The following is a 288,358-nucleotide window of genomic DNA, read 5'->3' as shown; positions in this document are numbered from 1 at the left end:
ACTGGTGATCTGCTACTTAGTTCTCTTATTGGATCTGAAAAGCATGGCCCCACATTTCCAAAAGTATTACAGATGTGGCTTAGGAAGGCCTGAATTACTGAGCCTTAATAATAATAATTAAATAAATGTGCCAGGATGCTGAGTTTTTAAATTTTTTGCAAGCTCCCTGGAGTCATTTAGAATCACTTGGGAGCATATTAAACTCAATGAAGCTTACTTTTGAGTACGTAGGATTAGGATTGGGTTGCAAGTGTTTAACATAGGTTAGCTCTTACTGGAAAACTGATGTCTAGAGCCATCTGTTGTGCTCTCTGTAAATATAACTGTTCCTGTTTAAAATTACCTGTTTTAAAGTCATCTGAAGCATCACTCCATGTCGACAGTAGTGTGGCTAGAGATGGCAGCTTCCCAGCTGTTCCTCCTGAATATTCCAGTTTCCCCCACTTCTTACCATTTCTTCTGGATACTGTAAGACAATCAGTTGCCTTCAGGAACAGGAGGCACCCTTATTTTCTGCTCATGTAGAAGTCTTTATTTTTATTAATTTATTTATTTGATTTGTCAATTGCTTACAAGATAATAGTTATAAGGATAAACATGGTTATGAATACAAGAAATGAGTACAAATAAGAAACAATAGGACAGGGATGGTAGGCACTTTGGTGCGCTTATGCACGCCCCCTACAGACCTCTTAGGAAAGGAAGTCTAAGGTTAAAGTTTTGGGGGTTTGGGGAAGTAATTCAGAACCACTGTAGCTTCTCTGTGTAGAATGAGAAGAAGGCCATTGTAACAGCCAGTGGTCCTGAACCCAGCCTGTCCTACACCTGGATGACTGATAATTTCAAATATCCAAATATATGCTGTAGTATTTAGAAAAAAAAATATTTTGAATCATTTTGTTAGACATTTTCAGGGGTGGGATTCAAAAATTTTAACAACCGGTTCTGTGGGTGTGGCTTAGGTAGTGGACATGGCTTGGTGATCATGTGACTGGGTGAACATGGCTTGGTGGTCATGTTATTGGCTGGGCGTGGCCAACTCAATATCACTCACATTGAGGTATGCATCTCCTCGCCTGGCCTCTCATGACTGTGGGGATGCTGCAACAGTCATAAGTGTGAAAAATGGTCATAAGTCACTTTTTTCAGTGCCATTGTAACTTTGAATGGTCACTCCACACAAGCAAAGTACCAGCAAAGGAGGAAAAGAAACTCCAGAGACGTTCCTGAGACAGGAAGTCTAGTCCTGCCAAGAATGTAATAAGGGTTAATGGAGAGGCAGTTTCTGTAAGCAACACCAGAATGTTTCCTTCCTGCCTTCCTTACAGGATTATGCCAGTAATGTCTTCTAACAACTGGTTCTTCGAACTGCTTAGAATGTTAACAACTGGTTCTATCGAATAGGTGCGAACTGGTAGAATCCCACCCCTGGACATTTTATGACATACTGCAGTTCCCACATTGTGCCAAACAGTGGATGAACAGAACATTATTTCTGGAATTTATCACAATAGCTGGATTCACAAAACTTGAAAGGAAAATATGACTTGTTTGTAACTTAATGTGTGAAGTGTCAAGTGAACAAACCATGTTGTACAGTGTTGTGTATTTTGTGTATTTTTCTATTATTCCTGTGGGATTTTTCCAGAAGAAAAGTTTTGCTACCACCAATTGTGACTTAATAAATATACTAAGATTAACAAACATGGTTTGTGGAGGTTCTGTATACTTTTCCAGCTCTTTCAAACCCATTAACTTAAGAAATTGCATGCATGAAGGAAAGCTGGTCTTTTGAAAAGATCCCATAGGAATAAAACTGATGCACACAACTCACTTAAACCAGAGTTGTATCAATCAAGTGAATTGATAAAAGCCTCATTCCCAAACAACATTAAGGCATACATCTATTTCATAGCTCATAATTAAAACAAATTAAATAACATATATTAAGCCCAAAACCACTCGCAAAGTTTGGGAATGCTAGGACTTGGGGAATATTTTTAACTACAGCTACTAACTACTAAGGTTACTGGCAGAAATACAAAATATGTTCCAGGATTATCTAACATAAAGATAAAACTGGTGTTTGTGTAATTGGACACCTAATTAGGAGTTATCAATTGCTCTAATTTGCTAGACGTGTATTCCTTCAGCTAGATCTTCCATTCCAGTAACTGGAATTTGAATTTGAGATACAAAGAAAATGATAATGCAATATGAAAATTGAAATCTCAGGCTGAAATCCTATGACCATTTTTAATATCCTTTCCTCAGACACCAGCATCAGAATTTGAAAAGCCTCTTTGGTTTAAAGATATGTATCAACCTATAGATGAAGTAAAGAAAAAAGACATGATTGACAAATTACATGATGAGTCTTCAGAAGAGGTTTCAGAAGAGGAAAACATATACACTTGGGCTAGCGTAAGGTATTGTTTCTTCTCTTTTCTCTTCTCTTTATTTTTCCTTTCCATTTCTTCCCTTCCCTTTCTTTTTTTCCTTGGCACATATTTTTTTAAAAGACACCTGAAAAAATATGATGATCATGATGCGTTGTCATGTCCAGCTCTTGTTAATTCTATGGGCCAGGCTTTTCCACATCTTTCGATCTTTTCTACTCTGGCTAATGTCAGATTTGATGCTGTCCAGCCACCATGTTCTTTGATGGCCTGGCATCCTTTTACCACTAACACTTCCAATATATATTTGCTGTCTCCAGTAAATTTCCCTGCGTGACATGGCCAAAGTAAAATTACAGAGGGAATAGTCCATTTTGTGAGATAGAGGACATTTTAATTTTTTTCATTATAAAATTCTTTGGGCATATTTGGATTTATCCAAATGTATATTACCGGAATGCACTTTGCATGGAGTTGTCCTTGAAGATCACTTCAAGTGCCCTTGAGGGCAACTCAGATGTTACAACTGGTCCAAAAGGCAGTGGCACGTGCACTTTTTGTTGTTCCTCTGTTTTCCTCTGATACACCTCTGTTGTATGAGCTGTGTTGTCTTCCAGCTTCCTTCTGGATATAATTCAAGGTGCTGGCTGCCACTTTTAAATCCTTACATGGCAGGAACCAGGATCTTTGCGGGGTCCTTTCTTTCTGCCCATCCTAATAATCAAATAGGATAGGTATGTTCCAGGTCCCTTCCCTGAAGTCTTGCCCTCTAGTGGAAGCTTGTTGGAATAATCTCTCTGAAATGATTCAGCAAGCCCTCACTCTTTTAGTCTTTTGGAAGGCTGTCAGTACCTGTGCTTTTACCCAGGTTCAAGGATGGAAAAAAGAATATCTGAAACTGATGGTAGTACATCCCAAGGGGATGAGTAAGAAGACTGGTTTTTGTTTTCATTTTATGGTCTTATTGTACTGTCTTATTTTACTATGAGTCACCCAGAATTATGGGCAGCCAGGCAAATATTCTAAATAAATAAATTGAATGGAGGTAAAAGTGTGGCATTTTACAGAATTGCTTGCATTCTTCTTCCTTAACAACAACTCTGCAAAAATGAACAATATGTGAAACTGTAGAGGTTGCCCTTGCAGAGTGCAAAATTTGGATGTTCTATTCATATACTGTTTCTGTACTTTGCTGGGGATACTAATTGCTTTTTTTGGCTATGGCTGTTTTCTCTGAAAATGGGCAGAGGAAATGTATGTAATATTGTTTAGAAAATAAGTTTGTTTAAAACCTTCAAGTACAAGAGTTGTACATGAAGAACAAATCATTAAAGTTGCAAAAAAAATCCCACCTTAGTACAACAAACTCTAATTTCTGTTTTTCTTTATTTATCAGACCTCCACAAATCGCTGAGTTTCTACCTGTGGAAAATATGTAAGTGTTTACATGTGCTACAAAAGGGTTACTAATATTGTTTTCCTGTTTAATCTTTCTTTTCTTTTCTTTTTTGAAAATTTTATTTGGGTTTTCACAAAAAAAATACAAATAAAACATCTTTTTTTGAAAATAGCATGGTCCCAGGTTACACTTCTTCATACGGACACAAACTCAATTTCATGCTCACTTTTTATGTTCTATTCCATATCTTATTACTGTTTTATATTTTCTACATAGTTTTTCTCCTTTCTTAATTTTCTCAATTTTATTTTAATTATCTCATATCAATTCAAATCATTATATTTATACTTTTGTCTGTCCTGTTTCAATTTCATATTTTCTTTTCTCATTAAACAAAATTTCTCCTGTTGTTACTAATTGGAGTATGACACCTTTATATCTTTTAATTTTATCCATTCAACTCTTATTTAAACTTCAATATATACCTTGAGGTTATAACATTCAATATAATACATAACTTCCAATCAAATTCTGCTTGGTACATTCTTAAAATACACAGTATATTCTTAAAAAGTGATTATAAATATATGTAATTAAAACACTCATTCCATTCCAATTCAATTCTATCATTAATATTCATTAAAGTCTTAACTTCTTTAACATTACTTTTCAATTAAATATCATCCATCCTTGGGAACACTTATGAGGTTTCCGTAATTAATTTGTTTTCCCCCCTATTTCTCTTCCCTTATATTTTATAAAACATTAAATAATTAAAATGTTCCCATCCTTTCCTAATTCAGTTGTCTCATTCATTTTATTTCATTTATTTATTAACTATCATTTCACTAGATTACAATAACTATTTTATCCATCATTTTAATCATACATTGTTTCATATTTTCTAAAATTATTTCTATTTCTAATATAACAATACTATCTTACGTATCTTTGCAGAATCCCTTTTTCAATTACATTTTCACCCATTATCTCTAAATAGGCCCTGTTTCGCCATATCTTGTTTCTGTCCTTCATAACTTCTTTTCCTTTCCTTCTTCCCTCTCTTCTTCTCCCTCCCCTTTTTACCCTGTTGTCTCTCTAGTTCTAATTCTCTCTTCTGTATTCCTCTCTTCTGTTGCTTTCTAATATTATACTTATTTTTCAAGTTATTATTCCTTTTCTTGGTGGTTTTTTCAACTCTTAAACTTTTCATTCTCTTTCCCCCCTTTTCTTCCCCCCCACATAAAATTACTTGTTTATTAAAGATGGCTTCTTCTTTGTCCCAGTCTTCTTGTTCTGCAGGCATTTCTTGTTGTCTCTCATAGTTCGAGATCTCCATTTCTAAGAATTGAAATATGAAGCCAAAAGAACCTCTCCCTTCTTGTGCATCTTCTTTGTACTTTTTAAGTTCAATTCATCTAAAAGTAGTACCATTTTAAAACACTTTTAAACAGCCACCCAATTGATTTTAGTCATTCAAATGCAATAATCCAGAGATCACCAAGTAATCCAAATACTCCCAAACTGTTTCTTCATGCTTCTTTTTTCCACTTTCTCTTCCTGGGGTTCTACTATTTTGTAGCCAAGATTCAGTTAAAATGTATCTTTTAGAAGTCTTCTTGTAGTTTTACTGTAAAATCCTTTTGTCTCCTCCCTTTTTTCCAGATCCTGCCCTTTTATTCTCTTTTTCTCCTTTCCTACTTTTAAAAGGTTTTAAGTATCCAGAAATCTTTATTATCCCTTTGGCATTTTATTTTCAGCTTAAATGCCTATTGATGTCAAAGTGGATTTTTTTTTTCAAATTTCTTATTCAGATCTCTTAGTTGTCAGTATAGGGAAAGGGAGAGAAGAAAAAAAGCCAAATCCTTTCCCTTTTCTCTCTCCTTCGCTGCTTCAGAATCTTCTTTGGGAACAATGTTACTTTTTAGTTTAAATTCCAGGGTACCTTAGTTGTTGCTTTTCCAATTCAACCCGGTCAGCCAAAACTTTCACTTCTTATCTTCCTCCTGCACATTCTTTTCCAGTCGAGTTCTTCTTTGTGGTGGCCATTTCTGACCACCGCTGCAACCGCCTTCGGGAAAGGGAGTAATGGCCAGCTGAGGAGGAGAGATGCGGCTCTCCTCAACCCTGCTGGCAGTCTCCCCCCTCTTCACCACCTCTACGGGGTGGCTTAGCCCTGAAACCAGCTGGCTCAGGGCGCTCCAGCGGCGAGCATGGATTGAAAATGTGCATGATCGCGATTTCGGTCTGTCCGTGAAGACAGTCAAACCGGAAGCCGTCCCTGTTTAATCTTTCAAGTACGACAGCAAGCCTTCTGCATTTTTGTTGAGATGAAGTTATTAGAAGTTCTTAGAGTGTTGTTTCCAACCTAATTGAGTAACCGAGCAGAGTTAAAGATATTGTAAGAATAAATTATGGTACTGTTGGAAGAATTATCCTTCTGGGTTCAGTTCCAAGTGGGGAAAAAGACACTGGAAACATGGAGGCTGTTTGGAAAAATGGTTAATGGTGGACAAGACCACATGGCTTGGAGCTCCAAAGTGAAAAAGATGCTTTAAGATTTGGGTGAAGGAAAAGAAAGAAAGATATGCTGAGAGTCCCTGGGTTTCATACCCTCTGTTCGGATTTGAATTTGAGCTTGTATTCTGATTGGTTGTCAAACTCCCATGGGGCCATGCAGGGACAACTCTGTAGGCTGTCCTGAGTCCCAGGATTGGGTGAGCCTTGCTGGATGATGATGTAATGAAAGGGCTTTGGGCAATTCCTATTATAGCTCTACCTGGAGTAGACATTTGTTATGTAAAATAAGCTGGCCCAGGCCAGAGTAATGGTCCATTAGCAAAGATGGGGAGGGGCTGAGTTTCTGCCTCTTTGAGTTTCTATTTTTTTAGTGGAAATATTCTGCATTTTTAATATTTCCTAGGATATTTCATTTTTCTAGGAGAGGGGTAGGTGCTAAATTCCTACAATACTTCATTGAATTTCATAATTTTGAATATATTAGGTATTTTATACTATATATATAAGGGCTTACCCCAGGCAATAAAGTATTTTATTTTCAAACGTAACTATATTGTCCTCATATTTTAGCAAGTGTAAAACTAAAAACAGCCACAATTGATAGAGATCCAGTTTGGTGCCGTGGTTTAGGCACCAGAAGAGAAACCAAGAGATGGTGATTTCTCATCTCACTTTGGACATTATGCCAGCTGAGTGACCTTTTATCAGTCACTCTGGGAAGGAGGGAATGGCAAACTACTAAGAAAACTGCAGGGACAAGTCCAGGCCAATATGAAGACAAACAGAGGTTGTTAAATCAATAAATCCACCCCAAATATTTATTTAAATCCCCCAAAACCTGTTAATCAAGAGCAGCAAGGGTGCAGAACCAATTAAACAAGCAGCTGGGTGAACAGATGTGCCTTTAACTCAGGGGTGGGCAAACTACGGCCCACGGGACACATCCGGCCCGTTGGTCATTTTAATACGGCCCGCCTCTGAAAAAAATATTCTCTCTGAAAAAAAAATTGGGGCCGGCCAAAGAGACCCCCGCGCCAAAAATTGCACACACAACACGGAGCTGGGCAGCCGCTTCCCTGGTAGCGGGGCCAAGGCCACCGCCCGGGAACGCCCACTGCTTCCCTCGCCAGGGCTGGGCGGTGGCGTGTTGCCCTGCGCTGCGTGGCCCCCGCCTGGCAGCACATGCTTTCAGCTGGTCTCCTCCTCCTTGGCCATACAGAACAAACAGGCAGAGAAGGAGGAGACCAGCCGGCTGGTTGGGGGAAGCTTTCTGCGCCGAAAGAGGCAGCTACTAATCTCCGGCTTTGCTCCGCTTCTCCAATGGTCCGGCACCACCCTGTTCTTCTTGTGCTGCGAAAGAGGCGGCTAATGATCTCCGGCTCCGCTCTGCTTCTCCAACATCCGGCGCCGCCCCTGTTCTGTGTCAGGCCCAGCAAGTCCGAGCAGCCAGCGCACAGAACAGGGCAGCGCTGGATGTTGGAGAAGCAGAGTGGAGCCGGAGAAGAAGCCTCCCCAACTGGCAGCACAAGAAGCCTCCCCAACTGGCCAGGTGCTCTCCTCCTTCTCTGCCTCCTTCTGCCTCTCCCCTCTTGCTCCTCACAGTTGCCCTGAGCTGGTGCGGTTCTTTACTTGGGCAGCCAGACGCCTGTGCAGCAGCGCCCGCAGCAGCAACAGGCAGTTCTGCCCGGCTCTGCTCAGGTGTCCAGCTGGGGCTGTCAGGAGTTGCTACACCGGCGCAGCTCCGCGCGACCTCGAGTCCCACGTTGCCTTGGGAAGGGAAAGGCAAAACCAGGAGCCGCTGAGCCTGAACCTCCGGGTGCCGTTGCTGCCGTTGCAAAGCACCGCCGCGGCTCTTCCTTTGCCTTTCCCTTCCCGAGGCACGTGGGACTGGAGCCGCGTGAGCCGTGCCGGGCAGTAGCAACTCCTGACTCAGGGGCCTCCGAGGGGAGGGGAAGAGGAGGAAGAAGGAGGGAAGGGGGCGACAAAAATCTTGTGCTGACCCGGCCCGTCTGTCAAATTTTAAAAGTGAATGCGCCCCGAGCCAAAAAGTTTGCCCACCCCCTGCTTTAACTAGTAAAAGCTTTCAGGCTCAGCATCAGTCCTAAAGGAACTACAATAGAAGGCCTTTATGTTTGGATCAGCAACAAAACCAAAACCAAAAAAAACCCTATTCTGTTCAGTGACAAATAACTTTTTCATATTGGCTAAAATGGGCTTGTTATTTTATTGCATCCTCTCCTGGAGGATTGTTAACAGTCTCTTGCAATATAGAAGAGACAGGAACATTTTTCAGCTAATCCGCTTCTTTACCAATGCTAGGGAAATATTTGCTTATGTTTTTATTTGTTGGATATATCCGTTTTACCTCTCAAGATGGCATATAGGAGAGTCCCCCCTCATTTTATCCCAGCAGCAACAGTCCTGTGAAGTAGGTTTGTCCCAGGAAGTGATTGGCGCCAAATCACTCAGAGGACTCCATGACATTTGTGGAGATTTGAATTTGGGTCTCCCCACAGCTGGTCCAACCGTTTAACCCAGTTATCCTTTCATTCCCACTCTCAACTACGAATTAAGCAGAATGAGGTAAAGCAGAATGAGAGTACATAAAATAAACAAATGTATATAAGAATCAAAGGCTTGGGGTGGGGGAGGGAGAAAAGTCTGCTTAGGCATGTTGGAAAAACTGGACTTGAGACGCAATGAAGGTGAGTCCCTGGGTGCACACATGCATTCCCTAACATGCAGGAGACCCCTGGCTTTTGCAGCAAAGCGATCTTTGGATGCTCATGAGCAATTACACGATCGTTTCTCCCTTCAAAGAAAATGTGAAATGCTGGGTTGACACAAGGAAACAAAAGAGCACAACTTTGATTTTTATCAACCCATTATTAATAAATATTAGTATAAACCCATGGATTAATCTCTGTTCCCATTTTGTCTTCTAGAGACCTAATGCCACCACCAGCACCACTACCAACTGAAGCTCCAACTCTGGCTCCAGCTCCCGCTGAAGCTCCTGCTCCAGAGCCTGTTAAAAAGGCCAGTTCAAAGAAACTGTGAGTACCTGTAGCATTATGTGTGTGTGATATTATTTATTTACTTGAAGAGACATCTACCTATAGATTCTAATTCATTGAATTTATGAAAGAGCCGTGGTGGCGTAGTGGTTAGAATGCGGTATTTCAGGCTAACTCGCTGCTCACTGCCAGGAGTTCGAGCCTGACTGGCTCAAGATTGACTTTGTCTTCCGTCCTACCGATATCAGTAAAATGAGGGCTCAGGTTGTTGGGAGCAATATACTGACTCTATAAACTGCTTAGAGAAAACTGTAAAACACCATGAAGCTGTATATAAGTCTTATTGAATTTATAAATCATATTTATATTAAATGGTTGTGCTTTGTAATTGCTATACTAAGAGAGGGCTCTCAAAATTCCTAGTCCTAATCTATAGGCAAGCAAAATGGATAAAATGATATTTTGTTTAATTTGTCAAGAAGAATAAAATTCTCCAATAGATTTATCTACAGCAGAGTTTCTCAATCACAGAAGCCTTTGAGACACGTGGATCAGTGGTGGGACTCAATTTTTTTTACTACCAGTTCCGTGGGTGTGGCTTGGGGGGCGTGGCAGGGGAAGGATACTGTAAAATCTCCAGTCAGAGATGGTATTTGCCGGTTCTCTGAACGACTCAAAATTTCTGCTACCAGTTCTCCAGAACTGGTCAGAACCTGCTGAATACCACCTCTGATGTGGATGTCAACTCCCAGAATTCCCTAGCAATGCTTAATATTAACATCTCAAAGTTCCTCGGGCTGAGAAAAACCAGTCTAAAACTTCCTTCCGTTTTAAGAAGTTTGAAAACAAACGAGCCAACACCCTTTCCATCCTGGATGGGGGACAATCTTAGCCACATAAGATTTCTGTTCTGCTAAAAGATCTTTCTGTTCTTTGTCAGGAATGAAACAGAGACTCCCATCAATGAAACTTCTCCAGGCACTGAGTGAGTAGTACAGTCTGTCAAGAGCTGTTCTTTAACTTAGAGCTTTCTTTTTCCCTAAGATATTTTCTTTTTAACTTCTATTCTGCTAAAACATTTGTCTCTTCTTTGTCAGGTCTGAAAAAGAAACTAGTGAAACCTCTCCAAACCCTGAGTGAGTACTACAGTCTGTCAAGGATTGTTCTTTAATTTAGAACTTTTTCTCCAAGATACTTCTACATGAGGCATTTGTTTAAAACATCACCTAACTTATACTGTAACTGTTACAGTTTCATTTTTATTAAAATTAACAATTCTACACACCCAAAACCTTTGCATATACAAACTAAATATAAAATGCACTGCCTACAGAATTTTAATATCCTAATTTCTCCTGTAATGTAAGCATAAAATCATTCCAAAAAATAAAGGGTCCATTTTTAGTAGCTGAAATATTTCAGATTCCAAGAGCATTTTAAGTTAAAAATTCAGATCAGGAGAAGCAGAACTAGGACACAGAGGATGCCTCCTAATTCTAGCACTCACTAACTTGGTTAAAAATACAAGGCAAACATTGGCATGCTTCTCAGACCACCCTTCTTCACAAACCCAAATAAGAGTTCCTAGCGGAGTGCAGGAAATCACCCAAAATAATTTGCTTCCCAAATTCAGGAAACAGAGAACACCTTCCGGTCAACGAGGCTTTATTAATTTTGATGCCTGTTCAGGAAGATTTTATGAAATCCTCTCACTCTCTTTAGCTGTAAATGAATTGAGTTAATGATGCTGCAAAAGTGACTTGCTTGCTGACATAATGGAGGATTGGAGAAATGCCTGGTGTTAAGTCTGGAAGGATGGGTCCAAGAACGGAGACGAGATTCAGATAGCAACAACAGCTCTTTATTAGTGACTTCACATCTGAGCGAGAAGTCCTAGCCGCAGCAGCCCCTTTTATAGAGCTGGCTGCGGCTAGGCAGCCAATGACAGCGATTTGAGCTTGCCGTGCTTGGTTTGCCCAATCGCGGCAGCCCGTTAGCTAGCCAATCGGATCAGTCTTGGGCGACAAATCACGACCCGCTCTTAGCGGACCAATCCGAATGCAGGCTTTCAAGTCTGCTAGTCCGGAACACCCCTCCCCTCTAGGTTCCGTCTAAGGGGTGGGGTTATGTAGTCTCGCAGGTAGGCAGGTCTTCGCACCTGTCTACCCGACTTGTGTGGTTCAAAATGTCTGTGTTCGGTCTCGGGTTCCGACGGGCTGCTCGCTGGGATTGCCTGGAACGGTGAGCGGGTTCCATAGCTGTGACTCCCTTCTGGTGACCTCGGAATGGTTGAGTCGCCTGCTTCGTTGCTACCGCTTGGGCTCCCAGGGCTCGCTGAACCTGCTCGGCTGCTGCTTCTAGGTGAAACGCCCGTTTGCCAAGGCTCTACTTCAGCTCGTGAGTATTGTAGGCTTGGACGTGGTGATCGTGGGGTTTGCTCTTCTAGGCCAGATGTTGGTTCTATTCCAGAACCCGTGGTTTCCCCTCCCCCTCTGGTTTTGTGGTTGGGGTCACTGGTGGGAGACGTGGTCAGCCTGGAGCGTAACTGGTCGATGTGGCATTTCCACAGTCTCCCATCTGTGGTTTCTAGGCGGTAGGAGCGGGAGCCTGTAATCTGAGTTATTTTGGCAGGGATCCACAATGGGTCTCCTGAAAAGTTTTTTGCAAATACAGGGTCTCCTACCTTAAAGGCGCGGTGTTTGCTGCTGGAGCCCAGGGGTTTTTCCGGGGTGTACGCAGGGTGCAGGCGGTCTAGGGGCGATCTGAGTTTCCTGGTCATCAGAAGTTCAGCTGGGCTCTTGTTGGTCGTGCTGTTTGGTGTGATGTGCTGGAGAAGGAGCATCCTGGTAACTTTATCGTGGATGTTGCCTTGTTCCATTTTTTGTAGAGTTCTTTTCATGAACTGAACCATTCGTTCAGCTCTACCATTCGCCGCTGGGTGAGCCGGAGATGTCAATGCGTGTTGGATGCCTAGGTTTGCTAAGTATTGTTCGAAGGCTAAGGCGGTAAATTGAGGGCCATTGTCGGAAACCAGGACATCTGGTAGGCCGTGCGTTGCAAAAAGTCTGTTCAATTTCTTGATGACTGCATCTGTGGTGGTTGTCTTCATTTTGTTAACCTCAAGCCAGTTAGAGTATGCGTCTACTGTTATTAGGAAAGTATGCCCTTTTGTAGGTCCCGCGAAGTCGATATGGATGCGCGACCAGGGGCCTCTGGGCGTTTCCCATTCTGCTGGTGGAGCTTTTGGTGGGGCCGAGCGTGTCTCTTGGCATCTGGTACAGGTGGCGACCCAGGTTTCAATTTGTTTGTCCATACCTGGCCACCAGGCGTAGCTCCTTGCCAGCGCTTTCATACGTACAATGCCCGGGTGCCCGTCGTGCAGCAATTGTAGAACTTTTTTTTGTAGTTTTGCTGGTATGACCACTCGGTCTCCCCACAACACGCACCCTCTTTGTGAGAAGAGTTCTGTTTGTCTGTTTTTGAAGGGTTTAAAGGTTTCGTTGGGTTCGATTTCTGGCCATCCCCTCTCCACCCAGGCAAGAACTCATGCCAAGCATAAGTCTTTTTTGGTTTCTAACGCAATGTCTTGTGCTGTTAGTGGAGGTGATGGAATCGTCTCGATTTGTAGTATTGGTAGTGTGGGAACCGGGTCATCTTGCAGTTCTGGTAATGGAGAGCGGCTCAAAGCGTCTGCATGGGGAATGGTTTTCCCCGGGCGATGCCCCAATTAATAGTCGTAGGCGGCTAGGAACTCCGACCATCATGTCATTCTAGGGGATAGAATATGTGAAGTAGGTTTGTCGCCCGCCAGGATGCCAAGTAATGGTTTATGATCTGTGATGATGTAAAATGATCGCCCATACACATACTCGTGGAACCTTTTGATTGCAGATACAATGGTGAGGGCTTCCTTGTCTAGGTGACTATAGTTCCTTTCTGTTTTTGACAAAGTTCTTGAAAAAAATGCAATAGGTGCCTCTGTACCGTTTGGTAGGACATGGCTCAGGATGGCACCCACCCCAAAAGGTGAGGCGTCACAAGTCACAGTCAATGGAAGTGTTTCATTATATTGGATGAGCACTGCATCCGAAGTTAAAAGGTCCTTTACTTGTTGAAAGGCATGTTCCTCCCGTCGTCCCCAAATCCAGGAAGCCTTTTTATCGAGGAGTCTATGAAGGGGTTCAGCGACGGTCGCCTTCTGAGGTAGCAAAATGTTATAAAAGTTAATGAGTCCCAGGAAGGCTTGAAGGTCTGTTTTGTTTTTTGGTCTTGGGGCATTTTTGATGGCTGCCAATTTCTTTTCTGTAGGGTGAATTCCTTGTTTGTCAAGGAGGTAACCAAGAAATTCAACCCTTTCAGTGCATAACTGGCACTTTTCCTTTTTTACCTTGAGGCCAGCGTCTTTGAACTTTTGTAGGACTGTTCTTAGCCGTTTCTCTAACTGACTCTTTGTTGGGGCGGCTATTAACACGTCGTCGAAATAGGGCACGACCCCTTTAATGCCTTGCAACAATCTCTCCATCAGACTTTGAAAAATGCCTGGTGCTATGCTGACTCCAAACTGGAGCCTGTTACACTTGAATGCGCCTCTGTGTGTAACTATGGTTTGGGCTTCGGCGGTTTCAGCATCTACTGGCAACTGTTGATGAGCTTGGGCCAGGTCAAGCTTTGTGAATATTTTGCCACCCCCAAGTGAGTGTAGGAGATGCTGGACCACTGGTACCGGATAGGCGCTCTGTTGCAATGCATGGTTGAGGGTGGCCTTGTAATCCCCACAGATTCTCAAAGACCCGTCAGGTTTTATGGGAGTAACAATTGGGGTCTCCCATCGGGCATGATCAATGGGTTCTAACACGCCTTGTGCAATTAATTTGTCCAGTTGCTCGTCAATTTTGGGTTTGAGAGCAAAAGGGACTCGGCGTGGTTTTAGGCGAATGGGTGCGATGTCAGGGCGGAGATTAAAGGAAATAGGGGACCCCTTGTACTTGCCTAGATTTTCACTGAAGACTTCTTGGAAGTCCTGGACGAGGGCCGCTTCCCAGTCTTTGTCTTCAGTATGGTTGATGACTGCCATTCCGATTCCTATTGGCACGAACCGCTGTAGACCCAGTAGGCTGGGTCGGTCTCTATCAACAATGGTGAGTGGTAGTATTGCAGTGTGCCCCTTGAAGGAGACCTGGAAATGACTGGTGCCAGCGACCGGAATTTGGTTGCCTTGGTAGTCCTTTAATATGAGTCTCTGGTTGCTGAGGTCTCGGCGGCGGATGTTGGGAATCAGTTGCTTAAGGGTTTTCCAGGAGACCATGGATAGGTCCACTTCCATGATGCATGGTTGATTTTCGATGGTGACCTCTACACGGATTTTTTTGGTGTCCAAGGATGAAGCGTGGCCGATGGTGATAATCTGATGTGCTTCTTCCCGTCTGGGTGCGCCAGTAAACTTTCGGGGTCTGTTGTACTGGTTCCACTGGTTGCTTGGGCGGTCCCGATTTGTGGTGGGGGTGCCATCGGTTTTTCTGGGACTGTTTTCTCTCTATCGGGGGCTGGAGCCTCTTTTGTTCCGGCATACCTTAGCAATATGCCCTCGTTTTTCACAAAAACGACAGATGGCGTCTAGGAATCTGCATTCGGATCGTGGGTGGTTCCCACCGCATCCGGCGCATTGGAAGTTCGACTTACGACCCCGCCGGTCTCGTTGCTCGCGTTCTGACCAGAGTCTGTGGACTTCTTCCTCTTCACTATCTGATGAGGATTCGATGTCCTCATGATGGGTGGCTGACGTGTATTTCTCTGATGGCGTCGCCGTATCGTTGGTGGGTTGGCGGTTGGCCCCATTTGCCCGGCGCATTCGTGCTGCTGATTTACGGGTGGCTTCAGCTGCAGTGGCGTCGGCTATGGAATCCGCGAGGGAGATGTCTCCCTTGGCCATGATCTTGTTTTGGATCGTTGGGTCTCTTAGGCCAAGGACGATTCGATCCCACATGGCTTCTTTGAGATTAGCAAAGCCACACAATCCACCTAGGTTCCTTAGGTCAGCCACGAAATCCCCAATGCTCTCACCTTCGTGTTGATCTCTTTGGTAAAATTCGTGTCTGCGGATGAGAGTTGGTACTGCTGGGGCGTCATGGTTGCGAAGGATGGGAACAAGGGTATCCCAGGCCATTGTTTTGACTTCAGCCGGTTTTGCAAGTGCTTTGGCCATGTTAAAGATGGAGGGTCCGCAATGCGTCAGGAAAACTGCTCGTTTTTTGCTGGGAGTGGCATCCTTCAGATTGTTGGACTCTAGGAACATTTGAAACCTGTCCATATATGAGTCCCAGTCATTGCTGGCTGGATCGAACGGGGCAGGTGGTATAGCGCTGCTGGCCATTCTGCCGACGTCTGCGCGCTGTCAGCCATGTGCTATGTCAATCCTCTGTGAGTGCTCAGTCAGCTCTGCTGTCTCCGCATCCCATCCTCGTCGCCAGTGTTAAGTCTGGAAGGATGGGTCCAAGAACAGAGATGAGACTCAGATAGCAACAACAGCTCTTTATTAGTGACTTCACATCTGAGCGAGAAGTCCTAGCCGCAGCAGCCCCTTTTATAGAGCTGGCTGTGGCTAGGCAGCCAATGACAGCGATTTGAGCTTGCCGCGCTTGGTTTGCCCAATCGCGGCAGCCCGTTAACTAGACAATCGGATAAGTCTTGGGCAACCAATCACGACCCACTGTTAGCGGACCAATCCGAATGCAGGCTTTCAAGCCTGCTAGTCGGGAACACCTGCCACAATGCTTGTGATGCTGGGCAGAAAAGAGGATTGACCTCTTCTGCCACAAATTCATTTAACCTGCAAAGTATGTTCCAACTTGTCTTGGGACTTGGGTAAGAAGGCTTAAATATGAAGTTGGCTTTCCTGCCAACCCAACAGAAGAGACCACACTGTGAGATTAAAGACATCTTTTTGCAAGTCTAAAGGCAGTAGTATTTGAAAAGAAAGGACTAAAATGATAGATCCAGTGCATGGAGGACCCATACAAAAAGCAAGCTTACATACAAGTGTCTACTGGTACAAGTGCTGCTGTAGTACACACACTACACCACTGCTCTATGAACTGCACTGGTTGCTGGTTTGCTTAGGGATGCCGTTCAGAGTATTATTTATTACACTTAAAGACCTACATGGCATAGATCCAGGTTACTTGAGGATCAGTCTCACTTCAATGAGGCTGGTCCACCCCACCCATGCCAGCAGAAGAGGCAAGTTGCAAGCCCCATCAGCCAAGGAATTTTGGCTGGTAAAGTCCAGGAGAAGGACCACCTCTGGTGTGGCTCCTCCCCCTTGGAACATCTTAGCTCCTGAGGTGAGATCAGCTGCCACATTTCTGACCTTCCATAAGGACCTGGAGAGCTGGCTCTGGCAGGTGGCTAGGGGCCCCCAACAGGAGAGCATCTCACTGGAGGTGGTTGATGGATTAAGAGACAATCCCACATCTCTCCCGCTGTACATCCGCCTCCCTTCCTCCCCATCTTTTATCTTTTAGTTATCATTTATTTATCAACTTTGTCTTTGATTATAACCATTTTTATCATCTTAGAAATATTTATCTTTCAATACTCTAATCCTCCCAGGATCACTTAGAAACAAGATGGGTGGCAATTAAATTGAACAAATCAATGATTAGGCCAAGCTGGCCAGGGAATAAGAAAATGTTCAACTGCTGCCAGAGCAATATTAATTTCTGCTTTTAATTTCTTTATCAGCACTTCAGACGAATCAGACGAAGGCACTGCCTTGAGGGACACCACTGTTGGCAGGTACAGAATTTGATAGGACACTCCCAATTTTGACCATTTGTTGTCTGTTTGACAGGAATGCTTCTATCTAGTTATGCAAGTGTCCAGAGATATCATAAGGTTTTAGTTTTAATAGTAGTTTGTCATTCCAGATTTTCTTAATATATCCAGTTCAGGATATGTACATTAAATTACATAATGATGTTTTCATATTAACTTGGCTTAATAGAATCTGGAAATGCAGATTTAGAAGTCAATTGCTGCTTTCTAGGGAAGAAGCTAGTATCTTGCAACAGATTTAGCAAAAGCAATACTGCTTAGATTTCTATATCACCCGCTTTCGAGTACTCTCTGAACTGTTTATAGTGTCAGAATAACACCTCCAACAATATGAGGGCAATATTGTTGGGAGCAAGACTGACCTTGGAAGGATGGAAAGATGAGTCAACCTTCAGCTGCTCAGGATGTAACTCCTGGCTGTGATCAGAATTCGCCTGCAATATTGCTTCCTACTAATTAGCCATCTTACTCAGGAGAGAAAGGTACTGCAAGGTGCAGAATGAGGCTGAGTTGGCAAACTAGAGAAAAAGATACCAGGGCTGTTGAGAAAAGATAAGAAGTGAAAAAGAAACAAATAAACAGAAACTCAAAGGACTCATTAAAATATCTCAGTATGTAATAATATAGTATTATGTTCTGCCTGTTACAGTTCTGGGTTTGACAGAAAAATACACATCCTGATCTTTATAAATAGTTCACAGATAAACCACTGGGAATATAGTGTGTTTTATTCCTAAGTAACTTTACAATTGGATGCCCGAGCAAGAATCCTTCCAAACACAGGTTTATTAGGAATAAACAGTACTCTGTTATTATTTGCATCCATTTATTCTTTAGACAGATACTTGTTTGCTGGGACATAGAAATAGTCATGCATTTCATGGATTTATTATTTATTAAATTTTTACAGCCGCCCACTCAAATATAGATAATTCCAGGCGGCTTACAACATGTATTAATGTTGTAAGCAATCAATTTCATTCAAGTTGGTCAAGAAAGAGAAGCTGGAGCATAGTAGTTCTTTCCCCAGACTTGTTGGAAGGCCAGTGTGAAGCCTCTAGAAGCTTGTTTTACTGCTCACTTTAGGGCTTCACTTATCTCTTATCCTATCCCTATCATAGATAGAAAGTGATGCTGCCAGACTAAAATTAGCTGTTGTGAGAAGATTCTATGGGTGGTTATTGAGTCCTCTTCCCTTAGCAAGGTGGGCTACCAGAGTGTTGTTGAAGTTGCTTCTCATCCTGTGTTCTGTGTGTCAGAATCCTCTTAGAACAGCTCCTAGAATCATTAATATTCTCAGGATCTCTTAGCAACCATATTTCAACTGGGTTCACTTGAGTTACTAAGTCAAAATGTAGTTTATGGATGTAGTTTATGGCTAGTTTATGGATCCGTGTTGTTCCCACCCAGGAAACTGGGCTAATTCAGTAAATAAGTTCACTTCCCATGAGGCAGTGTGTTGCACCAACAAAGCTCTTGGCAAGATAGACACCAGTAAGAAAAGCAAAAGTGACAATAGTGCGGATTCTCTGCTTCTTAGCAGCAACATGTCTGTTCTACTTTCTAGAATAGGTAGTTTTATAAACACATTGTAATACCATCTTTTATTCCTTTTATATCTACAGAAGTTCAGAAGAGGGAACCGAAGAGGAAGACTAATCATAGTTTGCATATAAGTTGTATATTAATTAAAGCACTGTTTATTGTTAAATATATTATTTGACTTGAATCTTTTTATTGTTATCCTTATGCCGAGGCTTAAAACATTTCAGAATAGCTATTCTCCCATCTGCAGCAATCGTGCTGGGCTAAAATTCTTTTTTTATATATATAAATTTTATTGGTTTTTAAAAACAAACATAAACAAACAAAACATAAAAACATCAAGCTATCTTCCATAGGTGTACATACAGTGTGCCGGTTGGTTTACAAATTGATTTGTGCTTCCATTTCGTAGTCTTCAATTACAATTACATTACATATAATCTCATATTGTCAATCAAAATTTAAATACCTTAATCAATCATTTGACTATACTTTTATTCATTCATGTTTTACAAGATAACCATAATTTACGTAGTTTATTTTATAACAGTTCATATTATCATCCTAAATCTATCCTAAAATCATTTTGTAGATATAATAAGAAAGAAGTACATCTTTATATATTTATTATTTTCTAAAAGTCTACATATTTCATTACTATACTTTATTGTTTAACCATTGATAGAAAAGATCCCAAATTTTATAAAATTGTTTATCCTCTTGTTCTCTAATTTCAAATGTTAATCTACTCATTTCAGCACATTCCAATATTTTCTTAATGATTTCCTCCTGTGATGGTATTTTCTCATTTTTCCAGTTTTTAGCAAATACAATCCTAGCCACTGCTAATACATTTACAATCAGGTATTTCAAGTCTTTACTATATATTTCAGGTAAAATTCCCAGTAAAAATATCTCTGGTTCCAAGTCTATATGTTTTTTTGTCATTTTTTCCAGCCACATGTGGATTTTAGTCCAGTATTTTTTAGCATCCGCACAAGTACACCACATATGGTAGTATGAGCCAAGTGTCTGATGACATTTCCAACATTTTTCGGATTTATTCTTGAACATTCTTGCTATTCTTGTCAGGGGAAAATGCCACCTCTAAAACATCTTATACAAATTTTCTTTCTATGCTGTTGACATTGTCATTTTATAATTTTGAGACCACAATTTTTGCCATTTCTCTAAATCAATCCCATATCCAAAATTCTTCCCCCAAGCAATCATAGTTTCTTTAACTTGTTGTTCTTCTAGTTTAATTTCTAATAAATATCCATACAGTTTTTTAATCACCTTTTCATCAGTACCTGTCAAAATCTTATCTAAGTCAGTCAGTTTATCATAGAAACCTTCTGTTTTAGAATCTTTATCATACCTTGAATGTATTTGCACATATGAAAACCAATTCATCTTTATACCTTGTTCCTCTAGTTTTTGCATAGATTTAAGTTCACCCTTTTCATTCAATATTTCACCATATCTAACTGTTTGTTCCTTTTTGTATATTATAGGATACGAAAATGCTGGGCTAAAATTCTTATTACTCATGGCCCCAGTGGCTACCAATTATAAAATCTATAGGTTTCCTGGTGCCAGAATAATGTTTTAGAAATGTGTAGAACATTCATGTGACATTTATGTAGCGGTAGGATTACCCTTATATGTAATTATTCATTTATTTATTTATTGCATCTCTATAAAATCTTCAATAATAATTTCCGATTCCCAAATATCGTATCAGATCTTTTTTTATCTGTAATTAAAACTATGACTATAAACTGTTACATAAAAAAGTAGCAGGAAGTGAAATAAGACTCAGAGAGTGACTGAGATGTCACATTTGCAGTTCAAAATAAAAATGCTACATATTAAAAAAGACTGGGGAATAAAACGATACTCATTTGATAGTAAAATAACAAAATTAGCTGTATAAGACTATTCTCCTTTTTCAGTAAAAACTTTCTATTTTCCTCACTTCGTGTGTCAGAATCATTTGAAACCTTTGATAAAGCTTTTGTAGTAAGATCATCCCTGCCCACATATCTCCCCTTCATTCCCCTCCCCAATCACAAAAAAATTATTTGAAGTCAAAAAAAGAAACACAGAAGCTGCTGATCTTCTTCACTATAGCTATTATTTGCTGCTTTATTATTTCCAGTGCTTCCTTGGTCTTCCTTGTTTCTAAATGGCATTTCTTGATCTAAGTATTCTTTGGTCTTCTTGTTCTTCGGCTTCTTTTCTTTCATCTGTTGTAGCTTACTTGCATCTGATCTCAACTTTCTGGTCTTATTTTCCAATCTAATCTTCCATTTTTTGTGGTGTATTGTTTTTTTTTCTTCTTTGTTGATTTTGCATCCCAGGTATTCAGTTTAATTGCAGCTGTGCAGCAGAGAGGGTGCCTGGTTTCGAAATGAAAATAATTCTATATGTCTGCTGGATTCCTCTACTGCTGGAGACAATATGTTGACTCTGTTAATCACTTAGAGTGAGTTGTAAAAACACTGTGAAGCGATATATAAGCAAGTGCTATTTATTAAAGAAACAGAATGATGAAACTGGGAAGAATGGAAATACATTCAATAAGAACCCAAATAGAAAATATGCAGTACTTTTTTTTCCCCGTCATTTTCTCCAACCACATGTGGATTTTATTTTTTGGCATTCGCACAAGTCCACCACATACGGTAATATGAGCCAGGTGTCTGATGACATTTCCAACATTTTTCGGATTTATTCTTGAACATTCTTGCTATTCTTGTTGGGGGGAAATGCCACCTGTAAAACATCTTATACAAATTTTCTTTATATCCTGTTGACATTGTCATTTTATAATTTTGAGATCACAATCTTTGCCATTTCTCTAAATCAATCCCATATCCAAAATTCTTCCCCCAAGCAATCATGGTTTCTTTAACTTGTTCTTCTTCTAGTTTAATTGCTAATAAATATCCATACAATTTTTTAATCACCTTTTCATCAGTACCTGTCAAAATCTTATCTAAGTCAGTCAATTTATCATAGAAACCTTCTGTTTTAGAATCTTTATCATACCTTGAATGTATTTGTGCATATGAAAACCGATTCATCTTCATACCTTGTTCCTCTAATTTTTGCATAGATTTAAGTTCACCCTTTTCATTCAGTATTTCACCATATCTAACTGTTTGTTCCTTTTTATATATTATAGGATATGAAAATGCTTCAATAGTCAATAACCAGACTGGAATTTTCAAATAACATTGTCTTTTAATCTTCTCCAAGTTTAACCACAGAGACTCCCATATATGATGTCTTCTAAAATACCCGTGTTTTAGTTCCTTTGTACCATAAAAAAGCATGCCACCCCAACAACAAATCATGTCCTTCTAATGTCAACAATCTAGCATTTCTTAGTGTTATCCATTCCTTAACCCACATCAGATTTGTAACTTGGTAGTACAATTCCCAATTAGGCAAACCAAATCCACCTCTAATTCTAGCATCTTGCAAAAGTTTTAACTTTATTCTCGCTTTCTTACCTTGCCATATATATTTCAACACAATTTTATTTAAATCTTCAAAATAATCTTTTCCAAGCCTAATTGGAAATGTTTGAAACAGATATAAAATTCTGGGTAATATATTCATCTTGATTGTTGAGATTCTCCCTATTAGTGAAAGTTGTAAATTTTCCCATTTCGCCAAATCTAGCGCTATCTGCCGTTTAAGTTTAATATAATTATTCTCTTTTAATGTACCACATCTTGCTGTCAAATATATCCCCAAATACTTGATCTTATTCATGACTTGAATTTTCAATAGGTCTGCCAGTTCTTCCTTTTGTCTTGATAGCATATTCTTTGTCAAAATCTTTGTCTTATCTTTATTTATTTTCAAATCAGCCACCTTTCCATATGTCTCTATCTTTTCTATCAATTTTGATGCTGTTTCTAAAGGGTCTTCTAAGATGAAAATCAGATCATCCGCAAATGCTTGCAGCTTAAATTCTTCCTTTTTAATTTTCATTCCTTTTATATTCTTTTCATCTCTAATAATTCTGTTTAACTCTTCCAAAGTTAACACAAACAACAAAGGTGATAGTGGGCACCCTTGTCTTGTTCCTTTTCTTATATTAATAGAGTCTGTCAGCTCTCCCTCTATCATTAGCATTACCTTTGCCATTTGCTTGTGGTATATAGCTTCTATTACTTGGATGAATTTTCTAGCAAAACCCATCTGTTCCAACAATAATGACATGAATCGCCAATTCACATTGTCAAATGCCTTCTGTGTGTAGAAAGGCTGTCAAAGTGCCTTTCTTCGAGGATTCGAATTTTCCCGCAGGGAGAGTTCCGGCGCAAGGATACAGACAACTGCTTGAAAGCTGGATCTTTTTATTTTCAGGAAGGCGAGAGACAGCGCGGCTGCGTTCCTGGGGCTAGCTAGCTAACTTCGAATGGTAAGTCCCTAGTTTTTATACCTTTTTCCTTCTTTTGTGTGTGAATGTTCGTTTAGTGTTTAATGTTTAATGTTTAGATATTAAAATCCTGTCAGAGTTTAATTTTCGCCGGAAGGCATACTTAGGGAGGTGTGGAAAATAAACTCTGCGGGGCGGCTTGATTGCCTTATCGGTTCTTTCTTAATCTCTTTTACCTTTATAATGGTTTTTTTCTATTTGTTTTTCGGCAATCTCCTGTCTGTTTCCTATGTAATTTATTTTGCGTCTTTTGTCTGTTTGTTTTGCTGCTTTGGCATGTCCTGTGTTTGTAAGGGTTTTCTTTTCCTTGTTTCCTTAGCTTTCTTAATTACTTGGCTTTTGTCTAGGGGGTTTCTTTCAATACCTTTTATTAAATTTCTTTTCCTATGCAAGTTTGTTTTATGGCTGGCCTAATGTTCCCTTCGGGCTTTTCCTGCTTGGGTGTCACCACTGTCCTCGTGAAATTCTCTTTCCACATGTGCATCTAGAAATATCAGAGCCATTTGTTTTTCAGGATGTGCCTCATAGTATTCCATCCAAAGTGTCCAAGATTACTCTCATATTGTCTTTAATTTGTCTCTTTGGCAGAAATCCATTTTGATCAGGATGGATAAAATTATTTAAATATTTTTTAAGTCTTTCTGCCAATATTGAAGCAAAGATTTTGTAATCTGCATTTAGTAAAGAAATGGGTCTATAGTTCTTAATTTGTAATAGGTTGGCCTTCTCTTTAGGAATAAGTGTAATATAGGCTTCTGACCATGATTTAGGTATCTTCTTCTTTAACATAACTTCATTCATAACTTCTAGCAATGGAAGATTCAACAATTCTTGTAATGTTTTATAAAATTCTGCCGGAAGTCCATCTGGGCCTGGTGCCTTTCCATTATTTTGCTTCTTGAGTGCTTCAGTTAACTCCATCATCATTATGTTGCTTTCTAACATTTTTTCAGTCTCTTTAGGTATCTGAGGTAAATTAGCATTCTGTAAGTACTGCTTGACTCTCTCTTCATCAATATTCTCTTGCATATATAATTTGCCACAGAAGTCTCGAATGATTTCCTTCTTCTCTTTGCTACCATAGCAAACTTGCCTTGGTCATCTATTAATTGCAATATTTTCCTTGATTCTTTCTCCTTTCTCAATTTATATGCTAACCATCTACCTGGTTTATTTGCATCTTCAAAGTAGTTCTGTTTAGCACCTCTAATTTTCTGTGCTAATTCTTCTTTTTCTATTTGACCCATTTTGTGTTTAATTATATCCATTTTTAACTTGATGTCCTTTTTCTGTGGCATTTTCTGTAGCTCTTTTTCAAGTCTTTTATGCTCATCCTCTAGGGTCTTGGAGGCTAGCCTTTCATAGTATTCCTTTTCCTTGTATAGTCTATTATCAAGCCTCTAGCATATGCCTTCATTGTGTCCCATACATTCTGAATTGATGTATCTTCTTTTTTATTTTCTCTAAAGAAAAAGGCCAATTTTTTCTCCATCCACTGTGTAGAGTCTTTTTCCTTTAAAATAGTATTATTTAACGTCCATCTAGATCTTCTTTTTTGTCCTTTCCATTTAATTGTCATTGGATTGTGGTCTGCCCAAGTACTTGTTTCAATATTTATTTCTTGAATGTTAGGTATTAATTCTGTTGACATCCATATCATATCTATTCTGGGCCATGATAAGTGTCTATTTGAATAGAAAGCATATTGTTTAGTTTTAGCATTTCTTTCTCTCCATGTATCTTTTAAATTTATTTCATCTACCATTTTAAAAAAGGATTTAGGGAGAGTCTTTCTGTTTTGCTTTGTTGTTTTCTGTGCTAAGCATATAGACTTGAAACCAGATTTTTTTTTATTGGGAATTTTACCTGAAATATATAGCAAAGGCTTGAAATACCTGATTGTAAATGTATTAACAGCGGCTAGGATTGTATTTACTAAAAATTGGAAAAATGAGAAGATACCATCACAGGAGGAAATAATTAAGAAAATATTGGAATGTGCTGAAATGAGTAGATTGACATTTGAAATTAGAGAACAAGAGGATAAACAATTTTATAAAATTTGGGATCTTTTCTATCAATGGTTAGATAACAAAGTACAGTAATGAAATATGTAGATTTCTAGAAAATAATAAATATATAAAGATGTACTTTTTTTTCTTATTATGATTACAAAATGATTTTAGGATAGATTTGGGATGATCATATGAACTGTTATACAATAAATTAAGTAATGGTTATCTCGTAAAATATGAATGAATAAAAGTATAGTCAAATGATTGATTAATAATGATACTAAGGTATTTAGTTTTTGATTGATAATATGAGATTATATGTAATGTAATTGTAATTGAAGACTACGAAATGGAAGCACAAAACAATTTGTAAACCAACCGGCACACTGTATGTACACCTATGGAAGACAGCTTGATGTTTTTATGTTTGGTTTGTTTATGTTTGTTTTTAAAAACCAATAAAAAAAAAATTTTTAAAAAGAAAACATGCAGTACTAGCTTGATCCCCGCGCTTTGCTAGGAAACTATGTGGTTGAGCTTAGTTTTTGGAGAGGAAAACTAAGGAAAAAAATTCTGCCTCTGCCTACCAGCATCCATCAGTATTCATCTCGCTAGAATCCTGTCAGTGTGTGAGATAGTTGAGGCTGTTTGGAAACTGAAACAGTATTTGCTATGTGAGCAAGAAGGAGACAGCCTGGGCATAGCTTAGCTCAACTGTTCTGTACTAAATCTGCTTGGTGCTCTGAAAAAAACTCCTGTCCTCTGCTTGTGTTTTGCATTTGGAACAGATTTCTTTTCAGGTGGGGAGGGGGAATAGAACTCCTTAGCATCAGAGCATGTTAATAATAATATACAAAATACTAATGTTGTGATGGTCATTTCGAAAAATCCTTTCTTAATAAGCATCTAGAAGCCAAGAAGAACATCCTTGCCAAATCTCAAGTTTGTAGGCTTTATGGTTCTGGAGATTTTGTGATGACATGCAAATGGTATTTTGCTTTTATATACTGTATATAGATTGAGTTGTTGGTGAGCATAACAATAAAAAATACAGTATAGATGAATCTAAATCTCACCAGCGATACTATGTGTATGGGATGTGGATTTTTGTCATCACATGAACATGTGCCACAGATTAGGCTGGATTCTTTCTGGTACTTATGTTTCCTTCCAAATGCTAAAGAAAATGCAGTCTGGCTTCCCAATGTAGGAAGCCCTCCCCCTCCCCAGATTAAAATATTCTTTATTCTTAATATTGAAAGAGGCAGGATAGAATATTTCCCCAAAGGAGAAACGTGGTTAAATGCATCTTTTCCAGACTCAATTACCACAGTCAGCAAATATCAAGTTTATCAGTCAGATTGTGAAATCCGTAGAGGAGTTGGAGTTGCTATCTTCTACAAAAGATCCCTAAATCTAAAAAAGATTCAAATTACACAGGAACTTGCTCTTCCAGAGGCCATCATCTATGAACTGTCCTCAAATACCACAATCCACTACTTACTATGCTACAGAGCCCTGATTATGACATAGTTCATGCAAACAAGCTAACTTCACTGCTAATGTGGGCTGCCTTTTGCCCATACCCTCTTATTTTCCTTGGTGACCTCAATCTACCTCTTATAAATTGGACCCTAAATGAATGTACATCCGAACCTATAAATGCAACCCTGTACAATGCCGTTACTACACTGGGACTGGATCAATTAGTAACTAACAACACTAGACACAATAACTGCTTCGACCTTATCTTCTGTAACAGCTCAAACTCAATATATGGCATACAAATACAAGAACTGTTTTCAAACAGTGACCACAATATGATCGACTTTTGTCTCAATTTATGCCCTCACAAAGAGGATCATAATGATGGATCCCCAAAATACAACTTCAAAAAAGCCAACTATAATCTCATAGATGATGACCTTTCATCTCTTGATTGGCACATTCTGTTCTCTAGCTATAATACTACAGAAGACCATTATAACACATTCTTGTTCGAACTTGAAAGAGTCATTAAACTATATGCACCATTAGTAGCCCCCCAAAACTAAACAAAAAAACAAATTACCTATAACAATAAGGAAACTTCAATAAAAAAGATTGCTATGGCGTAAAAACAAAATTAACTATATAGCAAACTTTAAAAACCAATACATCACCTTATGCCGACAGATAAAGGCAGAATGCACAAATTACCACTGCAAACGAGGAAGACCTCCTATGTACAAAATCCACCCGCGCCTTCTACAATTTTGTAAACACCAAACTTATAAGACTCAAGAATCATCCCACCCCTAAAAGGACCAAATGGGAAAGACTGCAATGATGAAGCCGTTAAGGCCAATCTCTTCAAAACATTCTTCAGTTCAGTCTTTGTAAACAGCAATGGCTCATGCCCAACATTTCCTAGTTGTATCACAACGAACTGTAATGACCTACTACAGAAGATAACGTAGAAAAGGCACTACATAACCTAAAACCATCCCTATCTATTGGCCCTGGTGGATTATGTGCATACTTCTTAAAAAAGCTCTCCTCTGCCATAGCAGAACCCCTAAGCATTATATATGAGATATCATTCAGAACCAGCTCCTTACCAAACCTATGGTCCTTAGCTACAGTCATCCCTATCTTCAAAAAGGTGACCCCAGCCTGATTGAAAACTACAGGCCAATCTCACTATGTTATGTCATGTGCAAAGTCATGGAATCAATCATTAACCAATTCATCACCCTCCACTTAGAGTCAAACAACCTACTCTCCAAAAAACAATTTGGTTTCAGTAAAAAATTGTCCTGCAATCTTCAACTCCTACACTGCAAAAACATATGGACTACTCTACTTCACCAGGGTAAAGCTATGGGTGCAATTTACATAGACTTCTGCAAAGCCTTTGATTCAGTGATACATGACAAACTACTGTTAAAACTAAACTCTTACGGTATTTCCGGATCCCTTCATAAGTGGATTACTGTGTTCCTGTGAAACAGGCAACAAATAATAAAAAATAGGGAGCGTTATATCAAACCCTGCTCCAGTTAACAGCGGTGTCCTCCAAGGCAGCGTTCTAGGACCCACACCCTTTATACTCCATATAAATGACCTTTGTGATCACTTTATAAGCAACTGTGTCCTCTTTGCGGATGACGTAAAAGTATTCAACACCACCGACAATGTTACTGTCCTTCAAAGACCTTGATTATGTGTCTGAATGGTCAAACACTTGGCAACTCCAAATCTCAACCAACAAATGTTCTGTCCTACACATTGGTAAAAGAAAATCAGTACACCAAAAGCAAACTAGGCGGATATGACCTTGTTGATGATCTTCACTCTGTCAAGGACCTTGGAGTTCTCATATCAAATGACCTAAGTGCCAGAGCTCACTGTAACAGCATTGCCCAAAAGGCATTAAGGGTTGTAAATCTAATCTTTCGAAGCTTCTCCTCTGGAAATATCAAATTGCTAACTAGAGCATACAAAACTTTTTCCAGACCAATACTCGAATACAGTTCATTAGTCTGGAATCCACACTGCATATTGGACATTAATACAATCAAGTGAGTCCATAAGTATTTCATGAGAAGAGTACTACGCTCCTCTGCTCTCAATAGAATACCCTATATCACCAGGCTTAAGATTTTGGGCTTGGACAACCTTGAACTATGCCGCCTCCTGCTATAGGAAACAACCTCCAGAAGATGCCTGAAGTTTTTAGAGATAGATATTTTGTGGCCATTAAGAAATTCTGGCCAGCCTATTCACAAACAGCCCAACTCCTCCAGAAGAGATTAAAAAGTAGAAAAACAAAGACTCCTAAAATATACATTCCCCACCTAGCTCTAAGGGCAGGACATGACATAACATGATATAATATTTTATTTATTTGATTTGATTTATCAATCATTTACAAGATAATAGGTATAAGTATAAACATGAGTAAGAATACAGGAAATAGGTACAAACAAATGGGGACAATAGATTTTGTGGTAATGACAGTGGCCATGTAAGAGAAATTTGTGGTACAATTAGAGGTATTTTATGTATGGTGGGAAGGCGGGGCCAGGCATGGTGAGTGATGTTGAGGTGGCCACACCCACCGTCACATGATCACCTAGCCATGCCCACCCAGTCACATGATCACTTAGTCATGCCAACCCAGTCATATAATCACCTAGCCACGCCCACTAAGGCATGCCACAGAACCGGTAGTAAAAAAAATTGAATCTCACCATTGGTTTTGTATCTACCTTTCCTTCAATGTCCTTCAAGTATTGCCTGTGCATAGATTTCTTTTTCGAGTTAGAATTTTAATGTTCACTTTATCCTACCAAAACTGCTTTTCCTGTTCCAAACAGTACCTGTAAAAATTGAAAAGAAATTATTTGATGATTTGAACAAATTGACTCTGAAATTTATCTGGCAAGAAAAAAAAGTGAGAATACAATTGAAAATGTTACAAGAATCTAAAGAAAATGCAGGACTACCAATTGGTTTTTATATTACCAAGCATGCGTGATAACATGGTTAAAAGAATTGATAAAAGGCACAAGAGACTGTTATACTTAGAAGAACATGATTTACATCTAGGATGGCATGCCTTCTTATGGTATGAAAAGAATAAAATCTATACTTTCAAAATCACTATATAAGAAACTCACTAATATCTGTATGGAAAAAAATCTAAAAATCTCAGAATGGCGCTCAATGATGGAAGCCTTCACATACCCAAATCTGGTGAAGTTTGAAAAAATTGTGACCTATAAAGTACATTTTGGACACTGAAGGGAAATTAAAATCAAAGCAAGACCTTGTAGACCAGCACATTACACTGTCATGGTGGCCTCAATTGCAAATACAAGCTAGATATGATATAGATATGAAAAAGTATGGCTTTTATAAAGGACAAACATCTTTTAATAAGACTGTTGTACTCTGATGAAAAACTAATGAAGAGGGTATATAACTTCTTACTAAATTTAAAAACAGCGAATGAACAAATAAAAGATGTAATGGTACAATGTGGAAAAAAACTTTAGCTATAATATAGAACTAGAGAAATGGCAAAATGTATGGGAAAGGAACTATAGATTAACATTGGCAATTTATAAAGAAAATTTATATGGTGATAGTTAAAAAAAAAAGATGCCCAGGATGAGATAGATCTTTAAGAACGTTTTGAACTTTCTTAAGGCAGTAGCAGCTATAAAGCTCTTCCAAAGAGGGGAGAGGGCAACCAATGATCTTCTGGCCAATGATCCTCTGGAGCGGCTGGGGACTCTGCCTTCAAGGGAGCTTTCGTCTGCCGATAGAAGTGGCCTCGTGGCGAGGGGAGTGTGTGTGTGTGTGTGTGTGCGCGCGCGCTCGCCCCGAGGCCGCTTCTACTGGCCGATCGAAGTGGCTGGTGACTGCATTTGGGGAGCTTCCATCACCCGAAAGAGACTGCCTAAAGGCGGGGGGACACGGGCAGCCATGCCACACCCTGAAGCAGCTGGGGACTCTGCCTTCGGGGAGCTTTCATCGGCCGATAGAAGCAGCCTTGCAGCGAGGTACGTGCGTATGGGCCGCTCTAGATGGGGGAGGAAATTAAGTCACCCCCGAAAAGACAGCCTACCCGTTTTTTCAGGGGTCAAAAAAAAAATAAGGTCCGGCCTTATTTTGTGAGAAACATGGTAAGAAAACATTTCAAATTTTGTTACTGTACATGTTGACAGCAACAAGTCTGTTGTATATGCAAAAATGGAAGGACACTTTGATACCTATCATGGAAGAAAGATTGCAGAAGTTGATGGAGTTGGCTAAAATGGCAAAACTGACTACTCTAATTAAAGAAAATAACATAAGTATTTTTCTTTCCACATGGAAACTGCTTCTGAATTTCGTGCTTGATGTGAGAAAAAATATAATTTGGACTTTGGGTTTTATAGATTAGATTAATACTCTTTCTAGAAATGACTTATTCATATTATTATAGAAAAACAAAAGGCTGTAATTTGATACTAATGCTTTATTTTACTGCAACAGAGGGAGTTGGAATTTGAATGTTTCTTTTTCTTTTCTTTTCCCTACCTTTCCTCACTTCTATTTCCCCTTTCCTTTCCTTCGTCCTTGCTCTTTTATTTATATTTGTATTTTATAATACTTAATTTAAAAAACGATTGCAAAAAATAATAAAAAAATAAAAAATTGAGCCCAACATTTTTGTTGCAAAGCGAGACTGTTGTTTAAGTGAGTTTGCCCCATTTTACAACCTTTCATGCCACGGTTGTTAAGTGAATCACTGCAGTTATTAAGTTAATAAAACAGTTGTTAAATGAATCTGGCTTGGCCACTAACTTTGCTTGTCAGTTCACAAAAGATAATCACATGACCTCTGGACCCTGCAACCTTCATAAATGTGAGCCAGTTGCCAAGCATCCGAATGTTGATCACATGAATATGGGGATGCTGTAACGGTCATATGTGTCATAAAAACGGTCATAAATCACTTTTTTCAGTAGTGTAATTTCAAACAAACAAAAGGCAAATTGTCAACTATGGATCACTAAGCCATCTGTTGGTTGAATGAAGTCATTGCGGTTATAAGTCATAGATCTTTTACTCAAGCCAGTTCTAATTTATATATTCTATTAAATATTTTAATTTAATTTTTCTTTAAATGTTTTAATTTTATTTTGTTTTGATTTAAATCAATGAGTGGTCTAGTGGTTAAGACACCAGGCTAGAAACTAGGAGACTGTGAGTTCAAACCCCACCTTAGCTATGAAAGTCAGCAGAATGTCTTTGGGCCAGTTACTCTCTCTCAGCCCAACCCACCTCACTGGGTTGTTGTTGTGGGGAAAATAGGAGGAGAAAGATGTGTTGGATATGTCACTGCCTTGGAGTTATCTGTAAAAATAATGAAGGTGGGATATAAATAAATAAAGGTGCATCTAAACTTAAAACTACTTATATAAATTGGACAATCAATGTGTTCTGGAGAATATTTTGCAGTACAAGGGGCATATGAAAGAAAACTTGATCACAGAAATATCTAGGCCTTGTCCATAAGATATTTGAATAGTTTCAATTCTATTGGTTTTGCAAAGGGCTTTGAAGACATGTGGTAGCCTTTGGTGAGGATGAGTCACACTCTTTCTTTTTCTGTGTTCCCATCCAGATTTTTTTTAACCTGCATTTTTTATCCTCTTTGTTTTGTATTTTTTGAATATTACTTATTTTTAAATGATTTAAATGATACAAAATTATTTGTAAACTGCCCAGAGTTTCTGGGAGTCAAATGGTAGAACCATATAATAAGATTATTAATAAATTAAAGCAGTTTAGGGCTGAAAGCTTGACCAGACATAGCATCTTTTTTACAAATAATGTACATTTGTATCATTAATCCATTATTAATAACAATGTGCAGCAGTTGAATCCCTTTTACCTGCCATACCTCCCTTATCCTATAAATTAAATAATTTTGACGGGGGGTGTTAAATCTAATACCCTCTAGCCTGACACTGTTTGGAAAGCACATATTTTGTGCTCACAAGTCTGTTACTTGTTCCTTTACATTATCTCTGCATTTGGAAGTTTCACCATTAAGTGCCCAAAATCTTTTCAGAATAAGCCATAAAGTGCTGGTAATAAGCAGACTATGATGTGAAAAATAAATGAAGGTGGAAAAATATATTAGATTCCACCAGGGGTGGGATTCAGTTTTTTTAACAATCAGTTCTGTGGGCGTGGCTTAGTTGGTGGGTGTGGTTGGTGGTCATGTGACTGGGTGAACATGGCCAACTCGACATCACTCATGTCATGGAGCACTTCTCCTCGCCTGGCCTCTCATGACAGTGGGGATGCTGCAAAGATCATAAGTGTTAAAAATGGTCATAAGTCACTTTTTTCAGTGCCATTGTAACTTTGAATAGTCACTAAATGAACTGCTGTAAGTCAAGGATTACCTGTACAAAAACACATAAAGCTTCTTTGCTTGCAAAAAGCTACCCTAAATACCAATCATTAGATTAAAAATACCTGCAAGCTGGAGTTACAAATCAGGTAGGGTGCCAGAGCACCTTGAGGAATTAAAATACGAGGGCTATCCACAAAATAGATTACGTTTTCGTCTGTAGCAAGAAGGGGCGGAGCTAGCATGGCCATCTTTGGTCTGTGCACCCGCCGCTCAGTCTGCATCTAGTCGTACTAGTGGGAAGTTCGTATCGTTGTCCGTTATTTCACAGCAAACGTTTGAAATGTGTGCTGCAATTGAAAATCCCGCGAGTTGTGAGGTGCGATCAGTGATAAGGTTTTTGTTGGCAAAAAACCATAAACCGATTGAAATTTTTCGGCAACTGTGTGAAGTGTACAGGGACAACATCATCACTGAAGGTGGAGTGCGCCAATGGTGCATTAAGTTTAAAAATGGCCGAACTACGGCACTCAAGAAGTCCTGAATGCTTTCAAGTGGGAGATTTTTCCTCATCCGCCCTACAGCCCCGATCTTGCACCAAGCGACTACCACTTGTTTCCGAGGATGAAGACCTGGCTTGGAACACAGTGCTTTGACGATGACGTGGAACTGCAGGCGGGTGTGACTGACTGGCTCAAATCTCAGGCGGCTGAATTTTATGACAATGGAATTACAAAGCTTGTTCACCGCTATGATAAGTGCCTCAATTTGTTCGGTGAATATGTTGAAAAGTAGTATTTAAGTGTCACTTTCAAGTGTATATAATAAAAAAAAAATCCTACACTTTGTTTTTTTTCTATCACAAAATGTAATCTATTTTGTGGGTAGCCCTCGTAATTAAAATGCAGTGATAACTATCAAACAGCCAACTCTTGCTCATAAAGTGAAACCCTTTAGCAGAGAGGTCATTTAAGCTCTCCAGAAAAAGCACACCCAGGAAAAACAAACCTTAGATCCATTTGCACCACTTAAAGATACCAGCTGGTCTCACTCATCTTACAAGATATCCTAAGGAAATCATCCAGATTTAAGGAAAGGTCACACGCCTCCCAGAAAGGCAGTAAAAAAAATCAGTGCCAAGCTTGCATCCTGCATCTTGGAAGTATACCCCAAAAGGACAGTGCCAGATAGTACTAAAGGAGTGAAGAAAGACCCCTTCCCCAGATAGAAAAAGAAACCATGAGGCCAAACATTCCTCATAGTGGTAGATGATTATTTGAAGTGGCTCGAAGTAATTATCATGACCACAATGACAGCAGAAGTGGACATTAAAGTCTTAAACTCTTTTCCACACATGGCCTTCCTGATAGCCTAGTGTCAGACAATGGTCCCCGGTTCACGGCAAATCAATTTCAGATTTTCTTAGTGGAACAAGGAATCTGCCATGCTCTATCGGCCCCAGGGCACCCGGCTAGTAATGATCAATCTGCGAGAATGGTGAGATCGACCAAGAAACACTGGCCTGAATAGGCCCAGGGGACTCGCAGGATTAAATCGATAAGCTATTGCTAGTTCAACATATCACCCCTAGTGCTACCACACATAGGAGTCTGGCAGAGCTATTAATGGGCTGGAAAATAAGATTTCGACTGGACTGGCTACACCTAAAACTATAATGCTGAAGCATCCATGGATTCGACCAGCAAATGCTGGTCATTCAGTGTGGGCACTCTACTATATGCCCACAACTATATGGGTGGTGCTATATGGGTACTGGCCAAAATTACAGGTCCCCGATGTTACCTAGTAGAAGACAGTAAGATCTGGAGAAGGCACATTGACCAACTCCGGGGATGACCAACCCACAGTAGACAAAAACAAACAGAAACAGAACCGGCCCTAATAAATAGAAACACTAGAGCAACAACAAGCAAACATCTTCACTCTGGAGATTGAACTCAAAATTTTCCTAGGTGGCTCTAAGCAGCTAAAGGCCTTGAGAAGTACCATTCTCCACTTCATGGAAATAGATGTTGTAAATGGAAAGTGTAGTACAAAAGCATTAAGAATCTCATTCTACTTCAAAAAAAATCACACTCACACACACACACACAAACACACACACAAACACCTCTTCAACTCAAATTTACTGAGAAGTACGTAAGCTTGGAAATTAACTTAATTTATAATAATGTATAATTTCTAATATATTTTATGTAATGACTTATATACTGTACTTTTACAATGAAATATATTTTTACCCAATATAATTTATAATATCTTCAGTACTTGAGGATAGGGTCATACAGTGTTTTCATGGTTGCTTTTGTGGAGTTTCTGTTTCGTGAACATAAAAAGAATAGTGAACCTGTAGCTGCATCATATTGATCCTCTGATCCTCTGAACTATTGATCCATAGTCCATAGGTACAACTATGGGTGGGTGACAGAATTCCCACATTTCCCTGCAGATCACTTCCTTAAAACGGCAGATGGACTGGGGATGGTTCCCTCTGCAGCTTCTGCAAGGCTTGATCCACTTGGCGGTTCCGGGTTTGCTGAGTTTTACCTGGTGGACATCTTCCTTCTCACTGTCGCTGTTTTCGGAGCAGGATGAACTACGCAGTGCCCCCTTCACGGCATGGATGGCATGAACCTTGCTGCTGTCCTTGACTCAGGCTGCTGAACATTTGGAGACTTCTGCGGTCTTCACTTCTTCCAGAGCCTCCTTGAATGGGACATCCTCCCTTGCAAACAGTTTCTTTTGTGTAGAGTTGTAATTGCAGGAATGTTCCTATCTGATGGCAAACCTCAGAGAAAAGAATGTTTCCAAGCAAATACAACTCAGGCAAACAAAGTTACTCATCTAAAGGAGGATTAGAGAGAGGAAGTAAACATATGTTGGACTTTGACTAGAGATCATTAATTGTGTTAGTTACTATGCTGAACAATAACGAAAGTCAAGCAGAAACCAAAGTTAACCAATGTTGGAGGATAACTAAAAATGTGTATAAATGCAAGACTAGATTCCAATAAAGATCATCATGAATCAGTTGATCATGATCAAACACCTCAACTGCCTCGTCATTACAACAAGTGGCGCATGAACAGGGACCCTCTTACTTCGTCCGGCAAGGATTTGGTGCACCTTCAACCCTTTGGGGTTTCTTCAACCATTTTTGGTTTCTGTAAGTATGGGGTCTTCGCTTTCTGAGGAACAAAGGAAGCATGTAGATGAATTAGGCTATTTGTTGAAGAAAAATAATACTCAGGTACCAGAGAAAAATCTCTTAAGGCTGGTCCAGGAGATTGCAGCTCAGTGCTTATGGTATCCAAAAGAGGGGTCTTTAAAATTAACTGATTGGGAACCTATAGGGAAAACATTACATACTGAACCTAGAGCAGAAATAGAAGTTTTGCAGGTGTGGCATTTATGTAGGCATGCAATTGAAAAATTTGGTCACAATGAACTTTCTCTTTTAACACCTCCACCTTCACGTTATGCTGTCATTTGTCCTCCTTCTTCACCTGAATATATGTCTTCCATTTCCTCAGCTTCTGCAGATACAGGGCAAAAGCCTCCTGACTCTATTATTCAGTCTTCTTTTCAGAAAATGGTTGAGAAAAAGGATGCCTCTGTCTCAGGAACAGAACTTGCAGAATTAGTTTGTCCAGTACAATATCATCCTGGTCAGGGACCACAGCTTGGACTGCAAGTAGCAGAATGGGAGGGTCTGCCTTATCAGATCTTAAGAGAGTTAAAAAAGGAAGTTACAGACTATGGGATTAGTGGTAATTTTACAAGAGGACTTGTAGAAGGAATAAAAAATGGTTATACAATGATTCCTGAAGATGGGAAGCAAATATTACTTGACTCTTCCAGCAGTCTCTCTCACTCCTCCCCAGCCACAGCTGGTAGCGCTGGGATTGATTTAATCACTCAAGAGGAAAGTGAGTTTAAATTTCCTTTGGAAGTTAAAATAGTTTCATCTCAATTTAAAGGACCTCTTCCTTCAGGATTAGTTGGTTTAATTTTGCCTCATTCTTCTGCACACAAAAAGGGCTATTTTGTTGTGCCTGGTGTAATAGATTCAGATTACACTGGTATCTTCATGATTCAGATTTGGGTGAATCTTCCTCAAGTTCTTCCTTGTAATTCTTCTGTTGCTCAATTGTTTCTTCTTCTATATGAAAATCCATCTCCTGGTATAGGTAATCATGTGGATGCAGGATTTGGATCAACTTCTTTATCTGTAGGTTTACTTCATCAGCTGAACTCCTCTCGTCCTTTGTTAACACTCTTCCTAAATAAACAACCATTTCAAGGGTTATTGGATACTGGAGCCGATGTTATTGTCATCTCCTCTTTACAATGGCCAGTACAGTGGCAAAAATGACAGTTTCTTCATTGTGGGGAATAGGAGGTTCTACAGCTGCTTGGCAGAATGTTCAAGAAATTAATGTTACAACATCTGCTGGTAAGTTTTTTTCCTACAACCATACATTCTAGATATTCATATTAATATTTGGAGCCATGATATCCTTTCTCTTCTTAATGCTCATTTGATTCTTGATGATGGCTCTTCCTCTTAAATGGCTCTGTTCTATGCTGGTTTGGGTGGAACAATGACCATTATCAAGGAAAAACTTGCTGCTTTACAACAATTGGTTCAAGAACAATTGGCTGCTGGTCATATAGAACCTTCTAGTAGTCCTTGGAATACTCCTGTTTTTGTTATAAAAAAGAAAAATGGGAAATGGCACCTCCTGCAGGATTTAAACTTAATTCCTAATTTTTATAAATTATTGATAGTAGATATTAAAGACTGCTGTTTTACTATACCTTTGCAGCCTCAAGACAAAGAAAAATTTGCATTTACTGTTCAAGTTTTTAATAATAGCATGCTCACAAAACGATATCATTGGTGCGTGTTGCCTCAGGGAATGCTTAATTCCCCTACACTTTGTCAATATTTCATGGATAATGCTCTTCAACCCTTTAGGAATAAATTTCCTTCCTATTTAGTCTATGATTATATGGATGATATATTGATAGCAGCCCCAGATTTTGATGAATCTAAGTTGTTAAAAGAGTTAACAGATACTGTGGCACAACAGGGATTGTATATAGCCTCAGACAAAATTCAAAAGGTAGAACCTTATAACTACTTAGGACATAGAATGTTGCATAATTGCTCCATTCCAATTGTTCCTGAATTACAAGTACAGAAATCATATACCTTAGTACAATGGCAAAAATTACTTGGCATTATTAATTGGGCACGCCCATTCTTCTACATTACAACTGGTGATATGTTGCCCTTATTTCAGTCTTTGAACGGAGCACAATCACCAGGAGATCTAGTTGTATTAACTGACCTTCAAAGAACATGCCTTCAAGAAATATTGAATAAGTTTAAGCATCGATATGTGGACAGGATAATATCCTTAACAATAGGACTTTGTTTAGCTATTCTTCCTACTGCACCCTTACCCACAGGATGTCTTTATTCTAATGCCTCTCCACAGGCAGTCAACATTCATGAATGGATTAGTCAGCTACTCCACCTAGAAACATTTATCCTTATCAGTCTGCATTAGAAGATTTGATTATTAAAGGTCGTAAACGAGCCTTACATCTTACAGGACAGGATCTCATTAGTATAGCTTTCACTCGTACAAAAGTTGAACATGAGCATTTGATGATTTCAGATAGCCTTTTCTCAATATGTGGGAAACTTATTGTATTCTTTACCCAAGGATCCTAGAATAGTGGTTACTACTACTTTAAATCCGGCCTTTTCTTCCATTTTTGTGCAAAATCCTATTTCTAAAGCTCTTACAAGTTTTTACTGATGGCTCACCTACAAGGGGTGTAGTTGTCTGGCAGATTCAACAATGGTATTCTAAATTTACTGCCATGCAGACTTCAGCTCAATGTGCTGAGCTGGCTGCTGTGATTTTGGCTTTACAATTGTTCAATGGCCAACCTATTAACTTGATTGTTGATACTCAATAAGTGTATTTAGCTATGCAATCTCTTCCTTTTTCTTATTGTGCTCTCTCTTTGGATAAGAATTTGTTATCCTTGTTTTTATCTTTAAAGAATAGTTGGAAACTCGCTTGTATTCTTTGTATGTAGAACACATTTGAAGTCATACTCCCTTTACTAATGCCTTGACTGAAGGAAATCAGAAGGCAGATGAATCCTTAAAGGATGTTATTTCTCATTGCCTATCCTCTTTTGCTGTAATGGGTCAGCCTTCTCAGTTGAAAACTGACAATGGCCCAGCTTATATTAGTAAGGAATTTCAAACCTTTTGTCAGAAATGGAATATTACTTTAGTACACGGAATTCCTTACAACTCTCAGGGTCAAGCTATAGCTGAGCAAGCTCATTGTACTTTTAAGGCATTACTTCAAAAACAATTACAAACTGAGTCTGGCCCTTACCATTTGCGAAAGATTCAAAATCTCCTTGCTGTAGCATTATATACTTGGAATTATTTAACCTTTTTAGATTCTCTTGCAGACTCACCTGTTAATTTGCATTTTCGAACTACTGAATCTTTAGCAAGGCCTTTGGTAAAGTATTGCCAAGCTCCAGATCCAACCTGGAAAGGCCCTACATCGCTGATCACCTGGGGTTGTGGTTACGCTGCCATGAAAGATCCTTCTACTGGACAAGCAGTGTGGGTTCCAGCGTGCTGTGTTCGTCCGTATCATGGCATGGCATCAGGGCCTTCACAACCCGATTCTGGATTTCAATCTTCATCTGAACACAGAAGTCCGGCTTCCAAGGTTGAAGTGCCTGCAACCCATCACTTGAGGCCAGGTTAAATCTACTACATATCAAGCTCAACAACAACTGCAACAGGCCTCATTACCTCAGACTCCTGAAAATCTTGTTGCTGCTGTTTTTGCTATTATTACTGCTAATTCTGTTACAATTTTACTTTGTATTTTCTTGTTTATGGTTAATGGTGTTTCTGCTCAAAAATGACACTTCTGTGGTTCGTCTTAACCCTAATTTGTGGGTTCGTCATGCCCAATACATGTTTATGACCCATGGCACAAATATTACTTTATACTATGAGCCCCCAATGGCATTTGGTCAAATTTCTTTTACCCCTAACTTGATCATGTCTTCTACATTTATTGTCTCACAACTACAATCTATTTCACACTTCTGGCTATTTTCTAAACCCCCTATGGAATTGAATTCTACTTGAAAGTCAGTCAATTTACAAGGGGTCTGTGTTTTTGTTGTCACGCTAAACACACTTGGCTTCATAATTGGTCTGATTATGATACTGCTCAGCACATATTAAAAAAGCTAGGGAATTATAGTTATTGTTCTGACTACTATTGGTTGTCAGGTACCTTTAATTCTTCTTTGTATGGACTTAATATAGCTCCTGATATGTATCCTGACAATTTTCCTATTTTTAATGTGGTTCTTTTTTGATAAATATGCCACTAATGTTCATCCTCAGAATTTTTCATTCTTTGAATAAAACTATTGAGGATGAGCTTGCCAATTTTACAGTCATGCATTCAAAATAATATCCATGCTCAGTACTCACCTTTTGAGTGGCTAACCAATTGGCTCCCTGATTGGTCTTGGCTCAGTTTTTCTTTTATGCTATAATTATTATTATTGTACTAATTGTAACCTGTTGTTTTATTCAATGTATTCTAAATTTATTCGCATTGTTTTGTCCTGCTTTCCCCTCTCTTAATCCTCTACAATTGCGATACATTCATAAATCTTTGAATCCTCCATTTAAAATAAAAAACGAGGATATGTAGAGTTGTAATTGCAGGAATGTTCCTATCTGATGGCAAACCTCAGAGAAAATAATGTTTCCAAGCAAATACAACGCAGGCAAACAAAGTTACTCATCTAAAGGAGGATTAGAGAGAGGAAGTAAACATATGTTGGACTTTGACTAGAGATCATTAATTGTGTTAGTTACTATGCTGAACAATAACGAAAGTCAAGCAGAAACCAAAGTTAACCAATGTTGGAGGATAACTAAAAATGTGTATAAATGCAAGACTAGATTCCAATAAAGATCATCATGAATCAGTTGATCATGATCAAACACCTCGACTGCCTCGTCATTACAACACTTCTGCAGGGTTAAATCCTTTAGGCCGAAGACTATCCAATCTCAGATATTTCTTCAGTGTTTTAGAACTTGTAGTTCTTTGATAGTTTCCTCAGCACGGCCACAAAATCACCTTTGCTTTCCCCCTCCTTTTGGCTCCAGATGTAGAAGTCGTTCCGGTTTGCCAGATACGATGGGATAGGGTCGAAATGCCCCTTCAATGCTTGTTGCAGTTCATCTCAGGAGACGTTCGCCAGCTCATCTGCAATGAGGGCTTTGGTTAGTTCATAGAGTTCTGAATCACAATAGGTTAAAAAGTAAGCCTTCTTCTTTGCATCAGATGCTGTCTGCATCCCATTCACCTCCAGATTTAGGTTGAATCTTCCCATGTATGAGAACCACTTCTCTTTGGTTAGCTCAAATGGGATTGATAGGGGTCGGTGAGCCATGTTGGTTCGCTGTTTGTCTGAACGGTCGAGTTTACGATTCAGCTGGAAAATGGCCATGGTGCCCCAAGAGATCCTTCGTCTTCCTCAAAATCCCACCTTCGTCGCCAGTGTTAAATGAGTGCGGATGAGGAAGGAACAGGACTCAGGAGTGCGAGAAACTATTTACAAACTGGAAACAAAAGCAAACAAATGCAGGCAGCATTGGCTTTTTACAGCTGGCGCTGTCCGACACTTCAGCCACTGATGGGAACTCAATCTTCCCACCAGCGGCTACAACCAATAAGTGGAGTCTGACATCAGGCTCTGCTTTGCATATGATGTAACTCGTGTAAATGTAGTGTCGTGCATATTTAACAGGAAGATTCTGCATTTTGACTAAGTAGATAGTTAACAAGTAGAGCAGGGGTGTCAAAAATCAAGGCACATGGGCTGGATCTGGCCCATGAGATAGTTAGATCATTGGGCCACCCTGGAAACAGCAAAGAACCAGCCCACAGTGCCTCATCCCAGCCCAGGCCAACCAGGGGCTGATCCACAACCTGGCGGCGTCCATCCAAGCTGGAGTGAGGCCAGCCATAGATACCTGCGGCCTCCTCAGCCCCATCCCCTGGGCATGAGCACAGGTGATAAGCACACGTGGGGACCGGTCTTGTTGCTCTCAGTTTCTAGCCATCCTTTTCCTACCCAATTTATAATCCGCACCAGGGTTTTGTCTCTAGCCGTTTCCCTAGCAATGTCTGCTGGTGTCACGGGTAGGTTTTCTAATGTCTCTATTTGTAGTGTCGATGTGGTTGGTGCTGGATCATCTTCTATATCAGGTAGAGGGCAACGGCTAAGAGCGTCAGCAAGATTTATGTCTTTTCTGGGTCAGTAGGTCAATTTCTAGTTATAGGCAGCCAGGAATTCCAACTACCTTGTCGTTCATGGTGATAATATATTGGTTGTAGCTTTGTTTCCTGTGATTATGCTCAGGAGTGGCTTTGGTCTGTGATTAGTGTGAAGGTTCTCCCATAGATAGATATATTAGTGGAAGCGTTTTATTCCGGTGACAGCGGCCAATGCCTCTTTGTCTAGTTGACTGTAGTTCCACTCCGGCTTTGACAGAGTCTTTGAATAGAAGTCTATGGGTGCTTCTTTTCCATCAGGTAGTACGTGGCTGAGTACAGTGCCGATGCTGAAAAGTGATGCATCACAGGTTAGTGTTATTGGAAGTGTCTCACTGTATTGTATTAGTACGCGGTCTGATGTGATCAAGTTTTTTGGAATGCCGTTTCCTCTCGTTGCCCTCAGGACGAGGTTGCTTTCTTGTCAAGCAACCTGTGTAGTGGTTCCGCAATGGTTGCATTCTGCGGTAGAAATATATTATAAAAGTTAATGAGTCCTAAGAAAGCTTGTAAATTGGTTTTATTTGTGGGTCTGGGGGCTTCCTTGATTGCTCTGACTTTATGTTCAGTGGGGTGGATTCCTTCGCTGTCTATAAGGTATCCTAGGAATTCAACTTTGCTGGCAGCTAATTGGCACTTCTTTTTTACTTTTAGTCCCGCCTCCTTGAATTTGCCTAGGACTTCCCTTAGGCAGTCACATAATTGTTCTTTGTTCCTGGCGGATACCAGGACATCATCAAAGTATGGTACCACCCCTTTTATCCCTTGCAATAGGCGTTCCATTAAACTTTGGAATACCCCTGGGGCGATGCTGACACCAAATTGTAGTCTGTTGCATTTGAATGCCCCCCTGTGCATCACAATTGTCTGGGCTTCCGCTGTTTCAGGATCAACAAGCAACTGTTGGTACGCTTGTGCGAGGTCTAGTTTCACGAAGATTCCCCCCGCCCCCGGGAATGTAATAGATGCTATACCACTGGAACCAGGTATGCACTTTGTTGAAGCGCGTGGTTAAGGGTTGCTTTGTAGTCCCCGCAGATGCACACCGACCCATCCGATTGAATTGGTGTAACAATTAGGGTTTCCCATTTAGCGTGGTCAATTGGTTCTAAAACCCCTTGTGTGATGAGTTTATCCAATTGCTCATCGAATTTTGGTTTTAGTGCAAAAGGAACCCACCTCGCTTTTAGTCTTATGGGGGCTATATTTGGATTTAGACTAAAGGAAATTGGGGACCCCTGGTACTTGCCCAGTTCTCCTTCGAATACGTCTCGGAATTCCTCCATCAGGTCATCTTCCCACTCTGTTTCAGTTATGCTGTTTATGCCTGTGACCTCGATTCCTAATGGCGCAAACCATTCGAGTCCCAATAGGTTGGGTCAGTTCTGGTCGACTATGGTTAATGGAAGAAATCTGCGGGAAATGAGACTCAGGACACCAGCATGATTCCAATGTTTACTTCCGTATAGGACTGAACCCGAAGAAACCGTGGCACCCCTTGTTATAGTCGGGCTGCTCGCTGCTGTGGCCAGTGACGGCTCTTCAAAATTCCCGCTGCCACGTCTGCTAATACATAACAATACCGATAGAGGGAAAAGTAATCGAAAAAATATTTGAATGTGCAGAAATGAATACTGCCTTTGGATTATGGATTTCCTGTCTGGCCGCTCACAGAGGGTCAGATTAGGTAATCATGCCTCTTCAGCCCTTATTATTAACACTGGTACACCACAAGGTTGCGTGTTGAGTCCCTCACTCTATACTCTTTATGTGCATGACTGCATTCCTGCTCACGCTAGTAATACTATTGCTAAATTTGATACAACAGAAAGGGATTCATCTCTGGGGGAGATGAGTCTGTCTATCGAGATGAGGTGGACCGGTTGCTTTTGCGGTGTGGAGACAACTTGGTCCTCAACATCAATAAAACCAAGGAGCTTATAGTGGACTATAGAAGGAACAGATCAGATATCCAGCCCTTGCTTATCAATGGAGACCAAGTGGAGCAAGTGGCCAGTTTTAAGTTTCTGGGTGTTACCATAAAAGAGGACCTGACCTGGAGTGCTCACATTGCAGCCCTGGTCAAAAGGGCCCAGCAAAGATTATACTACTCTCTCTCCCTGTCTCTCTTTCCCTCTCTTTCCCCCTCTCTTTCTCTCTCTCCCTCTTTCTCTTTCTCACTTTCTCCCCCTCTCTCTTCCTCTCTCTTTTTTCTCTTTCCCTTCCTCCCTCTCTTCCCTCTCTCTTTCTCTTCCCCCTCTCTTTCCCCCTTCTCTTTCTCTTTCTTCTTTTTCTCTTTCTTTCTTTCTCTCTCTCCCTCTCTCTCTTTTTTTCTCTTTCTCTGTCTCTCTCCCTTACTCTTTCTCTCTTTCCCTCCCCTCTTTCTCTTTCCCTCTCTCTTCCCCTCTTTCTTTTTCTCTCTCCCGCCCTCCCCCTCTTTCCCTCTCTCTTTCTCTATCTCTTCCTCTCTCTCTCTCTCTTTCTCTCTCTCTCCCTTTGTCTTTCTCTCTTTCCCTCCCTCCCTCCCTCTCTTTCTCTTTCTCTCTATCCCTTCCTTCTCTCCTTCTAAAGCTAGGAGACCCACCTGAAACACACACACACACAGTCCCAACATCGCTCATTAACTTACGTCCTGATCAATCTCCCAGAGTCCCAGGGACCTGGTGTGATTGTCCGTTCACACCTGGTCCCATGTTGCCCGGAAAAGCTGGCAGGCAAGGTTCTAGATCAAACAAAGGGACTGAAGGCAGGACTTCCTCCCCTCCCTCTTTTAGGGAAAGGAAAAGGCTGGGAACTTCAGGTGCCCACCCCACTGGCAACTCTGGGCTAGGCTGCAAAACTTATCTTCCTCCCATGGCTGGTGGCAGAGGGAAAGGTGAGCCAGCCAGGGCAAAGCCATCTTGGCTCCCTGCCAGCCCACATCTTGTCCCTTGCTCGGATTGGCTCCCTGCCACTTGGCTCCCTGCCAGCCTGCATCTCGTCCCCTGTTCAGATTCTCCATAGCTGCTGGGGCTCGCAACTGCTGGGGAGCGGTGCGGGAGGCAAGCAGGAAGCATGAGTCTTACGCCACCCGCATCGCCCCTCTGCCAGCCGCCCCTCAAGCTGAGTGTTTTAGCTGAGTACGGGCCGCCGCTGTGCAAGCTCCATGGGCTGGAAGATCTGCTCTAGCAAGGCTTGACTCACATCTTTTTCTCAGTGGCAGCCCCCATTCAGCCAAAGCATGCAGGCCAGCAGGTGGCAGAGGGAAGGGGTGGCAGGCAAGGGGTGATGCAGGCAGCATAGAGTTGTGCTCCCTGATCACCCTCCTCACCCCTGCCCCCAGCAGGCAAGGCCCAGCAGCTGTGGAGAATCTAGGGGGGACCCAAGCGGCGATGGGTCAGCCCTGGCTCACCTTCATCCCGGCTAACAGGAAGCCAGGCAAGTAAGGGGAAGCTTGCTAGCCATGAGTGTCGCATGGACCCATGGCATTGGGAGCTAAGCACCAGACAAGTGGGGTCGGGTGGGAAGCTTGCTAGGCCAGGGTCCCCATCCCCGGTCCGCGGACCGGCACCGGGTCATGGAACAAGCCTTACCGGGCTGTTGGTTGCTGGGCGCCGCCATCTTTTTGGTAAAACGCTTCCGGTGAGCTTTTCCGGGTAGAAAGCTCACCGAAGCGCTCGTCATAAAAGATGGCGGCGCCAGCGCTTCGTGAGCTTTTCCGGGTAGAAAGCCATTTCTACCCAAAGCTCACCGAGCGCTGGCGCAACGCCATCATTTTTTTAAACAGCGCCCGGTGACGCCACCGAAGCGCCTTTTTCGCCATAAAAGATGGCGGCACCCAGTTGACGCCTGCACTGGTCATGGGCGCCCAGCTGATGCCGGAACCGGGCCGCGGCGTCGAAAAGGTTGGGGATCCCTGTGCTAGGCCACAAGTGCCGCATTGAGCCATGGCTCTGGTGGCTAAGCAAGCCAGGCAAGTGGGTGGGGTGAGAAGCTTGCTAGGACGTGAGAGCTGAGGGCGGTGGCAGCATGGCAGTGGAGGCCTAAGCCAGCCCGGGAGTCATGACTCAACCAAGGCTTGTGGCGGCAGTAGCGGCAAGGGTGAGGGTGGCAGTGGTGATGTGGCGGTGGTGGCCTAGGCCAGCTAGGGCTGGCAGCAGCAGCGGCATGTAGGTGACTGGGGCTTGCAGAGCTTCACTCACCTGGGAAGATTAGATGGTGGAAGGCAGGTAACGATGGCTGCCTGGCTGGCTGCTGCTGCTGCTGGAAGCAATGGTAGCGGGTGGGAAAATGTGGGAAGTGATGTAGCACACATGCGCTACTCAGCAGGGCAGGCGGGGAGAATGACGTCAATGATAGTCGTGCATGCGCTCAATGTTGTGTGTGCAATAAGCACTGACTGGGCAGGGAACAGAGGAGTGGGTGGATCCAGGGGCCTGTTTTCCCGGTTCTCCAAACTACCAGTTCTACCTCCCACGAAAAACTAGCTTTTTCTCTGTAAAATATTACAGATAATTAATCTAGGACAGAATCATAACTTTGATAGGGGACCCTAGTATAATCGCGCCGCCTGAATATCATCAAAGGGAGATACTCTAAATAGATTTTATGGTAGCAAGGAATGGGTTAATTTCCTGCTATAATTTGCCTTTTTTTAAAAAAAAAATGCAGGCTTTTACGGTACACGCGTAGCTCTGCGAAAAGCGCCGATGGAGCGGGATCACAATGGCATTTCTCCCTCATTCCTTAACAACAGATACCAGAAGGCAGTCACGCTGCTTCGATACCGAAGGTGCAAAAGCGTGTTATTACTACTCAGTTTCGTTGGTTGACTCTCTCCACTTGAAGCTGCCGTTGTCAAACTCAGAGTGAGAGAAAAGCAGCTACCGAAACCGACGCCTATACTCCTCTAACGGCTTCCCACTTTTGAAGCTCTAAGTGGCACGATGACGTAAGAGGCGCGCTTGCGCCGAACGCGGCCGCTGGTTCAGCTCGCTTCCGGGTTTCCCCGCCGACTTTTTTTCGGGGTCGCGCCGAGGAGCTGGTGAGATCCCGCCCACCCCACCCCTCTCCCACCAAGCCCCGCCCCCTGGTGTCGGAAGGAGTCGGTAGGGAGATTCTTAGGGAAACAAGGCGAAGTGTCGTTAAAGGAACGCAAGCGGGGAAAGATTTGGGGAGGAAGGTGTGGGAAAGAAGGTTAAAAGGCACAGTAGGTGGTAGGAAAGAAAAAGTGCTGGGGTCAAGATTGTTTTTCCCTCTGTCCTGAGATACAGGGGAATTTTAATGGGGAAAAAAATCACAATTGGGATAGTGCTCTGTTAATTACTTAGCGTGGTGCCAGGCAGTTGGCTTTTACTCTTGGTGACAGGAGAGACAAATACTCGTTGCCTTGATTTGTCCCGATGACAACCGGCAGCTTTTTTAGAGACGTACCGTACCAGGAATCTGATCCTTGACAGACATTGTCTTCCCTGCTTTCTATTTAGTCCAAATTTGCTTAGTGTAATCAGTTTTTCTAATCTGTCATCCTCTTGAATCATTGACAAGGTCTGTGAAATTAGTTGTTTTTTCTTGGAATTCAAAAGAATTTGACTTTTTCTCTTTCATTCTTCAGCTTTCATAACTATATTACTACTGAAAAGAAAACTAATAAATCAGCATTGTCTTCATTTTTGTTCCTCACAGTCTTGTCTATGTTTATGGTTGTGTTCCTCAGTAGGATTAATTTTCTATTTATTTCTCTTGCATGTGTCCAGGTTTATCTTTTTTGAGCTCAAAAGAAATTAACATCTTGACTTTTTCAACACCAACTTCAAGTTCACTAAGTAAGTAGGTTTTTATTGGTTTCATAATATTAACTTAAATGTTCCATCTTTATTTCATAATGTCTTTTAACTCTTCTTTAAATTAATAAAGTGCTAATGTCTGCATATCTCAAAATATTTCAACCCCTATTTTAATTGTGTCATCTCTTCCAGTCCTTACAGTCATATAATATATTCAGTTGTAAATATGAAGATATGAAGATAGTATGATTCTTGTTCTCCACCTTGTTTAACTCTCCAAATTCAGTTTTTACAATAATCTCCTAGCTCATTTTAAAAATCCTTGTTCTAGGCTGCTGTCAACCTGCATATTTTCCACACTGGTATAATTTACACAAAGCCCTTGATATATTCAAATTAGGCAAAAATACAATAAATATCTCTTTCCTTGCTATTTACAGAGAAGTAAACTACTGTTATTCAGTGTTACCACTCCAGTGAATAATTGTTCATTTCTATGAGTAAAGCTCTCTTTGGGTAGACTTTTGCTGTGAGAACAGTCTTTTTCTCTGTTCATTAAATTGGTGAGATCATTGCTGAAATAGATCCTTCAGAAAAGCATCAAGTTTATGTATACAAGTAATCCTCTACTTACAACCATTTGTTTAGTGTGTTTTTGTCTGCTCAAAATTACAATGGCACTGAAAAAAGCAACATATGACTGTTTTTCGTACTTACAACCATTACAGAATCCTCATCACATGATCAAAATTCAGATGCTTGGTAACTGGCTTATATTTGTGATGGTTGCAGTGTCCTGGGATCACGCAATCACATTTTATGACTTCTGACAAGCAAAGTCAATGGGGAAGCCAGATTCACACAACAACCAGGTTACTAACTTAACAACTGTAGTGATTCACTTAACAGCTGTGGCAAGAAAGCTTGTAAAAAGGGGCAAAACTCACCTAACAATTGTTACTTAGCAACAGAATTGTAAGTCTACCATACTACCTGTATGGTGCCTATTGCAAATTTGCTGATGAAAACAATTGCCTTCGAGAACACCTCTTACCATTTAACAGTTTCAACAGAAATAGTTCAGTTAGTTCACTCTCCTACCAGAGCACCTCCCAGATGTGTAGGCATACTAATTCCACAACTCAATATACCTACTACAACTGTGGTGCAGGGAAGTTTTAATAATAAACATTTGTGTGGTTCACTTTACTATATTGATTAACCCTTGGGCCATATCAAAGTGCAGAGTTCCAGACACAAATTATTACTAAAATCTGATAAAAATTTAAAATGGAATTGGACAAAGTACAATTTTAAATTAAGTTGGAATAAAATATGATTTAAAATGAAATTGGAAAAAAATGTAATATATGGATAAGTAAAATATGATAAAATTATATTTCAGTCTCATCCCTACAGTCTACCCCAACCACATATGCTGATCTCAACTCTAGGTCACTTTTACAGTACATTTTTTATTGCCAGTTTAGAAGGATATGCAGACTGAAATTATTATGAACTCCTTGTAAGTAGACTCAAAACATCAAATTTCTCTTCACTGACTCTGCTGTAAGCTGATAGAGCTCAGTCATTACTTAACCAGATCACTGGATTTAGTGCCAGAACCTGTAAGCTTTGATAAGTAAAGTTTTGTAAGCTTTGATAAATTTTTTCCTATTCTGTTATTTAGGTTGATTGTACCTGGGAAGCTCTTATTTATTCAGCATTTGTAAGTTTGTAAATCTTTTACTCCTTTTACAATTGTGTTTGTGTGTGTGTGTATACATATACACATACATACATCTGTTTGATATACTTGATTATTTAGTGATACTAGTTTATAGTGATTTTATTAAAGATTATAATTACAATCATTATCATTAATAATGCCAGTTTATGACTATTATAGAATTGAATGTTAAAAGCTGGAAAGTCCAATGATTCTTAGCAAGTGTCATGCTGAGAAGTGAACTCTATATTTTTAAAGTATTCCAGATGAAGAATGATACATTAGTTTATTATAGTCTGTTGAACGTTGAGGGATGAGAATTGTGTTATGACATAAACTTTTGTAGACTACAGCCCAAGAGTTGATTTATAATTAACAGAGTTGTCATATATATGCATGTTAGACTTCTATCCATCTCAAGCAGTCTTACAGGGCAATTTTATGCTCCTTCATTAGGATGCTAAGAAATCCAAAGAGAAGACAAGGTAGAAAAATGGCCTGAGGCTGTACTCGTACAACATTCTGTCCAACCATATTTAGTCTACAATCCAGCCCATATACAATCCAGCCTATATGGTTCGTTTAGAGTATCTAATGCAAACTCAGAAAGTAAATAACAGTAAATCATGATTCAATTAACAATGAATATGCTCATTGTGGGGTATTTCTTTCATGCTAGTTAAACATTACAATAAAGATAAGTCTCCTTTAGGTTTTTTTTTTAAAGGTCTTTCCATTGGAAAGAAAATTTTGACCCATTCAAGAACTGACGAAAATATCCTTCCCTATTTCATTCATGGCATTTCTCATTTCTAGGACTACCAGATCTGGACAGCAAAGAGAAATGGAAAACTGTTGCTGTCTTGTCAGTGTCATCTCAGTTGTAGTCTAATAGCTCCCCATTTCTTTTCTGAATTGGCAGCAGTAGGGACTGCAGTATTTGTACTGAGGTCAGGAGGGGAGGACATGTGTCCAATTTCTACCTCCTGATCTAAGGCATTTTAAAGGCCATGAAATTATAAATAAAAGCAACATTGTATGAATTGAATGAATAGTTATTTGATTGATTGCTGTGAAATTCTTAACAGGAAAAAAAGAGAAAAAAAAGCATAGCTGAAATACTCCTGTATCCTAGCAAGCTTCATATTTCTTAGGAGGAAAAAAATTATTTGAAAATAATGCTTACAATTGCAGTTACAGAAAAAAAAAAAAAAAAAGTATCATTTCTGTCAGATTTAGTTGTTGAGCCAGTTTGGTGAAGTGGTAAGGTGCTGGCCTAGAAACAAGGAAACTGGGAGTTCTAGGCCTCCCTTAGCCATGAAAGCCAGCTAGGTAACATTGGGCCACTTGCTGTCTTTCAATTCAATCCACTTAACAGGTTGTTGTTGTTGTTGTGGCGAAAATAAGAGACGAGAATTAGGTCTGCTTGCTACCTTGAGGTTTTTGTAAAAAAGTGGAATGTTTTTTTCCAGTTTCCAGGAATTTCTTTATGATCTCCGATCCAATAGTTGTTATGACCCAGTTGGTCAAGGTAAGGCAGGCCTCTAGAAAGTCCTTTTATTGCTGTCAATGACTGTTCAACCAATAGTCTCCAACAACCAATAAGACTCCCCCTCATGCTACTCTCAGCCACTCTCAGTCCCCCAAAGAATAGCCCATATATTATCAAGAAAGTCCACAAGACAAAGCCCAGCCATAAGACAAATAGGAGTCCTTGAGGCAAAGACAAGGTACAAGGCAAAAAGCAGTTCTGAAAGCAAAGCAAAGGCAAAAGGGCAAGGGGGAGGTATTCCTCATCAAAGGGGATCTGCTACCTATCAGCACCACTGTCTGTCCCAGCCAATCCTCCCCTGTGTCTGTGAAGGCAAGCAGCTCTCCATCTGGTCGACATCATTAGGCATCATGGCCCCAATGCCTAAGTGGCTGGGACAGCATCGTCCTCAGACCCCTGCCTCTCCACACATGTCAAGGGAAATGTGCCATCTCCATCTGGCAATCCCAATTCCAATTCCTCCTCTTCCTCCAAATCAGGCTTCAATGGGGCCATGTCACTAGTCCTGCTTTAGGCGTGTAAGTCAGTCGGTGACGTTGGGCCAGTCACTCTTTCTCGGCCCAACATAGAATAGTTATGGAGAAAATAGGAAGAGGAAAGATTTTTTTTAAAATAAAGTTTTATTTGGGTTTTCACACATACAAAATACAAGTAAAACATCTTTTTTGAAAATAGCATGGTCCCGGTTGAACTTCTTTATACAGACACAAAACTCAATTTCATGCTCCTTTTTGTGTTCTATTCCATATCTTATACTATTTTACATTTTCTATATAGTTTTTCCCCTCTTAATTTTCTCAATTTTATTTTGATTATCTCATCTCAATTCAAATCATTATATTTATACTTTTGTCTGTCCTGTTTCAATTTCATATTATCTTTTCTCATTAAACTAATTTTCTCCTGTAGTTACTAATTGGAGTATGACACCTTTATATCTTTTAATTACATCCATTCAACTCTTATTTAAACTTCAATATATACCTTAAGGTTATGACCTTCAATATAATACATAATACATAACTTCCAATCGAATTCTGCTTGGTACATTCTTATAATACACACTATATTCTTAAAAAAAAAAAAGATTGTAAATATATGTAATTATAAACCTTCATTCCATTCCAGTTCAGTTCTATCATTAATAATCATTAAAATCTTAACATCTTTAACACATCTTTTCAATTAAATATCATACTTCCTTAAAAACACATATAATCTCCATAATTATTTTTTCCCTTATTTCTCTTCACATATGTTTTATAAATCAATAAATATACCTTTTACTACATTTGTTTATTGACAAGCATTCCACTGAATTACGATAGCTATTTTATCAGACATTTTAATCATACTTTGTTTCATATTTTCTAAAATTATTTCTGTTTCTAATATAACCATACTATCTTATGTACCTTTGCAGAATCCCTTTTTCCATTAAATTTTCACCCATTATCTCTAAATAGGCCCTGTTTCTCTATATTTTGTTTCTGTCCTTTATGATTTCTTTTCCTTTCTTTCTTCCCTCTCATCTTCTCCCTCCCCTTTTTACCCCCTTGTCTCTGTACTTCTAATTCTCTCTTCTGCATTTCCCTCTTCTGTTGCTTTCTGATTTTATACTTATTTTTCACGCTATTTTTTTTGGAGTTGTTTTTCCCAATCTTAAACTTTCCATTCTCTTCCCCCCTTTTCCTTTTCCCCCCCATTTAAGATTACTTGTTCATTAAAGATCGCTTCTTCTTTGTCGCAATCTTCTTGTTCTGCAGGCATTTCTTGTTGTTTCTCATAATTCCAAATCTCCATTTCTAAAAACTGAAATACGAAGCCAAAAGAACCTCTCCCTTCTTGTGCACCTTCTTTGTACTTTTTAAGTTCCATTTTCAGTTCTTCTCAAAGTGGAGCCATTTCAAACAGTTTTAAACAACCACCCGATTGATTTTAGTCATTCAAAACAATAACCAAGAATCCAGAAATCATCAAGTAATCCAGATAGTCCCAAGTTATATATTCTTATTTCTTTTTCGACTTTCTCTTCCTGGGGTTTTTGTTGCGATATTTCAGTTAGAATGCATCTTTTGGAAGTCTTGTTGTGATTTTGCTGTAAATTCTTTTTTAATTCCAGGCAGTCTCCTCCCTTCCAGATCCTGCCCTTTTATTCTTTTTCTCTCCTTTCCTGTTTTCAAAAGCTTTTAATTATCCAGAAATCTTTATTATCCCTTTGACTTTTTATTTTCAACATTAAATGCCTATTGATGTCAAAGTGGATTTTTTTCCAATTTCTTACTTAAGTCTCTTAGCTGTCAGTATAGGAAAAGGAGGGAAAAAAACCAAATCTTTTCCCTTTTCTCTCCTTCGCAGCTTAAAAATCTTCTTAGGGAGCAATGTTTTTTTTTTTTAATAGTTTCAATTCCAGGGTACCTTATTTGTTGCTTTTGCTGTTTGACCCAGTCAACCAAAACTTTCTCCTCTTATCTTCCTCCTGCACTTTCTTTTCCAGTCGAGTTCTTCTTTGTGGTGGCCATTTCTGACCATCGCTGCAACTGCCTTCGGGAAAGGGAGTAATGGCCAGCTGGGGAGGAGAGATGCGGCTCTCCTCAATCCTGCTGGCAGTCTCCCCCCTCTTCACCACCTCTACGGGGTGGCTTAGCCCCAAAACCAGCAGGCTCGGGGGCGCTCCAGCGGCGAGCACAAATCGAAGCCTCGCAGAGACGAGGTTTCGGTCTGTCACTGAAGAAGCTCAAACCGGAAGTCTGGAAGAGGAAAGAATATTATGTATGTTTGCCACCTTGAGTTATAAAATTGGGATAAAATTGATAATAAAATAAAATAAATATGGACTTGTGTAGCTTTTAAGAATGTTCAAAGTTGGCATCCTTATTGGGCTTTTTTCAGTAGTGCTCATGTGTTTAAAACAGAAGTCAAAAATATACTTCTTGATAGATACAGATGTATACATCTAAAATGTTTGTGTAAGAGTATAATATATATTATAATTTATGTAAGTGTTTTTCAAACTTGACAACTTTAAAATGTGGCTAGGGAATTCTGGCAGTTGAAATGCACACACCCTAAAGTTATTCCAATTAGAAATGCATATTTTACAAATCCTCCTCCATTTTACTGCTTCTCCTAAATCATCTTTTTGTGAGAAGACCCAAGCAAGCATTGGAGGGCAAATTTTATAGTAATACTATAGCTGCTTTGTTCCTGAGAAGCATTGCTCCCACATGCCAGTAACCATCATTACATATCTCGATTGGACGGCTTTTATTTCACTAGTTAGTTTACAGATTAACAGAGTTGAAAGTAACCATTTCTGACAAATGGCAGTCCAGTCTCTTCTTGAAAGCTTCTGGTGTGAAGATCCCACAACTTCCAAGGACAAGCTGTTCCATTGGTTTATTGTTCTCACTGTCAGAAAATTTCTCCTTATTTCTAGGTTGAACCTCTCCTCGATCAGTTTCCATCCATTAGTCTTGTGTTGCTATTTCATAAAGTATGCTTTGAGGAGGAAAAGCTGCTTCTTACCAAAGAAGATTAGATCTTCTATTTTAAATCAGCAGTGCTAAAATACTTGTAAATCTGAGTGACCATAGGTGCATTCTTCTGCTCCCAATTACTGGATAGAAAAGTCAAACTTTTAAGCATTTGAGCACATAGTTGCAAATGAACATAAAATATCTTGCTTTCTATCTCCCATGCCCAATGACCTACCCTCCCTAATAGGATGCCACAAGAATACAATGTGACATGCTGCATCTGGTAAATTAGCCATCACTCTCCTCCCCTGTCTGCTCTATTTGTCAGGAAATGCAGTTTACAAATTAGTAGGTGCCCATTTCTAATATTCTGAAACACCTTAAGTCCTTTTCAGGCTTGATTAGGATACAAAAACACATACTGTATAAGGAGGTTATATGTGGTACTCCTACACCAATATTCCTACTATCTAATGTTTTGTGCTGGATCATCTGAAACCTTTCCACTCATTTAGGCTTTAGATGTAACTCCCAAACAGATTAAAGTTAAGGACTAAATTTGGGCAAATTGTTTGCAGTATGTTGAGTCTCATACAAAAAAACATAGCTTTAAATTTTTAAAGCAATTCTACCTTTTTTCCAGCCAGTGCACCAATTTTGTCAATTACTCCATGTATATGTTTGCACAACTATTTTAACTTGATATTTTTCCAGGAATAATAATGAGGCATGTACAGGAGGGTGCTTATAAAGCAATCATACAAATCTGGAAGAAGATGCAGCTGCTTTAAGAGTTGAGGCAAAGTTGTTTTTTATGTGCTTGAAGAATTTGCATTGTGTTCTCAGAGATTTAGTGATTGGGCGTGGAATATACAGAGAAGTATATTGGAAACAAGGCCTCTGATCTGACCTTCAGTTTCCTATTGAGTCACAAGGCCTGACAGACCATTAGCAGCCGTTTTTTTTATCACATAGTGAGACATATACTAGACAATCATGTTCAAGCTTATTATTTGTGGTTGGATTATTGTTTGATATGCAAAAAGGCTCAAAAATCAGATTTAGTTTAAAAATTATTTTTAAGCATCATAAATATCTTATGAACATAGATGTTGATGTTTGATACTACAATAGGGCAAGATAAATGAAAATCCAAGATAAATGTGGAAATGAACATTTGGATACTGTGTTTCTTATATAATAAGACCGGGTCTTTTTTTTTTTTGAGCCCCGAAAAAATGGCTAGGCCGTCTTTTCGGGGGTGACTTAATTCCCCCCACTTGCATCTTCGGGCGGGCAGGCGGCGACGGCTTGGATGTTGACCTCGGCGTTAGTGGGGCACTTTGTATCAGGGTCAACGCAGGCAGCACCATATCCGGGTGTGCAACAAAAGTGCTTCCTAACGGCAAGCTCCCCCCCGCCATTCCCCCATTTCGCATGTTTTAATATAGGCCTTAATTTGGGGGAGGGGCTTAATTTCATTTCATGCCTATAAAACATGCTGGGACTTCCTATTGGGGGAGGCCGTATTGTTGGAGAAACAGGGTAGTTTGTTCCTAAATATATTTTATCCTGTTTCAGTTTTGTCTTGTATATTTTTAAATGAACTATTTACTTATTCCATATATCTTCAGATCTTGAGAATCTTTTAGTCACTGTGGCCATGACTTATATTGAGGCAAAATTATTCCCTTCCCCACCACCCACCACCCACCCTTTTAATGGGCCTTGCAAGCCGTCCTATGTTAAACAAGGAAATTATAATATGAGCTGGGAATACTTAGATTCTGCATTTGCTACTTTTAGTCTCAGACACTCCAGAATAACAAATTGGTGACTTCCATACAATCTGCTTTCATAAATTTGTGTGCAAGATACAAAGTTTAAACCAGAAACTCTGAGTTTTTAAAAATAGAGAAACAAAGCTGCTCAAATGCCTATTTCAATTTTTTCTCCCCTATTTATCCCAAAATAGCAAATGCTCATTTGCATTTTGCATATGTTTTCTTTCAAATCAGAATTGTAGGTTCCCATTCAGATTTGTGGTCATGAGTTGGTTAATTTTTTTCCACAGAATTTCTGATCAAAATCACCCACCCCACAAGTTTGCCAGAAAGGAAGATATGTGGTTAATTAGTTTTGGAAAAGAAATGTTTGCTATTAATCAAAGGTTACAACAACATGTGTTGCTACAGCACATATTTTTCCTGTTTTATAACAATGCCTTGTATTGTTCATATTATAGTAGTGAATTCATTGGTAACCAGTGATTATTGATAAATATAAAATGTAAGATTATTTTTTTCATTTTCTTTCCTAGTTTGTATCTTTAGTTTGTACTTTTTTAAATTTTCTTTTTCTTTAAGATTAAAGATTTCTTTGCTAAAAAATAGATAAATTAAGTGTTCAGAAAAAAGGGAGAGGAGAAAGAAAGAATTGTCTATATCTAAGCTCAATTTATGACAGTACTTTTTTCTCCAGACTGGCAAACTATTAATTACTTAGTCACTTCCCTAATAGTGTTAAATGTATACAGTGTATAATACAGACCTATTCTCTCTGAGGTGGAATGGGGGATACTGATGGAAAGAATTTGTTGAGAACTGTTTAAAAGGAATAAATCATTATCTTTTCTATTAATTTATTCTAATTGTCTGACACATGTTATTTTCTACCATTACTTTCTGTCTGAGTAAGCTATTTAAACTGAAGGGGTGGAATGTACTACGAGGGCTATCCACAAAATAGATTACGTTTTGCGATAGAAAAAAACCAAAGTTTAGGGGAAAAAAATTATTATATACACTTGAAAGTGACACTTAAATACTACTTTTCAACATATTCACCGAACAAATTGAGGCACTTATCATAGCGGTGAACAAGCTTTGTAATTCCATTGTCATAAAATTCAGCCGCCTGAGATTTGAGCCAGTCAGTCACGCCCGCCCGCAGTTCCGCGTCGTCGTCAAAGCGCAGTGTTCCAAGCCAGGTCTTCATCCTCGGAAACAAGTGGTAGTTGCTTGGTGCAAGATCGGGGCTGTAGGGCGGATGAGGAAAAATCTCCCACTTGAAAGCATTCAGGACTTCTCGAGTGCGATTTGCTGTGTGTGGTCGGGCATTGTCATGCCAAAACAAAATTTTTGAGCTTAACTTTCCTCTACGCTTGTTCTGAATTGCTTTTCTTAGTTTTTGCAACGTTTCACAATACCGCACAGAGTTTATTGTTGCACCATGTTCCAGAAAATCGATAAGAAGCACATCTTGCCTATCCCAAAAAACAGTCGCCATAATCTTCCTTGCAGAGAACGTTTGCAAACATTTTCTTGGTTTTTGGGGGGAATTTGTGTGCCCCCACTCCATAGACTGCAATTTGGTCTCGCTGTTCACATGTTTGACCCAAGTCTCGTCTCCAGTTACGATTCGATCAAGAAATGAATCTCCATCTTTGTCGAAGAGTACAGAAATGTCAATGATGCGGCCATACGCTGACTCTTGTGGTTTTCTGTCAGGATTTTTGGCACCCATCTTGCACAAAATTTGTGGTAGCCTAGCTTTTGTGTAACAATTTCGTGCAACAAATTGCGTGAAATTTGTGGAAAACTAAGCGAAAGTTCCGTTACTGTGAAACGGCGGTTTTCACGAATCTTGTCATCGACTTTCGCGACCAGTTCATCAGTCACAATGCTCAGACGTCCACTCCGCTGTTCATCATGAACATTAGTTCGGCCATTTTTAAATTTAATGCACCATTGGCACACACCTTCAGTGATGATGTTGTCCCCGTACACTTCACACAGTTGCCGAAAAATTTCAATCGGTTTATGTTTTTTTGCCAACAAAAACCTTATCACTGATCGCACCTCACAACTCGCGGGATTTTCAATTGCAGCACACATTTCAAACGTTTGCTGTGAAATAACAGGCAACGATACGAACCTCCCACTAGCACGACTAGATGCAGACTGAGCAGCGGACGCACAGACCAAAGATGGCCACGCTAGCTCCGCCCCTTCTTGCTACAGACGAAAATGTAATCTATTTTGTGAATAGCCCTCGTATAATATTTCTATCCAATAATGAATCGATGGATAGATGTGTGTAATTTTTACTCCTGTATTACTCTCTGCTTTCACTTTTGTGCATATTTTATTCATGCACTGCCATCAAAACATTTATTTAAGGTAGGAAAATAATTTGATTTATTAAAGGAAACAATACAACTTAGAATATACAAGTATTCCATGGAAGATCTAGCTATCCATGTCTTCTAAACAGGATGGGCATAAATTCACTTCAGTGTTGGAGCAGTATGCCTCTGACTATCAATTGCTATGGAACAGGAGTTACTGGCATATTCTGATTTTGAGCTTTCCTAGGAATGCTGGTCTAGGCCTCAGACCTGATCTGTCAGGGCTCTTCTCATTTACACTGAACGGCTCTCTCTACATCAGGGGTGTCAAACTCAATTTCATTGAGGGCCAAATCAGGATTGGGTTTGACCTTGGAGGGCTGGTGGGAAGGGTAGGCATGGGCGTGGCACACCTCCGCAGACATGGTTTTATAAACTTATAAAAATAGGGAGGCATACATTTCTGTGATTTTGTTTTTTTAATACTTACTTGATCTACTTGATCACCTTATGAAAGAGAGACCAGATCAAGAAACTGACTCCATAGGAAGACTAGAACTATAAATTGTTGACATAGGCTATAGTAGCAGAATCCTGTAAGTCTGAAAAGTAAAATGTTTTACTTTTCCTCCTTTTTATAACCTTCTGAGTCAAGGACGGCCTCCTGGAGCGCTCCAGAGGCCCTGTTTTGGGCCTGGAATGCCTTGAGGAAGGCTCCGGAGGTCAAAAGCAATTGCTGAGTGGGGGGCAACCTGCCAGAGGCACCGCAGGCCAGTCCTTTGCTATTTCCAGACTGACACAGCAGGCCAAATCTAAGCACCCCGCATCCGGATCCAGCCTGCGGGTCTTGAGTTTGACACTCCTGCTGTACATAATTTTTCCCTTTCTACATGACTGAATAGAAAATTTGGAAGTAAATAGACCACAATCAATGAAGCAGATTTCCTTAAAAATATAATTTTTCCAGTTTAGAATTGGAAAAACTATGCCATTTACCAATTGGTCAATACCATCAATGTGTCTATTTATGCTGTAATGCTGCTCTGGAGCTTCTATAAGGATTCACAGATTTTACCTAATAAAATATTGGGGAAATTCTGATCTTTTTTACATGCAATTACTATTATCAGAGCAATATGAAGTAGTTTCTTTGAATATAGCCAAATTCTGCTATGTTGTATATAAAATTAGGCAAATTTTAATTGCCCACTGTTAATCCACCACTAATCACAATATATTATTCTGTCTGTCCTTCTATTTTTATTATTATTTAATGCTTTTGTTTACTGGTCTGTAATAATATTTATTTAATAATAATAAAAAATAAATAGTCAATAGTCAATAGTCTGCAAATAGATTTAGTAGTTTAAAATTTTTGGGAGGGCTTGTATCACAAGAGGCGGGAACTAATGTTATACTAATGTCGGATCAGTATTGAACTAGAAGGGATAATATGTATTGTTGTTTTGAGGCACTTTTTAAAAATGTTTTGATTGTTTTGTGTTTTTTGTTCCAAGTTTTTATTTTTATAGCATATAAAAATTCCAATTTCAATTGAACAGTGTGTTGTCTGAGTACAAATATTTTTAGGATATAATAATCAAAATGTTTACAATATTCATTTCATTTATGTTAATTATAGTATTATCAATAATAATAATAACAATATTATTTACTTAACCAATTCAACAGGCCTTTCTTACATCACTGATCTTAACCATTTATTTCCCTGTATCCAGCTCCTGTTTTTTTTCCAGCTAGCCATTGATAAAATGAGTCCCAAGTCAAAAAGTATTCAGTTTCCTTCTTTTCCTTGATTATAAGTATTAGCCTTCTAATATTTTTTAATCACATTTTCATCTGTTGGGATCTCTTCACATTTCCATTGTTGTGCAAATACAATTCTAGCTACAGTCAATACATGGAAAGTCAAATATGCATTCCCTCTATTATATTGATTCATTTGCTTGTTATATATTGCCTTAATCATGTTAATAAATCTCTCCCAAAGTCCATAAATTTTAGTTGTAATAACATAAATTGCCAGTTTACATTGTCAAATGCTTTTTGCGCATCCAGGAAAATTAATGCCATTTGTTTTCCAGGATGTGCTTCATAATATTCCAATGCATTTAAGATCATTCTCAAATTGTTTTTAATCTGTCTCTTAGGCAGGAAGCCATTTTGGTATGAATGTATACATTCATTCAAAAACCTTTTCAGTCTCTCTGCTATTATTGAGGCAAATATTTTATAGTCAGCATTCAGTAAGGATATGGGTCTATAATTTTATCTGTATTAAGTCTGAATCTTCTTTCGAAATAAAAGTAATGATTGCTTTCATCCACGAGTTTGGTACTTTCACTTCAAATAGTACTTCATGTAAACTTCCAACAATGATGGGCCCAAGATATCTTGTAAATGTTTATAAAATTCTGCCGGCAGCCATCTGGTCCTGGTGTTTTATTATTCTATTGCCTCTTAATTGCTTCTGACACTTCCATCATTGATATACATTCATTTAAAATAGCTTTCACTTAAACTGTTTTTGATATTTTAGGTAGATCTGCTTTTTCCAAATATTGTTTCTATGCTTGCTTCCTCAGTCAGCTGTCACAGCTTCAGTCAGGCATGCAATGGCTATCTTTTTCTTCCTGCCAGCATGAGAGCTTCCTCCAAATCAAACAAGGAGTTTGCAATCTCGACGGAGTGTCCTCTCTCTCTCTTCATCACCCCTCCAGGGTGACTTAGGTCCTGAGAACCTCCTAGCAGGTCAAATTCGGTGTGATCCCACGGAGCCCCATGGAGATGTGTTGTGTCACTGCGTCAGCCCCACCTCTTTGATTGTTTTGTGTTTTTGACTTGGTTTTTTTTTCCCCTGTGGGATTTTTTCTATTTTCTATTTTAATCTTCAATAAAATAAAAATGTAAATATAAAAGAAAAAAAACCCAAAACATTTCTTAAACTCTTCCCCATCAGCATAAAGATCAAACTCAGCATCTGATAAACTTCACCTTTTCAGCATACTGAGTCATAACTTAAAGGGCAAGGCAATTTCAATCAGATGATAGGGAAAAGTTTTGTCATCATCCTATGTGGAACTATACAATCATGCCTTGGAGATAATAGCTTAAGTTTCCAGATTCTGAGTTATCACTGAGTGATTTAGCTTTAGTTGTTTAAAAGTTTTCTGTCCAAAAATGCTGACTTGATATCTTATCACCTGCTCCCATCTAAAGAGAACTGATTCACAGAAGGAGAAACTGATGATCTTATTCCAAAGTATTAATTTTGAGACATGACTAGCAGACACAATTAATGCTGTTTTATAGTCTGTGAGATTAAGGAAGGTGGAGTGGTGTGACTATGATTAGCTGTAATGCCAGAATCTGTGTTTGCAGTACAAGATATACAGGTCTGATTGTACTCACATTATACATTTGGATGCAGTTTTGCCTGTCATGTATTTGGACTATTTTATTTTTAAAGATAAAAATGATTCCACTATGCCTTGGAAAGTTCCTGTTTTTAAATCAGAGAGTTGTTAAAGTTCCAAGTAATGAACCCAAACCAATCAGCACTCTGAGATGTTCAGCTTTCTCAAAGGACTGTTTTATTGAGTTCATCATTTTGGCATGAATGGAAATAAAACTAGCTCTAAATATTTTCCAGTATAATTAAAGATAAGTACTGTATTTTTGCACTATAAGACACACTTTCCCCAAAAAAATGTCTGTGTGTTTTATAGAGCAAATGTTGCCAAAGCCCTGCCCACCCACCAGTCCCTACCCTTCAGCTGTTTTCGGCCTCCGTGTGCACCATTTTTGCCTCAGCATGCCCCATTTTCAGCCTCCCCGTGTCCTGTTTTTGGCCTGTTCCAGGTGGCAGGGATTGCCGCCGCCTATCACCACCAATTGCCGCTGATCTTTACCGCTGTCATTCGCCACCACCTGTGCCCGTTTTACATTTCCCCAAGTGCTTCGCAAGGTACACACCCATTCTGTCAATTTTTTGGAGGAGGTTTATTCCTGAGGGTACTCTGGCATCGGGACAAATTCCACGCCCTGGCTACCTTGAATGGGGTAAGCCGCATGCTGCTATGTAAAGCATTATTGTATGCAACCTCAGCAAAGAGATCTGCCTAGTTAGACTGCTGGTAGATGACATAGCATCTCAAGTAGTGCTCTATCGTTGCATTTGCTCATTCTGTGGCCCCATTCATACTCAAATGAAATGCAGAAATAAACCCTGAGAGGCCCTATAAGTTTTATAAATTCCCTCCACAATTTGGCAGTGAATTGTACCCCCCAATCTGAGATGATCCTCTTTAACACCCCATGCAATCGATAAATATGCTGCAGGAGCAATTTGGCAAGGCTCAGACAGACTATGAAGTGGACCTGTTTGCATAAGAGATCTATTTCAATCTAGATGACCATGATCCCCCTGCTGTCAGGGAGCTCAACTATAACATCCATCACTATCTCCTTCCAGGGCTGGATGAGCTTTGCCACCTGCTGCAACAGCCCTGGGCTCTTCCCTGGCCTTTTCTTCATCACCATGCACATAACCACCAAAATTGTCTTTTAGCTAAGTGCAACATCTTTAAGAATCTGGTGACCAGCTTGCTTGGTGTCGTGGCTCCACTGTAGGACCTGGACTCTTAGGGTGTGCAGAATGTACAACTTGTCTCACTTCCATGCCAGTCCAACTCAATGACAGCTCCCCTCCATGGTCTTTGAACCATGGATCAGATTGCAGCTCCCCTCTTAACTGCTGGATCAACTCACTGCCAAGGTCTGACGGTTTTCTCCTGGCCTGTTGCCTCATAGTTACTTGTGCCACTTTCTGGGTACTTCCTCCCACCTGCTGTTGTACTGCAGCATGTGGGACAGGGCATCAGCCAAAAGGTTCCTCCTCCTGGGATGTACTTTAGCTTGAAGTTAAACCAGTTAAAGTACTGCACCCACTGGATTTGCTTCGGTGAGAGATTTTGAGAGTCCTCAGTGCCTCCAGATTCTTATGGCCAGGCCATACTTCAAAACGCACTTTGCTCCCCTCAAGGAATTGGTACCAAGTCAATAGGGCCCATCTCACTGCAAACACTTTCTTTTCCCACATCACCCAGCATCTTTTTGTTTCAGTGAGTTTTCGGGAGGTGTAATCACATGACTGCAGTTTTTCCTCTCTCTTCTTTTGAAGTAGCACTGGCCCCACTTCTACATCATTGGCATCTGCCTGGAGGCTCCTTGGGGTCAGGGTGCTTCAGGGCCGGTTCCTCTGCAAATAGCCTCTTTGATTCCTCAAAAGCCTTCTGGCACTCCATCGTCCAGTTTAGTGGTTGGCCTGGTCAAGGTTTTCTCCCACTTCCCTGTCTTTAGTAATTCAGTAATCAGCAGGGTAATCTTGGGAAAGGAGGGAATGAACTGCCTGTAGAGGTTTGCAAACCCAAGGAAGCTCTGTAGTTGCTGTCAGGTCCGAGGAGCTTGCCACTCTAATATGGATTTCACTTTACCCAAATCCATTTCCATCCCATCGCTCAACACTTGGTAGCCCAGGTAGTCTAAGCAAGACTTGTGGAACTCACATTTGTACAGTTTGGCATATACATTTGCTGCCAAGACTTTCTTAAGCACCTGGCACCTAACTTCATGTGCTCTTCCATCATCTCGGTGAAGATGAGAATGTTGTTCAAGTACACTAGGACCCCCTTGTACAGGTGATTATGTAGTACTTCATTAATTAGCTGCATGAACACCACCCAGGCTCCCTGAAACCCAAACTTTATCACTTTAAACTGGAAGCTTTCTAATGGGCAGTTGAAGGCAGTCTTCTACTCATCGCCCTCTTTGATCCTCATCCTAGCATGCCTCCTTCAGATCTAACTTCATAAAGATCTTCCCTTGGTCAGGTGGCCTAACATGTCCTTCATTAGGGGGAGGGGATACATGTTCTCCACACACACCCTGTTTATCCCCCTAAAATCCATGCACAGCCTCATCCACCTGTCCTTCCTTGACCATATCCCCAGCCTTCGTACTTTCAGCATGCTCCTTAGGCAGCAGGTACAGCCCAAGTCTATGAGCACCTCCAAAGCCTCTTGGTTTTCTGACTTAGGCTGCATCAGGCTTGAACCATTTCAAAGTTGTCAAGGGTTACATCAAATAAGTGAAGGCATCTTTATACTCTCAGACCCTGGTTTTAATCTAATTGTTCAGATAGATAATGGTTGAGAAAGATGGCACTGTGTCTCACACCCAGTTCCATCAAACGTTATTAGTGTCCATTGAAATATAGTATATATTTGCTATTGTGTTTGTTCCAGTGAGCTGTGGCTCCATTATAGTGAAAGCTTGCACTACTTTATGCTTTAATATTTTTGTGCCACACAGCTCTTCAGCAAGATTCTTTCTGCTCCCCGTTCCCCAATAGTTTTTCTTTCAATGTCTGCTTACATTTTTAACTGTGTCTTGGAGCTGTTGCTCTTTTTGGCACTCTGCCTGGTGTTTTTCAGAATTCTGTCATGAGAAGCCAAGACAACAGTAAGCAATTCCAGATTTGTCAATACATTCAGCAGTTCACAGATCACAAGTGTTTGTGTCAAGCAGCATATGTTTTCATCCCTGTTCATGTGTAAACATTTAAGAGGGCCCCCAGATATTTCTGGAATGTATAGATAGAACCTATATGCATCCTGAAAACAAGCTTGTTATGTGTGATAATATCTGAAATAATGGAGCAAAGGTGCTGGTTTGCTTATTACTTATGTATTCCGGAACAGAGTTTTTGTGTGCAGTGTGCTTTATATTTTGATCTAAAAACATAGTCTCTCTCAAATTGGAATCTCAGGATTCATGTCGTTGGCAACAGTTTGGAGACAAGTTTGCTCAGAGCTTTATTCTGGGATGTTGCCTCAATTTTCGTATCCAGACTCAGTCTCTCATCTTAGTGTTAAACATGTCTGGCCCTGTTTAGTTTTTGTGAGTTTACAGAAACTTATCTAAATAACTGAATACAATAGAACCTCTGGTCACAACCATAATTCATTCCATAACTTTGGTCGCAACCCGATTTGGTCATGACCCAAACCTAATTTTGGAAATTTGGTGCTTTAAAAAAATGGTTCAAAAGGGGAAATCGGCCAAGAAAAAAAATATTGTGAATGTTTTAGTTGGAACCCAATTTGGTCGTGGTCAGAAGCATCCATGACCAGAGGTTCTACTGAATCATTTCTTCCAAATAACACATGCAGAATCCAGGGAAATTCTTCCAAAGGACACTGAATGCCCATAGATCTATGTTATATATATGTTATGTTATGTTGGTTACTTTATAATAACATAATATTAATTATGTATTCAGAATCAGTACTTGAGAATAATAAAGAAAAAATTGTGGAGACTGCAAATACTTCAAATTTGTATTCTGTTCAAGTCAAACAATTTCAAAACATGCTGTAAAACTGGGCACAAAGGTTTCAAAATTGCTTTGTCATGTCTCTTTGCTTGGCAGGAAAGGTACTGTCCAGGAAAATATAAATTGTGTAGAGAATTTAATTCAGTAAGTAAATGAATATAGTTTGGGGATTGGGGAGGAAAAACACCCTGTATGCTTACAGAAAATTCATGATATGTTTTCCTCTGTTAGATTTAAGACACGGAAAATAGAATTTGGAGCCATTGAGTACAAACAATTAGTCTCTCTACCTGTTTGAAAAGCGCTATGAATGCTTTCTGCCAATGGTCTATCTAAATTAATACTATCCAGGACTGGCTAGGCAATTCCTTGCTATTTAGAATGAATGACTCCCACATTCCCTTGCTATTTACTGGGCTGAGTGGTTTGACAGGATTTGAAATTTAAAGTATCTGGCAATTTCCAAGGTGCCTATCTTTGCAGAAAATCACTAGGTTTCATTCAGAGATTTTCATAGTATATGAAAAGTATTGAACTCAGCTTTCTGTTTGCAAAATAGCATTCTACCACTGGACTATGGTCCCAATTTTTCCCATAAAACCAGAAAATCAACCTATCATCAATTCTGCTGCAAATATATTTTAGTGGGGAGAAAGGCGGGGTATTCTTAAAAGCCGGTCCAGTGAATCAGCCAGGAAAAGATTTGGATTTGTGAGTTTCCAAAGATGTTACCATTATACTACATAATGTTTTTTGTTGTCCATGGAAGGAAATATAGTCTGTGCAAATATGAAGAGGTGAAGTTCCTCTCCATCAATAGGAGGTCAGAGTTTAAAAGAATTTTACTGTGTGGTTGCTGCGCTCAGCTTTTAAAACTGCAGTGTACAGAGTTCAGCAAGTCTTGTGACAAGATCAGCCCCAAGATCAGGGGCTTATTTTCTCCATTCTACCCCTATTCCAACGGAGCAATGCAGCTTTTGCCCTTGGTCTCCTGAGCCTCTGTGACCCTGTTCAGACAGTTCACCCATCTCAATGGAATACATGGCGTTGGAGCATCAATGGTATCAGTTTGTGTTTTGCTTTATGATGGAAAGGGGCTGGGGCTGTAGCTGTGATGGAAAGGGGATCCTGGGGCTGTAGCTGTGGCTACTGGTAAGTGGGCTTCAGGGGAAATGAAATAAAGAGATGGAAGAAGGAAGGAGTTGTAATAAGAAATTTAACACTTCGCTAAATATTGTGGATAATCAAGTTCCCAAAAAGTTTGGAGAAGTCATTGGAAGTATGTTTACACATATCCAAATCTAGACAAGTAATTAAATTTGAGGTGGATTTTGGGATAAACTGTATCGGGTAGTGTACATTTACTTGAATTACCTGGAACTATTGCTTCATAAGTGTGTTTCTGTCTGCTTATAATGTTGTGGCACCTGCATGTTTTTAAGCCAGTTTCTTTTGTTCTTCTCAAGGGAGTGGGGAATTATTACTGACAATTAAAGGCTTTATTAAGAAGAACCAATCAAGCAGTCAGTAATAAGCCAGGTTTTTTAGTCATGGAAAATATTTCTTTTTATACTCTTCACAAGAAGCTTCTGTCACTATTCAGCAAATCTAACTCATAGGGATCATGAGGAAGGAAAATTGCTGACATATAGATTTGAAACCAGAAATATTCCTGCTGGGTATACTACCAGAATAATATAATAAAAGGAATACATACTTAATTTTGCATGTAGTAACGGCAGCAAGAATAGTGTTTGCACAACAATGGAAAAATGATGAGGTCCCAACAGATGAATGTGTAATAAAAAAAATATTAGAATGTGCTGAGATGGCTAGATTGACACTTAAGATAAAAGAAAGCGAAGAAACAGAATATTTTTAACATGGGATTTATTCTACTAAAGATTAACTAACAGAAACAGAGGTTAGAAACTAAACAGAATCTAAAAAGATAATAAACATTTATATTGGAAATTTTCAAGATGGATAAACTGATGGTAATATTATGTTGTGATATGTTTATTAAGATTATTAGTATGACTTTGGTTATTGTTGTATCTTTATTTAAAATTAATTGTGCCCAGACAGCACACTATTCATTTAGACATGGAATTTTTTATGTTCCCTAAAAGAAAAATGTAATAAAATATATATTTTTTAAAAAGGAAGAAAAATTGCTGGAAGGACAATTGGAAAGATCTTGCCAACTGTTCTCTCCCCATCCATACTCAAATCTATATTCACTCATCAACATCTACTTTTGGTTAAATAAGTAAGAAAGTGACAGATAGCTCAGACTATTTATCAGTAATTCTGCTTTGCTTATGTGGGGCTCTGGTAAAAAAAACCTACTCTGTGTTTATTTTACCTCAGGTTATCATGTGATGTCAGTGTGAGACAGAAGCAAAGATAGACATGCATTCCAATCACACAGCTATGAATGGCTGCCGAGCACAGGAAGTTATCCAGGTAAATATAGATTCCTGAACTGATATCTGGAAATAAGGTGCTTTGGGTGTAGGAACATCCAGTGGGTGAAGAAAGTTGTCAAATTAAACAGATGGCTTTAACATGGAAATAGTATAATTTTTATGGATAAATGGCGTACAGGTAGTTCTCGACTTAAAACCATTTGTTAAGTGAACATTCAAAGTTACAATAGTGCTGAAAATGTGACTAATGAATGTTTTTCGAACTTAAAACCAGTGCTGGGATTCAAATAATTTAACAACTGGTTCTCTGCCCTAAAGATTTCTTCCAACAACCAGTTCACCAAATTGCTCAGAAAGTTAACAACCGGTTCTCCCAAAGTGGCTCTAACTAGCTGAATCCCACCACTGCTTAAAACCATTGCAGCATCCCCATGGTCACATAATCAAGATTTGGGTGCTTGACCACTGGCATGTCCTTATGACAATTGTGCTATCCTGGGGTCTTATGATCACTGTTTGTAACCTTCCCAGCTGGCTTTTGACAAGCAAAATCATGGAGGAAGTCAGATTTACTTAAAAACCACAGTGATTCACTTAACAACCATGGCAAAAAAGATTGTAAAAAGTAGTGCAACTCACTTAACTACCATATTGCTTAGCAAAAGAAAATGTGGGTTCAATTGTGATTGTAAATCAACCAATACTATATACTATAATTCCTTTCTGTCCTATCAAAACAGGCTGCTATTTCTGTCAATGATACATAATTCAATCTTAAAGTTACGCTCTAGGACTTATTCTGGACACTGGGTTTTCAAAGCAAATCTCAACATTATTGGTAGTTATTAATATCAATTGGTACTAATTGGTATTGGTAATTGGTAGTTATTTTCTAATTTTCTTATCTTCCAAATAATACCTTCATTTATTTTCCTCTAAAATCCATTTTCATCATCTAACTAACCACCTTTTTTACAACACTATTATTAGAGATCCTTGCTGAGCTTGCTTGTTCTCCTTAGAGCTGCTCGGATCGTCCAGAGGATGGGTGGAGCTTCAGTCTCTGCTGTCGTAGGCTGAGCTTAATTTCTGAGGGACGCCTCCTTCTTCCATCACATGTCCAGTCCTGGCGTTCCCCCAGTTTATGCTCAGCCCTGGTGCAGAGTAGGCAGATTGTGATCGTGCTCTTGGCCGTTGCTTTCAGCAAACCTTATTCGATTGTGGTCTTTTTTTCCTTTCTCAGGTTGTATTGTTTTCTCTATTCCTTTTATTCCCAATTTAGCCCTGCGCAGTTTGTTCCCTTTCGTTTTCTCCGCTTCCCTGGGAGGCTTCCCGGCCCCAGGGGGAACCAAGAGGAGGGCTAGCACCCTTTACAGGCTGCCCCCCCCACCTCTCCCTTTGCCTTGCTGCCGTTCGTTTAAATCGCTCCATTTCGTTCCGTTTTTTCACTCCCCCGCCTCCGATTTACTTAGCCAGCCTAATTTCGTTCGAGCCTTGTTTCTTTTGAATTCCTTCCCCTGGGGACTCAGATCGCTCCTAGGGAGGGCTCCACTGCCGCCGCTAGGCCCCTGCAGGCCCACGAAGTTGCGGCCGCCATTTTGGCTCCGCCTCGTGGCCGGGCGCCATTTTGTGCGGCTGTTATCTATCCGATCTTCACTGCGGCCCCTTTCAGAGACAGCAGGACCGGCAGACCTGCTCAACAGTTCCCGGTGGTGATTATTTGTAATCCACCGGGTCATTGGAGGCTTGATTGCTTGATTGCTTGATTGCTTGTCTACATTGTTTAAGCACCCGCGGCCAGCCGTAGCGGCTGCGGTAACCTTTCACCACTCCCACCCAGTTTTCTATTGTCTGGGAAGGCAGTCTGGTGCAGGCCTGGTGTATTGCCCTTCAGGGCACCTGCAGTTTTCCTTCAGCAATAAAAGAAGAGGCAGCAGCTCCCTTCGAATTTTTATTACTAAATCTGTTGCAAATTACAAACAGAACAGGGGCATTTCTGATCATATAACCCCCCCCCCCCCCAAAAAAAAAGACAGTAACACATTTACCAGGCTAACTCATTACCTTTAACTGATTGACCCGGGGGGTGCATAACTTCTCCCAGGGCTCCCGGCCTTAATTGCAGGTCGACCCCTAGGGCGCCAACCACTCTATTATTGATCCATATCTTCATCAATTATCCAAAATGGCAGAAGGCAATCCATCAAAAGGCCCTTCTCTAAAGGCCAAGCAAAAAACCCGACACCTGCACAGTCAGACTAAAGAGCCCACTAAAGCCTCCCAAAAGGAGGCCCTAAGGCGACACAGGGCGCTAGAAAAAGAGATAGAAAAGCGCGCCAAACAGTCCGGTTCAGTGCTCCCAGCACCAGCCACCCCTTCTACCTCTGTTCTCCCCCCGCAGTCTCTCCCTCCCTCCAGGCACAACAGGACTCCGGAACACCACCCAGGCGAATTCCAGAGGCTACTTTCACGCCAACGGCCGCCGGCCTGCGACAGGAGGAACCTCTCTCTCAGGCGGTCCCGGACCAGCTCAGAGCCTGGATGGAGTCGGCCATCCGCCAGGGAATTGCAGAAGGAATGCAGAGGATGGCCAGACCAGGGTGGCCTCCACAAGCCACCGAATCAGTAAGATCATTCCCTCACACTCAGCAGCTGTCCCACGAACAGATACCCCTTCAAGAGGGAGTTTCTCCCTCGATTAGGGAGGACGAGGAGGAGGGGGAAGGGGATTTAAATCTGTGCGGAGAAGAGGGGGAGGAACAATTTGATTTGGGGTCGATCCAATTCGACGAACCCCTCCCGGACTCCGAGCCATCAGAGCCTGAAATGTCAGAGGACGAGGGGCTCACCCCTGACCTTCCCACTTTTGTAGGGCTCTTTAAGCCCCAACTATTTAAATCCCTCCTCTACAAGGCTAGGAACATCTCGGGCCTAACTACCCAAGGCCTCTCCAATCCCTCTCCCTCGGGCTCGGTAGAACTAGAGGACTCCATGTTCAAACAACCGGTGGTGGAGGCTGAAGTCATCCCAACACCACCCATATTCTTGGACCTGATATCCAAGCAACTAGCCTCCTCCACCGCCCCCCCCAGCCCCTTTGGCTCATGATAAACGGTTCTTTAACCTCGACCCAGAGCTTTCCAACCTGTTAAGTACCCCGGAGGTTGATGAGCCTGTCGCGAGCCTAGCCTCTTCTTCCGCCCTCAGTGACCCCCTGGAGGCCCTTAGGCCGGAAGAGAAGAGGTCGGAACTGGCCCTGCGGCGGGCTCACCAATCGGACGCATGGGCAATCAGAGCGGCCACGGCCGCCTCATTTTTCATCAGATCATCTATCCGCTGGCTCCGCCAGCTTAAGCAACATGTCCCGACTTCTAATATTCGCGCCCATCAGGACATAGCTAAGATCACTGCCACGGCAGAGTTTTCTGCTGATGCCACCTTTCACTCCGTGAAATTCTCCTCCCGCGCCATTTCCTCCCATGTCTCGGCCCGCCGCCTGCTCTGGCTAAAGCACTGGCAGGCGGACCTCAGAAACAAGATGAAACTAGCCTCCGCTCCCCTCACGAGTAATAAACTATTCGGTCCTTCCCTGGATCCTCTCCTAGTTGAAGGGAGGAACAAAAAGAAATACCTCCCATCCCTCGTCCGCAAGTCAGACCCCAGACCTCTGCAGCCCTTTCGGGGTCTTCCTTTCGTCCCTATCCCCAACCCCTCTTCCTCCCAGATACCAAAGCCCCCCTTGGTTCGGGACAGCCCCAGGACAGGTCTGACTCCTTTGATAGACACAGGAGAGGGGGAAACTTCAAGAGGCCCTTTCGCGGTTCCGGCACCAGGCCCTTCCGGCACTCCAGATAAACCCCCTGATTTAACCCCAATTGGCGGACGACTTAAAGCCTTCGCCAACCAGTGGGACTCATCCACTTCAGATGCCTGGGTCAGGGACACCGTCAGATTTGGCCTTGCCCTCGAATTCCTCTCCACTCCCCCTGATTTCTACATGGCATGTCCCCTCTCAAAAAACCACACCAAACGCAATCTCATGGAGTCAGCAATTCGGCATCTACTGGAGATACAGGCCATCCAGCCCCATTCCTCCATCCCAAAGGGGACAAGGTTTTTACTCTCACTTATTTGTGGTGCCCAAACACACAGGGGGATGGAGAGCCATCTTGGATCTAAAGCGGCTAAACCGCTACCTGGTGTATCATAGATTCAAGACGAACACGCTGCAATCCATCCTTCTGGGAGTTAGACAAGGGGATTGGATGTCCTCCATTGACCTCTCCGAGGCATACTTGCACATTGCAATCCGCCCCTCCCACTGCAAATTTCTGCGTTTCAGCTATAACAATCTCCATTTTCAGTACACGGCCCTACCATTTGGATTGGCCTCTGCCCCTAGGACTTTCACCAAGGTCCTGGCCGCGCTGGCTGCCCATCTCAGAACCATCCCGGTACGGCTCCACTACTACCTGGATGATATTCTCATCCTATCCTCCTCCAGAGATCAGGCGATCAAGGACACCCTAGCTACTCTCTCCGCCCTCCAGGAACACGGTTTCCTAATAAATTGGAAGAAAAGCCAGCTAGCTCCTTCCACCAGATTACCCCATCTGGGCACCATCATAGACACAGTTAGGGCAAGGGTGTTCATCTCTCCCAAGAGAATACTCAGCATCCAGCAATCAGTCAAACTTATCAGACAACTGAAGAGGGTTCCTCTCCTAGAACTAACCAAACTACTAGGTAAAATGATCTCTTGTATTTCCGTTATCCCTTGGGCCCGATTCCACTCCAGGTCCCTCCAGTGGTTCCTGCTCCCGTACCAAAGAGCTGGCTCCAGCAACTCCAGGCGCAAGGTCAAGGTCTCGCCAAGGGTTCTCACCTCCCTCCTTTGGTGGAGCAGGGCGTCGATCAACAAGGGCTGCCCCCTCAAGGAGCCCTCAAGAATCACCGTCACCACAGACGCCAGTCTTTCCGGATGGGGCGCCCACCTGCGGTCCAGCACAGCTCAGGGCAAATGGTCAGCGACAGAAAGCAGGTGCAATATAAATTGGCTAGAGCTTCGGGCCGTCCACCTGGCCCTCCGCAGTTTCCTCCCTCAATTACAGGGCTGCCACGTTCTCATCCTTACAGACAACATAACAGCAAAGGCTCATATCAACAGGCAAGGGGGCACCCAGTCAAAGAGTCTAATGAGGGAGACCGAGCGCCTCTGCCGGTGGGCGGAGTCACACCTTCTTTCCCTCAGAGCAGACCACATTTCGGGCATCGACAACACCCGGGCAGACTGGTTGAGCAGGGCCACCATAGACCAGGCGGAGTGGCGCCTCCACCCGGACCTGTTCAGGGAAGCAGCAGTAATTTTCGGCCCGCCAGTAGTAGACCTGTTTGCTTCTCCATCCAATGCCCAACTCCCTCGGTTCGTTTCCAGATTCCTGACCCCAGGGGCAGAGAACTACAATGCCCTGCGATGTCCGTGGCCCTCGGGCCTTCTATATGCCTTTCCCCTTCTGGCTCTGGTCCCCAGAGTCCTCCAGAAGGTACTCCACGAGAGAGCGGAACTGATCCTGGTAGCTCCTTATTGGCCCCGTCGCTCCTGGTTTGCGGACCTCCGCAGTCTTTCCATCGCCCCCCCTTGGAGGATACCAGCAGACAGGATCTCCCTGTCCCAAGGCCCCCTTCTCCACCCGGACCCCCAATGGCTCCAACTAGCCGTTTGGAGGTTGAGCGGGAACGTCTAAGGAGAGAGAATCTTTCTAATGAAGTTATTACTACCATCTTGACATCTCGGCGTCCTTCTACCACTAGGATTTATGACGCCACTTGGGCCTCTTTCCGTAAGTGGTGTTCTAATCTCCACATCGACCCAAGGGTACCGTCTGTCGCCCAAATCCTTGACTTCCTCCAAGAGGGCCTCAGTAAGGGTCTGTCCCCCAACACACTAAGGCGTCAGGTGGCAGCCCTATCCACCGTCATTTCCTGCGAAAAGGTCACCTCCCTCTCTCACCACCCCCGCATCCGTGCCTTTCTGAAAGGGGCCACGAACTTACGTCCACTGTCCCTTCACCGTTATCCGACCTGGGACCTCAACAAGGTCCTGACTTCTCTCACTAAGTCACCCTTTGAACCTCTGAGAGAGATTCCTCTCCAGTTCCTGTCCTACAAAGTAGTATTCCTGGTGGCTATCACATCAGCTCGTAGGATTTCAGAGATCGCTGCTCTGTTGGTTAGAAAAGACCTTTGCGTCTTCCACGCAGACAGGGTGGTCCTTCGACTCGACCCTTCCTTCTTACCAAAAATTAACTCAGTCTTCCACAGGGCTCAGGAACTTATCCTCCCTAATTTTTGCCCCAGGCCAACCCATGAAAGGGAAACCCTATGGCACACCTTAGACGTTAGACGGGCCCTGCGAATCTATATTAAACGCACACAGACTTTTCGTAAATCCGAGGCCATGTTTATATCTTTTCAACCAAAGTCACAGGGGCTCAAGGTACCATCAACCACCATAGGCCGTTGGATTAGGGCGGCCATTTCCAAGGCGTACCAGGTCCAGGCCCTACAAGTGCCCAAGGGGATTACGGCTCACTCAACTAGGAGTGCGGCTACCTCAGCTGCTTGGGCTACCCAGGCCCCAATACTCGACATCTGTCGGGCAGCAACGTGGGCTTCCCCGTCGCCCTTCATCAGGCACTATAAAATTGACAGGTACGCAGCGGCGGAGGCCTCTTTCGGTAGAAGGGTCCTCCAGAGGGTGCTCAGGGATCCTGATGAGTCAACAGACCAGACGGTGTCCCTCCCATAGGACAGGCCCCAGCTTTGGTATGTCCCATCCTCTGGACGATCCGAGCAGCTCTAAGGAGAATGGGCGTTGGTCCTTACCTGACACGCCATTTCTCTTCGAGCTGTGAGGATCGTCCAGCCCCTCCCCTTTTTTGTTTATTTCACCGTCTGGAGGGGGTCTTGTTTTCGGCCAATGCACTTTAAATCTAGTAAGAGGAGGGCACGATTGCCTGGTCTCTTCGTCTTCGCATAAACTGGGGGAACGCCAGGACTGGACACGTGATGGAAGAAGGAGGCGTCCCTCAGAAATTAAGCTCAGCCTACGACAGCAGAGACTGAAGCTCCACCCATCCTCTGGACGATCCTCACAGCTCGAAGAGAAATGGCGTGTCAGGTAAGGACCAACGCCCATTTTCCTGCAAATGAATGTTTCATTTCCCAAACTAGGCAACATCATCAGTGCTAGTAAGGAGTGGGGCTTGCTCTCAGTTTATTTTCTTGTTATATTCTGATGGCTTATTCTGTCATTGTTGGTGGGAGTGATCTTAGAGATTCTTTCGTTGAGCTGTTTACTGTCGACTTGTTTGCAGTTCCTTGATTGGGTATTGTTTGCTTGATTGTTGGTTTGATGTTATTCTTGGAGTTAGTCTATGCTCATCTGAGTGGTGATTGCTGTGGGGAAATGTTTGGTCTTATTGTTCCTTTTTTTGCTTGTTGATTTGCATAGTATATAGATATTGTTTATGTCTACGTGTCTATTAATGGCTAACTTGTCAAACTGCTAGATTTACAAAAATCTAGCGTTTTTGGATTTGGCTTGGTCTAGGATGGTCATAGTTTTCCACCCATACCAACCAAGTGTTCCACTACCAAAGCAACAACCCAATCTCCCACAAGAGAAGCGAGTAAGATGGGAAAAGGGAACAAATGGACTATTATATTATTGGGTTTCTATGTTATGACAGAGGAAAATGTGGAAACTACAATATGAGGTTACAATGTGAACAGGGAAAATTAGATATGATTACAAAATTTATCTTCCCCCCATAACTTTTATTTATTTATTACCTGTCAATAAAAACAAATAGTTTTCCAATAGCAGAAAATTTATGAATTGTACTGGAACTTTGGAAAGAAATGGAAGCTGATTAAAACACATTGCTCAATGTGGTATTTTAAAAGTCAGCTCCAAGTGAAGCACTTAGCATAACTTAAAAGAGTAGATATTGGAAATAGTGCTTTTAGGCTACATCACCCTTAACACAATAGGAGCCAGGGATGCCAGCTCTTATTGAAATGTCTTTAATCAGCTTCCAGTCTTCTGCTTCTAGAGATAATTTATAATATAATAATTTTTTAAAGTATTTTTATTATCTGAGACCAAAATTTTGAATGTTTCCAACCCCATGCTGCATCAACATTAAAGCAAATGATCCATTTCAAACAAGATTTAGTTTATTTGCTGCATTATTATTTTTCATGTTTTCTATTTTTTAGCATCTTGAACTGCATTGCCCAGATCTTACTACTATATTCACCCACTGAGATCCTCCAGTGTTTGCATAGTATTAATAGTAATTAGGAAGTGGGGTGGTTTATTTAATCTTGATGCAATGTAAGACAACCTGTACTTATCTTACTTTAGTTGATCAAGAAACAGCTGGTGAACTCCATCAAGAGCCTGCAGAAGCATTATGTGACCTCTGATTCTCTTGTAACAAGTGATGATCAAGATGCTAATACTCTTTGTTGTGTATTGGAGGCTGTGTTTGTGCACGGTTTGAACATTAAGCACATCAAAACAGAGGTTGGAGCAAAGGGGAAAAAACATGGAGGGCGACTTCCTCAGCCAGTGTTTTGGACTCTGCTAAAATCTATCACACACAGGTGAGACTGAGAAATGTTGCAATTTTGATTTGGGAAGTTACAGTAGTGTTCAGTGTTTATTTACAAGGTGAGTATATAGTATGATGCAAGAATGAGATTGTTGGGTGCAGAAAATAATCTGATGCATCATCTTGTATAAATTTAGTAGATAAAAAAATCCCAGGGTTTAATTATATGTGTCTGTTACCTCTTCATGGGGCAGCAAAATGGCTCATTGGTTAAGACAGGGGCGTCAAACTCAGTTTCATTGAGGGTCACATCAGCATTACGGTTGCCTTCAAAGGGCCAATAGCCTGGTCGCCTCAACTAGGTGGGCTGGGTGGGCATAGCCAGCTCGACGTCACTCACTGGGTGCAGCTGACTTGGGATGGCTGGGTCAGGGTGGAACAAGACACACTGATTAACTCGACATGGGAACTATTTGGTGCCCCACAAGATACTTGCCCCCCAAGGTGCTGGTGGCCAAGGGCACGCGCGCACACACATACCGCGTTCCAAGTTTGGGGACTTTTATCCACAGAAGAAAGAGAACCCTTCTCCCCAAGTCTAGACATGATTCAGTTTGTAAGCTCAGATATGGATGGCATGGTGTATTTGCATGTACGTGCATATAGCATGCCACAGAGACATTCTTCTCCCAATCCCAGACATTGTTGGTGTCCCCTTCCAGCAAAGCAGGAGTTAGAGGATGCTGCTGCAGCATATGGAAGAGAAGTGGAGAAAGTTTGCAAGAAGCAGTTTCCTTCAAGTCCAGCCTTGACAGATCTCTGGAGAGCAAGAGGAGGAGGCAAGGGAGAAGTACTTCCTGGTCCTGCATCAGGGAGGCTGGCTGTTCTTGAAAGGGAATCCCACTTCCAATCATATGTGGTAAGAATGCTGGCTTGTTGGGGCAGTCTTCCCTCATGCAGCCGTCCCTCTACCCCTCCTCCTCCTCCTCCTCTTCAGAGAGCTCTCAAGGCAGACTCAGAGGAAACTGCTTCCTGCAAACTTTCTACTCCAAACTTCCACATCAGCAGTGTTGTCCTCCACCTCCTGTGGGAGGTCAGGCAAGGTTGGAAGGGGGGATTCAGAGGTCTCCAGCGGAGGAAGGTGAGACTAGGGTGAGTGCCAAATCCTAGTCTAACAGAGGAACCTCGCTCACCTCTCAGACCACGCGGAGGACCCCAAATGGTGGTGTGGGCTGCCCAGAGCCCTGGGCAGCAAGGGCAAGTGCCCAGCCCAACCCTCAAGCTACCAGGGCACTGGGACCCCGCAGCCCAGCCCAGCCCAGCCCAACCCTGCTTTCCCAAGGGGGTGCCCAGCTATGCTTACCTCCTCCTTGAGGCTGCTGTTTTTGTATGCTCTTGTTGTCCAGATTGCTCATGATGGGTGCAGGAAGGCAAAGTAGGTGGGTCAGAGAGAGGCCCACTCTCTCTCCATTTGAAGAGACCTGATTTTGTAAGCAAAGCGATAGATAGTATGGGAGACCACCAGGAGAGGCCAGGAGGAAAGAACAATGGGATGGCAAGAAAGGGCAGCAGGGCTGTTGATGGCCATGTGCTAAGGCAGGACTTTCCTCAGACCCTCCCTCTCATTCCTATCTCCTTCCTTCCCTCCTTACTTCCCTTCCTTCCTCCTTCTCATTTCCATCCCTTTCTTCCTTCCTTCCATATTTCTCATTAGGTTAAAGACAAGTCCCTCTTCCCATCACTTACACTCTCTGGCTAATATGCCTGCATATTCTGATACACAACTGTGAGAGATCGAATCTGTGCCATTGATAGATGAAACTAATCTTGGGATAAGATTACACAGTTTTAGTGTGTAATGTGTAAATATGATGACATATTCATCTGAAAAGTAAAATGCACAGAAATGTTTCTAATGATAGCCATGTGTCTGTCCTCCTGTTTGAAAGGCAAGCATTCACATATCATTTGCATTTGTATGTACAGGCAAACTTTTCCATAAACGCTTCTTCCAAGTGAACAGTTAATAATTCCTTCCTCCTTCTCATTCCCAAGTCCTTCTTTCCTCCCTCCCTCCTTCCCACCCTCCCTCTGCAGCCAGGAAGGGATGAGGGGAGGGGGTGAGTTTGGGAGTGCAGCCGGTGGCCTTGCTGCCGATGCCTGTGGCTTTCCCATGCAAGGGTGAGAGTAGTCCCTGTGAGGCCGGGCCAGTGCAGGCAGCAGAGGCACTGGTTCCAGATGCAACACTGCTGGGGCTCTGTGTGCTGCTCTACTACAACTTCGTGGTGGCCATCCGGGCAGGATCGTGGTCAGCCTTAGATCTGGCCCATGGAGACCTGCGCCCATCGGATGGGTCGGGGCCAAGGTTGTGGGGGTCAGCCCCTTGCTGTTTCCAGAGTGGCCTCTCAGGCCAGATTTAAACACATTGCAGGCTGGCCCGCAGGCCTTGTGTTTGACATGTCTGCCCTAGTTCATTCCAGCCTAGCCATTCGAAAGCATGCAAATGTGAGTAGATAAATAGCTACTACTTCAGTGGGAATGTAGCAGTGCTCCATGACATCATGCTGGCCACAAGATCACAGAAATGTCTTTGAACAGCACTGGCTCAATAACCCTTGAAATGGAAGATAAGCACTGCCTACTATCGTTGCCAATGATTAGTGGAATAAAATACATAGGGACTCCTTTACCATTTTACCTCTTAATGTTTTCATCAGACAAGAATGCATCAAACCCATCTCTTATCACTGGCCATAACTATGCTTTCTCTTATCTTTGGGAGCTGTCCTTTTAATGGATGTTGTGTTTTCTCTTCCCTGGCTATTTCTCCTTTTTCAGAAACATAATTTCTGAACTGGAAAACCTGGTCTTCATCAATACAGATGTGGGGCGTTGTCGTGCATGGTTGAGGCTGGCTCTGAATGATGGCCTGATGGAGTGTTATCTAAAACTCTTGCTTCATGACAAGTCTCAACTCTCTGAATATTACCATTCACCTGCTCTGCTTCTGGATACTGAGGAAGTTGAATTTCTCCTCAGTTATTTGCAGGGCTTGTCTTCTCTGGCTTTTGACCTCTCCTATAAGTCAGCAGTATTGAATGAGTGGACCATCACACCTTTATCCTTGTCAGGCCTTTGCCCTACCTGGGAACTGTTGGACCCTCTTGTGGGGCTGGAATCTCAAAGAAAAGAGTCATTTAGTTTTCTCTCACAATCTTTTGGGTCTGATGAAGTTGAAGCTCACCCAGCCATCCTGCCTGTCCCTAAAAGTCAACTCACAGCTTCCAACTTGAGCATCAGCACAACTGGTTCCTCACAGCTCTCTTCCAGCCTTGATTCTGACATTCTTCTCCCAGCCAATTCTACCAATACTAACAGCCCAGCTAGGGAGAAAGAGCCCATCTCCAATGACTCTGAATTTGACATGACAACAGCAACAGCAGACTTGGACCAGGACCTCCAAGAGTGAGTATGATAGTGAAAGTGATATACCACATAATATCTTGACTCTGAAAGAATTAAAGAAAAAATTTAGTGGGATTCAGTATAATACTAAAATAACAATTCCTGGATTTTTAATAATGTGGTTGGCATATTAATATGGGAGATATCTTTTTTGCCTTTTTTCCAAGCCTCAGATAAAGAGGCTGCTCAGAAGTCTTGCTTATCTTATCATCGATCCTGTTTCTGTGATTTTGCTTTGACCACACATGAGGTGCTCCCTTGGTTAAACAATCTATTTCATTCATGACAGCTGTTCTGAATTTCTTTTCCTCATTTATATACATCACAGACGCATAATCAGTAGTTCGTGGATTTTTTTATAGTTAGTATGTTACATTATCTACAAACAAATATTGAAAGTGTTTAAAATTTATATTTGACAATAAGAGTTTATCAGTGGCACCATTTTCAGAGCCTGAGAAAGCTGTAGTCTCGTCTGGGTGATTCACTCAGTAAATCCACAACTAAGGAGCAATTTGAGCACATGGCTAATTTCCTACATACCGTGTTTCTCATATAATAAGGCCGGGTCTTATTTTTTTTTGAGCCCTGAAAAAATGGCTAGGCCATCTTTTCGGGGGTGACTTAATTCCCCCCCTTGCATCTTTGGGTGGGCGGTAGGCGATGGCTTGGATGTTGACCTCATCGTTGGTGGGGCACTTCGTATCGGGGTCAACGCAGGCAGCACCATATCCGGGTGTGCAACAAAAGTACTTCCTAATGGCAAGCCCCCCCACCACTACCCCCATTTCGCATGTTTTAATATAGGCCTTAATTTGGGGGGAGGGGCTTAATTTCATTTCATGCCTATAAAACATGCTGGGACTTCCTATTGGGGGAGGCTGTATTGTTGGAGAAACAGGGTATTTTGTCTGCACATAGAAGCTTCACACTCAAAATACTGTGTATGTTGCATGTTTAACTGGTCTATTCTAATCCTTAAGACCAACACATAGTGTAGAATGCATCAATTTTATTCATGTATTAAAACAGTTTATTTTGATGCTTTAAAAAACAAATTACCGTATTTGCCGGCGTATAAGACGACTTTTTTGCCCTGAAAAACATGCCTCCAAGTGGGGGGGTCGTCTTATACGCCGGGAGGACTCCGACTCCCACTTCGAGCTTGAGTTGCAGCCGGGAGGGAGGCTGGGGGAGCGTGTGTGTGTGTGTGTGTGTGTGTGTGGCGGGTGTCACTCGCCACGCGCTGCGCAACCTTTCCCCTCTTCCTTCCTTAGCGGTGTGGGGAGGAGAGGATTCAAGATCCTCACGTGCGGCGCATTTTCTTTTTTTTTTTTCTTTTTGCACGCAGGTTTTGCATGCGGGCGGCTGTAGGTTAAGGATGGGGAGCCCCGGGTGGGTTATCAGGTTTTACGGTGCTTCCAACATGTGCGAACGGTGGGAGAGCGGAGAAGAGAGCGAGCGAGCGCCCGCTGTGTGAAATCCTGCCGTCAAAGCAACACTGGGGGAGGCAGGGTATAAATTTACCAGGTTAATGTAGCAATGGTGATTAATGCCCAGAACATTGTTTGCGTGGGTATTGGGTGTGTGTGTGTGTGTGTGGTGGTGGTGAGGAGAGGTTGTCCTTTGAATGCGGAAAAGTAGGTGTGACCTTGTGTAGGAAAATAAAGAGATCCTTTTAGCGTGTTTGGCTTCTTTGCCTCCCCTCGCTCGCTTTGACGTGGAGATAATGGCCTTCGGGCGGAGGGGAAGAAAACGGTAGCTGGATCATTTCAAATTTCACTTACTCTCCTGCCTCACTTCAATATGTCTGAGCGACTCCAGATACTGGAAGACTTTTTGAATGAAAGTGTTACTCCATTTTTTTTTTAAAGAGGGCCACTTGGGGAAAAAAAGATTCTAAGGAATTCCTTGTTTCTTGATTAAAGAGAAGGCATTGAATATACTGTTCCTTGGCAGCCTTTTCAGTGTCCGGTTTTTGGTGTGTGTGTGTGTGTGTGTGAGAGAGAGAGAGAGAGAGAGAGAGAGAGAGAGAGATCAGCTGTATTGAGAAGAGAACGTTTCCTGTGTTCTCATTTTATTTACAACATATTTTACGCTTAATGGTAAGCAATGAAAAATATTTTTAAAACTCATTTCTAAACTCCATAGCTATTTGCATATTCTTGGTTCAAAATTGGATTAGCTCATTTCAAAATTGTCCAAAGCAGAAAAGGCCAAAAAAAAAAAAAAGTGCAAAAGTGGAAGGTGTGTGGAAGTGGGGGTAGTCTTATACGGCAAGTATATAACAAACTCTATATTTTGAGTGGAAATGTTGGGGGGTCGTCTTATACGCCCAGTCGTCTTATACGCCGGCAAATACGGTAACAGTTATTGAATGTGTTGAATTATATGTGACTAAACATCAGTCATCTTTGATAGCCATCTTATCTCTGGACTCCATGTGCTACACTGAGAGATAGAATTACTGGAGATGATCTCTCTCTTTTGCAAATGTTTTAAATTTTTATATTTCTTTCCAGAGTGTTAGCAGAATTTACCAGAACACAGAGAAAGTTGGAATCTGTAGGAGTTCATGAAGCGCACATTGTGTCTCCGTCTTCCCCACCAGAGTGCCCCTGCCCTGCCACCAGTTTCTGCACTGTACACCTTCCTCATACTGAAATGGCAAAAGGTCCTGTTGACATCATGGTACCTGCAGTAATGACAAATTCACAGCTTCCTAGTTTATCTAAGAGTGGAGAATCTATTGGTAGTACCAGTGTCCAACAGACCTCTTTGCTAGCCACAATAATTGTGACCAAAGAACCTGTGGATGTGTCCCAAATTCATTGCAACATCAAGAGAGAAGCTAAAACCTGGACCAGTGAAGTCAATGGTTATGAAGGAAACCTTCCAGGAACAGACCAGCTTCCTTCACCAGTCTCACCTGTGGTCTGCCCTGTAAGAATTACTTGTTTCGTTCTGTTGTGTTTTTGTTTGTTTTTGCAGATTCCGGAGCTCTGGCCACATTGCCAAAAATTAGCAATAACATTGCCAGAAGAGTCAGCCTAGTTCTATATTGTTGTGAAGTGGGGAATACATGGAAAACTTTAGTGTAATTCTGGAATAAGCTTAGGATGGTTTAAAAATATTAAGCTTAATAAAGCAAAGGAAAATCCTGGCTTGTCTGGATGGCTTTGTCTGGTGAGGCTTTTGGCTCTCCTCAAATAATAAGGTGGTCCATGGCCGTCCTTCGTATTTCTGCCATAGTTCAATAAGTTCTGGAAGGCTGTTTATATTGCCAAAATTTGTACCTCTGGCATGCCATATAGACATTATTTTTTAGTAAAAAGCGTTTTGTTTTGTTTTTTAAAATGATTTTTTAAAATCTTCCTGAAGCAGCCCATTGGGAGTTAGTTGTTTATCAGAGGATATTAACTCAATGTCCTTGTATCTCCCTACATATTTTTTTGATTGGTATTTATTGAACTGTGATTAACAAACACTATTAGGTAGCTAAATTTACACAAATCCAAGATGAAAAAAAGATATGGAATTACAAACAAATCTACTTAAATACAAATAGCCACTTACTGTACCTGTACAGGTTTATCATAAATGTAAAGTATTACCATATTTTTATTATCACTGTTTTATAAAAATGAGAAATGGCAAATCTGTCACATTCACCAACTAGGGGCCTCACAATGAATGAATTATGTTGATCAAGAAGTTCCTTTACAACTCCAGAAATGCTTTTCCTGCAGCTGCACTGAAACTTCCTGTCCTTGGCTTCATTTCCTCCTAGCTACAGTGCCTTATTCCTGGCTTGTTTGTATGTCATATTTAATAGGAAGTAATGTCACCTTTCCCAGATCACTTTTCCCAAAAATCATCCATCTATTCCACTGACATCCAAAGATAGACGGTGGAATACCTTTGTAAAACAGTGTCTAATATTTTCCCAGGCATTCCCAAATTTCTGTAAGAATTATTCCTGATGATATAAAAATTAAAATAAAACAGTTTTCAGTTTTACTTATATTTCTGTGTGTATATGTATGTTCAAAATTAATAGAATTTTAAAAATTAAATACTGATTTGTCACAGGCTGAATTTTTTAAATTGGGTTATTTAAATTGGTTGACCATTTTTCTTGGTGTTTTAAATTGTAGGTTTGGATCATGTTTTTTTTAAACTGATCAGTCCATCCAAAAGCAGTAATGATAATTACCAGTATTTATAGTACAAGGTCTCAGATCAACTCATTTAACATAATACTCAATTAGAAGATGGTTGCTTTGCTGGTCACTTGCAAGAAAACTCTCTAAGAAGGATATTGCTATTATCGAAACCTGAATTTTATTTCTATTTAAATCTAGTAAAGCTCAGAAATCATCCCACCATTTTTTCCACATTTCTTAATCACAGTCCTCTTCACTTATTCTTGCTTCCCATCTCAGCCTGGGTGCCATAAAATCTGAGTAATATCAAAAATAAATACATTCTGTACAGACTTCCATGATAGCGATAAGAGGAGGCTGTCCTGCAAAAGACAGTATTTTCTTGCATCAGCCCAGCTGTTTGAATTCAAGTAACTCAAAGCCAGAAGAATAGCTTGTTTGGATAATAGCACAAATGTTATCTTGCTTCTGTATTATTTTCCAACAGAAAAGAAGTTGGATCACTGAGGATGATTTTTACCTTCCTTCCCCTCCTGAGGAAACAGAAAAAAGCCTCTCCAGTTCTCCCAGCACCTCACTAGAGAGGCTTACCAGTAGTCAACCTGCCATGCCATTGAAAGTCCCAGATCAAGGCGAGCTCTGTGTATCCTCAGCAGAGCTCAGCAAACCCAAACTGTCTCCTGGGAAGGAGCCGAAGGGCTTTAGTGTTGTTCATCGGAGACAAATAGGTAACTTGTGTTTTGACTAAGGGAGAAAAGATGGAATGGGAGAGAGATTTTTATGGTGGTTAGAAGATTTTATAGTAATGGAAGCATCATCCATTTTTGCTGCTTTACAGAAATGTCATTTGTGCCAGAGAGCGCATAAAACAATTCCTCTCCCCACTTGTAGGTCTTTCCAATCCATTTCGGGGGCTGCTGAAGTTGGGAACCCTGGAACGTCGAGGAGCTATGGGCATCTGGAAAGAGTTTTTCTGCGAGCTCTCACCTCTAGAGTTTCGGCTATTTGTAGACTGTGAAGAGCGAGAATGTGTAGAAAACTGTTCTCTGCTGAGATGTGAGTCCTTAGGACGGGCTCACGGTGATGGGCGCTTTGAGCTAGTCTTTTCCAACAAACGATTGTGTCTTCGGGCTTCCTCTCGGGATGAAGCAGAGGACTGGTTGGACCGGCTGCATGAGGCTCTAAAAAAGTATAGGCTACAGCAAGATGAAGGGTGGGAAACTCTAGAGTGCCCAGAGGATTCTGAGGATCTCTTTGAAGGTGGACCACCTGGTGACTTGCCTTCCTCCTCGATGTACAATAGAACCGGCCCAACTGAGTTGGACTGGTCATGTGCCTTGAAACCCGAGTTAGATGCAGTCAAGGAATCTGTCCTGTACTTGGAAGTTGAAAAAGCATGGGTCCCTTTGGTATTTTCCTTGTCCTTAGAAGCCTTGAAATGCTTCAAAGCCAGAAATGATAAAAAGATACTGAACAACAGTTTTGGAATTGAGACCATCCAAGATATCCTGCCAGATGTGAGCTTGGGTGGACCTGCATTCTTCAAGATCATCACTTCAAAAGCAGTGCTTAAGCTGAGAGCTGAGAACGCAGAGGAGGCAACTGATTGGCGAGACCTGGTCCGCCGGGTGCTCATGTCCTACCTGGAAATGGCTGAGGAGGCCCTCACACTTGGAGGCAATCTGGATGGCAATTCACAGGCAATCCTGAAGAATACTGTTAAGGAAAATGGGTATTTGCTGCAGTATCTGGTTGCCATCCCCATGGAGAAAGGCCTGGACTGCCAAAGTTTCATATGTGCAGGTAGGGATGTATGGGATGCTTGCAAAAAGATAACTTTTACATAAAGCCTTTTTTTAGTAAGTTAAAATGTATTTTCTCTTCCAATTACACAACCAAGATTGAGGATTTTACTTCTCCATGTGTTCCTTTTTTGTTAATGTGATTTTAGAACACAAGATGTTGCCAGTCTTTGTTATTCCAGCATTAACACTAACATAACTTCAGATTAATCATGGGTAGCAGTAAGTCATTGACACATGAAAGTCTTAAACAAGTCGTTATTATCGTACGCCTTTGTTTCACTAGATCTCTTCATTCTTCTTATGGCCAAATATTAATTTATCTGATAGAAATAACAAGAAATTCTTAAGCTGGAATAACTGAGGGGGCGGAGGCAGTCCTGAAATGTCTGATTGTCCTTATTTTTTGTAATGGGTTCATTTTGAATGCCAAAACTAGGGCTATTTGTTTTTAGGGCTATTTGCCAAATAGCCCTAAAAGGAGATGGTAAAGTAAAACTTAAAAAATCTTAAAGGTGCATGTATCGATTATTGGAAGTGACTTTGTTTGTGTATCTCTAATTAGCATGAGCCAACTCATCTCTGGCTCAGTGAAAAGCTGGTCTATTTACAGTTCAGCGGTTATTAGTACACATGAAAAAAGATGTAGGAAGGTCAGGCAATGTGTGACAGGCAGGCCTTATGAGCAAATGCAGTTTGTGAAGCCATCTGTAAATATTGTTCTCTAGTTCATAATCTTCATTGTCATCTCTAAGTAGACCATAGATTGATCTACTTGGTGACCTGACTACATTTTTCTCTGATTGAATGAATGAATGAATGAATGAATGAATGAATGAATGAATGAATAACACATTCGGCTTTTAGTTTTTCATTGCTTACATTGGACTACTCCTGTATCTGTAATTATTTAACAAATATGCAATTTTTTCAATTTGGATAACTGGGAAATGTTCAAGAATCCTTCAGTATAGAGCTCAGTCCAGAGACAAGGTAATGCCTATGAGCCTCTTACAATAAAGTGCAGAAATTTCTATTAATCAGAAAATATGGGGATCCATTTTATTCCTAAGAATTTCACGAACAAGAGAAAACTAAAGGTTATATCTTTAGTAGTGCATCTGATAATAAAACTAAATAATCGACAAGAGGTTACGCTTTTATGAAAGGTCAGGTCACATTTCCTGATTTCTAAAGCGATCTTTTCAGCCACAGAATAGAATACATTATTATATTTCTAGGCACTAAAATCAAAATAGCATATAGTTCCGTTCCAAATGTAGTTTTGGCTTTGGGCTTTCTCTGCTAAAAATAAAAAATGACACAGGAAAAAGGAGGGTTCTTGCTTGGTGTATATTGAGCAGCAGATAAAAATATATGGTTATGTAATAAATGCAGGAGGTCTGTGTGAGCATGCGTGTTACATATTACATACACAGGCACATCTATATGCAAAAAACATAGATCTAGAGATTAAGGCTGAGCAAATAGCTGATTCCTCAGCTTTGTTTCAGCTCTAATATTTTTCTCTCACTATAGGCAGTGGCCTAGTCAGCAAATGAATTATGGGAACTGAAAACTGTCTTCTCTGGAGACAGCAGCTGGGAAATAGGTTGTCTAAATACAGAAGTGTCTCCAATAGCCAGGACTCAGATTCTTGCAATTTAAGATGATCTTACATTTTGTCTTTCCATTCCAGGCTGTTCCAGACAGATTGGTTTCATCTTTGTGAAGCCTAAGCTGTGTTCATTCACTGGCCTCTATTACTGTGACAATTGCCACCAAGATGAAGAGTCTGTGATACCTTCACGTCTAATTCATAACTGGGATCTTTCCAGATATCCGGTATGCCCAATTATGGTGGGAGAGGGGCATAGAGTATATAAATTCTGTTATGTGAAATTGTCTCTCATGTCTCTTTTAAGTCACAAAATGACTGTAGTTTTCATTATGAAACAGAAAAGCTTCAGAATATCCATAAGGATCTCCTTTCTTTGTGCCCCTACCTGCATTGCAAGTTAGCTCAAATAGGTGCAGGTTTTAAAAGGCAGACTAGCAAAATGTGACTTACCTCCCTCCCTCTCATCCTCAGCAAATGGATTCCCCAGTGCTGACCAGGGAATTTTGGGAACCGAAGTCCACACATTTTAAAGTTGTTAAGGTTGAGAAACACTGGGACTCTTCCGGTTGATGTTGCAGCGTGATCGGTGCAGAGGAGCGGAGCTCTGCATCCCTATGGCGAATCCTCTTTGTCAGAAGGTCCCCCGGGGGCTAAAGTCACCCTACAGGGGTAACTGATAAGGAGGGGCACCCTGCTGGTCGCGGAGAGTGGTGGCACTTCTGCTGGATCCAGGGTTTTTTCCCTCTTTTTACTGAAGACAGAGGCTAGGCAACCAATATGGCTGCCGCAAAGCTGGGGCAGCCAAAGCAATTTAAGAATGTGCTGGAGCGATGAGAGTGGACAGTGATTGGAACTGGATGAGATGATTTTACTTTTGTCAAGAATTTGCCCAAAATAAATTTCATCCATGAAAGTGACTCTTTGAAAAAAAAAATTTTAAACTTTACAAAAAAAAAAAAAATGGGCTGAGAAACACTGATTTAATTTAGCTCAAGGTGGCAGGGACCACAAAATGAGAAAGCTATGGGTAAGGTAGCATTCTGATTAGGATTTTTCAACTTCTGAGCTGTTACTCTGTTTTCTTTTTCTATCCTCTAATTATGGCCAAGCTCAGTAAAGAGAAAAAGTATACTTTTCTCAAGACACAATCTTAGTTATCAGAACACAAACTCAGCTCTTTTCATTTTCTTCCCTTTTGTTATTACAAAGAAGTAGCCCCACTGTGAGATGGGTGGCAAATTAATTACTTAAACAAACCAACCAACCTCCAGTTCAACTTACATGAAGGTACTTACTACAATGTGAACCAGTGAGAATGGCACGATCTGGATTTCTTTTTATAAGTTATAATATTCTTTTGCATTTCCTCGGTGTCCCTTAGGGGCTTTTAGAAGAACATTCTTATCTTGTTGTCTCTGTCAGATTTGTTGCCAGGCTCTGAAATTCCTAGCCAAAATTCAAAATCAACCCTTGATTGACCTGAAGCTGGTGAATGAAACCCTCTATGACCATGTAGAGCAAATGAGACAGATCTATCAGAATCGTGAGCAGCTGAAGCTACTGGGTGATTACCTTGTCCTTTGTCGCAGTGGCGCCCTGAAAGAGATCAGTAAGAGGTAAGTCAAAGGCATAAGAGACTGATTCTCAGTATATTAATCTTAATTGTCTCCAGCCTTCCGACACAATAATAAGCAAGCATTCTGTTTCCAAATGATGCTGGCTATTCAGTCAGAGATTGTATGTGGATCTGGATGCTTACCATCACTTGCAGATGGCTTTTGCACCACTTTCATTCATCGGATAGACACAGCTACCTCCACAGAAGTTCTTTTATGTACACATTCCCAAGCTTATTGCCATCCTCATCACATATGGTGGAATACTTCTGTTTTAGTGTTGGCTGTTTTGGACATAGCGGAATTCTAGTCTTTATCTATCTCTCTCTGTCTGAAAAGTAGTCTGGTCCCAAATTCCAGAAGCATTGCAAGAGAGAGAAAGAAGAAGAAGAATATTGTTTCCATCTCTTCAAGTCAGGACAATAGGGGCTTGTATTGGATGACTGACACAGAAGACTTCTGGGGGTGTTTGTTGGGTCTAGTTTGCTAATCCTAAACTTATGTAATCTGATATGTATGCAGTGTGCATTCTGATTGTAGAAAAAATATTGCTAGAAAAAATCCCAATGTATCAGTATCCAATTTGGCCCTGAGTACCATCAGTGTGTTTCTTGAGATCTCTGAGAAATGGAGAGAAACCAGCACAAGGATAGAGCAACGGTATATTTCTGAGATCAAGAAATATGGGTAAAGTATCTTGTGATACAATAGGCTTGATGAACACAAGGCAGGGGTGGGATTCAGCCAGTACAGACCAGTTCAGGCGAACCAGTTCCGGTGATCAGTTGGCTCCGCCCACCCCTGGACTAGTCTGTCCTGTATTTCCTTTGTTTGAAGCCCAGCTGATAGGCGTGGCAGAGCAAAGCGCACGTTCATTGAACCGGTTGTTACACTGGTTGAATCCCACCACTGATGCAAAGGTTGGGAAGAGAGACACAAAATAAAAGAAGAATGAATGAAAAAGCCTAAGAGATCAGTTTGTGCAGAAGTGGAGCGCAAGAAATGAAGCAAGAGTTCTTGTTGCTTCATCAGGGTTTTATTTTATGTTGTATAAAACTTCTGGAATGTAGTGGAGAACAAATTTTAATATACTAATGATATTGTCCTTTGAAGGCTTGACCACCGGCATTATCTCCTGGAGTGTCCCCATAAATACAGTGTGGCTGACCTGAGGCAGGTAGGAGATCTGGAAAAAAGAAATGTTTCAATCTAGAAGCAGGTAGAAATTCACTTCAATATTTTCACAAGAAAATATTACCCATTTTTTCATCCTCTAAGCTGGATCCCCCAAAATCACAGCCTAGCAACCTTCCATACACATTATTTGATGCACCATATGTTGCATCACTCAGTGCAGAGCAGGAAACTTTTGAGAGCTAGTCTGTGCATGTTCAGATGCAATCTTTTTCTGTCATAACTTTGTCCTATCTGAAGAGTATAGCAAATAGACAGCCATTCATTGTCCTAGTTTTCTGGCCAATTTGCTTCTCTTATTCTCTGGCCAATTTTCTTCTGCTCACCAATTTTTTTCCCCTAGTTCTGTATGTTGCCAAATTTTTTGTTAATTGCATTGGATTTGCATGAAACAAATAAAATGTTAAAAAGTTACGATATTTATGTAGTTAATTAAAAAGCATATCTAAATTATATTAAAATAACCAAAATATCCTTACAATCTTCAAAGCATATCACAACTTTTGAACACCCCTAATGTTTGGAAATTGAAAATTTGACACGCCCTAATTTCTGCATTAACAGCTGCTGAAATGGTTTTAAACATTATGCACAAAATGGAAAATCTTAAGTTGTTTCAATTTTAGAACAAATTGCTGTGTTCTGGAAGTTCTGCCAAGCCATTTTGGATCAGCTTCAGTTTAGCAAAAACAAAACACAGAATATTTTTTAATTCTTTGGAAGGTTTAAGGCAGTGATGGCTAAACTTTTCTGGATGGAGTGCCCAAATTTCATGTGTGCGCAAATGTGCGTGTGCCCGAACCCCCAAAATGCAATGCACCCACTGCCCTGAGCAAGTGCCCCACCCACTCCCACACATGCGCATGCAACCCCCACACACGCGCCCCGCCCCTCGTGCATGCACAGCAACGATCAGCCGGCCGGCAGGAGGCACGCATGCATATGCGGTAGAACTGAACTAGAGCGACAGCTCTCATACCCACAGAAAGGGTGCTGCATGCCACCTGTGGCACGTGTGCCATAGGTTCGCCATCAAGGGTTTTATTCCACCAGTTGATGCCGACTATAGGGGGAACTGCTCATTTCTGTTTCTAGCCATTGGACCAGCGCTGTCCAAAGATGTTTCCACAGTCATGTGGCCAGCATGACACCACAGAGCACTGTTACCTTCCCACCAATTTGTATTTATTGATCTATTTACATTTGCATGCTTTCGAATTACTAGGTTAGTAAGGAACCTGGGACAAGGATGGGAGCTCATCACATTACATGGCACTCAGGTCATAAATATGGGCTATTAACTTTCCCACTGACAAGCTCAGTGTCTTAACCACAGAGTCACTGCACTGCCCCCAAATCATGTGTGGGGTTTGGGTGAAACAAAATCTGAAAGTATGCCAGTTTCTTTTTATAGGACAAGAAGGGCACGTTCACTTTTTTTCCTCCTTAACTTGCTGTATAGTATGTCGCATACCCTCGATCCCTGTCATCTTTCCAGCACCTTCCTTTCCCTGCTGCTGCCACCAAAGTCAGCATATCCTACTAATCTATCCATTCTAGGTCTAGGACAATTCACTACGGCTATGTCACTGCATCCAACTCATCATGGGATGACTTGCTGTGGGACAATTCCATGTAGGATAACTCAACCCCTTGCTTCTACCTGCTTCTACCAGGGTTGTTTTTTTTTTGCATGAAAAGAGACTTGGAGAATTTGGTCCTCCTTTTTATGGAAGACCCTGAGGCTATCCCAACCTTGGAATCCCTTCCCCCATGCCCTACCAGATCACCCCAAGAGCAGTGGGATACCCCCCAGATCCAGAGATGCTGAGGCTGTGGGAAAGTACCGGTCCTCCTCCTCTTCCACTGCAAGTCAGGTCAATCCCTGGATCCAAGGGTACCCATCTTCCCCTGCTGCACTCAGAGAGGCAATGCCAAAGCCGATAACCCACTGCCACTGTCTAGATGGGCAAATTAATGAAGAATTGCACCTTGCCAAGTGCTTCCCAGAGATTGCACTTTGCTCATCTGGCTGTGCTGTTTTCATTCTTGCCTACGCTGGATCTCCCTTCTCCAGAGCCTATGGAACTGCTGGCTCAAGAACAAAAGGAGACCAGGAGGGGATGATATAGCCCCTCCCCCCAAGTTCAACCCAGTCCATCAGGACACCGCTTACCCAGGTGAAATAGAAGGTGCTGCTCTGCCAACTCTGTGTGAGGCAATTAGGGGGATGAACTGAGGAAATCCACATGGCACCAGCAGGGAGTGAGGGCAGCAGAGCCAGCCAGGGGGGGGCAGGGGGGGTGAAGTGCAATTTCTGGGGAATGCTCACTGGTGTTGTAGTTCGCTGGCAGCCGGTGCAGATGGCAGCGGAATTGGACAGTGAGGAAGAAAGGGAACCAGTCAAGGAGAAGACTTGGATGCGTCTGATGCAAGGATGGGGCCAGGATCATCTGGGAGTGGGGTGCTGCCTTCAGAGCCTTCAGAGTCTGGCAGCAGCGAAGCAAGAGGACCCAGGGGAGCCTGTTCCCAGTGCGGGTGTGTACAGAGCTGCTAGAAGGCAAGAGCAGCTGAAACAGAAGGGGCTACTCGGGAGTAAGGCTGGGAGGTGATTGCCCCTCCCATAAGGGATAAAAGTCAGACCTCGATGAAATCTTTGCAGGAAGCAAAGTAGTTCGATAGATTCCGAGTCCTCCTTGAAGTTCTGTGTATTCTGGTCATTATTTTCTGGTACTTTGGTTGGTTTTCATTAAAATTAATTGGATACTTCTGTTTTTGGCAACATTCCACAGCACTGAAAGGCATGTGCTTATCTTGGGGAATTGTTTATAATTTAGTTCTGGCTAGGAATGAAAGTAATTCCCACTGTTGCAATAAAGTAGGTTTTGCTTTTAAAACAAGTTGGATGTTAATTCCGTTTGACAAAGCTTGGGTCAGAACAGCTGGATGGCTCAATTCTTGATTAATTTGCTCATCTAGACAGTGGCGGCGGCAGCACTTTATCATCTTTGGCATTACCTCTCCGAGCCAGATCACAATGGAGAAAGATGGGGGTCCCCCTGGATCCAATGATTCACCTGACTCAAAGCAGAGGACAAAAATGTTTGGTCCTTTCCCGCAGCCTCAGCATGGCCAGAGCTCACTGGATGATCTAGTAGAGAATGGATTCCAAGGCAGAGATAGCCCTTCAATAACCCCTCTCCAGGGCCACAATGCCCATGGGGCTGGGGACTTCCATGAAAATTCCTTAAGCCTCGTTTCCATGCAATGAAACCAGGAAGACTTGCCAGGTAGAAGCAAGGCATTGAGTTATCCCATGTGGAAATGTCCCAAGGTGAGTTTCCTGTGGGAGTTGTCCCACAGCAACTTGGCTATGTCAACATGGCTGCAGCGAATTGTACCATTCCAAACTAATCCTACTACCCTCCCCCATGATCCTTCATGTGCTTCAGCTCCCTCATCTTGGTTATCATTGCTAATGTAAATTATTTAAGCATCTTTTCTTATTCTACCATGGCATATCTTGCTGCCCCACCCCCCAACCTTCTCAACACCATCCCTTCCCTGACAGCAGTCAGCTGCTGCCTGTGTCCATTCAGTATTCCTTACCTAACTTCTGAACCACTTCTACCTGGACGTGACCATATATTACAAAGTTTAAATTCACGCATGAAAAAAAACATATGAAACGCAATGTATTCTGATTTTGACATAGGCCAGCCAAAACCAGCTGTTTCATGCATTTCAGGTGTTTTAAATCAGACTGGCATCATAAGGGCTTTGGCCATTTTTTGCTGAACAACATGTGTTCCATATTTTGAGAGTTCCTGTGAAGGCAGAAATAGAAGTGATTTCGCTGCTCCCCATCAACCGCTCATGGCTCTTCTCTCTTCTTAGATAGCAGATGGTATATTTGAAACTTTTCTTCAGTCGCTGATCCAATTTGCCTCCCACCATGTGTACAGCTGTGATCTTTGTACTCAGAGGGGCTTCATCTGCCAAATATGCAACAAGAATGACATCATTTTTCCCTTTGAATTTGCTACAACCAGCAGGTAAGGGAAACTAAAATAAAACTGAGTTCCCTCATGTATATTGACCATATCGCGGAGCTCGCTGTGTTAGCGTATCAGAAGGTGACTTTCAACTCTACATAGTATAGGACTGAGTTATTTAAGTTATCCCTTAGGTTAATTACCCATGACACCCCCTAAAGACAGCTGCCTAACCCACATGCTCTAATATGGTAGGCAAACTTTGAATCCCCTCTTTGAAGTAGTGCCATCCGTTAGGACCTAGATTGCATACCTTCTCAGCAGCAGTGCCTTGGGATGATCTTACCACTACCACCATCACTCCACACACACAGGATGCTAAGTTGACCCAAATCCTGTTGGCCTCTAGGAAAATTTTAAAAACATAATAATTTCCCCAAGCATTGGGGCAAGGTTTGTAAGTTCCCACCAGAAGAGGGTATAAATGTTAGCCAAGTTGCTTTTTACCTCTTATTGCTATTCATTGTAATTTTATTTTGGTTCCTTTTTCTTAATAAGCTGACCAGAATGGCATTGTCAGCCATATATATTAGCAAATATTTGCAAATATATTTGCAAATAAATAAATATGTCATATTTACATAGCGTACTCAGAATTAGACCAGGTAAGAGTCAGGATAATTAATTGAAATGTTAATGAAGTCCTTAAAACTTATGATAATGATAAGTAACACAATGCTTATAAACATAAATGTCCTTCTTAGAAAACATTTGTTTGAGTTGGAGTCAGGCCCTTTGACAGAGAGATTATTGAGAGGATACAATTTTTTTTAAAAAAAAATAGCCTTAACCCACCATATTTTTTTCCAGATCTGTGACTGTAGGACATCCTTCCCCAGCTTGGCAAGTTTTTATCCCACTAGTTAAGATTATATATGCAATAACAAAGCACATCCAGAGAATCTCCAGGTTGGGGAAGGCAATCAGAAGAAGGCTGATTCATCTTCCATGAGACAGTCAAAATCCTGAAAAGATTTCATTCACCAGATCCATCTTTGAATAGCCTTTAGATACAATTGTTCATCCCCCCAAACTATAACAATGCAATGACACACATGACGATATTTCCTTTTGGCTATGTATTAGAGCAGGAAGAGTGTCTCTGAGCTCAGACAAACTTACTTCCTGCTTCCTGAACCAGACAATTTACCTGTGAAACAGGATGTTCTTGAAAGCTTCCTGATGGTAGCTCTGGGGAGTTTTTTTGATTCTGGTAGTAGTACAGCAATAGCCCCTTCCTTAATCATCATCCTGCCTAGCTAGCAGCTGGGGATAATTATCTCGTGCATGCCTCCTCAGCCAAAGGCACACACTCAGTCGCCAGTAAAATCAACCAGTAAAGTCATTTGAGGGACCCTTCTGGAATGATAGGCAGTAATGATCTGTTATTTTAATAAACACAGTTTAAAGACAGAAAGTAATCTCAAAATCCCTTCTTAGCTGTCAAGCAGAGGGAGAGTTCCCAGAGGCAAAAAAGTAAAGTGGCATATAAGCCTAATGTGAAGAAAGATAATTATATAATTGCCTAACTTGTATCCCTCTAGGTGTTAAATAGTTTTAAAGTTGCCTTATAGCTAGTAAAATTACTTACCCATCTAACTGTGTTTTTAAATGTGCCAACTTTAAAGTATGTTACTTCAACTCAGCATGCTGGCTGGGAAATTTTAGAAGTTGATGTACACACTTCATAAACTTGCCAAGTTTGAAAAACCCTGACTAATCTAATCCAGGAGGGTGCATATTTCTCTGGGGGGTTATAATCTCCAAACTAACCAAAATTAAATTTCATCACATTTTATTTCATATCTATGTAATTGAATGAATTTTAAGAAATTTAGTGAATTTCTAGTTACATATTCCCTTTAAGTGATATTAAAAACACAATCTAATAACTTTGGAGACTTCAATAGCATACCCAAAGGTTTTGCAGACTCTCTACAGCCCTAGATTCTGCTTTTCCCCTTTCATCTGCTGTCCAGGGTTTCTTTCTATATCTGCCCCCTCATTCCTTTTGACCTGATAATTATTGGGACAGAAACTTTGACCAGTATGTGCGACATACTGTTTTATGTAAAGTTATCTGTTCTCTTCTGAGAAATGATATCTGAGTACCAAGGGAGAAAGGCATAGTTTTTCAACCTTTTTTTGTTTTACAGAACTGGAATCTCTGAGTAGATAGTTGTTTCAAGAATTCAGTTGAGGAGGACTGGCAGCAGAGATACAATGACTTTACTTGTGATTCCAGTTTTATGCTTGAGATGTAAAGATATTATAAGAGGAGGCTGACCTTTGGAGACAATAATACAGAATGAGAATATCTAATACCTTCCAGCCTGTTGTACTACAATTCCAACTTTATTGTTGAGCTCTAATGTGACCTTCTGCTCACAGATGATGAGTTGCTTCTAGAATTGATATACTTCTTTTTCTTTATAGATGTAGTGAGTGCAAGACTGTCTTCCACAATAGTTGCCAGGCAAATGTCAGTTTCTGTCCTCGTTGCGTCCGTCGACAGAAATATCACCAGCAACTGCAAGAATTCCTTTGGAAATGATCTCAATTGCCAATCCGTTGGATAAGATTCTGAAATTCCCCAGAAGGCAATTGGGAAACAGAAGCTTAGGAGCAATGGAAGAGCATTGCCAGCTGCATACCTTCTCTCTGGATTATAGTCCTACAACAACCAGTGCATCTTGCTCTGGGAAAGGAACCCACAGAGATACTTCCTTGAATTCACCCACTACTGTCATTAATTTTCATTTACTTCTGTCTTCCCAAGCAAATTCATCCTTATCTTGACATTTGCTGAATACTGGATATTAAAGGGAAACATGGCAAGAACTCCTAAGAAGACTGGTTTTAGTGGATGTGTCTTGATTTAAATTGCGGAAGAAAGGGAATGTTATTTTACTTTTAACAAATGCACTTTCCAGCAGATTTCTTGTGCCTTCTACACTTTACAGACTGCTCTTAAAATGTCTTGTGCCAAAATAGCTGCTGAATTCTCTAGAAAGGCATTCCATTCTTGGTGTCCTCCTCAAGCAAAGTGACCTTCTTATAATAAACTATTATTCTTTTTTTAAAAAATGCTCAGCATATTTCAAACTTGATTTTAATATTTTCTTTTATTCTCCTATGCAAATAATTAACTTTATGGAATAAATAACATGTCTTTTATGAATCCATTACTTCTGTGCAACAATTTATTTGCAAAGTAACTATAGGCTTCTTATGGGTTTATGTTCACAAAGAGATCAATAACATCCTATATTCATGAATATGGGTTATAGAGAATCCTAATAATACTGAAGAGAAATCGTGGAAGCCTAGACTCTGAAAGCAACTGGATTCATTCATTCATTCAATTTGTACAACTGCACTTCTCAATAAGGGACTCTTGGCAGTGAACAAATTTAAAATACTTCAAATACCAACAATTACAGCAATATAAAAATTAAAACACGTAGCAGCTGAGAAATATACCCTATAATCACTAATACAACCAAAAAAAATAGGCCCTGCACACGCTTGTCCCCAGGCAGATGATGATATTACAGCCAGAATAGGAAGGACTTGCCTTTCTTAGAGAGTATTATAGTAAAAAGATTGGTCTAAGGCAGTGGTTCCCAAAGTGGGTGGTATCGCCCCCTGTGGGGGGATGCCTTTGGGGGCGCTAAGAGACAAGGGGGCCAGCAGGGGGTGCTAAGAGGTGGCAGGGGAGCATTCGAGGTGCCAGCCCCGCAGGCTCACTGATTGCCGGCCATGCAACCCATTGGCTGTTTCATCGCTCCGTAGCTGGCACCTCAAATGCGGAACCCGCGCGCAGTGAGCCTTGCCAAGCCGGGGGGCGGGGAGAGGTGGAAGGTGGTGGAAAGGGGGAGCCTTAGCTTGCAGGCTGCCCTCTCTGGTAGAAGCAGTGGAGGCGCACTGGAAGGCCCGAAAGCAAAACCCTCCCAAGGCGTGCAGTGGAAGGGGCGGGTGGTCTGGCATTAGGACCCCCTTTTCCAGAGGAGAAGAAAGGAGCGCGCAGCACCTGCCTGGCCTCCGCCTCTCCAGCCAGCCGGGCTTGTGCTCAGGATACAGATGGGTGCAGCTGCGGCTCTCCAAGGCACGTGGCTTGGTTCAGTTTGGTTTGGCTCTACGTGGCCATCCCAGATCTAGAACCTAGCCAGAATCAAACAGCATGGTAAACTCTAACCAGAATGGCTGGGTTGATATATTCAGCTCGTGTTTCTCAATCTTGGCAACTTGTATGGACTTCAGTTCCCACTCTGGCTTTGCTCTACTTTCCCAAAGTGCCGCTGCTGTTGCATTCTGTCTGTCTGTCTGTCTGCCTGCCTGCCTGTCTGTCGATCAATCTATCCATCCATCCATCCAAAAGGTAGGTCTGTCTGCCTGCCTGCCTTCCTGCCTACCTACCTACCTGCATGTCTTTCTGTCTACCTACCTACCTACCAATATAGATCTATCTACCTACCTATCTACCTACTTATCTACCTACCTATCTATCTACCTATCCATACATTCATCCAAAAGGTCTGCCTGCCTACCTGCCTCTCTACCTACCTATCTACCTACCAATCTATCTACCTACCTCTCTCTCTCTCTCTCCCTCCCTCCCTCCATCCATCCATGTTCGAAGCGCCAGCCCCGCAGGCACATCAGGAAAGAAGAGCAAAGCCAGTCTGGGAAGGGGGGAGGGAGGGAGAGAGAGAGAGAGAAAGAGAGAGACCTGATGCATCAGATTGAAATGAGGCCTAGTTTGAGGTCCTTTTCCACATTGAAACATCTTTGGCTTCTATTAAAGGTTTTGCGGACGAAACATGGTCAAGACTATCAGGAAGCTCTCACATTTTGTTGAGGCTTTAAACAGGATCCATTGGACCAGATCTCCACCCTAAAAATTACTTTTCTCCAATGTATTACCGTGCCAATTCTGAAGAAAGCAAAACCAAAATGTACTGGTAAATTACAAGGAGAACACACACACACACACACACACACACACTCCCTTCTAACCCTGTTGGAGCAGGTGATTGGACTATAATAGATATCTCATTATCTTTCTCCTCCCTCCCTCCTTTATTTTTCTTTCTGTCCCTTCCATTCCCCCCTCTTTCTTTGTCCCTTTTTCTTTCTTTCCCTTTTCTCTTTTCTTCCTTCTCTCTCTCTCTCTTTTCTCTCTCTCTCTTTCCCTCTCTCAGGCTCACCCCATTGACTTGACTTGCTTGGGCAGATCCCTCCAGTGCAGTGGGCTCAATGGAGTGGACCTGCGGGGCCGGCACCTAGAATACGGCAATGGCGGCATATTTGAAAAGCAGAGCAAAGCCAGAGGTTGGTAATTTTTGCTGCAAAGAATCACAAAAGCTTCTGGGTTGTTCACAAGAAGGGACACACATGTCAATGCAATTCAGCAACATAAAGAGAAACAAATAAAACAAATCAACAAGAATCGGCAAAGCTTCTCTGATTAGATTTTATTCACTACTAGAATCTAATCAGAGATGCTTTGCCGATTCTAGTCCAATGACCTGCTCCAGCAGGGTTAGAAGGGTTAGAAGGGAGTGTGTGTGTATATGTGTGTGCATGGCTGTCAAAACTCCAAAAACAGATCAAGTATCTCTGGGGAGGCCAGTCATAAATTAGAACACTTACTAAACAACCGGCCATTAAGTGAGGACCACTTGTTTGCCACTCACCTGGCCAGGCCCACCCAGTCACATGACCACCAAACCACACCTACCCAGTCATGTGACCAGCAAGCCATACCCAGCCAGCAAACCACGCCAGCCAATCACGTGACTAGCAAGCCACACCTACTCAGTCACATGACCAGCAAGCCATGCCTACCCAGTCACGTGACCAGCAAGCCACACCCTCAAATTAGGCCATGCCCACAGAAATTTGAATCCCACCCCTGGGTGAGGGGCACCAAGGATGAGTTTGTAGCACCAAAGGGGCAGTGGACTGAAAAAGTTTGGGAACCACTGGTCTAAGGTTTCCAGAGAAGTAGGGCACATATTTTGCCTCTTGAAATCTATGAAACTGGAAGAGCCTGAAATATTGACCATATCCATTCCAAGGGTTCTCTAAATCCAATAAAAGTACAGGAGCAAACTGTTTAAATAAAAATGAAGATCGACATATGAAGTATGATTACATATTGCATCAGAACAGCAATAGAACTTAGACTTAGATATTGCTTCACAGTGCTTTACAGCCCTCTCTGAGTCAGCATATTGCCCCTAACAATCTGAGTCCTCATTTTACCAACCTTAAAAGGATGGAAGGCTGAGTCAACCTTAAGCTGGTGAGAATCAAACTGCTGAAACAGCTGACAGAGGAAACACCATATGATATATGGTATTAGTTTGGGTTCCAATTCTGCATCTGTCACCATCTGTCAACAGAATTAGCCTGCAGAACTGCATTCTAATCACTGCCCCATCATGGCATGTTAATCTAACCTGTGTCATCATGGACATTCCAATATTTCTGCTCCCTCCTCCAAGATCACCCATATATTTTAAAAGAATTTTTTTTATTCCTACAAACGTCCTTTTTTCCATAAAGCAAAGCTAATTACATAGCTTGAGTCAAGAAACAGAGGAAACACCATATGATATATGGTATTAGTTTGGGTTCCAGTTCTGCATCTGTCAGCATCTTGCTTTGGGGAGTACAATTTTTTCAAGGATGTACATGTACAAAATAATTTATTAACTTTAATTTAATAGTACACACAGAAAAAAAGACACATCCTATATATACTTTAGTTCCTTGTTCCATCCTCTTATTTAGATCACGTGTTTAAATTTAGTTTCAAAGTTATATAGTTATATTGTGGAGTTGTTCAGACAGATTTTCAAGTTCTTCCAGGAAAGAGAGAGGAAAGTATATTAAGAATTGAGCAGTCATGCATATTCTTTTATATCCATATTTGAATTAAAATTCCATTGAAAGAACTCCCAAATGAAGTGCGCATTTCAAAATTTATTAGGATAGGTTGCTAATCATATTGCTGCTGTCCCCCACCCCTCAGTCAAGAAATTCCAACTGGCAGGATCCAGGAGAAAAGCCTTTTTTGCTGAAGCTGCCACCATGTACAACAGGGGTGTCAAACTCAATTTCATTGAGGGCCACATCAGGTTTGTGTTCGACCACTGGAGGCCAAGGAAGCATGGCCAGCTCGACGTCACTCATTTCAGGGGGGCATATGATGGCCTGAGTGCTTTGCCAGAGAAAATGGGCTCCTGAGTTCTGTTTTTGACTGTCATGGCCTCCTGCAACCCTCTGCCAGCAAAAACACAGCTCTATTTTCACTGGCAGACGCACTGCGGGCCGGTGCTTTGCTGTTTCCAGAGCAGCCCTGCGGGTCAGATCTAAGTACTCTGTTAAGTATGAGGCATGGGCGTAGAAACGGAGACGAAACTGCTTCTCGTGAACTTCAGCTCTTTATTTACAGCATGATAACAGAGACAAAAAAACCCCGGCTAGCAGTCACTCTTTTATAGAGTAAGCTGCTATCCGGATAACCAATGGATAGCGTTATAGCGTTTGAATCTTGGCGCGGCCCGCCAACAGCCAATCAGATTGCTCGGAATGAACCAATTATAACTTGCCATTATATGGGCCAATAGGAAGTGCAGGATTACGATCCTGCTATGCAAATGAATCTTTATTAAATACATTTCTTTAGTTCACAACACCCCCCCCTGGGTTCCGTTTGACGGCCGTGGTGACGTAATCACGCAGGTATGCAGGTCGCTTTACCTGCCTATTTGATTTTCGCTGTTCCACCGGTTTTTGTTTAAAGTTCGGTTCCGTGGAACGCAAGGCTCGTCTTCGCACGGGATTGATTCCGTGGTGCTGTTTTTGATACTATCAGGGTCCCTTAAGTCCCACTCCTGGATCGGGCGGGCATGTTTCCACTACGGTGTTCCTCTGCGGAGAGGATGCCCCGATCCCAGACCTTCTTCAGGTGGCGCGAGTATTCGGTTTAGCGGCCGTCTGTCCTCGATTATGTCGTCATCTATACGGCCTTCGTCCTTCTCGGTATTCCCTCCCCTTGAGTTTGGAAGTCCGGGGGTCGCGGATATTGGGTTGTAAACGAGATCGAAGTTGATCTATGTGGCGTTTCCATATCTTGCCGTCTGTCATTTTAAGGCAGTAAGAGCTAGGGCCAGTGAGGTAGACTACAGTGGCTGGGACCCACAACGGTTCGCCGGAAAGGTTTTTGGCATAGACCAAGTCGCCTACCTTGAATTGGCGATACGTTCCGCTGGATCCACAAGGTTTCTCTGGCGAATAAGATGGGTGTAATCGGTCGAGGTGGGAGCGAAGCTTTCGCCCCATTAAAAGTTCGGCTGGAGTCTTGTTGGTGACACTGTGGGGGGTAATGTGCTGTAGTAAGAGTATTTTGTTCAATCTAGTGTCGATGTCCCCAGGATCCATTTTTTGTAGTGTCTTTTTAACGAATTGGACCATCCATTCCGCCCTACCCCACAGGCCTGATCCAGCCTGTGGGCCTTGAGTTTGACACCCCTGCTATGGAACCTCATGCCCCTGAACTGAGATTCACTCCCCAAAGGGCCTGAAGTCCTAGCTCTGCCAACTAACTGGGACCACGATGTGGACATATCATTCTGGAAGTGGTTAGTGGGCTAAGATAAGACCTCATTTCCCATATTTCTCCTTTTCTCACCATCTGTCAATTTTTAAATAATTATTATTTCAGTGCTTTACCTTGTTGCTTTTATTAATTGTAAACTGCCTAGGAATGGACAGCATAGAAGTTAAATAATACATACATACATACATACATACATACATACATACATACTTCCAAAAAGAATTGTTTTTCTAAAGCAACATTATGTAATCCTCACACATCCAAGATTTGGCTCTTGTTCCTTTTTTATCGGCCAATTTTTTTTTTATCAGCCAGTGAGTTTTGGCCTTATTTTGATCATTATGTACTGATGACATAATAACAACATCTTCACATGCATTTGACATACCTGTGCAATATTCATGAGATTGAGTTGTTGATTAATAAGTTTTTATAACCTGCCTGTGTGAATCTATCTGCCATCAGGCAATGACTGTTTGGATGTGTAATTTTTCATCTCTAGTGGCAGTCAAAATAGGAACACAATTCTGTAATTTTGTTTTAGTTTAATGAAGAGGATGTGTGTTTGGAACAGGGGTTTGACTTTTCACTTTTTCTCATCTACTCTTGCCCACAATTCTGTTCTTAACTACATCTGTTTCTTGAGTTCATCCTCTAGAATACCACTCAACAGCAAAGTAGTCCCTGCCACACGAAAGCTTGTCCCCCTTGCTCTAAAATAAAGCTTTTACCTTTTATCTGCAGAAAGATTTATCTGCTTGCAACTTCCAATTTCAGGTTGAAATTGCATCAAAACCTGTTCTGTTGCCAGTAAAGAGACTCCCAGACCGGAGTTGACTTCAGCTCTTTAATAATAAACAGTAACTTCAACTGCAGTTGAACCGCAGCAGCCCTTTTTATAGTGGCTGCTCCACGGCTCGCAACCAATGACATTTAGTTAAACTTCCTGCCGCTATAGGCGGCCAATCAGATACTAACGTTACTACCCAATCGTATCATAGCTTCTGCTAACCAATAGGAACATCGCCCTAGAAGTCTCTATTTAAATACACTACACCCCTCCCCTCTTGGTTCGTTCCAACGTAACGTAGTCGTGCAGGTAGGCGGGGCTCTTGTGAGTCCTTGTTGACCTGCGCAGTTCAGTCCCTGTGTTGGTCTCTGCCAGTTTGGACAGGCCAGCCGTCCGTTCCACTCTTCCCTCTGGAACCTCCTGGAAGGGTGCCTCGACCATGCCACTTCGGTCGTGCCTTGGGTTGATTGGTCTTTCTCTGCGGTCTGGGTTTGTTGGATGGGCAGCGTGGTCTCCTCGCTGTGTGTGTGGGCAGGTCGAGTCGGCCTGGCTGCTTCTCCCCTGAGGTTCCTTCAGCTCCTCTTGTTTCTCGAAGTCTTCTAATGGTAAGTGATTTTTATTTCTTTCTGGATTCTCTGTTTCCGGTTGGTGTTTTGTAAATGGATAGTTTTCATTTTCTTTATTATTAATTTGTTCCCCCCCGCCCCCTGGATTTTTTATTAATGTCTGGGGGTGTTTGGAAAAATGTTTGTTCTGCCTTTCTGGGAACGTCGGTGTCTCGTTCGATGTGTCGGGATTGTAGCTGATCGATGTGTCGTTTCCACGATCTGCCATCGGTGGTTTCTAAGCGGTAGGAACGAGGGCCAGTGATTTGTGTAATCATTGCCGGTAACCACAATGGTTCTCCGGTAAGATTTTTTGCGTAGACTAAGTCGCCTGGTAAGAAGGAGCGGTACTTACTGGACGAGTCTGGTGGCTTTTCTGGGTTGTAGGTAGGGTGCAGTCTATCCAAGTAAGATCGCAATTTTCTTCCCATCAAAAGTTCAGGTGGGCTCTTGTTTGTAGTTGTGCATGGTGTTATATGTTGGATGGTGAGCATGGTGTTGAGTTTTCCTTGCATATCACTTCCGTCAAGCTTTTCCAGTGTTTCTTTCGTAAAACGAACCATGCGTTCTGCTCTACCATTCGCCGCCGGATGAGCTGGCGCTGTCAAAGCATGTCGTATTCCATGTTCCACGAGAAACTGTTCAAAAGCCAAGGCTGTAAACTGTGGCCCATTGTCCGATACTACTACATCTGGTAGACCGTGGGTGGCGAAAAGTTTTTTTAGTTGTTTGGTGACGGCTTCTGTTGTTGAACTCATGATGATGACTTCCAACCAGTTGGAATAGGCATCCATGATGATTAGGTAAGTATAACCTTTTGTGGGGCCGGCGAAATCCATATGGATTCTTGACCAGGGGCCTCTGGGTGTCTCCCATTCGAGGACTGGTGCTGAGGGGGGGGGCTGGAAGATTGGCATTTGTTACATGTTTTAACCCAGGCTTCAATGTCTTTATCTATTCCTGGCCACCAAACGTAGCTTCTGGCCAGGGACTTCATCTTTACTATGCCGGGGTGCCCTTCATGTAGCATGGTTAGCACCTTTTCTTGTAATTTTTGAGGAACAACCACCTGGTCTCCCCACAAAATGCACCCTTTTTCCAGCAATAATTCAGTTTGCCGGTTTTTAAAAGGTTTAAAAGTCTCGGTTTTTATGTTTTCCGGCCAACCCCGTCCCACCCAGTTCAATATCCAGCTCATCAGTGCATCTTTAGTAGTTTCCCTTGCGATGTCTGATGTGGTGATTGGCCAATTTGGCATCGTTTCAATTTGTAGTGTCTGTGTGGTGGGAGCTGGATCGTCATCGTGACCTGGTAGTGGTGCACGGCTTAAAGCATCTGCATGGGGTATGGCTTTCCCCGGATGATAAATGAGTTTGTAACTGTAAGCTGCTAGAAATTCTGACCATCTAGTCATTCTTGGGGACAGGATATTGGGGGTTGCCCTGTCTCCGGCTAGGATTCCCAATAATGGTTTGTGGTTGGTAATCAAAGAAAATGTCCTACCGTGATAAGTATTCGTGGAAACGTTTCACCCCCGAGATGGCTGCCAAGGCTTCCCTGCCTAGTTGGCTGTAGTTTCTTTCGGTTTTGGATAACGTCTTGGAATAAAAGGCAATTGGTGCTTCTCTGCCGTCTGGTAGTGTGTGGCTGAGTATTGCGCCTATTCCAAAAGGCGAAGCGTCGCAGGTGACAGTTAGAGGTAGCGTGTTGCTGTATTGAATCAATACTGATTTTGATGTGATTAAGTCTTTAATTTTTTGGAATGCTGTTTCTTCTTGGTGGCCCCATTTCCAGTTGGCTTTTTTATTGAGGAGTCTATGCATTGGTTCTGCTACTGTTGCCTTCTGTGGCAGAAAGACATGATAAAAATTAATGAGACCCAAAAAAGCCTGTAAATCCATTTTGTTTTTGGGTCTGGGGGCTTCCTTAATCGCTCGTATTTTTGTGTGTGGGGTGGATTTCTGCTTCATCAATAAGGTATCCCAGGAACTCGACCTGGTTTGTGGCAAGTTGGCATTTTTCTTTTTTGACCTTGAGTCCTGCTTCTCTAAATTTTGTCAGAACTGCCCTTAAACGGTCTTTTAGTTGTTTTTTGTTTTCAGCAGATATTAAATACGTCATCGAAATAGGGCACCACCCCTTTTAGTCCTTGTAGAAGGCGTTCCATTAGGCTCTGGAAAACGCCAGGGACACGCTTACGCGAATTGTAATCTATTGCATTTAAATGCTCCTCTGTGCGTTACGATGGTTTGTGCCTTGGCTGTTTCAGGATCAACGGGTAATTGTTGATATGCCTGCGCGAGGTCGAGTTTTGCAAAAATCCTGCCTCTTCCCAATGAATGCAACAGGTGTTGGACTACTGGAACAGGGTATGCGCTCTGTTGCAATGCGTGGTTCAGGGTGGCCTTATAGTCACCACAGTTGTGCATGGACCCGTCAGGTTTTATAGGGGTTACAATTGGGGTCTCCCATCTGGCGTGGTCAGTTGGCTCTAGTACCCCCTGAGCGATTAGTTTGTTTAGTTGTTCGTCAATTTTAGGTCTTAGTGCAGATGGTACCCATCTGGCTTTAAGCCTAACTGGAGCTACGTTCGGGTTTAAGTTAAATGATATAGGGGTCCCACGGTACTTGCCTAAGGTCCCATCGAACACGTCATGGAATTCTTCTATCAGGTCTTTTTCCCAGTCAGTCATGGTGGTGGTGTTGATTCCTGTCACCTCGATCCCGAGCGGTTCGAACCATTCCAACCCGAGTAGGCTGGGGCGATCTCTGTCAACGATGGTTAATGGTAGGATCTTGGTGTGCCTTTTAAAATTTACTTTGAAGTGTCCTAGCCCTACTACCGGTATTTTGTTACCCTGATAGTCCTTGATGATCAGGCTTTGCTTCTCAAGTTCTCTGCGTTGTATATCGAGAATTAAGCTTTTTATTGTGTTCCATGACACCATTGATAAATACGAACTGGAGTCTACTTCCATCTCGCACGGCTCGCCTTCAATCAGGACGTTGATTCGAACCTTCTTAGTGTTTGTTGTTCTGGCTGTCCCAATTGTGATAGTTTGGTGCGTTTCTTCCTTTTCATCTTTCCGTTGACTTTTTCCGTCACGGTTCCAACGGCTTCCGGTTGTCCTTTCTTTGTTTCTGTGGGGGGTACTGCCTTGTCCCCTTGAACTATAGCTTTTTTTGTTTCGGCATACCCTTGCGATGTGCCCCCGTTTCTCACAATGCCGGCATGTGGCATCCAGGAATCGACACTCAGATCTCGGGTGGTTTCCGCCACAACCCACACTCAGATCTTCTGCTTCATCTCTCTCTCCGGTTCCTTTCTGAGTAGAGTCTGTTCACTTCCTCGTCTTCGTCATCTGAATCGGTTGATGATTCGATGTCCTCATGGTGAGAGGACGTGGCAGCGTGCTTTTGGGTTCCCTCTGTCTTCTTCTCTTTGTTCATGCCCGGGCTGCCCGTTGTATTCATCTGCTTCATTTTTGCTGCAGATCTCTTTGCGGCTTCAGCAGCAGTTGCTTCAATAATGGCTTCGTTCACGGTGATGTTTGGTCGGTTTAGTAGTTTGCTCTGTAAGGTTGCATCTCTTAGTCCAAGGACTATGCGATCCCTCATGGCTTCGTCCATGTTGAGGAATTCGCATGCCCCCCCAATGTCTCTTAAGGCTGCTATGAAGTCTCCAATGCTCTCGCCTTCTAGTTGGTTGCGCTTGTAAAACTCGTGTCTTCTAATCAGGTTGGATACGGCCAGTGCGTAATGGTTCCTCAACATCCGATTCAGGTCTGGCCATGCCATCTGTTTAACATCATTTGGTCTTGCTAACGCCTTGGCCATTTTAAAAACAGTCAGACCGCAATGCGTTAGGAATACGGCTCTCTTCCTTTGGTCGGTGATTCCTTGCAGCTCGTTGCTTTCTAAAAACATCAGGAATCTGTCAATGTACGACTCCCAGTCTTCTTCGGCTGGGTTAAACGGTGCGGGTGGCGAATTGTTGCCGGCCATCTCGTTGGTCCTTCGGCTGTCGTTGCCACGTGCTTACGGTCTTTGTCTCTTTAATCCCACCTTCGTTGCCAGTAAAGAGACTCGCAGACCGGAGTTGACTTCAGCTCTTTAATAATAAACAGTAACTTCAACTGCAGTCGAACCGCAGCAGCCCTTTTTATAGTGGCTGCTCCATGGCTCGCAACCAATGACATTTAGTTAAACTTCCCACCGCTATAGGCGGCCAATCAGATACTAACGTTACTACCCAATCGTATTGTAGCTTCTGCTAACCAATAGGAACATCGCCCTAGAAGTCTCTATTTAAATACACTACAAAACCTATTTGGGACAGGCACATATATTGCCTAGATCGGTGTTTCTTTTAGGGCTAAAAGAACTTTAAATTAAAAGCAACTTTAAATTATAGAAGTTGAACTTCAAGCATCTTGGCTAGAGAATTTGAGAAGTTGAAGTCCAACATCTTAAATTTGCTGAGACTGAAAAACATTGCATCAGGGAGGGTGATCATTCCATATTGAATAAGACAACATTGCCTAGTTAGAAACAAGTATCCAAAGTAGCCTGCAAAGCTATGCAGTACTTTAGCATCATCCATTCATTCGCAGAGGGGGAGTAACTGACTTTGTGATAAAAGCTAACATCTGAGAAATGTTGCCTGCTACATACTTGGGAATAGGACGTTGAAAGTGACAGCAGATTTCAAGGATAGCAAAGAATAATGTGTCCATTAAGGTGACACTATCTAGCTGACTGAGAGGTTGGCAAAGCTAAGCAGATCTGTATGGAAGACTGCTAAAATACCAGGGCTTTAGATTAGATTAGGAAAGTTGTGGGGTGGGAGAAAGGGAAAGATGAGAAAGCAGCAGTGATAGCCACTTCCAAGCTTGAAAACAATGTGGTTGCATCCATGACAGCACCTGAAGTTGAGCTCAGTTTGAGAGCAGCTTCAATTTTAGCAGTTCCATATTACTGTTATGAGAACAGGTCTGATTTTAACAGGAAGATAACAAAATAAGCATTTGGAAAATCCCACTGTTTTGTCAATACATCAGGATAGCTACGGTATTAAATAATGTTAAGAATTTAGGAAATACAAAGAAACATTTGTTAATGCTGGCTTCATATAGCATTGAGTTAGATAGCAAGATGATGTAGTTTTAATGGCAACACCTGCCAAACATTTAAGCAGGAAGTGAAGTTTGTGTGCAATGTGGAGGAAATGCCTTTTAAAGCTGGGCTTACTGCACTGAAAATGGTGTGCGAGGGTGAAACTGAAAACTGGAAATTAGATGCACCAGCAGGAGCTAATGTCCTGGCTGGAAATCAATGAACCTGCAATATCTGGAGACTATCAAGTTGAAGAAGGTTACTGAGTTCTAGCTTCAAGGGTACTACTAGCAGAGAATCAGCAAGTCCTTCAGAGATGATCCAGCCCTGTTCTCAAGGCACAAGAAAAACATCATAAACTAGAAGGAAATTTTCCTTTGTGACTGCAGATATGATTGCCAATGAAATCCTGGGTATAAATCCTGGGTATAAAATTGTACTCTCCACCCAATTATTTCGAATCAGTGTTCCTGGAGACATTTCACAGCTTTACAGTTGATGCTGTGAAATATGGCAGATTTTCACAGTACCAAATGCAGGCTGAATGTACTATAAAATCCTTGTTGGGAAACATTTTACCATCTGAAACAATTGTTTTCAGTCTTGTTTTCATCCTGCTGATTATTTATATCAATTTGTTTGCTTTTCTTTTAACTAGATTTTTGTAGGTGATTCTGGAATTTACACATTCTTCATATTTTACCTAATCTGCCTCCAGTTTTACTTTTTTATGTTATTTAATAAATTTGTATTCCCCCCTCCTCCAGTGTTATATATTTCCTTCACAGCAGGACTGTTGCAGTAGGTCAGGAGTGTCAAACTCGATTTCATTGAGGGCTGCATCAGGGTTGTGTTAGAACTGTGGGGCCTGGCCAGCTCAACGTCACTTGTTTTGGGGGCCCTGTGGTGGCCCAAGCACTTTGCCAGCGAAAACAGGCTGCCAAGTTCCATTTTCGGCTGTGCTGGCTTCCTCTGCCAGAAAAACAGGAGCTCAGGAGGGCCACAATCTTTGTTTTCACTGGCAGAGGCACCGCGGGCCGGTTCTTCACAGTTTCCAGGGCAAACTCACGGATCAGATCTAAGCACCCAACGGTCCAGATGAGCTTGACACCCTGCAGTAGGGCCAGGATATTAAATTTGCAAATATCTAGATAGCCAATAGATGACAACAAAGAGATACTGATAACTTTTTGCTACTGAGGTAAGGTACCCCTTATAAGCTAATTGCCTATGGAGATTTTCAAGGTCATGCTTGTTCCAAAGGTGCTTTTTTCCCCAAAAAGCAGTTAGACTTTGTTTTTCCTTGAAGACACTTCGATCTCATCCAAGAAGTCTCTTCAGTTCTGAATGGTGGAGGATGGAGTCATCTCCATCCTTTGCAGTCATCTGGTGATTAGTACTCTTTCTGAAAGTTGTGGAGGCCGCTTGAAGGTTTCTTTGTGCCCTCAGGGTCACCTGAATAGTACAAATGGGTATGGAACCTTCTTGGACCTGGTGAAAGGATTGTGTTGTTACAAGCTCATAGAAACATCCACATTTGATGCTCTAAAACCAGTTCAAATAACAGTTCCCTCCACATTTCTGGGTTCATCTATAAGAAGATATTTTGGAACTATCCAAGAGGGCTATAAAAGTATTGATGGCTTTTGTAATAATATACATGTGTGAACAATCATTCTCTGCTCTCATTTATCTTAAGAATAAGCATAGAAACTGCTTGAAAACATACAGTCAACACTCAGAACACGTTTCACTTATTAAGTCAGATGTATCAAGGTTTGTGAGTGAAGTGCAGCACCAGCATTCTTATTGTAATTATATGAACATAATGTGTTCCTCTTTTCCCAACAGCTTGCGATTAAATGAAATACAAGCTGTAAAATTATATTCATACCATTCTCTAGTTTTCATTTTCATCTGACTTTTGTATGCACAGTAGAACCACTGGTCACAAATGCTTCTGACCATGACCAAATCAGGTTCTGACCAAAAAATCCACAATTTTTTTTCACGGCTGATTTTCCTTCTGCGCCATTTTTTTGTAAGCACCAAATTTCCAAAATTAGGTACAGGACACGACCAAATCGGGTTGTGATCAAAGCTATGAAATGAATGATGGTCATGACCAGGGGTTCTACTGCATATATTTTATTAATGGTTCCATGTGCTAGTAGTTTCGCTGCTAGTATAGTTGGTGGGGCCCACTTTAATTGGGCTGTTTTTGTCTTAAACACATTTTCTTAACCCAATATCACACTTTATGGCCACAATGGGGCTGAAGTTCCTCCAGATGGTGGGCCTGGATTCAAAACAAAAATGATGATGATCATCATCCACTGTGTTTGAAGAGTACCTTGACATCTAACGGGTTGTGGGTGTCTATACACAGACAAACAAGACAAGAGGTAAGCAGAATTGTAAAATCTTTTCATCAAATTCTAGTATAAATATTGATATCAAATTCAGAATTAGCTCATAAAAATACTCTAAAATGGTCCATTGGAGTGAAAAGACACTTTTACTTTAAATTAATCATTGCAAGATATAATAGGAGTATGTGCATTAACAGATTTCCCCTTCTCTCTACATTTGAAGACTCTTCATCAGAAAATTGAAATAAATATTTGATGCAGTCTAGTGCTTTCAATCTTGAATTTAGCCTTGGTAGTCTAGGGCCATGCACCGTGGCTACAAAAGGTATTTAAAGGGGGTCCATGGTGGAAAAAAAGGTTGAGAACCACTATAATACAGAAACACTCTCTCTTTCAATTGGCTTAGTAGAGATGTCGCATTTAGGGAGTTTGGATCAGAGCTTTTCATGGTTTCTGTCAATATTTCCCTCCCAGTATGGTCATTATTGAGAAGTCCTGAGTCAGATACTTTATATAGTTCATTCTTCTTCTTTGTAGATAGATTTATACATGAGCAGAGAGGAGCAATTAAGTAGGGAAAAGACTAAAAAAATAACAACACTTTCTAGGATATAGTCCTAGCCCATTCAGCACATCCACAATCTTGGCTACGCTGAGAAAACAGAGGTGGAAAAACATCTAGCTTTTGCTACCAGAATGTGATCATTTATTATGTCACATGTAAATGCTCTTGCATATGCTCCTGTTCCCCCCAAAACAGCAGGGATGGCCCTGTAACAATAATAACCATGAAAAACAGTTGCCTTCCTTTTATTTCTTGCTAAGTGAATACAATAATTTGGATGTAGAAAAGTTGCATGGACCCTAGTGTAGTTCATTCCATGCTGGGATCCTGTGACTTGGTTAGGGAAGGTGAAATACTGAGCGGGTGGAAATCATATGCATGCAAACAGACAAATCTCTATGTGTGAGTCACTGTCCTCTAAATAGTGCCTCACCCCGCCTCACCACTGCCTAAAGGAGACTTCCTCTGAGTAGGAAAACTTCCTTCCTCCATCCAGTACAATCTGATGGGAACACCCAAGTCACATTGCATGCTTTCACAGGCATTCCACTTCTTTGTGACTGTGAGAGGCACAAGGGAAAAGGGGAACAAGCTGACATATTTGTGGAAGAAACCAATTGCTTTCTTTGGACTCAAATGCAAGGGGTTTAAAACCCATGAGTCTGTAAACACCTGTGTCTGCTGGTTGTGGCCTGAATGAAACAGGCAGCCCAGAGCAGGGTGTAGTGAGCTCATCAGGGTGCCCTAATGTTTCTTTTCCTTCAGCAGGGTTTTTCTGACTTTATCATTCTGGACTAACGTCAAAGCTTCCCTTGGAATCCAGATTGATACTCCGAACTGGATGGATTACTTTTGATCTTCCCGACAACCCTGCACCTCAGGATACTTGCAACAATGAAGAACCGGGGGCAAAACGTCCGGCCTGAACATTTTCCCACAAAGCTTTTTCAACTTTCTTAACTTGCCAATCTCTTATTGTGAAGAAGCCAAGAGAAACATTTGCTTTGAGATATTCCTCCCCACTGATCGTCACAGAGTTTAACGTGGGGAGGGGGGAAGGACCAGAGGCAGGTTTAGACCAAACACACAAGTCCAGGCGGCTCCCAACACAATCAACAAGGAAGAACCAGGCCACACCTGAAGAGGCAGGACAGATTGTGTGGACGGAGACAAGAGAAGAAACTGGCGAGATGTGAACCAGCAGGTAAAACCAGGGACTGTGGTGGGATCCAGATCAGGCAAGGCAAGTTGGGGGAGGGAGCTGAGGAGAAATCTAACAGCATGGGAAACTGATCGAGGGACTCTCCTTTTCCAAAATGTTGCTCTAACAACTGGAATTTGAGCACTAGCTTTTGATTGGCCCACTGAGTGTTTGGTTCCAGGCTTCATTGCTTGCCTGGGCAGGCCTCTCTTGTGGGGTGGAGAAATGGAATCCTGCCCAGTGCATGAAATGCACTGAAAAGGTTAGAAATTGCTTCCCAGCAGCTTTATGATAATTGCCACCATCTCAACAGTCCTCAATGCATTCAGCTGATATTCTGTAGATGGCGTGTGACCTCTCTGTCTTACAAGCCACTTCAGTATAATACCTAGATTGTCAAGGATTCTCCCAGGGAGGTTTAGAGTAATGAAACTGTAATTCAGATCCCATCTGAGTTAGTGAGTCGCCCTGAGGCCTTGGGTTATTTTCCAGGCTTCTATTTTCGCTGTCTCTAAACTATTAGGAACAACGAGACTGCGCCTACTACAGGTGGAAAATGCAATCAATAACAATCTTTTCTTTGGAAACACTAAATAAAGTGTAGGTGCATCTGTTGATTAGAGCACAGTTCATCAAACTGTGTTGTGAGGCAACAATTGCAACCACAACAGTGTAATAAATCAAAAACCTTCCCATAATATTTCTCCCCAAAGTCTGGAAAGAAGTGACATTTTTGAAATTCTTCTCCAAGCCCTCTTATTTAGCAGCTACCCATAGTTTTGCACTTGATCCACTAAATCTGTCTATTTAACCATTTTTTGTCTTCAGCCCACTTCCAACCTTGTTTTTCTGCTAAGGCGACTATCCAGTTCCCATTATAAATATATTTTTATTTATAATAAATACAGTATTTGCAGTTTAATACACTTTGTGTGATCTCTTTGGCACATGCTTACATGCTTTTACTTGTGACCCACTTAACATTTTCTAGGACCCTGAGGAGTCATATGGCCCCCAAATATGTTGTGAACTGCTGAATGAAATAATATATTTGTCTTGGTGGGGTAGGCTGGCCTTTGATTTCATAATGCATCATCTTACTTTTCATCATATCAGAAGTATGTTTTTATTTTTTGTTTAATTTATTTGTCATTTCCTGCCTTTATCATTTTTATAAATAGCTCAATGTAGCAAACAAGCCGAATACACCTTTTTCTTCCTATTTTCCCCACCATAACAATCCTGTGAGGAGGGTAATTTGACTGCCCAAAATCATGTTCCTGAGCCCCAAACATTGTTGTACTCAGGCATAGCTTCTCTGCACTATGTGTTGCTTTATTCCGAGTAACTGATTTTATTCCGTCAAATCTGAATTTGCACTACAGTTGACCTAATATATATTTAATATCCCAGCCTTCCAGGGGAGTGTCATTGCATATGTGCAGATATTTTTTTCCTCCTGACTGAATAAGGGAGTTGCCCAGACATGTAATAAATTGCTGTTTCCTACAAAATAATGGGTCCATGCAGATAAATGGGAAAAGACTATCGCTTTTACAGATAAATGATTCCAGCATAGATAGCAGCTGAATTTTTCAGTACAAAAGTTGTGAGCCAGTTGGGAAAGAAAAAAAATTATCTCAGGAGGTTCTCAATTTTGGTGTCAGGAATCTTCATGTAGACAATAAAGGAAGGGAATAATTCCTTGTATACAACAATACATACCTGGTTCTATCTATTGTATGCACTTGTGCAAAAACCAGATTCATAAGGAAAGTTCTAAAAGCGTTCTTTTTGTATACAACTGTACGTTTTCTGTAACTTTTAAGCCTGAGTATGTTTACTAATATATTTTTACCCTAGCAACATGGATCTATTTTTTTTAATTTCCTCATTTGAAGGCATGTGTTTTCTGTGTCCATATTAGAATAGCCAATTTTACTTCATTGTCTGATGAAACAAAGCAATACAAGGAAAGTGGTGTCTGCCATCAGTAGCCTTCCTCTATGGGGAAGTGGTAAGTTTTTCTAAGAGAGTAATTTATGCATTAAGCTGAAAGACGTTCAGAGATTTGTAACCTAAATACAATACAAAATAAATTGTATTAACTTTTTGTTCAAAATATTTACTTCTGCATTTTTCGTAGTTGATAAAATAAATACTTGGGTGGAAATAATTTTTGGGGTATTATATTCTTTCAATTTTATTTCTCCTGAATGAAAAAGAATATTCAATCAATGATTATAAACAACTTACATACCTAAAACTGATATTGATTAGCCAATTAGTTAAACAAATCAATCAAACTGCTGCACATTTTACATGCTACTTGACAAAATTTGGGCTTCTTAAGGAAATAAAATAATTTCAATCTGAAAATAAAAGTTTAAATAAAATTATCAGAGTGATCAGGATATTTAATTAGGTGTTGGTTTAATAGCTCATGATGATTGTCAACAAATGCAAAATATAATAAAATATTTAGCATTTTACTTTATAAATCTTTGGCTTCTTTGATACATAGATATAATTGGACATATTTAGTACTATGGATGTGAGAAGGAAAACTATATGGTAACTGTAAATTGTATTGTTAAAACTGCAGGTATGCAATCCCACACTCTATTTTAAACAGAAATAACAAAAACTAAGGATGTTATCTTGCTTGTAAACTTCCAGCAGGGTCTATTCAGCCACAGTTTAAAACAAATTTCTGGGTCAAATAGAGTTTGAAGAGATCAGCAGGACTTCGCGGAGCTCCGCTTGTCCGCAACACTTTGTCACAACATCAGCTGCCTTCTCCCCAGAACTTTGTTCTTATCTGGTATGCAAAACCATAGAAAAAGACCCAGTCTCACTAATTTTAGAAACCTCTGCTCTAGTTGATAAGGAAAGAGTTTCCAAAAGAAATTAATTTTTCTAGATGGGAAGATGATCTAAATAACAGGAATTGCAATTCTTGCTCATTGACATTTGACATTTTCACCATTAAAATTTATATTTTATCATAAGGATTGTGTTGCTTTATCTTTTGATAAACAGCTAGAGACCTGAAATGCTGCTCCAAGATAGCTTAAATAATGAATGAATTGCAAAGTAAAGAAAGGTTTTTTTAAACATCATGTAGTTTGGCAAAACAAAATACAAACAGAAGCACAAGCCAAGCAGGGATGGAAAAGTCTGAAATGCTAGGAAGGGAGAACAGATTGGGTTACCTTTACCTATTTTAAAAGGAAAAATGGAATAGAATTTCAGGGTAGACCAGAAATATTTTGATGTGAGGAGAATAAAATGGCATCACCAACAACAAAAGGAGAAAAGAGCAGTCTGTGAAGCAATCAGAGCGGCAGGGCACAGGCCGAATAAATTGCTTTGGCCCAAGGAGCCATAGTTTGAGGCCAGAGGGGGGCGGCAGCATGTGAGTGGAGGTCTGGAGCAAGGCCCGAGTGGGGGAATAATACATTCCCCAACCTAGCTAAGCCAAGCAGATAGAGGCTCCAGGGCAAAGCCAGAGTGGGGGAATGGCATGTCCCCAGGCCCCAACCTGAGGCAAAGGGCAAGTGGGCAGCATGCTTACCTTGGTGAGCAGAGAGGGTGAGGCGAGGCACGAAGATTAGCTGGGCCATGTGGCGAAGGCAAAATGTATAGGGTGGGGTGGAGTGGGGCGGGGTGGAGTGGGGCCAGCCAGTAGGGCGATTTGCCAGTTCTCTGAACTGAGCAGAATCGTTACTACCACTTTGGTAGAACCAGTCCGAACTGGCTGAATACCACCTCTGATGAGGAGGCTTCAAGATGTGGTTTAGAAGCTGATCCTTTACAAATGTGTAGTCATCCTGTTATAGTATGGTTAAGGCTGAAAATTAACTATCACACTATACACTTTCAGTAGCTTGCAACTGAAAATTAGAACAAATTACCAATGAAAGTGGTAGAAGAACATTAGATTACCTTGTCAAGGATGAGAAGAATAATGATGCAAAAAGAAGTACATGTGTATTATTTTGGGGGGCAACAGAATTCTGTCATTAAACAATTCTATCATTCCTCCTCAAATTAAATATGCATGAGCCTGTGTGAAGTCATGCTTGACAAACATTTTTTTCTTTCAGAGGGACATAAATAGCCCACTTTGGGACACTAAAGATGGAGTCACCAGGCAGAGAGGAGGAGACATACGTGCTGGTGGAATATGCCTTTGAATATACCTCCAAGGATGGCCAAGTCATCACAATCAAACCCAATGAGAGATACATACTTTTAAGACGAACCAACGACCACTGGTGGCATGTTAGGAAGAGCAAAAATTCCAGGCCTTTTTACATTCCAGCTAAGTATGTTAGAGAGTTGAACCCCTTCATGCCCTCTGAGAGGCCATGTCATACAACACAGCTGGAGGCTATCAATTTGGGGACCTCCATTGGAGTTGCCAATGATCAATTGCCAGACTATGAATATCGATTTGTGACAGCTGTTCAAGAATGCAAAACAGATACCTCACAGCAATATCCCAGCTCATTATGGATGGGAACATTAATGTCTCTGGAAGATAATGGGAAGAATCTACACAATTCTGGAGCAGCAAGAGGCACACAACTCTCTCTCAGTGCCTCATACAGTTCTCTTAAGCCACTTTACCTGACAGACTCTAATCATCCTATGGCGAGTCAAGGTGGTTCTGCTGAACACATGAGGCCTGCTGTATCTCTGAATGACTTGCCAAGATTCACACCTCCCACCCAGACAGATGTGGGAAATTCAGGATTGTACAAAACTGCTTCATGGGCTCAACCTCACCCATTTCTGAAGAACAGTTCTGAAAACATCCGTAAATTGGTGAAGGACCAAGTGATACAAGACATGCAGGAATGCTGTGCCAAAGAGGTACTCTGACAATTTCTTATCAAAGGTCTGCATTTCCTATGCCCAGATGTGTTAGCTTATATATTCCCTTATTCCATTTTAATGGAACATTAATACAGGGGCTATAGGAATTATAATTCAGTAGATTCTGAAGATATTAGAGTGGGAAGGCTTTTATGTCTGCCTCCAGTAATCCCTTCACTGCAGTTTCCATAATTCCTGACACTGTGGAGTCATGGGAATTTTAGATTAATTAAAACTGATGATGTCACATTGAAGAAGGCCAAACGAGAGACTAGAAATAACAGTTGCTTAAAAACTATACTGGATTAGTGTTAGCCATGCTGAGAACAACTCATTTATCATTTCTAGACTTGACTCTGACCTATTTAGCCTTATCGCCTGCAGGTCTCCTCAGTATTCACTGTTCTGCAGTCGGTAGGATCCCTGCTAAGCAATTGTTGAAATCCCCAGTTTTCCTTATTTGAATAGATAATAGACTTTCCTCAGAATCATTTCTTCCTTGCTGAAAGACATTCTGATCTCAGTTCAGTTCCAGATAAGTTTGCCAAACTTCATTACAATATTTCTCTGCAATTGATGTTCCCAATTTGCTATAAAACCTTCGTATACTTTGTCTCAGATTCTGCCATTTCTGAATGGAGATCTTAAGGTAGAATGTTGTAATGACGAGGCAGTCGAGTTGTTTGATCATGAACAACTGAATTATGATGATGATCTTTATGGGAGTATAGTCTTGCATTTATATACATTTTTAGTTATCCTCCATCATTGGTTAACTTTGGTTACTGCTTAACTTTGGTTACTGTTTAGTGCAGTAATCCATACAATTAATTATCTCTAGTTAAAGTCTAACATATGTCTACTTCCCCTCTCTAATCCTCCTTTAGATTAGTGACTTTGTTTGCCTGAGTTGTATTTTCTTGGAAACATTCTTTATCTGAGGTTTGCCATCCGAGATTGGAACATTCCTGCAATTACAACTCTACATATCCTCGTTTTTTATTTTAAATGGAGGATTCAAAGATTTATAAATGTATCGCAATTGAAGAGGGTTAAGAGAGGGGGAAGCGGGATGAAACAATGCGAATAAATTTGGAATACATTGAATAAAACAACAGGTTGCAATTAGTACAATAATAATAATTATAGCATAAAAGAAAAACTGTCTGAGCCAAGACCAATCAGGGAGCCAATTGGTTAGCCATTCAAAAGGTGAGTAATGAGCATGGATATTATTTTGAATGTATGATTGTACATTGGCAAGCTCATCCTCAATAGTCTTATTCAAAGAATGAAAATGCACAGCACATCCATGGCGTCCAACTAACGTGCAGAACCCTCCCTGACGGGCTAAAAGATAGTCTATGGCAAAACGCTGCTGTAAGACATCTTGATTTAAGTCTTCTATTTCATGCTGCAAATCACAAATAATAGCAGTGGTAGCATTGATGGATTTTTCAAGTCTGCAGGTGAGACCAAGAATAGATCGTCTGTTTTCTTGAGCAATTATGCCAGGATAAGAGCCTAGAGTAAGGACTCCTGTAACGGCCCCTGCCAATGCACGGCCAAATGTAGAACCAGAAGACAATTGTGTGTCAATAATGACTTCATCATTACATGTAGGCCCCAGAGAGGAACGCCGCTGTCGAGTTGATGGGAGCATACCTATTTGAACAGGTAGAGTAAAATAACGTATAGTTGCACATTGATAATTCTGAGGATGAACATTAGTAGCATATTTATCAAAAAAGAACCAAATATTAGGATCCTTAAGCTGCCAACCAGTACATATCGATCCTGTATTAGATTGATCAGAGGCATTAAAAATAGGAAAATTGTCAGGATACATATCAGGAGCTATATTAATTCCATGAAAAGAAGAATTAAAGGTACCTGACAACCAATAGTAGTCAGAACAATAACTATAATTCCCTAGCTTTTTTAATATGTGCTGAGCAGCATCATAATCAGACCAATTATGAAGCCAAGTGTGTTTAGTGTGACAACAGAAACACAGACCCCTTGTAAATTGACTAACTTTCAAGTAACGCCAATGGATAGAATTCAATTGCATAGGGGGTGTAGAAAATAGCCAGGAGTGTGAAATAGATTGTAGTTGTGAGACAATAAATGTAGAAGTTATGATCAAGTTAGGGGTAAAAGAAATTTGACCAAATGCCATTGGGGGCTCATAGTATAAAGTAATATTTGTGCCATGGGTCATGTATTGGGCATGACGAACCCACAAATTAGGGTTAAGACGAACCACAGAAGTGTCATTTTGAGCAGAAACACCATTAACCATAAACAAGAAAATACAAAGTAAAATGGTAACAGAGTTAGCAGTAATAATAGCAAAAACAGCAGCAACAAGATTTTCAGGAGTCTGAGGTAATGAAGCCTGTTGCAGTTGTTGTTGAGCTTGATATGTAGTAGATTTAAACTGTCCCCAAGTGATGGGTTGCGGGCGTGTCAACCTTGGAAGACGGACTTCTGTGTTCAGATGAAGATTGAAATCCGGAATCGGGTTGTGAAGGCCCTGATGCCATGCCATGATACGGACGAACACAGCGCGCTGGAACCCACACTGCTTGTCGAGTAGAAGGATCTTCCACGGCAGCGTAACCGCGACCCCAGGTGATCAGCGGTGTAGGGCCTTTCCAGGTTGGATCTGGAGCTTGGCGATACTTTACCAAAGGCCTTGCTAAAGATTCAGTAGTTCGAAAATGCAAATTAACAGGTGAGTCTGCAAGAGAATCTAATAAGGTTAAATAATTCCAAGTATATAATGCTACAGCAATGAGATTTTGAATTTTTTGCAGATGGTAAGGGCCAGACTCAGTTTGTAATTGTTTCTGAAGCAATGCCTTAAAAGTACGATGAGCTCGCTCAACTACAGCTTGACCCTGAGAGTTGTAAGTAATTCCGTGCACTAAAGTAATATTCCATTTCTGACAAAAGGTTTGAAATTCCTTACTAATATAAGCGGGGCAATTGTCAGTTTTAAACTGAGAAGGCTGACCCATTACAGCAAAAGAGGATAGGCAATGAGAAATAACATCTGAAGTATGTTCATGTTTTGAAGCAATAACCCAAAGGAAGTGTGAATGAGTGTCAATAGTCGTATGAAGATAACAGTATGGCTTAAAGGTTGAAAATTGAGTTACATCCATTTGCCAAATTTGATTAGCTTGGGTACCTCGTGGGTTGACACCTACTGGAAAGGGAACTGCCAGTTGCTGACAAGCTGGACAAGCACAGACAATATCCCGGGCTTGAGATAATGAAATTTTAAATTGCTTTGCAAGAGATTCTTATCCAAAGAGAGAGCACAACAAGAAAAGGGAAGAGATTGCATAGCTAAATACACATATTGAGTATCAACGATCAAGTTAATAGGTTTGTCATTGAACAATCATAAGGCCAAAATCACAGCAGCCCGCTCAGCACGTTGAGCTGAAGTCTGCGTGGCAGTAAATTTAGAATACTATTGTTGTTGAATCTGCCAGACAACTACACCCCTTGTAGGTGATCCATCAGTAAAGACTGTAAGAGCTTTAGAAATAGGATTTTGCACAAAAATGGAAGAAAAGGCTGGATTTAAAGTAGTAGTAACCACTATTCTAGGATCCTTGGGTAAAGAATACAAGTTTCCCACATATTGAGAAAAGGCTATCTGATATAATTCTGAAATCATCATCAAATGCTCATGTTCAACTTTTGTACGAGTGAAAGCTATGCTAATGAGATCCTGTCCGGTAAGATGTAAGGCTCGTTTACGACGTTTAATAATCAAATCCTCTAATGCTGATTGATAAGGATAAATGTTTCTAGGCGGAGTAGCTGACAAATTAATCCATTCATGAATGTTGACCACTTGCGGGGATGCATTAGAATAAAGACATCCCGTGGGTAAGGGTGTAGTGGGAAGAATAGCTAAGCAAAGTCCCATCTCAAAGTCCCATCTTCCTTCGGGATTAGTTGGCTTAATTTTGCCTCGTTCTTCTGCACACAAAAAGGGCTATTTTGTTGTGCCTGGGGTAATAGATTCAGATTACACTGGTATCCTCATGATTCAGATTTGGGTGAATCTTCCTCAAGTTCTTCCTTGTAATTCTTCTGTTGCTCAATTGCTTCTTCTTCCATATGAAAATCCATCTCCTGGTATAGGTAATCATGGGGATGCAGGATTTGGATCAACTTCTTTATCTGTAGGCTTACTTCATCAGCTGAACTCCTCTCGTCCTTTGTTAACGCTCTTCCTTAATAAACAACCATTTCAAGGGTTATTGGATACTGGAGCCGATGTTACTGTCATCTCCTCTTTACAGTGGCCAGTACAGTGGCCAAAAACGACAGTTTCTTCATTGTGGGGAATAGGAGGTTCTGCAGCTGCTTGGCAGAGTGTTCAAGAAATTAATGTTACAACATCTGCTGGTAAGTCCTTTTTCCTACAACCATACATTGTAGATATTCATACTAATATTTGGGGCTGTGATATCCTTTCTCTTCTTAATGACCATTTGATTCTTGATGATGGCTCTTCCTCTTAAATGGCTCTGTTCTACGCCGATTTGGGTGGAACAATGGCCATTATCAAGGGAAAAACTCACTGCTTTACAACAATTGGTTCAAGAACAATTGGCTGCTGGTAATATAGAACCTTCTACTAGTCCTTAAAATACTCCTGTTTTTGTTATAAAAAAGAAAAATGGGAAATGGCGTTTCCTTCATGATTTAAGAGAAATTAATAAATGTATCCAACCCATGGGTCCTTTACAATGTGCTCTACCAAATCCTAACTTAATTCCTAATTTTTATAAATTATTGGTAGTTGATCTTAAAGACTGCTTTTTTACTATACCTTTGCAGCCTCGAGACAAAGAAAAATTTGCATTTACTGTCCCAGTTTTTAATAATAGCATGCCCACAAACGATATCATTGGCGAGTGTTGCCTCAGGGAATGCTTAATTCCCCTACACTTTGTCAATATTTCGTGGATAATGCCCTTCAACCCTTTTGGAATAAATTTCCTTCCTATTTAGTCTATCATTATATGGATGATATATTGATAGCAGCCCCAGATTTTGATGAATCTAAGTTGTTAAAAGAGTTAACAGATATTGTGGCACAACAGGGATTGTATATAGCCTCAGACAAAATTCAAAAGGTAGAACCTTATACCTACTTAGGACATAGAATGTTGAACAATTTCTCCATTCCAATTCTTCCTGAATTACAACTACAGAAATCATATACATTAGTACAATGGCAAAAATTACTTGGCATTATTAATTGGGCACGCCCATTCTTCTACATTACAACTGGTGATATGTTGCCCTTATTTCAGTCTTTGAAGGGAGCACAATCACCAGGCGATCTAGTTGTATTAACTGATCCTCAAAGAACATGCCTTCAAGAAATATTGAATAAGTTTAAGCATCAATATATGGACAGGATAACATCCTTAACAATAGGACTTTGCTTAGCTATTCTTCCCACTACACCCTTACCCAAGGGATGTCTTTATTCTAATGCGTCCCCGCAAGTGGTCAACATTCATGAATGGATTAATTTGTCAGCTACTCCGCCTAGAAACATTTATCCTTATATATATATCCTTATATAGCATTAGAGGATTTGATTATTAAAGGTCATAAACGAGCCTTACATCTTACCGGACAGGATCTCGTTAGCATAGCTTTCACTCATACAAAAGGTGAACATGAGCATTTGATGATGATTTCAGAATCATATCAGATAGCCTTTTCTCAATATGTGGGAAACTTGTTGTATTCTTTACCCAAGGATCCTAGAATAGTGGTTACTACTACTTTAAATCCGGCCTTATCTTCCATTTTTGTGCGAAATCCTATTTCTAAAGCTCTTACAGTCTTTACTGATGGATCACCTACAAGGGGTGTGGTTGTCTGGCAGATTCAACAACAATGGTATTCTAAATTTACTGCCACACAGACTTCAGCTCAACATGCTGAGCTGGCTGCTGTGATTTTGGCCTTACGATTGTTCAGTGACAAACCTATTAACTTGATCGTTGATACTCAATATGTGTATTTAGCAATGCAATCTCTTCCCTTTTCTTATTGTGCTCTCTCTTTGGATAAGAATTTGTTATCCTTGTTTTTATCTTTAAAGAATAGTTTGGAAACTCGCTTGTATTCTTTGTATGTATAACACATTCGAAGTCATACTCCCTTTACTAATGCCTTGACTGAAGGAAATCAGAAGGCAGAAATAATCCTTAAAGGATGTTGCGTCTTTGTTTGCTGATCCTGTTGCTAGTCATTCTTATTTTCATCAAAATGCCAAATTGCTTGCAAAGCAATTTAAAATTTCATTATCTCAAGCCCTGGATATTATCCATGCTTGTCCAGCTTGTCAGCAACTGGCAGTTCCCTTTCCAGTGGATGTCAACCCATGAGGAACCCAAGCTAATCAAATTTGGCAAATGGATGTTACTCAATTTTCAACTTTTAAGCCATACTGTTATCTTCATATGTCTATTGACACTCATTCACACTTCCTTTGGGTTACTGCTTCAAAACATGAACGTACTTCAGATGTTATTTCTCATTGCCTATCCTCTTTTGCTGTAATGGGTCAGCCTTCTCAGTTTAAAACTGACAATTGCCCCGCTTATATTAGTAAGGAATTTCAAACCTTTTGTCAGCAATGGAATATTACTTTAGTGCACAGAATTACTTACAACTCTCAGGGTCAAGCTGTAGTTGAGCGATCTCATCGTACTTTTTTTTTTTAAAACAAGTTTTATTTTCAAGACAAACAATACATAAATACACATAAACACAAAACATAAAAGCATAAAAAATCTATTTTCTGAAAGTTGCTTAATCCTGGGTTAAAACTCTTGGTACAGACACAAGTTCAGTTTCATATTCATTTTACATACCATTTCATATCTTATTAACATTTTCAATTTTCTATATAACTTCTCCTCTCCTTTAAATTTTCTCAAATTTATTTTATTTTTTTCCCCTCCTCTCAATTCATATCCTAATATTTATTATTCTTTGTCTGTTCTATTCCAGCCAATCATTTATTTTTCTTCTTTAAAAAAAGAAGAAATACTTCTCCTGTACACTATATGGAGATGATGCCTTTATCTTTTTCCCTTATATTTATAGTACCTAATATAAAATACATAACATACATTGGGATTCTGTCTGGTACATTCTAAAATTATACTATATTATCAAAAATAATACAAATCTATTCATTAATATTGATATTCATTCATATCTTAGACGTTTAACACATTACTTTTCAATTAAATCACATACTTTTATGAGAGCCCTATTTTCCATAATTATCCCCCCCACACATCACATATTATAGCTCAATATTTCATTGAAATGTTCCTCCTTCTTCTACTTCAAATCTCATTTCACAAAAATTTTTGCTAGTATACCATGTTCTAATCATTAATTTTAACAATCATTTATATCTTAAATATTTTATCCATTTCAATTGAATATTATGCCTTTGTGGGAACGCTTATGCTTTCCACGATTATTACCCCCACATCACAATCTTGAATCACATTTCATTACAGTACTCTCTTTTTCTTAACAAAAATTTCACTTATTTATGTTAGATATTTTATCACATTTTAAGCTACATATTATTTCTAATTTTCTATAATTACTTCTAAATACAGATATAAAAATGCAATCTTATGTACCTTTCTAGAATCCCATTAACAATAAGATCTATCCATTATCTCTGAAAAACTTTTGCTTCTTAATATCCTGCTCCCCACCATTAGAGTTTCTCATCCCTTCCTTTCTCCCTTGCTTCTTCTTCTCCTTGTCCTCTTTAACCCCTTGTCTCTCCACCTCCCTTTTATTCTGCTTTCCCCCTTTCTGTTGTTTCTTAACATAATGTCCCTTTTTCACCTTATTCTTCTCTTTTTGGGCTGTTTTTTCAGATCTTAAAGACCTCTTTTCCTTTTTCTCTTGCTTTTTCCCGTCTCCAATCAAAGTCCTTTTTCATCAAAGATGGCTTCTTCTTCTTCTTTGTCCCCATCATCCTCATTTTGCTTCGCATAAATATAAACCGCCATTTCTAAGTATTGAAAAATAGTGCCAAGTCCATCTTCCCCTGCTTGTTTTTCTCTTTCATATTTTTGATATATAAGTTCCAATCCATCCACAGGTGATGCCATTGTGTAGAGAAAAAGTTTTTCCAAACAACCACCCAGCTGATTTAATCAGAAATAATTTCCAAAGGTTCCAAAATCACCAAACAATCCAAACAGACTGTTTCTTTTAAATACCTTATTCTTCTTCACTTTTTCTTTCTGAGGTTAAAGTAATCACAAATCCTTTTCAAATATATTTTTGGAAGTTTTTAAACTCTTTGCAATTCTAGGCAATCTTATTTTCAAATTTTGCTCTGATTTTTTTTTCACTCTCCCTTCCCACTCACAGCCAAAAAGGGTTTTTTTTTCCCGCTGTCACTTTAGGAAGGAGAGTAGAACAAAGAAAAAAAAACTTTCCCCTTTAGGGTATCCTTAACAGCTTTCAAGGTTCCAAATCACTTTCTCCCGTCTTGTCCCGGTTAAAAGCACCTTTCACTTTCTCCAGCTTTCTCCCTCCTGCACTTGCTTACCCGGCTGCAGCTTTCTTCGTGGCGGCCATTACTGACCGCCGTTCCTCCGCCTCGGGAAAAGGGAGTTTAGCTGGCTGGGGAGGGGTTTGCGGCACCCCAAACCCTTGCTGGATCCCCTGTCTTCAGCTGCCTCTACAGGGCAGCTATATCCCCCAGATGCAAATGGATCGGGGGAACCTTGGCGGCGAACGCAGCAGGGATCGCGCGGTCGCAAATCCCTGCCACCGCCGAAGGCTAGCAAACCGGAAGTTCGATCTCATCGTACTTTTAAGGCATTGCTTCAGAAACAATTACAAACTGAGTCTGGCCCTTACCATCTGCGAAAAATTCAAAATCTCATTGCTGTAGCATTATATACTTGGAATTATTTAACCTTTTTAGATTCTCTTGCAGACTCACCTGTTAATTTGCATTTTCAAACTACTGCATTTTTAGCAAGGCCTTTGGTAAAGTATCGCCAAGCTCCAGATCCAACCTGGAAAGGCCCTACACCGCTGATCACCTGGGGTCCTGGTTACACCGCCATGGAAGATCCTTCTACTCGACAAGCAGTGTGGGTTCCAGCGCGCTGTGTTCGTCCGTATCATGGCATGGCATCAGGGCCTTCACAACCCAATTTCGGATTTCAATCTTCATCTGAACACAGAAGTCCGTCTTCCAAGGTTGACACGCCCGCAACCCATCACTTGGGGACAGGTTAAATCTACTACATATCAAGTTCAACAACAACTGCAACAGGCCTCATTACCTCAGACTCCTGAAAATCTTGTTGCTGCTGTTTTTGCTATTATTACTGCGAACTCTGTTACCATTTTACTTTGTATTTTCTTGTTTATGGTTAATGGTGTTTCTGCTCAAAATGACACTTCTGTGGTTCGTCTAATTTGTGGGTTAGTCATGCCCAATACATCTTTATGACCCATGGTACAAATATTACTTTATACTATGAGCCCCCAATGGCATTTGGTCAAATTTCTTTTACCCCTAACTTGATCATGTCTTCTACATTTATTGTCTCACAACTACAACCTATTTCACACTCCTGGCATAATTGCTCAAGAAAACAGACTATCTATTATTGGTCTCACCTGCAGACTTGAAAAATCCATCAATGCTACCGCTGCTATTATTTGTGATTTGCAGCATGAAATAGAAGACTTAAATCAAGATGTCTTACAGCAGCGTTTAGCCCGTCAGGGAGGGTTCTGCACGTTAGTTGGACGCCATGGATGTGCTGTGCATTTTCATTCTTTGAATAAGACTATTGAGGATGAGCTTGCCAATGTACAATCATACATTCAAAATAATATCCATGCTCATTATCACCTTTTGAGTGGCTAACCAATTGGCTCCCTGATTGGTCTTGGCTCAGACAGTTTTTCTTTTATGCTATAATTATTATTATTGTACTAATTGCAACCTGTTGTTTTATTCAATATATTCCAAATTTATTCGCATTATTTTGTCCTGCTTCCCCCTCTCTTAATCCTTTACAATTGTGATACATTCATAAATCTTTGAATCCTCCATTTAAAATAAAAAACGAGGATATGTAGAGTTGTAATTGCAGGAATGTTCCAATCTCGGATGGCAAACCTCAGATAAAGAATGTTTCCAAGAAAATACAACTCAGGCAAACAAAGTCACTAATCTAAAGGAGGATTAGAGAGAGGAAGTAAACATATGTTAGACTTTAACTAGAGATAATTAATTGTATTAATTACTGTGCTAAACAGTTACGAAAGTTAAGCAGTAACCAAAGTTAACCAATGATGGAGGATAACTAAAAATGTGTATAAATACAAGACTAGACTCCAATAAAGATCATCATGATTCAGTTGTTCATGATCAAACAACTCGACTGCCTCGTCGTTACAACAGTAAATCATACAAGAAACATGACTAGATGAACTAATTCTACTTTATTGTAAGATTACATTAAGAATCTTGCAGGCCTGGAGTTGCAAACTTTCCTCCACCATTTTTGACTACTTGATCTATGGGGTTTTTCCTAAATTTCTTTCTCTGAACACTAAGATCCTGTGGACTTCTGTCTCTGTTGTCTGTTTCAGGAGCATCTCTTCCTTCATTCCCCATGGTCATCTATACATTCCATTACATGATTCAATTCCATTCATATTTCTGAATATGAAAGACCCTGTTTATTCTTTAAAGCAGCTACCTCTTTTTCTAACTATTGCCATGCAATGCAAAGAATCAGCTGTCAGATGGTGCTCCATTCAAAATCCAAGAAAGAAATACTTAGACTCCATTAATTAGAGAAAAGATATCTTTTACTGGAAGTGGGTGGTGGGTGGAGCTTAAGCCCTGGGCGGAGCCCAATAACTTCAGGAACTCCTTCCAAAAGTTTGAGGTAAACTGGACACCTCTGTCTGAGATTATGTGTTCAGGAACCCCATGTAACCTGTAGATATGTAAAATAAACAGTTTAGCCAACATTTTCTCAGATGGGATTTTCGCACAAGGTATAAAATGTACCTGTTTGGAAAACAAATCCGTTACTATTCCAATAACTGTATTTCCCCCAGTTTCAGGTAATTCCACTATATAATCCATAGAGATTTCCTTCCATGGAGCAGTTGGTCTAGCCACATTTTGTAGTAAGCCTGCTGGTTTACCAGGAGGCCGTTTGGCTGAGGCACAGATAGGATAGCTAGCCACATAAGTCTCAATGTCCTTTTTCAAGGTAGGCCACCAAAACTGCCTTTTAACCAAGTGTAAGGTCTTCACGGATCCAAAATGTCCAGCAACTTTAGAGTCATCAGCTTGTTGTAATATTTGGCTCCTGACGTGGAGGTTTTAAGGTTTCTCGAGGGCTGGTGGGGGAGGACTTGCTCCAACCAAGGGCCCCCCGGCGTCTGTTTCGGGTCAGATCAATTTCCACCTCTGCTGCCAGCACGTACCACAGCTGTAGCTCACTGGGGTCTCTTCTGGCAATACAGCTTTGATAAACATCTTCATTCAACCCATCTTTAAAAGCTTCTATCAAGGCTCCCTGGGACCAGCCTCGAATAAGACACGCCAGCTCTCTAAATTCCTGGGTGTAATCGGCAACTGATCTCCGCCCCTGATTTATGGTCTTCATCCTAATTCTGGCCTTAAGTTCAGCAAGTGGGTCTTCAAACCTGGCCCGCAGTGCAGTCATGAACAGGTCATAATTCATCAGCTGGGGGCATTATCATTATGCAAAGTCACGATCTACTTTGCAGCTGTTCCCTCAAGAGCCCTGGTAACACATCTAACTTTGGCTGCTTCTGAGGAAAAATCCTCTCCATATTCCTCCATATGGCTCCAGACTTGTGCCAGGAAAAGTCCTAGCTCCTTGAGATCCCCCCCATATTTTACTTCCAACGGAGGCACCTTTGGAGTTCTACGCCTTCTGGCAATTACTCCCCCCGCCAGGAGTCCCTGGGCTGCTGCTGCCTGTTGTGCCAGCCCAGGTTGATTTATGGAGGTGGCTGCTCTGATTCTTCTGGCTGGGGCTGCCTCCCCCTCTTCCCCCTCAAACCTTTGATCAGTCTGAGGTTCTCTGACAGCTTCATTTAGAAGATGCAGGGCTTGAGTTAGTAAAAAATTCTTTCTTTCCTTCTCTTGCCATGGCTTTTCTCTTCCACGCCGACGGGTAGTGGTCACTCCTGGAGGAGGCTTTTCCTCAGGATCCTTCCAGCCGACTCCCAGGGACCATTTGGGTTTTACAGCTGGTTTTTCACCAAGACTTAATTCTGCTAACAAATCGGCTTCCCCTGCTGCCTCTAACAGCAGGGAATCTGGTCCTCCAGTCGCTCCCAGGTCTTCTTGGTCACTGGCTGGATTAGACATTGTGTTCAGACCCCCTCAGAAGAAAATGTATTAATTCTCCGGGTGGGCTGGTAAAGTGAGATTCAGAATAATGTCAGATGGTGCTCCATTCAAAATTCAAGAAAGAAATACTTAGACTCCATTAATTAGAGAAAAGATATCTTTTACTGGAAGTCAAGTGGTAGCAACAAAAGAATTCTGAATCTGAGAAAATGAGTGCGTAAATCACATATACAAAGTGATGGCAACGTTCCCACCCCCAATAGTTCAATTGGCTCATCCAATTAAAAGTTGTGTATAGCATCATGTGGGCATCTCCAGGTGGTGATGAGACCTCTGTCCGTTGACCTTGACATATTTTGATAAAGAGTTGCGGCTGCGCATAGCATAGGATAAAGCCTAAGCAAGAACCTTCCCCCCCAAAACTTATACAGTTCTGTTTTCTAACACCTCCAGCTCGCTTCCCACAACCATGTCTCCTTTCTCTTACTTATGACAGCCGAAAGATGCAAAGCAAAGGAAGAAATTCTTGAAGGCTGACATTGGCTGTCAGACAGATGTTACAATTGTGTCTTGACAAAATCCTAAACACCTTGCAAACCACTGCACATCTCACTTTGATACCTACAATCTTCCCTAGTTCTTGGATGAGGAACCACTAGGTAATACTTCAGCTGTATACTAGATTAGGAAATTATAAAAATTCTATGAGAAAGTGGTGGCAACCCCCCTTCTGCCATTATTCCCACAGTGCATACTGTCATTAAAAGTTCAATTTGAGGGAACACTTACAGTATCTTTTTATCCCACCACACAAGATAATAATATTCATCCACTTATACAGTAGATCAGCGATCCCCAACCTTTCCACTTGGCAGCCCAGCGGGAGGGTGGGGGAGAGGGAATGGTTCCCATATGAGTGGCAGGTACATGCTTGGGCGTCCACAGCTCCATTTGCACAAGTGGCCGCAGCTTGCACAAATGGAGCTTCACGCATGAGCAAATGGACCTGTGTGTGCTTGCACACCACTCATACAAGTGGAGCTGTGCCTGCAGCTCATGCAAATGGAGCTCTTCATGCATGCTTGCCCACCGCTTGCATGGCCCAGTTGAAAGGAGAGAAGAGAAGAGAAGAGAAGAGAAGAGAAGAGAAGAGAAGAGAAGAGAAGAGAAGAGAAGAGAAGAGAAGAGAAGAGAAGAGAAGAGAAGAGAAGAGAAGAGACCTTGGAAGTCTTCTAGCCCTGCTCAGGCAAGAAAATCTATACCATCTCAGAGAAATGCTTCTTAAAACTTCCAGTGTTGGAGCATTCATAACTTCTGGAGGCAAGTTGTTCCACTGATTAATTGTTCTAATTGTCAGGAAATGTTTCCTTAGTTCTAGGTTACTTCTCTCCTTGATGAGTTTCTATCCATTGCTTCTTGCCATGCCTTCAGGTGCTTTGAAGAATAGCCTTACTCTCTCTTCTTTGTACCAATCGTGAGACATTGGAACACTGCAATCATGTCAGCGAGGTCTTTCTTTTCATTAAACCAGGCATACCCAATTTCAGCAACCGTTCTTTATGTTTTAGCCTTCAGTCCCCTAATCATCTTTGTTGCTCTTCTCTGGACTCTTTCTAGAATCTCAACGTCTTTTTTACATCGTGGCATCCAAAACTGGATGCAGTATTCCAAGTGTAGCCTTACCAAGGCATTATAAAGTGGTATTAACACTTCATCTTGATCTTGATTCTATCGCTCTGTTTATGCAGCCTAGAACTGTGCTGGCTCTTTTGGCAGCTATAGCACACTGCTGGCTCAAAGTTAAATGATTAGGACTCCCAGATCCCTCTCACAGTTACTACTACTGAGCTGGGAAGCACCTATACTATACCTGTGCATTTTGTTTTTCTTGCCTAAATGTAGAACCTTACTTTTTTCACCATTGAATTTCATTTTGTTAGATAGCGCCCAATGTTCAACATCCTTCTGTATCTTAAGTCTATCTTCTGGAGTGTTGACTATTCCTGCTAATTTGGTGTCATCTGCAAATTTGATGAGTTCCCATCATACAAATCATTGATGAAGATGTTGAAGAGTACAAAGCCTTGGGGTGCAAATTTCCCTCCATGTAGATGCAGTTCCACTGAGGACTACTCGTTGAGTGCAGTTGGTCAGCCAGTTATGAATACATCCGGTGATGATGTTGTCTAACGGTTAACCCACATTTTTCTATCTTATCAAGCAGTAGGTCATGGTCCACTTTATCAAATGCTAAACTGAAGTCCAAGTAAATTATATGCACAGCATTCCTGTGGACTATTAATTTTGACATCTTATCAAAGAATGCAATAAGGTTTTTTCTGGCGTTATCTGATTTTGTTCGCCTCAAAATGATCACATAATTTGTTGCTTGATTATCTTTTCCAAATCTTCCTCCATATTGAGGTCAGGCTGATAGCTCTGTATTACCCTGGATGTATTTTTTTTCCCTTGTTTGAAGATGAGAACTACACCAGCTCTTTTCCAGTCCTATGGTAGTTCCCTGGTGCTCCAGGACAGGGGTGGGATTCAAATTTCTTAACAACCGGTTCTGTGGGCGTGGCCTAATTTGTGGGTGTGGCTTGGTGGTCATGTGACTGGGGTGGGAATGGCCAGGTGGCCATGTAACTGGCAAACCAAATGTAAGTGGTCCTCACTTAATGACCAGGTCCTCGCTAAATGGCCAGATGCTTAGAAAGTGTTCTAATTTACAACTGACCTCCACAGAGCTACTTGGCCTGTTTTTGATGTTTGACAGCCAGACACACACACACACACACACACACACCCTTCTAACCCTGCTATTCTTTGATTCTGTAAGGATCTCCTGCTGGAGCAGAGGGTTGGACTAGATAACCTTTGAGATCCCTTGCAGTCCAACCCTAGATTGCTGTGCTGCTTCAAAGTCTTCTGAAGCCAGGGTTTATGTCCTTCCTTTCTCTCCTTTTTTTCTCTCTCCCTCCGTCCCTCCTTCCATGTATTTATCTATCCATCCATATATCTCATTTACTTTTTCCCTCTCCCTCTTTCTTTCTTTCTTTCTTTCTTTCTTTCTTTCTTTCTTTTTCTTTCTTTCTTTCTTTCTTTCTTTCTTTCTTTCTTTCTTTCTTCTTCTGCCCCTTCCTTCCATCCCCCTTTCTTCCTTTCACTTCCTTTCTCTTCCCCTTTTTCTTTCTTTCCCTTTTCTCTTTCTTTTCTTTCTTGTATCTTCCTTCTCTCTTTCTCTCTCACTTTCTTTCTCTCTCCCCTCTCTTTCCCTCTCTTTCTCTCTCTCTTTCTGTATCTCCCTCTCTTTCTCTCTCCCCCTCCCTCTCTCCCTCTTTCTCTCTCTCTCTTTCTGTCCCTTCCTCCTTCCCTCTGTCCTTCTAAAGCTAGGAAGCCCACGTGAAACACACACATACACACACATACCCAGGGCTTGGATTCTCCCAGTTTGGCTCTATTCTATTGTACTCTGCCTATCAGAGAATAAGCCTGCAGGCAGGGACTGTGCTTTTTAATCTTTGTGCAGGGTTTAAAAAAAAATACATGCAATCAACAGAAACAAATGAGGCAGCTTAGAAACAAGAGGATGCTCAGAGCAACCCCAGTTCTAAACAAACCTTACATCCATTTGCACCACTTAAAGATACCAGCTGGTCTCACTCATCTTACAAGATATCCTAAGGAAATCATCCAGATTTAAGGAAAGGTCACATGCCCCCCAGAAAGGCAATAAAAAAATCAGTGCCAAGCTTGCATCCTGCGTCTTGGAAGTATACCCCCAAAAGGACAGTGCCAGATAGTACTAAAGCAGTGAAGGAAGACCCCCCTCCCCAAATAGAAAAAGAAACCATGAGGCAAAAAAAAAAATTCATACAAATCATAACAATAGCTGTTGCTTGTTGAAGCTGAATAGGGAAAATTATCCTGTCAATAAACACGGGATTAAACTTCACCAAGCACAGAAAGCCAAGCCTCACAAGCTCCAGAGGCAGCAAGTCTAGGCTGTCTGCCAAGAATGTAATAAGGGTGGGAAAAAACAAACTGTGAGTTTGTTTAGAAAGTTAACAAGGGGTTCTATAGAACCGGATAGAATCCCACCCCTGCTCCAGGATCTTTGAAAGGTATAGTTCAATAGCTCTGCCAATTCCTTCAGAACCTTGGAGGTTTAATCCATCTGGTCCTGATGATTTGAATTGGTCTAGAGGGGACAGATACTCACTTACCATTTTCTTAACTATTTTAACTTGTGTTCCTAATCTGTTTTTTACAGTACTATTTTTGATATGTTCAAGTTTTTTGTCCTTTTGTGTAAAGAGAGATGCAAAAAAATCAAGTTAAGCAGTTCTGCTTTATCCCTGTTGCATGAAAGTGTCATGTTCTTGCCACTTTCTCCCATTAATAGACCAATAGTTTCCTTGATATTTTTTTTCTTGTTTTTAACATGTTGGAAGAAGTTATTTTAGTTATTTTTTACTTCTGTCGCAAGCCTTTGTTCATTATGAGCCTTAGCTTTCCTCACTTCATCTTTGCAGGCTCGGGCTGTTTGCTGATACTCTGCCTTAGTTATGAGCCCCTTTCCACTTTTTGTACTTGTCCTTTTTGTCTTTCGGTTTATCAGAGAGTTCTTTATGCAGCCATGGTGTTATTTTTCTTCTTCATTGGTATTATGCTACATTGGGTTTTTATAATTTTACTTTTCAAAGTTTTTATCATTGTTGTGTTCTATTTCTGTCGAGATGTAATTATTTCTTATAGATGCAACTCCACCTCCTCTTTTATTTGCTCTGTTTCTTTTAAATCCCTCTAGCTCTTTGTTACATTTATGGGTTTCATCCCATCAAGTTTCCATAATGGCAATAATATCGTATCTGCCCTCATTTACTTGAATTTCTATTTCACCCTGTTTATTCCTCACTCTGTGTGTTGGTGTATAGACACTTGATTCCTTTTTGACTGACCGCGTGTTTACTTTCTACATAACCTATTTTATGCCTGAGTTCCCCTATTTCCTTATACCTGAATTATTTTAGTTGACAAAATTGAAATACAATTTCTATACAATAAACTGACTAAAATGAATAGTTTATGACTGGCTTACTCTTTACATTAATTTACTATTTCTAATTCAGCTTTTCTGATCTGATCTGTCATCCAAATAATTTAATAAATAAATCCCTCTAGCCTCTCACTCATTTTCTATTACAGCTTTTATTGATTTTTTTTTTGATGTCACTAAATATAAGCATGCGTAAATTACAGTAGAATGATCCAGATTTTGATCCAGATGAACCATGTGGGTTTATTTTAGATCATATCCCATATTATGTAACTATGAAGAATGGTAGCAGACATACAATACAGTATTTCTTTACCATAGGGAAGCCTACTGAATGACCACAAACAATATTAGAAAAATATTATCTAGAGAGCAACCTGGCACCTTCCAAATATATTGTAACTAAAATTTCCATGCAGCAGAGTGAAAGTTCTAGAAACATGGAGTACGGTACAAACTGAAAGACATGTAAAAGATTACTGTAGTTCCTACTGATTAACCCCAGCAGGGGGTAATATTTCTCTATGCTTGGTCTCTTAATAAGGCAGAAGGAAGTGATAAGAGAAGCTTTTAAAAAACCCACATATATTTTCTAATGTTCTCCTACATAAACAAATGCAGTTCCCCACAACAGAAACAGAACACAAATTGAACCCTAGCTCATTGCAAAAAAATTACTATCACTGTCAAGTTTAGCATTTGGAGTGTGTTTTAGATTTATACTAGACAATCCATGACCAAGTGGGTCATTGTTTCAGAGATATTTCCTTACCAGATTCCACAATGCTTTCAATAATGAAGCTGAAGAACTTCCAATATAATGCCTTCATCGCAAAAAAATTTCAAATTTCAAGGAGATATTGAGATATGTATCTACCTGGAATGTAGCTCTTGTTGAACCGTCAAACATAAGTAATTTTCCACAGGAAATGTTTTTATCACAGTTTGTATCATGTCATAAAATAATTTATCATAATTTTTATATCTTAAAATGTTTTATAGAATTCAAAATTTCAGTTCCATGGAAGCCATGGTCTCCAGTTTTGGATGCATTCTGTTGCCTACAATGCACTGTTGTGCCCACTTAGATTGCAGATACAAGAATTTTAGTAATATATAGATGGTTGTTTTTACTCAGTTATTTTTGTTCTTCCCATTTTCATGAAGATATGAGAGAATCTCTCTTTATTTATTAAATTTATAAACCACTTCAGTCTACATAATTCTGTGTGGCTTAGAGAATGCAATCACTAAAACAGTTAAAAAAAACAGAATATATAATCCAAAAGAGAGGGGAAACCCCTCAATTAAACAACAGTAGATCCCACAAAGGGAGCTATTACCAATTATAACCCAGGGCCTGGGGCAGAGGCAGATTTAAGACATAAACAGAGTGTGGGGGAGGGAGTTGTACACATTTTGGCTAATAGCTCCCTTTGTGGGATCTACTGTTGTTTAATTGAGGGGTTTCCCCTCTCTTTTGGATTATGTTTCAAAGAGCAGACATCATGATGGAGAAGGCCCACTTCCTGGATATTGCCAGATGATGGCACTGTTTAATCAATGGGACTCAGAGGTGGTATTCAGCAGGTACTGACCCAGAACTGGTAGCGGAAATTTTGAGTAGTTCGGAGAACAGGCAAATACCACCTCTGAGTGGCCCCAACCCCATCTATTCTCTGCCTCACAAGTCCCAGCTGATCGACTGGGTCTTCTTTTGCTGCCCTGCACAGGAGAATGGAGCGGGAAAGCAGGTTAGTGGGGTGGGGAGGGAATGGGATTTTGCAGTAATCTTCCCCTGCCATTCCCATCAAGCCACGCCCATCAAGCCATGCCACACCCACCAAGCCATGTGTTGTGAACTAAAGAAATGTATTTAATAAAGACTCAATTGCATAGCAGTATCGTAATCCTGCACTTCCTATTGGCCCATATAATGGCAAGTTATGATTGGTTCATTCCGAGCAATCTGATTGGCTGTTGGCGGGCCGCGCCAAGATTCAAACGCTATAACGCTATCCATTGGTTATCCGGATAGCAGCTTACTCTATAAAAAGAGTGACTGCTAGCCGGGTTTTTTTGTCTCTGTTATGCTTGTGAATAAAGAGCTGAAGTTCACGGTTTACAGTCTGGTCTCCGTTCATTAAACCCATGCCTCAAACTTAACACTGGCGACGAGGGTGGGATGCGGAGACAAAAGAGCTGACTAAACCCTACAGAGCACCAACCAAAGCACGTGGCTGAGAGCGCATCTACATCGGCAGGATGTCAGGTGGCGCTATACCACCCGCCTCCTTTTGACCCGGAAAAGGAAGACTGGGAGTCATATATGGATCGGTTTCAAATGTTTCTAGAAACCAATAATTTGAAAGACGCTACACCCGGAAAGAAACGGGCGGTGTTCTTGACCCATTGTGGACCGGCCGTTTTTAAGATGGCTAAAGCGCCGCTAAAACCGACTGAGGTGAAATCAATGGATTGGGACAACCTCGAACCTATCCTACGGGCTCACTATGCCCCCGCCGTACCAACGTTGGTCCGGAGACACGAATTTTATCAACGGGATCAGCAGAAGGGTGAAAGTATTGCAGACTTCATCGCTGACCTTAGAAACCTGGGAGGCCTCTGTGGTTTTTCAGACCTAGAAGAAGCTATGCGAGACCGCATAGTTCTGGGATTAGATGACCACACAGTACAGAGCAAGATCATGGCAAAGGGGGACATCGGTCTTGCAGATGCCATTGCAGACGCTTACTGCAGCAGAGACAACCAAGAAGTCGGTCGCTCGAATGCGCCGCACCAACGCACCGCTCCGTCAATTCACCCGTGAAGCCTCGCCAACTCAACTAGAAAGACACTCAGCAACAGCGCACCATGAGGACCTCGAGTCCCAGTCCGAGAGTGATGAAGAAGAGGTTAACAGACTTCAGGCGAACGAGATCAACAAACTCCTAAAATTTCAGCGCCCATATGCGGGTTGCGGGGAAACCACCCGCGATCCGGTTACAAATTCCTCGACGCAATCTGCCGTTCCTGTGGGAGAGAGGCCACATCGCACGGGTCTGCAGAAGTAAGAGGGAATCCAACACGAACAGAAAGGAGAACAACCTCCGCCAAACCACAGGGAACCTCCCCTGCAAATCGGGATCGTTTGAATAACCAATGGAACAACCATGCCTACAGCAGCAAAACATTTGCTCTTTCAGCAAGACGAGAAGAGGCACACCAGACTATTATTATCGGCCATGCTTCGTCATTAGACAAACAAAAGATCCGGAAGTGAAAGTTGCCATCGAACCAACCTTGCCTGATGGAAGTCGACTCTGGATCGTCCCTCTCGATGGTTTCCTGGAAGACCCTTAAACAGCTGATCCCTGCCATCCGTCGTCAAGACCTCAGGACACAGAAAATCATCCTCAGAGATTACCAAGGGAACATGATCCCAGTCATCGGAGTGAGTCAAGTCCAAGTATCTTTTAAAAATCGTGCCGTGTCACTCCCATTAACTGTCGTCGATGGTGACCGGCCCAGTTTACTAGGCCTACAATGGTTCTCCCCACTCGGGATCGAGGTGGCCGGCATTCACCGGGCCGGAAACGACGATTGGGAAGAGAGCATCGTCCAGGAATTCCACGACGTGTTTTGGACAACTTAGGCAAGTACAAGGGAACCCCTATATCCTTTAGCCTCAATCCAGAAGTAGCCCCTATCCGCCTTAAGCCTCGTCGGGTGCCGTTAAGCCCTTAAACCCAAGATTGACGAGCAACTTGATAAGTTAATAGCCCAAGGGGTGTTGGAGCCTATTGACCATGCCCGTTGGGAAACCCCAATCGTAACCCCCATCAAACCGGATGGGTCGATTAGAATTTGTGGAGACTACCACGCCACCCTGAACCACACACTCCAACAGAGCGCTTATCCGGTGCCGGTGGTTCAACATCTTCTCCACTCCCTGGGCGGCGGGAAGATCTTCGCAAAGTTGGACTTAAGCGCAAGCGTATCAACAACTACCCGTTGATGCGGAAACCGCAGAGGCACAGACTATCGTTACACACCGAGGTGCCTTTAAATGCAACAGACTCCAGTTCGGAGTGAGTGTAGCCCCGGGATATTTCAGAGTCTAATGGAGAGACTTTTACAGGGGAATAAAAGGGGTTGTACCGTGCTTCGATGACGTTTTAATTGCTGCCCCAAATAGAGAAGAGCTTGAAAGGCGTCTCAGATTGGTTTTACATAGATTTAAGGACGCCGGTCTCAAGGTTAAAAAAAATAAATGTCAACTGTGCACTGAAAGGGTAGAGTTTCTCGGATACCTCCTCGATAAACAAGGTATTCACCCTACCGAAAACAAACTCAGGGCAATCAAGAAACGCCCCAAGACCTAAAAATAAGACTGATCTCCAGGCTTTCCTGGGACTCATTAACTTTTACAACATCTTCTTGTCCCAGAAGGCGACCGTAGCTGAGCCCCTACATAGACTTCTCGACAAGAAAGCCACCTGGGTCTGGGGACATCGAGAAGAACGATCTTTTCAAAAAGTGAAAGACTTATTAACATCCGATGCTGTTCTAATGCAGTACGAGACTTTGCCATTAAATATTACGTGTGACGCATCACCATTTGGGGTTGGAGCCATTTTAAGTCACGTGTTACCAAACGGGCATGAAGCTCCCATTGCGTACTTTTCGCGGACATTATCGAAGGCTGAACGGAACTATAGCCAACTTGACAAAGAGGCTCTTGCTATTGTATCGGCCGTGAAGCGATTTCACGAATATGTTTACGGGCGGCCCTTTACTCTAATTACAGACCACAAGCCTTTACTTGGCATTTTAGCAGGTGATAAACCAACCCCGCATATATTATCGCCTAGAATGACTCGCTGGTCAGAATTCCTAGCAGCCTACAACTACGTACTGCAGCATCGCCCGGGAAAGCCATTCCCCACGCTGACACTTTGAGCCGTTCCCCACTTCCGAAACCGTCAGCCACCCAGCTCCAACCCTCACTACACTGCAAATTGAAACCCTCAACTCGCCGCCACTAACGGCAAGAGATATCGCTGCCGGCACAAAAACGAGACTATATCCTCGCAAAAGTTCTCAGTTGGGTCGAACGCGGTGGCCAGTCGAAGAAACCCCGCCACTTTTGCGCCCGTTCAAACACCGGCAAACGGAACTATTTTCCCAGAAGGGCTGCATCCTATGGGGAGATAGAGTAGTCGTGCCAGAGAGACAGCGACTCGTGTTGCAAACCCTGCACGAAGGACATCCGGGCATTGTCCGCATGAAGGCTCTCGCTCGGGGCTACGCCTGGTGGCCAGGCATCGATAAACAAATTGAAGCCTGGGTAACCACGTGTAGAAACTGCCAAGAGGTCAGCAACGCCCACCGAGAGCAATTCCCACCGAATGGGAAACTCCTCGAGGCCCGTGGTCCCGCATCCACATTGATTTCGCGGGACCCACTAAAGACACACCTTTCTTCTAACCGTGGATGCTTACTCCAACTGGCTCGAAATCCACAAGATGAAAAGCACGACTACTGACTTCGTTATTAAAAAACTAGATAGATTATTTGCAACACACGGTTTCCCGGATGTTCTAGTTTTCCGACAACGGACCCCAGTTCACGGCCCTCACCTTCGAACAATACCTGGCGGACCGGGGCATCCGCCATGCCTTAACTTCGCCGGCTCACCCTGCGGCAAATGGTAGGGCGGAACGGATGGTCCAATTTGTTAAAAAGACACTACAAAAAATGGATCCTGGGGACATCGACACTAGATTGAACAAAATACTCTTACTACAGCACATTACCCCCCACAGTGTCACCAACAAGACTCGCTCCCACCTCGACCGATTACACCCGTCTTATTCGCCAGAGAAACCTTGCGGATCCAGCGGAACGTATCGCCAATTCAAGGTAGGCGACTTGGTCTATGCCAAAAACCTTTCCGGTGAACCGTTGTGGGTCCCAGCCACCGTAGTCTACCTCACTGGCCCTAGCTCTTACCGCCTTAAAGCGACAGATGGCAAGATATGGAAACGCACCACATAGATCAACTTCGATCTCGTTTACAACCCAATATCCGCGACCCCTGGACTTCCAAACTCAAGGGGAGGGAATACCGAGAGGACGAAGGCCGTATAGACAACAGCGTAATCGAGGACAGACGGCCGCTAAACCGAATACTCGCGCCACCTGAAGAAAGTCCGGGATTGGGGGCATCCTCTCCGCAGAGGAACACCGTAGTGGAAACATGCCCGCCCGATCCAGGAGTGGACTTAAGGGACCCTGATAGTATCGAAAAACAGCACCGCGGAATCAACCCCGTGCGAAGACGAGCCTTGCGTTCCACCGGAACCAAACGTTAAACAAAAACCAGTGGAACAGCGGAAATCAAATAGGCAGGTAAAACGACCTGCATACCTGCGTGATTACGTCACCATGGCCGTCAAACGGAACCCAGGGGGGAGGGGTGTTGTGAACTAAAGAAATGTATTTAATAAAGACTCAATTGCATAGCAGGATCGTAATCCTGCACTTCCTATTGGCCCATATAATGGCAAGTTATGATTGGTTCATTCTGAGCAATCTGATTGGCTGTTGGCGGGCCGCGCCAAGATTCAAACGCTATAACGCTATCCATTGGTTATCCGGATAGCAGCTTACTCTATAAAAGAGTGACTGCTAGCCGGGGTTTTATTGTCTCTGTTATGCTTGTGAATAAAGAGCTGAAGTTCATGGTTTACAGTCTGGTCTCCGTTCATTAAACCCATGCCTCAAATTTAACACCATGCACACAGAACCGGTAGTAAAAAAAAATTGAATCCCACCACTAGTGGGACTCAAATGCACAACCATAAAGGAGATCCATGGTCCTTCCCTTAATAGGCCTTATACCACAAAGGGATTTTTAGTTCCTTGAATTGCACTTAGTAATTTATTGGTAACCACTGCAGCTCACAGAGCAGAGATTAGCATGGGCACATCATAGATTGCCCATCACTGCTCATCCCACCATACTCTGGACCAGTATAACATCTAACGGGTCTTCAGAGGTAGTCCTATGTGAAATATATTGCAGTAGTTTAATTGCCAAAGCATAAGTGGCTATCTTAATGGCCTTCAGGGATAGATATGTGCATAAATGGCTCATGCAAAGGCCTTCTTGGTCATAGTTGCCACTTGCTGCTTAACAAATTTTCTACTTTTGATTTTAATCAAGGACTTAAGATAGCACCAAAAAAAAAGAGAGCACCAAAATGGATTGATAGGTGGCTAACCAGCAGGGGTCTAACTTGGCACTCTAGTATATACTGTAGTTAAGGAAGCCAAAGTTCATCTGATTTGAACTTGACTACCTGAAATCTTCCTTTGAACCATGGCAAAGAAAAGAGAGTATTAGAGTTCTGAACATTTATATCTTACTTCCTGCATAGGATAAGCCCGAGAAGCCACATATTGGATGTGTTAACATTTAAACAGGGGATTTTTCAGTGCCAGAAGTTTCTAGGGTATATTCTCTACAAATAAAAACAAAAGTCAAAGATCTTCAGGCATAGGTCCTTACTTTGATTTAGAACTATACCATTTCTGGCAAATGGCAATCCAATCTCTTCTTGAAAGCCTCTAGTGATGAAGCTCCCACAACTTCCGAAGGCAAGTTGTTCCATTGGTTGATTGTTCAACTGCAGCAATTCACTTAACTGTGGCAAGGAAACTGGTAAAATGAAGCAAAATTCACTTAACAACTAGCCAGAAAAAAATTGCAGCATAATTGTGGTTGTAAGTTGAGGACTACCTGTATATATTTCTAAAAGTACATTAGCATGTTAACATGAATGAAAAACACAGCAGTTCATTAAGGGCCTTGCTTATTAAATATATTAATGTTTTTTATATATATATCAATAAACATGTTATTAATGTTATTGTATTAGACTACTAAACATTAATGTTATCTGGTCCTATCAAAGATTTCTCCTAGGTTTTTCACATCAATATGCAATTATAGTATCTCATGATATTTTGAATTCTGTCTGAATTGGAATATCAATAATTTTGGAAAAGAATAGAAATTTTATTTCTCTAATTATGCTGAATTAATGAAAACTTCAAAATGGCCCGTAGTAAGTCAATAACAATGTGACTGTATCATTTCAGCCATTAAATGCCTCCTAGGGACAGAAGCCTAAGTTTTCCATTATTCTCCCTTTAACAATCAAATCAAAGTTGCCCTTTTTCCCAGTAACTACTGATACCAATTGATTTTATATATTTTATCAGTATATTTATTATAATTGTTTTAGTACAGCGTTCATTTTATAATCTTTACATGCATATATATGTATGATTTTACTTTAAGCTACATGTAAACATCCAAAATGTCTCAAATATATTATGTATATATTTCACACAACAATGTGCTAGGCCGAAATTTAGCAGGAAACATATATTCTGCTGTGGAAATGCTTATGGGGAATGAAGATGGCATTCACTTTTCTTTTTCCCCACTGCTGCCTGTCATGTGGTTTTTCAAACTGCTCAGGAATCCTGCCAGAAACAAACCACATGTGCTTGGGAAGGTGTGTACATTCCAGGGTTTTGAGTCATTCCCTTGTTAAAGTGCACTGCTTCCAGGTTAATCTACTTGCTTGTACTATAAATAGGAAGGTGGAGAAGACCACACCTTAAAGGACAATAGCCAGGGCTGAAATAACTAGGAGCAACTGATAAATGCCAAATTACCTTCTCTTAAGTTAGAACTATCGTTTTAGATGTAACTCTGGATACAAAAGGCCACAAAACTGCATGGGAGAAATAGAAGTTGTATTCATTATGCAGGTGAACATTTGGGTTGAGAGAATTTGTATTTAATTACCTTGTTTCTTTCAGCTTCTACCTGGACCTAACCCAAAAAGTTCATTTTATTTATCTGTTTGTTTGTTTATTAAATGTATATGCCATTAACCTCAGTTTGCAAAAGTTCTGGGTACATTTTTTAATAATAAAAGAAACAAAATATAAATTTAAAAATTAACCAAGCAGCCTAAAGGTCATAACTGATATAATTTTGTGGGGTATATACTGTAAACCTGCTATCTGAAAAAAGAAAAAGTTGGTAGAATCTTGTTTGAACTTATCTAGTTTGTTCATAGACACATCCATTAAGTTTTCCTAGAAACAACGTAGGAGCGATTTCCCATTTCCTTATTCCAGGTAGCATAAGGTAACATATCTATATGGCCTGTCCCAAGTACAGATAAATTGGAAAGTTAATCCCCTCCTGAAGGATTGTAAAATGAAGCATGAATCTGCAGAACTGTGGCACAGAAATGTTTACTTAATGGGGGCGGAACTGGCGTTGCAACGATACGGCATGCGATCTTGGAGGTCTGAGATCGCTGCCGATATCTTTGCTCCTGGACGGTCCTATCAGATCTAAACCGTCCCGAAGAGACGGTGAAAGTGAAGAGCGCATCCTGTCGATCCCAGGGATACCGCAAAGTCCCTGGTAGATCCAGGAGAAGCTCTTCTTGCCAGCGGCAAAGAGGCAGCCATTAAAGCTGCTGAAGTTGAGACAGCTCCAAAACGGAAGAGAATAGAAAGAGAGAGTGTGCCGGTTTGGTGAGAACTTTTTTTTATTCTAAGATCTGAAAGGACACCCTAAGGAAAAGAAAGAATCTGTAAAAGTTTTGACAGAAGTGATTAAGCGGCGATTTTAAACAGGAATGTCAAAGTAATGTTGTTGTTTTTCCTCATTGCTGGATTTTCTATACACGATCTTGTATTTTGAAACTGGACTGGTTTTTTCGTTTACATCTATTTTTTTTCCTCCTTTTTGATTTTGTAATATTTTAGGCTAGAGGCTCCCTTTAGTTATTTCTTTTTTTAAAATATCTTTTTCTTTTTTTATTAATTCTTATTATATCTTGCTCGGAAAAGGAGGGCGAAAGTGAGAGCAAAGAAACTTTGTAACACTGCCAACTAGAGGCTTGAAAATGTTCTATTTCCCTGTGACCAGACAAAGCTGAGAAAGAAAGAACTGAGACTCTTTTTCAAGGACATTGCTACCGTGTTTCTCATATAATAAGGCTGGGTCTTATTTTTTTTTGTGCCCTGAAAAAATGGCTAGGCCGTCTTTTGGGTGACTTAATTCCCCCCACTTGCATCTTTGGGTGGGCGGGCGGCGGCGGCTTGGATGTTGACCTCGGTGTTGGTGGGGCACTTCAGATCGGGGTCAACGCAGGCAGCACCATATCCAGGTGTGCAACAAAAGTACTTCCTAATGGCAAGCCCCCCACCATTCCCCCCCATTTTTCATGTTTTAATATAGGCCTTAATTTGGGGGAGGGGCTTAATTTCATTTCATGCCTATAAAACATGCTGGGACTTCCTATTGGGGGAGGCCGTATTGTTGGAGAAACAGGGTATTTGATAAGATAGCGGGAAGAGCATGGGAGAGTATTATTGCAGGTGCTCTTCTGGGTTTCTATCAACATCTGGAGTCTGGTGTTGAAACCTAGGGGGAAAAAGGTGATAGGTTTTTGGAGAAGAGAGCTATAATAAGAGCCTTGGATAATTAAACAAAGTGCAGTGTGCCCTTTTTATTTTTTCTAAGTTGTGCTAGCCCTCCTCACCAGCTTTATTGTATTTCATTTTATCTTTTTTTTTCTTGTAATAACTATATGGGTTTTTGGCTTTGTTGGAGCTTGCCTTTGTTTTTATTTTTTTCTTTGGAAGTCCAATCTTTACGTTTGCTTTTTATTTTAAAGGGAAAGCCTTAAAAGCCTTTTTTTTCCTTTGCTGGTATTTTTGTTTTTTCATCTACCTTTCTGGTTTATTGTCATGCACTCTTTTCTATTTGAGACCTTTCAATTGGATTAAGGTGTTGAAGAACCTGAAGAATTTTTCCTTTTCCTTTTTTTTCTTTCTTTTTTCTTAAGCCTTTTTCTTCATCTAACTATTGATTGGATTAAGGTATACAAGAACCTGAAGAAATTTTGTCCTCCCTTTTTTTTTCTTTTTTTCAAATCATTATTATTGGGGTTCTTTTTTTTTACTATTTTTATTTTGAACTATAATTGGTTACTTCACAATTGGATTAAGGTTTAGAAGAACCTGAAGATTTTGAATTGCTTAAAATGAGTAGGAAATTTACAGCTCCTGGTTCTTCAACTTCTACTTCTTTCTCTCCACCATCCGGAGGACAACGTTCAATACAGACAATGTTAAAGCAAGAAAAAGAACAAGAAAAAGTGACTCTGCAGATGATTATGCAAGGAATTCAAAATATTCAAGCAAGATCAGAGAATATTGAAAAGAGAATAGAGAACATTGAACAAAGAACAGAGAACATTGAGCAAAGAACAGAGAACATTGAACAAAGAACAGGGAAAACCGATGAAAAAGTGGAGAACATCCAACAAATGATGTTGAAGTATGATGAGAGATTCCAAAAAAATTGAAGAAGATAAACAAAGAGACAAGAAGATTGGAGATATTGATAATAGATTAACGGTGGTTGAACAAGATAAAAGTGGTATGTTGAGATGGGAGATGGATAGATCAGAATTCTATCTTAGATTCCAAAACGTAGAAGAAGAAAAAGGACAAAACTTAGCTGAGATAATGATAGAAATACTGGCTGAAGCTTTGGAAATAACTCAAGAGAAGATGATGGATGGAATAGATGAGGTTTATCGAGTTTTCACAAGATATGCGATGAGAAATAGCTTAGCAAGAGAAGTTCACATTAGATTTACAAAGAAAGCCATTAAAACGCAAATATTGCAAGTGGCAAAAGAGAAAACATTGAAATATAAAGACAAGGAGATTGTGGTTTTGAAACAAATACCCAGAAGAGTGAGAGAGATGAGAAGAGAATACCGATTCCTGACTAAAATGCTACTTAAAAAGAGGTGAATTATAGATGGCTGATTCCAGAAGGTTTAATGTTCACATGGCAAGAACAGAGACATAGAATTGACTCAATTGAGAAAGCGGAATTATTTTATACAGAATTTTTTGGAGGGAAAGAGGAAGAGGCAGAAAAAGAGATCTCACTAATTGAATTCCAAGAGGACTGCCAAATGGCGACTGAAAAGAAGAAGGTGCAGTAGGTGGAAAGGTGGAAGCCAAAGTACAACGTGAACTAAGATCTACGAGAGCTGCTAAACCTAACTATAAAATATAACCATAGAAGAGAAAAAATTGATTACAATTAATATAAATGGACTTAACTCAGCCGTTAAAAGAAGGAAAACTTTTCACAAATTAGAGAAATTAAAATTTGATATAATTTGTCTACAAGAAGTACATATTAAAAAAACAATATGAACAATTGTTGGTACAGCCAAAATTAGGGAAAATATTTACTTCCTTGACACAATGTAAGAAAACAGGAGTGGTTTTATATATTAAAGACACCACCCCAGCAAAATTGATTTATACCCATGATGATGGAAGAATACTAATGGTGGAAATAATGGACAATAATACGAAAACACTCCTGATTGCAATTTATGTTCCAAATGACAAACAAGAAGAATTCTACAAAAATTACATATGAAAATAATCGAACTGGACTATGCTAATATAGTTATGATGGGAGATTTTAATGGAATTGTAGACAATAAATTGGACTATACAGCACAGAAAACAATAAAGCAAAACAGAAAGACTCTCCCTAAATCTTTTTTTAAATGGTAGATGAAATAAACTTAAAAGATACATGGAGAGAAAGAAATGCTAAAACTAAACAATACACCTTCTATTCAGATAGACACTTATCATGGTCCAGAATAGATACGATATGGATGTCAACAGAATTAATAACTAATATTCAAGAAATAAATATTGAAACAAGTACTTGGGCAGATCACAATCCAATAACAATTAAATGGAAAGGACAAAAAAGAAGATCTAGATGGACGTAAAATAATACTATAAGATTTCACACAGTGGATGGAGAAAGAATTGGCTTTTTTCTTTAGAGAAAACAAAAAAGAAGATATATCAATTCAGAATGTATGGAATACAATGAAGGCATATGTTAGAGGCTTGATAATAGACTATACAAGGAAAAGGAATACTATGAAAAGACTAGCCTCTAAGGCCTTAGAGGATGAGCATAAAAGACTTGAAAAAGAGCTACAGAAAATGCCACAGAAAAAGGACATCAAGCTAAAAATGGATATAATTAAACACAAAATGGGTCAAATAGAAAAAGAAGAATTAGCACAGAAAATTAGAGGTGCTAAACAGAACTACTTTGAAGACGCAAACAAACCAGGTAGATGGTTAGCATACAAATTGAGAAAGGAGAAAGAATCAAGGAAAATATTGCAATTAATAGATGATCAAGGCCAAGTTTGCCATGGTAGTAAAGAGAAGAAGGAAATCATTTGAGACTTCTATGGGAAATTTTATATGCAAGAGAATATTGATGAGGAAAGAGTTAAACAGTACTTACAGAATGCTAATTTACCTCAGATACCTAAAGAGACTGAAAAATGTTAGAAAGCAATATAACGATGATGGAGTTAATTGAAGCACTCAAGAAGCAAAATAATGGAAAGGCACCAGGCCCAGATGGACTTCCGGCAGAATTTTATAAAACATTACAAGAATCGTTGAATCTTCCATTGCTAGAAGTTATGAATGAAGTTATGTTAAAGAAGAAGATACCCAAATCATGGTCAGAAGCCTATATTACACTTATTCCAAAAGAGGAGGCCGACCCATTACAAATTAAGAACTATAGACCCATTTCTCTACTAAATGCAGATTATACATTTTTTGCTTCAATATTGGCAGAAAGACTTAAAAATATTTAAATAATTTTATCCATCCTGATCAAAATGGATTTCTGCCAAAGAGACAAATTAAAGACAATATGAGAGTAATCTTGGATACCTTGGAATACTACGAGGCACATCCTGAAAAACAAATGGCTCTGATATTTCTAGATGCACAGAAGGCATTTGATAATGTGAATTGGCAATTCATGTTATTACTGTTGGAACAGATGGGTTTTGCTAGAAAATTTATTCAAGCAATAGAAGCTATATACTATAAGCAGACGGCAAAGGTAATGATAGAGGGAGAACTGACAGACTCTATCAATATAAAAAAAAGGAACAAGACAAGGGTACCCACTATCACCTTTGTTGTTTGTGTTAACTTTGGAAGTGTTAAACAGAAATATTAGAGATGAAAAGAATATAAAGGGAATGAAAATCAAAAAGGAAGAATTTAAGCTGCAAGCATTTGCAGATGATCTGGTTTTCATCTTAGAAGACCCTTTAGAAACAGCATCAAAATTGATAGAAAAGATAGAGACATATGGAAAGGTGGCTGGTTTGAAAATAAATAAAGATAAGACAAAGATCTTGACAAAGAATATGCTATTAAGACAAAAGGAAGAACTGGCAGACCTATTGAAAATTCAGGTGATGAATAAGATCAAGTACTTGGAGATATATTTGACAGCAAGATGTGGTACATTAAAAGAGAATAATTATATCAAACTTAAACAGCAGATAGCGCTTAGATCTGGTGAAATGGGAAAATTTACAACTCTCACTAATAGGAGAATTTCAACAATCAAGATGAATATATTACCCAGAATTTTATATTTGTTTCAAAACAATTCCAATTAGGCTGGGAAAAGATTACTTTGAAGATCTAAACAAAATTGTGTTGAATATATATGGCAAGGTAAGAAAGCGAGAATAAAGTTAAAACTTTTGCAAGATGCTAGAATTAGAGGAGGATTTGGTTTGCCTAATTGGGAGTTGTACTATCAAGCTACAAATCTGATGTGGGTTAAGGAATGGATAACACTAAGAAACACTAGAGTGTTGACATTAGAAGGACATGATTTGTTGTTGGGGTGGCATGCTTTTTTATGGTATAAAAGAACTAAAACACAGGGGTATTTTTAGAAGACATTATATACGGGAGTCTCTGTGGTTAAACTGGGAGAAGATTAAAAGACAATGTTATTTGAAAATTCCAGTCTGGTTATCGACTATTGAAGCATTTTCTTATCCTATAATATACAAAAAGGAACAAACAGTTAGATATGGTAAAATATTGGATGAAAAGGGTGAACTCAAATCTATACAAAAACTAGAGGAACAAGGTATAAAGATGAATTGGTTTTCATATGTGCAAATACATTCAAGGTATGATAAAGATTCTAAAATGGAAGGTTTCTATGATAAATTGACTGATTTAGATAAGATTTTGACAGGTATTGATGAAAAGGTCATTAAAAACTATGTGGATATTTATTAGAAATTAAATTAGAAGAAGAACAAGTTAAAGAAACTATGATTGCTTGGGGAAGAATTTTGGATATGGGATCAATTTAGAGAAATGGCAAAATTGTGGTCTCAAAATTATAAAATGACAATGTCAACAGCATAGAAAGAAAATTTGTATAAGATGTTTTACAGATGGCATTTTCCCGACAAGAATAGCAAGAATGTTCAAGAATAAACCGAAAAATGTTGGAAATGTCATCAGACACCTGGCTCATATTACCATATGTGGTGGACTTGTGCGGATGCTAAAAATACTGACTAAAATCCACATGCGATTGGAAAAATGACAAAAACATATAGATTTGACACATCCATTAAGTTTTCCTAGAAATAACATAGGAGTGATTTCCCATTTCCTTATTCCAGGTAGCATAAGGTAACATATCTATATGGCCTTTCAAGTACAGATATTGGAAAGTTAATCCTCTGAAAGATTGTAAAATGAAGCATGAATCTACAGAACTGTGGCACAGAAATGTTTACTTAATAAATAAGTTGACACTTATTTGATTAACAAGAGCACGATGCCCATACATACTGGTCAAGATGAACAATAGAAAATTCTCAACTCTCCTTTTGATTTTGTAATATTTTAGGCTAGAGGCTCCCTTTAGTTATTTCTTTTTTAAAATATCTTTTTCTTTTTTTTATTAATTCTTATTATATCTTGCTCGAAAAGGAGGGCGAAAGTGAGAGCAAAGAAACTTTGTAACACTGCCAACTAGAGGCTTGAAAATGTTCTATTTCCTGTGACCAGACAAAGCTGAGAAAGAAAGAACTGAGACTCTTTTTCAAGGACATTGCTACCGTGTTTCTCATATCAATAAGGCTGGGTCTTATTTTTTTGTGCCCTGAAAAAAATGGCTAGGCCGTCTTTTAGGGTGACTTAATTCCCCCCACTTGCATCTTTGGGTGGGCGGGCGGCGATTGGCTTGGATGTTGACCTCGGTGTTGGTGGGGCACTTCGATCGGGGTCAACGCAGGCAGCACCATATCCAGGGTGCAACAAAGTACTTCCTAATGGCAAGCCCCCCACCATTCCCCCCATTTTTCATGTTTTAATATAGGCCTTAATTTGGGGAGGGGCTTAATTTCATTTCATGCCTATAAAACATGCTGGGACTTCCTATTGGGGAGGCCGTATTGTTGGAGAAACAGGGTATTTGATAAGATAGCGGGAAGAGCATGAGAGTATTATTGCAGGTGCTCTTCTGGGTTTCTATCAACATCTGGAGTCTGGTGTTGAAACCTAGGGGAAAAAGGTGATAGGTTTTGGAGAAGAGAGCTATAATAAGAGCCTTGATAATTAAACAAAGTGCAGTGTGCCCTTTTTATTTTTTTCTAAGTTGTGCTAGCCCTCCTCACCAGCTTTATTGTATTTCATTTTATCTTTTTTTTTCTTGTAATAACTATATGGGTTTTTGGCTTTGTTGGAGCTTGCCTTTGTTTTTATTTTTTTCTTTGGAAGTCCAATCTTTACGTTTGCTTTTTATTTTAAAGGAAAGCCTTAAAAGCCTTTTTTTTCCTTTGCTGGTATTTTTTTGTTTTTTCATCTACCTTTCTGGTTTATTGTCATGCACTCTTTTCTATTTGAGACCTTTCAATTGGATTAAGGTGTTGAAGAACCTGAAGAATTTTTCCTTTTCCTTTTTTTCTTTCTTTTTCTTAAGCCTTTTTCTTCATCTAACTATTGATTGGATTAAGGTATACAAGAACCTGAAGAAATTTTGTCCTCCTTTTTTTTCTCTTTTTTCAAATCATTATTATTGGGGTTCTTTTTTTTACTATTTTTATTTTGAACTATAATTGGTTACTTCACAATTGGATTAAGGTTTAGAAGAACCTGAAGATTTTGAATTGCTTAAAATGAGTAGGAAATTTACAGCTCCTGGTTCTTCAACTTCTACTTCTTTCTCTCCACCATCCGGAGGACAACGTTCAATACAGACAATGTTAAAGCAAGAAAAAGAACAAGAAAAAGTGACTCTGCAGATGATTATGCAAGGAATTCAAAATATTCAAGCAAGATCAGAGAATATTGAAAAGAGAATAGAGAACATTGAACAAAGAACAGAGAACATTGAGCAAAGAACAGAGAACATTGAACAAAGAACAGGGAAAACCGATGAAAAAGTGGAGAACATCCAACAAATGATGTTGAAGTATGATGAGAGATTCCAAAAAAAATTGAAGAAGATAAACAAAGAGACAAGAAGATTGGAGATATTGATAATAGATTAACGGTGGTTGAACAAGATAAAAGTGGTATGTTGAGATGGGAGATGGATAGATCAGAATTCTATCTTAGATTCCAAAACGTAGTAGAAGAAGAAAAAGGACAAAACTTAGCTGAGATAATGATAGAAATACTGGCTGAAGCTTTGGAAATAACTCAAGAGAAGATGATGGATGGAATAGATGAGGTTTATCGAGTTTTCACAAGATATGCGATGAGAAATAGCTTAGCAAGAGAAGTTCACATTAGATTTACAAAGAAAGCCATTAAAACGCAAATATTGCAAGTGGCAAAAGAGAAAACATTGAAATATAAAGACAAGGAGATTGTGGTCTTGAAACAAATACCCAGAAGAGTGAGAGAGATGAGAAGAGAATACCGATTCCTGACTAAAATGCTACTTAAAAAGAGGTGAATTATAGATGGCTGATTCCAGAAGGTTTAATGTTCACATGGCAAGAACAGAGACATAGAATTGACTCAATTGAGAAAGCGGAATTATTTTATACAGAATTTTTTGGAGGGAAAGAGGAAGAGGCAGAAAAAGAGATCTCACTAATTGAATTCCAAGAGGACTGCCAAATGGCGACTGAAAGAAGAAGAAGGTGCAGTAGGTGGAAAGGTGGAAGCCAAAGTACAACGTGAACTAAGATCTACGAGAGCTGCTAAACCTAACTATAAAATATAACCATAGAAGAGAAAAAATTGATTACAATTAATATAAATGGACTTAACTCAGCCGTTAAAAGAAGGAAAACTTTTCACAAATTAGAGAAATTAAAATTTGATATAATTTGTCTACAAGAAGTACATATTAAAAAACAATATGAACAATTGTTGGTACAGCCAAAATTAGGGAAAATATTTACTTCCTTGACACAATGTAAGAAAACAGGAGTGGTTTTATATATTAAAGACACCACCCCAGCAAAATTGATTTATACCGATGATGATGGAAGAATACTAATGGTGGAAATAATGGACAATAATACGAAAACACTCCTGATTGCAATTTATGTTCCAAATGACAAACAAGAAGAATTCTACAAAAAATTACATATGAAAATAATCGAACTGGACTATGCTAATATAGTTATGATGGGAGATTTTAATGGAATTGTAGACAATAAATTGGACTATACAGCACAGAAAACAATAAAGCAAAACAGAAAGACTCTCCCTAAATCTTTTTTTAAATGGTAGATGAAATAAACTTAAAAGATACATGGAGAGAAAGAAATGCTAAAACTAAACAATACACCTTCTATTCAGATAGACACTTATCATGGTCCAGAATAGATACGATATGGATGTCAACAGAATTAATAACTAATATTCAAGAAATAAATATTGAAACAAGTACTTGGGCAGATCACAATCCAATAACAATTAAATGGAAAGGACAAAAAGAAGATCTAGATGGACGTAAAATAATACTATAAGATTTCACACAGTGGATGGAGAAAGAATTGGCTTTTTTCTTTAGAGAAACAAAAAGAAGATATATCAATTCAGAATGTATGGAATACAATGAAGGCATATGTTAGAGGCTTGATAATAGACTATACAAGGAAAAGGAATACTATGAAAAGACTAGCCTCTAAGGCCTTAGAGGATGAGCATAAAAGACTTGAAAAAGAGCTACAGAAAATGCCACAGAAAAAGGACATCAAGCTAAAAATGGATATAATTAAACACAAAATGGGTCAAATAGAAAAAGAAGAATTAGCACAGAAAATTAGAGGTGCTAAACAGAACTACTTTTGAAGACGCAAACAAACCAGGTAGATGGTTAGCATACAAATTGAGAAAGGAGAAAGAATCAAGGAAAATATTGCAATTAATAGATGATCAAGGCCAAGTTTGCCATGGTAGTAAAGAGAAGAAGGAAATCATTTGAGACTTCTATGGGAAATTTTATATGCAAGAGAATATTGATGAGGAAAGAGTTAAACAGTACTTACAGAATGCTAATTTACCTCAGATACCTAAAGAGACTGAAAAAATGTTAGAAAGCAATATAACGATGATGGAGTTAATTGAAGCACTCAAGAAGCAAAATAATGGAAAGGCACCAGGCCCAGATGGACTTCCGGCAGAATTTTATAAAACATTACAAGAATCGTTGAATCTTCCATTGCTAGAAGTTATGAATGAAGTTATGTTAAAGAAGAAGATACCCAAATCATGGTCAGAAGCCTATATTACACTTATTCCAAAAGAGGAGGCCGACCCATTACAAATTAAGAACTATAGACCCATTTCTCTACTAAATGCAGATTATACATTTTTTGCTTCAATATTGGCAGAAAGACTTAAAAAAATATTTAAATAATTTTATCCATCCTGATCAAAATGGATTTCTGCCAAAGAGACAAATTAAAGACAATATGAGAGTAATCTTGGATACCTTGGAATACTACGAGGCACATCCTGAAAAACAAATGGCTCTGATATTTCTAGATGCACAGAAGGCATTTGATAATGTGAATTGGCAATTCATGTTATTACTGTTGGAACAGATGGGTTTTGCTAGAAAATTTATTCAAGCAATAGAAGCTATATACTATAAGCAGACGGCAAAGGTAATGATAGAGGGAGAACTGACAGACTCTATCAATATAAAAAAAGGAACAAGACAAGGGTACCCACTATCACCTTTGTTGTTTGTGTTAACTTTGGAAGTGTTAAACAGAAATATTAGAGATGAAAAGAATATAAAGGGAATGAAAATCAAAAAGGAAGAATTTAAGCTGCAAGCATTTGCAGATGATCTGGTTTTCATCTTAGAAGACCCTTTAGAAACAGCATCAAAATTGATAGAAAAGATAGAGACATATGGAAAGGTGGCTGGTTTGAAAATAAATAAAGATAAGACAAAGATCTTGACAAAGAATATGCTATTAAGACAAAAGGAAGAACTGGCAGACCTATTGAAAATTCAGGTGATGAATAAGATCAAGTACTTGGAGATATATTTGACAGCAAGATGTGGTACATTAAAAGAGAATAATTATATCAAACTTAAACAGCAGATAGCGCTAGATCTGGTGAAATGGGAAAATTTACAACTCTCACTAATAGGAGAATTTCAACAATCAAGATGAATATATTACCCAGAATTTTATATTTGTTTCAAACAATTCCAATTAGGCTGGGAAAAGATTACTTTGAAGATCTAAACAAAATTGTGTTGAAATATATATGGCAAGGTAAGAAAGCGAGAATAAAGTTAAAACTTTTTGCAAGATGCTAGAATTAGAGGAGGATTTGGTTTGCCTAATTGGGAGTTGTACTATCAAGCTACAAATCTGATGTGGGTTAAGGAATGGATAACACTAAGAAACACTAGAGTGTTGACATTAGAAGGACATGATTTGTTGTTGGGGTGGCATGCTTTTTTATGGTATAAAAGAACTAAAACACAGGGGTATTTTAGAAGACATTATATACGGGAGTCTCTGTGGTTAAACTGGGAGAAGATTAAAAGACAATGTTATTTGAAAATTCCAGTCTGGTTATCGACTATTGAAGCATTTTCTTATCCTATAATATACAAAAAGGAACAAACAGTTAGATATGGTAAAATATTGGATGAAAAGGGTGAACTCAAATCTATACAAAAACTAGAGGAACAAGGTATAAAGATGAATTGGTTTTCATATGTGCAAATACATTCAAGGTATGATAAAGATTCTAAAATGGAAGGTTTCTATGATAAATTGACTGATTTAGATAAGATTTTGACAGGTATTGATGAAAAGGTCATTAAAAAACTATGTGGATATTTATTAGAAATTAAATTAGAAGAAGAACAAGTTAAAGAAACTATGATTGCTTGGGGGAAGAATTTTGGATATGGGATCAATTTAGAGAAATGGCAAAAATTGTGGTCTCAAAATTATAAAATGACAATGTCAACAGCATAGAAAGAAAATTTGTATAAGATGTTTTACAGATGGCATTTTCCCCCGACAAGAATAGCAAGAATGTTCAAGAATAAATCCGAAAAATGTTGGAAATGTCATCAGACACCTGGCTCATATTACCATATGTGGTGGACTTGTGCGGATGCTAAAAAATACTGGACTAAAATCCACATGCGATTGGAAAAAATGACAAAAAAACATATAGATTTGACACATCCATTAAGTTTTCCTAGAAATAACATAGGAGTGATTTCCCATTTCCTTATTCCAGGTAGCATAAGGTAACATATCTATATGGCCTGTCTCAAGTACAGATAAATTGGAAAGTTAATCCCCTCCTGAAAGATTGTAAAATGAAGCATGAATCTACAGAACTGTGGCACAGAAATGTTTACTTAATAAATAAGTTGACACTTATTTGATTAACAAGAGCACGATGCCCATGAAAAGTTAACTACTGGTCAAGATGAACAATAGAAAATTCTCAACTCAAAGAAATAGCTTATACTAGACACCAAAATGCCCCTACTGACTTCAGTGCTCGTCAGTCAAAGAATTCATTACATTTGAGAATATTAATAACTACATTATCTGAACAGTGATTGCTGGCTTAGGCAACATGTGAATCAATGTTCTAAACCAGTGTTTCTCAATCTTGGCAACTTTAAGAAGTGGGAACTTCATTTCCCAGAATTCCTTATCCAGCAGTGAAAAGAAATAGTATTATATTATTCAGGAACTGTCCAGGACACAAAATGTATTAATTTAACATAGACCAAAGAGATTTTTCAATTTGGGTCAACCTGCTGTGTTCATGTTATTAAAAAAGATTCCATACATTTGATCAACATCTATGCACTGACAGGGTGAGCTTAGGTGAAGCAACTCCTAGCTCAAACTTTCTTGGACTCCCCAACCATTCAATATTATGATAATTACTGCAATTGATCTGGATGCCTATGTTTAGGTAATTCAGCAAGAATGGAAGAGACACCTGGAACTTTTGGCCTTGGAAGACATAGATGCACATCTATTACCATTTGCAGCACAAAATGGACTCCTTATTGGAAATAGTATGCTCCAATATTCAATACAGTATTGGTGGTGTGGACATGGATTACTTCATAATGCCCAAGAATTTCATTTAAATATATTCATGTATTACAATGTGCAGTCTTTGGGTCTCAAAACCATCTTATATTATACATGCAACTGTGTAGTTCTAGTTGTAAAGACCCCAACCAAAGGCAAAACTGTAACGACCTAGAGAATTATCTCAAGAGACACCTCTAAATTTAAGCAACACCTTCAATTGTCCTCTGTAACTGCTTTGCAGCATCAGGAAATAAGAGAGATGAAAATCAGTTTACTATAACTGTAAGTGAATGAGTTAAGCCTCTCTGCCTAGTTACTTACTGTTGTGTCCGTCGCAGGAAGGAAGCTCGGAGTCAGTGACTGGTTTATTGTGCTCCATGAATAGCTTGAAACTCTCAGTGAAAACAGCGGCTTTTTATTCCCAAGCCGCGGCGGCCGCGGCCAATGGCACCGCTTCGAATCTCCTGCGATTAGTTTCCACCAATCGCGGGGACTCACAACGGGCCAATCAGTGCGGCTCGCCGACCAATCCGGTTGCCGGCGCTTTAGCCAATCGCAGCGCGGCGCTTACGAGTATGCAAATGACTGTACAGAACACCCCTCCCTCTTGGTTTGGTCCTACGTGACGTAGTCCCGCAGGTAGGCGGGCCCGTACTCTGCCTACTGGACCTGCGCAAATTAGTTGTTGTTTGGCTCCCGGCCGGTTCGGTCGGGTCCTCTGTTTCTCTTGGCCTCGTCGATGGAACCACCTGGAAGGTGTCGCCGGGCCTCTTGTTGCAGCTCCCCCCTGGTCTACCCGGGTTGGTTGAGCTGCGACTCTCGCCGCTCCCGCCTAGTCTTTCTGGGCTGGTTGAGCTGGCCTGGCTGTTTCTTCCTGGTGAGGCTTCGAGCTGGCTGTTAACCAGTGAGTATTGCCGGTTATTTTCTATTATTTCTTGATTCTCTGTATATTCCCTCCCCTCTTGGTTTGCGTTAATGGGGTTGTCTGTGTTTGATTGCGTGTCGGTTGTGTTTCTTGTTCTTGATCTTAATTGATCGATGTGGCGTTTCCATGTCTGTCCGTCAGTTGTCTGCAGTCGGTACGAGTGGGGGCCTGTCAGTTGGGTTATGGTTGCCAGTACCCATAGTGGGTCTCCGGTAAGGTTTTTTGCGTAGACTGCGTCGCCTGGTGCAAAAACCCGGTGCTTGCTTGATGAGTCTGGGGGTCTTTCCGGGTTGTATGTGGGGTGTAGTCTGTCGAGTGGGGACCTTAGCTTTCTCCCCATTAGTAATTCTGCCGGGCTTTTGTTCGTCGTTGTGTTTGGGGTTATATGTTGTATCAGAAGCATTTTATTTATCTTTTCTTGTATTTCCCCGTGTTCGATTTTTTGGATGGTTTTTTTTGTAAATTGAACCATCCGTTCCGCCCTACCATTAGCCGCCGGATGTGCCGTCGCTGTCAGTGGGTGTCGTATGCCCCGTTCCGCTAGGAATTTTTCGAATTTTAGCGAGGTGAATTGGGGCCCGTTGTCTGACACGATGACATCTGGGAGGCCGTGGGTTGCGAAAAGCTTGCTGAGTATCTGCTTGTCCATGCCTGGCCACCAAGCGTAACTTCTGGCCAGGGCTTTTGTCCTCACAATGCCCGGGTGCCCTTCGTGCAACAATTTTAATACTTTCCCTTGCAATTTTTCTGGTATGACCACCCTGTCCCCCCATAACAAACAACCTTTCTGTAATGACAGTTCTGTTTGCCGGTTCCGGAATGTCCTGAACAATTCATCGTTGTCTTGTTTCGGCCACCCTTTTTCTACCCAATGTAACACCCGCGCCAGATGTTTGTCTTTATTAGTCTCTCGGGCAATGTCTGACGCGGTTATGGGTAGGTCGGGCAATGTCTCTATGCTGAGGGTGGTCGTTGTGGGGGCTGGGTCGGTGTCTAGGTCAGGTAGTGGCGAGCGGCTCAGTGCGTCTGTGTGGGTGATCGTCTTACCGGGTCGGTGTGTGAGCCGGTAGTCGTAGGCGGCGAGGAACTCGGACCACCTTGTCATCCTGGGGGATAGGATGTTCGGGGTGGCCTTGTTCCCAGCCAGGATTCCCAGCAGTGGCTTGTGGTCTGTGATAATGGTGAATCGGCGGCCGTAGAGGTACTCGTGGAACTTCTTTACTGCTGCGACGATAGCCAGGGCCTCCTTGTCCAGTTGGCTGTAGTTCCTTTCTGGTTTGCTGAGCGTTCTTGAAAAGAACGCGATGGGTGCTTCTTTTCCGTCCGGGAGTGTGTGGCTGAGGACGGCGCCGACGCCAAAGGGTGAGGCGTCGCATGTGACGGTGAGGGGTAGGGTCTCATTGTATTGGATGAGGACGGCATCCGAGGTGAGCAGGTCCTTGGTTTTCCTGAATGCGGTTTCCTCACGTTTCCCCCAGGTCCATTTGGCCGTCTTATCCAGGAGCCTATGCAACGGCTCCGCTGCGGTCGCCTTTTGGGGCAAGAACACATTGTAAAAATTGAGTAGTCCCAGAAATGCCTGTAGCTCTGTTTTGTTCTTGGGTGTGGGGGCTTCCTTGATGGCTTTGATTTTGTTTTCGGTTGGGTGGATGCCATGTCGGTCTAGGAGGTATCCTAGGAACTCGACCTGCTCTGTGCACAACTGGCATTTCTCTCTCTTCACTTTTAGTCCGGCCCCTTTGAACTTGGCTAGTACCTCCCTTAGGCGACCCTCTAGTTCTTCCCGGTTGGTTGCCGACACTAGCACGTCGTCGAAGTATGGCACCACCCCTTTTATTCCCTGCAGCAGTCTCTCCATGAGGCTCTGGAAAATGCCCGGCGCCACGCTGACTCCAAACTGGAGTCGGTTACAACGGAACGCTCCCTGGTGGGTGACTATGGTTTGCGCTTCGGCGGTTTCTGCGTCGACCGGCAGCTGCTGGTAGGCTTGCGCCAGGTCGAGCTTCGCAAAGACCTTGCCCCCCCCAGTGAGTGTAGTAGGTGTTGCACTACTGGGACGTGGTAGGCGCTTTGTTGTAGTGCACAATTGAGGGTGGCCTTATAGTCCCCGCAGATTCTCACTGACCCATCTGGCTTAACTGGGGTGACTATTGGGGTCTCCCATCGGGTGTGAACGAGGGTAGTTATCCCTTCCAAGCTGCAGGGCTCAGTTTTGAAGGTCCTGCACGAAGGCCATCCTGGCATTGTCAGGATGAAGGCTCTGGCTCGCAGTTACGTGTGGTGGCCAGGCATGGATGCCCAGATCACTAGCTGGGTGAACGCTTGCCAGCCATGCCAGGCTACCAGGCCTGTTCCACCCACATCTACTCCAGGCAGGTGGGAAGATTCTGGGGCCCCTTGGTCCCGGTTGCACATGGTAATGGTAGACTCCTTCTCAAAATGGATAGACCTGGCCTTACTGACCACAACAACCACACAAACTGTTACAAAGGCCCTAACTAGGGTATTCGTTACCCATGGCCTCCCTGACACCATTGTGTCTGATAACGGTTTACTTCCCCAGTTTACTTCCTGTGAGTTTGAGGTTTACTTAGCCAACCTAGGGATCAGGCATGCCCTCACAGCTCCTTTTCATCCTGCTAGTAATGGCATGGCTGAAAGGGCAGTCAGGTCAGTTAAGGAGGCCCTGGAAAGTTTTGGCCTGATAGACTGGCACTCTAAGCTTTCTAGGTATCTGTTAACCCAACATACAACCCCCTGTGCCACTACTAACAAATCCCCAGCTGAGCTCCTTATGGGCAGACGCCTGAGAACCACCCTGGATAGGCTCCATCTTCATTATGTCCCAGTCACCCCCCTGGGATCGGATAGCTAGACCAGGGAGTTTGCTCAACATGACCAGGTCTATGCACGTAATTACGCAGGTCACCCCGTATGGGTGCCAAGGCAAATCGTGGCAGTAACTGGGCCTAAGTCCTACAGGGTCTTGCTGCAAGACGGTCGTACCTGGCGCCGGCACATCGACCAGCTGAGAAGGCACTGGAGCGTAGCTACAGATGACCCTCGTTACATGCCAAGCGAAACGGACCCACCGACGCATGCAGAGGCTTCCCCGGGACACTTCAAGTGAGTTAGCCTACCTGGACTGCCACCTGTTCCTCGCCCAGGGTCACCCGACGACGAGGCTCCAGTTCCTTCGAGTCCCGAAGCAGCCCAGCAAGCGGAGGACTTCTCTCCTACGGCAGCTCCACCAGAACTGAGGCGATCTGGCCGCCTGCGCAGACGCCCGGCCTACTTAAGAGACTACGCATGCTCCGTGCTAGGGGAAAGGAGTGTTGCGTTCAACAGAGTAACCTGCAGTCTTCACTGCGGTCCGCGCTTCTAGCGGGAGCGCGGACCGCTCCCATTGGTCGATGCCGTTTGACAGCCAGCTATAAAAGGAGCTGTCAAACGGCATCAGCTGTTGCCGCCAGCTGACTGCCCTGTTAGCACGGCAGCCACGGCAACCCTTTATTCCTTGTAATAAAGTTTCACTTGACGTTCGCTCCGTGTCTGCCTCAGATCATTACCCGCCGCTCCACAACAATACCGTTTCCTGGACCAATCATCCCTACTCACGATCGCTCATGTCCTAGTCGCCTGCCATCTTGACTATGGCTCTACATGGGGCTGCCCTTGAAAAGCATCTGGAAACTAGATGGTTCAAAATGCAATGGTTTTGTGCAGACCTTGTTGAGCACATATGTCACCTCTCCTGCGGGAGCTGCATTGGTTGCCAATTTGCTTCCAGGTGCAATTCAAGGTGCTGGTTGTCACCTTTAAAGCCCTTCATGGTTTGGGACCAGGTTATCTGAGGGACTGTCACATCCATCTGACCAAGAGTAGAGAGACAAGGAATGTTGTAGATCCCATCCCCTAAAGAGATACATCTAGACCCAGAAGAAGGGCCTTCTCCATGGTGGCCCCCTCCCTCTGGAACATCATCCCCCTGGAGATTAAACTAATCCTCACTCTGACTATCTTTCAGAAAGCCCAGAAGACTTGGTCCTGCCAATGTAATCCAGAACAGGATAGAGCTTATTAAATGTCCAGTATGAGTGTGTGTTGTTGCCGGGATGGAGGGATGAGAAGGGGGTTATTATTTTATTATTTTTATTTCTTTTATATTGTGTTTGTATTTCCTGTAAGCTGCCTTGAGTTGCCTGTGAGCAAGTAGGCAGCTGTGTAAATTTTCCAAATAAGCAAATAATCTCTATTCGCTGAGCAAGTTTGGAATTGTGCATACTCTTAAGTAGCTCCAATCAATGATAATAGAGGAGGATTGGCTATTCAAACATATGCCTATTCATGGGATGTCTGAGAGATCATCTTTCTTTTTGTGTTTAACAATTAATAGATTGTTTAGCATGAAGCTACTTAAGTAGGTTAACTATTAGTGTGGAATACAGTAATGTTAGCATGTTAATGACACATCACTTCTTAATGTCACACAGATGTGATCTGGAAGTCCTGCTCGATGGCCTGGAGGCCATTAGAGCCAAAACAAGATTGAAGATAGAGATGCTGTTTGTTCAGCAATAATTTGGCAAGATTTTGTCAATATAGCTTTAAATAAATAGAATTAGATCATCTGGTTATGTCTGGACTACCTAAGTTACCATTAATCCTGCAGGTTTAAGAATACAATTCTCCTACCATTTTCTTTACAGGATGAGCCTCTTCTAAGCTTCTTACCATGCCCAGTGTCTAGTTGTGGGCTATGCAGTCACACATTTGACTCTTCCTTAGGCAGCCGTCACTTAGTCCTGTCTCCTAGTTCAGGGGTCCCCAACCACCGGTCCGCGGACCGGTACCGGTCCGCGGGACAACTCCTACCGGGCCGCGGCTTGCTGGGCGCTGCCATCTTTTTTTCATGAAAAAGTGCTTCCGGTGAGCTTTTCCGGGTAGAAAGCTCACCGGAAGCACATTTTCATCAAAAAAGATGGCGGCGCCATTCGTGAGCTTTTCCAGGTAGAAAGCCATTTCTACCTGGAAAAGCTCACCGAAGCGCTGGCGCCATCTTTTACATCAAATTCAACAAGGTCTTGTGAAACAAATAATGGAAGAGGACTTGGAATTTGAACTCTTGCTCTTTATTATGTATAATTATTTTAAAGCCTATTTCAGGAAAGCATCAGACTATAAAATAAGTTATTACAGCTCCTTAAAATTGCATTATAATCATCTATCTAGATTTCCAGGGTTGTAATTATATTGCTGCATATTAACTTGTATAGTGTCAATGTCCTTTTTAATTGTTTATTGCTGTTGAAAGATTTTCATGATACTGGAAAAACACTTTTTTTAAAAAAACAGGAACCTTATGGTAGCTTTTCTATATCTTTTCTCATTGGAATATAAAATGGTGGAAAATAGTTAAACTTTTGTTGCTAGCTACAAGGTTGTTTTTTTCAAGCTAGGAAAATAAAATACATATTTATTTGGTTCAGTGGTGGTTAAAAAGCACAGGAAAAAGCATTGACTGAAAGATAAACAGAGCACAAGCATGTTTTAAGAATTTTTAAAGATGGTTTATTTTTTGTTTTATAATTATACTAAAAAGTAATTCATAATTAGAACTATTTGCAGCTTTATATAGTAAGTCTATTTGTAATTTAATAAACCTATAAAAATAATTGCTGCAGATATTTTAACAATAGTAGACACAAACTATAAAGGAGGAATAGTGTTGATTTTTCCTTCTAAAATAATCATAGTAGCCATGATTTGAGAGGGTCTGTCAATTATTACTAAAATTTAGGTAACTACTTTTATGAGACTGCACTCCTGTTTATTATACACTCCCTTAAACAATTGGAAGCTACAGGGAGTAGAAGGTAAAAAGTGGAGAATGACTGACCTGAGCCAGAATAGCAATGCTTTATTCTTATGGATCTTACAACCTCAAAACAAGACTTTCAGATGAGCAAAATAACACAGTGTGTGGCAAACAATGTTACTATGAATATTTTGCGAATGCAAAATTTTGTCAGGTAAACAAGCTGATTTTTGCAAACCCTTTCAAAATATTACCTTGTAATAACCATGTTTTCTCAGAAAGAGAGGGAAAATGTAATGTTTATATCACATGAAACCATAATTTGTTTACTGAACAAGCTATGATTTGCTAAGGCAACAAACTAAACCATAAGACTATATTCACAAGTTACAGTACTGTGGCTCCATTTGCACAATAAGCGACAATAAGCCATAAGCAAACAAACCACTATCTACCATAACAAATTGTATGGACATTACAGGTTGTCCTCAACTTACAACAGTTTGTTTAGTGATAACAGCACTGGAAAAAGTGACATGATTGTTTTGCATACTCACAACCATTACAGTCTCCTCAGGGCCACGTGATCAGAATTTGGACATGCTGATTTTTGCAAACCCTTTCAAAATATTACCTTAAGTAATAACCATGTTTTCTCAGAAAGAGAGGGAAAATGTAATGTTTATACCACATGAAACCATAATTTGTTTACTGAACAAGCTATGATTTGCTAAGGCAACAAACTAAACCAGAAGACTATATTCACAAGTTACAGTACTGTGGCTCCATTTGCACAATAAGCGATAATAAGCCATAAGCAAACAAACCACTATCTACCATAACAAATTGTATGGACATTACAGGTTGTCCTCAGCTTACCACAGTTTGTTTAGTGACAACAGCACTGGAAAAAGTGACATGATTGTTTTGCATACTCACAACCATTACAGTCTCCTCAAGGCCAAGTGATCAGAATTTGGACATGCTGATTTTTGCAAACCCTTTCAAAATATTACCTTAAGTAATAACCATGTTTTCTCAGAAAGAGAGGGAAAATGTAATGTTTATACCACATGAAACCATAATTTGTTTACTGAACAAGCTAGAAGGTCACAAAAGGTGGTCACATGATCCTGGGACACTGCAACCATCATAAATATTGGTTTTTGGTTTATATTTATGATGGTTATTGGCAATTGGTTTATATTTATGATGGTTGCAGTGTCCCAGGATCATGTAACCATCTTTTGTCACCTTCTGGCAAGCAAAGTCAGTGGGGAAGCCAGGTTCATTTAACAACTGTAGCAAGAAAGTAAAATGGAGCAAAACCCACTTCACAACTATTTCGCCCAGCAGCATAAATTTTGGGCTCAATTATGTTTGTAAGTCCAGAACTACCCTTATCAGATCTGGCCTATCAAAATTCATATGGCCATCAGATGGTAGCAAAGTTAGGTTTTTTTTTTCCCCTGTACAATACAATATTATATCTCCTTTCCCCCTTTTCTGGTCATTTGGCATTTCTGAAGCCCAGATTCAATAGCCCCAAATTTAAAAAAAACTAGATATTTTTTGTAAACACATTTTCTTCTAAGTATACTTTTAGCTAGTCTTTAATTTGTAATATAATTGAACATTTCTGGGAATCCTGCCTGCCTGGAAAACAGTTGCCAGTTTTAAGTTTGACATACCTAGTCTCCTAATCCTAGATTTTCTAGATTGGTGGCATATAAGGGCATTGTGCTAGAGCCTCACATTCTTCTCTCCAAAGCCAACTATATCCTCTTTTCTCTTAGTAGTCTCCTAGCTACAATTTACAGATATGATTCATTAGCAAAAGAACCCGGAGCATGAGGTGCTGAAAGGGTTAAGCTAAGGAAGCCTCACTGAGTTTCTTCCCTTATGCAAATGATTTGCTTCACCTGTCCCAGGAGGTGGAGGATAAGAAAGCTCAAGGGCAGGGTGGAGCTAGGGGGGAAAAGCCAACTGAGATAGTCGGGAGCGAGCAGCCGCCTCTGGTGACTTATCTTTACGTCTTAGGTAAGTAAAAGTCTGAATGTTGAATACTTGCTGAATATTTTGAATAAGAGGCTGAACAGGGAGGGTGTGAACCAGGGTTACTTTCCTCTGGCTGAAAGGGAATCTGGGGGTAGAGGCTACACTGCACCTAATGCTCTGTGTAACATAGCATTCCTTGTAAAGATGTTCCAGGATTTTTTAGTTTTCTCACATAATACTTAAAAGAGCTTAATTATACGCAGTCTCAGTTTTGGCAAGTATGGTAAATCCTTTACAAACTTTTGGTTGTTCAGTAGTTTGTGTCAGAGCAGGTAAGATAGTAACCTGATAGTATCAAATAGTGTAGTTGGCCACGTCTGACAATCTTGCTAGCAAGAACTTTATTTACGCTGGAGTAGAATGATAAAAGTGTGAAACTTTCCACTTTGCAGTTTTTATCTGAACTGTATTCAGGGGAGAGTCTGATCAAAGCCTTTTTACATGTTTACCTAGGAATAATTCTAAGTAATTCCTTGATGTTTTCCTCTTGGCGCATCTGCATTTAATTGCTGCATAGTATGCTAAGCCAGAAATGTTAAATATTTATTAATTAAGCAAATATAATAGTCTAGTTTGAATAAAACACTACATACACAGTACACCAGGGGTCTTCAAACTTGACAGCTTTAAGACTTGTGGATTTCAACTCTGAATTCTTCCTCCAGTCAGGTTAAGCTCAGGAATTCTGGGAGTTGAAGTCCACAAGTCTTAAACTTACCAAGTTTGCAATACACCCTAATGCTTAAAGGAGGCAACTAAGCCAAGTGTTTGCCTCTCAAACATTTGTTAAACTTTTGGTTATTTTATTCTGCTTTTGATATCAATTTCACCAGAAGAACCTGATGCAAATTGTAAAGCAAGGCGGTGAGAATGTTATAGTTTGGGTTTGCTGCATCAGGGCAGGTCCCTACCATAGAAAGCACTGTGAATTCTTCATAGTACCCCAGGGCGCTTGAGGATAATGCAAGATCCTTATATCAGGGTTAGAAGGTTGAAACTCAACATGGACCTTGCAATGTGACAATGTTTCTAAGCATTACAGTAAATCCATCAAAAATGGCTGAAAAGCAAGAAATGGAGAGTCTAGGAAGGCCAAGTTAAAGTCTATATCCAGGATTTGGCTATATATAAAACCCATGCTCAATATTTTTGCCTCTTATTTTTTCCCCACAGCAACAGCCCTGTGACTGGCCTAATCACCTCACCCCCACTCTCCAGCTTTCATGCCTAAAGGAGGCCTAAGCACTCTGTCTCTAGATTTCTAGGCCAACACCATCAGCATTTTAAATGAAGAATTGCAGTCTTTGAATCCCCCCCCCCCAAATATGTCTTCCTATATTATAGCCAAACAATTATTTTTTTCCTTATTTATCCAGTTTATATTGTTCCAGAAGTCTTTGTCTTAGGTTTTCTCAAGCAAACTTTAGATTTCTTTCTGGATGACAAAGATTTCTCCCTGGCATATCTCTCATAGGGATTTAATTTATGCAGCTCTCTATTGGTAGAATTATTCACCTTCGGAGCAATAGTGTTGAGATTTACCCATGTATATTATGAAATTTTGGGGACCTTGGAATCTTCTTTCAGCTTTTTGCATTCTACTCTTCGGCTGAATTTGTTGAGATGGCCTGTCCTGAGTACGTTGGCATTTGTAGGAAATTTCCTCCTTCTGTGGAATGATTGGTGTCTAGTTGTTTGGTAATCTTTTTTAATTCCTACCTAGGTTCATAGGCATTTATATCCTTCTTTCTGAAAACCCCAAAGAGCACTCAAACAGCAACTGCACTCAAACTAAATACCTGGGATTTAAATAAGACAAGTTCCTCCCAGATCCTTTCTAACAGTGTTCTAATTATTTTCCCCCAATCTGGTGCATCTGATTCTAATTTTAGGTATCTGTAATGATAAACATATTTAATGTATCTTTTCCACATGCAAATTTTATTTTTATTTAAATTATACAATTAACACACGTAAATGTTGCATGATATGTGTAATACCAGTATGCCCCTTAATCAGTATTGTTAAATGAAGATCAAATATCTATATGTTAAAGTATATTGGAAAAGTTTTTAAAACAGTGGGGATGTACTCACTGTTTCATTTAACTTTATGTGAAGTAGATTCTCATTTGCCTTATCCAGCCAGAGTTGAGCTTCTAGGAAGATGCCCTTGTTTCATGATTTCATTTCTTGACTTGCATACTACACCCATGATTTTGAACATTGCTGCAGTTTCTACACCCATATCATTGTTGATATCAGGTCAACAATAACACACTTTGGGGGAAGACCTAATATTTAAGCAATTCTTCAAAGAACAAAAATGTATTAATGTAGGCATCTCTGTTGCACTTCTTTTTCTTTCCCCATTCATTCCTTCAATGCCAATCTTAGGAGAAATCTAACAGTAAAATAGCAAAGTCACATTTGATATTTGATTATCGCCTCACAATTTTCTTTTTTAATAGCATCCATGTCTTAAAGCAATGAGCCCAGTTTGCATGTTGGAAGAACTGGACTTGTATAATCATAACTCAAAAGTACATTTAGCCAACATTTCTCTTCCCATCAACTCTTAAAGCTGATAAGCCATTTCTAGACCAGAGGTGTTTTTCAGCAGGTCTGGATAACTGGTAGCAGAAATTTTGAGTAGTTTGGAGAACTGACAAATACCACCTCTGACTGGAGGTTTTACAGTATTCTTCCCCTGCCACGCCCACCAAGCCACACCCACAGAACCGGTGGTAAAAAAAAATTGAATCCCAGCACTGTTCTGGACTTATCAATACTTAAGAACTATACTAGTCATAATTGTCTTTTGGTCCTATGGCTTGCCCCTCTTTTAATCCTGCAAAATAATTTTTCCTTCTGGCTTTTGGAAGTAAAAAATAATCTCAATGATCTCAAAGCCTAATATAGTATGCATTGTCTGGTTCACTGAATAATTGTAACCTACCTTCATTCAATTAAAATTTAGGAAGGTGCTCCCTCATTTAAAAAGTGTTGAATTTTTGGTGTTCTGGCACAGAGGTAAGTTTTTCTTTTATTCCTATTAGCATAGAGAAAGAGGAAGGGATTTTAGTGAGCTACCACAAAATGCTAGAAAAGAACATTAGATATAACTCATTACCACAGTAACCATTTTATCCCACAAACCCCAACAGGAAGCATGTGAAAGGCAAAGGGTTGAGTTCTTGTTTTGCACTTTATGTTGTGTTGCTTTCTGTCTCTTGATTGGCCTGTGGTTGAGAAAGCATTTTTTTTCCACTCTGCCATTTTCCTTCCGTTAAGGCACTGCTTCTAAACTTTAGACGGATCTTCTTGGGTTGTATTAGAAATGGGTGACTGGATTCCAAATTCACTTTCCTGGCGTACATCATCCCGGACATCAGACTCACCTGAGGTATGGCAATGAGAAGTGTAGGAGATTGCCTATTAAGTCAAAAGACTGCTAAGCTTTGCATGAAAACTATTGAAAGTACTGGACTAGAAATGAGTGGATAAATTCACGCCAAATCTTAATGAAGAAATATCATGCTGCTTTCAAAATGCAGGAATGTAGAAAAAACTTGCAAGATTGGATCTTGGTTTAATTCTCTAGGAAAGTTCTTTGATCCTGTACTAATGTATCTAATCAATTTCTGTCTATCACTGGATCTTCATGATCTACACACTGAATTTCTGCTTAACTGAGATAGTTGTAAGAAAATCAGTGTTCTATAAAAAAAGGGGGGAGGAATCTGAACTACAACTAAATATACCACATAGTAGTAACAATGATGAATTTACATGCTGCCTTTTAATATTTTGGTTCCCTATTTTCATTGAGTGTTAAAAAGGTATTCAGTGTTAAAAAGGTATTTTGCTGCTTAAGATCAGTCTAATAAATGGCTATCACTACATCTTGGAGGCAGCAAAGTCCTTATATTAATTATGCACTGTGTAAATAAACATTTTCTTTGATATCCTGAAGTCTTTGGAAATACAGTAGCTCATAAGAGCTGCGAATAGATGAGCAACATACAACATGAGCTGTAAGGATAATCTTGGAAGATAGGAGGAAGAGACACAGCCTAGATTTTTGCCTGAAAAATAGAGGAATGGGGGTGGAGCAAGCTTCTCAGAGGAGACTCCTAAGGAGACACCCAAAGTTTACAAAAATACTTTCAGGTTTGCAAGATTCAAGTTACCGTAAGCTTATAATCAAGATAGCTTTAGTGCTCATACTTTTGGCAGTTTCTTGTCTTTGCTAAATCCATAATGTGTTCAGATAGGAATGACTGTTCTCAACTCTGTCTTTCTAAAATGTACAAATTACAATGTACTGTGATTTGTTCTTATTGCCAGAGCCTACTTGAAACCAACAAACCAAAATAGAAATTGCTGGAACAGGATAGGCAATCTGTGATGTCCTTCAGAAGTTTTGAACTGAGTCTGTGATTATTAGTTAGAGTGTAGATAGATCAAAGATTATTAGTTTAAAACATGTAGAAAGTGGCAGTTTATGTGCTCCCTTACTTGATCCTTCCGTTATTGAAGAATATTGGCAAAAATGAGAAATTGGCATGCAAAAGGTAAAGGAGAAGGAATAGTTTAAGAGGCTGATTATCTTTACAGGAAGTAAGAGAAGAAGCAGATTAGTTATTTTGGGCTGTCAATCTATGCAAATGAAGAAAAATGAACTCCAGGGGACACTGTTGAACAGATATACATAACAATCTCTAGTCTGCCTCTCCTGTGTAAAATGTGGAGTCTTCATGCCTTTCTGTCTGTAAATGTTTCTCTCCCCCCACCCCCACCCCCACCCCGAACCCATCTTTTGATGGTAATTCTAAGGGAGAGAAATATTGGCTGTGAGCATGTACACAAAGAAAAGGAGAAAAAAGAATGAGATTAGAATGTAGGAATTCCTCCTTTCACCACTTGATCAGATCTCTAAAGGTTTGCAAAAACACATGTACTCCTCAGTAGATCGCAGCTGATCTAGACTGGGTTTAAGCAGGAGAAGTTCTAAATATTGCCTCACCCACTCTGTGGCTGAAAACACATAACCCATGTTATTATTTTATTTATTTTATTATTAACAGTTGGGTTGCCAAGTGCCCAAAATTCTTTGACCATACTCTTTTTCTGCCCTAACTTTCTCGTCCAGACCTGAAAGAAAAACTATCCTCTGAAATTGGAGAAAAAAGCAACAGGCAGCATGTAGCAAATAACATTTGGGGAAAAGATGCTACTGAATATTTTATGCTAAGAGGATGGTTGACCTTCCACAGCATGTTGCACTACAACCTATGCCATTTTAGTCTACCATATTGTGTAAATCCAGCCTATTTTTGAATGAATTGAATGAATGCAGTTTTCTTGACAAGATTTCAGAACTACAGGTGAAAATCAAAAAATCAGAATATCATGCAAAAGTTCATTTATTTCAGTAATGCACACTGCCAAAAGCACCAAAACCTGGTTCAATGACCGTGGGATGACTGTGGTTGATTGGCCAGCAAACTCACCTGACCTGAACCCCATAGACAATCTATGGGGCATTGCCAAGAGAAAGATGAGAGACATGAGAGCGAATAATGCAGAAGAGCTGAAGGCCACTATTGAAGCATCCTGCTCTTCCATAACACCTAAGCAGTGCCACAGGCTAATAGCTTCCATGCCACGCCGCATTGAGGCAGTAATTGCTGCAAAAGGGGCCCAAACCAAGTACAGAGTACATCTGCATGCTTATACTTTTCAGAGGTCTGATATTGTTCTATGTACAATCCTTGTTTTATTGATTGCATGTAATATTCTAATTTTCTGAGATTGTGGATTTGGGGTTTTCATGAGCTGTAAGCCATAATCATCACAATTATGACCCATCACAGCTTGAACTATCTTGCTTTGCATGTAATGAGTCTATCTCATATATTACTTTCACTTTTTAAGTTGCATTACTGAAATAAATGAACTTTTGCACGATATTCTAATTTTTTGAGTTTCACCTGTAGTTATTTCCTTTCTAGACCTGAGAGAAAGTGGCCCAAGGTCACTCAGTTAGCTTTGTGCCTCAAATAGGAATAAAACTCAAGGCCTCTAAATTTCTAGCCTGATGCCTTAACCACTGCACTAACATGGCTTTTCATGCAGTACAGAGTCAGGGATAAATGTAAATGTCTGCACATATCAAACAAATGCAACAGTCACATGATTTGTAGTATATCCTCTTCTGTCCACATCCACCTCTGGAATGAGATCCTCTGGCAGATTTTCATAGAAGTAGTAGGTACTATATCTGGGGAAATGTTTCTATGTTCCCTTCCTTGTAACTGATGAAGGTTTGATGGAGTTGATCATTCTGCTTCACTGTGATAGGTTTTCCTTTGGCAGGCAACCCTATATAGTTAGCACTGAATTGTTGAACAACTTGGATATGTTTTTATCTTATGTCCTCAGTACTTACATGCCAAAGAATAAATCAGCAACTTCCCCATTCAAAAATAGTCCAGAGTCTGTTGGCTTACTTATTGCTGTTGAAAGTAATTTGTGTGTCCACTCTGTGTGCCAATATATAGCAGAATGGTGTTATTTCTCTGTCCAATGTCCATATCAAACATTTCTAAGCCTTAATTCTCTAATATACATGACTTTGTGGCTATCTTTGTTAATCTTGATTCACCACTTTCTTTCTTTTGAAAATCTGTCCCCTTTAGTATCTTTATTTCTATAGATTCCTTCTACTCTGTATGCTCTAAATTGCCAGGTTATAATTTCCCTCATTCTCTTCCATTAATACAAATTAATACACACTGAGTAAAGATGGCTAGGAAAAGAGTCCACCAAATCAAGAATATATTAGGCTGAGGAAGACTATTCAAGATTGTAAGCAGGAGCTGATCTATACCATAGCCCTCAACTATTTTAGTCACATTAGAAGTTTGTAGTCATCAGATTAATTCTTAATTAATTCCAGGGGCTTGAATCTGGCCATTTTTAATTTTTATTGGTCTTCATTCTAATCTAGATCAAAAGTTAAACCGTGATTTCAGTTAAACCTCATCTGGGCAGTGTGGTTTATTTTTCTTGTCATAGTCTAAGTGGTAGAAAAATATTGAAAGGAAAAGGTTGGAAAAAAAGACTTCTTCGTGTAGCCAGTTAAGTGCTTTCTCATTTCTGACCAGGAAAATAATCTAAATTTCTATTTTTTTTCTTCTGTATCTCTCTTACATAATGGGTTGTCAATTATGGGAACAAAAATTCAGCATATCTAAGAATTGAATTTGGCAAGGTTGCCATAACACTGCAGTTGATTTAGAAATATATACTTAGTAGATACATATGCTAAGTAGAGCAATACAAATTCCAATTTTAGCATCACAATTGAGTTAAGATCATTTGAAAGGGAGAACTGAAGATCAGAGTTAAAAAGCAGAAACCAGAGAAAATATTTTTGTCCAACTTTTATTTTGGATTTCAATCTTTTTCTTTGCTATAGATCTACAATATACCTAATGTATAACTAATATTTACTGGAGTTTATCAGTAGGTCAGTTTGACTATTTAATAGAGTTGAAGACAGCAGGTGAGAAAACATTGCATCTTTGGCAAAATAATATACATGTTAATTGCTAAGTTCCACACACCTAGGTACTGGTACCTAAAAGACACAAGTACAAAGGTGAGAATAGGGGAATTAGATGGAATAAACTCCAATGTTAATGTTAACTATCAAATTTAAAAATCATCCAAGCCGAGGACAATTGTCATGGTGAAACTAAGGGAAGCTGGAAGGTATAAGCTGTTCTGTAAATATTACTCTATTTTTGAAATGTTAGAAGGGTACTAATAAAAATGTAATGAGTCATCAAAAGGAACAGTGACAGATTTGAGGGGTACATTGCTGGTTTGATTTACTTTTGAGTGAAACAGAAAAAAACATTGGAGTGGATAAGTTTAATGAATTGTTTGCTTATTAATATAAAAAGTTCAGGCCATTGCAAGCAAGCAGCATTGCATCTCAAAATAATTGTAGTCATGGTATTTCTGCCAAGATTGTTTTCCACACTTAATACACAAAGAGTTTTTAAGATTTCTTTATACTATACAAATGTCTTTTGGAGCAGAAATACTGAGTACAGAATAATTAAATTATTGTATCTACTCTTAACTTGTATGTTATCTTATTTCTTTTGCTGTTTATTATATTGTTTTTTTGTTTTTTAAATGAACTTTATTAGACTATTTTTAATTATGTATTACTTAGATGTTTTATGTATTCCTTAGTAACTAGCCAGGAATTATAGACGTTTAAGCCGTTCAGAGAGCTGGGTAAGGGATAGGTGTCATACAATGAGGTGGTTGGATTACTTTTCTTTATTGTTTTCATAGTTGCTTGAAGATGTGGCTACAGATCCAGTATATGTGAACTTACAAGAACTACAGTTGGAGCACAGTACTACCACTGCCAGAGATTCCCAGTCCCCATTTCAGTTGTGCCTCAGCAACTCTTTGAACAACTGGGAAATTCACACCGACACCAAAAGTGGTCATTTCTTCTATTATAATTCTGTGACTGGTCAGACAACTTGGGAGTCTCCCTTTGGGGCTCCCTTTGGGGATAGTGTGAGTCTTTCCCACTCTCACTGTCCCAGCCCTGTCTCATCTGCTGAATGGAACCAATATGTAGATAAGGCCAGTGGGCAAATATTTTTCTATAATGCAGCAACAGGTGAGACTTCGTGGGAGGCACCCCAAGAAACTTTCAATCCCCCAGAGATGCGGCCTGCATTTACTAGAAGATCTTCAGATCGGAGGGTAGGTGAATGGGAGAAGTCTATTAAAAACATCAAATACAAAGAAAAATGATAAAATAATAAAGTAAAATAAAATATGTTGTGGAGATCAGTCCCACAACTCATAATTATAACTGAGAAAATATCTGGAGAAAAAGCAGATGTTCAGGACCTTTTTAGAGGCCAGCAGGACTGGACTCAACTGGATGTTGGGGTGGTTCTTCCATAATTCTCAAGCCTTGGGGGGAAAACCCTCTAAGCCAGAATCCTTTCAACTGTGTGGGGAGGAAAAAAGGTTGTTTGTGTATTGACCTCTTTTCTAATATTTTTTCAGCCACCAACTCCAGAAACTGACTACCCAAAATTTTCTTCTTATGAACATGAAGTCTCTCCAAAGGAAGGTTATTCTCCAGATGGATCCTACAAGCAATTTGACTATGCTGGTATTCCTTCATCAGACCAGGGTTGTGCTTCCCCTGGCACTTCAGAAACATCAATGTTTGAGGTCCCAGACATGGTAAGAATATCTTGGAAAGACTGGGAGGGAGTGGGGGCACAGAGAGAGATCCAAGGAAGAATTTCCAGACCATGAAACTATTAGCAATGGATTGGCCTACTTCCTGGTATTCTGCATGTTCCATCACTAGAGGTTTTCAAACAAAAGTTAGGAAGCCAATTGGGCAGATCTGAGGATTCCTGCCCTGGGAAAGTTGTTGGATTAGAAGACCTCCAACATAGTTTCAATCCTATGATTCTGCGAATACAAGATTAATTTTACAATGAGGCAGAGACATTCTAATGGTAGAATCAGAGCTGTTTAAATTAAAACAATAATGTAATCGCATAGAACAAGGAATTTACTTTATAATGTATACTGAGCCATGATAAGTTATTCAGAAACCCATGGTTAAGCAAACCACCATTTGCCTCTATGATCCCAGTCACTGAATGAGATAGACACAGTAAAAATGCCAATCTGTAAAACAAATTCTAAAGTTTAATCAATTGGCATACAAATTCATCTGCTGAAAGTAAGAGGAGATAAAATGGGTTATCTACTGATAGGTGTAAATACAAATTTGAGTGTAACAATACAGTAGATCATGATCCTGGTGAACTGTGGTATGAGTGCCTGTATGTTGTTTACTGCTGCTAAAATTATTATACTTAGGTGACCACTTCTGGCAAGCGCCCGAGCACCAGTAGTGGATCTAGTCGTGGCAGCAGTTCTTTTGCAAGTTGGTTCCCCAGCCAGTCAGTTCACCCTGGGTCAAAAGATAAGCAGGTATGAAAGAAAAGGTCTCTCCTTGCTAATAGCAGATATGGTGGGGTTTTGATAGATAAATGGAGAAGCCAAGGGTCCCCAAACTTGGGGCTGGCTGAGGAATTCTGGGAGTTGAAGTCCGCAAGTCTTAAAGTCAGGGGTGGGATTCAAAAATTTTAACATGTTCTGTAAGCATGGCTTAGGTGGTGGGTGTGGCTTGGTGGCCATGTGACTGGGTGGCCATGGCTTGGTGGTCATGTTATTGGCTGTGTGTGGCAAACTCAATATCACTCACATCGAGACACACATCTCCTTGCCTGGCCTCTCATGACTGTGGGGATGCTGCAACAGTCGTAAATGTGAAAAATGGTCATAAGTCACTTTTTTCAGTGCCATTGTAACTTTAAATGGTCACTACACACGAGCAAAGTACCAGCAAAAGAAGAGAGAAAAACTCCAGAGAAGTTCCAGAGACAGGAAATGTAGCCCTGCCAAGAATGTAATAAGGGTTAACGGAGAGGCAGTTTCTGTAAGCAACACCAGAATGTTTCCTTCCTGCCTTCCTTACAGGATTAGGCCAGTAATTTCTTCTAACAGCAGGTTCTCCGAACTGCTTAGAATGTTAACAACCGATTATAGCAAATAGGTGTAAACCTGTAGAATCCCACCCCTGCTTAAAGTTGCCAAGTATGGAGACATCTGGCCTAATCCTTTGCATACTTTGAACCAGGAGAACCTTTTGGAAAGATGAAATGATGGGAATAGGATGGCCAAAATAGCTGCCACTTTCAAACAGCCACTTAGTGCCTACAATTACCATTTCCATGTTGTCCATTTCCTGATCTTATTTCCTTAAATTATAACAGAGTCCAAGCCCCACCACAGTAGAAGAAACTCAAGAATTATTTTCTCTCTAAGGAAGGTGAAAAGGGGCTATTTTAATGAGTTTGAAAATGCAAATATAAAATGTCTACCAATAGGCTCCCAATTTTTAGCATCTTTCCTGTACTCTGGATTAAATTAGACAATATCTGAAGTATTGTATTGTCTTAATTCCTAGATTTATTTCTTAAACTTACAGTGGCCTAAGCCAAATCAAGATAAGCACGCTTGGGAAGTGAGAAGTGCTTAGCCCTTCTCCCAGTAACTTTGGATTTGTTTAAAAGCAATCCTCAATGGCTCAAGATTGTTGCTAGTCAGCTACTGATCCTGTCTAATAGCAGAGCCACCCTTTACTCTGATGATGGGGTTTTCCCCAGCAACTAGGACAAAATTAAATTGCCATTTCTTTTTCTCCACCTTGCCAGCTGAAATCTCTTGAGAAAGCTGGGATGCTATATCGGACAAGAACTGCTGATAAAGGGAAACGGCTGAGGTAAGAGGGGCCTATTGTGTGTGTTTTATGGATTTACTTCAGCCTTTCTGATGTAGGGAGATCAGTTGAGGTTGCCTTCTAAGGTTCTGCTTCCTCCTTGTTCAGTCATTCAAGGCATAAGATATAATCTCTTTCTCTAGTCAATAGCAGCCTAGTTATTAGATAATTCTTAGGTGTTTTAATTCCTTGCCTCTAGATTGGCATAAATCTTTAGCCATTAGTATGAGGAAGAGTTGGAAATAAAACCATGTTCCTGAGTCATTACAAGGAAAGTAGTGGTAGCCATTGAGTTTCGCCCTACTCCACCCAAAGAAATCTTAAACATATAAGTGTTACCATTGAATTGAAAAGCAAGACTCTAACTAAAAATGTGTAGTGGACATCATAGTTCTGTAAGACTTTTGAAAAATGCTGGTTCAGGCAAGGTAGAGCATAATTCCAGAGACTTAAACATATTTTGGGGAGGGAATGCATCACTAATAAATTCACTAACAAATCATTACTGATTAAGCAAAAGCAAGCAAGGTTGAATTTAAATAAAGCAAATAATCAGTACAATTAAAAGCAGCTTTAAGCCAGGTCAGAGGGGAAGGTGTTTGTCAATTGCCAGTTGCCTTCTTTGGCACATTTTCAAGAACTAAATGAGTCTACATTCCCCTGAATAAAATCACTCATTGCAGCATAGTTAGCCACTTCTCAGCTTTTCCTCCCACGCCTTTTTTATTTACTTGTGAGCAATTTGGAACTGAATTATTGACCTTCTGATTGTGTCTCCCTCTCATTCTTCAGCTATATATTGTCTGTCTATCTGTCTTGCATACTATTTTGAGCCTGTTTTCTCATGACGACTGATCATTCATAGAGACATACTCCTTTTGTATGTTGATTATTAAGAGTAATGTGTGTTGAAAAATGATGAGAGAAAAAGGGAATATTGCTGTCTATGTTTGTATAGTTATACTATTTTTTTTCCAAAACCTTACTTTCAGTTTATGTCTATCCAGTTAATTCTATGAATGATGTGTTCTTTCTTTATCTTCTTTTAGGAAGAACTGGGCCTGTGTATGGACAGTCTTGGAAGGTGGTGCCTTAATATTTTTCAAGGACTCCAAGCATTCATCTTCCAGTAGTACAGTAAGTCTTCAGCCTTAGATTCCTACTTTGAGATAACCAGTTGATATTACAGTAGAATAGAGAGTAGATGAAGAAATTCAAATTTATAAATACAGTTAATTTAAAAATAATCTTCCTTTATATGAAGCTGCCTGATTCTTGAGGTATCTTCAGGAGTCTTTTCTTCTCATCTCACAGTTGCATTTGGTTAGTAAAAATCAATTTCCAAACTTTGAAATATGTGTTTCTCTATGAATGAATAAAAATTCTGTTTGGCTCATATAATTTTTATAAATTATTTTTAAATATATATGTCCAGTCAAAAAGAAACATCTGTAACTATGTTAATAATATGACACAACATTAAAAGTAAAGCAAAACTAGTATGAGGAAGACTTAGACAATTACACCGTATATAAAATAACAAAAAAAATACCAAACTGCTTTGAAGTTCTCTTTTTGCCTCTTTATTAGATAAAACTTAATTAAATGATAATAAATGTCATATGAGTCATCCTTATGTGGAATTTTAACAGAAACTTTTCCTTCATTTTGCCTCACACCTTTATTTTACACATTTGATTCATAGTTTCTTCTCTTTTTTTGGAAGCCCTGCAAGTTGTTACTACAGTATGCCCAACTGTATTTGCTAACATTTATTTGATCTTTTAAATGATGACCCTTTTTGTCTTTAAGTCTATTTTTTTGCTTCCTTAAGCTTTTTGTTGGAACAATAGGATAAATGTTTTTCATAAACTATGCCAAAAAGGTTACTGTCCCATACCTCCTCTCTGATAAAATTAATAGATTATTTAGGATGCAATTTTGCCATATTATTCCCAACTATCTTGCCATTGATAATGTTAGCTGTGCAATGAAGTACTATTTTAATGTTTCTGGAGGACACAATGATGAAGATAGTTGCCTTTGTGGATTTTCATCTCTAACAGCTAAACCTTACTTTAAATTAGAAACTTTTCTGTTTTCATTTATATTCACACCAATTGATTAGAAATATGTATGCATAACTAAAATCTTACTCACACGGCATAGTTTGGCCCAAAATCTAGATATCTGTGGAAGCAAGATACATTAGTCATAATAGAATAATTTGTATGCTGGATAGATATAATGTAATAAAGGAAGATGGGGAGTCGGGAGTCCAATCTGAACATTTGTGTTACTTCTACTTTTTTTCTTTGCACATTTAGAAGTATCCCTCTGTGCTAAGCAACCCAGAGTTTAACGTGAATCTTCATGGTGCATCTCTTTCCTGGGCCCACAAAGACAGGTCAAGTAGGAAAAATGTTTTGGAGGTAAGAAAAAATGGCCATCATTGTCAAGTATGCCAGAGTTTAGAGAGAAGGAAAAATGTCCCTATTCCCTGGACCATCTCTGCTGCATAAGGCAAAATTAAAAGGCATTTATCTTATTGATGCAGTCAATACATTTTAGGAAATGTATCTTACGCTATTTGAAGAAAAATGATAAGAGATAATAGGCAACCAACCGATGAACCTGTAGTTATGATGGGGGAGGGCAGTCTCCAAAGCATCCAATTCTTTTTTGTTAACGAATCAGTTTAGTTATTTCTTGATATGGATTACTATTATGGAAATGCAATATGCTTTATCCTAAGTCACTCATAAAATAAGTCTAAAAACCAATGAAGACTTGCAAGTGCAATTTGGTAAATTAGAACAATTTCCAATGTTTGTGGAGAACAACTTTTAGATATCACATACAAATGCTTGTTCTGTTGTAGCTGAAGACACAGGATGGCTCAGAGTATTTGATCCAACATGATTTGGACTCCATTGCCAGCATGTGGCACAGTGCAATTAGTCATAGAATTGGCAGACTGGTATGTCTCTTGTTACTGCATCTATTCTATCCCAAATGAAGCCCAAAACTTTTTCATATACTGTATGTCTCTTGTTACTGCATCTATTCTATCCCAAATGAAGCCCAAAACTTTTTCATATACTGTATAGCCAGGGTGGGAGTCATCAGGATGGTATGTACAATCGACTTTCACTTAAACTCTCAAAGCAGAGAGATATAGCTCTTGTGTTATGGTTCCATATCTAGCCTTTTCAGAGGTTACTAAAGTACAGCAATTCTCATCATTGGCTGTGCTAGCTGGCATTGCTGGGAGTTGAACCTGGAGGGGTACATATGTTTTATTCTTAACATACACCATGGTAAAGTTAAAATCTCTGGGTTATTTTTTATGTTGTGGTTCCTGAATGTAGGTAAATTTCATGCAGATCAGGGGCATTTAAGAGCATCAGAAGAAAGGTTTTTTTTTTTTTAAAAAAAAGTTCCCTTATGCAAAAGCAATACAAGTATTTTCTTTCTGCTAGAAAAGCCTCTTTCTCTCTTTTTTTACAGTGAACAGTTTTAAACACTCTGGTGGGGAAATGTAGCAATTCCTGAGCTTTAAGTCTTGCAAATGTCATTTTGTTTTAAAAACTTTCTTTTTGTGAGCTCAGATAAAAGGAGAAGGGATGGTAACTGATAAAAAAAAGTTTCTCTTTCTCTTCAGCAATGAGCAAGCTGGTATATGACATAAATGTATGCAAAACTTGTCACTGAACTTAACATGCACTCAAACCTCCTTTGTGGTTTTTGCACACAAAGTGATGCTTTTTTTCTGCCATTGCTCTGCCTCTTTAATTGGATTTCATAGGAGCATCCAGATGACTCTCATTTTCATTTGTAAACCTTCCATGTTTTTAAAAAGTATAGTTTTCCATGCATGACCCTTTATTTCCTTTCCTATCCACTTTTCTTTATATATTGATCTTTGAATATTTATTATTACTACCATTGTTGCCTGCCCCCCAAAAAAAAAGGAAGGAAAGATAGAATATTTACCAATTGCTAGTGGGACTGACAATGTTAGGATTTCATAGTTCTAGCTTTTTTGGCAGGTATGACAATAATTGTTCTGTATTTCTTTTGTTCAGTCTATAGATTTCCCTTTGGAAGTGGTTGATGATAATTTAGCAGCTGTAAAATCCAAGGAACAAACCGGAGGGAGCAAAGAGAAAGAAAGTGAAAAAAAGCATCCAGGTCTGTGTCTGTTCATTGGCAATTGTATGTGATTTGAGTTGACAACAGTGATACAATACGTGATGAAAACTAAAATGGAAACATCACATATGTTTGCAGATTAACTAATTCATCAATACCATAGACATACTTATCCACAGATACATGATAGTTTTTCAGGATTAGGATTTGTTAATCCCTCTTTTACCTAAAATACTTAAAGAGGATTTAGTAACCAGGAATCTTTTTTTAGGACTTCAAGTTACCATAAAATTAAAGATTGCTACTGAATTAGAATCTGTTTAATATATTTTTTTCAACAGTGGACCTTTGTTTTTGTTCTGATAAACAATGTTCAAGTTTCGCCAATGAAAACCTGCAATGCAGGCTGTTTCTTTGTTTTGTCTTGTTTTCAAGGGATTCGGTGGAGAAATGGCAAAATGCATGCTGGCCGTTCATTTTTTTTTCTCTTAACTAGGTAAAATTGACAAAGATTTCAACTAAATTTCTATTTCAAGTCCAAGTGACAGGAAGAACTGTTGTAAAAAATTCTTCAATCTACTGAAGACATGCCAACAAAAACAAAAGCAGTTGGCATTTGCTTTCATGAATGGGAAGGGAAAAGAAATAGGAGACAGATCACCTGACTATTAGTGTGACCAAGGGGGAAAATGTGACTGAAATCCAGAAAGGAATTTTGTAAGCCAGTTTAATTTCCAGCTAGTTTATATACAGATCAGCAGCTGAAGGCTGCAGTGTGGAAAAGGCTAAGAAGGAGGCTAAAACTGTAGTATGCTAAGCCACGCATATTGAAAAAGTGTGTGTTTCTTTACAAGTTGTGAAAGAGGTTTGAATATGAATTAACAAGAAGCAATCCTAGAACATAAAGATTAAAACAAACACATAATAGACCAAACTCTGTTATATATCTAAGCCACTTTCCTCTAAATGGGTGGGATGTACAGAATGTCTAACTCTATACCCCGGAAGGGCCCAAGGTTAGGGCAGAGTGCCTTACCAGACTGCAGGAATTATCTTCTGGATAGTCTGGATCCGGCAAGTTTTGATTGGTCTGCTTGCTCAGGAAAGGAAGGATTTTTACATAGAAGATCCCCATATTGATAAAGCTCCTGACGTTTAGGAGAAAGAGTAGCATATATGTAACATAAATATGACTAATGGCATTTGTAGTATGGTAGCAATTACAATATTTTTAAAAGTAATGGTTTTGCCATGCATGACAGTACAAACTTTTTATTTCCTTTCCTATCCTCTTTCCTTCATATGTTGATCTTTGAATATTTGTAAAGGTGAATTCTCCTTCAAGCTGAGCTTCATTTCTACTGATTTCATGAATGTACTTCATGCATTTCGTAATATTCTTGGCAGCAGCACAGAATAGGAACCAGTAGAAAGGGATTTATGAATTGTTTTATTTATTTATGTATGTATGTATTTATTTATTTGTCAAGCGATTATTAGATAACAGGTATAAGTATAAACATGGTTATGAATACATGAAATGGGTACGAATAAGAAAAAGAAACAAACAATAGGACAGGGATGGTAGGCATGTTAGTGCGCTTATGCACGCCCACTGCGGACCTCTTAGGAAAGAGATGAGGTCAATAGTAGACAGTCTAAGGTTAAAGTTTTAGGGATTTGGGGTAGAAACCACAGAGTCAGGTAGAGTATTTCAGACATTGACTGAATTGCTGAATTGATTTTATTCCTTCAGCTGAAAGACTGCACACCCTCCAAAAGACTTATTTTCAATACAAGTGAACATACTATGTAAAAAGCCTCTAAAAATAACCTTGATGGAGAAACTTATATTTTTCTCTTTTTGCTGCTTCCCCCACCCCCTGCGAGAGGTTCAGTAAAAGTTTCAGCACACTTTTAAAACAATGCCCCACTCCCTATTTGACTATTCTAATGCCAGTTGTCCCTTTGCAGCTTTCTGGCACTCTCATGGTTCCGATAGTGATTCCAGCAAAATCCGCTATATGCTCAGGAAATTTCTGCTGAAGCGTCCACCTCTACAGTACCTGAGAGATCGAGGCTACATTAAAGGTAAATTCCCTGGAGAGAAGGAATGCTGCTTAAAAAATGACCTTGGAGTGCCACTCAGGCCCACAGTTGGCTATCATTTGTTGTTAATTTGTAGCCATTTAAAATACTTTTAACATTTAAGTTATAAGGGGCTCAACCACCGCTTGCCAAGTTAATACTGCCCTCTAAATGAAAGCATATTCATTTAGAAAATAATCTGATCCATCTTTCTTGCCTGAGTTGATGTGGGTTTTTTTATGTTGTTGTTTTTGTTTAAATTCAGATCAGGTATTTGGATGTTCTCTTCAAGTTCTTTGTGATCGTGAAAAAAGTACAGTGCCTTACTTCGTCAGGCAGTGCATCGCCACTGTGGAGAAAAGAGGTATGCAATACTCTACATTTCATCTAAACTGAAAATCTGATCCCAGACAGCCTACATCTTCGATTCTGTGATGTGCATCCATCACACAACAACCAGAATTTCCATAACATTTACATTTTGAGTCCTTCGTTCTGGTTTTGTGGCTCATTAAAAGCGCTTGTTGTTTTTTGTACTGAAGCAAAATAAATGCAAAGTGTGAGAAAAGGCCCTTACTTTGCACCTATTTTTCTCTTGTGGAGATACAGATAATAGTTGCCATTTCTCTGTCTCTCAGGCTTGGATATTGATGGACTTTATCGGATAAGTGGTAACCTGGCTACAATACAAAATTTGCGCTACAGAGTTGACCACGGTAAGCTACTGTGACTTGCAAATGGGATAGTTAAGTGAGGCATAATGTCCATTGCCTGTAGAAGATCTCAGGTTGTTCATTTCTGTGAAGATGAATATAGAGATGTATATAGGAGGCTTCCTGAAACCTGGACAGTGTCCAGGGATGTTGGTATCAACATCTTTGTCTGAATGCCTAATAGAAGGATATTATGCATGATATTCTAGCATGAAAGAAATGTTTCCCAATCCCATCCTATTGCCCAGAACCCACATGGACATACTAGGATACATGGAGCAGCCCTCAAGGGGTCAGATCCTTGGAGCCACTTTCTCATGTCATGGCATACACTAGATAAAGCAAGGTGAGGAATATCTAGCTCAGTGTTTTTGAAACACAGCAATTTTTAAGATGTGTATACTTCAGCTGTCAGAATTCTATAACCACCATACTGGGAGTTGAAGTCCACACAGTTGAAGTCGTAAGGATGCCAAGGTTGAATAACTTTGGTCTAAACAAAACTTTCTAACACTAAAATAGCTAATCCAAGTTACTTTCCAATGGAACTAAATTTGAGCTTCCTTCTGAAAGTTAAGTGCATTTTGAGAGAGTTGCCTTTTCTTCTTCAGCATGGTTCTGGAGCAAATATTACTAAATTATTCTCTGGTCCAAGGATTGTGAATAAATGTTGGTCTATAAATCAGTTATGGCTGTATTGCTATCATTATCTTCAGTGCTAAGGGACATGGGATGAGACTGGGCATGTATATATTGTATTTTAATTTTCATTAATTTTGCAGATGAGTATCTGGATCTTGATAGTGGCCAGTGGGATGATGTTCATGTCATCACTGGGGCACTCAAACTCTTCTTCCGCGAACTACCCGAACCGCTTTTCCCCTTCAGATTTTTCAACCGATTAATTGCTGCTGCTGGTAAGACAATCTTTTACTCTTAGGAAGGATAAAAGGATTATTTAGTGGCTAACTTTGAATATATGTATCAAAGCCAAAGTTTTTTTTTGACTGTAAAATATATCTTCCATAGCTAAGGTGCAGTCAGAATGTTTTTTATTGAACACCTTAGATCCACAAATCATAATAGGGCAAATTTAAGGAGCGGGGGTGGGTAGGTGGGGGAGCACTTTGAGTTAGTTTTGACTCCTGATGACTGCCTGGACTAATACATTTTCATGGCAACAATTTCAAAAGCAAATTGCTACTTCTTTCTTCCTATTGACTACCTCTAAATTATCAGCTGGCTTCATGCCTAAGCTGAACTAATACTTCCAAAATTAGAATTTTGAGTTCAGAAAGGCGATTTGAATATTCTGCATATAAAACTCCATTTCTCCAGGTTATCTACATCTCAGTTGTTTCTCTTGTTGAAACAAATGGGAATTAGAAATTGTGTCAATTTAGCACATCACCTAGATTGATAGTAGAAGATACAGGTCCATTCTGTCCTATTGCTTGTTGATCATTTAAAGCAGATTTAGCGAATCTTGTAGCAGCTGAAGATCATATTTACTGTTTTTAAACTGTGAAAATTTAAAAGGTAGTTGGTAGACAGAGTGTAACATTAAACCTGGACATGGCCAGGTCAAAAGAAAAAAAAAACCTAAAAATAAATGGAGTAATTTTCTGTGGATTATAATATTTAAATCTAATTTATTTTTTTAAAGTTTAAATCCAGTCTAAATTTATAGTGTATAGAGCCAGTTTTGTCTAGTGGTTACACCACCAGATAGAAAGTATGAGACAATGAGTTCAAGTCGTGCCTTAGCCATCCTCAGCCCAGCCCACCCTAACAGGGTTGTTGTTGTGGGGAAAATAGGAGGAGGAAGATGTGTTAGATATGTTCGCTGCCTTGAGTTATTTGTAAAAATGATAAAGGCAGGGTACAAATAAATAAATGATAAATAATTTAAATATCTGCCTTCAAATAACAGTGTTACAAATCAAAAGTGCTTCTTAATCAGCAAATTGCAATGAGGAGATGGTTAATAAGGTCACATTAGAGCTCTATTTAGGAAAAGTAACACAGGTTGCCTTCTCGTGCCTTGTAACAGTATCAATTTAGGTAACAATAACCACAAATATCAAGATCTGATGGTCCGAGTGGTTATTGTCATGTTGGATGCCATGCCAAAAAATCTTGGACAGTGCATTAAAAATCTGCACATTGACAAAATTTCCATCTAACAGTTAGAAAAGATCATTCTGCTGGGATTCACATAAATATTATCCTAATACAATTTCCTAGGTTCTTAGGAAAAACTCAATGCATTTGAAGGCCAACACAGCTGAAAGACTGACAGTTGTGATTTCACATAATATTTTTACTGAACTAAGAAAGTTGTGAGAAAAAAAATACAGAATTAAAAACATCGACACAAGCAAAAGCAAAAAAGGGAATAGAATAGGCACTTCATAAAATACACATAGAGACGCATATGCATATTTTAAGATATACTCTTTGGAATCTAAGGAGTCATGCCATCTAGCAAACTAGGCTTGGCATAGCCTTTCTTTGTAAAATCAAATTAGGAGAATGTGACTTCTGGTCTAGTATGCGCCTTTCCTTTCCCCTTGCTCTTGACTGCTGGAAAGAACAGGGTGGCAAGAAAGTAAATAATGGTATGATGTCCTGTATTTCCATTGCAGTGAAAAATAACAGTGAAAAAAACTAGACAATCTACTGTTATTTCTTAGAACTAGTTATATAAAGAACAGAATGAGTGAAATCTCCTTTTTTGGGGGGGGGGGACTACAGAAGTTATAGACCCCGCAAAGCGAAGGCATCATTTACGAGAGGTTGTGCATTCTCTACCTCCTGCTAATTTCAATACCTCAAGAGTTCTCTTCCAGCATCTTTCCAGGTGAGCAGCATCATTTTCCAGATTTTTGTCAGTTTGGGCTGTTAAAATACTAATTTTACAATAAAAGCAGTCCTGTGACCATAGATCCTTTGTAAATGTACTGCTTCAACCACAGTCTCCTCCAAGCTAGAGTCAACCCTTATGACAGTTTTCTTTGCCTTTTGGTCTTCCTATCTTTAACTTCCCACTTGAAAGCAGACCCCCACCCCACTCATTTCCTTATCCCATCAGGCCTGTCTGCTTGCCTGATTGCACCACTGTAGAAATTTAGTTGATGACACTTTCAGTTGCTATGCTGCTTGAAAGAAACAATATTTAATGAAACTTAAACAGCCAGATAGGCACAAAAGGGCAAGTAGTTAGCAATCATCTTTATAGAAGACTACTAGTACTTCATAAAAGTATTGTAAGTGATAAACTTAAACCCAAACAAAAGAAATTGGAATTTAAGTCCACTTACTTCTGGTGGCATAGCAGAATTGTTCTTATGGCTTCAAGGTGTTCTTCCTTTTTTCCCCCCCAGGGTTGTAGAGTTCCGGGAGAAGAACCGCATGTCCCAGCAGAGTGTTGCAATTGTTTTTGGGCCAACTTTATTGAGGCCACAGGATGAAGAAGAAAATATAGCGATGTACATGTTTTTCCAGAATCAGGTTATGGAGCAGATCCTTAGTCAGACCAGTTACATATTCCCAGAAAGCTAGACATAGAGCTGTATAATGGAGTGACTGCAATGTGAGAACCACTCCTGCTGCTGTAAGGAAAGAGGGGTCACTGGCTAGAGCCACAGATAAGGAAATGAAGCTGGGAGAGAAACATTTGGCAAGCAAGCAAATCTTCTCTGCTGGATTCAAAAAGTTTGTTTTTGTAGGTTGGAAACATGGGTGAGTAAACCCTGTTGGACAAGTAATGGGCTAATTTCCTGGCATGGCATTCTGCATCAGTAATTTTCAACACTTTCGTTGACTATGACTTGGTGTGGGTAACGTGTGGGGAAAATGGGAGGTTTTGTGAGTGAATCTAAAGATTTATTTTTCAACTGAAGTAATTATTTTTCAAGCAATACTACTTGCTGTGAAGGAGTTGAAGGAAACAGTATACCAATTAATATATTTTGAATTTTCAGGAGGATTTTCTTTAATGAAGCATTGTTGAAAATGTGAGATGGGCTTGAAGAAAGTCAGACTTTCATTTGGGCTAACATTGATTACTCTGACCACACTTTATTGACTGCATGGCATAAAATGTCACAGTACTAATATATGATCACAGTATTGGCATTGTAATACAGAATACAGATTTGTTATATTAATTTCTGTGTATCCGTTGCTTGTTCCAATATATGTGTAAATTATCTGAGGTAAGATAACTTGCACTTTGAGATCAATAAAGTGGAATTCAACTTACCTGTGTATCTGATCCTTGAGTAAACCAAGTTCAATATAATTACATATATGTTTACAGTAAAAGAGGGCATCCCATGAACTGTAGAACCCGACTGTTATATAACAACAATGGTTGGCAAAATGGCCAAAAGTTATAACTCTTCAGAAGATTGAGAGGTTGAGTTGTAGCATCTGACCTCCCAAGTACTGCATACTCTATGGTTGGAAGCTGCTCAGAGAGCTTGTTACACCTACAGTTCCGTCCTAATGGCCTCTCCCACAGGGGATGCTTTGGGAATTTTAGCTGGATCTTTTTTTCTCTACCACCTCCAAGCTGGCCCATTTTCAGACATTTTTAATATTATCTTTTATATTATTATCTTATATCCTATTCTATTCAATTTTCAGAGTTATTTTGTTGAAAGGCAAAGACAGTAGGGTATAGTCCACATTGACTGATGGCACCACCACCTGCTGATGTGAAAATTTGTTCTTTTAGAATTATTTGGATGGGTTTAGCATTTTTCCCCATTAAACTAGATCTACTCAGCCTTAGCCTAATGCCAGCCTGGGACAGAAAGAATTCCAGCCTTCTCCTTTATATGTTTTCTTTCAATATTCCATTAAGCAGAAAAGAAAATCAGAATAGTGAATGTATGCAGAAAGTTATTCTGCTGACAGTGGATGGCAAACACATCCTTGAAAATCCATAAACTATTTTGGAAATATTTTTCTCTCTCTTTTGTTTAAATGCAATAGTTTCGTGTGTTTTTTTTTTTTTTTTTTTTGTTTGTTTTCTGTCTTGATGAAGAGAGAAGGCACTGCATCCAGGATTTTTAGTGGGTAATGAACTTAGAAGACCTAGCATATTGTCCAGGTCTTCTGTACCATTAATTTTTGTCTCCGGCTACAACTACCCAGCATTCTTTTACGGGATTCGTAAAATTTGAAAAGCCATGAGACAGCTGTCTATGCTCATCATTCTTTCTTAGAAGGCTCTACTTTAGCCTACGATTGATGGTGCAATTTACTTTGTGGCAAAGGCGTGTATGAACAGTATATACATGCGTGTTTTAAGTAGTAATTTATGATATAATGCAAACAACTGCGTCTGATTTGCTGATAACATCAGCAAATGTACTTGGATAATTTCCCTAATATAGTTTAATTCTATGTACTTCTTCAGAAGTTAAAATTAAGATCCGTATGATATGCCTTAATTAGATAATAAAAACTAGTGAATATAGTACTTCTTTCACCTCCTATACGAAACCTATTTTTAAAATGAGTATTACAGCTGGAAGATTTTTGTTCCATTGTGACTGCTTTCTAAAGTAAACAGATATACAATAATAAAACTTAAAGAAAACATACTGGCTGGGGAATCCTGGGAGTAGAAGTTCACAGGTCTCTTAAGTTGCCAAGCACTAAGAAAAGCACTAAGATACAATCAAAAGTTTGTGAAATGCTGCTTTATAGTATTTATTAGACAGATTACAATATACTTCATTCTTGCGTATACTGCACAACCTCCTGCAAGGAAAATTGAACACCACATCTCCACTGAAAGCACCCCACCCCAAATCCCCTATGCATGGCCAGCCCACTTTCAAAGCTCGCCTCTGTCCATCTGGCATCTGTTCAGTTTTATCTTGCTCAGGAATGTAGGCAGGACTTAACAAGAAGGCTGAAAGAGTGTTGCACTAGCAGACAAGGGGCCTGTCTTACCTTCGAAGGAACTTGCTTGGAGGGGCTCTTGGCAAGGGAAGCAGTGTGGCCTCCTCCAGTAACAATATTCCCAGGTAAAGGGGCGAACTGTTTTAGTGTGCTCCCTTGTTACCTCTAGACAAAGCCTTTACCTTGTGGGAGGGGATGATTCTGTAGCTACATTTGGGTGCATTTCCATTTACTTTTGTGAAAAGATCTGAAAAGAGGCAAGAGGTTTTTTTTAATCACTCTTTTGTTTTAAGAGTAAGAAATGATCAGAGTTCACAGACTAATCCTCTTTTAAAAACCAGATGTTTTGCTTCAGAGAAGGCCTCTGTTATAAGGAAGCTGTTGCTAAGGCAAAATTCCTAAGCTTCCTCACTGCCATGTTTCATGTCTCTTTTTAATGTTATGACTTTTACAAAGGAGCTGTGTTGACAGTGGGTTTAGTAATATCCACGAAGTTTTTCTGATAATAGTGAAGTTGTGATGCTTGCATAAAAAGTGGAGTATAACAGAAACTGTTAGGAAAACACCTAAAATAAATTAAGACTTTCTACTGTTCTTTGTTTGGGGGGGGGGGATGTTTTTAACAATTATTAAGTCACCCAAAACTTCTGAAAGCAGCATACGCATTCATGTTATGGTAGATTGCACAATCCACCAGATGTAGATACTGTTTAATAAAAATATCATCACAGGATGTAAGCTGTTCCAAATAAGCCTGCCTTTTGCAATTGACTGATAGTAATTTTGTTAATACTGTTGATGTTCAAGTAGTGCTCCAGATGCTTTGGAAGTGCATCCTAGGTGCTTATTAATGTTGGTATCACTTTTGCATTCTTTTGCCACAGTTCTATTTCTATTTGCAGTTATTCTATTTCTATTACAATATGCTGTATCCTTGTATTTTGTAATTTTGTCCAGTTTTTATTTATTTATAATTTATATGACTACCTACAGTGATTCAGCAACTAAAAACCCATTCAACCACCCCACCGGAGCAGCAGCTTGAGGTCCCCAAGCCCACTGCCAATTCATGTTTTCAAAGCATTCCAGAAAAATAACAAGATGGGAGCCAGTCTTATCTTTGGTTGAGTGGTATTCCATTGACAGGAAGCCACCAATTTTTCTTGGTCCCACTGTGTGTAATGGATGGGACCCACAATTTTCTTTCTATTCCACTGTTTCCAGGTATTGCATTGTCTATTATTATGTAGATTCATAGTTTAATATTGATGGAAACTTAATAATTCAGATCTTAACCAAGAACCTGGGAATTATTGAGATAGCATCTAAGAATATAGGCAGTTCCAAGCAGCATGGCTCTTTAAAATTAGAGTGTTCTGTACTGAAATACTGGTAAATTCAGTATTTCCAGATATCAAGATAATCCTTTAGGTGTCATTCTGAGGGTTCCAATCACAACTGGATTTCTTTTCCATAAGCACCCAACTTCAATCTGCAAGTCCTGGTATTTCTTAATTTTATCCAATTGCTTCTCCTCAATTCTAGAATCACCAGGAATAGAAACATCAATGAAGCAGACTTTTTTCTTTTTAATAATTATCATATCAGGCATGTTACAAATAACTATAATGAATTATCTCTTTGGATCTTAAAATCCTGTAAGATCTTCACCCACTCATTTTCCAAAACCTTGACTGAATGGTCCTATTGCAACAGATTCCTCAACTTTTCACATGTGGATCAAATTAAGATTAAGATGCTTTAAAAGTTAATCCAACTTGTGCAAGAAGGAAGGGGAACTACATTTTTATATTAGACCACAAACACAGAAAAGTATAGCTAACTAACATTTCCAGTGAGAAATTATCCCACTATAAGAACGAATTGATTACAATAATGAGATATGCTTTGTTGTTTAATAGTGCAAGATTTATATAAGCAGTAGAATTTAAGTTCAGAATAGTCCTAATTTTGAAAGTCCTGCAAAACATATATCCTATCACTGGATATCACACGCCTCTACTTTGCATGGTAACTGTAAACTGTGCCAACCTCCTGCTCCATAGTCAATGTACATGCCATCCTTTTTTTCCATGAAAAACCAATTGAGCCAGTATCTAGTGTCTGCCAGGCCAAAAGTGTTTCCAAGGAAGTTATCTTTGTGTTCCATGTGTTCTTGCGCTATTTACTGTGGGTTGGGATGAGGGGGTAAAGGTCATGTATGACTAATGTTATTTGCTCAGTTGCTTTCTTCACACTAAAGTTCCGGTAATGGTGGCAGATCCTTTATTCCTACAGAGTCCAGGTGAGAATTTTTTTTTTTTTTTTTAAAGCCTGTGGTTTCCAAAGTTAAATTTGTTAGACTTCCTATAGCAAAAGTTCATTTCCCAACTACTATACTGTATGCACCATATAACCAAGCAACACAATTATCTTCACCTGATTGCTTTAGCAACTTAGAAGGTACTTCAATTAAGAGTTATTATTTGGGTTTATTTAATAAAATAAAATACAGCCAGTACATCAGTGCTGGTGGAACTGACGAATTAAATCACGAGCATGAACATACCATGCATTTTCACAGGAGTGATCTGCAACTGTGTAGCCTTTCCAATGAATCAAGTACTGAATGCCTTTGCCTCTTTTCCTAAAGTGTAAGTCTCTTCCACCTTGTATTCTCGTTCTCCCTCTACTAAGACTGGCATTTGAGGATGTTGCTGGGATCTTATTGGGCTCAGGGAGACATCTTCAGAAAGTAATGCTTGGTAAAATACTGGCCTTCCCATTCGTGGCAAGCGGGTAAGCTGAGGAGAGGTTGATCTTGACATTTAGTAGCTGGAAAAGTGCTTTCCAAAATCTAGATTGGAATTGCATGCCTCTGTCTGACACAAGTTCTAATACCATGCCATGGTAGCAAAAGACATGGTCTAGAAAAAGTTAGGGTGTGTCTTTATCTTTGTGAGTAAGTCCTGGTGCAGTTGGGTAGCTTCCAGCCTCTCAGTGGTTGGTGGTGATTGATGAATCTGGGAATTGGAACATTGTAGGATTGTTGTTGGTTATGGGATCTTTTGAACAACAGAATATACTGGTTTGTGAGAGAACATATCTGGCATTAAGTTCTTGGAGCCTGGGATGCATTTATGTAGAAATCAAAACATAAGAAGAATTGACTCCATCCAACTTGTCTGGATGAAAGTGGCTTCGTTTGTTGCAATAGGTAGATTCTTGTAGTCAGTGTTGATCTCTATGGAAAACGTGCACCATCTAGGAAGAGTTTCCAGTGTTTGAATGCTGATGTAACAGCAAGGAGTTCTTTATTAAACATGTCATAATTGCATTGTGGGGCAGAGAGGATTCTGGAAAAGAAGGTGCATGGCAAAAGGCATAAAAGAGCTGCTTTAATTTTTCAAAGACTGATTGGTGTGTAGACACCCAAGTGAATTTAATTCTCCTCTTTGTCAGTTAGGTCAGTGGTTTGGCTCTGTGAGCAAAGCCTAGTATAAATTTCCTGTAGAAATTAGCAAAGCCCAGGAAACATTGGACATCTTTGGCTATGCAAGGGGCTTGCCAGTCTAGTACAACTTGGACTTTCTGGGGTCCGGAAATACAGTAGTCCAAGAAGTCTAGTTGTTGTAAATCAAAGGCACATTTTTCTGGCTTAGCAAAGAGGTGGTTATCTCTTAGTCTACCGAGGAGCGTGTGCACATGGTCTGTATGCTGAGCCTCATTCTCAGAGTAAATTAAAATATTATTCAAATATAAGACGATAAATTTATCTTGAAAAACTTGGTTCATGAATCTAGAAAAGATGGCCAGGATATTGCACAGACCAAGAGACATCACTTTATATTCAAATTTGCTGTATCTGGTGTCAAAGGCAAATTAAGTATTCATGGCTTTCTTTTATTAGAATAAGGTAAGCATTGTGGGTGTCTAATCTTGTAAAATGCTTGCTTTCAACAGTCTATCTAATAGGTCTGAAATTAATGGCCGTGAATAACAGTCTCTTACTGTGACTGCATTTAAAGCCTTGTAATCATGGACTGCCCTCAGTTGCGGAGGGTATCACTGTTGTTAGGCCCACTGGGATCTTGCTTTTTGAATATGAAGAAGGTGGAAGCTGAGGCAAGCAACTGGGGGGTGGGGAGGTCATATGAATCCCTTTTGCAAATTACATCACAAATATTATTTTAAAGCTTCTAATTCTGTAGTAGACGTTTGGAATTGTCTCTTGGTAGGAATTTTGACACCAGGGACCAGGTTTATGATGCAATCACAATCTCTGCACGGAGAGAGGGCTGAGGCTTCTTCCTCCCCAAACCATCAGCAAAGTCTGTATATATACTTGTCAAATTGGGAAACTCTCTGTGAACCATTGGAGGAGGGTTGGCGGGGGAGGCTTTGGAGGGCCGATCACAGTGAGAAAGGCATTCAGCATTTTCAAGGGCAATAAATTTTTTTTTCCACTTAATATTGGGGTCATGGTCTTGTAACCAAATGTTCCCAGCACTAGTGGAAGATCGATATGTTCCGCTACAAAGAGAGTTAACTCTTCATGCTGATTTACAGCTAATCTTCAACTTTTGACCACAATTGAGCCTAAAATTTATGTTGTTAAGTATTTGTTAAGTGAGTTTTGCCCCATTTTACAACTTTTCTTACCACATTTGTTGAGTGAATCTAGTTTCCCCATTGACTTCGCTTGTCAGAAGATCTCAAAAGGGGATCACATCACTCCAGGACACTGCAACTGTCATAAATGTGAAGGACTTGTCAAGCATCTGAATGTAAATCATATAACCGTGGGGATGCTGCAATGGTCATAAGTGTGAAAAATAGTCATGTCACTTTTTTCAGTGCCGTTGTAACTTCAAACTGTCACTAAATGAACTGTTGTGAGTCAAAGAGTACCTGCATTGTTAACTTCAAAGGCACTGTGGCATGAGTAATTGGTCCAGCTTTTGAAATTTGGCCATCAATAGTTAGCAGTAAAAGAAGATTATTCAGCCTGCCCTTGAAGGACTACGTCATTCCATACATCCTTGAAATAATGATCTAGTTCTCACCTGCTAGAAGTGTTTATATAATTTTCCCAGAACTGCCTAATTTGTGAAGTGGAAACCATGGCAACAGGGAAAGTCTGTTTTGAAATTTGAAAGAACTGGAGGTAGTTTGGCAAAACATCCTCGTAAACTAGTTAAGTGCTCATTAGAGATCCCAATTTCCACTTTTGGCATCTCCAGTTGATAGATGTATTTTATATCCCAACACATAAAAAGGAGAATCTCTTGGCTGGGCTGTTACTTCCAGGCAGAACCAGTAATGATAAAGGGATAAGAGATATTTGTTGGGATACTGTTGGTACTGGGAAAGGTGATAGCTTTCGCATCTACTGAAAAGGTATGTGGAAAAAGTGATTTAGGATAGAGACTCTTCAATAGACACATATACATCATTCATTTCATTGAAACCTTTCTTCAGTCAGTCTACCATGATAGTGGATTCAAAGGATGTCCCAAAGGTGCTTTTTCAGGAGATAACTGGACTTTTTGGTTTTTCTTTGAAGACATTTCGCTTCTTATCTAAGAAGCTTCCCCAGCTCTGAGTGGATGGTGGGGAATAAAAGGATTTATACTCCTTGAATACAGGTGGTCATTTGCATTCTTTTAGAGAGTCATTGAGGCCACTTGGAGGTTTATCTATGTCAGATGTATTCAACAGGTTCTGACCAGTTCTGGAGAACCGGTAACGGAAATTTTGAGTAGTTCGAGAACCGGCAAATTCCACTTCTGACTGGAGATTTACAGTATCCTTCTCCTGCCACGCCCACCAAGCCACACCCACAGAACTGGTAGTAAAAATTTTTGAATCCCACCACTGATCTGTGTCATCACAGTCACCTGAGTAGTGCAAATGGGTGTGGGCTTTCTTAGAACTGTTGAAAGGACTGTGTTGTAGACTGGGGGTAGATAATGTCATATCTCTCCCCCTCTGTGGAGGGAAGGTTGTTCAATTTTGACATAGATGGCCTCTTTGACCTCTCTTTCAAACCAGCAGTTCTCTCTGTCCAAAATGTGGACTTTGCTGTCTTCAAAAGAGTGGCCTTTGTCTTTTGAATCTTGTCCTGGACTGCTGAATCCTGTCCTGATGGGTTTGTTCTGCTATGTTGTGCCATGCATTTATGAAGTGGTTCTTTTGTTTTCCCAATGTACAGATCTGCACATGGCTCACTGCATTGTACTGCATATACCATGTTACTCAGTTTGCTTCTGAGTATTTTATCGTTGGAGTGGACAAGCTTCTGACAGTGTATTTTTGGATTTGAAGTGTGCACGTATTATGTTTTGGCTGAAGATCCTCCTGAGCTTTCCAGTATTGCTGCAATGTATGGAATGTTGATGTTGCTTCATTTATTGTTCTCTTTGTGTCTGTTATGGAGGAGCTTCTGTAGCATCTTTTTGAGATTTGATGAAAGCCCACATGGAATAGTTACATGTTCTGAGGGCTCCCTTGATGTATTTTTAGTTCTTTTTCTGGTATAGGATTCTGATGACTCCCATTTTGTGCTCCAGTGGGTAGTGAGAATCAAAATATAAATACTGATCTGTGTGTGTGTGTGTGTGGGGGGTGTTTTCTATAAACTTCATTGCTAAGGTTTCTGTCTTCCTTAATGTGTGCTGCACAGTTCAGGCCAGCTAGACTATTTCCCTTAACATTTTCCCATGTGAATTTGATATATCAGTCCACAGAGTTGATATGTTTGAGGAATGCTTCCAATTCCTGTGTTTTGATCTTGACCCAAGTATCATTCACATGCCTATACCAGTGAATGGGTGGAATTCCTGTGAAGGAGTCTAGGGCTTTGGTTTCTACCTTTTCCATGTAGAGATTGGCTACAAGGGGGGCAACGGTAAACCCATGGCGCAGCAGCTATTTTTGTCTATAGAAATCTTCATTGTATTTGTTATATATTTATTATTATAAATGATCAGCTGTCTGAAAGGAGTATAAATTCGTCCATTCCCCACCATCCAGTCAGAGCTTCTTGGTTGAGAAGCAAAATGTCTTCAAAGAAAAACCAGAAAGTCTAGATGCCTCTTGAAAAAGCACCTTTGGGACATCCTTTGAATCCACTATCATGGGACCACCATGACCTTGATGACTGAGAATCTCCATAGACATTGCTCAAAGGATAGGACAGTTAACAAAACAGATAACAAAATAACAGTGTTTGAAGGAACTTGAAGGTCTTCTAGTCCAATCCTCTCCGCTCATGCAGAAGATCCTGTACCATTTCAGACAAATGGCTGCCCAATCTCTTTTTAAAATCCTCCAGTGATGGAGTACCCACAACTTCTGAAGGCAAGCCATCCCACTGGTTTATTGTTCTGACAGTCAGGAAATTTTTCCTCAGTTTTAAGTTCTGCTTTCCTTGATTAATTTCCATCCATTGCTTCTTTTCTTGCCTTGTGGTACTTTGGAAAATAGGTTGATCCCTTCTTCTTTGTGTCAGCCTCTCAAATATTGGAACACTGCTATCATGTCACCCTAGTCCTTCTTTTCACTAGACTACATATACCCTATCCAGCAACCATTCTTTATATGTTTTAGCCTCCAGCTCCATAATCGTCTTTGTTTTTTGTTTTTTTTTTTGCTCTTTTTTGCATACCTTTTCTGCTATGATACCCACTTATGGAAAATTCTTCTCCTCTAAATTAGATCAGTTCCATACCTTTTGTTATTCCAAATGGCCCTCAAGATCTGATTGTCTGTGGCTTCCATGGAACCAAAGATGTATTTAGATGGCTCCATTGCTGAGGTGCCATTTTTATCCTGGATTCGGCTTTTTAATCATATTTGTCAGTTTCCAAAGCTTCTTGAGTTGTTTTCCCCTTTAAGGTTTTCATCCTTGGTATCCTTCCCAAGTTCTCTCTAAATTTGTTGAAATCAGCTCTTTTAAAGTCTAAGACATTAGTTTGATTATGTACTATTGCTTGTGTCTGCATGATATTGAATTGTAATATGGCCTGGTCACTCTCCCCCAAAATTCTTGCCGTTCAACCCCTTCTATCATTTCTTCTTTGTTAGTAAGAATTAGGCCCAGTATACCCATCCCTCTGGTTCCTTCCTCTACCTTTTATATGAAAAGTTGTTAGCTAGGATAGTCAGAAATCTGATTGATCTCCTACTTGATGTAGAGTTTGTCTCCCACTTGATATCGAAGTAGCTAATGTCTTCTATTACTACTGTGCTGTGTTTCTCACATACATTTGTTAACTCATTAGCAAACAGTTCATATATTTCTTCTGTTTGGTTGGATGGATTGTAGTATATGACAATGTTATCTTTTTTTTCTTTTATATTGACCCATATGCATTCTAGGTTTCATCCGTGGTTTATGCATTTCTGTAGAGATTACATATAATGCAATTTCACCTCTTCTTTTGTTAGGTCTGATTCTTTTGAACAATTTATATCTTTCCATCAGTACATTCCAGTCATGAATTTTATCACACCAAGTTATCCCATCAGTTTGGGGGCAATTGGTTTGTTCCCCATATACCTACTCATAAGCTGCTTCTTAACTATTCCAGCACTTTAAAGCCAACAGGTGTTCATATTTACTTTTACTAACTTTCAAATGGTGAAAAAAGAATACTACAGTAAATTAGTACTTATCTGCAACTTTGTTGCCTGAACACACAGCCTCATGTTAGCAGCTCTAACCCCTGCTTCTAAGATATGGGATGAAAGGGAAGAGATAACCATCTTTTTACTATTCTGTCCTGTACAAAGACAGATAGATAAACTCCACAAAGCATCCATACAAAGTCTTTTTTATTGGTTCATCAGGCATCCTCAATAACTACAGTTATGATGAGATTCTTCTTAATGTCCAATCCTTTGCATATCTGTTTTTATGGGTAAAAAGATGGTTATCTCTTTCATCCCATATCGTAGAAGTAGGGGGTAGAGATGCTACCATGAGGCTGTGTTCAGGCAAGAGAGAAGTAACCTCCCCCAACCCACCAAGGGTCAATTCAGTGACCAATCAGGGTTATAGATGTGGCCACATGACATGAACTAGATGTCCCAGGATACTTAACTACATTTACCATGATGCATTCCCTTAAGGGGACAGCTCTCAATTCCTAACTAACTATCCCAAATCCCATTAACTCTAAACTGTCTGGACAGCACAGAGGGAAATAATTGTTTTAAAAAGTGTTACGGTTTTTAAACCTGGCTAGCTGACTGACATAAGGGTAGGATATTGAAACTCAGAAGCAAGAGGTGAGTTAAAGCAAGAAAAACAAACCAATAGAAAAAAAAACAATTTCAGAAAAACTATCATAGAACCAAGGAGGGAAAAGGCTCAGCTCTCAAACACAAGTGACACAGTGGGAAACTGCAGGAATGCTTGGCTTTGGAACGCATTCTAAACTGACACAATGAGGTTGGGCAAAGGTGTCCTAAAAGCAATGAAAAAAGCAATACAGAAAGAAAATATTAGACTGCAATCTGCCAAAGAATTATTTCATTGGAAAGACATTTTAACTGTAAAACATGATGGATCAGATGAGCCATGATTTCATTTTGCTAAGCACATACTTAAGGAAGATTGCATACTACATTAATTGAAGTATTACCAAATATTGTTGAAAAAAATCTGACAAAGGTATATAATACTTCAATTAATCATAAAGATAGTCAAAGAAAGGAACGGATCATTTGACAAATGCTAGCAAGAATAAGTGAAGATGGACACAATATAGATATTTGGATCTATGAGTAGATTGCCCAACATTTCAACATATTAGCAAGAATTTAAATCCCTATTGTTCAAAAAGCAACTTTATAATGCTTGAGAAAAAAGTTAGTGTGATCCGTGTTATTGTTTGGAGAGACTGTGAACTCTGTTCAATACTTATTCAAATTGCTTGACAAAGAATTCTTCTGAAAGCCAAACATTTCATTATTCCTGGTATATTTAACCAGCAAGACTTCATTTTATTCAGTTTTAATTCAGGTAGAAGTGTTTCTGAAGACATCTTGCTGTTGAACTGTCCATTCATTCCCTGAGGTCACCAGGAGCATCAATGGAGACAGTTGTGATTGTAGCCATTGGGGTATTGGCAACCATCTTCCTGGCTTCTTTTGTGGCTCTGGTTGTGGTATGTAGGCAGCGTTACTGCCGACTCAAGGACTTTTTGAATCATTATGATACCAGGTGAGATTATTTTTCAACTGTGGATTCTAGTAATTCATTCACTCTCCTGGGATGTTTTGGGACAACAATTTCCAGATTTTGAAACCAGGATCACCAAAATTAAGGAGTCGAGGCACTGAAGGCACAACACATCTGAAGGATTCCAAAATGGGAATGTCTAATCTATGACTTTTGTTAATAATAAATGACAGTCAATTAAGAGTTCTATGAGTCAGTTTTGATCTCAAAACATGCTGAATTTATTGGTCCAAAGTAAGTTTAATTAGCGGTGTTTTGATACACACAATGCCTTAGATTTCTTTTGTGCTTCCTCCGAGGCCTATTGTTGACCTAATTGGCACGATGGAGACACAGTCTGAACCTTCTGAATTGGAGATGGATGATGTGGTAATAACAAACCCACATATTGAAGCAATCCTGGCAAATGAGGACTGGATTGATGATGCTTCGTAAGTTGGGCAGCAATGCCTTCCAGGCAGCATAATCTGGAAGGGATTGTTTTTCTTCTGCTGTATGCAATTTGGGACAAAATGGGACCAGAGAATAAAGTCCAAAAATCTCTTCAAGTTCTTCTCTTTAAATGTTTAGTACAGAAGTATTACATTGAAAAGGATTAATAGTCAAGTATTTGACAAATATAGCTGAACCAAACTCACACTTTTTCACCTATTTTTAAAGCAATGTTAGTGGGGAGAAGAAACTGCATAGGAGTTAGCTTTTGAAAATACCGTTATCCAACAATCTTTGTTTTTAGCATTCAGCTAAAAACTTAATACTTTCCTTTCATTATCTCAGATGTAAGAACCAAATTATTCAATACTCGCAACACAGGAACAGGTCTGGTTCACAATTCAAAGGTTTATTAAAGAAAATAAGTATTTGCAAACCGGCCTTCAAGTCCCTTCCAAAGTGAATTGGGGTACAAGAAGAGCAAACTTCTATATTCAAGCAATACATTTTATACCCCTGCACAGAATACACCACGCCTAAGAGGCCCTTTCCATACACCCCTTATTCTCTATATTCTAAAATGAGATAAACTATAAGTTTGAGAGTCAGCAAGGCATTGTTTTCAGTGTTTCAGTGTCTTATCTTGGTTTTACTGTTGGGCTTTACCTTGGGAGGATATTACCTTGTTGCCTAGCCTGGATAGATCTTCACGTTCTCCAAGAAGATTATAATAATGTATCATGTACTTGTGACTGAACATATTTTAGGTTATAGGCTGGGGGTTTTATGCAGAAAAAGAAAAAGCTAACAGAAAAGCATCAGAAAGAGCAAAAGAGAATCTTCTAGTCTAACTATATAAATTCCATTATAAAAGAGTAACTTATAATTTTTCTCTCAATTATGACCACCATTAACCTTAAACATCCATTTTGCCTCCATACTAGAACTAGGCCCTTCCTGGCAGATTCTGTTTTCTAATTACGTCTGCCACATAGGTTTTTTGCTTCCCCTCAAAATCCACTAGTAGTTGCTATCTCTGTCCTTCCATGCTAACATTTTGCATGGTCTTATCTCATCTGATACCCCTTTCCTTTGTCTGAGAATGCTGACAATTGCAGGCCCTGTACTTCCAATGCATCTTATCTTTGAAATATTAGTTTAAATGAAATAACGAAGAGTGATTTGGAGGTAAGACTAGACAAACCTAATTCTAACTTATTACTTATTTGTGTAAAATATTGGTATGAATTTCATTACTGTTAAAAAAAAAAGGTCATATCTTTGCACCTTAACATATATGTATCAAGGTTCCGACTGACGAACCCAAACGAGTCAGCACTCCAAGACTTTCAGTTTCCTCAGAGAACGGCTTTATTGAGTACATCATTTCAGTACGGATGATCTTAAAACCAGCTCTGGCTATTTCCCATGCTTTCAATACAATTAAAAATTAGACAGCCCCCTCCCTCTTTGTCACAGGTCACATTTTCCAATTAGGTGTTCTAGCATCTCCTTAGTAGTTAAATGTTCTGGTGTCTCTTTCCAATCTCTGGCCAGTACCTGCAATGATGACCTTGGTTCACACGAGATAGGAGTTGTTGATGTCTGGTTTGACATTCCAAAGCTCCCTCCTCCCTCCAAAGTGTGTCAAGCTCTGTGAGAAAGGAGAAAATTGGCTGTGACTGGCCCAATTCATTCCAAAGTTAACAAGGTGGATTTTACATGTGTATAATAGCAATAGCACTTAGATTTATATGCACTTAACAGTGCTTTACAGCCCTCTCTAAGCAGTTTACAGATTCAACATGTTGCCCCCCAACAATCTGGGTTTTCATTTTACCGACCTCAGAAAGATGGAAGGCTGAGTCAACTTTGAACTGGTGATAAATTGCTGAACTGCTGGCCATTGGCAGTCAGCAGAATTAGCCTGCACTACTGCATTCTAACCACTGTGCCTCTATACCACCAAGGTAATCAATGCATTCTTAAAAGAGAAAAAAAAAATCTATGCTTCATGCCAGTTTCTTTTCACTCTTCAAATCACTGGCTGCAGAATGTGCATTGGTTAATCAGTTCTTGAAGGGAAACTTGTCAACAACTTTGGATGACAAGAGCCAAATTATTCAAGTGAGCTGAGAACAAAATGTCCTGCTCAGTAATAGAAGATCTTGTGTCTGAATGAAGACCTGAAAACTGAAGACCAGAAAATCATGGAAGAGTCCAAAGACTTTTGGTGAAATGCTTCTCTAATTTGCTGCTATTTTCTTTTTCCTTAGGGGCCTGGTCTCTCACTGCATTGCTATCCTAAAGGTACATTTCTTTTTTTTTCTTCAAAAATCATAATGTGAAGATAGAAGGTGCATGGAAGTACATGTAAGTTACATGTAAGTAGCATACTCCTACATAACACTCATTTATCTTACTTTCTGAACAGATCTGCCACACTCTCACCGAGAAGCTTGTTGCCATGACAATGGGGTCAGGAGCTCAAATGAAGTACCCAGCAAGCCTGAATGACATTATTGTGGTAGCCAAACGAATCAGCCCAAGGTGCGAGTTATAGAGAACTTATGGGGAACAGGACTCTGGAGTGGTTTGAGAAAGAAAGGTCCATTTTAGCCTGAACAAAAGGTGGGATACAAACCAAATGAATAAATAGAAGGGAGGATGTACAGAACATTATTATGGGATTGTTTAAACAATTTACTTCTTTATGAAAAGGACTGTTTCAACTGGTCATACTTTGGGGATGGGGATTCTTCCAGTTGCCCTCATTGTTCTTTGCCCTCTCTGTTTTTAATGCCCTTGGATTTGCAGGATAGAAGAGGAAGGTTTTAGAGAAGGGGATAAGGTTTTAGAGAAGGGGAAACTGGGCTGGAATTCTGTTCAAGATGCTAAATGTATCTGGGTATATCACAGGAGTATAAGAAGGAAATGCAGCGGGATACCTCAATGTTCTGTCTTGGGTACAATGCTCTCAAGCATCATAAATTACCTTGGTGACACAAGTAGATGTGGATGACACAAACCTGGGTGGGGGAGATGTTAACATTTCGGAACACAGACTCAAGATTCACAAGGATCTTGACAGACTTTGAGCTTTGGTCCCTATCCAACAAGAGCAATTCATTGGTGAGAAAAGTAAGGTCCTGCACTTAGGCAGGAAAAACCAAATACACAGAGAATAGTATAGATGGGACCTAACTCAACAGTAGTACTTGAGAAAGGGATCTAAGTGTCCTGATGGACCATTGCTTAAGTAAGAGCCAGGAATGTGCTGAAGGTTCCAAAACGGCCAATGCCGTCTGACTGCATCAACAGAGGAAAAGCATCATGATCACAGGAAGATCTGATAGTACTATACTATACTGTAGAGATGAGGCCACACGTGAATACTATGCCTAATTCTACTCGCCACAATACAAAAATGATGTTAAGACCCCAGAAAGAGTATAGAGAAGAGTAACAAAGATGATAACGGGTCTGAGGCCTAAATCATACAGTGAATGGCTAGGGAAACTAGGTATGTTTAGCCTAAAGAAGAGAAGGTTTAAGTGTGATGTAATAGCCATCTCCCAATACTTGAAGAACTGTCACAAGGAAGAGTCAGTCAGTTTATTCTCCATAGTACCTGAGGGCAGGATAGTTTATATTTCACAGCACCTGAGGCAAAGCAATGGATGGAAGCTTGTCAGAAGGTGATCCAACCTGGAATTAAGGAAGAATTTTCTGCCAGAAAATTAATCAATTGGAACAGTTTATCTCTCAGAGTTGCAGGTGCTCCATTGCTGGAGGTTTTTGGGAAGATTGGGCAATCATTTTTCCTGCTTGAGGATCCTGCCTTGGGCAGCGGGGTTGGACTAGGTGACCCCCAAGATCCCTTCCTACCCCATGTTTCTATGGGTTTAAGATGCAGTGAGATATTTATCTTTCTATCTCTCTGTGTCAGGTGCAAGCAACTAGATCCACATATGAAGGATTCAGGTTGACTATTTTATTGTGTTCTACAAAAACTGATTGTCTGGCTAGGAACTTTACAACACCTTCATTTTATCAGCTTAACCTTAACAACATTTGCCTGAGACATAAGGTCTACCCTCTATATGGAAGTAGGCAAAGATGATCCTGGTAATGTATGTCCTCACTAACAGTAGGATAACAATCTTTGGTGCACTTTGTCACACTAAGCTAATATACGGAATGCAAGAAAGACACGCTGAGGAATATTTCGTAAATTCAACAGGAGCAGAGGGAGCAAGCTGTGCTGCTCCCCTGCCATCCCGCTTATACTGGACAGGCAGAGAAGGGAAGGGATAAGTGGATGGATAGATGAGCAGACAGATGCATAGCAGTTTTTATTTCACTTCCTTAATGTGTACATTGTTTAATTACAACTAGCCATCTTTGTTTTCCTCATAGGGTAGATGATGTGGTTCGATCTATGTATCCACCACTGGACCCCAAACTGTTAGATGCTAGGTGAGTAGGCATTGCTTGGGATGGAAGGTGTGATACCTATACATTATTTTAGAGAACAGAGGGCCTCTGTTTGCATTGTATAATCAACCTTCCTGAGCCATCTTTTTCTTTACGACAAATTTAAATTCTAATTATGTTTTGAGAAAAAACAAAAACAAAGAGAAGGGACATGCTATCTTCTCCAAACAGACCTACAACTCATGCTTCTTTTTGAAATGATCACTCATGAGAAAAATGATAGATGTCTGCCTTACTTTCTAACTATATAATCTAGAAAACAGTATATTTCTTGGAGAAATGTTCCCTTGCTGTCACTCCCACATTTTAGGATGTCTGCATATGTGGTCCTTCGGGAGTTCTTCATCAAGTTCCTTTTGGAATGTATTTCAACATGTCTCATCGCCTTTGGAAAGGCTTCCCTTAATCAGTGCAATCTTTTTTTAAATAGAATTTTATTTTTAAGTATAAATTTTTAAGTTTTAAAAACAAGAGTAAAAGTCAATGCAAACTAAAATAAAGAAAGGGAAAAAGAAGAAACAAAAGAGAAAACTAAAGTAAACAAAGAAAAAAGGCAGAAGAAAAATAGAAAAGAAAAAGATATTAAGAATTGGTTTCCAATCTTCTTTACAGGAATCATAACTACAGCTATAAATTTATCTCTCTCTCTAAAGTTAGCTTGTCATTCTCTTCTTTCTATAATCTATTCTGTCTAATCATCAAAACCAGGTCATAAGTTTTTTTTTTTTTACACTAAAAGTTGATGAAGAGTTTCAGTTCAGAAATAAATATTCAGATAGTGTCTTTTCTCTAATCAAGCAAGTCAATTTGACTATCTCAGCAAATTCTATCATCTTCGTCAACCACTTTTCCATTGTAGGTATTTCCAAATCTTTCCATTATTTGCATACAAATCTTGCTATGGTTATTCTATGCAAAAACAAAGACTCATAATTTTTCCCAACAGTTATCCGTTAGTCCAAAGAGAAAAACGTTAGGTCTCAATTATACACTAATTTTCAAAATCCTCTGAATCAGTATATGTACCGTATGTGAATCCAATTTTTTTTTTAGCTTTTTACATGTCCATAAAAAAATTACCCTTCTTGCTGTTCACATTTCCAATATAAATTTGAAATGCCTTATACATGCTAGACAATTCTTCAGGTGTCACATACCAATGGTACATCATTTTATAAAAGTTCTCTTTAAGATTATAACATAGTGTAAATATTAATTTCTTCAACATTTTCCCATTGTTCCATTTGTATATTATAATAAAACTTTTTAGCCCATTTTAACATACATTCTTTCACTTGTTCTTCCTCTTTCATATTCCAATAAAGGTCTACATATTTTAGCAATCATATTTTCATCTTTGGACCCAATTCTATTTCAAACAGAACATTCAGTACCATACATTATTTTAGCTACCTTTGAATCTTTCTGATTAATCATAAAAAGGAAAACTATTGACAATTAGGTCCCTGTGTCATAAGTTTTTCTTTAAATTTAATTTTGTATTTCCTTTGACAGAATTTTATTATCTCACACTATGTTAACCATTTGTGTTTGCCTATTATTTCTCAGCATAAGTAAAATACTTATTTTATGTTTTTGGGTGCAACCTGGATTTGTATCTATTCCATACTCTCAATATGGCACATCTAATAGTGATTTTTAAAACTGACATTAAACTTAACTTTATCATACAACGAATATTCGCACCACTCAAATCTAGGTCATGTCCTTTTAATTCTAAAGGTGTTCTATTTCTCAACACCCATCCAAATAGTAAACTGCAAATTACAATATCAAATAACATAAACCTAATCCTTCTCTTTCCTTTGCTTCTTGAGACAACTTAATGTAAGTCTTGTTTCCCTTGACATGCAAACTCAGATGTATCCTTTTGCCAGTTTAAAATAGTACATCAGTTGTCAAAAATAGTACTGTCTGTAACAAAAATATCATTCTAGGCAAAATATTTTTATCACAGAAATTCTCTCCGACAATGTAATTTCTCCTATCTTATCATTTTTAACTTCATTTCATATTTTAACATATTCATCAATCCATCTTGTTTTAGGCTGCTTTCGTGGGTGCTTTTTATTAAATGGAATGGAATCCATTCTATCACCACCTTTGACTACCTGCCATCAATTCTTCTTACCAGTCCATTTGCATTTCAGTTCTTTTACTCTATTGATAATATTGTATACTTTCATTTGTCACAATCGATACAAGGCTACAAGTAGCATGGAAAGATACATGCTCAGCATTACAATAGAAAGCCATGATAGAAAGATCTGTCCATGGATTAGAGAATTTGCTATTAAGTCATATGAAATAATAATTCATGAAAGCTTTGCTTGCATCCCAAATCATTCTTACCTTTATTAAGATTATTTTCAAAAACCTCTTTGAATTTATTTTTACAACCCTCCACTATTGTTTCTTTTCCTAACGGTAGTTCATTTAATTTCCATCTAAAAAAAATGGATTTCCATTTAGAAACCAACTTCACTTTATTATGATCCGGAAGAGATCTTTCCTGATATCCTTACTTTATGAGCCTTACGTCATCAGCCTTACATTTTACATTTTACACCATTTTTCAGTGTTTTCATTTTTCATGAGCAAAGAGCTCTTCCCGTTTGACTGGCTTGTGGAGATTGCGCTGCAAACTAGTTTTTTTTTCTTCTTCCGTTCAATCTTGCCTGCTTTCCTGTGAGTTTGGTGAGTTTTTTCAGAAGTGGTTTGCAGTTGCTTCCTTGATTAGTGCAAGATCACCCAGCTAGCTTTGTATCTAAAGTTGGACTAGAATTCAGCTTCTCAATTTCCAGCCTGAAGCCTTAACATCAAACTGGCTCTGTGCAAAAGTGCTAGAGCTGCATTAAAAATGTAATCATATTAATGTTAAATAGTCACTTAGAATCAGACAGCATCAAACTGAATAAACAAATACTGTAATTAAATATTAATATTACAATATCTTTCACTTTAACAAATTGAACACACGCCCATGCGCGTCTTAAATACAAAAAAAAAAAGTTGAAAAGGGCTTCTTGGCGGCGGGGTAGGAAGGGCGGGGCTTCGCTCATCAGCCCCGCCCCAATTCCCGTTTCTTTTGCAGGACGACGGCGCTGCTGCTCTCGGTGAGTCACTTGGTGCTGATCACGCGGCATGCCTGCCAGTTCCCCAGCCGCATGGACTGGATCGACCAATCCTTGTCCGCGGCGGAGGAGCACGTGAGCGTGCTGCGCGAGGCAGCCCTGGCTTCGGAGGCGGAGCGAGTTCCTTCTGGGTCGGAAGGCTTTCTGCATGAGCAGTCTACAATTTGAGAGCAAGGGGAAGAGGGGAGGGGGCGCGTTGTCGTAAATGGCTCTGGGCTTCCTCTTTTTCGTTGAGTATTGAGCAGCGCTGATGATTTGGCACAATGTCTGTTATCCTGAGGATGATAGAAGCGCCACCTCCACTGTTCTAGTCTTTCATCTGGATTAGTGACCCTGAGATATACTCGTGCTGGAGGGGTAGAACTGGGAAGGAGGACATAGTGTTAATGTTAGTACTTTTTGTCAGCAATCAGAAATATTTTGACTGTGGCGCTTGTTGTTAATTATAGTTAACAGCCAAGAAAAAAAGGAGGGAGTTTTATATAGATAGACCTCGATTTAAGATCACAATTGAGCCCAAAATTTATGTTGTTAAGCAAAGCAGATGTTAGATGTCTTTCTCCCTTTTGCGATTTTTCTTGCCACACTTAAGCAAATCACTGAAGGTGTTAAATTTGTAATATAGTTGTTAAGTGAACCTGACTTCCCCGTTGACTTGACTTATCAGAATATTGTAAAAGATAATTACTAGGACACTGCCATGCAGTCCCCATAAATACATGCCAGTTGCAAAATGTCCAAATTTTGATCATGTGATCATGGGGCTGTTGCAATTGTTAAGTGTGAAAAATGCCACTTTTTCCAGCGCTGTTGTGACTTAATGGTCACTAAACAAATGGTTGTAAGTCAAGGACTACTTGTACCAAAACTCTTGTGGGTAATTAAGTGACAGTGGCCCATGATTACAGTAAGGACCCCTGGCCCTTGGCGTCTTTGATAGTAATTCCCCTACCCATTACCTACCTGATTCGGAAACACTTTCAAGTTTCTGCAAAACTAATTCTACAGTTCTTTGGATTCTAACTCATGTTTTCTTTCTATATGAAAATAATGTGTACAGTGTAAATTGGGAGATTGTAGAGGAATTAGCAGCTGATTGAGTCAGTAAATTCCTCTTGAACAACTGCAGGTTGAACTTGAAACCATTCAGATGTATATAGAGAGAGTTTTCCCTCTCATTCAGATTTTTGTAATAAATAGTCCTTTCCATGTATTCAATATCTCTTATTGCTAATATTAATGTATGACAAAAACCTCTTATGAAGTTATATCTGAATGTTAGCTAACATCTATTGTTCATCCAAGTATTTCCAGACTGGGTCGTTTCCTGGTTTGCCTTTTGCACAGATTTTTGTTTACATCTATATTACCCATTATCATTACCACTTTCATGTAAACGTAATAAAAATTTCAGTTTCAACCATTTCAGTTTGAAAAGGAAGCATTTATTGACCAAGTTGAATCTTATTTGCTTAGGCTGTTCACAGAAATCAGCAGCATTACTGAAAGAAAATACACATACATGCAATACAGATAATAAAATCATTCACTTTTGACAAGAATCTGTCTTCTCTAACCTTTAACCTTCCAGATGTACTAAGCTACAACTTCCATAACTCTTAAGCCACAATTCTGCTTCATTACAAAATAACTGCTAGAATAATTGCAGCACGATCTTAAAATTAACTACCGTATATAAAATAATGCATTCCAGAGTGCATAATTGCAGAATTCTGCTGAAAACAATCACATTTTCTGCCACACACAAGCATATATTGCTTAGATATTATTTTCCTATAACCTTCAAAAACTGTATCAAGCTATACTTTGCTGAGTTCATATTTGCAGAGTTGTGCCAACATTTGGAGAAATAATTGAAACGCTAGTTGTTCCCATTTATAGAAATTGGCAACACTGTTAACATTACTTTTGAAAACATTCAGTAGTCTCTCAGAAAAGACATAGACTCAACATACAGTCAACAAATGTAATGTTGATAATTGTGTTTTGGTTTTTTTTGCCAATTCAAGGATAGGACTTTCATTCAGCAGTGGTAAGACCCTGATGTAACTTGTTAATGGCCACTTCAACTTCCAAAAGGGAAAAATATTTGGAGAATCTTAAATGACATTGTCTGACGTTTACATTACCATCATATACATTATCATGTATATCTGAATCAACTATTTCCCTATATATGTTATCTGTTCATATTAGAAGATGCATTTCAATGAAACTGCTATAAACCAATAATCTCAATTCTGTTGTTTTTGTTTTGTGTTTTACTACACCATTCCCTCTTCCCATGGAAATAAATTAGTGGCATAGTCCAGTAGGTTCCATGATATGACAGTGATGTTGATGAGAAGATAAATGCTTGTAGGGTCATTCCTGCTGCTAAGGTCAACAGAGGAAGGGAATAGTGAGAATTATCCTGTTGAAAGAAATATCTTTCTGGGTTCAGTTCCAAGTGGGGAAAAAGAACTGGAAACATGGAGGCTATTTGGAAAGATGGTTTAATGGTGGACAGCAGGACCACATGGCTTGGAGCTCCAAAGTGAAAAAGAAAGGATGATCACATACTTCAAGGTGAGAAGGGAAGGTCAAGAAGGAAAGACCAAGATGCTGAGAGACCCTTATATAACCTCTGTTGGGCCCTACCTTAGTGTTTCCTATTCCTGTGTAAGAAATATATCCCATTGGCTGTCAGACTCTTGGCGGGGCGAGGGGGTGTCTTAGCTAACTTTGTAGGCTTTGTCTGGACCACATGGCTTCACCTGAGTGTTGGCTGATACAATCTTCCCAGGCCAGGTGGTAAGATAGGTAGATCCTTTATTATGTAGAATACTCTGGCCTAGGCCTTAATGGCCCCTTAGCAAAGGTGGGGGGGGTCTGAATTTCTGCTTTTCTGAGTTTCTACTTTACTCTTTAGGGGAAATATTCTGCCTTTTTAATATTTCCCAGGATATTTCATTTTTCTAGGAGAGGGGTGGGTGCTAACTTCCTACAATCCAAAAGTGAAGACAGGTGAAACTGTACAGGTATAAGCTTACCAAAAATCAAAGCTTGAAGAAAATAATGACATGTAAGTGCTCTGTTTTTGCCAAGAAAACTAGACTGTTGTAACCTTTAGATGAATCTAGATGGCAACTCATCCAGAATGTGCCTCTGGGTATTGAGAAAAATCAGAAAACTTTCATAGGTGAAATTTGGAAATGAAATAACTGGACCAAAGTTGCAAGTATAATATGTAAATATTGTGATTCATTTTAGCCTTATGTGACATGATCTCTCTCCTTCCATCTGCAATCAGACTGTTACCATGTTGCTTTTGACTCTAAAGAGCCATGCACAGCAGCATTGTATTTGTGGTCCTTCAAATTTGTATAAGAGGGATAGAGGTGAATCTTTTAGTATGAAGGTCCCTTTGAGTTAGTCCAGCAACCATGCACCAACAGTGTGCAGACAGCTCCCTGCCATGTATCAACATTAGGAACATCTTCTGTGGAAAAATCATTGACCAGTACATTAAAATGGTTATCATGTAGTAGGGCTAGACTACTCTGTTAGCACTACAGTGACAGCTTTCATTCCACATTAAGGGATTTTTCCCACAAACTGAAACAGTACATTGCTGGATGGATATTCCTCCTCCTCTCTCTCCTTCAGAGGAAAGCATTCATTTCCTTTATGAAGAAAAGGAAGAGGAGGAAAATTCTAAATAAAGAGACAGCTTGTAGTGTCTCCTTCGTGAGATTGACCTCTTTCATGATTGTGACATTGCTATAATTATTTTATGTAGCAGATGTAGTCAAAATGAAACCTAGGAGATAAGGAAGTCCTGCAATCAGACCTACCCTTAGTCTTCAATCAATGTGCTGCTTGACCCATCTCTCTACATGCTTTCATCTATTTCGTGATGATGAATTTTATGTGTATGGTCAAAATGGAGCTTAGGAGGAGATTAGACAGGAAACCAAAAGTAAAGAAACTTGTAACTAGACCTATCCTGTTCCTGAAGAAATTCTATGACTAGTGGATATTTTGCCTGCTAGCTGTTTGGGTGTTGAAGCACAAAACAATCAAGCCAACACAATACAAATCATGTGGTCTATCTTGCAATTGTTAGAAATCACAGCTTCCTGATAGATGCAGATGGTGGAATCCTTTGAAATGAAAAAGAGGAGGGCATGGGGAAAGAAGGTCTTTTCCCTCATGTGCTGATTACTGCTTTGCAATTTACCTAGAGAGCTGTTCTTATGGCTTCACAGGAACAACTTAGCACACATATAAGGAATCTCAGTTCGTGCATGTAAACAGTACAGGCACTAAATCGTAGCCAAGAGGAAAGATGATCTGATTATGTAAGTGCTTAATTGCTTCTTTCATTCTTTTCCGATAAAAACATCAGGGAGGCAGAAGGAACAAGAACTGCCTGTCTGGAGGAATTAATTATTTTGACTGCTTAGAAAGGAAGTGGACTTTGAGATGGTTAAAGCTATTAAAATAATATGCATATCTCAGATTTCCAGAGATTGTTATGGAATTTGTACACATTTATTTATATATTATTACTAAATTCTGATTAGTGAGCATTACTGTGCATGTTAAATTTAAGTATTTTTTTTAAAAAAAAAAAAAAAGCACAAGCAGGGGGCACCCGGATTTGAACCAGGGACCTCTTGATCTGCAGTCAAATGCTCTACCACTGAGCTATACCCCCTGTTCTGCTGCAAACATTGTTGTTACAGGTTTTTTTCAAGGGAAGGAAGTGAAACTTAAATGTTCCGTTCAACGGTAGAATTTCTTCGTGTAGTTTCATTATCTGCCCGAAGATCCCTTGTTTTTTCCCCCAAATCAAATACATATTGTAGGGCTTTTTGTTTAGTGACAATAGGAAAGACCCACATAACACAGGATTTGAAATTGTTCCATTTTGACCCAAAGTTGTATATTCTCTCCTTATTTATTGAGCCTACAAATATATGTGGAATATATACTGAGAGAACCTGGACTAGAAACTGGATGAAAAAATACAGGATTAATTATCTGCACTGTGACACTTGTAACACTAAAAATGCAAATGATCCACAAGCACAATAAAACATTAAAATTAAAAAAATGGGACAGTTAGATATAATGAAGATGATGATAGAGCAATCAAGCTTGGAACTGACAAAAATATTGAAGTTGTGGAGACTTCTGCTTTTTAGACTATCAGTAATAAAGTAATCAGCAATCAAGACACAAATTGCAAGCAAAATTTGGAAAAATAACAATGAAGGTGTTGGAAAAGATATGCAGGTATCATGATGTATCTGTCTATAAAGATAAGACTCATGAAGACAAGAGTTTTGCCATGACACTTTATTGAAGCAAAGGTTGGATTTTGAAGACTTGGGATAAAAAGTGTACTGATATTTTGAACTTTGTGTTCCCCAAGACTTCTGAGAATATTGTGAACAGCCAAGAAAATAAACAAATAATCATCAAAGATATCAAATTATTCTCACTCAAGGCACAAAGGACCAGGCTCAATGTCTCTTACTTTATATTATGTGAAGATCTAGTTCCCCAGGAAAGTCTTACGTTGCAAAGGCAAAAGGAGAAAGAAGAGGATCCTTAGGAGGAAAGTAGGACTCACTTATATGGCGATGGGTACACTATTGAAAGACCTGAAAAACTAGGCAAGGATAGATCACTTTGAAGATCTGCACAGATCTGTGCAGTCACAAAGATAAACACCAATTTGTGGAAGTAATTAACCAATCAATTGATCATTCTGACCATTTAGGAAGGGAATAATTTAAAATATAATGTCCCAAGATTGAACTTAAGAACTGGAAATGGATGTTTTGTTTATTGTTTAGTGAAGTTTGTTACACATGGAGTCCTGTGAAGAACACACAGGATTCCTTACAGCAGTGATCCCCAACCTTTTTTACGCCGCGGCCCGGTACCGGCATCAGCTGGGCGCCGCGGCCCGGTAACAGCATCAGCTGGGTGCCGCCATCTTTTTGATGAAAAAGTGCTTCCGGTGACCTCACCGAAGCACTTTTCATCAAAAAGATGGCGGCGCCAGTGCTTTGGTGAGCTTTTCCAGGTAGAAATGGCTTTCTACCCGGAAAAGCTCACCGAGCACTGGCGCCGCCATCTTTTTGATGAAACGTGCTTCCGGTGAGCTTTCTACCGGAAAAGCTCACCGGAAGCGCTTTTTCATAAAAAAAAAGATGGCGGCGCCCAGCAAGCCAGCGGCCCGGTAGGACTTGTTCCGCAGCCCGGGACCGGTCTGCGGACCGGTGGTTGGGGACCCCTGCCTTACAGGATACCGTAGGATTGGGCATTGCATCATAAAAACTGTCTGCAGCCTAGTACTTTGAAGAGGTATTGACTATATAATATTCCCTCCCAGTATAGCAAAGAAATGTGGTGAGAGTTGTAGCCTGATACATATTGAAAGTATGCATTCTGCCACTAAACCTTTCCTGACATCTTAACAAATAAGCCACTTATTACTATCAACATTTTCACTGGTCACAAGCCTAAACTTTGGATCTTTCAAGTATAATTCCTGAGAATTATATATACAGTACACAGAGTTATTGGGGTGAAGGAAGAAAATGAGGAATATTTTAGAACAGGTAGTGGGACAGTGAAAATAATTTTGTACAACTGCCTTTTCATAGTTTTAATACATTTACGCTGGATGATTAGTTTATTGTTCAATGCATCATGTCAGCACAAGAGTCTGAGCTGAGAAATTCATGTTCATTTAATCATGTAAGCATGATTAAATGCAACCTACTTGTCTTTAATTAACAATTGATTTCAATGAAATGTTATTATAGCTAACTTGCTGTTTAATATTTGTTCAGTCAGTACCATTTCTCATTTCACTAATCATTTCCCTTCTCTCTCTTTCCAGATATATATTAAATATTGTACAACAGTAGCATTCTTGATCTTCAAAGTGTCATAGAATTTGCTGTATGAGTTTATCTTCACTTATGGCAGATTCAGAAGTTGTAAATACAGACTGAAAAAATTGACATCGTGTATGAAACATGAAACATTAATTGTTGCCCTAACACTCAAAATGCCACCTTTGTTCTTTTACTAAGAAAGCAAGGATTGTTGTAGCTTCTAGAATAACCTAGTTGATTGAGAGCCATTAGTGGAGTGGAATGAACACTTTCAGCAGCACTTTCTCATCCTGGCACATTTTCAGACTATTATATTCTAAGATTATCCAACCATCAGTATTATAATACTTCTAGATTAATGAAAAGACACATTTGAGGGTGTTTTTTTTTTTTGCATAATCCATATTGTTTACAGATTAAAAGCAGATTGACCAAAATATTACAGTAGAAATATTCTTGATACAGGTTAGAATTAATTAATTAATATAAATTACACAAGAATATTTTCCTCTTCCTCTTCCTTTTCTTTACTCACTGCCACTTTTTATAGTCCAATGATCTCTTTAGAATATTTTTTCTTGTAAAAGTATGCAGAAACTATTTTATTTCTGTGCTTTTTTCAATTGTCTCTTTACCCTGTACAGACTTGAGACAATATGCAAATCTAAACAAAAATACAATACTATAGGGCAAAATGAAAAAAAAGTGTGTGAAGCCGCCTCCCCTCCCCCAAAGAATGAAATGTTTTGAGGAATATTTAAAAAGACAGATTATTATATTTCCCTAAATAAGAAATGGAGAAACATGTTTTTTTAGAGGCAGGAAACAGACTGTTTTTCTTAATAGCCCCCAGCGGATATTTTGTGCCCATTAAGAAAGATTGCACCAGCCCAGAGCAGTCCAAAGCCCCTTCACTGCACCATTCCCAGACCAGTCTTAATTTCAACCACACTTAGTTCAGACAAGTACATAGGATTTGTATTTCCTCTTTTGCTTATAGAGCCAGCTATAACCCCTACATGATCCATAGGAATCTTGGCAACAGCCAATAGAATACATGTTCTTGCACAGAAAGAGGAAGCTCAAGTGCAAAGCCCAATGAAAGTATAAAAAACTTCCACTCCATTTTGGTCAGCTTCCCATGTGGTTCTACTTCATCAATAAACCATCTTTCCAATCAGCCTCCCTGTTTCCAGAATCTTTCTCCCCACTTGGAACTGAACCGGGATATTTCTTTCCACACAAGCAATCCAGAGAAAAAAATCAATTGAACAATTGAATTTTAAATTTCAATTTAACTAACAATCTAAAAGATAAAAGAATTATCATTCACTGCACAGAGGAAGTTTTACTACCAGTAACTAGCAGTTTGGAAGACTTTATTTGCATAAACCATATTGTTTTTCAGAGCATAGGCAGATTGAGAAAAAACTTTCTTTGCTTTCACCTGTTCCAGAGGTGCTTTTTCAGGAGGCAACTGGAATTGTTTTTTCTTTTAAAGAAGTTTCACTTCTCATCCAAGAAGCATCTTCAGTTTTGATAGGATAGTGGGGAATGGGAAGATTTATATTCCTTGCAGCCAGCTAGTAATTTGCATCCTTTAGAGAGTCATTGAAGCACTTGGAGGTTTATCTGTGTCCTCAGGGTCCTCTGAATAGTGCTCCTGGTTCTTGTAGTCTGCAATTTTTCCTCTGCAAATTTCACCTCAACATTAAAAGCCAACTTCTTTTTGAAGTGTCTGCACACACAATCCCTCTTGAGTTGATCATCAAGTTCCTTTTTTGTGTTTCTGCTCAGCACTTCTCATCTTTATTAGCAAAGCATCTTTTAGAAAAGCATCCTCTGTCTTTCTCTGGGCCGAGGACTGTTGCAGCTAGAATGGCATACAAAGGACCGCTCTACAGAAATGCTAGTGCTGCACAAAAACATATCATACTACTTCAGTGACTCAATATTAGTATTATTCTTTACAAATACTCTTTAACAACTTTTTATTTAGTTTGAAGTAACCATTTGAAGTTACAACAGCAGTGAAAAAAATGACATGACCATTTTTCAGTTATGACTGTTGCAGCATACCCATGGTCACATTATCAAAATTTGGATGCTTGGCAATTGGCTCATATTTATGATGGTTGCAGTGTTCCAGGATTATGCGATCATCTTTTATGTCCTGAAAGTCAATAGGGAAACCAGATTCACTTTACAACCTTATTACTAATTTAACAGCTACAGTGATTCACTTAACCACTGTGGCAATATCATAAAATGGAGGCCAAATTCAGTTTTCAACTGTCTCACTTAACAACAGAAATTTGGGCTCAGTTATGGTCATATGTCAAGAAATGTCTATCATTATAAATTAAACTGCATGTAATTGTTAAATTTTAAAATACACATATATACCTTGACCAAATCCCTCTTGTTCCTTTAATATCTTTTCAGACTTAAATTTTTTTTAAAAAATGTAGGTCAGGAGCTACCACTCCAAAACCATATCTCATAATCGGGAAGGAGGACAAGCAGAACAATTATAAGGTTTCTCCCTGGTGGAGAAGGAGCGTCCCAAGTCCTCAATCTTTGGCGAGACGACGACGACGCTGCTCTCCGAGTCACGCGGCGTGCCTGCCAGTTGCCCAGCCGCCTGGACTGGATCGGCCAATCGTTGCCCGCGGAGCACGAGGCAGCCCGATGCTTCGGAAGCGAGTCGCGAGGCCGTCCGCTCGAGCCCTCTTGGTTTACAACGGTGTTTCACAACCCGAGAAATTTTAAAATGTCTTCTGTACTTCAACTCCCAGAATCCTCCCGCCATGTTGAGTGTGGTATTCCACACATCATACGATTGTTCAGGTTGAAAAACGCCGATACGTAATTCGTTTAGCGGCGCTGACTTTATCCTTAACATGACAGAACCGCACGTCGGGTCTTTTGCATATGGATTAGTGATATTGAGATATATAGATCCTGGAGATTTGTAATTGTGTTAATTAAAAATGATTTGTTCGAGTTTGATTGGTCGCTTTAAAGAATTTAGAGCTGTACGTATACGGTGCTGCCGAGATTCCTGGTGTGCAATTTGCGTAAATTAGCTTCATGGAATTTATATTAAAAATTGTTATATATTTTATAAATAGCTTCTGCGTTATTCCTAAATTATGGTTGGTGAATTTGGTTTGAATAAAAATTATTTTTTGAGGGGGCACCCGGATTTGAACCAGGGACCTCTTGATCTGCAGTCAAATGCTCTGCCACTGAGCTATACCCCCTTGGCTTGGTTTTTTTTTTTTTTTGGTTGCTACCATTTCTCTTCAAAGGAAGGAAAATAAATTATATCCCTCTTTTTTTTTAAACACAGGAAGATTTTTGAATCCTATTAATTAGTGTTTCGGAACAATCTGCACGTTAACATAAACAGTTTATTTTGGCGTTTGCCTTTTCAGTCCGAAAAATCCTTGCTTTCACTTTGGTCACTAATATATAGAATTAATTTTGTTTATTAATGCTTAGTGATGATAGGAAAAACTCATACATTTTAGTATTTAAAATATGTTTGATTTTTGACTATTTGACCAACAGGAAAGACAAACATTAAAACTGTAATTTCTTGAGACTGAATCTGAGAACTTGTACCGGTTGATGGATTGAAAACTCATTACCCCTCCTAAAAGGAGGGCATAGGATTCCATATGGGATTCCACATTATATTGTAAAAATAATCTATAGCCTGATGCTCTGAAGACATATTAGTTTTAGTATCCTCCACCAGCAAATGGAAATTATGGATGGAGATGATGGGAAGTGTAGTCCAACATACATAGAAAGTATGGGCTTTGGCAGTCTTATAACAATCAGTAACACACTTATTGCAATTTACATCTTCATTATAACAGAATAATAGACCTTGGAAGGGACCTTGGAGGTTTTCTAGTCCAACCCACTGCTCAAGCAAGAGACCCTATACCATTTCAGACAAACGGATGTCCAGTCTCTTTTTAAAAGCCTCCAGTGATGGGAGCACCCACAATGTGTGAAGCAAACCAATGCACTTTTACAAGACATTTCTCCTTAGTTCTAGATTGCTTCTCTCCTTGATTAGTGTCCATCCATTGCTTCTTGTCTTACCTTCAGGTGCTTTGAAGAATAGGTTGCCCCCCTTTTATTCGTGGCAGCATCATTCTTCATATGTTCTAGTTTCCAGCACCCTAATCACCTTGTTGCTGCTTTCTGAACTCATTCCAGAGTCCCAACATCTTTTTCATGTTGTGGTGACCACAACTGGATGCAGTATTCTCATGTGATCTTACCAAAGTCTTATAAAGCAGTACTAAGTGTTCTACCTTATGAGTCTTGACGAATGTATCTTTTTCTTTATGTATACAGAGAGCATTTGCACCAAGACAAATTCCTTGTGTGTCCAATCACACTTGGCCAATAAAAAGAATTCTAATTCTAAAAAGAATTCTAATTCTTTACATGATCTTGATTCCATCCTTCTGTTAATGCAGCCTAGGATAGCATCAGCTTTTTTGGCAGCTGCAGCACACTAGCTCATATTAAGTGGTTGTCTACTAGGACTCCAAGTAACTCCCTCTCGCAGTTACTTCTATTGAGTGATGTTTCACCTAATCTCTACCTGTCATTTGGTTTTTCTTGCCTAAGTGTAAAACCTTACTTTTCTCTACATTGAATTTTATTTTATTAGATAGGGCCCAGTATTCAAGTCTGTCAAGATCCATGTGGATCTTGAGCCTATCTTCTGGGTTGTTGGCTATTTCTGCCAGCTTATCTGCAGATTTGATAAGTTCCCCTTCTATTATCTCATCTACACAGTCAAGATCCTCTTCAGATGCTTCTATAAATCATTTAAAAACATTAGCCTCAAATCCTCCTCAAATTTTCAAGTGTAGTCCTGAGAACATTATATATTTGTACAGCTATTGTTGAATGGTGTAAGAAAAAAAAGAAAAATAATAGAACAGATAATGAAAAGCTAAAAATTATTGTACAACTGCATTTTCATAATATACTGAACTATAAATTAATCACGTTTAGCTTATTTTGTTATACTAATTTATCCTAATTAGTTAATCTTTCAGTATATCAAGTCAACTCAAGAGTATGAGCTGAGCCAATGCAATCTATGTTCCAAGCAGCAGTTTGATCTCATGCCTAAATTGCTGTTCAAATTTTGGTCAACACTTCAGTTAATCTGCCTTATGTTTTCCTGTTCCTCATTTCACTTTCAAAATATTAAATTTTGTACAACAGTAGTACTGTTGATTTTCAAGCTGTCAAGAGTGTTTCCTATATTTTTGCAAAATATTAGCCTAACTACTCTTTTTGTCACTATAAATAGTAATTAGAATTAAACCCGTACCTGTTTAGGACTTTATCAGGATTCGAATAATTAAGATTCAATATTTTAAAATGACCGACTCAGTTTGAATATTCTGTTTAAAATAAAACTCGATTGCAAGGAACTGTTTTCTGTTTAAAATAAAACTCGATTGCAAGGAACTACAGGTATAGAATCGCCTATACGGGAGATGGACGACTAATTAAAAGTACTTAAAGAGGGCGTTTCTTTGAATAAATACATATTTAAACTACAAAGTCAAACAAGAAAAAAAAAGATGCCTAAAGCCCTCTGATTAAATTCACCTTTAACAGTATATTACTTTAGCATTAAAAAAAAAAGTAGGGCTATTTTTATATCCGTTTCCGGTATCACGTGAGAAGGTCGTCTCACGTGACATGGGACTTTGAAAACGTATTAGTTATCCCGGCAAGCCTTGCGTTTTCTTTCTTTTTTTTCTCAGCCTCCTGAGCAAGATGTCCAAGCGAGGTAAGGCCTGTTAAACCGCGAGATGGTCTGGAAGGGAATCCTTCTTCATCGCTCTAGTTTGGGAAGATATTACAGTCTCTCTGTCGGGCATTATTGATGGGTGAAAGTTAGGTTTCTGACGAGATGAATATTTTCGACCATCCAGTTCAAAAACAATATTTTTTTGGTTCGTGGGGTTTGAGGAAACCATTGAGGTAGGGCGGGAAGGTGAGAACTTAATTGGAAAGCAGTACACTTGTAACTTCAGCTGCTTTAGTAGGATTTTACTATATAATATTTGCGACACAATCTTTTCCAGACCTCGTACTCGATATTGGCCTATCATCGTCCTCTGCTTTATTTCTATTGTAGTTCTGTAGATTAGTATTTCACAACTAGAAACTTTTAAGATATTTTGAGATCCCCAACCAGCATACATCTTAAAGTTGCCACGGTTGAGAAACCCTGCCTTAGATATTTGAGAGGACAAAATGAATTATTGCTTCTCCCATTTGGGTGATGAGGGAAATGCAAATCTCCCCCTTTTTTTAACCACAGTATGGAGATCGGAGAGGCTTCATAGATCAATAGAGTAATTACTTAGCTACCAGTAATAGGGGTTTTCAAACTATTAGAACAGCAATTAACACAAAGTGTGAACGTTGTGTAAGTATATGGAAAACAGTGATTTCTTAGGGAAAATTTACCTGATTTTAAGACTCAAACAATCAAAAAAAGGTGATAAGTATTGGCATATTTTTATTGCTTTAATGAAGAAACAATTCATCCAATTTCTTTTTAATAGGACGTGGTGGTTCCTCTGGTGCGAAATTTCGCATTTCACTTGGACTCCCAGTGGGAGCTGTGATCAACTGTGCAGATAATACAGGTATGTCTTGATTGGGTTAATTTGAATAAATAGTTCTGGATAGCAAGTCTGGGGGTTTTCTTACAACACTTTTAAACTGATCCTTAGCCAAAAGGGCTCCCAAGAACAGCTTACAGATAACAAGGTTCAGACTTTTTCAATACCTTGATAAGGCAACATAATCAGTCCTGAAGTAAGTTGGAAAATGCTAGTTCTAAGGTCTCCTTAATGTTGGATTGGTAAATATTTAAGCTTTACAGACAATTGCAATATTCATGGTAGGAAATCATATATAATGTTTCCTCTACTTTTGGATCATGGGAGGTATTTCTAGAATTGGATGGAGCTTCGGTTTGTCCATCATGAAACACCCTAGGTGGTGAACAATGTATTACATAAATGAAGAAACATCCTTTAGTTCAATTATTTATTGCAAAAATCTAGATCAATAAATATTTTTCTTAGATTTAGATAATTTTTGTAGATTATTTTTTACTCTCCATAGAATGAAAATAATCCAGAATGTGGTTGAAATTTGGGCTGGATGATATTTGGGTGCTTTATTCTAGTGGAAGTGGAAAATATACAAGCTAGTATTTGTGAGAGTTAATTTCTTATACTGAGGAAAGGGTACTAGTTATGAAAACAACAAACCCGCAAACTGCTATCTTTACAAGAAGTGAGGCAAGCAGCCTTCTACATAAAAAGAGTGAGAAAGTTTGATTATGACAGCATAGTAACGTAACAAATAAAGCAGGCAGGAGTTTTGCCATTTTAAAATTGCCATATATGTTGAAAGTAGAGTACTCACTTGAATTACTTCCCTTCTAATATATATTAAAGCATTTAATTCCCTGAATTAACTTTTTGCAGTTCAGAATCTAAGGAGAGAACTCTATCCCTATCCAGTTCAGCTGAAAAAAAAAATCCTAGTAAGTTCAGTTGTGAGCCATAACAGTCATGCTAAAAGAACAAGTGATGCATACTAGAAGCAATGAGTTTTCCCTCCAAAAAGCACTTGTTGGGTCTGTTTTCCGATGGCCCAGGGAGTTGTCATGGAAGGGTAAAGAAACAGCATTACTTTTGGGTGAGGTTGCAGCTTGTGCTGTTTTTCCTCAATCGGTAATGCAACAAAAATTTTGAGAAGTCTTTTATATCTTTGATACAAAGTTTTTGTTAACAGCAGTAACTCCCTTTTTTCCACAGGAGCCAAGAATCTGTACATAATATCAGTGAAAGGAATTAAGGGGCGTTTGAATAGACTGCCAGCTGCAGGTGTGGGGGACATGGTAATGGCTACTGTCAAGAAAGGCAAGCCAGAGCTGAGAAAGAAGGGTGAGTGATGGAATAAACAAGATGTATTGGTCTTGTTTATATTACTTTGGGACTGTAAGTGAAAAGTACTTGGAAGAAACTACAGTTATGATCTAATGATTATTTATCCAACATTTTCAACATTAGAAGGAATTAGAAGTAAGAGGGTTGGATGCAGTGATCCTTGTGATATATTGATGAGATCTATATTAGTTGTAAATTAACTATAAAGTGTTTTTGCCCAAAATGATTTAACATTGGATGGAATCTAGTTTGGGTTTATTTTAAATTAATTTATGAATTGGGTTGTGTTTTCATCTTCTGAATTCATATATTCTGGAAAAACATTTTTCCTTTGGGAAAATCAATTTAGGCTAATGTATCTAGTTTGGGTTATATTTTAGAAGAGTTCATTAATTTAGGACAGAACAGAATATAATTTTATGCCAGAAATACTGAAAGTGATGCATATGTATTCCATCTATATTCTTCAAACAATAACTCCCAGAGTTTCCAGAATATGGGGGCTGACTGAGCTGTAATCCATAACAAAGTTACTAGATAAGGAAAGACTATTCTGTTTTCCAATTTCCTCAAAATATGAATGTTTTATAGTAAAGTAAAATTGTATACTTTAAAGTTCTGTATTAGAAATCTTGTATGAGCACCAGAACCATACCAGAGGCTTAAGAGATGATCTCGCTAGAGCAGAGTATTTTTGAAGTGCTATTAATTAAATGGTGTAAGCACATGATTACTGTAACTGTTGCTGATACCAGTAAGTCATACAGAATTTAATACTACTTGGAGCATGTTTTCATTCTAATTTTTCTGACATATATACATTTAGGGTTTTACATTTTATATTCTATGCTGCCATGACCGGCATTTTAATAAGGTTGATTGATTGTTTTCAGTTGCGGAATTTTATTTTATAATAACTCTAAAACCAATGCTTGATTTCAGATTCAGGTGTTGCATACTAAACTACTGATTTTTAACTTTTTCATAGTACATCCAGCAGTTGTGATTCGTCAACGGAAATCATACAGGAGAAAAGATGGGGTATTCTTGTATTTTGAAGACAATGCAGGAGTGATAGTAAACAACAAAGGAGAAATGAAAGGTATTGTTGCTGAAGGGATCAAAAAATTAAAAAGAATACCATATTTTGCTTCTTGCAAAAATATTCAGTCTGTATTAATGGTTTATTCTAGTGAGCTACAGAATTGTAATTCACAGTGAAGCTAGTCCTTCTCTGGAGTGGTCTCATTGCTATAGAATGATTTGTTAAAATGTCCTGGGCACTCATTACAGTTTTACAAAACCAGCTAATAAAGAGAAGACGCAAGCAACAAAGAAAAAAGTGTAGAAAAAATAAAAAATAGAAGTTTACAATTTATTTTGCAGCAAACCATTAAGTACAACATTTCTTTATGATTGTAGTAACCCTTCATTTTCGATGTTCTGTGATCAAATGAATTTTTATGTTCCATGCAAAAAAAGACAATAAGGAATTTCCAATTGATCATAAGTGTAGATATTTGTTTTTATGATGGTGTTGGGCTGCTGCTGCTAAGTAATATTTCTGATTTATTCTTTATTTGTTCCAGGCTCTGCTATAACAGGCCCTGTTGCCAAGGAGTGTGCAGATCTATGGCCCAGAATTGCATCCAATGCTGGCAGTATCGCATAAATATATTTGCTCTTTGTAAAAAATCAAATAAAAGTGATTGGCTCAAGGTTTTGTGATATGAATGTTTTCCATATAGGGAAGGAAAGAAACAGACGTTCTGAATTAGCTTGGATATTATTAATAGAATATTGAATCAGGAAAACTCTCACACTTGGAGGTGTTATTTTAATAAATCTTGGTGCAAACCCATTTTTATAGATTTTTGCTGTTTATTAAAATCCCTTGGGTCAGTGGACAACCTTAATTCCACCTTTTAAAAAGTTGTAAGGTTAGAAATAGGTGAAGGAGAACCATTTTTATATAATCTTATTCAAAACGAGAGGTATACGGTAACTATGACTGTAAAAAAGGAGACACCAGAATTATTTGCTCTGTAGTTGTCCAGTGATATGCTAACTCCTTTTGAATGTTTTTAATTGCCATAAAATATACATTTGTGTAGAATTCTATTAAGTAATTTACATTATTTTACATGTATGTTGGTAACACTGCTTTGATTCACGTGGGTCCTCACGCCCCAGCTGAATACAGTGTATTTTTGTGCTAAAAGTATCCCCAAGTTATGCAGGATAAGCAATGAGATGCTTGCTGGTCTATCTTTTCCCCTGCCTTTCCCACTGAGTAAAGTTGAGCAGATTGTATCATTTGAGCAAATTAAATGAAAGAAAGCATAACAAAGATACACCCATGTGAACTTAAAAAAAAAATTGAACAATTAACCAGCATAGGCCAATATAACCATAAATTGTACTGCAAACACTCCTGTTCATAACACATGAATGATTATTGCACTGTACAGTGCATCTTTGGACAAAGGACAAAGAATACCTAATTTGAATTGCAGTCAAATATATAAATCTGGAAATAATTCAGAAAGGTTTATACTTTTTTCTATGCACCATTTATACTATTATTCAAAAGTGGGAACTTAAAGCTTGAGCGATTTCACTGACTAATAAAACCCATGGAACTGGTTATTCATTTTTTTAGACTACAATGCTACTTTGAATGTTCCATAAATATATCTAAAAAGATAAGTGTCTTGCACTACAGTTCATATATTAGGAATTGTAAGCTTCACAGTATTAAAGGAAATACTCAAAGGCAGAAGGGCAAGCTTTATGTTGTATAAAATAAAACTAGCAATGTCACTTAAATTTAAATATAAATTAGCATTTTTAAAAAAAATTGCAGGAACTATGGTAGATTAATTCAAATGTAAAACTAATATTAAATGAACTATACTAAAGTAAACTGCACTAATGAAAAAGCTATGCTAGCTTCAGGTTGTTAAGGAACAATTGTCTCTTGGTAACATCACAGAGACTCTAGTAGGGTAATAATGAGAGTTGCTAGGAGAGCGGTAGCATATATATATATGGTGTGGTATGATGTTGTGAAGATTAGTGTGACAGCTTTTTCTCTTCGGCTAATCATGACTTGTATTACACGGAGATATCTACAAAAACAAAAGGAATTCATCCTTGATGGTGTGGCAGTGGACAGCATTGGTAGCAGTTATGCCCATATCCTGCCCAAGCTATGGTCTGCATTGCCACCTTATAATGCTCAGTTAGATATCCACGCTGCTAGCTATTTCTCATCTCCAGTGGTCAAATCAGTGCTAAAAAGAACGGAGCAGGTAATGGCATTTGAAAGTTGAAATGGAAATTAATGAAGTAGATGCTTAGCAGGGCTAGGAGATAATAATGCAATTTAATATGCTAGAATATAGTCTAGGTTCCCATGACTTGTAGACAGTATGATGTTTTAAAACTTGCTGAAATCAATTTCTGATACATTCTTGTGGGAAATGGGTCAAATAAGGATATATAAAATACTTGAATAGCTTAATATATTTAAAGGAGGTGGGGCATTAACATATTGGGCTTGTCGATTTATTGGCGGTTTGAGACCCAAGTACTATATGACAAAGTGAGCTCCTATTCTTGCCCCAGCTCCTGCCAACCTAGGAGTTGGAAAGCATGCAAAATGCAAGTAGATAAATAGGTACCACTGATGGGAAGATAATAGCATTCCATGTATCTCGGTGTATAATCATGCCGGCTATATGACCATGGAAGTTTCTTTGAATAACATTAGCTCCCTCAGCTAGGAAATGAAGATTAGCACCAACCCTTAGAGTTAGACAGGACAGAGGAAACCTTTACCTTTAATATATTTAAACTAGAATTCTACCCAACACAGTACCTAAAAACCAAACCAAAACCTTTGAAAATAGAGCTCCAGCCACTTTTATATTATTGCATTGGCTATCAAAATTGGCTCTGGTTGCAAAATGCTGGTTTGTTAGTCTGATAATCCACAGTTTAACACATTCCTTTCTTCAACTAAAAAAAAACACCAAATAATTTATTTAGATTTCTAAAATAACTAAATACCATCCCTCTTATCTCTAGTCTAGAAGATATAAAGAAAACCTGTCTTAAATATGGGGAAAGCCCAAGTAAAAACTGTTTATGCTTCCAAATTATCAGATGCTGGTTCCTCCTAAATTATAGTACAGAATATTCCTCTTTTATGTGCTCTTACACACAACTCCTTAATTTTTTTTAGAAGAGAGATGGGAAATTGTGGGCAACAATGTTCTGTTCCTTGGGCAGAGATAATTGGTAACTGGTTCATTATACACACTTTAAAGGGCTATTAAATGTAAATGTATCGTGTTTCCAATATTTAGATTTTCTTTTCTTGGAATGTTTGGTCTTCAGGCTTGATGTCACAATTCTCTTTATGATCTCACTGTAGACATTACTCATTGCATCACATTTAAGAAAAAAATAAAATATTCTATAATGATAAAAATTAAAACCAGTCTTGTATCTCTCATACTCTGAATATCTACCACCCCTGAATAATTACTTGTTTTTAAACTGAATTAACTGGACTTTGTTTTTCTTTTGTTTGACAGACTCGTGGTGGGACCTCTAGGGATGGGTGGATAGTGGACTATTTCCATATCTATGGGCCAGGCCAGAGGTATTTGAACAGGAGAAACTGGGCAGGAGCAGGTGAATGAAGCATTGCACCCATCTCTTTCTCAGTCTTTCATTTCACCAGCAATTGTTTGTCTTCCAAACTTTTAAAGTAATTCAGGAACTATGGATGTCTATGTCAGTGTTCCAAGTAAAAACCTCCAAAGCAAACGACTCCAAGACCATCACAGATTCAAAGATCCGTTTTATTAGAGATGTCATATTGGCACATCTGGGGAAATCCTGAATCTGATAGCTCCGGGCTTTCCCCACTCCCCCCAAAAATCAAACTCCATCCTCTGCACCCACACCCCCTACATCCAATCATTTCTTCGTCCCAACTGGAGACTACCCCCTTCGAGTTCTATATTGAAACTACATTTCATGACACAACTGAAAACGATTGTTTATATATTTTAATAAATATATTAAATGAGACACCATGTTTAAAATCAGCACCAGGCATACCAAACTGAATAGTAATAGGCAGACAGTTCATATAGTATTAGGAACAAAAGATTTTTGTTGGTTTAAGGAAGATACAGCATGATAACTCCTTAAAATGAAAAGCAAATTTGAACAATTTCTCTCCTTGCAAATGCAACTTAGTATTAATCTGTATATCACAAGACTTCTTTTATGGTGTGGAACTGTAGTTACCTGCTGAAGGCTAGTATCGGCAAGAAAAGGAACAAAATGGAGAAAGTTTTGATAGTGTGCCCCCTTTGGTGACAAAAGTCTGTCCAGCTTTTCCTGGACTAGCTATTTGTTTGCATGAACAATGTGGGTAAAAATGCCACAGCAAATTTTGAGAGTGATGCCACTTTGTCTATTTTAAAAACAAAACAAAAAAACACTGGGCAACTCATATAGGCATCTCCCCAAAATCACTGAGCCTCCCCAGGGTCCTCTGACTTAAAGCATTATCCACAGAGGAAACTCAATTCTAACTGTATAAGCTAATGTCCTACTTTGCCTCCTTTTGACTCATGTCACTGAGGGCTGTAGAGTAGGATTTTTAAAAGATGAAACTTTGAGTTTCTGAATAAACACATTTGGAAAATGAATGCCATGTTAATTGCGCTCTGGACTGTGTAAAACTTCTCAATATTTTTCTAGGAACAAGGAAAAAAAGATACATAATGTTCTTAAAATTAATATTGTATGATCACAAAAGAATACATGTGTGTTTGTTATTGTATTAATATATTAATGACTCTGCCCAGAACGGGACAGAGTAAATTGAAAGCGCTGTTCCACATATTTTTACTGAGTATTTATCATTATTTAGAAATAAGTTTTATACATGTTTAAAATTTTATTATACAATTTTTATCATATTTGATTGATACTCTAAACCATGGTCCCCAATCTTTCGGGCTTCATGGACTGGCAGCAGCAGGGGAGGGAGGATGGTTTTGCACACGCAACCTGGTTCCCACACATGTGTAATGAAGCTTCACAGTTCACACGCTCCTACACCACTTGCAAGGCCTAGTTCCCAACAATACATAGACTAGGAATTGGGGATCCCTGTTGTAAACAATGAGTGATTAAAAATGGTTGAAACTAATAAAGTTCCTGGTGGCAACAAAAGCAAATTACAGGTAGTATGCTTTACGTCAAGCTCATAGTTAAGAATAACGCATAGCAATTTTTCCAAGCTGAGTTTTTTGTTTCACATCTATATACAAAACATTGCCAGACTGAAGACTCTATTTACATCCATGATATACTCTGTGAACCATTAAGGAGGGCTTTCTTCACTCTCGTCATTTCACGTATATCTAGGCTGAGTTGCTGCTTATTCCTTTATTCTAACTTTATTCTCTCTCCCTCCCTACTGGGGATTCATCTCCTCGCTACATCCCATCCAGTTTTCCTGTCATATGGGCACTTAAAAATATAATAAGAGTGACTTTAAAGCTTGTTAGCTCTCCATGTTAGTATTCCTCCACTTACTTGTTTTTCACACAGGAGCCAAATGTACAGATCATGAAATTAAAATGTAAATTGAAGAGTCGGCTGGTAATATATTATTGTTTATGTGGATCAAGATGACATTTGTTATAATAAGAGAACTGCTGTGGCTGGTAGGACACAGCAATATTCTTTGTTTTTGGGTTGGGTGGAGAACAACACTGATTAATCATAATCATCTCTGGAGATTCTCCCATTGAAGGCCACAGAAATGAAATTTAACTTTAGAGGGATTATAGAGTGGAAATGTTTGTGTGTGTGTGTGTGTATAGATATTTAGGATACAATAATCCATTCCTGATAGGGCAGTTAGATTATACAAAGTAAAAGAAAAACAAGAAAGGTATTGAAGAAAAAGCATCAAGAGATAAATACTGTAAGAAAAATGGTGTGTTTTTGTATACAGATTGTACTTTCCAAAATTATAATTCAACATACTTTGGGTGGATGATCTTTAGTATTTATTTTTATACAGGTCACTCTCCAGAGCAAGTAGCTGGTCACCATTTATACTTGATGGGTGCAAAGCCAGCAACAGGTTGGAACGGGCGATATGGTTATCGCCGCAACACTCCTGATCTTCGCACACGCTCTTCTTGCTTTGGTGAAGTAACATGGTTCCCCATCCATTGAAGAACATCAGATTATATCAATCTGTCTCTTCTTCTAACTTAAATGCTATTCATGTGTTTTCTTTGTTCTTGATTTTTCCAAAATAATAAAAAACTTTTAATTTCTTATTTAACAGTTTGTTGCTTGTGGGGAAGGGAAATTCTGGCAAAAGATTACATTAGGACAGCATTGTTCTAACATGGCATTGCAGATATGATGCTTCGGGAGAGGATGAAAGCTGTACTCCAGTTGGGGAAGGAAAAAAGTGGTAAACCAATGTTGGAAGAAATGTCCATCTGGGTTCAATTCCAAGTGAAGAGAAAGACGCTGGAAACATGGAGACTATTTGGAAGGATGGTTTAATGTATCCTATTGGTTGTCAGACTCCCAGGGGGGATATGCGGGGGTCCAGATAACCTTGTAGGCTGTCTGTGTCCCAGGCTTGGTTGAATCTTGCTGGGTGATGATGTAGTGAAGAGGTTTGTGTTCTGAAAGGTTTATGTTCTGAAAGCAATTATCTCTATAATGTATAATATAATATAATGTGTAATGTATCTCTGGACACCTGCATAACTGGATAGAAGCATTCCTGTCAAACAGACAACAAATGTTCAAAATTGGGAGCGTCCTATCAAATTCTGTACCTGTCAACAGTGGTGTCCCCCAAGGCAGTGTTCTAGGACCAACTCTCTTCATACTCTACATAAATGACCTCTGTGATCATATTAAGAGCAACTGTGTTCTCTTCGCTGACAATGTAAAGCTATTCAACACCACAGACAATACTGCCACCCTTCAAAAAGACGTCGACTATGTATCAGAATACATAAGTTGCCAATGGTCAAACAAATGGCAACTTCAAATCTCAACAAACAAATGCTCTGTCTTACATATTGGCAAAAAAAATCAGAAAATAAAATACAGGCTGAATAGTCAAGACCTTGTTGATGATCCAAACTCTTTCAAGGACCTTGGAATACTCATCTCTAATGATCTAAGTGCTAGAGCCCACTGTAACCATAGCCAAAAAGGCATTAAGAGTTGTTAACCTAATCTTATGTAGCTTTTTCTCTGGTAATATTACACTACTAACTAGAGCATACAAAACATTTGCTAGACCAATACTCGAATACAGTTCATCAGTCTGGAACCCACATTACATATCTGATATTAGCACAATTGAGAAAGTCCAGAAATATTTCACAAGAAGAGTTCTCCACTCCTCTACTCGTTGCAGAATACCTTATGCCACCAGACTTGAAATTCTAGACCTAGAAAACCTAAAACTACACCACCTTCAGTCCGATCTAAGTATAGTTATATAAAATCATACACTGCAACGTCCTACCTGTCAATGAATACTTCAGCTTCAACCATAACAATACAACAGCAAACAATAGATACAAACTCAAGGTTAACCGCACCAAACTTGATTGCAGGAAATACGACTTTAGCAACAGAGTGGTCAATGTCTGGAATACTCTACCTGACTGGTTTCTTCCCCAAAGCCCCAAAACTTTAACCTTAGACTTTCTACTATTGACCTCGCCCCTTTCCTAAGAGGTCTGTAGGGGGTATTCATAAGCGCACCAATGTGCCTACCGTCCCTGTCCTATTGTTTCTTTTATTTTTATTTTTTATTTTTCTTATATGTATGTATTTATAACTATGTTTTTACTTATACTTATTATCTTGTAAGCAACTGACAAACCAAATAAAATAAAAATAACTATGTTTATACTTATACCTGTTATAATCGCTTGACAAAATAAATAAATAAAAATAAATAAATATATACACAAAGACAAGAGAAACAAAACAGAAAAGGAAAACAGAACTCTCAGGTTTACACATACTGGTCATTCCCACCATAAATCTCAGTTAAAGTAGGGAAGGAACAAATCTTAAACATATATAACATGGTTGCATGGAAGACAGAGAGCAAGAGAAATAATCAAACAGGCAAAACAAAAAAAACCAAAATTCCTATTTATATATTTCCCTTTTCTTTTAAGTACCTTTATTTAGCCAAATTGGTTTTCCAGCTTTGTCTCATTCCTAAGGCCATTCTTTACACAATTTGCTCACATCTTCCTCTTACCAGCCAGGACAGGCCTCTGCTGTTCATCCTAAGCAAATCTCCTAGGAGGTTTCTGTCACAACCCTTGAGCTACAGCTTCCCATGTTCCCTCTCAGATGTGAGGTTCACTTTGGCCACAGCCATCAGTTTTCAGATAAAAAAAAGTATGAGGAGACTCTGTTCCCTCACAGAGTATGGCAACCTCCTTTCCAGGAAGCTATTAACAATGGTGGCGACTGCTTTCCAAGAGCATGTTTCTCCTTTTCTCATCCAGGGAGGTATGCTATTCTGCCTTTTTAATATTTCCTAGAATATTTCATTCTTCTAGGAGAGGTATGTATGCTAACCTTCTACACCAACATTCTGCTTGTGACAAAAGTGGCTTAATTGTATATTTTGTGCTTTGGAACTTTTGTTTTTAGGCCAGAAAATGTGTTCAGATTTTATAGCATATAACTGTACGCTACTTTGGGTTTCAACAAGCATTGAACAGCAAATCTGAATATTTTTAATTAACTCTCTATCTGATTTCCATTCCTGTCATTTCTATTCCTTGCATATGAACTCTGATAGAAAAAAAAATATATGTACTAGAGTGACCAGTATTGGAAGAAAAATCTGGGCTGGTTCCAAGCCTGGAGAAAGATGCTGAAAATAAAATGGAGGCTGGCTGTAGGAAAGAAAGTGTCTTGTTTATTTGAATGACAGAAATTTCAGTGATAGCAGAATGTTTCTGGACTGGCTGACTAAATGGGGTTGAGATTGGTGGGCTTTTATACATTCTTTGGACTTTGTGGTTGAGATGTCTGTTCCTATGTAAGAATGTGTTCTTTAATATTTTAATGGCTGCTGCCAGATTCCCATGGGGTCATGTAAGGGCTCTACAAGCAAAAGAGCTAATCTTGTCAGTTTGCCCAATTGTATTCCTTATTTGGAGACTCTTTGCTTATGAATAGATTGGCCCAGTCTTTCTGAATGGATACAAAATCTCTGCTTGAGGCTGTTTTCCTATGGTAGGAAAACTGGGGCTGCTTTCTGCCTGTGTTGGGATTTTTCTCCATTTCTCCTTTGGGGAAAATATTCTATCCTGTCTCTTTTTAATATTTAGAATTAAGAATATCTAAATTGACATATCAGGATTATTTATTGTAATTAATATCAATTTTGCCCACAAGAGGAAAAAAAAACCCTGCAGATTCGACAGCGGAAGCTTTATACATAAGCGAACCATTTTAAAATCCATCACTTCCGCTTTGGGAGGAGCGACGTTTGAGAGCGGTAAAAATATATCGTCATCACTCTGCGCCGGTCTAAAGTCAGCAGCCCAAGAAGGAGAGGATCTGTGTTGCGGCGGCGGCGGCTGCAAAGGAGACTGAGCTGCCGCCATGGGCGGAGGCGATCTGGTGAGGCAAAAGGATGGGATGGAGAGAAGCCGGGGTAGAGGGCGGGGGAGGGGCGAGGAGAGATCGGGAATTGCCTCGAATTTGAGTTAATCGAAACTAAGAGCCGATTTCTTAACTGCATCCCGGGTTCACTTACTATATGCACATCTGGATGAAAATATAGGGATATTTCGTATAATTATATGCTATATTATTTTATAATTGTATTATTGAAATGTAAGGATATATTTAAGGGTGGAGAGACTTGATCCGGTGTGGGGGGAAAAGGCTTAATTGGATTTCAGAGTTACGGAAAGCAGTTCAGAAGAAATGGGGTGGGGCATACCTTCTTCAATTTAATCACTTGCTAGAGGTAAAGAGCATCTTTATAGCAACCTGAGTGGCTTATCACTAAGTCATTATCTAGTTTGTCTAGTTTATCCGGGTGTGATACCTTAGCTGTTTCATGTATCACCAAATTCATAATCTGTTTTTCTTTAACAACTTATATCTTAGCCATGGTTTATGGTTTAATTTATGCGGAGTGCCCAGTTAGTATTCAAATGGTATATTCAACCATTTCTAAGAAAAGCATAACTTTCTATGATGTGTGAAACATGCTCTTAATGAACAGATTAAGAGATGGTGGAAATCTCATTTGGAGTGGAGGAAAAAATTGAATAGCTCCATAGTCCAAATCTTGTAATGTGCTATTCTAAATCAATGATATGAAATTGACTGTTGAAGCAAGCTGTATGTGTTGTGGAGTGGTTAGCTGCCATTCTGTTATAGAACATTTACTGTAACGTATAAATTGAGGGAACTATTTGAATAGAAATATGAATGTGGAGCAAGCACTTCTATGTACTCAGTTTTAGTTCACTGAGGTTTGCATTCAAATGTTTTTCTGGTTGATATTTGATATTTGGTACAGCTTTTGTAGAGGAAATTTTCAGATTAAATCAAGGTAAATTTAAATGCGTAATCTTGTCTATAGAATCTTAAAAAAAGCTGGCACCCACAAACCCTCCGTAATGTGGAAAAAGTTTGGAAAGCGGAACAAAAGCATGAAGCCGAACGGAAGAAAATTGAAGAGCTACAACGGGAATTGCATGAAGAGCGAGCACGAGAAGAAATGCAGCGTTATGCAGAAGATGTAGGCGCTGTCAAGTATGTTGAGTTGGATTTACTGGTTTGTAAACATAAAATTGTAGCATAGGAAAGAACTAGTTAGGCTATAAATTCTCTACACTAATTCATATTAAAGTATCCCTGACAGAGACTGTTTAGTCTCTATTTAAAGAATTGAAGCAAAGAGAAAACATCACACATTTGCATAATTGATTCCATTGTTGGACTGGCTTTATTACAATATTAATTTACTTTGAATGTTCAGTTTGGAGATTTAAACATTGACCTTATTGTACAATTATATTACTTAAAATTTGATAGCATTCTTAGCAGCCAAATTGGTGAACTTCTCTAATTCAAGAATTAAAAGGGGGATGGTTACAGAAACAAAATCCTCACTTGGAAATCTAATGCTTCTTAATAAATAGTTTTAATTCAATTTAGAAAAATGTGTTTAATATTAAATTCACTTTGATAAAACTATGGAGATCATTGGAAAAATAAAATGTACCCCTTCCTCTAACAATTGTATTTCACTTCTATCAGCCTTGTGGAAATTATGATCTTAATAAGTATCAGTATGTGTTCATGAGCCTTTTGTTTTCTCTCATCCAAGAATTCAAAAATTTTATTTCCTGCATTTAGCATTCCCCCAACCCATCCCAAGGCCTAGATAAATCCACATGTGTAATGTGTTATCCTCTTTGTAACCTCAGCCCTCAAGAAATGTTAAATATTTTGCTGCTTTACATATTAAAGTCATACCTCTTTTTGCATCAACTTTTCTTTTATATATATTCTTCCAAATAAATTAGAAAAAAAGATGAGAAGTTGGAATGGATGTACCAAGGACCAGGTGGCATGGTGAACAGAGATGAATACCTTATGGGGCGTCCAGTTGACAAGTATGTCTTTGAGACAACAGAGGACAAGGAGGCCGGCTGTTCTTCTGAGACTGGCCTTCTGCCAGGCTCTATCTTTGCCTCCACGGGTGCCAATTCTGCCTTGGATATGGCTAGCAAGATTCGGGAAGATCCTCTTTTTATGATAAGGTAATTAGTATTGTTTTCAGTATGAAAAAAGGGGCAGAAAGTATATAAATAAAATAATCAGTGCATGGTTGATGAGTAAGTGAGGTGATGGCCAGGATGATTCATAAAATGAAAGCATTGAAGTATCCCTGATATTAACATTTTACAAATCTAAATTATTTCCATTAATGTCTATAGTGCTTCTCTCTGATATTTTCGTACTCAATTTGATGAGAGATGCTTAATCCTATAGATTGAATATTGGGATGTTTCAGATGTTGTAACTATATTAGAAAACCTGTGTGTTCACTCGTCTTATACAAGATAATCTAAATCCTAAGGTAATCAGTAAAAGCAAAATAAATAAAGCCAACCAAATTTTGATAGAAAATAGAATCCTATACTTATAGAAGATAGAATCCAATCCCTATGGAAGACCATAGGTGTCACCCTCTAATCACAAATTGGATTATAATATTGAAGTAGAATATCTGAGAATTTCACGTGAATATTACTTAATAAATTAATATTTTGTCTGTATAGGAAGAGGGAGGAAGAGAAGAAACGTGATGTTCTGAACAATCCTGTAAAAATGAAGAAGATCAAAGAACTGGTATGCTAATGCTGGATGCTCTGTGAATGTATACAATCAAATGGTTTTGAATTCCAGGATGACAATCCTACATATATTGAGCAAAATTCAGTGGTGCTTTTTTCCAGTTTGATGTAATTGTTAAGATGTTGGCATGGAATTTGGAAGACCGAGTTTCAGTTCTGCCATGGGCATAGAAAATTGGCTGCCTAACTTTGGGCCAGTCATTCTCTTTCAATCCAACTCATCTCACAAGGTTCTTGTTACAGAGAAAATAGGAGAAGGCAGGAGTATTAAGTATGTTTACCATTTGAATGGTATATAAAAAAGGTGGATAAAAGTAAAAATAACAAGATAGATATAACTTACCAATATCAAATTATTATGGACAGAACTGAGAGTTTATCTTTTTTTGAGCTGGAGAAAAAGTAATTCCAACGCTATATAGACAGTGTGAAGTTTAATTTAGTCTCCGCTGATCTTGGTTTAGAGAGAAAGAATAATGTGCAGGAATAATGACTCAACTAAACAGATACCCAATCCAATCCAAAGTCTTTTAATAGTAGTATTTACAACAAAATTTTTTAGAAATTAGTACAAACTTGGAATTAGTTTTTTTTCAAACTTATACAAGATTGTAGCTGGAGTAAGATTTCTAAGTAATACTACTGAAGATATGAAATTATTCCAAATATAATTAATGTAGAATAATTGCTATAAATCTTCACTCTTCTTAATGGCAACCAAAATGTTCATCAACATCTTCATGAAAAGTATCAGAAAAAAATTGAAAAGAATATTGAGGAATGATTTTGTAACTGGCCCTTCTGCTATGGCAGCTGTTTTATGAGCATGCTCATAAATATGCTCTCAAAATTGTAATAAGTACCTGTTAGTCCAAAAGGAATTGGGACCATGTTCTATACTCTGGTGATTTTTATGAAACTTGTACTTTTTCAAATGTTTCAGTTGCAAAACAGTTTGGAGAAGAAGAAGAAGAAAAAGAAAGAGAAGAAGAAGAAACACAAGAAACATAGGCACCATAATTCCAGTAGTGGTGAAGATGAAGAGATTAAAACTAAGTATGTTTTGTACACGGTATACATTTATTCATTCAACGTAATTTAGAGGTTGGGTTTGACTACTGTTCATAATTGCAAAGGAAGGAGTGGAACTCAGTCCCCCACAAATACATGCTACTGTTTAAGGGGCTTTGATATTTTAAAGGTGTTACGTGTAGTCTCTGTTTAACAACCATTCATTCAGCAATCATTCAAAATCATGAAGACACTGAACATGTGGTACCTACAACCTGTTCTCAAAGTTCTAGTCATCTTAACCCCCACTCAATCACATGGTCACAATCCATATACTTGGCAACCATCTTGCACTTATAATACTGGGAGTTGCAGTATCCCATGGTCACATGTTTACCACTTGTGACCTTCTTTGCTAGTTTCCCATAAAGTCAGTGGGGAAGCCAGTAGGGAAAGTTGCAAGTCACTCCCGTAACTCATCCCCACCACTTTTTCTCCTGAGGAACCCAACTGTAGAATACAAAAATACTCTATAGCGGGGATACCTTTGCAGCCTATCCCCTGACTTAGTAGCGCAGGCCCACCCAGCTATGCTCATGCTGCAGCAGCCATGTGCCCCTTTCTGCAGCACCATTCCCCTACAGGCTTGCACTGCAGCAGCCACTTACATATCCACTAGCCTGCTTGTTAGCTGCTTAGAACTTGCTACTGGCTTTCCAATTGATTTTACTTTTTGAAAACTGGCAGGAAGTTGCAAGGAAGTCCTCATTTAATAACCCATGATCTTCACTTAACAATGGAAATGGGAACTCAGGATTGCTATTACTAAGTAATGGGTCCCAAGAGGTTGTGCTTTATAATTGCATCACTTAGTGCAGAAATTCCAGTACCTATTATCATTAAGCGAGGACTACCTGTAGCGTGAATGGGCAGTGTATAGAGACCATTGATAGAGATCGTTTATCATGCTTTATATCCCAGAGGTGCCACAAACAACATATTTCTCTTCATATTTGAGCTAGTGTCTATATGCTGGGTTTCTATTCATATGGGCTGGAACTGGCATGTACATTACCTATACATTTAAAATAACAGGGGACTTAGACCTATCACAGTGATGAAGTGATATAATTTAATTTTCTTTTGCTTTAGGTCAAGGGAGAAAGTAGAACATCTTCACCCCAAAAAATTAGGATATGGATTGCAAGTACGTACTGTATTCTGTAGTATTTACTACAATATAAAATAGAAATGCTATTGATTGGGGTCAATTTGACTCAAGTCATAAAGTATGTGAAATCACCTATTGTCATTGAATTCCTTGCTAGTATAGATTAACTACCAATATCTTCATAGTCACAGTTTGGAACATACGTGTGCTGTCAATTGAATATAGCAATATTTATTCCCTAATAAAGCAATATTTTTCCATGCTTAGACTCTTTAAGAACACAGCATTTTTCTCATAATGTTAGATTCCTGATAGTGGCCATGAAAGGATATCCCGTAAACTCCAACAGAGTTTACGATCAGAGCAACAAAGCCATTCTCCTGAAAGGCATGTCAGCAAGAACATAAATCAGGAATCAAGCAGGCATAAGAGATCAAGATCACCTAGAGAGAGTAAACAGTAAGCAAAAATTGGGCAACCAATTCTCCTTTTCTATGATATATGTTATCTTAATTGCTGTGGAATTACTCAAATTTTAAATTGGGAGGTTTTTTCATGCAATAAGATATAAGGACTGAGAACATTATTCTAGTATGTATTGTAATTTTTAATGTAAATGTTTTCAGAATATATAATTCATTGTTTAAAATTAATAACAATTTAATATGGCATGTTGTTCCTCTTGGTCAATCAAAAGAAAAGTGCAGTCACTAGATTGAAAAATATTATGCATTCTGGTAGTATAAGGTGAAAAATTAGTAGCAGAACAGCTTAAACTTAACAATTATTAATCATTCTTATGGAGGAAATAACATTTTTGAATTGCAGGGACAATGGTATGGAACAAAAGGCAAAAACAGAATACAAAAATTTTCATAAGGAACACAAATATAGAAGATCACAGACTTCAAGGTACATGAATGGGTATGACATTGGTGTATTTTCAGTGGGTTGTGGCATAACTTTATAATGTAGGCAGAATATTTTGGAAAAACATGCATGCTATAATGCTTGGCAATTAAAAAGGTTTCAAAAAAGATTCAGCAACTCCCTCTTATTTAAAAAAATCATAATTGCCCATTATTTAAAGACCCCAAATGTCCAACTTTAAAAGATCAATCTCCTCCAATTTGATGGGTGAATGATCTACATTACTAAAGAGACTACTGAGGCTCAATCTCTGCGTGTTTATGGAAATTCTCAGTCATCCAGATCATGGGTGTCTCAAAGGTGCTTTTTTTTTCCAAAGAAAAAACAAGAAAGTCCAGTTGCCTCTTGGGAGGGAAAAAGCACTTCTGGGAGTGTCTCTGTACTTGCTTCTTGCTGATTTCCAGGCACTTTGGCAACTTAAATACTTTTGATGTGCTGGATGCAGTCAGCAATTACATTAGATCTAAGGTATAAATTTGTTTAAGATTCATTTGGCTATTAAGTAATCCCATAATCATAGCTCTAGAGAACCCTATTTCCCTGCATAAAATAGTCCATAAGTTGATGGTGATGATTTATCATTTGAAAAGCCACTACTATGCTGTCTAAAATCATATTAATCTATTTTAAAAAGAAAATTATCTGCAGAAGAGCTGGAGAAGAGACGGAAGGAAATGATGGAGAATGCCAAATGGCGAGAAGAAGAAAGGAAAAACAATGTAGACAAACACAGAAAAGAAGAAGAAAGAGAGCGAGCTCTAGAAAAACTCCGCCAGTCCAATGGGAAGTTTATACAGTGAGTGGCCCTTTTCCTTCTAAAATTAGGGAAGAGCCATAGCTCAATTGGAACAGCATACATTGAACACAGAAGGTCCTGTTCAGTCTTCCTTAAAACACTCAAATGATCATTACACTTGATATAAAGCAGCAACATCCTACATCTCAATTTGATAGCCTGTGCTGCATGCTTGTTTCACCTACAAAAGTATTAGATATAAGGAGGAAATATTTTCCTTAACTTTTAACAGACGCATTTGGAAGTTTCATACTTTTGTTCAGGGTTTTTAAACCTCAACGACTTTAATGTGGATTTCAATTTCCAAAATTCCCTTGCAAGTATACTGGCTGGGAATCTGGGAATTGAAATCCACATATCTTAAAGTTGCTAAGGCTGAAAAGCAGTGATCTAGTTTCTCTACAGGTAGTCTTCAACTTATGACAATTGAGCCCAAAATCTCCATTGGTAAGCAAGATATTTGTGAAGTGAGTGTTGCTCCATTTTACAACCTTTCTTGCCATAGTTGCTAAGTGAATTGCAGCAATTTTTCAGTTAGTAACACAGTTGTTAAGTAAATCTGATTTCCTGCTTGTCAGAAGGTCACCAAAGGAGATTACATGACCCTAAGACACTGCAGCCGTCATAAATATAAGTCAGTTGCCAACCATCTGAATTTTGATCACATGACCATGGAGATGCTGCAATGGTCATGAGAAACCCAGTCATAAGTCACTTTTTTCAGTGAAGTAGTAACTTCGAAGAGAGATTAAATGAACTGTTGTAAGTTGAGGACTACCTGTATATGCATGTAGATGGTGCTTCTGCTGGAACAGCCAGTAAAGTGGCAAATGCAGACAGCTGGATGGAGACTTCAAAACAGTTCTGTGAATTTTCCAAAAGGTGGAGTTTCTTTAACAATTTGAGAGATGCTTCACTTTCAATAGAACCTCTTTTAAATAATTTGCAGAATTGCAATCATTTCCTCAGCATTTTCCAAAGTGCACTGATTGTGTATGAATTTGAGCCTAAACATATTAGAGCAGAACTATAATGTTTGTAAACTACTTTAGGATAATATGATCTTGCTAAGGATTAGGTAAAAATCTGGATATAAGGGAGAAACTACAGAGGCATAGAATTATTTTGAATACGAAGAGGAAAAGTTTTTTATGTGTAAAGAGTGATGCAGAAAATAATGCATGTGTAAATTAGACTTGAAAGAGTTCATGTTTTGCATTGCCCCTGTCCCAGATATTATGCAGAAGGGCATTTAGACAGTTTTTAAAAAATATTCTGTTAATTTCTCCTTTTGTTTTTGTTTTTTAGTGAGAAATGTTATATGGGATAAAATGGATGTTTTTCTAATTCCTAATGCCCTTCTTTATTTCTTTGACCTGCAGTAATATAAAATTGGAGAGTGCATCCACTTCTTCTCTTGAAGACAGGGTGAAGAGAAACATTCACTCTATCCAAAGGACACCAGCAGCCCTGGAAAAAAACTTCATGCATCGATGAAATTGTTTTGTATCCTATCACTGGCCGGCCCACTAAGGACTTACGTTGTTGTTGTTTGTTTGTTTTGTTTTTCTGTTTGTTTTTTTCCTGAGAACCAACTGACCATTCAAGAAATCTTCATAGGCCAGGTTATTTTTTCTTTGGTCTTTATAACACAGGAGAGTTCACTGTGATATTCTATTACAATGTTTTCAAATTAAGATACGTTAAAAATGTAGTTTGAGATACTCCTTTAGGCCAATTTGTTAGAAAGCTCGGCCTTTTTCTTTTATCATATAGTGTTATAAAAAGGTTATATGAGTTTTGCTCTTCTTCCCGCTGAAAGGAAAAATGGAATTAAAAAACAAGTAATTCTGTTATTTTTAGTGATATTACAAAGAAAAATTACAGAAGTTTTCATTGTCTAGTAATAATTCCTCTGCCTTTCATGTTCTGAAATATATACTTGGGTCCAGCCTAACTGGGCTTATGCTACTATTTTTCAGAGTTTCTTTCCTCTCTGGAATGGTTTACATCACTTTATTTGATACAAAATATATTGCTTACTGTAGAAGAAAATCCCTTTCCTAAAAGTAGAGAATAATTTTATTCTTTTTTTTATTGGAGACATTTTGTGTCTAAAACATATTCTATAAAGAGCAAAGTTTCTTAATAGGCAAAAGGGAACATACAGAACTTTAGGACAGCAATCTTTCATATATTCTTTTTTGATATGTAAATATTCATCTTTGTATGTGTAGCTAGCATTTAATATATGTAAATATCTTTATGTAGCCTTTTGATATTTTTGTGGTATTTTAAATATCTAGAAATGTATGTAATTTTTTACATTCTGCATTTTAAATTTACTGTACCTTGCAAGCTGTATCTTGCAAGCTGGGTAGCTTGCAAAGTACAGTAAAAATATCTATTATATATTTAAAAATTTAAAAACTATTAGATAAAAAGGGCATTAAAAGGCCTAGGAAAATATTTTAAACCTGGGGTCCTCAACCCCCGGGCCACAGCCCACGAGCTGTTCAGAACAAGGCAACAGAAATGGCAGGCGAGTGTATGCACACGCGTCCCCACTTGCATGAGCAATGGATGAGTGTGTGTGCATGTGCCTGCTGCTCACACTAATGGAGATGCACACATGTGCACACTGGCCCACTACTCACTGAATCATCCCCTTTTTCCCTGGCCAGTCTGCAAAGCTGGAAAACTGTTTTAAACTGTAATATGCCCTGTTAAATTTAGATAGCAATTTATTGATAATATGAACCTCCTCTGGAAAAAGTTGGATGAGTTGTTAATCAACAACAAATTGTTAACAACTTATTTGGAAGGATTTGTAAAAGGTGCCCCTTTAATGACTAACAGTATGATATTGAATGGAGTAAATGGGCCTAAAAGAAGCATGGAACTGAGTCCTGTAAGTTTTAATACACAGTTGCAAGCAGGTTGATCTGGGAAAGCAAAGTTTCTTTAGCGTGAGACTAATGTTAGACCAAAGAAGATCCCATTCATCACTCATAGAAACAATTCTAGATCAGTTGTGGTTTGAAAACTTGAGTTTAAAGGCTGCAACACAAGGAGTACTTTGCAGTAGTCCCTTTATGAGGCTACCAGTACATAATTCACCAAAAAATCTCTCATTCATGTAGAAATGAACCTCCTGCATCAGCCAAAGCTGATAAAAAGTTTGTGCCATTTATGTCTGCATTGGATTCAGGACAATCATATATAGCAAATCTATTTCTTAAGAAGAAAAAACAAACATATATAGTCTACAAATCTTTAAACATGCCTTCCAACTTTGATTCATTGTTTTACACCCAGTCTCTTACAACCTGAGGATGTATGTAGGCTATGGTGACTCAAGAGCACAGGAAATGACAAGTGTATGCATTATTGGCATATGCTGCTAGCAGTAGATGTAGCATATCAGTTCTGCTGCAGTTCTTTAGCAAGACATGTACAGTCAAGTGAAAAAGTATACCCTCTGACACCTGTGCTTTTGTGTATCAGGACATAGTAAAATCATGTGATCCTTAGCAGTTCTGAAAAATAAAGTAAATTTAACCTCAGATGAACACATAATATACTATACCATGTCGTCCTTTATTTTGCAAAAAGAAAGCCAAAGTGGAGAAGCCATCTGTAAAAAATTAACTATACTTATGATTCAAAAGCTTATAGAATCACCTTTAGCAACAATAACTTTAAGTAATAATTTTTTGTATCACTTTATCAGTTTCTCACATTGTTGTGGAGGAATTTTGGCCCACTCTTCTTTATATGACCTCAGTTCGTTGAAGTTTGTGAGTATATGTTTATGCACAACTTGTTTTAAATCTCACCATAGCATTTAATAAGATTGAGATCTGGACTTGCTTCTTTTTCAGCCATTTTGTGGTAATTTCCTAATGTCCTAATCGTTGTCCTGTTGAATGATCCAGTGTTGGCCATGTTTAAGCTGTTGGCCAGATGGCCTCCAATTTGACTCTGGAATATTTTGGTATACATTCATGGAAATTCATGGTTGAGTCATGGTTGTGGCTGCAAAATAAATCCAAATGATCACCCTCCAAGCTTGACAGTATGAGATGTTTGTGCTGATACTACCATTTGCTTTACACCAAACATGGTACTGTGTAGCATGACCAAACATTTCTACTGTGGTCTCATCTGTCCAAAGGACAGTATTCCAAAGGTCTTGTGATTTGTTCAGATGCAACCTAAGCCATGCTGCCATGCTCCTTTTAGCAAGAAGAGACTTTCTCTGGCACCTTCCAAACAAACCATAATTGTTTAGTCTTTCTAATTGTACTGCATCATGAACGTTAACATGTAACATGCTAACTGAGGCCTGTAGAGTTTGAGATGTAACTCTTGGACTTTTTGCAATTTCTCCAAGCATTGGATATGTCTAATCTTGGGATAAATTTGCTGGGGTATTCATTCCTGGGACAATTAACAGCTGTCTTGTTTTCTACTTGTGAATAATCTTCCTCATTATAGGAAGAGAGACTTTAAATTGTTTGCAAATGGCATTATAACCCACCCCAGACTGATGGGCAACAATTGCTCCTCTAGGATCACTGCTGATGTCTTTATTTGGCATTGTATTAACACACACCTCAATTCTGAGGATCGAACTCCTAAAACTTCGGATTTTATAGAGGGAGTCATGCTTGCTGATGATCAATTGATCAAGGGTACTTGATTAGCAGTACCTGATTGCTACTTAACCACTTCATACCTATGGAAATCCTACGGTGTACTTCATTTTTATACACGGCTTCTCCATTTAGTCTTTCTAAAATAAATAATAGGGTGTAATATGTCATGTGTTATTGTTCATCTGGTATTGCAGTCCTCAACCCCTGGGCTTTAGCCCACTACTAGGCTGCAGCCTGTTAAAAACCAGGCCACAGGAGAAATGAGCAAGTGTGTGCACATGAAGCTCCACTCGCGTGAGCAGAGGGCACTTGAGTGGAGGGTGCTTGCGCTCAGGCATGAAGTTCCATTCATGCAAGCAGCAGGCACTTGCACTTGTGCAAAGCTCCCCTCATGCATAGCTTCACACACAAGCACAAGTGCCCTCCACTCATGCGAACAAAGCTTTGCACACAAGTGCAAGCCCCCGCTAGTCACGTGAGTGGAAGGCACTTGTGCTTGTGTGCGAAACTGCACATGAGGCAAGCTTTGCACGTGAGTGCAAGTGCCTGCTGCTCGCGTGAATGGATTCACAATTTTAATGCTGACTTCTGCATTGATTTGCTTGTCAGAAGCCAGCTGTAAAGTGCATAAATGGCAATCATGACTGTGGAATGCAGCATCAGTTGTAAGTGTGTGAACTGGTCTTAAAATTACTTTTTCAGCACTTATCATAACTTTGAATGGTTGCTAAATAAGACAGCCCTTAAGTGAGGATGACCTGTTAACTGCTGGCAATTTAACTCCAAATTACAAATGATTCTTCACAATGGATTCATACAGACATTAACACGGATGAGAAAATGGAACCTTGTGGAATCTCCATTCATGACCATTTCAAAGTGGTCAAACAAAAATTACAATGTTGCTGTCTGTGTCCCCCAAAATAATGGAAACAACATAGGAATGTCTCCATGTCCCTAGTTTCTCAAATAGTCTAATGTTCTCAATGGCATCAAAATCTACAAAGAAATATAGCAGTAATAGAAGAGTAATACTTCCTGTCTCACTACAAATCATTCAACAGGACAGCCAAGGCAAATCTGGGAAAAGATCAAGATGATCCATTTCATTAAAAGCTCTTGGAGCTGTACTGTTTTCAACTGTTTCCTATTAGCTTCACTTTGAACAAAATATTGGTTATTGCCATGTAGGTGTTAAAATCATATGACTATAGTAAAGGCTTTTTAATCAATAGCCTCTTTCTTATAGGGCAATTTACCTGTAAAAGAGAAATAGTGGTCTGAATGACAACTGGAATGATTGAATTCTTCGTGACTTTCAAAGCTAAATTAGATAGGGGTCTAATGAAAATAAGTCACAATCAGACAGCAGGAGACAAGCCATGAAACTGATTCTACTGAATTAGTACACATCTTAAATAACTGCTCCTAAATGATGACATGAAGCCTAACAAGAAACTGAGTAATCTTGTTTGTTCATAATAAAACTCAGGAAATGTATGGGTGCCAGGCTGATTGGTGGAAATTGGGACCATTGCTTGTACAAGATTTGGATAGCTCCATGCAGATACAATCAGAGAGAAAAATGATTGTTTTTTTTTCTTCCTAATTGCCTTGGCATGGGCTTTGTTTGTTAAATGTATTTGTATATATTGCAGTAGAGCTACTCTGTGTGGCTTACAACAATAAGGTGGAAAATGATTTTTAAAAATGTAAAAATGACAACAGTAAAGTAATGAATCCATAAAAATAAACAGTGAAAGTACAATATGAAAAAATGAACAGAGGAGCAGAAGGAAGTGCGGGGGGGAAGTGAGTCAGCTAGTTAGTCCAGCAACCACCTCCAGTGACAAATTCCTCTACTGGTTCCCTAGCCAACTAGCAAATCCATGTCTTCAGGCCCTTGTGGAAGGATAGGAGGAGAGGGTAACCTTATCTGGGGTCAGGATGTTACAGAGAGCCAGCACTACAGCAGAGTAGGCTCTTCTGAATCTTTTCAATTGGGAATTCTTTGACTGACAGGATCTTCAGCAGGCTTCCTCTACCAACACAAGTAGAGTGGCCTTCTCCAACACCTTGAACTGCACCCAGAAGCAAATGAGCATCTGTGCAGCTCATGAAGCAGTGGTGTAACATGGGTCATTCTATTTATGATTATGTCTTTACTATATCCGGTCAGATATATCTATGGACTGTCTCACAGTAGTCTCATCACTTCATATTTCATCTTCAGTTGCTTCCTCTTCTCTTTCCTTATATTCTTCCCAGCATTAGAAGGCCCTCCAAGGACCTTGCTCCCCATGTTTCTGCTTCAAGACCCTGTTTTGATACTGAACTCACGAGATCAGCAGAATGGGACAACTCACCACAGTTAATTCGCTGCAGCCAACTCACCACAGTCAACTCATGGCCAACTCATCACGGCCAACTCGCCATGAGACAACTTGCCAAAGGATAACTCATTGCTGAACAATTTAACAATTCAATTATTTAAAAGAAAAAATTAATTTTTGTCATTCATGTTTCATTTTGTCCCTCTTTTTTCAACCTTTAATGATTCTATTCCACCATTTCTTTGATATTAGTGCAACTCTTGCCCTGAAGTGAGTTTTCCCATGGCAAGTTGGCTGTAGTGAGTTGGCTGTAGTGAGTTGGCTGTGGCAGTTGGCCATAGGGAATTGTCAGACCCCAGAATCAGCTAAGCTTGTTGCTGTTGTACCAACCTCCCTGTTGTATAGTAACTTCCTTGCCTAAGCTGTTAAAGAGTCCATCTCTGGATTAGCAGTGGAATTCTCCAGACTTCTGATTTTGCATGACTTCAATCTGCCTTCCTTGTGTTCAGCTTCAGAAGCAGTTCAAGAATTCATGACCTCCATGATGGCTATGCATCTATTCCAGATTGTCACAGGTCCAATTTGAAACAGTGGTCACACACACCAATTCTAATATTTTATTGGTGCAATGTCAACATTATTTGGTGAGGAATCTAATATTATCCCCCAAACAGCCCCACTGAACTTGAATCAATACTCATCACAGTTCAATTGTTCAGCAGTGACATCAGAATTAACTTTGGACTTGAAAAATGTCCTATATTATCCATGCAGCGAGGAAAAAAATAGGACTAGAACGGAAATGGAAGCATAGTGAAAGCATTAGCAAATGATGAAGGTTACAATACTAGGCATATTGGAAGCATATAAAATTTTGAATGGAAAAGTCAAAGTCAATGCAAAAGGAATACATCAGGAGAGTCTGCAAAAAATTAAAATCAAAATTGAACGCTGGAAACATAATTAAAGCCAGTAATACATGGGCAGTTCCAGTGATATGCTACCCAGCTGGAATCATCAACTGGACTGTGGCCAAACTGGAAAACGTGGAGCAGAATACACACAAATTTTTGAATATGTACCACACTTTACATCCACGAAGAATAGGGGGCAGAGGGCTATTGCAAATCCATCAAACTGTAGAAGAAGTAAAATGAAGTTTAAATGACTATCTGAATCAAAGTACAGAAAAACTGCTGCAGGCTGTGAAAACAGAGAACATTATAAAAACAACAGAGACAATTGCAGAATATAAGGAAAAACAGCTGGTTGACAGATTAAATGGATGGAAAACCAAAGCTTTGCTAGGACAGCACAAAACGGAAGAAAGTGACCAGCAATTAAACTACTAGATGAAATGTTCTGCAGAAAACCAGAATTTTTTTCTTATTCTTTTAGCAACCGCTACTCCTACCAGAAGGGGCGCGGTCTTTAAAGCAGAACTCTTCTGTAACATATAGTCATAATTTCCCATTCATAACTCTAGGTGCTCCGTTGTTGATTGGTTATTTGGTCCGTAAAACGGAGAAATACCAACCTATTTAATACATCACTCTCTTCGGGACAAACTATCTTTTCAAGAAAGGCAATTAAAGAAAAAGTTAGTGGATTTGCTAACTGCGTGTTATTTTGACAAATTAATCCAAACCACTTTACTTTGTCACAATTCCTTGATTCTTTTTAAATGAACTATTACTACAGTACTTTCCTCCTTCAATTTCTCAAATAGAAATGGAACATTCCTCTCGCCCCTCCCTTTATTCGTCGCCATCTTGACGCCTCCTTTGCGCAGAAGTCGATGGCACAACTTGTTCTGCGGTGGAGCAAACCACGGAAAGGGAAGCATGGGGGGGAAGTTGGGGTGGGGCGATATATTCATAGCGGATGAAACTAATCGAACTATGTTATAAAAGGGGGTTAAAGTTAGGCTCACTTGGGGAGGGAGGTAGACATTACTATTCGATAACTGACAGGGGGTGGGGCTTGGATCTAACTATGATGTGAAAGGAGAGTTATGGTGTGGTGCCCGGTTCTCTAAACGGAACTCTTGCTTGTAACGAGGGGAAGGGTGTGTGCCTGTGGGTGGTACTGTTGTGATTGGTGCGTGTGCATGTGCACCTGTGTGTATCTCCTATCTATTTGGGTGATTCCGCTGAATTAGGTGGAGGGAAAAGAACAGAAGAACGAAGGGTGGAACGAAGGTGGTACTGTTGTGAACGCTTTTTATTGGGGGCGGAGGGCAGAGGGATACGGCTGACTTAATTGCACTGGGACTGATCTAGGTGGAAACGGGAGGGCTGGATGGTACCATTTGGGGGGTTATAGGGAGAATTAAAGAAGTACCTCGGATTCGGATGACATTCAACCGCGGTTGAGCGGAGAAGAATAGAAGCGGTGCCTTTAACGGCCCACTGTAATCTGAAGGTCGGAAAAAGGCAAGAAGAAGCACCACTTCAAGTTTTAAAAGGTGGCATCAGTGGTGGTACCAATGAGAGGTTGGTTCTAGTGGTACCTTGCAAGGAGGTGTCAAATCTAACCAGCCTAGGTACCCATTGGTGCCATTTTGAGCTGGCACAAGTCCTATCCACAAAGAGTGAGGAGGGGAGAGTGCCTTGAGTACTGAAGGAGCAGAAATCTGGGCCTTTTCTTGGAGAGCATTTTGACATGACTGCCCAGGTTGGAGGGGCCCAAGGAGAGGCATGAAAAAACTCTGCTTTTAGGAGGAGGCCAATATTTGTTCTAGCAGCCCCAAGGACTCTCTCTCTGCCATGGCTTCAAACTGTACCGGAGGCACAGCAGCTGCAAGCGCCAGCTCAGCTATAGGTGCTGCCCTCAGTGCTTCCAAGACCAAGACAAAGAAGAAGCATTTCGTTTGCCAGAAAGTGAAACTCTTTCGAGCCTCTGAACCGCTCCTGAGTGTCCTTATGTGGGGAGTCAACCACACGGTGAGCAAGAACTACTTCCCACAGTGCACTTCCCACCTCTTTGAACTTAAGACCTCTCAAACTAGAGAGGCACATTCTGCCATTGAATATTTGTCTCTTCTTACAACTATTATATAGCATCTCTTGTGTTGATTATTAGGCACACAGTAAACATCTTTATTTTGGTATCTATATATTAGAATTCATATCTTGCATGAAAACAAACGTTGGAAAATTGTAGCGAAAGGCATTTTAAAATGGAAAGCAGGTAAACATTTCTAAAATCATTACAAAGGGGAAGCAATTCTGTGTTGAATGAATTTCAAAGTCTTCCTCTACAGGAGATAGTGGTTCTTTACTATAATCTTTCTTCTCACACATGTGAAAGGGAATTTGGTGGAACTGGAGCAAGTGGGTGGGTGTGTATTGTACGGTACGTATTCTTTAAAAAGCTGTGCTTTTCCCAAACTTGATTTAAGAAGGAACAACATTTTTGTTGAATCACCGTTTTCCTTCAAAATCAGGATTGCTGCACAGTTTTAGATTTTAGAACAAACCAGGAGATTATGTTTATTCAGAAGTCAACTCTTGAATTTAGGAACACCGCTCTGTATATAGGATTGTAGCTTCAAATCCTCAACAGCAGATTCTGGTTTTTGTAACCTATGTTGTCATTCCAGGTTCAGTAAATCCCTCCTTGCTTATTCTTTACCAAGGATGAGTTTCGATTTTCTGCTTGCCTGGATAATGATCTTCATAAAACAGGAATGTAACTCCTCTGAGTTAAGAAGAGATAACAGATGATCATTTTTTTCAATATCCAAAATAATACTATATAATTCTGAAATGTCTATAAATATTATGATAAATCATTTTGTTGGAATCTGTCGGAATATATTTGAGGATTGTCTCAGTAGTGCAAAGCAATAAAAGGGTCTTGCCATTCTAGAGTCCAGGGACAGAACTGTATACATCTTAGAAATCCTAGTGAGCATTGTCAACTAGTAGCCCCAGAATATCTGAAAAGAGGCAGTTTAGAGGAAGGTTACTAAAAAATATTCACCAGCAAACTTTACAAACTTTAGTTAGTAAGAAGGTCCCAAAGAAATTGAGAATATTTCTTTCAAAAGTATCAGTCCTGACAAGTGGAGATATTTTTTATATCAGTCTTACAAGCCCTGTGTATGTACATATCTGAATGGAAAATTATGATGTTGATGGACTACAAATCCCAATATTTTTTTTTTATAATCAATCGTGTTTCCTGAGTTTGCTGGGAATATTCATTCAGCAACATCTGGAAGATTACACAAATAGTCTACGGTTAACAATGGTAATTGCAAGTCAAATTTCTGTTAAGGGATGCAGTCATGACGTGTAACATCACATGACTACATTGCTTAGCACTGACAAGCACTGATTTTTGTCATTAACTGAATTTCACGGGTCATTTGGTGAGGACACACATTCTGATCCAAGTCACTCCCAACTTTGTCCCTCCCCACTCCATGTTTTGGTAACATAAGGAACTGCCTCCTCTGACACTCTGAACTCCCTTTATTTGCCTATCTTCTCCCCAGTCTTCCCCTTTTGGCTACCCGCTAGCTTAGTCCTTATCCCTACATCGTACATCACTACAGTACCAGCCGGGACCTTTTTTTGCATTTCCTTCTTTTGGGCCAGTGCAGCCTAGACTTCTCTTGCACCCCAGCCAGCATTTCTGTTTACATGCCAGCCTGGGCCTCATTCATGCCCCAGTTGCCCCACCTGGGACTTTCTTTCAAGAAAGAAGCCTGGCATGTGAAAGATTTGGCTAGAAAGGTTCTTTTATGATGGGGCTTTTGTTTATATGCCAAACATCTTTTTCAAAAGGCTTTGGGTGGGACATGAGAGAAATCTCAGCTACACTGGTGCAAAACAAGGTTCTGGCCAGTGCAGTAGTGGCTTATGATGTAATAGCAACAGCACTTAGACTTATATACCGCTTTATAGTGCTTTACAGCCCTCTCTAAACATTTTACAGAGTCAGCATATTGCCCCCAACAATTTGGGTCCTCATTTTACCCACCTCGGAAGGATGGAAGGCTGAGTCAACCTTGAGCCTGGTGGTATTTGAACTGCCAAATTGTAGGCAGCTGGCTGCAGCAGAAGAAGCTTGCAGTACTGCACTCTAACCACTGCGCCACAGAGGCTCCTTTGGTGGGCATAGTAGCAGGTAGGACCAGCTAGCAGCAGTGGGTAAATGAGCACTTGTAAATTAAGATGGATTCAAGTGGGTCCAAATTTTGTTCATGTGACAGAGAGTTGCAACAGACAGAACATTGAGGACTAGGAATAAGTCTCTTTATTTGGCACCATTGTTGCTAAAGAATAGAAATTAAGCAAGATTTATTTGTAGGTGCTTAATTGAGGGGGAATATGATCTAGTGCCGTGATGGCGAACCTATGGCACGTGTGCCACAAGCGGCATGCAGAGCCATTTGTGCCAGCACGCGAGCCGAAGGCAAACTTAACTCACTGTGCATGCACGTGCCTCACAACTGATTTTTTCGGCTGGTTTCAGGCCTTTTTGACCTCCCAGAAGCTTGGAAAAAGCCTCTGCAAGGCTTTTCAGACCAAATAGGCCCATTTCATCACTTCCTGTAATATCAGAAGTGATGAAACGGGCATATTATTTGGCCTGAAAAGCCTTGCAGAGGCTTTTTCCAAGCTTCTGGGAGGCCGAAAAAGGCCTCAAACTAGCCGAAAAATCAGCTGTGAGCCACAGTGCAGGTAAGGGGGTGGTGTGGGGTGGGATTGCACATGCATGCATAGGGGGCATGGGGGATTGCATTCTGGGTGCTGGCATGTGAGTGAGCACACGCTAATCGCACACAGTTTTTGGCACAGGAGCCCAAAAAACGGTTAGCCACCACTGGTCTAGTTGTTAAGGCAACATCCAGAAACAGCAGACTGAGTTCTAATCCTGTCTTAGACATGAAAGCTGGCTTCTCTTTCAGCCCACAATGACTGGATCGGGAAACAAACCAGTCAGTCTATTCTTAATGGATCAATATTGACTTGATCTGAAAAAGTGGATCTTACTTTAGGGAAAACAAGGAAGAAGAAAAAATCTGTAGATGCTTAAACTTGGTTCATGCAATGCAATTGCAATAGGTTTAATTATTTAGAAGTTACTGGTAAATATTTGCAATGAATATGAATATTTGTGAATGTTTGGTGAGTATTATTTATACGAACAAAGTGTCATCTCCAAGTCACTTTATTTAGGTGTTTGTTTATATGCTACATTATGGGGGGAAAGTGTACTGTTATTGCAGTAGCAATAAATACTATTGAATAAAAATGCTTTGATAATCAGAGTTGAATATATTTAACATCTATCATCTTGTTTAGAACTGGATGATTTTATCTGATGGAAAATTATTGGCCAAATACAAATTTATATATAGTATAGCACATGAAGTTGAGAAAAAACAAACTAATAAGAAAAATAACACTTTAACAGGTGATTACCATACTTTCAAGCACATCTTAGCATCAAAATGCAATTGGATGATTAATTAAAAGTATGAGTGACTAGGACAGACCTGAAATTATTAATATAGACATAATTATCTGTATAAAAATTGAGAAAGAGGAAGAGAAACGTTACAGTGCCATATAAATTATACAAACTGGAGATAGCAACTGCTCATGATGATGATGTAGATGACGTAGCCTAAAACACTCAGATACCTATGATTTTTTTCCCCAATAAATATCACCCCTTTCATAGAATATAACTATACTTTCTTGACCATATTCATTTAATGTTGAAACTGCCAATAAACGTTAATGGAATGTATTGGCTCTACCATTGTACATTCCAACAATTCAGGTGACTTCCTTTCTTTTTTCCCTCACATCCTGTTTAGATGTTGCATTTCTTTTGCAGATTAATGAGTTGAGTAATGTCCCTGTCCCTGTTATGTTAATGCCAGACGACTTTAAAGCCTACAGCAAGATTAAAGTGGACAATCATCTTTTCAATAAGTGAGTAATACATATTTTTTGATTAAAATATACTTCCCCTTTCCCCATTTAACTTCAGTATCTGAATAAATGGCTTGTTATGAATATATAATGACACAAATCAGAATATTACAGAAGACAATGTAACATGAAAGAAACACAACTATTATAAAAGAATTCAGCACAATTCATTTGTCTGAATGTGCTCTATGTCCAGCCGTGAATGGATATGATCGGAAGGCCACAATTCATTTTCTGATAAAACCAGGACACAGAGAGTAAAATCCCTTCTGTACTAAATGTGTTGACTACTCAAGTATTACTGTATTTTGATGGACCAGCATATTTAAGGGGTATCTATTTCTTCTTATGCCTTCCTATTCTTTAGATCTGTTCTGTGTGTCATGTTTGATACAGTGTAGTAGAAATCAGAGAAATAATAAGTTACAATGCTTTGCAGAGGGAGAAAGGCATTAACGTTTCCGATGCATATCTCTGTATACTTTAGAAGCCATATTAACTATTCATTGTGGTTTTTAATGCTAGCTGATAATTTGCAGGACATTTGTTTTCTACTGCTGTTTTTCTGATGCCTTTTGGAATTTATTTATTTTTTACTTACATATCTATGTCCTAATCCACTTTTTTATTTTAAAATGCTTGTTGGAAAAGCAGTTTGGAAATATTAAATGAGATTTTACATACCAACAAACCTTGGGATTTGAATATAGAATAGAAAGCAAACTGACTCAATGTTAGAAATGTGAGGTTGGGAGAGCTGAGCTTGATAGATACTTGTTAATGCTGGTCCTTGACAACCAACTTGACTTCAGGGAAGTATATACACTAGGGATCAAGGTGGCATCATTGACTCATCCCCAATATGCTTTGAAGGAGACTTAATCTCGAGCAACCATGTTAACCTTTGGTGAGATTACAATTGTCAGGCAACCTAGATCAACTTTTAATAATTAGATGATTCTTAATGTTTTTCCATTAATGCCACTAATATAATTTGAATAATATGTATAGTTTGGACAACAATTTTTAATGGATCAAGAATGTTTTGTAGATATAAAGAGAACTTCTTTCCTTCTTTATTTAGCCTATCATCATCATCATCATCATGGATTGACAACATCAGCAAGTATTGTGTGCCCAATTGGCAAAAGGAAGCTCAGAGTCATATTGATTGGAAACATACAGAAGAGGCATTCTTCGTGAAGTGGATATACAATGGCTAAGATGATGATGATGATGATGATGATGATGATGATGATGATGATGATGATGATGATAGACTAAATAAAGAAGGCCTGTTCTGCATGTTTCCAACCAATACGACTCTGAGTTTCCTTTTGCCAATTGGTCTTGTAATACATGCTGATGTTATCAATCCATCTTGTTTTAGGTCTCTTTTGTGGAAGCTTTTTATCAAGTGGGATCCATTCTATGATTGCCTTTGTCTACTGCCATCAGTTTTTCTTATTATGTGACCAGCCCATTTCCATTTTGATTTTTTCACTCTCTTGATAATATTGTATACTTTCGTTTGTTGTCCAAGCCATTGCAGATCTTTCTATCTTGTCTTGTATTGCTGAGCATGTATTTTTAAGATCATTAAGGCAAATTGTCGCCATTGTTTTTTCATATATTGATTGTAGTAGGTTTATGTAAATAATGTCTGTGCCTTGACTGACCAATGCATTAATTACTGCTTTCTGGAATACTGAATCAAACACCTTTTCGTAGTCAATGAAAGCCATGCATAGTGACATGGTGTACTCATTGTGCCTTTCAGTGACTTGCTGAACAACCTGGATGTGATCCATTGTGCTGTAGCCACTTTGAACCCTGCCTGCTCATTTGGCTGTACATCATTTAATGTTCTCAATATTCCTTTTGCTATTATTTTGGTGAAAGCCTTGCAGATGACTGAAAGGAGGATTTTATTTTATTTTAAACATTTTATGGCATTAACAAATTATCACTCATTTTTGTTTTTCATGATGTGTTTATTATTTTTATATGGTCTTTTCCACACTCTTATCTTCACTTTAGTTTGTATCATTCTATAGTCACTTCCAACATTAAAACAATTGATGATAGTACAGTTGCAGAATATGATTTTATCACTAGCCATGATGTAGTCAACTTTGCTTTTGTACCCAGATGGACTCTTCCATGTCCAATTTCTGCTAACTTTTTTCTCATAAAATGACTTCATGATATAAAGTTCCTGTCCTTTAGCAAAATCTGTTGCTTCTATTATCTCATTCACCACTTCCATATGGGCCAGGTATTTTTCTTCCTATTTTTGCATTAAAATCACCAGTTCATATTTCGTATTGGCATTTTTCTTTGTTTTGAAGCCAGGCCACATTGTTGTAACACTCTTCAACCTCATCATCACAATAGCTTATTGTTTGCATGTAAGATTTGGTGATTTGAAGCTTGTATTGTTTGTTCAATTGAATGACGTGTTGGGCTACTCTGTCTGATATACTTTCAAATTTTAGTATAGTCTTTCAGCTTTTAGTTGATGAAAAAAACCAACTTTGCTACCTTGTCCATAACAGAATCTCTAGTGAAGGTAATGCCCAATCCTATCAAGTTCAACTAAAGTTTGGAATTTTTGTCATGTTTCACATAATCCAATGATATCCCAATGCATATGGTTGAGTTCAGTCAACAGTTCCAGTCGAGCATCCGTTTTCATTGTTCTAATATTGGCCATCCCTGCATCCAAAGTCCAAAAACAGCTTGCTTTAATCTGATGTTTCTTAGCACCCTCTGTCTTGGGGCAGATCTTCCCACTGCCATGGGTTGTTGCCATAGGGCCTCTGGGGAACAAGAGCATAAAATTCTGGAAAATGTCTGGATATATGTCCATGAACTGATTATCAAGACAAAGTGAGTCATGCAGTAAGACAATAGCCCAGGACATATAAGCATTTCAACCAAAAAATAATTAAAGTAGAAGAAAGTTATTGTTTTGGAATGACCAAGTCAAAGTTCTGATCTTAATTCTGTAGAAATGTTGTGGAAAGACCTGGAGTGGGCAAGTCCATGCAAGGAAGCCCACCATCGCCCCTAAATTGAAGCTAATCTGTAAAGAGAAATTGGCTAAACTTCCTCCAAGCAAATATACAAAACTGGTTAACAGTTATCAGAAACATTTGGTTGCAGTTATTGCTGTCCAAGGAGGTCACACCAACTATTGAAAGCACAAGTTCATATACTTTTGCCACACACAAGTATGTAGCTTTGGATCCAGGGGTGGGTTTCTACCGGTTCTGTCTACCTCTGTAGAACCAGTAGCTCTGAAGAGCAGCAGACATAGAACCGCTTCTATGTCTGCTGATGTTTTTGCCCACCTGCCCACCCAGGCTCTTACCTGACCTTTATTTCCTGATTTTTTAACTTCAGCTGCCAAACGAGGCACAGCTGCAGTTTAAAAAGCAAGAAAAGAGGGCTGTTTCAAAGGCTGCTTCTCAGCACTCAGCGTGCTAATGACGATTAACAGGCGAGCGGCTCACAGTGGGTAGGGAAGCTCGTAAAGTTAACCCTGTTGTATCCAACCCCTGTTTGGATCATCTACCTCTATAAATTAGAGAACATGTAAAATGTTTTTGATTTATTTGTTTTGTTTAACTCTTTAGTTTTAGGATGTAATCACATTTTATATAATTTGTACAGAAATACTGAAAAAAAGCTTCAAAATTTTTAAAAATACTGTTGTAAAATGCCTCGATTATGTGAAAAAGGAGATGTTTGTATCTCACAGTTTCATATCCAAAAGTTATAATCACAGAGGGCATAATTTGGAATGTGCTAATACTTGTGTTAATGTCAGTCAAACTATTTAAAAAAAGATTGAAGAAATACACATAGGATCAGAGTCTACTAATATTTATGATTATTTATTATTTCCTACAACATTGGCAGTGTGCCTTAAACGGGTTTGTGGAAAGTGACTATAAAAGGATCTATAGCTTTTCTATCTAAGTTTGTGAGCTTCCGAAATGCATCCAGATGGCTGATCCACCATGATTACTTATTGAGTAGATTTAGTCTAATCCTCCTACTAATAGTCAGAGATTGTCAAAAGTTTATGTAATGAAGGGAAAATTTTAGGACTGATCATGAAAAGACAAATGTAAACCTTAAATTTAAGGTGAAATAAAACTATAATTTACTTGACCTCCTAAAGAAAAGGACATGAAATGATAAAAAGTTATTTTCATGCTACATGAATTACTTTGGACAATTTTGCCTAGATTTTTCAATCAATATATGAGGTCAGAAATTTTACAACTGCTACTAACCAACTCATATGCTTTAATTAAAGCTGATTAATCTTTCTCTAATGCCATAGTGGAAGATATATCATTTTGTCTTTCTTTTTATTCTTTTAGATCTTTTTTTATTCTTAGGCCTGATGGTGCCTGTATTGTTAACATTTACACAGTATTAGCAGTGTCAGTATTAACAAATATAACTTCATTATAGCGTAAGCAATCAGCAGAAGTCAATCACAGTTTTTGATTAAGCAGCCAATAGTCACATACCCAACCTGATTTTCATCAAATGTCTTTGAGTTGCTATGTTGCATTACAGTTCCAGATTTCCCAGACAACACAATCAGAATTGCAGCATATCTGGGAGAACATTGTAGTAGTGAAGTCTGAATTCATCATCACATAATGTACTGTAGATACACATTTTTAAAAATAGTTATGTATGAAGAATGTAGAACTAGACATACAGTGCTAAGATATAGTCTCTTTGGCCTGGGGACCAATAGTTCCACTGGAGGTGTGGAGATTAGGCTGGAGGTGGCTGCTAGATTGATAGCAAACTCCACCTATCCTTCCTACCCTTGCTCTCTGCTCCCCACTCATCCATCTTTTTGGTTACCATATTAATGTATTATTCTCATTGCATTCCTTTTTCATTGTTTATTTTATTATTCTATTATTTTATTTCTGTTCTATTTATACTTTCAATTTTTATTTCCTTTTATTATTGTAATAGAGTAATCCCATGGTGAGATAGGCAGCAAATAAATTTAACAAATAATAATCTAGTATGTATATTTAAATTTTAAATTTACACGCTAATATCAACAGTATCAACAGTAGAGACTTTCAAGTTTCTAGGTTCTATATCTCCAAGGACTTGAAATGGACACCTAACATTAGAAACGTCATTAAAAAGGCACAACAAAGAATGTTTTTCCTGTATCAAATCAGAGAGCTTAGATGCCAAGAATCTGCCGATGCAGTTTTACAGAGGAATTATTGAGGTTGTCATTTATACCTCTATTAGTGTCTGGTTTTGCACAACAACCAAACAGGACAGACATAGACTTCAACGGATAGTTATCAACTGCACAAAAATGATCCCAACCAGCCTGCCTTCCACTGAAGATCTGTACTCTAACCACAACCAAATCAGGTTCCACCCAAAAAATTCACAAAATGTTTTTTCCCCACCGCCGATTTCCCCTTTCGTGCCATTTTTTTGTAAGCGCCAAATTTCTAAAATTTGGTTAGGGTCACAACCAAATCGGGTTGCAATCAAAGTTATGAAACAAATTATGGTCATGACCAGAGGTTCTACTGTATACTGCATGAACCAGAAAGAAGACTGAAAAAATATCTACAGATCCCTCATATCCTGGACATTGTGGACATAATTTATTTCAATTTCTCCCCTTAGGATGCCACTATAGAGCATTGCATGCACAACCAGACGTATAGTTTTTTCCCCCTGTGTCATTACTCTGCTGAACACTTAATTCCCACAGCACTGTCTCATTTCTCATCTTTTTTCATCTTCTCATATTTCCATTATCTTCTGTTGGTTTCCTATAATTTATCAATTGTTATTTATAACTTATGATTAATGATTGTAACTATGATTATGACCTATGATCTATTACTTACTGTTTATATGTACACTGTGAGCTTATGCACCAGAGATAAATTCCTTGTGTGTCTGATCACACTTGGCCAATAAAGAATTCTGGTCTGGTTTAATTTTCTAATCTATTTTCAATATTGAATCACCAATTCTTTGTGGCTACTTTCAGAGAGAATCTCCCAAGCCGCTTCAAATTTAAGGAGTATTGTCCAATGGTATTCCGAAATCTACGGGAAAGATTTGGGATTGATGATCAGGACTATCAGGTAGGGAACAAACTAAAAGAGATACGTCAATTATCTGAATAATTCAGGTATTAAAGTATTTCTGGCTTTGTTATAATTGGAAACTAATCTTGTGCAACAATAGCTGGTATCAGACTGAATTATTTATTAAATTGATTGCATTTGTGTTTTCCTCAAAACAGGTTGTATATTTGAAATATACCAGGCTGAAAAAAATGGTAGATAGAAAAAAAAGATGGGTTTGGGGAGAGGATGATGAAAGTATGAGTAAAGAAAGATAAAAAGAGGACAGAAGAAACTTATACTAAAGTATAGATATTGTATGTAAAACAGAGTTACCCCTCCTTTCTGGCCTTATGGAACGGTGGCAGGGAGAGGGGATGTTTCCATCTGTGTGGTGAGCAAGCATGTGTATGCTCATGCAGCTCCATTTGCATGAGCAGTGAGCACGCACACCTGCCACTTACACAAATGAAGTGCTGCGCATGCATGTGTTTGCCTACTACTTGCGCAAATGGAGGTGTGTGCATGCTCATCCATCACTTCTACAGCCTGGTTCCAAATGACATAAGACCTGGTAGTCTTATGGGGAGTTGGAGACCCCTGACGTAAAGAAATGTTCTATGCCCAGAACAAATACATTGTGGCACAGAGGTTTAGCAGAACCATTTTGAGTGGGCCAAATTAAAATCTGGAACATCCTGTTTCGGGTTTCAACCGAAAACACTCAGGCCTGAGATGTGAATAGAGAAAGGTCTAGAACTTCCTCTTGCTCTCTTTGATTTCCTTCTCCACATCATGTATATGCTAGCTTATCCATCAGTGTTCCTAGCACTTTTCTTCCCCATACCTCTTAGTTGTCATCTATATAGTATTAAATTCTCATTGACCTGTTCTTTAATTAGGTGAGATGATACATCATAGGGAGATAATTTTTGAAGCAACCTCAAATAAGCTAACTTACAGAATGTGTCCAAAATCCGGGCCTCTGCAGGGAATGAAATTTGGGGAAATTGTGGCTGCTTCAGTGCTACTGGTTGCTACTGTAGTCACATGCCTAGATGTGATGTTATGTAGGAGTTTCCCAGCCAGTCTCTCAATCCCTTGCTCCTTCTCCCACTCAGCAGCAGCCACTTACCAGCCTGCTGGAAATGGAAGGTAAACTGTCCAATGATCCCTGCCAGATTCCATTAGGAAACTCAGTGGGGAATCTGGTTGAAAGTTGAAAGTTGCTCCTACTCCCTCTGTTTTTTTGCCTGCCTTTTGTTTTTCTGTGTCTAAACAGAGACACAGAAATAAGGGGTATGGGCTGCCTAGTTTTATACAATTGTGACATACCCATACCCAGTGACATACCCAGTCAGTCTGCTCTTCTCTTCACCATCATTTCCAAGTATGGATTTTGTTCTTCTCTTATCTCCACACAGAATTCTGTGACCCGGAGTGCTCCAGTATACAATGATAGCCACGGGCGATGTGGAGTTCGCTTCCTTACCACCTATGACCGGCGGTTTGTCATCAAGGCAGTGTCAAGTGAAGATGTTGCAGAGATGCACAACATTCTAAAGAAATACCATCAGGTGAAATATACGTAGGAAGAAAGTATACTGTTTTGGTGTGCGTTTTAGTAAATGCTCATATTTTGGGGGACAATTTTACAGAAATTATCCTGTTCTCTCCCATCAGGAGAAAAAGAAGCTGAAAAAAGAGTTTGCTTCCTTTCAGTTTATGAGATGATTGCAAGCATAACCTATGAATTATGCTGCATTATTTTTATTTAGAAGAGACTATCAGATACAGATATGCCCAGATCTATTTTCCTCAATTTCTTTTTCACTTTCCAGTTATTGGAAAGACCTGCCATAATTAACTTACATCTTGTGGATAAAGAAGCAACCTTCCAAATGGAGGCAATGGAATATCAAAAGAAAAAGCTCAATAAACCCTTTTACCATCCAAATGAACAGATTTTGTTTTGTATCGTGGGGATATTTTTTTTCTTTATCCTTCTTTTATTTTATCCTGAAATTCATTTTATTTTCATTTTTTTCGATTCAGGATATTCTAGCTGCATTATCAAAATGTTCTAAACCAATAGTTTCTCTTGAATAACTCATACTTGAGTTGATTGGTCTATTCAGGACAGTGGAAGTTTTAGGCCAATAATTAGAAGATAACCTAATTGCGGAAAATAAGTTTTTTTTAATGATAACTGAAGAGATCTGAGCTTAGAAAAATGTGACTGCAATAATTATTTTCTTGTAATTATCCAATTTCATTCTGGCAAAATGAGGCTCAGAACTATGTTCCCTATTTCTAAGATTAACCGTTGTAGCAAAACAATTATGCTTTACCAATGAAATAATTCTCAACCATTCTACAAAATAAAAAGATGTTGTCCATTTGGTTTTATTTAGTATAAATAATTTAGTATATCGGGTTATATTATGAAATATTGATACTTTAGAAAGTGCCTCAGATGCCCTTCTAAACCTTCCTTCTGTGGCAACCTCAAAAACCCGGCAGCTTTTAGACTACACTAATTGATTATATATTCTTTCCTTTTTTCCCTTATTCCCTTATTCAGTTCATTGTGGAATGTCATGGGAATACACTTTTACCCCAGTTTCTTGGCATGTATAGGCTTACAGTAGATGGTGTGGAAACCTACATGGTAGTTACAAGGAATGTATTTAGTCACCGGTTGACAGTGCATCGGAAATATGATCTCAAGGTGAGCATCTCTGAAATTCAACAGTGTCACATTCTGGCCTCAAAAAAAGTGCACGCTTGTAAGTTTAGAATCATAAGCAGGTACTTGAGTCTTGGAGTTGTGAAAGAAAGGAAGATATTGTTTGAAAAATACTATTTTCGTGTAATTCACATGGCTACCATAGGCAATCCTCGACTTACAACCATTTGTTTAGTGGCCATTTGAAGTTACAACTGCACTGAAAAAAGTGACATGACCATTTTTCACACTTAGGACCATTGGAACATCTCCATTATCACATTTGGATGTTTGGCAACTATGATAGTTGCAGTGTCACCTTTTGTGACCTTCTGACAAGCAAAGTCAATGGGGAAGCTGGAATCACTTAATAACCCTGTTACTAAATTAACAACCACGGTAATTCTCTTAATAACCTTGGCAAGAAAGGTCATAAAATGAGGCAAAACGCATTTCTGTTTTGCTTAGTAATGAAAATTTTGAGCTCAATGGTAATCATAAGTCAAAGACTACTTTTATATTCACAAGGTTTGGTTTCCTTGTATAAGAATGTTGGTTTTCTCTGAGGGTTGAGACCAGTAGACCATGGCTACACTAAAGCATTAGACCTAGCGTTAATTTTGCACTCAGTATGAGTTTTATGCTGGAAGAGGAAAGCTCTCACCACGGAGTTAAAAGGAGAAATATTATTTCCAGATTTTCTGTGTGAAATGAGATGTGGTGGTATTCACTAGTTGTATCGTAGTGTTTTTAATTCCTGTAATTTGCTAGTAGAGAAATCAAATTTGATATTCCCTATCTCCCTCCCCAAAACGGGATTACTAAATGACATTAGAGAGTAAAGTAAATATTTTGTTTTGAATAACTGACTCAGAAATTTTTAGTCTAATTCTTTGGAAATATTTTGGTTTCAGGTAATCTTATGACTATTTGACAACTTCTGTTTGCATATAATGCAAAGAGTAGCTGACAATCAGAATTGAAGTATTATTGCATATATTCCTGCATTACACATCCAAAAAAATGTCATACAGTAATGCATTGATGTACTTGATTTCCTAGATCAAAGGCAATTAGTTTATGGTTCACTGAGATGAGAAAATTCAGGTGTTGTTTTAGTATATTGTATAAACCTGGCTATCCATAAAACCGTAAGTGTTCATTCATTGGACAAACATAGCAGTTCTATTTTATTTTTCTGGATCAGATTTAGCATGTTCTTTGAATCCTGCTAGTCTGTCTGTAACATTCTGCCTTCAGCCATGGAGAGTAGATGCCTTCTTGCGGGAGAGGATAATGTGATCCTCATGGATCCATGTGATCCATGAGGATCACAATAGGAAAGTGAGAAGAAGACTGTTGACCTTCAATAAGTCATTTCTAAATCATAGAATCATAAAGTTGGAAAGAATCTCAGAGTTTATAGGTCCTTCTTTTTCTGTGCAGCATCAATTAAAACTAACATAGTAAAGCTGACTTAATGTATTCAATTCTGGCAGTGGTGGTATTCTACCAGTTCAGCCAAACAGGTTCACTCCAACGATTAGCTGCTGGGCCCACCTGCCCTGGCTCTATTCTAACCTTTATTTCCTGGTTTTGAAGCTCAGCTGCTTCACGTGGCACAGCAGATTGCCACGCGTCAGCTGTTGAAGATGCAGGGAGAGTGCAGGATTGCAGGAGAAAGTCAGTAGCAAACTCGATGCGCGCCTGCAAAGCGCACCCATCAAGCCACGCCCACAGAAACGGTGGTAAAAAAAAATTGAATCCGACCACTGAATTCTGGGAAGTGTAATATTTTCCCAGATAAAACCTTTTTATGGTTTAAATGTTTATAAAATGAAATTAGAGTAAATAAGACAAAGAAAAATGCACTGGCTTACAGTAGCCCTTAATTTATAGATGCATAATCAGGTTTTTTAAAAGCTTTTTGCTTTAAATAAATAATCACTTTCTATTTTTTACTTTTCCTTCAGGGTTCAACAGTAGCAAGAGAAGCCAGTGACAAAGAAAAGGTAAAAGTCAATGTTAGAGAAAGATTTACAATAAAAATCTTTATGTTTTGAATAAACCTAAAAAATGTTACTTCTGTATAAGTACTTCTAACGGGATTAGCAAAAGATCCTATGTTATACAAGTACCCAACTTAACCCAATAAGCTCCCAGAGAGCATGATGGGAATTGTAGTCCAGCAAAGTTTTGGAAAATGACAGTTTAGGAAGGATTGGCCTGTGCTATATAAGAGAGGAAAGTGACATATGGAGGGGCTGAGAAGATGTATTGAACTGCATTTGGATAGCTACTTTGCATCATGTATGGGGTAGATATAGGAAAGAGCATACAGTGATTGTGTTCTTATCCTTCACATGATGACTTTGCATTCTTTTTTCAATTAAGATTATTTTTTGGTTTTAAAAAGAAGCTGCTTTTTTTTAAAGGCTGTATTTGATAATCAAAATCATATATAAAAATATAAAAGTTTAATAGAATCTGGCAATGATGCATAACATTAGTAGCTTGATACAATATTAAAATAAGTGGCAGCTAAACAATTAGTACTTATCAAAATAAACATGTTTCTATTCTGGCTTAAGCTCTTGTTTGGGAGTAGAATATTTGTCCTAAGCCACAGTAGGATTTTAATGTTTGAGAGTTGACTAAATGCATATAAAAGATTATTAGAAACTCAGACATCAGTCAAAAGTGGATATCCTCGCTCCTTCCATTTCTCCCCTATAGACAAGCATGTTGGCCCAGACATACATTTAAACATGCAATCATTGATAGTGTCTCTCCAGTTATAAACAAAAAAACTGCCAGTGGGTCTGCCTCTGAGACTCCTAAAATACATTTATTCAGAGATTCCTCCTATTGGGATTGAGAAAAATAAAGACACAGACAAAGGCAGTTTAAACAGCATTTTTCCCTTTGGACCTTCTCCCTTTCAGATAGTCCTCAGCTTATTGGTGGTTTGAATTAAAGACAGCCATGGAAAGGATGCCATCCTAACCATCGCGGTACATTATACCACTTCCTTTAGATACAAGTATCTCTCTCGTCAGGAGCTTTGATTTCAGCAGAGAGGGTTTACAATTTCAGAGCAAAGAGACACTCACATGTGGCCTCCACTGGATCTCCTAGGACCTCTCTCATGCCCCTGAGGCAATCTTACCTGGGACTCTGTCCACTTAACAAACTGTGAGATAGCTTAATGACCACAACCAGGAGTACCGAAGCTGTGGTCATTGAGTGACGCAATGAAGTGACATCTTGCTTAATAGCCACTTTGCTCAAGATTCCAGGTGCAGTTGGTCATAAGTCAAAGACTACCTATATTATAAATTATATGGGCACTCAAAATTATTTGCATTTCACTCCATACAGATGTCAAATAGCTCTACAAATCACTCTGGATTCTCTAGTTAAGACAGAAAGTGGAAATTGAGGTATTAGCAGAAAGCATAGTTGAAAGGAGTAAAGTAGGAAATGGGAGAATTGGAGGAGAGTTCTGGGGTGCACCTTGAGGGACCACTGAAGACATATGTTGGCTGAATGTGCCACCTATAAGCATCCATGATTATAATATAAAGAGCTAAAACAATATTTATTCTTTATCTTGTTGTTCTGAGCTTCTAATTATGGTACTATTGCCACCATATCCTTTAATGAATTATTTGAATTAGATTGATTTCTAGATGCATCCATCTTTTGCCCTATCCTCTCTTGCCCCAGTTAATATTAGTGTGATCCCATAGCATATAGACCCTTAACTGACTTAGTTCTATGGTTCATGAACCCAATCTTTTTTAATAAAGAAATGTTGTTGTTATTATATTGCTTTTTTGCAACCTCATTCTGAGATGGAGCAATAAGGCTTCCAAATGTTACAGAATAAAAATACTGGAATACTATTGCACTGTTAGACATAAGCAATCTAGACAGCCAATAGGATAAGATAAAGATGGTGTATCTCGCTGAAATCTGAATCTGAAGTTTACTATAAGTAGAGGACAAGTACTTTCCAGAGCAATAAATATGTTTCCTAATCACTTAATTGGTGAAAGAGAGCCAGTCTGGTGTAGCGGTTGAGGCACCAGCTAGAAAACATGAGACCATGAATTCCAGTTCTGTCTTAAGCACAAAGCCAGCTGAATGACCTTGAGGCAAACATTCTCTCTCAGCCCTAGGAAGGAAATAAAGGCAAACCACTTCTAAAAACTCTTGCTGATAAAACTGCAGGAATTTGTCCAACAACAACAACAAAAACAAAAACAAGGACAAGATTGATTCATCTTTGTCCTGAACTAAGAGTTTTACAACTTTTCTAATTATGGGAAATTTGATGTGTGTGTGTTTAAAATGGATGACACCATCCAGGAATCCCAAAGATGCCCTTACTATGTAGCCTCATCAAATGGACCAGAAGAACATAGGTTAGGAAGATGGGGCTTTTTAAAAAGACAGTTAATTTAGTATAGGTGTGGCAGGAATAAACATTTCTGGTTTTATCACAGATATATCTTCCTGAAACCTATATGGCTTTGGTTCCTTGGTTTGCCAGCTGTGGGAGGGTTAACAACAAAATGGAAAGACCAATTCCTAGGAGGAGTCTCTTTTTGAAATGCTTTCTTCAACTGGTCTGTGTCGGCTTTTCTGATCTAACCTGCAATCTTTACTTACTTCCCACAATCTCTCACAAACTTTTACTTTTAACTTAGCAGTTTTTCATCAATATTTTCATATTTTTTAAATTATTTACTCAAAGTTGATTGTAATTCCCTTTGCCCTAACTTCAGCAAACAGGATATTGAGCTGCTTTGGATTGTATAATATGGAAGTAATGTTTTGCACTTACTTGAGTTCAATCCTTCTCTCTAGGCGAAGGATCTACCAACCTTTAAAGACAACGATTTTCTAAATGAAGGCCAAAAGCTCCATGTTGGAGAGGAATGTAAAAAAAATTTCCTGGAGAAATTGAAGCGAGATGTTGAGGTAGGAGAGCTACCATATTTTTCGGACTATAAGACGCTCCAAAGTATAAGACGCACCTAGAAAAAAAATCTGCCTCTGCCTCCACCTCCCAGCAATTTGCCTTCTTACAGAAAACAGAAAACAGCCTGATCAGCTTCAGCACAGCCTGATTTAGCACAAGCAGCTGATTGTCGGTTGGATCTGCCTCCCGACAATCAGCCGTTTCAGGCTGCAGAGATCACCATTGCCTATTGCCACCTCCACATGCCCCATTTTTGGCTTCCGTATCCCATTTTCAGCCTCTGCGTGCCCCATTTTAGCCTCCGTGTGCCTCATTTTTGGCCCATTCTAGCGGTGGGGATCAGAACAGGCCGAAAATGGGGCATGTGGAGACCTAAAATGGGGCATGCATAGGTGGCAATAGGCAATGGCAATCCCTGCAGCCTGAAACAGCTGATCGGCAGGAGGCCAATCCAACTGACAATCAGCTGTTTGTGTTAAATCAGCTGTGCTGAAGCTGATCAGGCTGTTTGCTGCAAGGAGGCAAATTGCTGGGAGGCAGAGACCAACGGGTGGGCCAATGATTTTGGCAACATTCGCTGTATAAGATGCACAGACAATTCCACCCACTTTTTTGGGGGGGTGCCTCTTATAGACCGAAAAATACAGTAAGTTGTTAATTTTTGGGAATCAGGGCATAACTAAGAAGTGTGATTGACAGAATCTCCACTGTTACAATAGTTTTCAAACTCTTTAAAAACTAGATAAGGTAGAGATGTCTGTTAGACTCTGTCTCAGACTCTAAAGTGAATTTAGATTAATTTGAAAATTTATTTGAAAAAGCAGACAGAAGAGTTTTATTTCTCTTGCATTCACTTTGGAGATTTCCTCCTTCATCTTACTCAAGAGTAACTGAGTTTTCCATAACTTAAGATCAACAGAAGTGAGAGTTACTCCTACACATTGCAGAAGGAATCTGGTAGCATCTTCTGTGACTAACAAGCTTTATTGGATAGTTCAATCATTTTAAATTTAAACAGAATGCAGGCCTCAAAGTGGAACAGATCTTAAAACAAGGGTCTTCAAACTTGACAAGTTTAAGACTTGTGGACTTCAACTCCCAGAATTCCTGAGCTAACATGACTAGAGGAGGAATTCTGGGAGTCGAAGTCCACAAGTCTTAAAGCTGTCAAGTATGAATCCCTGTCTTAAAATGACCATTTTGTAAAAGTTCAGGATCATTGAATGAGAAATTTCTGAGCTCATAGAAAACAAAAAGTTTTAGGCAATATTTCTGCAAATACAGTGGGTTTTTTTAACATATTATAATTGTTAATTGATTCAGTACTAGCAGTCTGCCTGATACGTAACCTGCACATGGATTACTAACTAGTCTTCCCTTCCACCTCATCCCATTTTAAATCTTACAACAATCTGATATAAGTTGCAACATACAACAATTAATTAAAAACATTTTCTTCTATAACTTTGTAATCCCAAGAATTCCAAGCAATCATGTAAAAAATGCTTTGAGATTTATGGGATTCAATACTTGGAGCTGGTGCCAGGTTAATTAAAGATGGTTTAACTCAAATCCCAGAGGTGATAGAGAGACATTGAAAATGAAAAGGAATTTTTTCTTCTGTTGGCTTCCAGTTTCTTGCACAACTGAAAATCATGGATTACAGCTTGCTGGTTGGAATTCATGATGTTGATCGAGCTGAGCAAGAAGAGATGGAAGTTGAGAACCGGACAGAAGATGAAGAATGTGAGAATGATGGCATAGGTGGGAATCCAATTGGTTCCTATGGGACTCCACCTGACAGTCCTGGTAACCTTCTCAACTTCCCACGTTTCTTTGGGCCTGGGGAGTTTGATCCATCTGTGGATGTCTATGCTATGAAAAGCCATGAAAGTAAGTACTGAGATCTGGATGCTGGTAGTGAGAATGGAAGACAAATGTAAAATTGTGAAAGCCAGTCTGATTGTAAGCATACATGGTGGTTATTTGAATCAACATCATTTTCTCCACTTTTTTGGAAATCTTAAGACTGTTTGACTCCCTGAACTACAATAGTGCATCCAATAAAATTGCCTTAATTACAGACATGACTTCCAGTTTAATTTTCCTTATAGTGTGCAGCCATTATTTGAGAGCCAGGTGATAGAGAAAATAACTTGGATGTCTTCTCTAATACACAAATGTCCAGAAGATCTTCATATCCTTTAGGAGCTTTGTCCCGTATTCATTATGCCTACAGGTAGTCTTGATTTACAACCATTAATTTAGTAACCATTTGAAATTATAACAGTCCTGAATTAAATGACTTACAACTTGTGCCCAAAGTTATGTCCATTGTAGTCTCCCTGTGGTTATGTGAACAAAATTTAGCAGCCTATTTGCAATATGACTCCAGAAGTGGATACAGCTCTTTCCCTGCATCCACCTATCTACCCCAACCTCTGTAGTCCATTAGCACTTGGAAACTTTCCGCAGCCCGGGAAGCCTTGATTTACTACAGGGCCCAATAGCATGCAAAAAACTGCCATAGCCCAGAAGGACTTAGTTGGCTACCAAGCCCATCAGTACATGCAAAGCAACCCATTTATCTTCACAGTTTTCTTTAACTGCTGACAAGCACATCATTCAGTCCATTCAAGGTGCTTTCCTCTTAAGGATACCTTGCACCATTCTCCAGATAGGCTCCATTCTTTGGAATTCTCCTTCTCCAAGTTGCCCAATTTGGAGGAGGAAGCTTCCAAAGGATTGTCAGAATAGAGCTGTCTCTCATGGTGCTTTAGAAGCATCCTGAAAATGTGCAATTTGGTGTGTCCTGTAGCTTATAAAGACTCTCAAAACCTCCTAAGCTCCCCCCCACCAATCCTTATCTTTGACTCCCTCTGTTTAACAACCAATAGCCTCGCTTAACAACCACAACTGGGAGTGCTGAGATTGCAGACATTGAACAAAGCAGTCACATGATGTCTTGTTTAATGACCCTTTTTCTTAACTGAGATTCCAGTCTAATTGTGCTCATAAGTTGAGGACTACTTATATTTATCTTGAATAGCTAATGTATAACCAACTTATGAGTACAATTGGGACTGGAATCTTGTTGAATGAAATGGTTGTTAAACAAAATGCCCACGTGACTGCTTCCCTCACCAACTATAATACCAGCTCTCCCAGTTGTATTTGTTAAATTGACAGAGCAAAAGAGTTACCTGCTGAAAGAGGACAGCTAGCACCACTCTGTGTGTAAAAGGGAACCCATGCACTGGGCTGTAGAAATCAGAAAGACCCTCTTTTTGCACAAATACTTCTCTCCTCCATATATAGAAGGGATTTCATGTTGGGGAGGAAAGACAAGATGGGGATTGTAAATATTCTCCTTTGTCTCTCCTGCCCAAGGCACAACTTCCATGAGTGGAAAGAAACTTGGGTGTTGCACTGGAAATATGATGCAGGGATGGCAAAAATCTGATCTTCAGTTCTGCAACCTGATTAAGGATTTCCAGAACAATTTGTACCTTGTATAGAAGGAAATGTAAATCCTTCAGCAAATGGTTAGCAACTTCTAACCTTCCATGCCAACTTCCCCATTAACTTTCCAAAGAAACCAGCAGAGAAGATTATAAATGGCAATTGCATGATCATGGGACACTCAACAACTGGTTGTAAATGTGGACAAGTTGATCAGCACCCACACAATTATGTGACTGACCGGGGGGCGGGGGGAATGACACAATGTTTTTATGATGCCTGGAAATGCTTTAAGGGCCATAAAATACCCTTTCGGAGCTGTAACATAAAATGGGCATTAAATGACTGATGTATATTGAAGATTACCTATATTCCAAAGTTTTTCAAAAATAATACTTACTCTCAAGTCTAACACAGTTGAAGAGAAAACTGCTCTGCGTATAATAAAACCATCCATTTCACCTTCCTCAATATTTTCACTGTTTTAAGTGCTGCCTGAAGCATCTGCTGAGTAAAAATCTACATCTTGGACAATTTATTTAACGTAAAAAATTCTGGAGTGCTTTAGTTGTGCTTGCAGTTCAATAAGAATAGCAAATCCTAAAAAATGTTCTGCGTCCTCCAGTACTGATAAATTTCTGTCTGTTTTGTTTTAACCAGGTGCCCCTAAGAAGGAAGTATATTTCATGGCAATTATAGATATCCTTACACCTTATGACACAAAGAAAAAAGCAGCACATGCTGCCAAAACGGTGAAACATGGGGTAAGAAAGAACTGTTTGTTTGCATTTATCTCATTTTGCTTAGCCAAACATTTTATAACGTATTTCAGAACAACTGAAGCCACAGCTGGCTGAGCAGTGGTCCAAAATTGTGAAAGGGAGGCAAGGATGCAACAATTTCATATATAAATTGATGGGGCTAAGACTTCCATGGGTGTTTTTTTTTAAAAAATATTTCAGTATATTATATTCATTTGTACTATATTTTAATGTGTATATCACTCAAAAAATGATAGCAGTTTTTCAGGAATTCTGGTTGCAATGGGCTTTGGAATTTGCAAAAGATAATGAAAACCTGGAACAAAAATTTTGTTAAATAAAAGCCACATGCAGTCAGAGAAACTTAGCTTGTCTAACTCTAAAACAGATATAAGGTTTCAGTAATTCAAGTGTAATTGGATCACCGTTCTGATTTAAGATACTCTGTTTCCCTGAAAAGAACTATCCCGAAAAGAAGTCTAGCATCTTTTTATGAGTGTGCCTAATATAAGCCCTCCCCCTCCCCCAAATAAGCCCTACTTAAGAGCGTGTGCAGCCAGTTGCCTGCCCATTCTGTCTGGTTGCTCACAGTGCCGCAGCCACAAGATGGGGCAGGGGATGGAGCTGCCCCACGCATCCCACACTGGCTTACCTCAGGGCCCCTGTAGCCAGGCCATCCATGCCCTGACATCTGCCTCACAGCAGTAGCACCGGAAGCCATGTGCAGCAGAAGCTCACGTAGCCGCCAGCCTCTTCTTCTGCTTGCTCGTGGCCACAACGAAGAAGGAAGCCGAGTGGTGTATTGGTGCCATGGCTGTGAGGTGAGATAGATGTCGGTGTGTGGGTAGACTGCTTGCAGGGGTCCTGAGGTAAGCCAGAGTGGGGTGTGTGGGGCAGCTCCACCCTCACTGCCTCGCAGTGGTTGCACTGGCACACCGCGCAGCTCCCTGCCCCGCGTGAGCAGGCAGAAGTGAACATGGGAAGAAAAGTCACCCTCAAAAAAAATAAACCCTAGTGGACATAATTATTTTGTGGTCAGGGAAACATGGGTACATCATAGCCTTTCATCTTCTATTCATTTTGGTTGTTGTTTTCTGACCATTCTACAGCTTCTAAGTAAATTCATCAGGAATATTTTAATATGACCACACCAAAGATACATTTTGATATGATTTTTCTATTGCTATTATTGATTATTCTATTGTTGTTTCCTCTGTTTCTGTCTATTCCTGAGTCTTTTACTCCCCCCTCCAAAGGAATCCCCTCCTTTCAATGAATCTCTTGCCAGTGTACATGGCTTCCTTCCTAAATAACTTTCTCCAGTTCAGCTCTGCCCGCCAGGACCTCATCACCCAAAGCCATATGTTACAGAATGCTAAATGAGGACCACTGTAAAATTACTACAGAAGAACCTTTGGACATTCAGAAGCTAGAGCTGTTAAGATAACAATGCCTCCTTCTTCCAGTCCCAATTTATCTGTTCAAATGGGCATGATCCAATGCCTTTCTGCTCAGTTTTTATTTTTTTTTCTTTTCACCTGCCTTAGCAATAATTTTAAGAGGACTCTTGGTTTCCTGATAATTTATTTCCAATAAAATGCTAATCCCAGGTTTTTTCCTGGGCTGTCTTCTAGCCCCAGCCCTTCATTCTAATTGAACACTGTAACAATATACTTTTGTGCAGGTGATGAAGTCACTGTTGGAGAGGCAGTCCTATTCTTTCCATAATCCTAAAATAGGCTGCATCATCTTTCAGGCAAGTGCCTTTGTTGTTCCTCTGCCTGCGCAAAAGGCATGAGAAAGAGGCTGTAACCATAATTAGAGAGGTTGTAACCACATTTTTCTGATGGCTATATAAGTGTCTGTTCAGATGTTCTGCCTTTCTGCTGCAGGTGATTATTTGGCTCTCTAAACTGAGCGGAAACACAGGAAGAGAGCTTTGCTCCTTGGGGCATTCAAACAGCACTGGGCCTGGAGAGCATTCTCTACTGCCAAAAAGGCTAGGATAGTCAGAAGATGTTTGAGACATCATCAGCTGAGCAATTTTTCTTCATAAATATCCATGAGTAATATGTAGATTGTAAACCCTTTTCTCCTTCAGATTCTGAAGAGGATGAATCGGTATAGAGCCATTTGCTACCTCTCAGAGTTTTAAAAACTTGGAATAACCTCTTTAAAGAAATGATTTTTATGCTTGAATGAAATTATATGTGTTTAAGATTTTTATTTTGTTTTCTAGGCTGGAGCAGAAATTTCCACTGTCAATCCCGAACAGTATTCAAAACGCTTCAATGAATTTATGTCCAATATCCTGACATAGTTGTCTTCCTGTTGTTGGCAGAAAAGGAGGGAGAAGAATAGTAGAGGGTGGGGGGGAGTAGTGTTTTCAGTTCTACAGGAATGCAGCCCAGTCTGCTGGATATGGTATTCTGTGAGTGTGTGATGACAGTCTGACCTAGCAGAAAACTAACCTCTAGATGTGGGCCTCAAACCTGGTGGAAAATGAGACTATTACTCTCTTCTATTTTGGTTGCTAATATAAATATCCAAACATAAACCTGGGGAATAAAGTAGTGTTAAGATTTGCACTTTTCTTTGAAAAGCATCAGTTTCCAAATGGTCAGATGTTAATGTGAACACATAACAGAAGATATAAATGATGGTTTCCTTCGATTGAACTATGGCTGTTCTCTCAGAGCAAATTCTCTTTGTTGCTTTCTCTAAGGATTGGACAAGTGATGCCCTGTCATTTCAAGGACAAGAACTGCTATAACAATTAAGGAAAGCCATTTTAAGTTAGTTGAACAAGGACTTTTTACTTCCGGTCTTTTGATATCCCACTTTCATTTTGCATTGTTATTTCAAAAAAGTGAGAATATGAGGGAATTAGATGACTGCTTAAATTTTTATGCAATCAAGGGAGAAAAAAAAAACAGTTCCAGAAGAATCCACATTTCTAATGAAATACGATACAATTTCTTGGTGGAGAGCATGAAGAGGTGAGATAACTTCATGGAAATAATACTTTGATAAGCTGCAGACACATTTGTACTGAGTTGGATTACAACTTGGATTAAGTTATCTTTAATAATGATCTACCAGAGCTAAATTATTCATGGTTCAAACTTTTATACCTTGATCTGGTTGTAAATGGTGTAAAATGATATTTTCCTGTTTAAAAAAAGGTACCACTTCTTTGTAACATCTTATGCTGTGAACCATTGTGTTAGAAATATTAGCTTTTGATCATTCCATTTGGGAAGAATCTAGTTTCAGAATATAGGGAAAATGTAATAAATTGTTGAAGGTGACTGCTTTTAACCACTAGGACAGATTGTCCTGCTAATCCAGATTTTTGGAATAAGTTGCACTAGTTCAGTTTTTTTAAAAGAATCCAAACTCTTGCATCATTTGAATTACAACTTTTTCTTGTAATCTACAGACTGATGTTGGATTTCACAACTGTACTTGTCAAAACTGAAGATTTTGACTTCATTTATTCCATTTTTTCAATATTCTTATGAGGATGGATTGTTTATAGATTTTTTTAAAAAGAGGGATATGGCAAATTATGAACCACCAACTTGCAATCAAGACCCTTTGCTTACTCTTTCTGAATGTGTTTCTTACACATGCTTTTTTTTGTATGTGATTGTTGGGGTGTTAATGTCCTGTGCCTTCTGCTTTGTGGATTTTGTCTTTTTTGGAAGTAAGGTAAATATTTTTTTTCTTTCTTTGTTGCCCTCAAGTATGTGTATTCTTTTGGATGAGATTTTTCACATAAATAGCAACAAAATGCATAATGCATTCCATGATTCCAAAGTCATATTTACAAGGCTTAAAAATCATGGAATATGCTGTACATACCATAAGATTTTTTAAGGCATAAATTACAAATTAGAGATTTGAACGATTTTTTCACCTACATTTCAAAGCAGATTTCTTTTATTAGAAGCGACAATGTTTTATCTTTCCCAATTGGTTTTATCATAAAATTAATGTGAATTTAGGAACTTATTTCAAAAGGCAGGCATGGATATGGATATGTTGATAGGCTGTAAATTTTTTGGAAACTCAAATGGTGCACTTAAAAGTTCAATGTAAAATAGAAAATTTGGTCTACCCCTGCCTTAACTGGGAATTTCATTTTTAGCTCCTTTTGCTTACATTTTAATTAAAATTGGTAAACATTAACTTAAAATGCTGTTTTTTACAATTTTTACAAATATTTGCCAGCTTTAATCTATTTAGGAGTTAGTCAGTGTACAGTTTTAAAAAACTATGAAAAGATGTGTTACCTGGTTGATTCATTTATAGAAGACACTTGAAACAACCAATAATGGGCACTCAGGCAGAAAGAACAAACTCTCAGTCTTCGCCTCCTCTTACTTTCTCTTCTCAGTCTTCTCTGGCCTTTGCCTCTCTTGTCTGTATCTGTGCTCTCTCCAGTCCCACAATCCATTTCCAGAAGTTTTTCTTTTTAACACCTTTAATATCCTGTTCTTTTATCTTCAACTGCCTTCATATCCTGACAAAAGCCACCCAACCATCTGTTGATTCTATTCCATGCTCATTGTTTAAAGTCCTCTTTGATGTACATACGTTGTGCTTAGATGTTGAATTTGAGTTTTACTCAGATATCTCTCAAGAGGATTCGAAATATATCCCTAAACTCACCTTTAGTTCCCTGTTTGATTTTTGTATTCTGTCATACATGCCATTGAGTTGTTAGTCCTTACATTTTACCCAGTGTTGGGATTCAATTTTTTTTACTACCGGTTCTGTGGGTGTGGCTTGGTGGGCGTGGCTTGGTGGACATGGCAGGGGAAGGTTACTGCAAAATTCCATTCCCTCCCCACCCCACTAACCTGATTTCCAGCTCTATTTTCCTGTGCAGGGCAACATGACCCAACCGATTGGTTGGGACTTAGGAGGCAGAGAATAGATGGGGGCTGGGCCAGTCAGAGGTGATATTTGCCGGTTCTGCAAACTACTCAAAATTTCCACTACTGGTTCTCCAGAACTGGTCAGAACCTGCTGAATACCACCTCTGATTTTGCCTTTGTTGATAATATATCCTCTTTGCCATCTGCCATTCCCATATTTATTCCTTTTGTTTTTCTGCCCTCTATCAGGAACTTTTAAGGTTTTCATCTGAATTCATCTTAAAGTCCTATATCCTATATCAGCAGAACTATAGCTGGCTTTTTTCTCTAGTCCCATTTTATCCTTTCTCTATTCTATTGACTTAATATTCAGCCTCTGAGCTCTGCCCTTGGGTGGTGCTCAGACCCATTTGACACATGTATCTATTAACCAGTTGTGGAATTCCCCCCCCCCTCAATTATTTGCTTAATAGAAAAATTGTTTCATAATTTGAAATATTCAAACAGAAAAAGGCTGGTGGGGAGGTCAAGAGCGATGTCATCAGCTTTTTTACTTCAGGTTTCCCCAAACCAAATATCCTTGAGGTGCTTTCATTTACAGCACTAAACATGGGATTTGTAGACATTATACATCTGGAAGATATCTTTTGGGGAAACTGTTGTTACTTACATCCATGTATGGACACTTGAAATTTGCTCACTGGGAATTTCTGCAACTTTTAACATTCCTTTTTCTTTCACACTCAAATTTTTAATCAGAAAATGACATCACATGGAAACCTTTTGTTTCCACGACAGTATTAGAATTTCCCCCTTCTTATGAACATTAAATTGATCTGGCAATGCATTGAGAATGATGTACAGAATACATTCTGATCAAAGCATTGCCTGTAATGCTACAAGTGGGGAAAAAGGAAGACATTCAATCTCTTCAGAGTATTGTTAGTTTTGACAGAGAAGAGCTGTGATTAAATATAGATCTAATCACGTGTTACCATCTTCTATATCAGTGATTCTTCCCTGCCTGATATCCTTAAATACATCACTCTAAAAAATAGTTTGTGGATGTTTTCTCCTCTAACTCTAAGGATAGCACTGGCAGTGCAATTTTATTTCCAATTCAGTATGTCCTTGAGTCTATTTAAAACTCATTCATTTGCTTTTTTGCCCCAAGTTTCATTCCAATAAGGGCATGCATATTGGCACAATTTATCCATCAGTTTAGTCTGAAAATTGTTCCCATCCCTTGTTTTGTTGCAGAAGAGCCCATGTTGGATCAGAAGCAGATAAATCCTAAACTATTTGGAGATTTAGCAGTAATGTATGACCATTGGTGCATAGAGCTAGTCTTCTAGGTCAAGTGCTTTGTTTGGAAATCAAACAGATTTCAATTTATGCAAGGGAATGCATATATATTTGGGGCAGATTTATGACTTAAGAAAGTTAGCGACCTATTTGGAGGATTTGGGGGCATCATATGTGTTAGTCTTGTTCCTAGGTAGACTTACGCATATTCATTCTCATTTGGATCATATCTAGCCAAAGAATGTGTCGTTGATGGTAGTCTTCGCTTTCTTCATCTGTTTTGTGGAATGTACTTCCTCAACCCTCCAGATATATTGTAGCATACTTCCCAGCATTGTTAATTAACATGCCTATTCTAGAGTGAGATGGAGCTCATATTCTAAAAGAAGTTTTTGTTCGTCATCTAAAAATATCTTCAGGGGGAATATATACTAATAGTTTGAGTTTTGGCTATCATGTTTGAGGAAAAAAATCTCAAATCCGTTCAATGTATAGTAACTTCCACTGCAATTATTGATGTACCCGTCTATATTGTTAGGTAATTACATCCAGTTAAGATGGAATTTCCTGCACTGGAAAAAATGTTGAACGTGGGATTTTTAAGGGCTAAACTGCAGTAGATGGTGACAATCATCTTTAATCATGTCTGTTTTGTTCATATGTGGAGGAAGGGCTTGGGGAGGGTATCATTGGAAAGCATTCGGGTGAAAATGGAATCTTATAAACACACATAAATATTGATGATCAGCTATAAGCCACATGGTCAAATAAAGTTTGCACTTCTTCATTATCTAAGTCTTTGAGAGTCTGGTATGAGTGTTTGCAATGCCATCCTAGGCAATCTTTCAAAACTGTATTGTGAAACCATATATTATTTTAAAAGATAAAGGAAACAAGACATTTGTGTTCCAGCCATTGTCAGTATCTTCCTAATTGTATGCTTGAATACCATGTGAATATATTCAACATATTAATATATATAATCATATGGCATTTAATTTAAATGTATTATAAAAGCTGGTGCATAATGGCAAGCAGGCAATTACAAATTTGAATCTCCAACTAATAAAAAATAATTTAGGTTTTTCATACCTTTTCTAAAATAAAAATTTAAAATCAATGTGCTTATAAAGTATGAGACACTGTTTTGAAATGCATGTATGTTAACAAGGTGTAAAGTCTCTCAGGTGGGTTGAACAAAATAAAAACGATTTTTTTGTGTAAAACTGCTCTCCGGATTTATTCTCCCCAGAGTAAAGTGTTATAAGAATGTTGAATTTGTTTAACTTAAAAGACTTGACTCAGTGATGCCAGTTGTGATTCTTGGGTGCAATATCACATGATCATTTCAACCTTCTACCGTGTTTCTCATATAATAAGGCCGGGTCTTTCTTTTTTTTTTGAGCCCTGAAAAAATGGCTAGGCTGTCTTTTCGGGGGGTGACTTAATTCCCCCCCTTGCATCTTCGGGCGGGCAGGCGGGCGGCGATGGCTTGGATGTTGATGTTGGCGTTGGTGGGGCATTTCGTATCAGGGTCAACGTAGGCAGCACCATATCTGGGTGTGCAACAAAAGTACTTCCTAACGGCAAGCCCCCCCCCCCACCATTCCCCCTATTTCGCATGTTTTAATATAGGCCTTAATTTGGGGGGGAGGGGCTTAATTTCATTTCATGCCTATAAAACATGCTGGGACTTCCTATTGGGGGAGGCCATATTGTTGGAGAAACAGGGTACTAGTTTTTCCATCTACCTGCATGCCAGACACTAGCAGCAAAAGTTACAAATGGCAATCTTGTGTGTAGGGATGCAGTGATTATCATAATTGCAAGCTGCTTGTCAAACACCCAAATCAAAACTATGGGACTATGGGGACTACTCATAATCACTGAATAAATTGTCAGTGACTGAGGATTAGCTGCATGTTCCCAGATAAGCCAAGGATATATCCACAAAATTGTGTTCAGTTTATTTGCAAATGGGATTCCATGCATATATAAGATCTATTGATCCAGTTGTTTTCACTTACCCTATAAATAAGACTTCCCTCTAAATGCTGGCCTTCTGCTTGCCCCACCACTTGAAAGCTACAGCTATTTCTTATTTTCAAAAGAACTTTAACACAAACTGAAATCCTAGCTTAGTCTAGAAAAAAGTCCCACTGAAATGAGTAAGAGGCTTAAGGATACTACTTATCTCTGCTTATTTTATAATGCAGCATTTGGGGTTTTCAAAGCTAAATATGAGCTGTCTTATGGTAGGCTCAAGAGATATATATATATATATATACCTTTGAAGTTTTAAAAATGTATTGAAATGTGAAAGCAAATAAATACGCTCCAAGCATATAAAAATATTCAGTTATGACATTTTGAAATTAATGTCTTTTGTTGAGCTGAACTCAATAAACATTACCTTGACCTTGTTGTCATCTTTTTTGGGTGGTACATTAATTCTTCAGCCTCTATAGATGTACAGTATTTGGGCCAAAATTAGGATGCACCATTACCCATGAGCAACTCCTTTATGACTACCTTGCCAATACTCCCTGAACCCAAAGGTATGTTTTCCTCAGCAGTCTCCAGCTGGCATGGAAAAGATGACCAAGTCAGATCTGAAGCACTTTTTCTCACTTTAAATCTGATCTCACACTGAATATCTACTGCAATCCTACTCAAGTCCATGTAATAGGACATACTGAATTCAGCAGGACTTTTCTCACATCAACAGTAGCATTTAACATTAACAAAATGAGATCTGCCAATTTAGCTGGATGCCATTTTTTTACATTTACAATTTAGAGATCAATTAGGTATGACAACCATATTATAACACCATCATGAAAATTATATTCAGAGCAACCCTTCATCTTTGATTTTAAACAAATCAATATATATACAGCATCTACATAAAAATGAAAAAGTTATGCTTTAAAAAAAGTTTATTCCATGAACAGTACATGATTTCCTATTTTGAGAGTTTTCTTAGTAGGAATTAAACTTAATCCATGCGAGCTTTCAGTGTCCGGGTAGTTATTTTGTCTTTCTCACTGGTGAAAAGGGAAAAGGGAGAGAATCAAAATGAAAATTGTACTACAGTTAATCCTCTACTTAAAACTAGTAATTTAATGACTGTTTAGATTTATAACAGCCTCAGAAAGAGTTCTTTATACATGCAATGCATTTCCAGCGATTGTGAAATGTCAAGTCACACTCCTTTACGATCACATGACTGCTTTTCAGGTATTTTGGCTACTGGTTTACGATTGGCTGCAGCTTCCTGCCATTATATAACTATGGTTTGTGGTATTTATTTATTTTTTTGCTGATTTCGCCAAAAACTACAACTGCTTAATGACTGCTATAAAAACAGTAGTAAAATAAGCCTATCACAAGATGCCTCAATTTACGACCATCATGACATAACCAAAACTTCAGTCCCAATTGCAATCAAGTCAAGAACTATCTTATCTCTACTGATTAACAATTAAATCACACTTTTATCCACTAACAGGTAAAAAAGGTATCTACAACCATAACTGGTTTTCCAGCAGTTGCCCATAACAATAGCACTATACCCATCCAGAGGGAAGGACAAATTAATTGTGCAAATGATTTTTACTGGCTTAATCTTGCTTGCTGCTAATTATAGCTATTGTCCTTCCAGGCAAGCCAGGGAAATAAACCAGAGAAATATTGCCCCACATTTTTTTTAGAATTGATCTTTACCCACTCAGTTTCTACTTACATCACATGCACTATCACTCCCATACCAGATACAGCATCTCTGTCCACAGCATTGAGCATGGATTGTCCTATGGTTTCAAAGAGGTGATCGGGTTCCTGCATCAAAAAAAGAAGTTAAACTTTAATTATAAAGTTATTTTTAAGATCTGTTCAAACTTAAGTGAATGAAAGAGTATAAAAGGAATGTGGACTGAAAGACCCTAAAGAACAACAATTTGATGAGGATGGAAAGGAGAGGAATTACATATTAGATCTCTATTAAGATAGAGAATGTATGAATACAGCTATGAAGCTTTTCAAACAAGTTCTCTCTGAGCCACATCAATATATTCATGCATTCGGCATGTAAGGATAAAGCAAAATTCTAAGCAAAGCAGCACACGAACAAGCTATTTCAAACTGAAATAAAATTTTGTGCTGAAGAGAGGTTTATAAAGTGAAAAATACTGGGAAGAACTTGTACGTATGCCCTAAAGCCCTATTCACACCTACTTTTTGAAGTCCAGAGCCTGGCTCTTATTAAAAGTGTTCTATTAAAACAACTAACTCTGCTATATTTCTTATAACCAGTTGTGTATTTTTTCTTACCATGTCTGGCTCCCAAAGTGACTCACACATGCCATACATTTGCTCTGTACAGGTCCCACTGACCACAAAATCATCTGTTATCATTGGACAACCAATCAAGTCTAAGGAGCAGATAAAGGGTTCATAAGTGACTGGGTTTAATCCAGCAATTACAGGTTCTGTATAATAAGGTCCAAACCTGAAAGAAGCAAGAAAAGATAGGGAGCAATCAAATTCATTTTTCCCCAAGTAATAAAATACATATCAGTACAATTAACTACCATTTTAAAATTATACATTTTCCTTGGTGTGACTAGGAAAGATTTAAGGAAGTCCACAATTTATCTATCTCCAACACAAAGAAGCTGGGGAAAAAAATCCTCATCAGTTCTGAAGATTACCTACTATCATCTTGAGCAGAGAAATATTGCTATTTAATTGCAACTCCAATCTCTCACAATCTTAACCATGCAACTGATAGGAACTAGAGTTCAACTAAATCTCAAGGAGCAAAAACTGCCTGCTAATTTAGCAAATAATCCTGATGCAATCCAGGAAGTAAATCCTGGGATGGAAAACATTAAAAGTCACATAAAATAATTAATTTGTATGCTCCTCACAGCCATGATTAAAATGTGCTAGGAATGATTTGGTTAGTGCTAGGCAAGAAATACACCAATTTTAATATTTATACCTTAATCTATGTATCATAGGAGTTCTTAAATTTTGCAGCAATGCAACACCTACTAGTGAGGAGCAAAGCCTAGAATAAGTTCTGACATTTTGTCTATATGAGCCTCGTCAGTTTTAAAAATTAGTGCCTATCCAAGTAAGTTGCTCTTGACTCCTTCCTAAGGCTCTCAGATTCTCAGTTCAAAATTAATTGCCTCATCAAACCTATTACTGAACTGTTTTAATAACATGAATTATATCCAGGTATCATGAATGCGTGACTCTTTACCGTCTTTCATATAGGAGATTAGACACCATGCTCATTAGGGTCTTTGGTTTAATTTGCCTCCCTTCCTTCAGTTCATAAAGATTTAGTCGAAATTTGAGCCTTTGAGCACTGTAAGAAGAAAAACAAACCAGTTTCAAATCCATGTTAAGGCAAAATGACCATTCTCTTCTATTTACCATCCAAGTGGCACAGAAGCATAATTTAAAGCCTACTAGTTGTGCCTGCAAGTAATTATAAAATAGAAATCTGATGAAGACAAATTGCTTTAAATTTCCCACTAATGTGATTAACATATAAACACAGCCTAGCATTCTTTACTAGAATCAAGGCAAAAAGTCATAAATCAATAGTAAACCAGTTTATGATTCTGGAGTATCAGGGGAATTTGACTTAGTACCTTTCTGTTTTGTTAAGCAATTAATATGATGTACCTCACTTTTAAATTCATGTAAGCCAGGGGTCCCCAACCACCGGTCCGGGGACGTACCGATCCATGGAACAACTCCTACCGGGCACGCGGCTTGCTGGGCGCCGCCATCTTTTTCATGAAAAAGTGCTTCCAGTGAGCTTTTCGGGTAGAAAGCTCACCGGAAGCACGTTTTCATCAAAAAAGATGGGTATCAGCGCTTCGGTGAGCTTTTCCGGTAGAAAGCTCACCGGAAGCACTTTTCATCAAAAAAGATGGCAGCGCCCAGCTGATGCCGGTACCGGGCCGCGGCGCCCAGCTGATGCCGGTACCGGGCCGCGGAGTCAAAAAGGTTGGGGATCACTGATGTAAGCAATCTAGAGATGACTGCTTGGAGGCTTTTAAAATAACAATGATTTAAATTGTTCTAAAAGCAAGCAACCATTCTTTAATTCTGAGAAAAGGACATTGAAATTTAGACAATTAAACCCACATTTCTGAATAGTTTTACATTCTACATAGGAGCCTCTGTGGCGCAGTGGTTAGAGTGCAGTACTGCAAACTACTTCTGTAGCCAGCTGCCTATAATGGCAGTTCAAATCCCACCAGGCTCAAGGTTGACTCATCCTTCCGAGGTGGGTAAAATGAGGACCCAAATTGTTGGGGGCAATATGCTGACTCTGTAAACTGCTTAGAGAGGGCACTATAAAGTGGTATATAAGTCTAAGTGCTATTGCTATTGCTATTCTATCTCATATCACATACAGAAATG

General features: G+C 39.4%; 9 protein-coding genes, 1 long non-coding RNA gene and 3 other non-coding genes across 34 annotated transcripts in view; 9 read left to right on the top strand and 4 right to left on the bottom strand.

Annotated features, from left to right (window-relative positions):
- LOC148128961 (uncharacterized) overlaps window positions 1-10,475 on the top strand; it is a 17,743-nt gene extending 7,268 nt beyond the window's left edge. The window contains exons 5-9 of the mRNA XM_087947336.1: window positions 2,282-2,429; window positions 3,796-3,834; window positions 9,264-9,374; window positions 10,276-10,320; window positions 10,433-10,475. Of these exons, the coding sequence (XP_087803462.1) occupies window positions 2,282-2,429; window positions 3,796-3,834; window positions 9,264-9,374; window positions 10,276-10,320; window positions 10,433-10,475 (386 nt within the window). The remainder of the gene's footprint in view (window positions 1-2,281; window positions 2,430-3,795; window positions 3,835-9,263; window positions 9,375-10,275; window positions 10,321-10,432) is intronic.
- A 36,999-nt stretch (window positions 10,476-47,474) lies between these two features.
- On the top strand, window positions 47,475-98,764 carry PLEKHM1 (pleckstrin homology and RUN domain containing M1). 16 transcript variants are annotated; one of them, XM_087947013.1, is made up of 15 exons: window positions 47,475-47,559; window positions 48,272-48,340; window positions 49,992-50,030; window positions 66,704-66,751; window positions 68,981-69,076; window positions 77,471-77,712; window positions 80,499-81,125; window positions 83,648-84,068; window positions 85,779-86,019; window positions 86,183-87,094; window positions 88,793-88,938; window positions 90,137-90,330; window positions 91,444-91,507; window positions 95,422-95,579; window positions 98,016-98,764. In XM_087947013.1, exons 5-15 carry the CDS (start codon window positions 69,023-69,025, stop codon window positions 98,131-98,133), a joined length of 3,177 nt encoding a protein of 1,058 aa, XP_087803139.1. In that variant the 5' UTR covers window positions 47,475-47,559; window positions 48,272-48,340; window positions 49,992-50,030; window positions 66,704-66,751; window positions 68,981-69,022; the 3' UTR covers window positions 98,134-98,764. The 16 variants fall into 16 exon arrangements, 14 of the variants coding, with proteins under 14 accessions (XP_087803139.1, XP_087803138.1, XP_087803145.1 ...); XM_087947011.1 differs by having other exon boundaries at window positions 47,505-47,719; XM_087947015.1 differs by having other exon boundaries at window positions 47,506-47,623.
- Window positions 98,765-114,176: 15,412 nt separating this feature from the next.
- Window positions 114,177-203,125, top strand: LOC113424417 (rho GTPase-activating protein 27). 5 transcript variants are annotated; one of them, XM_087945708.1, is made up of 16 exons: window positions 114,206-114,862; window positions 118,969-119,740; window positions 177,055-177,480; window positions 177,793-177,975; window positions 178,630-178,743; window positions 180,030-180,097; window positions 181,144-181,231; window positions 182,422-182,526; window positions 182,976-183,074; window positions 184,183-184,288; window positions 186,224-186,340; window positions 186,603-186,701; window positions 186,976-187,053; window positions 187,833-187,967; window positions 189,808-189,913; window positions 190,437-191,316. In XM_087945708.1, exons 2-16 carry the CDS (start codon window positions 119,003-119,005, stop codon window positions 190,612-190,614), a joined length of 2,640 nt encoding a protein of 879 aa, XP_087801834.1. In that variant the 5' UTR covers window positions 114,206-114,862; window positions 118,969-119,002; the 3' UTR covers window positions 190,615-191,316. The 5 variants fall into 5 exon arrangements, with proteins under 5 accessions (XP_087801833.1, XP_026541878.1, XP_087801832.1 ...); XM_026686093.2 differs by lacking the exon at window positions 178,630-178,743 and having other exon boundaries at window positions 114,201-114,862; XM_087945705.1 differs by lacking the exons at window positions 178,630-178,743; window positions 190,437-191,316 and adding an exon at window positions 202,992-203,125.
- Window positions 203,071-212,728, top strand: TMEM98 (transmembrane protein 98). The gene is made up of 6 exons (XM_026686094.2): window positions 203,071-203,203; window positions 203,521-203,652; window positions 205,930-205,963; window positions 206,088-206,203; window positions 208,073-208,132; window positions 211,266-212,728. Exons 1-6 carry the CDS (start codon window positions 203,073-203,075, stop codon window positions 211,471-211,473), a joined length of 681 nt encoding a protein of 226 aa, XP_026541879.1. The 5' UTR covers window positions 203,071-203,072; the 3' UTR covers window positions 211,474-212,728.
- Window positions 212,729-215,956: 3,228 nt separating this feature from the next.
- TRNAC-GCA (transfer RNA cysteine (anticodon GCA)) lies at window positions 215,957-216,028 on the bottom strand. The gene has a single exon. It is a non-coding gene; the product is annotated as a tRNA-Cys (tRNA).
- Window positions 216,029-219,154: 3,126 nt separating this feature from the next.
- On the bottom strand, window positions 219,155-221,141 carry LOC148128960 (uncharacterized). The gene is made up of 2 exons (XR_015745612.1): window positions 220,635-221,141; window positions 219,155-220,143 (listed from the first exon to the last, which is right to left on the bottom strand). It is a non-coding gene; the product is annotated as an uncharacterized LOC148128960 (long non-coding RNA).
- Window positions 221,142-221,422: 281 nt separating this feature from the next.
- On the bottom strand, window positions 221,423-221,494 carry TRNAC-GCA (transfer RNA cysteine (anticodon GCA)). Its single transcript has one exon. It is a non-coding gene; the product is annotated as a tRNA-Cys (tRNA).
- A 2,476-nt stretch (window positions 221,495-223,970) lies between these two features.
- Window positions 223,971-227,976, top strand: RPL23 (ribosomal protein L23). Its single transcript, XM_026686095.2, has 5 exons — window positions 223,971-224,073; window positions 224,858-224,941; window positions 226,127-226,255; window positions 227,247-227,360; window positions 227,848-227,976. The coding sequence occupies exons 1-5, from the start codon at window positions 224,061-224,063 to the stop codon at window positions 227,928-227,930; spliced, it is 423 nt and encodes a 140-aa protein (XP_026541880.1). The 5' UTR covers window positions 223,971-224,060; the 3' UTR covers window positions 227,931-227,976.
- LOC113424433 (small nucleolar RNA SNORA21) lies at window positions 225,923-226,056 on the top strand. The gene has a single exon (XR_003372497.1). It is a non-coding gene; the product is annotated as a small nucleolar RNA SNORA21 (small nucleolar RNA).
- Window positions 227,977-228,127: 151 nt separating the features above from the next.
- On the top strand, window positions 228,128-233,646 carry SPMAP1 (sperm microtubule associated protein 1). The gene is made up of 3 exons (XM_026686097.2): window positions 228,128-229,572; window positions 230,863-230,962; window positions 233,382-233,646. Exons 1-3 carry the CDS (start codon window positions 229,273-229,275, stop codon window positions 233,537-233,539), a joined length of 558 nt encoding a protein of 185 aa, XP_026541882.1. The 5' UTR covers window positions 228,128-229,272; the 3' UTR covers window positions 233,540-233,646.
- Window positions 233,647-236,884: 3,238 nt separating this feature from the next.
- Window positions 236,885-246,850, top strand: CWC25 (CWC25 spliceosome associated protein). 2 transcript variants are annotated; one of them, XM_026686119.2, is made up of 10 exons: window positions 236,885-237,001; window positions 237,978-238,150; window positions 238,927-239,163; window positions 239,686-239,755; window positions 240,704-240,816; window positions 241,924-241,978; window positions 242,247-242,401; window positions 242,771-242,854; window positions 243,507-243,668; window positions 245,051-246,850. In XM_026686119.2, the coding sequence occupies exons 1-10, from the start codon at window positions 236,984-236,986 to the stop codon at window positions 245,163-245,165; spliced, it is 1,182 nt and encodes a 393-aa protein (XP_026541904.1). In that variant the 5' UTR covers window positions 236,885-236,983; the 3' UTR covers window positions 245,166-246,850. The 2 variants fall into 2 exon arrangements, with proteins under 2 accessions (XP_026541904.1, XP_087804003.1); XM_087947877.1 differs by having other exon boundaries at window positions 242,771-242,866; window positions 245,051-245,939.
- Window positions 246,851-252,425: 5,575 nt separating this feature from the next.
- PIP4K2B (phosphatidylinositol-5-phosphate 4-kinase type 2 beta) lies at window positions 252,426-280,393 on the top strand. The gene is made up of 10 exons (XM_087945972.1): window positions 252,426-253,607; window positions 257,524-257,621; window positions 263,698-263,794; window positions 265,201-265,353; window positions 266,361-266,507; window positions 268,478-268,516; window positions 271,380-271,493; window positions 273,129-273,387; window positions 275,617-275,720; window positions 277,957-280,393. Exons 1-10 carry the CDS (start codon window positions 253,431-253,433, stop codon window positions 278,035-278,037), a joined length of 1,269 nt encoding a protein of 422 aa, XP_087802098.1. The 5' UTR covers window positions 252,426-253,430; the 3' UTR covers window positions 278,038-280,393.
- Window positions 280,394-284,829: 4,436 nt separating this feature from the next.
- Window positions 284,830-288,358, bottom strand: part of PSMB3 (proteasome 20S subunit beta 3) — a 7,609-nt gene continuing 4,080 nt past the window's right edge. For both annotated transcript variants that reach the window (XM_087945973.1, XM_026686117.2), the window contains exons 3-6: window positions 287,181-287,288; window positions 286,241-286,418; window positions 285,654-285,748; window positions 284,830-284,955 (exon numbers count right to left, since the gene is read on the bottom strand). In XM_087945973.1, the coding sequence (XP_087802099.1) occupies window positions 284,907-284,955; window positions 285,654-285,748; window positions 286,241-286,418; window positions 287,181-287,288 (430 nt within the window). In that variant the 3' untranslated portion in view covers window positions 284,830-284,906. The remainder of the gene's footprint in view (window positions 284,956-285,653; window positions 285,749-286,240; window positions 286,419-287,180; window positions 287,289-288,358) is intronic.

This window comes from Notechis scutatus, chromosome Z (assembly GCF_049901735.1).
Source record: "Notechis scutatus isolate UNSWTSFEM ecotype Mainland chromosome Z, rNotScu1.2, whole genome shotgun sequence".
NCBI lineage: Eukaryota > Metazoa > Chordata > Lepidosauria > Squamata > Elapidae > Notechis > Notechis scutatus.
Note: the sequence above shows the minus strand (reverse complement) of the source record. Positions and strands in the feature narration are given on the sequence as shown.

Excerpts from the sequence above, each read along its gene's own strand:
- PLEKHM1 (XM_087947012.1), top strand. The coding sequence starts at position 69,023 with ATGCATTCCAATCACACAGCTATGAATGGCTGCCGAGCACAGGAAGTT. Across the intron at positions 69,077-77,470 it reads GAGCACAGGAAGTTATCCAG|TTGATCAAGAAACAGCTGGT; the intron begins GTAAATATAGAT and ends ATCTTACTTTAG. Across the intron at positions 77,713-80,498 it reads CTAAAATCTATCACACACAG|AAACATAATTTCTGAACTGG; the intron begins GTGAGACTGAGA and ends CTCCTTTTTCAG.
- LOC113424417 (XM_087945708.1), top strand. The coding sequence starts at position 119,003 with ATGGAGTCACCAGGCAGAGAGGAGGAGACATACGTGCTGGTGGAATAT. Across the intron at positions 119,741-177,054 it reads AGGAATGCTGTGCCAAAGAG|TTGCTTGAAGATGTGGCTAC; the intron begins GTACTCTGACAA and ends TTGTTTTCATAG. Across the intron at positions 177,976-178,629 it reads TGTTTGAGGTCCCAGACATG|GTGACCACTTCTGGCAAGCG; the intron begins GTAAGAATATCT and ends TATTATACTTAG.
- TMEM98 (XM_026686094.2), top strand. The coding sequence starts at position 203,073 with ATGGAGACAGTTGTGATTGTAGCCATTGGGGTATTGGCAACCATCTTC. Across the intron at positions 205,964-206,087 it reads ACTGCATTGCTATCCTAAAG|ATCTGCCACACTCTCACCGA; the intron begins GTACATTTCTTT and ends CTTTCTGAACAG. Across the intron at positions 208,133-211,265 it reads CCCAAACTGTTAGATGCTAG|GACGACGGCGCTGCTGCTCT; the intron begins GTGAGTAGGCAT and ends TTTCTTTTGCAG.
- RPL23 (XM_026686095.2), top strand. Across the intron at positions 224,942-226,126 it reads CAACTGTGCAGATAATACAG|GAGCCAAGAATCTGTACATA; the intron begins GTATGTCTTGAT and ends TTTTTTCCACAG. Across the intron at positions 226,256-227,246 it reads GCCAGAGCTGAGAAAGAAGG|TACATCCAGCAGTTGTGATT; the intron begins GTGAGTGATGGA and ends ACTTTTTCATAG.
- SPMAP1 (XM_026686097.2), top strand. The coding sequence starts at position 229,273 with ATGAGAGTTGCTAGGAGAGCGGTAGCATATATATATATGGTGTGGTAT. Across the intron at positions 229,573-230,862 it reads TGCTAAAAAGAACGGAGCAG|ACTCGTGGTGGGACCTCTAG; the intron begins GTAATGGCATTT and ends TTTGTTTGACAG. Across the intron at positions 230,963-233,381 it reads GAGAAACTGGGCAGGAGCAG|GTCACTCTCCAGAGCAAGTA; the intron begins GTGAATGAAGCA and ends ATTTTTATACAG.
- CWC25 (XM_087947877.1), top strand. Across the intron at positions 238,151-238,926 it reads GAAGATGTAGGCGCTGTCAA|AAAAAAAGATGAGAAGTTGG; the intron begins GTATGTTGAGTT and ends CAAATAAATTAG. Across the intron at positions 240,817-241,923 it reads GATGAAGAGATTAAAACTAA|GTCAAGGGAGAAAGTAGAAC; the intron begins GTATGTTTTGTA and ends CTTTTGCTTTAG.
- PIP4K2B (XM_087945972.1), top strand. The coding sequence starts at position 253,431 with ATGGCTTCAAACTGTACCGGAGGCACAGCAGCTGCAAGCGCCAGCTCA. Across the intron at positions 263,795-265,200 it reads TTGATGATCAGGACTATCAG|AATTCTGTGACCCGGAGTGC; the intron begins GTAGGGAACAAA and ends ATCTCCACACAG. Across the intron at positions 265,354-266,360 it reads TTCTAAAGAAATACCATCAG|TTCATTGTGGAATGTCATGG; the intron begins GTGAAATATACG and ends TCCCTTATTCAG.